General features: G+C 44.3%; 4 protein-coding genes across 4 annotated transcripts; 1 reads left to right on the top strand and 3 right to left on the bottom strand.

Annotated features, from left to right (window-relative positions):
* The first annotated feature begins 79,057 nt into the window (after positions 1 to 79,057).
* LOC138928587 (serine/arginine repetitive matrix protein 2-like) lies at positions 79,058 to 87,251 on the top strand. Its single transcript, XM_070285847.1, has 2 exons — positions 79,058 to 79,097; positions 85,005 to 87,251. Exon 2 carries the CDS (start codon positions 85,009 to 85,011, stop codon positions 86,869 to 86,871), a length of 1,863 nt encoding a protein of 620 aa, XP_070141948.1. The 5' UTR covers positions 79,058 to 79,097; positions 85,005 to 85,008; the 3' UTR covers positions 86,872 to 87,251.
* A 3,807-nt stretch (positions 87,252 to 91,058) lies between these two features.
* On the bottom strand, positions 91,059 to 92,000 carry LOC138928438 (uncharacterized). Its single transcript, XM_070285512.1, has one exon. The coding sequence runs from the start codon at positions 91,998 to 92,000 to the stop codon at positions 91,059 to 91,061; it is 942 nt and encodes a 313-aa protein (XP_070141613.1).
* A 52-nt stretch (positions 92,001 to 92,052) lies between these two features.
* Positions 92,053 to 97,299, bottom strand: LOC121503126 (uncharacterized). The gene is made up of 2 exons (XM_070285511.1): positions 96,290 to 97,299; positions 92,053 to 96,064 (listed from the first exon to the last, which is right to left on the bottom strand). The coding sequence occupies exons 1-2, from the start codon at positions 97,297 to 97,299 to the stop codon at positions 92,053 to 92,055; spliced, it is 5,022 nt and encodes a 1,673-aa protein (XP_070141612.1).
* A 29,436-nt stretch (positions 97,300 to 126,735) lies between these two features.
* spok (spookier) lies at positions 126,736 to 256,693 on the bottom strand. The gene is made up of 4 exons (XM_070285510.1): positions 256,663 to 256,693; positions 253,044 to 253,328; positions 132,139 to 133,161; positions 126,736 to 126,770 (listed from the first exon to the last, which is right to left on the bottom strand). Exons 1-4 carry the CDS (start codon positions 256,691 to 256,693, stop codon positions 126,736 to 126,738), a joined length of 1,374 nt encoding a protein of 457 aa, XP_070141611.1.
* Between the last annotated feature and the right edge of the window lie 31,665 nt (positions 256,694 to 288,358).

Below are 288,358 nucleotides of genomic sequence, written 5' to 3'. Positions count from 1 at the left end.
AGAAATCCGATGCTGAAAGCCAAGTCTGGCCTTGTTCCAAGCATGAGGTACATGAGAGCTCCGATGGCTTGGTGATAAGGGAACGCAGTCGTCTCTGATTCTTTCCCTGCTGTCGTAATTTCCGAATTCTTGAGAAGTGGGGTTGAAACTGCTTTGCAATCCGAAAATCTGAATCGCTCCAAAATCCTTGTGGCATATCCTTGCTGACTAATTTTTAGTCCATTTTCTTGCTTCTTGATTTCGAGTCCCAAGAAACACTCAGCCTTGCTTGAGACTATTTTGAACTCTGATTTTAACTCGTTCAAAAATTCTTCCAAATCTTGCGTATCTGTTGCTGCGGCGAGTCCGTCATCTACGTAAACAACGAGTAGAATCTTTTTACCATCTCTTTCCCTGATGTAGAGATATGGATCTGCCTCGCTGACTTTGAAATTATGTTTCCGCAGGAAACCTCCAAAGCATTCTTGCCAACATCTCGGCCCTTGCTTAAGCCCGTAGAGACTCTTCTTCAATCTGCAAACAAGCCCCTGTCCTTGCTCGTATCCCTCAGGTTGTTGCATGTAAATTTCCTTGTCATCCAATTCACCGTATAGAAAAGCTGTCGAGACGTCAAATTGGACCAAAGACATATCATTTTTGTCTGCAACGCTCAACACTGAGCGGATTGTTTCCATTCTCGCGACAGAGCTAAAAGTTTGGTCGTTATCAATCCCTTGTCTCTGGGCGAATCCTTTGATGACCAAGCGAGCTTTGTATTTGTCGATACTTCCGTCGGGGTGGGTTTTGACTCGATAGACCCACTTGCATGGAAGTGCTTTCGATCCTCTGGGGAGTCTTGTCAAGTTCCATGTTTCATTTTGATGTAAGGAATCAATTTCCCTGTCCATTGCCTTTTTCCACTCGACGTTGCTGTTGATGGCTTCATGGAAGGAATCTGGACTCTCCGGCACAAAATTCTCGGCAGCTGCTACGTAGTCATCCAGATGCTCCGGTCTCTTCAAATTCGAACGATCCCTCAACCGCATTGATTGCAGTTTTCTTTTGTTGTTTTCTTCGTCAAAGCTTGATTCTACTCCATTTTCGTAATTGTCTTCGCTTCCTGATTCGGCTGTGTCTTCGCTTCCCGTTTCGTCTGTGTCTTCTTTCTTTCTTGTCTTGCTCCTGAAGTGTGTCTTCGTCCTCGCTCTTGTGCAAATCCGCATCTACTTCTTCTTTGTCTTCTACGACGTCCTTGGATCCAAAATCTTGGAAAGGTAGGTTGACGCCTGGTTCACAATTGCTGAATTTTTCTTGAAATTTTACGTCCCTCGACACGACTACTTTGTGCTTCTCTGGTAAGTAAATACGATATCTCTCATCGCCGTCGTAACCCACCAGGTACCCCTTTTCAGCTTTTTCATCCATCTTCTTCCTTTTTTGGAATGGACTGTGTACATAGCACGTCGATCCTACAATTCGAAGATGTTTGATTCTTATTTTCTTGCCCAGCCAAAGTTGGTAAGGGCTCAGACCCTTCAATGAAGATTTGCCCGTCCTATTGAGAACGTAGACTGTTGTGTTGACCAACTCGGCCCAAATTGCTTCTGGAAATTTTATTTCTGGATTAGAATACTTGAAAGTTCTCGCCATTTCGACTATCGTTCGATTCTCTCTCTCGACACCACCGTTTTGTTCTGGAGTATAGGGAGCGGTGAGTCGTAAAGTTATACCAGCTTCCTGAAGAGTTTCTTTCACTCCTGCACAGTCGAATTTTCCTCCATTGTCGCTCAGGAATTCTCGAATTGTGTGCCCTTGTTGCTTGGCGTGGGAAACCATGTTTCGCAGCACGTCCTTGACCTCTGATTTCTGCTTGACGATGTACCCGTATCGAAACCTGGTGAAATGATCCTTAAAAACTACCAGATACCTCTTCTTCTGGAACGAATACTCAAATGGGCCGCAAACATCGCCTGACATCAATTCCCCTGGCTTCATCGCTGGTTTCCTCGTTCCAAATGGCAATCGATGCGCCTTTCCAAGAATGCAAGGCTCGCACAAACTGCTCTCAAGCTTGACTTGAATGCCCATTTCTTTTTTGTGCATGTCCTTGATGTGGTTCTTGTCCTGATGTCCCCACCTCTCGTGGTACAGTTGGATAATTGAAGTTCCTGAAGTTACGACGTTGACATCGACGTTTCGTTCTGGAAGTATGGGCTCGATCGCTGCTCTGTAGTGTTCCTCCAACTTCTCTGGCTCCAACGAGGACAATCTTGTCGTTTATTTTGAGAGAGCACTTAGTTGCTGACGACTCAAAACGACTACTAGGATTATTGTCTTGGGCAGCCAACACTGAAAATAGGTTCTTCGTTATATTGGGAACAAACCATACATTTTTCAAAGAAAGAAAAAGAATTTTTTCATTGACAATCGTTTTGACTTTGATTTTGCCCTGACCCAAAGCTGACAAGGTTTCATTTTCAGCTGCTCTGATCCAACTCAGATTCTCAAACTTCTCAAAATGCTCGAAATACTTCGCAGTCTTCACAACGTGTTTTGTTGCACCGTTGTCTACCCACCAGTTGACCTCTGAGTTTGCCTCTGCTGCAAACACGCCATTGTGGACTGAGATAAGAGTTACCGTTGGTTCTGCACAATTTCCTTGTTCAGCATTCTGGTGGCTCTGCTTCGGACGTCCATCCTTCTTCCATTTAATGCAGTTCCTGATCCAGTGCCCCTTTTTCTTGCAATAGTGGCAGGTGTCGAATCTCCGACCAGATGCTCATGAATACTGACGATGCTCCTTTTTTGCTGTGGTAGAAAAAGCCTCCTGGCTTCCCTTTTCGCCATTTTCTTTTGTTCTAAAATTTCTCTCAAACATGACAATTTGATTAGTTAATTCGTCGAAAGTTTTTTCTTCTTCTTTTGTCAAGAGCATCCAACTTTGACGGAACGTTTCGAATGTTTTTGGCAAAATATGTAGCGTTTTACAAACAAGTATTAAATCTGGCAGCTCATTTTCATTTTTAGCCTTCAAAGCTTGATTTAAATCGTTCCATAGACTACGCACTTTTGCTATGTGGGTTGATACATCGTTACCTGGATTCCAAGAGAAAGCGAAAAACTCGTTGCATATCCTGAATACCTGGTCCTTCGCTGTTGCTTCAAACTGATTTTTCAGGGCTTCCCACGTATCGTGTGCTGTCTCCTTGTCCATGATCTTCTGGTACACCGAGTCCGTGACCGCGGTGGTAATCATGGATTTTGCATAGCTGTTGGCCTTACGAAAAAAATCGCTCATCTCCTTGTGCTTCTTTTCATCTACTGTTGAGGCACCTTCTGGTAATGGATCCGGTTTGACGATCTTTCCGTCCAACGCGTCGAGAGCACCGTCGTGGTAATCAATCAGGTCCCTTATTTTTCTTTTCCAAATCGGCCAATCGGTCGCTCCTGAGAGCTTAGTCACGTGCTTTGCCAAATCCATTGTAATCGAGAAAAATGCGATCCTTTCTTTCACTTCAACTTGAACAAAACTTTCCTGGGCCCATAACCTATTATAACTTTTACCTTTTGAGTTATTTTGGCCAGTAAATAAACTATATTTCTTTAGAAAACTCTGTCTTGTTTATTCACTCTCTTCTACAGCTTTTTAGGTTATGTCTTTATGATGATAGTGATGTGTTTATCTTGTTTCGATACAATCGAGCGGCACTCTAACTTGGCGGGTTTTTGAATTAGAAACATTTATCTTCAACATAAATATCCGTTAATTATTCGTGAAAGAATAAAATTTGTTGCTCAAGTTTTTATTATTATTTTTTAAAAACATATAGTTGCCCTGCTAAGTTGATATCAAGTTAGCAGGACAACTCCTGTAATCCTTCACATCTGTAAAATATTTTTTTGCCAGAATTTGCTGTTAATTATGCGTAAAAGAATTAAATTTGTAGCATTTTTTATACCCTTGCAGGGTATTATAATTTCAGTCAGAAGTTTGCAATGCAGTGAAGGAGACGTTTCCGACCCTATAAAGTATATGTATTCTTGATCAGCATCAACAGCCGAGTCGATCTAGCCATGTCAGTCTGTCCGTCCTTCTGTCCGTTTCTACGCAAACTAGTCCCTCAGTTTTAAAGCTATCTGAATGAAACTTTGCATATAGTCTTCTATATGCTCTCACTGCTATATATGTCGGAACGGGCCGGATCGGACGACTATATTATATAGCTGCCATACAAATGTTCGATAAATTTTTAGAAAAAAATTTGTAACTTTGCTGTTTTTCAACATTTTTGCATTTTTAGATATGGCCATTTTATATTATTTCAGAATTTCGGTAAAAATTTTATGAAAATCGGACGACTATATGATATAGCTGCCATAGGAACGATCGAGAAATAAATAGGAAAAAAATTATAGGTTCGTTGTTTTTCAACGTATGTTTATCTACTCTGAGATATAAGCTTTTTTTATTATTCTAGAATTTTGGTATAAATTTCATAAAAATCGGACAACTATATCATATAGCTGCCATAGAAGCGATCGGGAATGTAAAACTGTAACTGTCAAACTGTATACATAATAAGTATAGGTAAAATGTAATGCAACTCTGTTTTGTGAGTGTTTTCAGCATTTAAATCTATAATATAAACATCGAAACCAATCTGCAAGGGTATACAAACTTCGGCGTGCCGAAGTTAGCTTCCTTTCTTATTTAGATCTTCATCGTGCTAATTTTTATTGCAGGTCCCGACAGCATAACTACGCACACGCGTAGGTATTGTGCCGAAGCCCTGTGTAATCCCCTTATCAAATTTTTTACCTTATCCTTAGAAACCTCCCACTTCCCCCTTATTTGGAAGGAATCATTAGTTATTCCTCTCCACAAGAAAGGTAGCAAATTGGAGGCCAACAACTACAGAGGAATCCCTAAGTTGTCGGCCATCCCAAAACTGTTCGAAAATGTTATTACTCCTCATCTGCAGCACCTGTGAAGGTAAATTATTCCTCCATGTCAACATGGTTTTTTTAAGCGAAGATCAATTACAACCAATCTTTTGGAGTTCACATCCTTTATTATAAAGGGCTACCGAAATAACTTTCAGACAGATGTAATCTATACTGATTTCAGTAAAGCACTTGACTCTGTTAACCATTCTCTTCTTGTTCGGAAACTCGATTTAATGGGATTTCCGATTGATCTTCTTAATTGGATCTCATGTTATCTAAATGGCAGGACGCAAAATATCCTCTTTAAAAATTAATTTTCTAAACTTTCTTAACTATTTTCAAACATAGTGTCGATCTAAATGCAATAATTGTAACGATCAGGCGAGATGTTTAGGCAAAACTCAGGCGCACGCGGATGGTGGTCTTGCCTGAATTTCGCGTTTGCCTATTGCAAACAGTATCTTACAAAATTTTGCGTGCAGCGACGAGAAAGGGGGAAGGGAAATCAAATAACCACAACACACCGACAGGCTACTCCCTCATTAACACATACTTAGGGCTTGGAATCCTCTGATGTTGTCGAGGTCCATTGTCAGCCCTCCCTGCCTTGGTCATTTAATCCGATATTAAATATATATTTTTTTAATGACCCCTATAAACCGTCGCTGGCTCTACTGGGGCGGCATGCTGGTGGAGGCCAATAAATTAAGTTTTCTTAAAACATTATAAACAGTTATTCATTTCTTAATTAAAAACGAAGAACATCTAAATGGAACATCAAACATAACATTAAACAATGGCAGGTATAATAATAAATTGTGATAAAAATTCAAAAATTTCTCTTAAAATCAAGTGATGTATTACGAAATAATTATTCTTAATCTACTTTTTTTTTGAGTGTGGCAAAGAAAGGAAGAAAAAGTGAAAAATTGGTTTAAACACATTTACTTTGGTTCATTTTGATAGCGCACAGTGGGCCAAAACAAAAAAAAAATTGGAAGATTGCCTTGCTGATCGTTTCGTTAATTTATTAGTTGAGTAATTTTCTCTTTATTTATTTTTTTCAAGTGTTTTGCGACATGCAGAATAATGCTTTCTTAACTCGGAGAATTTCTCCACTTTCACTCACTCACCCTTGGTGCAGATCCATTGGCGAAAGCGCTTTCGACGAGGTAGCTGAAACTGAGGGGGGAAACAGGAAGAAATAAAGTCGCCCTAACACTCGTGAAAATTTATTGTCGACTGAGATCGAACCCCACCTATATATTTTCTCACTTTTTTTCTCCGTGCTCACTGCTAAATTTTTTTTTCTTGTTACTAACCAAAATAATACACCAAAAAAATTTAACTAACCCTAATTTATTTAATAAATAAGATTTAAATGAGTTTATTCCGATCGCGGAATTTAATAATTTTTTCCGGATCTCCGAAAACCATTTTTCTTGGCTTGCGCTGGCGGCAGCTTTGCTTTAACTTTTGAATAGCGGCACAGGCTAAAGATCAAAAAGAAGAATCGCTCGCTCATCCCGCTATGTTTGCTGTTGCTTCAAATTTTTATGCTGCCCTCTCTATGCTTTTCTATGCTCAGACCAAAAAAAATGCACAGGTGAAAATTCTGGGGCCAGGGGGCTGAAGGACTCTTCTATTCCCTTGAGTCGGCGCGCTGCTGCGGCGGCAGTGTTGTTGCGATCCGTAGCGTATTTTTAGGCGATGGGTTTACGCTCCGCTATTCCTCCATCCACCGAGTAATTTTTCTTCGCCGAAAAATGAGATAAAATTTTGGGCTTTTATTAAACGCCGGGCCCTGCATAATTTTTTCCTATTTTAATGCACTTTTCACTGTTTTTCTTCTACAAAAAAACTCACCCTGGGGGACTCAGCGCTCAGCTTGCTGCAGTTTGGGATTTTAAAACATGGGACTCCCTTTTCTTTCTTAATGCCTCTGTCTTGGCAGCGGCAACGCGTAGGAAAAATATCGGCTTCCACTCGCGTATACTTTCTTCTCGATGACGACCTTATTTGCTGTGCTGCCAAGAACCAAAAGAAAGCGGACTCCGCCTATAATCCAGCGGGATCCCTCTCCCTAACTCTCACCCTCCTTCGGGTCGCAGTCGATCGCTGACTTATGCCCCCGTTAGAGGTGAGTTTCGCCCCTTAGCTCCGTTCTGCACCTTTCTCTCTGCCAAGATTGGAGCTGCGCTGATACTCCCTAGATGGCGCCAGGGAAGTATCTTTATATTGCCCATGCATCAGGCGTTACATAATGCAAATTATACGCTGAACTGCTGGTCTTTGGAAAAAATTAATAGAGTTGATGATTTGGGTATCTGTCTGGATCCGAAACATGACTTTATTGATCATATTTCTTGAATGGTGAATAAAGGCAAGTGTATGCTTGGTTTCATTAAACGGTGGTCGAAGGAATTCAATGACCTCTTTGATACAAAATCATCATATACTGTACTTGTTCATTCTATTTTAGAATATTTTTCTTACGTTTGGAGTAGGGATGTCGAAAATATATCAAAATATCAATATATCGATATTTTTTCTCTTAAGGGGGGACATCTGAGTAACTAGCAAAAACAAAAGCAGATTTTCTAGAATTTTTTTTTGGCCAAATGAAAAAGCCAATCGAAAAATTTTAAAGTAGGTTTTATAATGTTATATGTGAAGTACAAAATACATTTTTTTGGAATAAATCGAAAACAAAATGGCGGCTGTGTAGCATTTCTTCGTAGGCCCTTTTTTGTTAAAGGGGGTCCATTGCCGGAAACCTAACGTCCTTAATTTTTGATCTAGAACAAAAAATCAAATTTTGTTAGTTTCTATATCTCAACCGCTATCGACACACGTAGGATTTTTTCGATATTTTGATTTTTTGCAAAATGGTGAGTGATTAAACAAAATATTAAATTTTCATGAAAAAAAAACCTCACAAAATTGTTGATAAAAAGAAAGTAAGCAATAAAAAAAAAGGAAAAAAACCTACATGTGTCGATAGACAAAGGTATTTTGAATATAAATTTCGGATCGATCGGTTAAGATTTGTTCAAGTTAGGATTCCGGCCGACTCAAAAAAAGTAGTTTTGAGAAAAACGCTTTTAAAGTTTTAAAATCGTATATAGGTACATGTGAGGCATCGCCGCAGAAAGGAAAATTTCGACACTTAGAAACTTTTGCCGGACTCTATCTTTTGGTATGTTATTTTTAAGACCGTAAAGAATTTTTTAAGCAAAAAAAAATTTCGATTTTTAAAAAAAGTTACTCAGATGTTCCCCCTTAAAAAAAATATTATCATCGCGATATTTTTTGGGCAAAAATAGGCGATAATGATATTTTTTGAGATTATATTTCCGATATTTTATGTTTGGTCAATCTTAAGCCAGAAAGTAAAAAAGATGGATGTGCTTAAAATAAGTTCGGTAAAAGATTTTTAATATGGTTACTGCTAAAGGCATCCTAACAAAAGATACCCTTCTAAAAGTATCAGAAAAGAGATTAAGTTTAAGATTTGCTGCAGAATAACATACTGATGAAAGCTACTGTGCTTGATCCTCGTTTTAAAAAAATGTACCTCGATATGCCTCTTCACGTAAAAAATGTCACCGATGAAATTATTAAGCAGATGGTTGAAAATAAACAAACATAAACACATGGTCGCATTAAGCATACAGGAAAGTTTTCTAGATCTGCACAACAGAACTATAGAACTTCGAGACTCTGTAGTCAAAAGTTCCGAAAGAAAGGAAGCAGCTTTTCATTTGTATGCCATTTTGTATTTGGGAAACAATCATATGGAATTCCGGATCTCACAAATGTCAACTATGCCCATGCTAGGGAAGGTGGCATTCAGTTTCCTGATCACGCCTGGTAGTTCGGTTTCATCTGAATCGTTTGCTGCTGCCATGTTCTGCCATGTGCTGTTGGTGACTCCCGTAGTCGTATGACAGACCAGCATGTAACCGAACGAGTTTTTCTAAAATCATTAAAAACAGATTTGTATTCAATAAAACCACTCACTGGCCTATACCATATCCTTCATAATATTGTTATTATTTTTCTATACCAAGGATCGTAAATAAGAGTTGCATGAGCGCGGGTAAAATATTTGTTTTTTTAAGTTCGATAATTTCTAATCACTTTTTAAATTAAAAACAGTCTGTTTTGCATCAAATAGTTCTTATTTGTTGTTAATGGTTATTGAAATCAAATATAACGATTTTTTGGATCAAAATGTACCCAAATTTTCAGAAACAGGAAATCTTTATCCAAGTTTTGCTAAACAGAAAATATCAATAAAAATATATATATCCGTATTTTTAACGATATTTTTAAATATCATCGAGTGATATTTTTTAACAACAAATATCATCAATACGATATTTTTTTAAAAACCAACAACCCTAGTTGGGAGCCCTCAGTATGGCGTCCACAGTAAACGGATAGAATCGGTTCAAAAGAACTCCTTTCTTTTCGCTTTACGCTGTTTAAACTGAGATGCAAACCAGAGGTTACCGTTTTATTCTAGTAAACTCTTACTAATTAACTTACCCTCTTTATCTAATTGTAGAACCATGCTAGGTATTACACTTTTATGGACGTGGAAAGTACTGACTTGCTGGGTCAGCTAAATTTTCACGTAGCTAGAATAAATACTACATCCTTTTTACTAATAGTTTTGCCCACTGTAGAACATCCTTTGAACTGCATGAACCCTTTAGAGCCCTCTGTGCAAATTATAATGATTTGAACACCATAACATCATTTCCTAAACTAAAAACTTTAATCTTAACCCACTTAACCATTCCGGCAGCACGCCAGTAGTAGTTTCCTCGCATCCTTTTATATTTATTTCCTTAGCGCCTACTAACACCTAACACGAACAAGCACGTGCTTGGTGTCGCAAGGCCCACTTGATATGTACTGTACATGGTGCATCAACGTCTTGCATAAGGGGACGATCCTGAATTGCATCAAGTAATTCAATATCAGTAGCATAATAATAGTTCTTCGTGTTGGAGAGAACTGCTTGGCCAGGAACTCTGCAGGTTTCAAATACCATACCCTGAAGATTTAAATGAACTGTTAAAAAAAATTAAAGAGCTTTTAAAGTCTAGTTTCGATGAAGAAACAGCCATCTTTAATAATTTTGAAAATTTTCTTAACCGTCTAAAGATAAGTCTTGAAGAGTATAAGTTTAGACATATACGCCGCCGCGCCACGCCGCCGCCGCTGCCGATTTTTGCCTTATGTGACGCGCCGCCGCCAAATTATGAAAATAACGGCGCGCCGCGGCGCGCCGTTGGTGCGGCATCGGGGCAGCACCGGCGCGGCCTTCAGTGTTATTGTTCTTTATAAAACTTAAAAAAAAAAATAAATAACTCATTAAAATGGCCAAATACTCATATAAATAATCGATTAATCGTTGAGATTGTCTCATATCACATATCCCTATGTCCCATCTCTGGAATAGACATATACGCCGCCGCCGCCGCAGATTTTTGCCTTATGGGGGGCGGTAAGGTTAATTCGGTGCAAAAAAGGCCACTTTAGCTTAATGAATTAAATACTAATAACACAACATTTGAATAATTTTTGATAAATTTTGTATTGAAAAATATTTAGAGGTAGAGAAGCTATAGGGAATCTCCCGAGTCGCCTCCAAAAAAAGTTGTTTTGCGGTGTACGTCCTAACAGTCCACAGGATCATCCGATCTAAAAAAATTATACCTCATTCGTTAAAGAATAAGTGTCTCGAGGTATTCAGGAAGCGATTTTTTTTTTAGTTTTTTTGTGATTTTTTAGGAAATTTGAAAGTCAAAAACCCGATTTTTGCTTAAAAAATAAACGTTATTTCTTAATTTAAAAATATATAAAAATTAAAAATTTAAAAAAGGCTGACGTGAATACCTGAGGAATAAGTTAAAGAATGTGTGTGCCAAATTTCATATCGATCGGTCCAGTAGTTTTTTTGTAATCGTGTACACCGATTTGAAAAATTAAATTTTTCCGGAGAGCGCTTTAAACTTTGTGATTCTCATGCATTTAACACCAACCGACCTTCGTTCAACTCTGCATAACTTCGTCAATTTTCCCATGATCGATGGACACAATATTCTTAAGATATTAGGCCTTAAAAATAAAAAATAAAAAAAAAAAATTACGAAAAAAAAATTAAATACCTTACTCCCCTCTTATTTGACGCGCCGCCGCCGCTGGTTCTTTCTGACTACTACGCCGCCGCCGCCGAGTCATTTTGACCTCTACGATCGAGCTTAAAAAAAAACCTAAGGTATTTCTCCGCCGCAAATTTTCCGATAGGTTAATAAACGCTTATAATAGGAATATCCTAGGCTTACATAGGGTAAACATGGATATACAGTTTATCTCAGATTTGTCTGTTGTAGTTATATAATTTACTACATAATTAAATCGACCCGTGGGCTGTCGAAACTGCTTCGAGAAGCCTTGACTGAGATAAGCCATGGAAATATTTCAGTTAAAAGAAAATTGCAGCTTCTCAGGAGCAAATTCATTAATGTTACGGAAATATAAGCTCAAGAAGCAGCCTACAACACGCTAGGATTACTTGCAAAGCAGAAAAAAAATATTCAGATAGTTGTAACGGCCTGAAACGACCATTTAAATTGCCCGCCAACGGCGATTGATAAAAAAACTAGGGGAGTTAGTGATGACGTTGTCACCTAGTGGAGTTAGTTATCGTTCTCCAGTCAAACGTCAGTTACCAATTTCCGCCATCATTTTTTTCTCGGCCTATTTTTCGAGCGAGGGACCGGCAGCTAGACGTGCGTGTGCTTAAAGAGCAAATAATCCCGACTCAAAAAGGGAACATTGTGTTTTGGAGAACGTCTCGCCTTGACTGGGTTTTGCCCCGAGTCTACGTGATCGCCGAAGTTTGTTCGCGAGCAGCAGCAGCGGCAACTCTCTTATTCGGAGTGAAAAGTGGATAGTCAAAGCCTAAAGTAACAAATTGGCAAAACAGTCTGGGAAGTGAGTTTAATGTTTAACTGTTTGCAGGTCATAAGTGATTGATTTTTGGGTCAGCCTCGTCGCCATTGCGTCACGGGCATTGCGGTTGCAGCCGTTCGAGGACGGCATCTTATTATTTCGAGAAGTTTCCATTCGAAAAGCTTCGCCGATCCAGCCGGTGAACGCGTGGCTCAGGGGAGCATCCCTGAGGCCAGCTCTATGGGAAGTCGTTAAGGAGATAAGGAAAAGCATACGAAGGACCACGATGGAGGCCTAGACTCGTGCCTCAACGCTGAAAGGAGCCTCATCAGAAGAAGGAGAATGGCGCCAGCCCTACCTTATCTTCACCGGGATTGAATACTTATCTCGCACATTTTTGCCGGCGTTGGCTTGCGGCCATAACCTCACTTCGGCTTGCGGCCATAATCCAAAAGTAACAAATTGGCAAAACAGTCTGGGAAGTGAGTTTAATATTTAACTGTTTGCAGGTCAAAAGTGATTGATTTTTGGGTCAGCCCCGTCGCCATTGCGTCACGGGCATTGCGGTTGCAGCCGTTCGAGGACGGCATCTTATTATTTCGAGAAGTTTCCATTCGAAAAGCTTCGCCGATCCAGCCGGTGACCGCGTAGCTCAGGGGAGCATCCCTGAGGCCAGCTCTATGGGAAGTCGTTAAGGAGATAAGGAAAAGCATACGAAGGACCACGATGGAGGCCTAGACTCGTGCCTCAACGCTGAAAGGAGCCTCATCAGAAGAAGGAGAATGGCGCCAGCCCTACCTTATCTTCACCGGGATTGAATATTTATCTCGCACATTTTTGCCGGCGTTGGCTTGCGGCCATAACCTCACTTCGGCTTGCGGCCATAACCTCTCACTGGTCGCACCATTTTTTTTCCGTCTTTGGCATGTGGCCATAACCTCACTTCAGCCCCTTCGTTTGCTGGAATCGGCACGCGGCCATAACCTCACTTGAGTCTACTCAGAGGCTAATCCTCATGGCGTACGGCCTGCTTCTGTAACCTCGCTCTTCGCTCGCTGACCATAGCGCTTTTGGAGGATCATTGTTGCCTCTCCACGGACCGCCAACGCCTTAGGCAGGACTAATCTCGAAGATTTTAGCTAGTGAGCTAAAACATTAAAGGATGTCGGATAAGAAATGATCTCCCGTTTTAAATATTACGGCTAAAGGGCCAAATTTAATTTAAAGTGTAAATTCTCTTGTAAAGTTTAGCTAATGTTGGCGTAAGGTTAGAATTTAACTCGGAAAGAGTCAGTTGGCTGTAGGAAAACGGAAAATAAGCACATGCGACTGCACCAGCGAGAATTACTAGTGAGATTTCCTCGAAAATTGACTCCTCAAGCCGAGAAGATGCCTCGCTTGATTTTCTTTACAGATAACCCCTTCGGAAGATCGATCTTCATCGCGGGAGGAGACATAAAGTGAGTTATAAACAACTGGTAAAAGTTTTCATTCGTATTTCTGGAGAGCTTGCTAAAAGTAAAGTAAAGCTTAATTCCATTGTCTACAGTAAACCAAATATGCTTAAGATTGAAGAAATTTAATGAAGTTCATATCACTTATTTGCATTTTTGTTTAAGGCTCATAGTCATTGGCCAATTTAGTCTAAAAGTAACCGTAAATGAAAAGAATTTGAAATATTCCTATAAAATTAACAAAATTTATATAAGTTGGATCAATTTGAATTGTTTAGGCTTAAGTTATCCTTCTTTCTCTCGTTGCAAATAATTTTAAGTAATACTGAATACTGAACATTATCTTTCCGAATTAGTGCTATGTCGACAACTAAGGTCAATAAAAGATTTATTATAAAACCATGTGTTTCTGAATTCGAACTTAACTGAACTCTGCTGATGTGTACGCGTGCGTAGGAAATCTCGAAGGGGTCACCAGAGCCCAGCTCTAAGGCGCGTGATCAAGAATGGGATGTCATGACGCGACCACATTAACAGCCGTGGGTTCGCATCCCTGAATATCTCGACACTTTTCTGTTTCTATTTTTTCCGCGAATCTTCTATTCTCTATACCGGTTCTTTTTTGCTCATTCCTTTCGTCGCAGCACGCTCAATTCGATCTATCTATTAATAAAAGGGTAGCCATTGCTGCAGTCGATACAAGCAAGAACAACACCCCCCAAGCCGACGAGCAAGGTCGGATTCTATAGCGTGCCCCCGCAAGCAACGATTCTCGGAGTCACAGCACCGCCGCCTGACGTTACACGTTACTGTAATAATTATTTATTAATTAAATAGAAAGTGGCGCCCAACTAGTGTGGCCTTTTGAGTACAGTAAGCACTCGAGAAGACTCATCGATAGATAAATTCGAAAATCTTTTCTCAACCTTTTCAAATTTCAATCTATATTTTCCTTTTCAACAAAAATTTTCTTAGAAGCTTTTAGTTGGTTGGAAAACCAGAAGAAAATTTGGATATTTCTGGACCCCATTAATCGCTGATGTTAGAGATTTTGACTACAAACAATCGTGAGGTTTAAATAATTCAGCTAAAGGAAATTACAGAAAGCAACGATTCCAGGATGGTCTTCTGGCCTTCTTCTGAACTTTCACCTTGCTGCCTTAACTTCACTTGGGAAATTAAGAGATTTTCTGCTAGTCTTTTGTTGGAATATAGGGAAGCAAGTTCTAAGCATTAAGCATCGACTTCAGTTTAATACCATTTAAGTAGAAACAAGTTGATAATTTGTTACGAATTCAGTTCGTGAGGTATTTCGTTTTGATATTTCTTATCGTACTTTTCTTATTTTGTTATTTTTTTATATCGACGAGATGGGGTTAGACCGATCACCACACAGAACATCGCAGATGATGGTCTGTCGAATTGGCAAACTCGAAATCGAGAACGAAGAAGATAATATCGAAACCGTGTGTAAACATCAGTTTCACACGAAGTGCATCGATGCACACTTTAAAAGGAGCGAGTGCTGCCTGGTATGTCAGGTGATTTGCAGACCAGTAGTAGAGCCGAAGGGATCAGTAACTCGATCAAAATCTAAAAGTCGTCCGACCGATAGCAGTATCGCCACCGACGACGTTCCCAGGACGTTATTCAGGAGCTACGCGCAGTTCCAATAGCGATCCAAACACTACGGCTACAGCTATGTGTTCAAAGATCGGTTTCAACCACGGTAAATCTCAATACTAATATCGAAAGTAGGCCCACGTGTCCACGTTCATTTGAGGAGAGGGACAGAGAGCGTCGGGAGTTCGATCTGGTTCCGAGCGCACACCCGAACCGTCCATCCCATCGCTAGGGATGGCCGGCCGACCCAGTGGCCCCAACCTCTACCAAGAAGGGCGTTCCGGCAGGACACCTTCAGACCTCGGGCCTTTGCAAGTGCCCTTGAGGGATTTGCAGTGGACGAAGCTGATGGAGCCAACGGGATGGCAAACAAGCTGGCCGACGCCGTGGAAGACGCCTGTGACCAGAGCATGCTCCAGAGGAGGCCGTTCCGAGGAAACCACCGTCCGGTTTTCTGGTGGAGCGAGGAGATCGCCGAGTTACGCCGCATCTGCCACTGCTCCAGAAGGTTGCTTCAGCGAGCAAGAGGAAGCCCGCTCCTTGTGGAATGTAGCGAGCGATACAAAGCGGCGAGAAAGGCGCTGATGATCGCTATCAGGGACAGCAAGCGGGAAAGCTTTCTTAAGCTGTGCGATGCCGCCGAGGAGGATCCATGGGGGCGCGTACAAGATGACGGTGAAGAAGCTTAACGCGGGGGAAACGCCCCATCCGACCCGGAGGCTCTAGAGGGGATCGTCAGAGCCCTATTCCCAGATGGTCAGCCTGTCGGAAATTTCCCAAGAGCTGAGCCAGGTGAGTTCCGCTGCGTCACGGAAGCCGAGGTACTGCAGGCCGGCAGGAACATAAAACCCAAGAAGACGCCGGGACCCGAAGGGATTCCAAGCAGAGCGACAAAGCTGGCTCTAGCGTTGCTGCCGAAGCAAGTGACCGGGCTTTTTAACAAATGCCTCCAGGAAGGTACGTTCCCCGTGAGGTGCAAACGGCAACGGCTGTTATTGCTGGCCAAGCCAGGAAAGCCGCCAGGAGAGGCTTCCTCCTACAGGCCAATCTGCATGCTGGACATAATAGGCAAAGTCTTCGAGAGGGTGATCGCAACCAGGATGACAGAAGCCGTCGAAACAGCGGGCGGCCTATCCACTGAGCAATACGGCTTCAGGAAGGGAAGGTCGACCATGGATGCCATCATGAAGGTGGTCAAGACAGCTAGGGAAGCCATCGCTGGTTCCAGGTGGAAAGGAGGAACGAAATCCTACTATCTAGTGGTAACCCTGGACATTAGGAACGCGTTCAACACGGCTGACTGGGGGCGGACACTGGAGTCCCTGAGGATATTTAACATCCCTAGCTACCTGGTGAATGTAGCGCTAAGCTACTTTAGCAACAGAGTGCTCACGACGGACACAGAGCACACAAAGTCTCAGCCGGAGTCCCGCAGGGCTCCGTTTTGGGACCCCTGCTCTGGAACGCCATGTACGATGGAGTGCTGAGACTCCCAATGCCAGAGGGCACAAGCCTGGTTGGTTTTGCCGATAACGTCGCCATAGTGGTGGTAGCCAAGGAGCTAGCTACGGTGGAGGCTCACGCTGGCGCAGCGGTGCAGGCTGTAGAGTCGTGGCTAGCGAACGCAGGGCTGCAGCTGGCGGCCCACAAGACGGAGGCGGTGCTTGTCTCAAGTCGAAAAGCGGTGGAGTCAGCTAGCGTGAGGGTAGGTGGAACCACGATACGGTCCCAGCGGGCAATCCGGTACCTTGGCGTTCTTCTAGACGCCTGTGCTTCAAGTAGCACCTGGACTTTGTGCACAAGAAGGTCAGCGGAACCGCAGGAGCTCTATCCAGGATGCTGCTAAACACTAGAGGGCCGAAGCAAGCAACCCGGAAGCTGCTCACGACGGTTGTGACGTCGCAGATGCTGTATGCAGCGCCAGTGTGGGCGGAAGCCGCCAAGGTAAAAAGCTACGTGCGAGGGGTGGAGGCAACCTATAGGTTCTGCGCCGTCAGAATCGCGTGCGCCTTACAAACCATTTCGGCGATGGTCATTGCCGGACAAGTCCCGTTGCCGGAGCTCGTTCGGGAGAGGGCGGACATCTACGCAGCCGCGCAGGACAGGGAAGCAACCCTGCATACTAGAGCAGAGTCAAAGGTTACCGCCAGAAGAATGAGCTTCGAGAACTCGCAGAATCGCTGGGACTCCTCGCAAAAAGGACGCTGGAGGCACACCCTCATCCCGAACCTATCGAGCTGGGTAGAGAGGTCGCATAGGCAGGTAGATTCCGCAGCTACCTAAAGCGATTCGGCCACGAGACGAAGGACTGGTGCCCAGTGTGCGGCTCCGGCGTCGTCGAGGACGCGCGACACGTACCGCTGGGCGTCCGATTCGTATTCTTTCTGTTAACTGTTAAGCCATCCATGTTAAAGTGTAATGTATGTATATATTGTAGAGTAATAAATATGACGAATAAAAAAAAAAAAACTTAGTTTTGCCTCTTGCGCATAGGAGCACAGTCTCAGAGATCGGAGTCAGACCGGAAAAAGTAGTGCACATCCTCAACGGATGGAGGATAAAGTACACTGGATCCGGGGTGTCGATAGACGATTTCATTTATACTAGAAGGACACTTTGGTCTTTTATGCAAGAACGCCAGTGTGTTATTCGAAGGTAAAGCCAGCGAATTTTACTGGCGGTTTCACAAGTCGGTGACTGAAGTTCGTTGGGACAACTTGTGCTCTTCCCTTCGATTGCAATTTCGCCAAAAGCGAGATGATGTGGACATTGAGGAGCTTATCCGAAATACGAAACAAAAGTCCCATGAGTCCTTCGATAGGTTCTATGACAGCGTGAGCGTTTTAGTCGATCAACTAGAATTGCCTTGGTCACCTGGTAAGCTTGTTAGGATTCTCAAAAACCAATTTGCGTCCTGAGATACGTCATGAGATATTGAATGTTGAAGTGTCGACAGTTCAAGACTTGATGGAAGTTTGTCGCAGACGTGAAGCCTTTCTGGAAGATGTAAAACAGTCGCATGGTTATGCGAAAGGATCTCCGTTTGGACGCGAAGTCTCCGAGTTGATCGAAGAAGCCAGCACTCAAAACTGTTCAGAGCTGGAAGTTGAATTCGAGGTCGATGCACTCTCCTTAGTGTGCTGAAATTGCTGAAAGGAGGGTCACCGTTATCAAGATTGCTTATCCGCTAAACGAGTATTTTGTTATGGTTGCGGAGCTGCAAGTACTTATAAACCCAACTGTAAGAATTGCCAAAAAAAAAACTCGAAATTCGGCATTCCGAAGTCGCCATACAAACTGAAGACTCCGAATGCCGCTTGTCATCAGTCTACAATGACAGACTAAGAGGGGAAGAATCATTATCAACCTCGAGTTTATTCCCGGACGTACAAAAAAGTAGTGAGGTTTCGCTATTACACAGAAAAGTAAGAAATTATCAGCCATGTCTAGTCCTGAAACCAAAACCTAGCGTGAGTCCGAATTGGAAAAGAGAAAGTCTAGAAATTCTTTAAGACTTAAAGCGTTTTGGCATAAGGTCAAGATCTGTAGGCTCGGGTTACAATATATTTGTTCGATGTCAGCTCTAAATGACGATCCTCGTCTATTTCTGCAAGTTAGATTATTAGATCGAATAGTGTATGGATTGTTGGACTCCGGAGCCACAATAAGTTGTTTTGGAGGAAAGTTAGCTTACGAAATCTTGAAGGTTGATAAGACCTGTAAACGGATGAACTTGAAAGTAACCACAGCCGATGGAAGGCCTCAGCAAATAGCAGGAAAGATAAAGGTAGAAGTAGAATATGACAACATGAAGAAATCGATAGAATTTTACCTTGTGCATTCGTTAAAGCAGGATCTGTACTTAGGCATTGATTTTTGGAAGTTTTATGGTTTGTTGCCTAGTAGATTGCGAGTAGCTGAGCTGGAACTCCAAGGAGGGAGGCAAGACAGCACGGCCACGGCGACGTTGATCAACACGACTTGTCTGCTGAAGAGAGAGCAAAGTTGACCAGTGCAGTCAAATGTTTTCCGTCGTTTAAGGAAGAAGGACGGGAAAAACCAACTATTGTGCCCAACGTAACTACACCGTAACGGAACAGGAGTGTCTGGCAGCAGTAATTGCGCTAAAGAGTTTTAGAGCGTATGTCGAGGGGCACGCTTTTACAATTGTAACGGATCACGCTTCCTTACGTTGGCTCATGTCGAATCAAGACCTTATTTCTCGGTTAGCTAGATGGTCGATAGCTTTAGGAAAGTTCAAGTTTGAGATAAAGCATCGTCAAGGTCGCCTTAACGTCGTGCCAGATACGTTATCTCGCGTGAATGTTTAAAATTTACTAATATAACATGGAAGACAACATAAATCAAAATAGTGAAAATAGCCGTGCGTTACTGCACATTCTCGGAAAGCAGAGATCTGGTCTGAAAATCTGCCTGACAAGAAAAATTGAAGAATTTAGGTACCTCTTTATCAATTCAGAAATAGATATTATATGTACATATATCTGTATATCTGAAACATGGTTTGTCCCGAATATTTGTGATGTCTTAGTTGAATGTGACGGCTTAAACGTGTATCGTTCTGATCGTGAAAGTCATGGTGGAGGTGTTGCAATGTATGTGAATAAAAAATTGGAGTCATACTTCCTGCTTGTAGTTCTGTGGTATATATATTTGTAGAAATTAAATATAAGTTGCAATAGACTGCAAAAATGCTGATTGGGTGCGTCTATCAGCCTAATTGTCGGACCAACTACGATAATTTTTCATGTATCCTAGCTGATTTGTCAACAAAATATGCAGATGTTATTCTTGCAGGAGACTTTAATAATGATTTAATAAGAGAATCACATCTTACAAATAATATGGAGTCGCTAGGGTTAAATGTAGTGAACAGCTCTTCCCCTACGCAATTTTCCAACACTCGCAGCTCGTTACTAGGTGTGTTCTTTGTGACTAATACTGACAGAGTAGTTTTATATGACCAGCTAATCGTCCCTTCTTTTTCGAAACAAGACCTCATCTTTCTGACATATGCAATTGACCTTCTATATCATGACAATACCAGAGTTTTTAGGGACTTTAGAAATATAAATTATGAGCATTTAAATGAAGCATTTAACTGCTGCAATTGGGATGGACTATATTTACTCGCGGAAGTCGACGATCAAGTAAAGTACTTTCAGGATAATATTTGTAACTTGTATAACAGCTGCGTTCCGGTTCGTAGTAAAATAATCCGTGCAACTGAGAAACCATGGTTTCATAATGGCATTCCGAATGCGATCAATGAACGCGACAAAGCTTACAAAAAGTGGAAGAGGTATAGGACATCATAAGAATATAGGAAATTTAGTTTGTTGAGACAATCTGTGACTAAGCTCATAGACATTGCTAAAGTAGCTACTATTCCCGTAAGTTTGAAAGAACATTCTCTACTCAAGAAACATGGAAAAGAATCAAAAGTTTGGGAATAGGAAAATCAAAATGGAGGGTGGAACAACACAAAGATGTAAATGAACTAAATAAAAAATTTAGAAAATGCTCAGTACCTGAAGTTCTTAACAATGAATACCTCCAACTTGCACCTGAAATCGTCCGTGATAATAGGTTTAGGTTTGTGACCATTAATCAATGTGATAAGTGATGCGACTGGACTTTTCGACATTAATCCGAAATTTATTAAAATTCTGTTACCTGAGATTCTGCCTCATTTAACGCATATATTTAATAAAGCATTAACAACCTCGACATTCCCAGACTGCTGGAAAATGGCAAAGACTATTCCGATTCCGAAATCAAATACTGACTACAGACCTATATCGATCCTGCCGTACCTTTCTAAAATATTAAAAAATATAATGGCAAAACAAATAAATAAATTTCTCACTGACAATGAAATGCTAAATAATAATCAGTCTGGATTTAGGAAAGGTCGAAGCTGTACTACAGCTATATTAAAGATTACTAACGACATAAGGACACAAATGGACGATAAAAATGTTACATTTTTAGTTTTACTGGACTATAGCAAGGCTTTTGACACTGTAAACCATAATATTCTATGTACAAAGTTACGTAATATGTTCAATTTTTCAAAAACTTCTGTTTAACTTGTGTCTTCGTACTTAAATAATCGTCGTCAATCTGTTGTTCTATCTAATGTATCGTCGGAATTTGGAAATGTCACTCATAATACATTACAAGCTAATTGACCTCCAATTAATTATTATCGATGAAATCTCGATTAGCTAACAAATATGCTTATGTTTACAGAATATTAGTGTGAAAGAATAATGTAGGTTGTAAATGTATGTATATGCGGAAATGAGTCTATTGCCCCATTCCACTTCCTCCACTTATATGACATTGGTGCGACTGACGAATTAGAGATTATGTAATATTATTATTGTTTTTAATATTGTCACGAGCGAACATTTCCCCGGCTGTTGAACGGGTGTTCAACCTTCACTGATTTCGAACGAAAAACTCCGTGGGGCAGGTTTGGGTGCTGGCTGTTCACTTGTTGTCCGGGGCTCGGAGCTCCATCGTGGTGGTTTCCAATTAATTCGTCGGTGTGATATACCAAATGTCATCAAATATGATGGTGGTGTAAAGCGTTGACTTGATTTTACTGTTGCTGTTGTTGACCATCTAATTCATCTAGCTCGGCGTCTGTTATCTTGGTTCTCCTACTGGTTTCGATGTATCTTCTATGTTAATCTTGGTCATGTTGCCAAAACGAACATATGCTGATAATGTCTCTATGCGCTTTGTGCTGAATGTACTAACACTGATTTTTGAGTTGCGCGTCGTGCAACCTGACGCGAGTGATAATAAGCCTGTTCCTTAAATGTGTACTGTAGAGGGAATTCCCTTGCACACAGCTTGAAGTTCTTTTGGACTGTGGGATGCAAACATCCATCTGTTTCGTTGATATGTTGCTGACCATATCAAATCGGATTTCGACTGAGCAGTCTCACATACTGTTTCAGTCTTGTTATTTAACAACTGAAATTCACATCGATTATCCACGCTAAACATAGCTCGATGATTGATGCATATGTGTTCATCTTTTGGCAAGTGTTTACATTGCTTAAACCTGTCAGTAGTTAGTCCCATGATCTCTATGGGATGGGGATGACGCTAAAAACTTCTTCCTGCGGCGGGGATACTAATGGCAGCGTTATTTTGAAGATAACATGGTCAGTAGCGGTTGTTCCCCCGGTATGCATGATTCTATAGAGTTAAATCACATTATTTGAAGATACTGACAGCTGTTGATCCGTCGGGATGTGTTCCCTAATCTGATCAAGTTGATCCCTTAATTGTTGGGGAGACACTAGCATGGGGCTAATTGTTCGGTGGCGAATGTCGGCAAGCACGTTGGTTATTTCATTTTGCATTCGCTGCATCTCACTTGCTAGTAGAGTGAGCTGGGCTGTCAGGACCATAAATACTTGTTGCAGATAGTTGCCTTGATATTTTCCTCCTTCTCTGGTGAGAGCATATATTTATCGTTCTATTTTTTGGATGCGGTCGTTGGTAGCTGAACTGCTTTTCCTTACCACATTTATAGTGGAATCCAAGATCGATGTTTGATTCTTCAATAGCATCATAAATATGTCCTCGTTTGATTTGACATTGTTTATGACCTTGGACATATCTTCAGCATATTTGGAATCCAGCACGCCAAATAATGAGTTCGCCACATTACCGACTATATTTAGCGGTGATCTTCGCTGCCGTGAGTGACTAATAAGCTCATTTCCGGCTTGTAACTCGGCATGTAAGTGTTGAAAGTGCGCATATATAGAGTTACATGCATTGACGTTCTGTAATTCTGAACATTTGTGTTTGAGTTCAGTTATCCCGGCAGCCAATATTCTCATATCACTCCAATATGGTTGCAAGTCGTAATCTACGATGGTGTTCCATTCTGAAATTGCCATTCTTGACGTCCCGATTCTTTCATAGAATATTCTTAGCTGATTTGCGAAATGGGTGACCTTTATTTGTTGTCCCATCGCTAGTGGCAGAATGAGTAACATTGCCAACAGTGTTGGAAGGATTGAAGGTAACACCTTCCTCTTCTGTGTTGGCATTTCATCCGTTGACGTTGTATCTTCGATGGAACTGTGAGGACGTTTGACGGCTGTTTCTTCTTTTAACAGTGACGCTAGACGAGTTACTGAGCGTTTGAAGATCCCAGATGCAGTCGTTAGATCTACTACTCGTACATGGTTGTCCTTCACTATTCGTCCCATTGGCCAACTCATCACAGGCACGTTGTCTTCCTTGACTAGCACAAGTAGTCCTTCCTTCACGTTTTATGATGTGATTTTCCACTTGTTGCGCATCCGAAGCTCTTGTAGATACTCCATAGACCATTGGTCCCAGAAGATTTGCTTTTCACCAACGTTTTCCCTGGTGAGGCTAGATTTGCATCGGGAGCGGCGGTCAAAGGTTCACCAATCGAAAAAATGGCCAGGAGTCAGAGCTGATGTATCCGTTGGATCAGATGACATCGGTGTCAGCGGTCGGGAATTGAGGATTGCTTCGACTTCCACGATTACGGTGTTAAGCTCCTCAAATGTTAATGAAACTGTGGCTGTCACTGATACTAGCAGCCGCTTCGCAGATTTCACCGCAGCTTCCCAAAGACCGCCAAACGATGGTGCTCGGGGCGGTATGAACTTAAACTCCACTTGCTATTTATTGCAATGGTTTATAATCTGTTCTTGAGCCTTGTCGGTGAAGATAGCTTCCTCTAAGGCATTCAATTGATTGTTGGCACCGACAAAGTTTGTTGCGTTGTCATAGTGAATAGTCTGACATTTTCCGCGTCGACCCAAAAATCATCGAAGCGCAGCTAAAAATGCATCTGTTGTCAAGTCACTTACTAACTCCAGATGTACTGCCTTTGTTGCGAAACAGCAAAAGACTGCAATGTAAGCCTTGTGACGCCTCTATTCTACAGGCGCACAACATCTTGTTATAATTTAAGAATTAGCTAATAAGTATATAGATATTCTCCCCCTATTATATAATCATTAGGTTTAAGACGGCACTGGAGCCACGCAATCTCATTCATTAAACGTTTAAGTTGGCATTGAAGCCGTAACAGACGCATACTTGGAGTATACTAAAAGTAAAAATAGTTAATTTAAAAATATTAAGCTAAGTTCGGCACCTTAGAAGCCGCCGAACCGGGAAAATTATCGACTAGTCGAACTAGTCGAACCAGACCCGTTCTCGGTGGACCGGTTCGAAGCACCGGTTCACTCAAAAGCTATGACAGCTCGCGTCTTCCGGCATTCGCTCTCTTCCGTCGAAAACTTTGCACCGAGGCAGACGTGCCCATCGCCGCGCCTCCGCGACCGAGTCAGGAAAACACAGTGCATCGAGTCCTGAGTAGCAACCGCGACGTACGTGACCGCGCGGAGCCATCGGCTATCAGAGCCCACATATTCGCGGAGATAAATTGTGCCAGCCAACCAACGCGATCGACAGCCCCCACGCCCGCTGACACGTGGGCTAGTTTCGTAAGTTACAGGAGTCAATTCTGTAAGGCAGTAGTAGGCTACACACCTAGATAACCAAATAACCAATAAACTAACAATTGAACTGACCGTCGTAGTATTTCCTTGGTAGTATTGGTCACGGTTTTCAGGTTCCCCGATCTCTGCCCCGCTGGCGGCCCCAAAATACTGCGTTTCGGCATTACCATTCGCACGTGTTTTACGGCCATCTAGCCTCCCATCGACCCTTTCCCGTGCCCATAGCCGCAGCGTCACGCCAGCACAGGCTCTTTCCGTGCCCAGCGTGCCGCCGCGACTGGAGGTCACCTGCTCCTCTGCCCCGCGCCGCTAAGAATCCTTTCCCGTGCCCCTAGCCGCAGCGTCACGCCAGCACAGGCTCTTTCCGTGCCCAGCGTGCCGCCGCGACTGGAGGTCACCTGCTCCTCTGCCCCGCGCCGCTAAGAATCCTTTCCCGTGCTCCTCGCCGCAGCGTCACGCCAGCACAGGCTCTTTCCGTGCCCAGCGTGCCGCCGCGACTGGAGGATACCTGCTCCTCCGCCCACGCCCAGCTCAGGAATCCTTTCCCGTGTCCACAGCCGCAGCGTCACGCCAGCGCAGGCTCTTTCCGTGCCCAGCGTGCCGCCGCGACTGGAGGATACCTGCTCCTCCGCCCACGCCCAGCCTAGGGATCCTTCCCGTGCCCACAGCCGCAGCGTCACGCCAGCGCAGGCTTATTCCGCGCCCAGCGTGCCGCCGCGACTGGAGTACACATACTCCTCCGTCCACACACAGTTCAGGACCCTCAGTCATACCTGCAGCCGCAGCGCCACGCCTGCACAGGCTCCTTCCGTGCTCAACGTGCCGCCGCGACTAGAGAATACATGCTCCTCCGCCTTCGCCCCACTAGGGACCCCCTTCTTGTGCCCGTAGCCGCCGCGCCACACTAACGCTGGTTTCCCGCGTACCGTGTACCGCCACGACTACGAGGGCATCCGCGCCCGAGTCCACTCCTAGATTAGGGACACTTCGACACACGCTGCCGCCCCGCCTGCATGGGCCATTCCCCACGCCGTGCATCACCGCGGTGACACCAGAACCTCTGCCTGCCCGACCCGTAGCCAGCCTCCGTGCCTAACCGGAGTTGACTAACACCTCTCTGACGCCCTGGCCATTCCCTCGACCCACGTCGCCCGAATTCTGGGCGAGATCAAGCCAATTCCGCCAGGAGTCCGCCGGAGTTGCCACCCCGCGCATCTGCGAGAGCAGTGCAGACAAGCAGTGGGCGCAAGCAGTGCCGGAAAGCAGTTCGCGACCAGCAGCTTTGTGTCAGGGACCGACCGATCAAGCAGATCGACGGGTCGATACAAGCAGCGCGATAGCCAGTCATTGACAAGCAGTGCGTGTGCCCCGACTGCTTCTAGAGCACCCAGTGACCACCGCACCCGGCAGCCACGGTGCCAACCCTCGGTGATCGGATTTTAGTGCGCGTAAATTCGCAACCCGGGCCCCGCACGCTGTTGTAATAAATTCCTAGAAATATTTCCGTCCCCTCTAAATAAAATTTCTTGAAGAGGATCCCTGGTCACGGCTGAGGTCTATCCCGGCCGGAGAGATTCGTTACAAGTGGCGCCCGAGCAGGGACGGGATTGGGTTAAAAACCAGGAAAAATAACACCTATATAACAGCCGTGTGGCCCCGGGCCGAAGCCGGAAAATAACTTCCGCCGAATTCCGCGAGTGAAAATCCACCGAAAAGTGCCCGCGACCGCGAAATTAAAACTGCCTCGCTCAGTAACCGCGACCAGCGACAACCGTGTCCACCAGTAGCCGCGTCCAGGAGCCCACGAGCTCATCCGCGTCTCCGCCAAGTCAACGCGAACGAGTGTTAGTGCCAACAGACAGTTAATTCACGCAAAGTGCCCCAGCGGCCAAGGCTTCCTGATATCACAGACACACGAGAAGACAGCCAAGCGGGACCAATAGAAACCATGGATTCGGACCAGAAACCTGCCGGTGAGTTCGTTCCACGTCTACTCAAAAACCCTGGGGTCTCCTCGCGGTGGATCTATTCCCGCCCGAAGGCCGAATTATTAGCATTCGCGGAGGAATTTGGGTTCTCTGCCGACGGGGTCGTCGATGACCTACGACGGAGCTTCGTCACCTTGATCAAGGAATCCGAGCAACCACAGGAAGTGTGGACTCGACTCGCCGACCTGGAGCGTCGATATACCACTCGGGGCCCGAGCCCTGTGCCTCAGGGAGAAGAGCGGCCGGGACCCAGTGGTCTCTCCGCCGGCAAAAATGCCAATTCGGGACGCCCACGTAGCGCCCCCGGCTCCGCTACTCCAGTTCCTCTAACTAGCTTCGTTGTTACCACTGCCAGCTTCACTGTTACCGCCCCAAGCCTCGCCGTCGCCGCCCCTCCTACTTTCACTACCGCTCGAGAAACCTACGCTGAGCCGAGCTACGACCGGCCCCGTCGCGACTTTGTGTGCGTCCCAGAGCGGATCCGCAAATGGGGTTTGCAATTTGATGGGTACTCCGACCCATTGGCCTTCATCGAACAGGTCGAAAGTCGGGCCTTGTCTTATGGAATCGACCTAGGACTCCTCCCTCGAGCCATGGCGGAACTGCTGACGAGCAGGGCCGACAAGTGGTTTCAAACCAGCCGCCTCCAAGAGGCTGATTGGGCTACATTCCGACGGGAATTCCTCGAGTTTTTCCTCCCGCCCAGATACCTCCAGCGCTTGGACGACCGAATCCGGAGTCGAGAGCAGCTAGGAGAAGAAACTTTTAAAGATTTCATGCTCGACCTTCGCGTTCTCATGCGCCACGCGGGCTATAACGAGACTCAGGAGCTCGACCGCCTGTACGAGAATATCGCACCCGACTATCAGATGTACATTCGGCGCAGCGAGTTCCAAACAATTGGGGAGCTGGCTCAACTGGCGACCGAATTCGAAGCCGTCAGGCGACGCAGCCTAGGGCGATCCCAAGCCCTGTCAACGCCTCCGAGTAGCCCCTCCTTCCGTCCGCCTCCCCACAGTGGGGGTCAAACATTTTCTCCCGGGTGCACCAGATCAAACGACGTTCCGCGGACGCCAGGCCAGGCACGGCCACCCGCGCCCGGGTAGCGACACCAGATCGCCGCATCAACGTGCAGGATGCGTGCCGAAATTGCGGGGATTCCGGGCATTTCAGCCGCGAATGCCGGAACCCCCGGCTATACTTTTGCTGGGACTGCGAACGACGCGATGTTCGCACCGTAGAGTGCTGTCGCCGACCCCAGCCGGGAAACGGAGCGGGTCCCCACGACCGGCGGAGTCCGTTGGGGACCAATCCCACAACGAACACCTTGTAAACGCGCCGCTAAGAATCGAGAGAGGGAGGATCGCCGCAGAAGTCGAGATCGGTGGCCATCGACGTCTGGCCACCATCGACACTGGCGCATCGAAGAGCTTCATCAGCCAGGAAGTCGCCAACCTAGTTGGCCAACGACACCAGTTTCAGGAGATCCGCACCCAAATTAACTTGGCCGACACCTCGCGAGTCGAGGTTCGACAACTCCTGCGCGCCGATATCACCCTCGCTCGGAAGACTATCCAGGTGCCCCTCTTCGTTATGCCGGCCATGCTGGAACCCCTGATCCTGGGCATGGATTTCCTGGCCACGATCGGCACCACCATCCAGTGTGGGACGGCCAAACTCATCCTGTCGAGACGACAGCCGGAAGAGCGGGACATGAGGCCACCCAGAGACGCGAGACGCAGCATACATACAACGGACTCTCGAACCACCGAACCACCCAGCCCGCGGGGCCCAGCCGGATCCGAGCTGAGCGAGGAAGCACCGCCTACTCGTCAGGAAGATTCCCGCCTGGGCATCGCCGACCATTTCACGGAGACACGCGCCGGAGAGCAACACAAGCTACACGAGAATACTAACGCCGGGGAGCAATACAATGAACACACAGAGACACACAGGAGCCCCGACGCGGGCACACAAGGAAGACACACAGAGACACACGGGAGCCCCGACGCGGGCATACAAGGAAGACACGCAGAGACACACGAGAGCCCCAGCGCGAGCACACAAGAGAAATACACAGAGGCACATAGGAACCCAAGCACAGGAACCTCTGAGGGTAACCTCATGAACCTACATGAGATGGTAAACACCGAGGACAAGCACACAGAGGCACACATCGACACACACCCCGAGACACCCGAGGAGAATCTTGAGGGCGCCCCCGCGACCACCAACGAGGAACAAGACCCTCGCATCCAAGCGTTCTTACACGAGCAGCTGGTCCAGTTCGAGGGAATGACCGGAGTGGCCAACATCGCCGAGCATAGGATTACCATGCGAGACGATCGGCCCATCAAGCAGCGGTATTTCCCAAAGAACCCAGCTATGCAGAAGATCATCGACGAGCAGGTGGACGCTCTCCTTGATCAGCATTGTATCGAGCCATCGCGTAGTCCGCACAGCGCTCCCTTGGTCCTGGTCAGGAAAAAGACTGGACAATGGCGCATGTGCGTAGATTATCGCCAGCTAAATGCCAAGTCGATCCCCGACGCGTATCCACTACCCCGTATCAACCATATCCTCGAGCGGCTTCGAAACGCAAAGTATATTTCCACCTTGGATTTGGCAGATTCCAATGGAAGCAGGTAGTCGGGCGTGTACCGCCTTTACGGTCCCTGGCCGCGGCCTTTTCCAGTGGCGGGTCATGCCTTTTGGGCTCCATTCGGCTCCAGCCACCTTCCAGCGAGCGCTCGACAGCGTGATCGGGCCAGACTTGGACCCATATGCCTTCGCTTATCTCGACGACATAATCGTCATCGGGGCCAGCCTCGAAGAGCACATGGAGAATCTGCGGAGAGTCTTCAAGCGGCTCAGGAAGGCGAACTTACGGATAAACCAGGACAAATGTTCCTTCTTCAAACGGAAGTTGGTTTATCTCGGCCACGTCATTAGCGACCAGGGCATCCACACGGACCCTGAAAAGGTAGCCGCGGTACGGAACCTAAGTCCACCCACGAGCCTGCGAGAATTACGCCGATGCCTAGGTATGGCCTCTTGGTATAGGAGGTTCGTACCGAACTTCGCGTCTGTCGTTCAGCCCATGACGAACTTGCTGCGCAAAAACCAGCGGTGCAAGTGGGAGCAAGAACAACAGACAGCCTTTGAGCTCCTCAAAAGTCTACTAACGGATGCTCCGGTGCTGGCATGTCCAGACTTTTCCGTCAAGATGACGCTCCAGACCGACGCGAGCAACTATGGGCTCGGAGGTGTGCTGACGCAAGAAATAGAGGGGCAAGAACGGGTCATCGCATACGTGAGTCGGAAGCTAGACGCTGCCGAACTCAATTATTCTCCGACGGAAAAGGAATGCCTAGCCATCGTCTGGGGAATTCGTAAACTACGATGCTACCTCGAGGGCTATCGCTTCGACGTGATCACAGACCACTTGGCCCTGAAATGGTTAGATCAAATTGAGAACCCGACCGGAAGGATCGCCAGGTGGGCCTTAGAACTTCAACAGTACCAATACGATGTCCACTATCGCCGCGGGAAATATAACGTGGTCGCCGATGCCCTATCCCGGCAACCACTGGAGCACCTCCAGAGACTAATGCCAGACGAACGCTTGTGCAAATGGCTGAAACGAAAACTCACGGAAGTTCAGGACGACCCCCAGCGATTTCCCGATTATGTCATCGAAAACGGAGACCTGTATCGACACCTCGGACACCGCCCAGACGACCAAGATTATATTCCTTGGAAGCTCTGCGTTGCGGCTGAGCATCGAGCACGGATTCTCCAAGAATGCCACGACGCGCCCACGGCTGGCCACTTTGGCACCCGGAAGACGATTCTGCGGATCTCACAAAAATATTACTGGCCCGGAATGTTCCGCGACGTGAAACAATACGTCCGTCAATGCGTCCCCTGCCAGAAATATAAAGCAGAGCAAAAGGCACAAGCAGGAAGGATGCTGACGAGGCAGGTCGACGAACCCTTTGGCATCGTATGTGCAGATTTCGTGGGACCACTACCGCGCTCCAAGACCGGAAACACAATGCTGCTGGTCTTCTTCGATAGTTTCACCAAGTGGGTGGAATTAGTCCCCTTACGAAAAGCAACCACCGCCACGCTGATACAGGCGTTCCGGGAAAGAATCATTGGGAGGTTTGGAGCCCCAAAGAAACTGGTGTGCGACAATGGCACCCAATTCACCAGCAAGGCCTTCAGAGGATTCCTTAAGGAGATGGGCGTAGAACTGCAATACACGGCCCCCTATTGTCCACGCGAGAACCCCACGGAGCGAGCGAACCGCACAGTCAAGACCATGATCTCTCAGTACGTCGGCAGCGATCAGAGTACGTGGGATCAGCTAATACCTGAGCTGAGTCTCGCCATCAATACCAGCGTTTCGGAGACCACAGGATACAGCCCGGCTTTCCTGCTACAGGCGCGAGAGCCACGGTTACCAGGCTCATGGTACGATCAAGTGACACCGGGAGCAGGCGTCGCTCCGGAGACCCCTGCCGACCGAGCTGGGCGACTGAAGGAAATTTTCCAGATCGTCCAGACAAACATCCAGAAGGCAAGCCGCGACCAAGGACGGCAGTACGACCTCAGGCGTCGGGCATGGAGGCCCACCATCGGCTCCCTGGTCCTCGTGCGCCAGCATCACCTATCCAAGGCCGTGGATGGATTCGCTGCCAAACTCGCGCCCAAGTTCGACGGGCCATATAAAGTGGTCGCCCTTCCGTCCCCAAACATAGCCCGAATCCGCTTGCCCGGGAAACGAAAGGGCCGCCTTGCCAATATCGCCGACTTAAAAGAATTCCATTCTTCTCTTCCCACAGGTGATGCAGACACCGACGACGACGCCCTGTCGGAGGACAACACCGGCGTTCAACCCGGGTCCGACAAGCCACGGTCACCCGACCACGATGTCAGCGAGGGGTGAATTTAAGTAGCACACTAGGTTCCCTCTAACCCTAAGACCATTGTTAGCAATTAGATTAACATTAGACCTTTTGCCTACTACTGCCCGTTAGAACATTACCATTTAAGTACTGGTTAGTTTAAGTTTGGATAGTTCTCTTTCTCCCATAGATTCATTCATTCACACGCGTGCCACGAGCGAGTCAGGATGGAGCCCATCACTATCGACTCCAGCGACGAGGAGGACACGGCTCCAAATGGAGCATATGACAGGCCAACGACCAGCCGCGACCCCCGGCTACGCCCTGGCGCATACTACGCCGGCAGACCCACGAGAGCCTGCCCAACCGGGATCCGACAGGCTCGAGGCCCTACCCGAGCCCCGTCGTCCCCGATGCAGCCAACCATGCCCAGAGCGCCACCGCGCCGAGCCACGCCGCACCCAATGTCCGAGTCGTCGGACGAGTCGCCTGCAGCCTCGCCAACACGGCGCGCCGCACCACCAACGCCGCCACGACCCTCGGGGCGCTCCCGAGCCCCGTCGCCCCCGATGCGCCCAAGTACGGCCAGAGCGCCACCGCGCCGAGCCACGCCGCACCCAATGTCCGAGTCGTCGGACGAGTCGCCTGCAGCCTCGCCAACAAGGCGCGCCGCGCCACCGACGCCTCCACGACCTTCGGGCCGCTCAGTCTCTCCGTTTTACACGGACAGAACGGGACGCAGGATCCCCTGCTCCCAAGCTCCGCCGTCGGGACCCTACCAAGGTTCCTATAACCCGGGCCCACCAAATCCGGACGCGCCGGGCCACTCGCGTTGGTCCCACAACCCGCGCCCCGCTCCAGGATACCTTGATCCGACCGCTGCTGCTCCACCACCTGCAGGGCCCTACATTCCATGCAGCCCTCGCCAGCAGGACCCGGAGTCGGACGAGGACGACGACGAGGAGGGAGACTCCCGATCCTCCAGTCCAGCTGCCCCGACACGCGACGAGGACTATGTACTGGAGGACGCCACCGACAGCGACGCCACCCCTCTGTACCCCGGACACCACGGGGAGGAAGCCGGCGAACAGAGCAACGACGACGCTCAAACCATCAGTAGCGACAGCGAGCCAGACGATGGTGCCCCCTCGGCCGCCCACTATCAATGGGAAGGAGAGGAGCGGTACGGGTTCTGGCGGGGATCGTGGATTCAGTTGATCCACGCCCGCTACACCTCCATCCTCATTGAGGCACCCTTCCGGCCAACTCCGGACCCGATTGTCACCTTTCCCCCGTCACCGGAGAGGCTGTGTATAATGGCCCCGGACGAGGACTGGGAGATGGACTTGGGAAACACCCCCGAGGTCCGCCCGCCGTCGCCAGCACTGGGGGAGGATGCGGTCCTGCCCATCTTCCCCGGCGACCGGGCCGACGACAACGCACCACTGGCATCCACGAGCCAACAAGCGCTCCGCCACCTCACGGACAAAGCCTACGATAACGCCCCACGGGCATCCACAAGCCGACAAGCGCTACACAACATCAGCGACCAGACTTACAACAACGCCCCACGGGCATCCACGAGCCAACCCGCGCTCCGCATCAGTGACCAGATCGATGACGACGCACCGCTAGCATCATCAAGCCAAGGCTCGATCCCCATCGCCGACGAGACCACCGAGCATGGCTACCAGCCCACCTGGAAGGCAATGCTATGGGAATCGGAGAGCAGCGACAGCGAGACAGAGACGGAGCAAAAATTCCGTCGCAAGGAGACACAACCACGGCCACAGCCGAATCTTGTTATGCCTGACCAGCGATCCGCGGCCCACCGCCGCGGGATAGCCACTGCAATGAACGCGCTACACCACGCTGCCGAGACCAACCGCCGGGCCGCCAACCATAGCCGCTCCACTACCCACGAGGAGGTCACTCCCCCAGCCACCCCACGTGTCGGCTTAGGAGATCGCGGGTTCGATCTCTCCCCAGGCACAATGGACATACTCATGGAGGAGCTCGAGCCGGGAGTAGAGGGTCTGGTCCAAGAGTTAATCCCAGATTGGGACCCGAGCGTACCTTCGACAGCACCAATTCCTACGGCCACCACCGCCGACGAGGTCCCACCTCCGGCACCGCGCTTCCCGCGCCCAGTTCCTACGGCCACCATCGCCGACGAGGTCCCACCTCCGGCGCCGCGCTTTCCGCGTCCAGCCCCTGCGGACCCTACCGCCGACGAGGTTCCACCTCCGGCGCCACGCTTTGCTCGTCGAGCCCCTCCGGCGGAGGATTTCACCACCGACGACCCAGTGCCCGAGCGAGTCGCCATACCATCCGCTTGGTGGACTAACACGCATGACCAGCGAGTTCCACTGGCGGTTTGGCAGGAGGTAGAGCGCCGGAGCCATGCAGCGCAGTACTCCCGTCAGCGCTTCCGCGTCCGCACGCCGGAAGGACCATACCAAATAACAATGAAGACAACAGGAGAAGTGCAGATCCGTTTCGGCCGGGCAGAGTAAGGAGGGAGTGTGACGCCTCTATTCTACAGGCGCACAACATCTTGTTATAATTTAAGAATTAGCTAATAAGTATATAGATATTCTCCCCCTATTATATAATCATTAGGTTTAAGACGGCACTGGAGCCACGCAATCTCATTCATTAAACGTTTAAGTTGGCATTGAAGCCGTAACAGACGCATACTTGGAGTATACTAAAAGTAAAAATAGTTAATTTAAAAATATTAAGCTAAGTTCGGCACCTTAGAAGCCGCCGAACCGGGAAAATTATCGACTAGTCGAACTAGTCGAACCAGACCCGTTCTCGGTGGACCGGTTCGAAGCACCGGTTCACTCAAAAGCTATGACAGCTCGCGTCTTCCGGCATTCGCTCTCTTCCGTCGAAAACTTTGCACCGAGGCAGACGTGCCCATCGCCGCGCCTCCGCGACCGAGTCAGGAAAACACAGTGCATCGAGTCCTGAGTAGCAACCGCGACGTACGTGACCGCGCGGAGCCATCGGCTATCAGAGCCCACATATTCGCGGAGATAAATTGTGCCAGCCAACCAACGCGATCGACAGCCCCCACGCCCGCTGACACGTGGGCTAGTTTCGTAAGTTACAGGAGTCAATTCTGTAAGGCAGTAGTAGGCTACACACCTAGATAACCAAATAACCAATAAACTAACAATTGAACTGACCCGTCGTAGTATTTCCTTGGTAGTATTGGTCACGGTTTTCAGGTTCCCCGATCTCTGCCCCGCTGGCGGCCCCAAAATACTGCGTTTCGGCATTACCATTCGCACGTGTTTTACGGCCATCTAGCCTCCCATCGACCCTTTCCCGTGCCCATAGCCGCAGCGTCACGCCAGCACAGGCTCTTTCCGTGCCCAGCGTGCCGCCGCGACTGGAGGTCACCTGCTCCTCTGCCCCGCGCCGCTAAGAATCCTTTCCCGTGCCCATAGCCGCAGCGTCACGCCAGCACAGGCTCTTTCCGTGCCCAGCGTGTCGCCGCGACTGGAGGTCACCTGCTCCTCTGCCCCGCGCCGCTAAGAATCCTTTCCCGTGCTCCTCGCCGCAGCGTCACGCCAGCACAGGCTCTTTCCGTGCCCAGCGTGCCGCCGCGACTGGAGGATACCTGCTCCTCCGCCCACGCCCAGCTCAGGAATCCTTTCCCGTGTCCACAGCCGCAGCGTCACGCCAGCGCAGGCTCTTTCCGCGCCCAGCGTGCCGCCGCGACTGGAGGATACCTGCTCCTCCGCCCACGCCCAGCCTAGGGATCCTTCCCGTGCCCACAGCCGCAGCGTCACGCCAGCGCAGGCTTATTCCGCGCCCAGCGTGCCGCCGCGACTGGAGTACACATACTCCTCCGTCCACACACAGTTCAGGACCCTCAGTCATACCTGCAGCCGCAGCGCCACGCCTGCACAGGCTCCTTCCGTGCTCAACGTGCCGCCGCGACTAGAGAATACATGCTCCTCCGCCTTCGCCCCACTAGGGACCCCCTTCTTGTGCCCGTAGCCGCCGCGCCACACTAACGCTGGTTTCCCGCGTACCGTGTACCGCCACGACTACGAGGGCATCCGCGCCCGAGTCCACTCCTAGATTAGGGACACTTCGACACACGCTGCCGCCCCGCCTGCATGGGCCATTCCCCACGCCGTGCATCACCGCGGTGACACCAGAACCTCTGCCTGCCCGACCCGTAGCCAGCCTCCGTGCCTAACCGGAGTTGACTAACACCTCTCTGACGCCCTGGCCATTCCCTCGACCCACGTCGCCCGAATTCTGGGCGAGATCAAGCCAATTCCGCCAGGAGTCCGCCGGAGTTGCCACCCCGCGCATCTGCGAGAGCAGTGCAGACAAGCAGTGGGCGCAAGCAGTGCCGGAAAGCAGTTCGCGACAAGCAGCTTTGTGTCAGGGACCGACCGATCAAGCAGATCGACGGGTCGATACAAGCAGCGCGATAGCCAGTCATTGACAAGCAGTGCGTGTGCCCCGCCTGCTTCTAGAGCACCCAGTGACCACCGCACCCGGCAGCCACGGTGCCAACCCTCGGTGATCGGATTTTAGTGCGCGTAAATTCGCAACCCGGGCCCCGCACGCTGTTGTAATAAATTCCTAGAAATATTTCCGTCCCCTCTAAATAAAATTTCTTGAAGAGGATCCCTGGTCACGGCTGAGGTCTATCCCGGCCGGAGAGATTCGTTACAGCCTTATCAGGTCTTTTTCCACGGAGTTTGTGATGAATCCAAATCGGTCCACAGTAGTCAACACCAGAGTTAAAGAATGGCCAAGCTTGTGACTCGATCAGCTGGTAGGTTCCCCATAATTTGTTGCATTAGCTTGGTCCGTGCCTTAGTACATCTGACACAGCTGTGCTTCTTGGCATTGTTTTATCATTAATAATCCGTTTTGTGGATACGGAGTTGTTTGTCCTTAGGACTAAAATCAATTTTCTAAGTAGTCAGCAGGATGATGGTCCTTGCATTGGTTAATTCCTCGACACACAAAGTACATAGTTGTGCGTTATCTGTTTTTCTTATTAGAGAAACGCATTATATACAATACGTTGCAGCTTATTGAAGGTGTTGCTGTGGTTGCACTTGTAGAGTATACTGCCAATTTCATTTTAACATGTCGGAAGGCTTATTTGGTTGAGCCTGCGTTTCAGATCGCTGGGGGTGGTGGTTTGTACCTTAGACAACTTGTCGCGAGAGCCATGTAGAAACAGAGGTCCATATAGCCAGAGATTGTGTTGAGCTAATTTGCTAGCGGCAATTCGTCTTGATAGTAAATCTGCTGGATTGTTAGCCTATGACACGTGACGCCACTGAGATTGGTCTGAAACTGCTTGGATTTTTGCGATCCGATTTGCCACGAACGTATAATATGATGCCGCTGATGCGTTCATCCAGGATAGAAACACAGTTGAATCTGACCATAAGTATCCAGGTATTTTCAGAGACCGGAAAGACCGTTACTATTGATTTGATAAAACCAGTATGGTCACAAGCGCATGAAAACATTTTTTCGGTTCATGAAGAACACGAAGACCCGGTCAAGGGAGGATACGACATGCAGTCTTTTGTCCGACTAGAAAGGGACTTTCAAAAAGTGTTAGGGGCAAAAACAAACCCATCGAGCAATAAAGATGTACACTTGCCCAGAGTTAGCATCTCAAAATTCGATGGGAATCTACTACTCAAATGCATGGTCCATGATACTAACATGCCGAAAGTACGCAAAATGTCGTACTGACACGATTTTTAATCGTCTTTTGCACACCACACAAATAGTGACGATCCGAAGTCATTGAAAGAGTTGTATATAACAACTATCGAGTTCCTGGCATCATTTAAGGGACTAGAATTCGATGTATCTAGCTGGGATATTGATTGCTATTATTAAGCTAAAATTAAATTTTGCTAATTGAGCCTTCTTCGAACAGTAGTTAGATGGTTCCAGACAACTTTAGGGTCTCGACTCAATGCTTAACTTCTTCGACCAATGAATTCGAGTACTGGCAACAGGAAAAAGACGTCATTCGCATTCGACCTTCATCGAGGCAAGACATGCCTACGGACGACCGCTACGCGAGGTTTATTCTCATAGTGTTTTCCATGGTGAAACTCTAAACTAAACTACGTACTGATAGTTAAGCCAAGCCCTACAGTACGTACGACTTACGGACACTAGTGCGTGAGACGTGTTTTTGAGCTGCCAAGTTCATTTATATGGTGCCACGCGTAACAAGCTCAAAATAATGAACGGCGACCAAAAGAATGAGCGTAGAATCTCTGTAAACCAAAGAAACGGTTGTTTCTCTTATTTCTCAACTCGCGTTATCGAAGCAGAAAAAACGTCTACCAAGCCCAACCCGGCTCTACTGACAGCCAAGAGAGCGCGCTCTCGCTCACCCGCCCTACTCACTCCAGCTCCTACATCTTGGAGCTACCAATGCCAAAACCCACCATCACCGGCGTCGATGGAAGACGCACCAACAACAAGCAGTGCTGCAATTTCTGCAAACGCAGCAAAAGCAACAACAACTATGCCAACGACCAATATTGCGAAATCGGTGCCAACGGCCGCAGCGCCAAATCCAATGGTAACAAAAACCGTGAGCTCCGATAAGCAACAAGCGGTTCCGGCCATACAGACTGGCATGGATCGCTACATCCAAATTAAGCTTAAGCTCAGCCCACATAACACGGTTGGTAACAAACCTAAGATCATCCATGTCACCAAAAGCTACGACCCAACCAACAGATTTTCCCCGCTAGCAGCTGATGAGAATAACCAAGCAGAGCCGAAGCAGGAGACTCAAAAGCAGCCAAAGCCCCCACCTATTTATATTAGGGAGAAAAGTTCAAACGCCCTGGTCAACAAAATTGTTGCGTTGGTCGGGGACGAAAACTTTCATGATGTTCCGTTAATTAAAGGGAACATTTGCGAAACCAAAGTGCAAACCAAATCAAAAGAACACTTCCGGGCTGTGTCTAAATACCTGGAAGAATCAAAAAAGAACTTTTACACCTACCAACTAAATAGCAGCAAGGGACTGCAAGTAGTGCTAAAAGCAATTGAACCAGACGTCGCCCCCTCTGAGATACTAGAAGCCTTGAAAGGCAAGGGTGTCTTTGCCAAGAATGTTAGAAACATTATCAACAAAAATAAAAAGCTGCAACCACTTTTCAAAGTCGAACTTGAGCCAGATAGCAAAACCCTAAAGAAGAATGAAGTTCACCCGATCTACAAGCCGCAGTTCCTACTGCACCGAAGAATCACCGTGGAAGAACCGCACAAACGCAACGGTCCTGTGCAATGCACAAATTGCCAGGAGTATGGACATAAAAGGAATTACTGCACCCTTCGGTCAGTCTGCGTAGTCTGTGGAGACTTCCACAATTACGCACACTGCCCTGCGAACAAAGAAGACCACAATACGAAAAAATGTGTCTGCATGGTCTACAAGGAGCTGAAGAGTCGCATGCGACGAGCGACAGCTACACGCCAACAAAATACACAAAATGTGTATTATAATTCAAAAAGTACTCCAGATGTATTTTTTGCCAAAGCAGCCAGATCTTCTTTTGGTCCGCTAAATGCCCCCACGGGAATCTTCTACGCCGAAGCTCTACGAACTGGTATGCAAAATCCACTCCCCTCTAACTCAGTAAGCGCTCAGCAGGCCCCAGGGCTCGCATTCTATAGGTTGCCTTGACTTATTTGAATTTTGACAGAAAATAGTAGTAGATAATCAAACCAAAAAGGCGGTTTTATTCGTTTAACAAATCCAATAAAATGTCCTCATGAAAACGCTTTAAACCGAAATTAAAGAATACAATGAACAATAGATTCAATGAATATTTAAAATTAGTTCCATATAAGATTTAATTCTCAGAATTGTATTTTCATCACAGAAATGTTGAAAATTTTGGGAGTTTCAACTTTGGCGTCGAATTCCAAAGACATGGGCAATGGTCCACGATTGGGACTATTTTTTAGTAGTGCCGTGATGTATTGAGAGTAGGTCCCACCGAAAATAATAAAGGTAAGTCCGATTATATAGGCCACGTAATTCAAAATGTCGGCAAATATTGGTTTTTTGTATTCTTAGGTATACCGCGGAACCTGTAGGTGATGGAAAATAATTTTGTATGGGACTTTTACTCAGGAGCACCCAAATATCATGGAAAACTTGAAATGGTTCGGGGAAATTTTTGGCTGTGTACCTGTGTAATCATATATACAAAAAAATACTAAAACCGATCATAGCGAATAACTAGATCAGATATTAACAATCAAAGTCAACATATGGTAGCACACTATTTTTCAGAGCTTATACCTCGGTTGCTGCACTCTATTTTATATTTGCGACATTTTTTTAGATTTCACCTTTTTTGAAACAAGTTCTCCATTTTCTTAAAGCTTAAGGTATGTAGAATAAGAAAATTATTGTTTTGTGACCTGTGAGTAGATGTTGTATTTGTAGCTTATGCTTAAAACCATCAATGTTTGTAGTCCCCTTTTTCAAAGCATGTTTCAGCTTCTGTAGACTAAATCTTTGTGAAGCTCGTCCCGGCCCGCAAAATCTGTATAACTGTGCTAAACTATGGTTCGTCTAGTGTGTAAATTAACCAAGATCAGCTGCCCTTACGTTCCCCTGCTAAAGTTTAGGATATTTTCAGCAAACATTACTTAAGAAATTTTCGCTTAAACCATACTCGCAAAAACTCTCGGTCTAACACAATGAAGGATCTTTTGCACTTATTCTTGGTATCGTCGGATCCACTAATAACAAGTTTAAACAAAGGTGCGGCTAATAGTTCGAGCAAAGCAGTTTCATTTGACATTAAAGGTTAAAATCTACTTGTAGACTACATATGCAAGAAGAAAATTTCGATTCAGACTCGGAAAATTGAAATATATTTGTTTGTGGCTTTTTATTAAATAACATCTTTAAAAACAAAATACAAACTCATTCAATATTAAAAAAAAATAAATTTAAAAAAAATTAAAAGTTATAAAAAACATTTAAAATACAAAATTAAATTAAATTAAAGGTGTAAAGTTTAATTTCTTTTTAGGTAAAGATTTGATAAAAATTTCAAACTTGGTAAATTTATCGTTACTTTTTATGAAATTCCATTTCTGCCGCTAGAACAGCCAAATCGGAAACTGTGCATCGGTGCCAAAATACAATCGGTTTTTTTTTTTCTTTAAGTATGGTTTTTATTGAGGCTTTACTGCTACAGCTTATTGTAAGGTTAATTGATGAATTAATGAATTAAAAACCATATAATAACACAACATTTTAATAGTTTTTGATACATTTTTTATTGAAAAATATTTAGAGGTAGAGGAGTTAAGGGGGTCTTCTCATTGGGCAACTTTTTTTTTCGATTTTTTTTTTTTTGCATTTATTTATAGCTTGGGATGGTGTGTATATGTCCCCAAAGGGATTTTTAGAAATTCGAAATACTTGAGAAGATACAGCTTTTTTTGTGAAGCAATTTCTATGCAAAATGAGCTTTTTTCAAACTTCAAACGCGTTTATCTCGAAACCACGTTTTTCGAACTGGCGGCCATGATATCTCCAGTTCAACTGAACCGATTTTCATGAAACAAAGTGGAATCGACGCAGAATTGTCACCATTTTCGGCTGACGGAACAGATTTTTTTTTTAATTTTTTTTTCTATTTTTTTTTTACACTAAACTACAAAAAAAACGCCCCAAATCGATTTTTTTTTTGAATGGCCGCCATTTTGTTTTAAAAATTTAAAAAAAAAATCTGTTCCGTCAGCCGAAAATGACATCTATTCTGATTATAACCCCGTTTTTATTTTTCATTTCGGACGCTCTGGAGACCCTGAATCGTGGCCGCCAGGACGACACCTTTTTTTTCGACCACCAAGTTTGAAGTCTCATTACTCTTTGAACAACCCTCGTATCGAGGCAAGAACAACTATTTTAGTTACTTTGAACATTTTTGACTACAATAAATAAAAAAAGTTTTCAATTATTCTTTGCGTTTTCAAATAAGAATTTTTTTAAAAAGGGTCCAAAAAACGGCTTTTGAATGAGAAGACCCCCTTAAAGGGAATTTTCCGAGTCGCCTTCAAAAAAAGTTGGTTTGCGTTGTACATTTTAACTGTCCACAAATTTATCTGATAAAAAAAATTATGCCTCATTCGTTAAAGGATAAGTGTCCCGAGGTATTCACGTAGCGTTTTTATTTCTAAAATTTTGTCCCGATTTTTTTTTCAAATTTGAAGTCAAAACCCCGATTTTTTACTCAAAAAATTATTTAATTTGTTAAATAAAAAATATAATAAAATTAAAAATTAAAAAAGATTCCAAATTTCAAACCTATTGGATCAGTAGATTTTGAGTTATCTTGTGCACCGATTTTTAAAATGGCATTTTTGAGGAGAGCGCATTAAACTTCGTGATTCTCATGCACTGAACACAAACCGACCTTCGTTCAACTGTGCATACCTTCGTCAATTTTCCTATGATCGATGTAAAACTTGGACACAATATTCTTAAGATATTAGGCCTTAAAAATAAAAAATAAAAAAAATTTACGAAAAAAAAAAATTATATACTTTACCCCCCTTAACACTGCAATCGAGTATTCTATCTAGTATTTTAAAGAAGGGAGCCAGAAACTAGTAGGTGAGACCGCTCCTGGTGATTCTGGCCACTCCATCAACACTACCGGAAAATGACACTTTGGTTTGGGCTTCTACAGGTAAATCGCTACCTGCCAGGTGTCCATTTTTTCACCTTTTTCTGCCTAAAGTAGTCTATATCTTTTGACGCCAATGCCGGCCACTGTCTACACTATGACTACAAGTTCCGTGGATCTTTCCTGGATCAGAATTAACTTTCATCGGCTGCGTCAAGCTGCGTCTGCGGAAATGCAACGCAAAAAACCAAAACAACTCAGGGTAAAATATACCAAAATACCATAACCGCCACTTACACGGTATATACTATATACCAAATTTAGCGCGCAACTGTTTTGCATCCCAAATACTTTCAATCTGTTTATGTTTTCTGTATTGAAGGACAAAACGTACCTTTTAAAATGGGTTTGGAGGTTTCATATTTATACCTGATTATACTTCCAAAGGGGCAAAAAGAGTACTTTTAAAAAGAGGTAGACCATTTTGTTGTTTACAAAATAGTTTTGGGTTGTACTAGGTTTCATATTTATACCTGATTATACTTCCAAAGGGGCAAAAAGAGTACTTTAAAAAAACAGGTAGACCATTTTGTTGTTTACAAAATAGTTTTGGGTTGTACTAGGTAAAAAATGTCTTACCTAAAAATTGCATAACATGAATTTGGGACATATTTACAAAGATGCACAGGTATAACACGTGCATGATGTAACCCTTTAAAAAAACCAAAACACAAAGGATACCTTTGACAGGTAATAGATCGGGCTATATATTGCGCAATTCGATTATGCTCGGTATCAGTCTATCAGTGAAAGTTGACAAGACAAGTACATACATTTTTTCATTTAACCATGATAAAAATTAGCCACGCTAAACTCTTTGAAATCTTCAGAGACACCTCCGAGTATGGGGATTTCGGAGAAGATTGCCATAAAGAGCTTGAGCTTACCTACGGAGATTTGAGGAGCGACTATGATGTGGAGAACAACCTTCGCCTAATGTACAAAAAGATAAGGAGGAGGTGGCTTGATGTACACCGAAACCTTCAACGCTTTTACACAAAATTCGAGGACTGGCTTCTGGAGGATTGCGAACTGAAAGTATTTGATGACTCTGACGAACCCAGCACATCTACCGGAAGAGGAAGGCCAACAAAAACCATCGTCGAGTGCTCGGATTTTACAAGGAAAAGAAAAATTAATGCGGCGACCAGCACTTTCACCACAGAAAATTTATCGGAAGCGCTGTGTATTAAATATGAAAAGGATTATGAAAAGGCAAAATCTTCAATTACCAAAACTGTCAACATTGCTAGCCCGAAACGGCTCAAAAGGATTCGAGAAAGCATTCCCACGCCACCATTAAACGCTAGCATCATGGAGCTAACGGAAGATGAAGCCTTGGCCTTATTTATGGATTTACAATTATCCAAGGAAAAGTATGAAATACTAAGGAGGTGTTTAATGGAACATGGAGCGGATTTATTACCTGGATATAAACGCATTACGTCCGCAAAAAAAAATGCACGACCAATTAATACAGAGATTACTGAAGTCTCTGTAAAAGCTCCTATGCAGGATCTGATGAACCACACGGCTCAACGTTTAGTAAACAGTCTTCCGGATACTGTGTTGGATAATTTACCAGAGAAAGTGGAATTGGTCAGTAAATGGGGCTGCGATGGATCATCTGGTCAAAGTATTTATAAACAAACAATAAATACAGAGGACGAAACAATATCAGATGGAAATTTGTTTATGGCATCTGTTGTTCCTTTGCGGCTCAAATCAGAGGAGTTGTTGCATTGGAAAATGAAAGGCCTTCATCAGTTCATTATTGCCGCCCAATAATGTTTCAATTCGCAAGGGAATCACCGGAACTTATAAAGACAACTGTGGCAAAAATCCAAGGAGAAATTGACGCTATTAGACCCATCATTCTGGAGGTCAAAGAAGGCAAATATGTCGAATGCAGCTTCAAGTTTCACTTGACCATGGTCGATGGAAAAGTGGTAAATGAATTGACAAATACCAAATCGACTTTAACATGCCCGATTTGCAAAAAAAACGCAAAAGAATTTCGAAAGCTTGGACGATTCAACAACCGAAGAGGCAAACTACGACTACGGAATCTCACCTTTACACGCCCGGATAAGGGGCATGGAATTTTTGTTGAAATTGGCTTATACCCTTCCACAGGACAACGAAGATTGGGATAATAACAATCTGACAAAAAAGGAAAGGAAGGAAAAGGAAAAGATGAGAAAATCTCGTATACAGGAAGCATTTTCAAAGCAACTTGGACTCAAAGTGGACTGCCCAAAACCGGGATATGGAAACTCAAACGATGGAAATACTTCTCGGAGATTTTTTGAAAATTGCCATGTTGCGGCAGAAATCACTGGAGTTGACGAGGAAATCATTCAAAGATTGGGTACGATCTTGAATGTACTCAATTGCAAGGAGAAAATTGATTCCGTAAAATATGGGGAATATGCTTCCATCACAGCTTCACTTTTGGCTCAGAAGTATCCACATAAAAGATTGACCCCGACAGTCCACAAAATTTTGGAACATGAATATCAATCTTTGCCTATTGGAGAACTTTCGGAAGAAGCTCAGGAGTCGCTGAATAAATTCTATAAGAAATATAGATACTGCAACTCTTACAAGTCATCAAGACTGAGGCAAAATGAGGACCTGTTCAACATGTTGGCTGCATCATCTGACCCATTTATTGCATCTCTACGGCATGTAAAATCACGAAAAGAGATAGAATCAAGTGATTATAGTCCAGAAATGCTTAGTCTATTAGAAATTCCTCAAATATAAGCATATATTTAGTAATAAGTAGTCAAAATTAACCAAAAATTAAAAAATACTAAAAAAAATTGTAAAAAAAAAAAAAAATTTTTCAGTGCTCAAAATATTTTTATTTTATAAATTAAACAAAAATAAAGCAAAAAAATTAACAAACTTTTGTTTTTAAAAATTCGTTTTCATAGAAAAAAAATTATTTTTTCTCTTTGATACCCTATAAAATACCCTATTTGTGGGCGTGGCACATTATGCAGTACATATATAAATTTTACAACAATAACCTGTCCAATGCCGTTTAAATTATTTAGTTATCTCATTAGGTTCAAAAGTTATGATTTTTGCAACGCTGTGCGTCGCACAGTAGCGCCTTTTCTCATTTAACGTTGCAAAAATCATAACTTTTGAACAAAACAAGATAACTAAATAATTTAAACGCCATTTGACAGGTAATTGTTGTAAAATTAACATTCGTATTGGAAAATCTGCCATGCCCACTCATTCGCCTTTTTAAAGGGTATCAAAGTAAAGAAATATTTTTTTTTCAAGGAAGACAATTTTTTAAAAATATTTTTTATTTAATTTTTTATCTTTATTTTAATGTATTTGCTTAAATAAAAATAATTTGAAAACTGAAAAAAAAATTTTTTTTTTGTTCTAAGTTTAACCGCCACAGAACCGTGAGCGCTACAGTTAGTATTTTTTATTGGTTTGTATGAAATTGTGTCGGTATTTTGGTATATTTTACCCTGAGTTGTTTCAGTGTTTTGCTTCGCAATGCCAGAGTCGCAGCTGGACGCAGACTTTCTAAACGGATTCTGATTCAGGAAAGACACACGCAGTGCGTAGTCATAGTGTAGTCGCCGGCTCTGGGCAGCTTCAGAAGTTATAGACTACTTTAACCAGAAAAAGGTGAAAAAAATGGACACCTGGCAGGAAGCGATTTACCTGTACAAGCCCACGCAAAACTACCCTTTTTTTTTAATTTGAATAAGAGGTAATGAATATACCTGTCTTTTAAAAGGAAAATCAAGACCATTGGTTATGTAGTTTTTGTGTAATATTACCTGAAAGTCGACTAATTTACCAATTTTTTGTTGTATGACGCATACACGGAAAACAATTTCGACTTTGAATGCTCATATCTTCCTCAAAAAAATTCTCTGTCGATTTCTTATGGTTTAAATCGATTTTGCGATTATGACTTTTTCGATTTTTGCAACGGCTTTTGTTCGAGAGGCGCTACTGTGCGTCGGTTGAACTGCATAAGGGGGCTTGCAGGATCTGGAACAGATAAAAAACCCTCATATCGGGTTCGATATGCAGGCAGCTCGGGCACGACCAGTCCAATCCGGCATTATTTTGAATGCGATCGGCGATACGCGGTCCAATGTGCCCCAGATCGGCACATCCAGGGTGAGCGATATTTTCAAAGAGCCAACAGTAAGCGATGGTCTGCCGCGAAGAAATTATTCGGCCGTTGGAGATACAACAGGTAACCATAATTTGATAAAAATAATTAATCGAAATAAATACAAAAAGATGTGTAAGTTTCGCGGCGAACAGACAGATCATTATTTATTTTTTTAGGAAAATCTAAAATTTTATGGATGTTGGTGGTTGAAGGATTGGAAAGGGAAGGGGTCAGGTTTCCTTTAGAAAAGTGGATATGGGAAGGATTAAATGCTAGGCTTGTCTTGGAATCCAGAGGATTTTAATTTTTAAGTGGAGGTTTATGAGTAGACTTTGAGTTAAGGTAGGGTAATGTGAAGAATTGTCGATGTTTATACCCTTCCAGGGATAAAACTCAGTCACGCCAGAGACCCAGAGACCCCTACAGAAAATATTTATAAAGATCTGCGACAAAAAGGTTTTAGACGAAAATCGGTTGGCTGACATGAGAAGTAGAGTGTCTGCCACCGGGATACTGAGTGAGAGAAACAATTTATTCGGTGTCTGCAGAAGGGCGAAAAGGGTCAGCGGTAACGCGTATTGGGTCTGGCTCATGGAACTGGCCACGAGGAGACCGAGAGAGGGGATCGATTATGGGGACAACTTTTTCTAAGGCAGAATCTATGGCCTAAAATCTAGGCATCGGAGATGCCTTCGTGAGCACTCGCTGCCGTTTTGGCAATATTCGGCCGGCTAAGCCTGGCCCTAATCAAATGCGTGGCCAGCTTTTGCTGTATCTTTTCCCTAAGAATGGCATTGAAACAGTCGAGAAACATTTATTTCAGCATTTTTATTTATTTATTTCTTTTATATGGGAGCGAACGTGATTTATTTCACACAGTGTAGGCAGGTTCGAACTCCCTAGAAGTTGCTGCGAATATCTGGGGTTTTATAAAAAAAATATTTTATTTATTTGAAGCCGAGTTCCTAGTGTAGCCAGGCTCGAGTTTGCTTAATACGGTTGGCAGTGTCATAAAAGATCTGATGTTTTCCCTTAAAAATATTTCCAGAATTTATTCGGAAAAGGCAAAGCGCTGTGTTTTTAATATTTGAAAAATATTTATTTTCTAACTAGCAACAGGTTTCCCCTTTCTCTCAGTGTGGTCAGGCTCAGCAGAAAAAATCAAAGAAAACATGGCGGAGCCAACTTGTGTTCACATGTGTAGAAAAAAATATTCCTTATTTAATTTAACTTTGCTTCGTTTTGGGGTTCCATTTTTGTTTTTTTCAGGCTTTTCTCTCAGTGCTCGAGGGGTTAACAGGTTAGGTCAGGTTATGTTATAAATCTAGCCTACTCTTATTGCACGTGATTCTCGCTGGCCAAAATGCGGTTCACTCTACACACTCACCCGTCTCGCTCTCACGCACACACACACGCGTGAATCCCGGTGCTCCGCCCCTGGTCCTGGGCCGGCACACTCTCCTCGAGATCTCCTGGTTGATCTCCGTCCAAATCGTCAGCCAGTGGCTGGAATAGGCTCTCGTCGATCTCCCGATTTCGGGAGGCCACACCGTCGGTTGTCTCTGCGCTGGCCATTGGCTGCAGCGAGTCCCACTTGGTGGTTCTTTGGGTCACAGTACTCCTCGTCGAGAGCCGCCTGTCAGTCTCGGGTCTGATCACTCGATTGTCACTTTCAATTATTCAAAAAATGTCACGCGCTTTCGCAAGTTCTGCAACTCCGTTTTTCGCTTCTTGAAGTTTCGGTACTCTTTTGCTGTTGTTTTTTCGGGGGTTTTTTCGCCGCTCGATCGTAGGTTCCCTCTCGCTCGCACTTATGCGGCGTTGGGTCACGTGACCACTTTTTCGTGGTGAGTTTGTCGCCGCTGCGTTGGTGTGTGTGTGTGTGGCTGCTGGTAATGTGAGAACGGAGGAGCAAAGGTAAACAAAGACTATCGCTTAAGCTTAAGCTAAGATGAATGCACAACAACAACGTGCATTTTGTGAGGGGTCATGGCAATTTTGAATTAGTCAAGAATTTCGGTTTTAATTTTATAAAAATGAGATATGAGATATACTCATATCTTATAGCTGGTATAGGAACGATAGGGAAATTAATAGAAATTTATAACTTCATTGTTTTTAAACGTATTGCCATCTACTTTGAGATATGAGCTTTTTTTATTTTTTTAAGAATTTGTATTTCAATTTTATGAAAATCGACTATATGATAGCTACCATAGAAACGGTCGGTAAACGTGCAGAAAAATGTAAAGCTGAGTGTAAAGCTGTGACTGTCAAACTATAAATATAATTAAAAAATGTAATGAAACTTAGTTTTGTGTGCTTTAAATTTATTATGTTTATTATATTAGATATTTCAAATCTAAACAAGAAAGAAGGCTAACGTCGTCGTTGTATACCCTTGCAGTTTGCAATTGGATCATTCAGAATCTAGCCATTCTGGTTAAATGAATGTGGGATCCGGTGGTGTTGATGGAGTGGCCGGAGACACCAAGAGCGGTCTCACATTCTAGTCTCTGGCTCCGTTCTTTAAAATACTCGAAAGAATAATCGATTGCAGTATTGAGCTTCGGCAACTCTTCGTTAAGGAATCGCCGCCAGAATCTTGATCGTACACGTTTTTCGAATAACCACAAATTTGTGTTTTTGTAAAATTAAGTTACCAGTTAAAGTCGAGTGAAATAAACAAAATTCTTATTTAAAGTCGGTGTTACAACTTTAATAATTTTTGGGGGCTCAACCGGGATATTGCATACCATTCGACAACTTGGACCTTAAATCGTATATATCACACAAAGGAAATATAACTAAAAAAGTATTGTGTATTGTGTAAATTACAAGTTTAAAATTGCTCAAGAGTTTTGGAAATGGAATGAAAATTGGTCAGATAGTGACAGAGACAGCGAGAGAAGCGGAAAAAAATTTCATCAGAAGCGACACAGAATTTCATCAGAAGGCGAAAAGACACGCACATATGGGCGAGTAAGGCGGAAGCAGCGAGTGGTAAAGAGGAAAACGCGTGGCGGTATCCGACGGATGGAGATTTAACGGATGAGGCTTGTAAATAGCGATAATTAAGGAGCAGCGGATCAGGCTGGGGACTAGGGAGAGCGAACAAGGCATTGGAGCTGGTGGCGTTAGCGGATCGTGCGGGAAAAAACGTGTTGGCCAGGATTGGAACACGGAATTGGAGGCAGACGTGGACGGCCAGGAGATTCTAATTGAGTTTAACCTCGGAGAGGCAGCGATACAGTTGCAGAGCAGCAGCGTAGTAGGCGCGGATTAGGTAGAACAATACATTGGATCTGGTGGGGTAAGCGGTTCGTGCAGGCAAGAAAGTGTTTGCCAGGGCTGGAACACAAGGAGCAGGAGCAGATCAAGATTAAGAACTGGAGTTGGACAAGGAGCGGAGCAGGCGAGAGAGGTACAGACGGGAGCAGAAGAGCATTGTCAGTGCGAGCGAATATAACCTTGTTCGCCAGAGCTAAGGCACTTGGTTTTGCAAGCAGTCAAAGCAGATTCCAATTGGAGGCATAGCAGAGTCGCTAGTTGCTGTGCGAAGACGAAGAAACGCTACCGGGAGCGGTAAACACGAAAAGAAGCGAGACAGCCCGAAACAGGGTTGTCACAGGTTTTGTAATACAGTCTGATGCATTATATAATACCTATAATTTTCTGCAGGTTACATTGGTAAATGGAGATAAGACAGATCTTGGCATTGCGAGTGGAAGAATTGAGATGGAAGTTGTCAGAGATGCTGTTGAATACAATCGGATTGAAAGCTGAACTACAACAACGATTGCTAACTCATTATGGGTTGATAGATGAGGGTGAGTCAGAAAATGAGGGCGAGGCCGCTGAGTTTAGATCAACATCTTCCACACCGATTAATAACCGCAACAAGGCAGGTAGACAACATGGCCAAGAAGCGCAGGGACAGTCAGATCATGGTTTACTTTGAAAGACGTCGAAGGAATTGTTTCTCAGTTTTCAGGCGTAGGTGTTCTAAATATTAATGTGTGGATTGAAGAGTTAGAAGATTGTGCGGCTACCGTAGAGTGAAGTCCACTGCAGCAGTTTGTATATGCGAAACAGTTACTGAGTGGAGAAGCAAAAATGTTTGTGCGTAGCCAGAGAGACATTAATGACTAGGAAAGTTTAAAGTCAGCGTTGTTGCAGGAGTTTGGAGTGCAGATATCTACAGAAAACGTCGTCAGCATAACGGAGAATCTTTGCAGGAGTATCTATATGCCTAAATGGAGATACGTTTGGAGGATAAAAGTCTGATTGAGTACTTCGTAGAAGAAATTCCAAATGCAAGGTCAAATAAATCAATGTTGTATCAGGCTAGAAATTTAAATTGAATTGAAATTGAATTGGCAGATTGAAGCATACCAAAAAGCAAGAAGCGCATATAAGTCAGACAACAAGTACACTTATCATGCCTTAATAAAAAAAGGCAACTAATTCTGTTAGGAAATGCTTCAGGTGCGTATATCCGTCACATATAAAAAGAGATTGTCCAGTGCAGGAGAAATGTTTTATATGTAATCGGTCAGGACACCGAGCAACGCAGTGCAGAGCAGAGGTTCAAGTCAAAACTGAGGAGAGAACAAATGTGGTTCAGGCAGAGAAAGTAATCCCAAAGCAAGCTCGTGAACCAATTGCTTGCGGTCTTGAGCTGAAATTTGTTTTTTGCTCGAATGTTGAATTTAAAGGGCTTATCGATACAGGAGCGGAGCTTTGCCTAATGCGTAGGCGTGTATTTTGAAAACTTGGCGTAGGCGTAGGCAGTTTGATGGGCAGGCTAAGAGCTTTGGCAGAAATTGGGGAAAGTCAGGTGCTGACTTTCGGCAGTTTCAAAGTGCCAGTCAGTATCGACGGCTTAGAAATGTGGATTGAATTCCACGTAATTCCAGACGAAGATATAAAGTTTGATGCAATTTTAAGGACAACAATTTTGGAAAATGGCGACATAATGGTCGCGAAGAAGGGAACTGTGTTTTCAAAAAGAGTGCAGTGCATCCAACAAGACTAGGTGCAGTTAACAGTGAGGTCCTGCATGCAATTATTGAATGAATTCGGTAGCATTTGCATGTTAAGCACGGAAGAAAGAGATATAGGGTTGCAATTGGATCATTTAACTGAATGTGTCGCTGCAGAAGTAGAGTTGTTGGTGAAGAATTATAATCAGAAGAGGAATAAATGTTCGCCAGTGGAAATTGTCACGAGTGTCACGATCCGGTTCCGATGGAGAACAATTAAACAGCAACGGTCTGGCATCTCGGAGTTAGTTGGCGAAGAGTTGGAGAACGAGAACGACAAGCAACGCCAGCTCCGCGAGAACGATATTTCGCAAACGTATTAATCAAATAACGCACATATATCTGTATCTATTAATATTCTATAATCGAGTTGTTCATCATTAAAGTACAATTAAGATCACGAGTTAGTCTCTTTATTCACCGTAAGCCGTGCTATCTATTCGCCTTATTCCTGACAAATCAACAGCGACTCACACATTCCCCTACACAACGACAAAGTATTGGAGTGTGTGTGACATTTTCAGAAGTGGGATAGTGCGCAATAAGTGAAAACGAACCAAGATAAATGGACATAACGTAAAACGAAAGTTATGCACAATGCCGGGGAAGAACTATTTAACTAAGAAAGCCCTACAACATAGGTGCAGAGAAGCGGGACTCTCGACATCGGGAAATCGTGAGGACATGCTTAAGAGATTGAACTCTCAAAACAGCGACGATGAGTACATAAGTGCAGAAAACCAGTCACTTCAAAAGAAGATTGTCGAGCTGGAGAAAACGGTACGAGAGCTTCAGGAGCGATCTTTTCACCCTTCAGTAATTTCATCACCAATCGAAAAAGCTGCAACAGTAAACGAAGTTCAGCCAGCCAACGCTAGCGAGACAACGAGTGATAAACTTGACGAAAAACGGCAACAACAACCAATCGACCTACGATCCAACGAGATGCATGTGCAGAAGGTAACGAATTTGCCAAATGTAGATGTGGCAACGTCTCAGTTACAGCTAAACGAAATCTACCCACCTCAACGACACAACATGCATTTTGCTACGTCACAGCAAAGCGATGTATACCCAACTCAACTACGCAACATGCATTTTGCTACGTCACAGCGATATGTTATCTACCCGACTCAGACTCACAACTTGCACTTTTCTACGTCACAGAAATTCGCAGACTGTGCTACCTCACAGCCAAACGTAAACAATCCTGTCACTTACTCAAACTTTGGAAATATTGTAACTTCGGGAAACGACTATAATCAAGGCAGTACATTTCCACGACATCAACCAATGTATAACGAGTATCCATACGCTCGTGCTAGCCACTTGGATAACAGGATCCCTGCTGGGAACGAACCTTTCAATCACGCCTATAGAAACGTCAGTGATATTGTCGCGCTGCTTCCAGAATTCAATCCATCGTCTGGTAAATCCCTGGACTCACATCAGTTTGTAAAGCGTGTTAACTCCCTTCGTAACGCTTATCGTTGGGATGATCGTAAGCTAATATTTGCAGTTCAACAAAAGATGCTGGGTGCTGCTCGTTACTGGGTAGACTCTACGGATCAGATATTTCAAACATGGCCCCAGTTTACTGAACGATTTTTGAATGACTTCCCATGTTTCAGTAACCCGGCAGACGTTCACCTTAAAATGTCAAAAACGAATAGAAATTCCACCGAGTCACCGTCAGATAATTTCTACAAGATGCTCGCTTTGGGTAAAAAGGGTGAGTTACCAGATTCAGCAATTTGCACACACATGATCAATGGAATTAACGACTATGATTTAAAGAGAAAGATATCCAACAGTTATGTTTCCTGTAACGAACTACTACGCGATATTCTTGCATACTCCGCGCATAATATTATAAAGCATAACGCCATTCAAATGTCAAACAAACGGGATCTTAACGTCAGCCTTCAGAAGCCGAATTCTTCATTGAATACAAAACGTCCTTTCAACGATAAAGTCGAGGTATCGGTTAAATGCTACAATTGTCAGAAAGTTGGACATTATTCTTCGAAATGTCCTGAGCCCCAGCGAAAGCCTCGCTGCACGCACTGCAACCGCACAACACACGATTCTGCCAGCTGCCCCGATAACCAAAAGACAGGTCCAAAAATTAATAAAATTGACTCTGATTCTGATTCAGAAATCTCCAAATCGATTTCGGTAAACGGCAATGAAACCATCGCATTCGTAGATCCAGGCAGTACGCGAACCCTAATTCGAAAATCATTCGCCGAAAGCGTAGGTGTTCTACAACGATGTGCTGTAACTCTGAACGGATTTGGTGGTGGGAAATTCCTTTGTACACAGAAACTATTCGCGAAAATTGTAATTGACGATTCGGATTACGAAGTTGAAGTTTTGGTCGTAGAAGGTAAACTAATAACCGAAAATGTACTTTTGGGTAAGGATATCCTTTGTCGCGATGGAAACAAATTGATCATCCTCGGTAATGAGTGTTATGTAGAGAATATTCGAAAAATTCAAACAAGCCAAGAGCGTTCGTCAGTTGAGAACGAGCTCATAAACAAATTGGTATCGGAAAATGCGTCTTGCTTTGCGGAGAAAGCTAACGAGCTCGGTAAATGCTCTCTAACCAAAATGGAAATAACTTTAACATCAAACGTTCCCTGCTTCACTAAGCCTTACCGTACTCCTTTTGCACTCAGACCTGTCGTCGGTAAGATTATCTCCGAGTTACTCGATAGTGATATAATTCGTCCGTCAGACTCCCCTTATGCATCTGGAATTGTCGTCGGTGAAAAGCAGAATGGTGAACATCGTCTTTGCGTCGACTACCGACGTCTCAACAGTATAACCGTCAAAATACCATTTCCAATGCCAAATCTGGAGGAGCAATTTGCCCAATTAGCCGGGAATACCTATTTTTCTCAGCTGGACTTGCGTATGGGATATCATCAAATCGAGGTTTGCGAATCTTCCAAACAATTCACCGCATTTGTAACTTCAGACGGCCACTACGAATATAACAGGATGCCGTTCGGTCTTGTCAATGCTCCAGCAGTATTTCAAGCGGTCATGAACAAAATAGTCAAACGCATGGAGCCAGGTGAGGTACTCGCATATTTAGATGATGTCATCATTCCCAGCAAATCATTTGATGAGGGTATCCAACGACTCGGAAAATTCTTCCAAATCCTTAAAGAGAGCGGTTTAACACTTCGCTACGACAAATGTAAATTTCTTCAATCCGAAATAACTTTCTTGGGCCATATTGTCAACAAAGATGGAATCACTCCAGGCGAAAACAAGGTGAGCGCTATTAAAAATTTCAAAGTCCCCACCAACGTAAAAGACGTCAGACGATTTTTGGGTCTAACGGGATTATTTCGAAAGTTTGTTGAAAACTACTTCTTAATTACAAGACCCCTTACACGACTGTTGCGTAAGGTAGAGCAAAACAGCTTCGATTGGGGAAATGACCAGCAACGGCCTAATCGATAAATTATGCTGTGTTCCAGTTTTGGTTCTGTACGACTTTGCTGCACATCATGAGGTACACACAGATGCTTGTGCGATCGGATTAGCAGGAGTCTTACTGCAATCTCAAGACAAAACGAATTGGCGACCCGTGTGTTACTTCAGTAGGCACTGTACTGACGTTGAAAGTAGATACCATAGCTACGAACTCGAAACGTTGGCCGTCGTAGAAACGCTACAAAGGTTCAGGGTGTATATTCTAGGAAAACCCTTCCGACTCGTCACTGATTGTTCCGCCATCGCCAAGGTAAAACTCAATAAAGAATTGATCCCTCAAGTCGCACGTTGCTGGATTAAAATACTGGACTACGACTGCGAATTCATTCATCGCGATGGTAGTAAAATGGCCCATGTGGATGCCATGAGCCGCGCTCCCGTTTCACCTCCTAAAAAATCCTTACAGGAAGTAGTGCGCACCATAATTACGGACGTCGATGACTGGTTGCTAACTATGCAGCTTCAGGATGAGGCCCTTGTCCAAATATTTGCTGTATTGAAGGAACATCGTACCGGAAATCAGCAAAAACAACTTCAAGCTGATTACGTCATCAAAAATCAAAGGAATAGCCTTCGTTGTACCAAAGTCCGTGAGATGGCGCATTGTTAAGATGTGTCATGACGATTTTGGGCATTTCGGTCTGGACAAAACAATTGGACGAATTCAAGAAAAGTTTTGGTTCCCAAGAATGCGGAAGTACGTGAAAGAATACATTTCAACATGCATTCAATGCTGCTACTACAAATCTAAAGGAGGCAAGCCCGAAGGTTGCATGCATTATAATGACGCCGATCCAGTACCATTTCGCTTTATTCGAAGCAAACGCGGAAATACCCATATACTAGCCATATCCGATCCCTTCAGTAAATATCTGATTGTAAAGGCAGTTAAAAGTACAAAAACTCTTCCAGTGCTGAACATTCTAAATGAAGTCTCCAGCTACTTCGGTCTGCCGAAAATAATAATATCCGATCGTGGAACTGCTTTTACCTCGAAACAATTTGAAGAATACTGAATGCACAACCAGATTCAACACATTAAAAACGCTGTGCGAACACCTCGTGCGAATGGACAAGTAGAGCGCGCTAACCAAACCATTCTTAACTACGTACGCACAGTGAACGACCACCCGAAGGATTGGGATCTTACTTTACACAATCTTCAATGGAGTGTAAACTCTCAAAAGAACGAAACCTCAGGATTCAGCCCGATTGATTTGGTGTTTAACTTTAATCCTATTGATGTAGTCCAGAACCATCTCACTGCAGCTATACACACCGATTTGGAATTAGACGAGAAAGAATCTGTCATCGACAACAGAAACCAAGCGCTCGTCAATATTGCAAGCGAACGAGCTAAATGGAAACAACGCTTTGATACCAAACACGCTAACCCTTCTATCTACTCCACAGGTAATCTTGTAGTCGTTGAAAATGAACCAGCTGCTACAGGCGAGTCGCGAAAGCTCGAACCACGCTATCGAGGACCATATATCGTCGTCAAGGTCCTTGCTGTCACGAGTGTCACGATCCGGTTCCGATGGAGAACCATTAAACAGCAACGGTCTGGCATCTCGGAGTTAGTTGGCGAAGAGTTGGAGAACGAGAACGACAAGCAACGCCAGCTCCGCGAGAACGACATTTCGCAAACGTATTAATCAAATAACGCACATATATCTGTATCCATTAATATTCTATAATCGAGTTGTTCATCATTAAAGTACAATTAAGATCACGAGTTAGTCTCTTTATTCACCGTAAGCCGTGCTATCTATTCGCCTTATTCCTGACAAATCAACAGCGACTCACACATTCCCCTACACAACGACAAAGTATTGGAGTGTGTGTGACAAAATGAAGATTTTGTTGACAGATGAATTGCCAGTATATCAACATCCAAGGCGTTTGGCCTATTGCGATCAAAAGATTGATGGTCAGGTCGAAGAATGGATTAAGGAAGGTATAATTAAACCAAGTACGTCAGAGTTTGCTTCGCCAGTGGTTTTAGTTGACAAGATGAATGGTAAGAAGCGTTTGTGCTGCGACTACCGCAAATTGAACGAAAAGATAGTCAGAGAAAACTTTCCAACGGCACATATGGATTGCGTTATTGAGAAACTGCAAGGTGGAGAGATTTTTACAACCCTGGATTTGAACAATGGATTCTTTCATGTTCCTGTGTCACCAGAATCTCAGAAGTACACTTCGTTTGTTACCATGAGTGGGCAGTACGAGTTCATGTTAGTTCCTTTCGGTATCACAAATTCCCCAGCAGTGTTTACCAGGTTTATAATGGCTGTCCTACGGGATTTGATAAAAAACGATGATGCAGTAGTGTATATGGATGATGTGATCATTGCTAGCAAGAATGTAGAACAGGAAGTGCAAAAGTTAGGGCGAGTTTTGAAAGTGGCAGAAGAAAACGGTTTGCGTATAAATTGGAGCAAGTGTCAGTTACTAATTAAGAGAGTACATTTCCTTGGATACATTGAAGAAAATTGTACAATCAAACCAGGTGAGGAGAAAACTAGAGCGGTGGCTGATTTTCCGATTCCTCGTGATAAGAAGGGAATCCAACGATTTCTAGGTTTGACGTCGTACTTACAAAGGTTCGTAAAAAACTTCGCTGGTATTGCAAAGCCATTGTCTGATTTTTTGCGTAAGGTTGCAAAGTTTGAGTTTAAAGAAATGCAGGTAGAAGCTTTTGAATAATAAGAAGCTACGTTAATCAGTGGTCCCGTTCTGAAACTGTATGCCCCTTCACTTGAAACGGAAATTCATACCGACGCTTCAAAATTTGGATTTGGGGCCGTGATACTTCAGAAAGGCAAAGAAGATAGTTTGTGGCACCCAATTTTCTATATGAGTCGGAAGACCAAACCTTGCGAAGAGAAGTATCATTCGTATGAACTTGAAGTAATTGCAGTTATTGGAGCTTTGATCAAGTGGCGAATTTACGTTCTCGGGAAAAGATTCAAAATAGTCACAGACTGCAACGCTTTTGCCATGACTATGAAAAAGAAAGGGATTCCGCTTAGAGTTTCACGTTGGGCGATGTACTTGCAAGATTTCGACTATTAAATCGAACATAGGTCAGGTAGCAAGATGAGACATGTGGATGCGTTGAGCAGGGTGTATTGTTTTGTTGTGACGGGTAGCTTAATACATCGCTTAAGAGAAGCACAGCAAACAGATGATTGGACTAGGGCAGTGAAGAGTGTTGTTGAGACAAAAGGGAATGAAGATTTTTATATATCCAACGGAATTTTATTCAAGGATCAGAATAAATGGTGCTAATAGTGCCATCGCTTATGGAAGACGAGATAATTCGAAATGCGCATAAGCAAGGTAACTTTTCTTCAAAAAAGACTTAGGAGTTGGTCGAAAAGTCGTATTACATTCAGAAGGCTAAAGGGAAGATAGCACGAATCGTTGAGAGCTGCGTCGAGCGTATCTTAGTGAATGCCAAAGCTGGTAGGCAAGAAGGGTTCCTTACACCAATCGATAAAGTTGACAAGCCGTTGGTTACGTACCATATAGACTATGTTGGCCCGATGGAGTTGATCAAAAAGCGCTATAATCACATTCTCGTAATAGAGGATGCCTTTTCTAAGTACGTATGGTTACATCCTACACGCAGTACTGGGGTTGAAGAAGTTTTGGGTTCCTTGGAGCGTCAGTCGGTCATTTTTGGTAACCCATACAGGATTGTATCGGAGCGAGGAGCTGCTTTCACTTCACACTTGTTTAAGGAATTGCGGAAGTAAGAAAATCCAGCACTTGCTAATTGCGACAGGAGTTCCCAGAGGTAATGGACAGGTAGAACGCATGTACAAGATAGTGGTTCCAATGTTATCTAAACTGAGTGAGGAGAGTCCAGGATGCTGGTATAAGCAGGTTGGCTAGGTACATCAGACGATTAATGACACTGAGCCCAGAAGTACAAAAGTGTCTCCGTTTAAGATTCTAACACGCCTCCATATGCGTGTTTCCAGTAATTTGGAGTTAAAGGAGTTGAATGTTTAATATCAGAGCTAAATGATGAAAGAGAGAAGTTGCGAGTAAAAGCAAGACAGAATATTCAGGATATTCAAACAGAAAACAAAAGGGCATTTGACTCTAAAATAAAGGTAGAAAGCAAGTTCGCAGTAAACGATTTAGTAGCTATTAAACGCACACAGTATGGAACAGGCTTGAAGTTGTAAGGAAAGTACTTAGGACCTTATAAGGTTGTTAAGATTAATGATCATGGGAGTTATGAGGTTGAAAGAGTCGGACAAGGAGAAGGACCATATTGAACGAAGAGTTGCAGAGTACATGAAACCATTCGGGTCGAACCAAACGTCAGGAGGGCCGGGATCCGGTAGTGTTGATGGAGTGGCCAGACTCACCAGGAGCGGTCTCACCTACTAGTTTCTGGCTCCCTTCTTTAAAATACTAGAACGAATACTGGAATGCAGGGTTAAGCTCTGGCAACTCTTCGTTAGGCAGTCGCCGCCAGAATCTCGCTTTGATCGCACACGATTTGGAATAAGCTTATCAAACTACATATATATTTTGTAAAATTAAGAAACCAGTTAAAGTCAAGTGAAATAAACAATATCCTAATTTAAAGTCGGTGTTACAACTTTATTAAAAGAGGACACTGTATACATGCTATCACTTTCTTGTTGTCCTGCGAACAAACATTTTTTATAATTCCCGAATGTAATTTTCTTCAAGGCACTTCGCTTCACGCCCTTATTTTTTGTTAACATTTTTCGGACTTGCTACCTGCACTCGACGCTGTAAAGGAGTACATCTAAGACCTTAGACCCACAAACTCTGTCATTGGCCTGCCATGCAGCTCATCCTTAAAGCACCCTAAGCGCTTCTTGTTACACTGTGGAAAATTATATTGCCTAGCCAATTCATCAGGGCATTCAGATGTATCAAATTTTAATTGAATATCATCTCGAATGTCCTTATATAAATCCTGCGTCATAATGGAATAGATAAATGAATCTGTATCAATATAGTTTAATTTTAGTGCATCTTGAAATTTTGGTTTCATATAAGAGTAGTGAAAATCATACATTTTCCATTTGGATAACACCAACACTACAAAACCTAGGTATGTTGGCTTATCACAAACGTTACGCAACCTAAACTTAGTTGCACTGTGAAAATTTGATCTGGCTATTAGGTCCCTAGTACATAATTTCGGGCGCCCACCTTTTGGACCCACAGGTGGAGCTTCCCATTCTGTAAATATCCAAATATCTTTGCGCTTTAAGCTATTTTCTATTGTCTTACCATAAACGCTGTTCTTTAAAAGCTTATACGTTTTTCTCGAAATTACATTTAGCCCTAGTCCTGTGTTCAGTGTTAATGTCAATATATTGTTTAAGCCAAGGTTTTTGGTTGAATCGAAGGATACTGTGAATCTTTTCAAGTTCCAATCCATTGATAAGCTTTTCTGCAAAGCTTTGTAGTATTTCTTTTTATCACAAAGATCCGCTATTAACTTTGCAGTCTTGGAATTTTTTGAAGGGAGTCTATTTGCGGGACAGAAAGGCAGGTCATTGTGTTGGTCGTGAAGTGCATATGGGTACTTCAAGTCGACCTCTAGAATGTATCCATACTCACTACTTTCAGAAATAGAATTAATATTAAATGATTCTATTTCTGAAGGTTCCATCCATTTAAAATCGCCATAGGGGAGTGGTTCAGACATTGCCCATCCATATAAATTGTTCGCGTCCACATACATCAAATATTCCGATTCCTTAGTTGGATCGAAATCTTTGAGGTATTTGTGGTTCGCTTTTGTATATCGATGACTACTTTGAACTAAACCCCCCCGAATTCCACTTTTAATAAATAAAATCATGTCTATATCCGATATTAACTCGAGGGATATTTTGGTAGTCTTCAACATCGCATCCCATGAGAAGCCCGGAGTTGTATAATAATGGGCAGGATCGAGTTCGTAGATACCTTTACAGATAGCCCTAAAATTCTGAAAGACATCTGTTAGCAACAAAACGTCTGTCCTCAAATATAGCTCTAAATAATCTCTAAGTCTTTTACACTTGAAGTGCGACCAAACCCGAACTGCATGGAGATAATCAGCTTCAGAACATTGTGTGTCTGTTAATTTGCTGAAAAATTCACTCCTTGGTGGGAGACAAGTTTCCATCAGCTTGCGCTCAGAATCTAAATATTCATAGGGAAATACACCTTTCCTACGAAGCAAACTAAAATCAGTGCTATTTGGAAATTGATTTCGAAGAACTTTGAAATCCCCTTCATTTAAAGTTCCTGCAAGGGTGTCTAGGCTAGTGGGCATGAACGTATAGTATCTAAAAATCTAATTTCTAATTTATTTTTTCCTAGAGGAAAATATTTAGAAATTGAAATATGTAATACAGTCTGATGCATTATATAATACATATAATTTTCTGCAGGTTACATTGGTAAATGGAGATAAGACAGATCTTGGCATTGCGAGTGGAAGAATTGAGATGGAAGTTGTCAGAGATGCTGTTGAATACAATCGGATTGAAAGCTGAACTACAACAACGATTGCTAACTCATTATGGGTTGATAGATGAGGGTGAGTCAGAAAATGAGGGCGAGGCCGCTGAGTTTAGGTCATCTTCCACACCGATTAATAACCGCAACAAGGCAGGTAGACAACATGGCCAAGAAGCGCAGGGACAGTCTAGATCATGTTTTACTTTGAAAGACGTCGAAGGAATTGTTTCTCAGTTTTCAGGCGTAGGTGTTCTTAATATTAATGTGTGGATTGAAGAGTTAGAAGATTGTGCGGCTACCGTAGAGTGAAGTCCACTGCAGCAGTTTGTATATGCGAAACAGTTACTGAGTGGAGAAGCAAAAATGTTTGTGCGTAGCCAGAGAGACATTAATGACTAGGAAAGTTTAAAGTCAGATATCTACAGAAAATATTTAGAAATTGAAATATATACCTCCTTATTCAAGGGGATTATTTTAATTTCACCCTCAATCTCCCCGATTTCTTTCACAAATAAATGAACATCGTATTTAGACATATTGTGACAGAAAACAGGTATGAAATCTCCTGTCTTATACTTTAGGTTACACTCGCTATGTGCGAAATTGATCTGTAAAATGACAGTAATCTCTCACTCTATCATTTCCTAAAACTCCCTTACATATGTGGCAGTTAAGGTCTTCATCAAAATCATAAGCATCCTGTGCACTCATTTGAAGGGGGACTATATAATTCATGTACTTCTCGTAAATAGCAGACAAATCAGACGTTAAACTATCTACAAATGTGCGCCCGACATTTGACCCTGTCTTTGTAACAAATTTCTCTAAGGCAGGGTCAAATGAACACTTAATATAATACGCGAAGGCAATCGGAATATGCTTATTTACTATTTGCGTCTTCTCACTTACATCTATCGTTGTGGGCTCGAGTATACACTCGAAGTCGGCATACACATCCCCTCCAGCTGGCGGGGAATATGGTCGAATTTTATGACATCTCCTTCCTTGGATGCTTCGCTCACAATGCTGGTGCATCTTGCTGCATGGCGCTGAGCTCTGGCTTCATTTGTTGAGTATGAGAGGCGCTTGTTGCAGAACCAACGCTTATCACCGCTTTTTCCCAATTGTGATGATAGAAGTCTGTAAAAACAAAAAATGTATATAAATGTATAAGTGTATTGCCATAAAAATTTATTTATTTTATATATTTTTTTATTTATTTATGTTTTTTCTTACCCGGACATATATTTAATACATATGTAATGGCCATAATTCTCGGGGGTTGGTCCATCGAGGAAAAGTATATTAACGTGGTTCTCCTTTTCCGTTCCATTCGAATATAGTGGGCCATATACGGTGTCCTTCTCCTCATCATACCCAAACACATTTACACTTATGTGAGGGTTTTGGAGCACAAAATTGTTAATGCTCTTTATTTTCATCGGGAACGTCAACCCAGTAAAATCAATTTTTATATTTGTGACGGTTTGTTCTTCCGGTGGCTCAAGGATGGCCAGGGTTCGACTCAAAAATTTATTTGTTGTCTGAGGTGGTTGCTGAAAGAGATGCCGACCCGGTACCAGAGTAGAACGCCGAGAAATATGCCGTAACTATTATTATATGTTTATTGCCTCGAACATTACAACTGTTAAAAAGATTGGATTTAGTCTGCTGCCGCGGGTAGTCGCTCTGGAACGCCGCACTTCAGGGTCAGGTACATCCTTCCCGATCGGGTTGACAGTGTCGGTGAAACGCCGATGCGCGGATGCCCCTCAGATCTCCTAGAGTGAGAATAACTGGTGGAGGCCCTCAGGTCTGCCAGTTAGTGGAATAAATTGTTAGCGGAGACCCTGAGATCTTCCAGTTAGCGAGCAGATTTGTGGAGTCCCTAAGGTCTTCCAATCTTTAGAAGTTTGTAGAGGCCCTAAGGTCTTCCAAGATGAGAAGTTTGTAGAGGCCCTAAGGTCTTCTAAGATGAGAAGTTTGTAGAGGCCCTAAGGTCTTCTAAGATGAGAAGTTTGTAGAGGCCCTAAGGCCTTCTAAGATGAGAGGTTGTTAGAGGCCCTAAGGTCTTCTAAGATTGAGAAGTTGTTAGAGGCCCTCAGGTCTTCTAAGATTGAGAAGTTGTTAGAGGCCCTTAGGTCTTCTAAGATTGAGAAGTTGTTAGAGGCCCTTAGGTCTTCTAAGATTGAGAAGTTGTTAGAGGCCCTAAGGTCTTCTAAAAGAGAGATGGTTTTAGAGGCCCTCAGGTCTTCTAAGTTTAAGACGTGCACGGAGGCCCTAAGGTCTACCGAGGTAGATATAGACTTATAGGGAGGCCTTTAGGTCTTCCAATATTGAGACGTACAGAGAGGCCCTAAGGTCTTCCATAAGTTATAGACGTAAGATATGGTCGGGGTCACGACTATGGGTTACCGCTTACCACTATACCTTACTTAACCGTGCTCCTTGGGTGACTCCTTGCTGCTGGCTTCCCCTTAGCTCCTGTTAGAGGACTTGGCCGATCGCTGGCCGAAAACTGAATGCCTCCCAAGGGCTGGAGCTCGCCTTATATAGCGCTCCGGTGCGGCCGAGTGTGACCGACGGGCCCGGAGAAAATTTGCCATTAAGACTGTGGCCAGATCCTCATTCGGGCCAGTGGTGACCCTTTGCGCCTGATTATGGCGCGCGCGCGCATTCAATTCAAATCTATTCCATATTCGATATTCATAGTTTTCTATTGTATATTCTATTCTCATCCTTATTTTATATCTCACGTATATATTTGTGCGCGTCTGCGCGTCACATATTATTGGTGTGGATATTTGGTGATTTAATATCCACACCACAGGCATTGCACCTTTCTCCTTTCTAGTTTAAGGGGTTAAGTGCTGAGACTATTGCCCACTTGAAGCAGAAAACATCTCTGATCTGCACATTGATGCATGCTCTGTGTTTTTTAAGAGAGGTAGGGAGATCGAAATACTCAGATCCCTTGAGAGGAACACATTGCATCATGTTCAACTCGACCCTAACTATGCGTGTTAGGGTCCATCCACTTTCCTTCTCTTGGAACTCACCCATTTTCGTAATAATGGCTTCGGTGTGGGAATTGAAAATCGATTAAATTTGAGACAATCGTAAGCAGTGTCATCTTACTCTGAAACGATTTCATTTCCACTTGCGTTTCATGTTCTTTAATTTAAGATGTATTCTGCAAACAGTTCAAAATTTATTTTTGAAGCTGTGTGGAACGATATCACTTTTTCGATCCGAGGGAGCAGCGCTTGGCCCGCTTCATTTAGGAATTCAACTGGAATCCTAAGAGCTTCTCATTTAAATCATATACCTTGTATCCATCGATGATTTGCTTTACACTCCCATCCAGGGGTCGGGTAGCAAAATATTTGTGTTGCTCCGTCCGCACATGGTTGTACCATTGAGTGCATATGGGTAGGTACCGCTGGCAGGAGTTGCAATAAATTGCATTCATGTTGTTGATGATGATGTTGTTGTTGGCGTACATTTTTATTTTGATTTGTTTTTGAATTTTTTTAAAGCTTTTGGTTTTATTTTGTTATTAATGTTTTTAAGGTTTTTTATTCGGTTTCGTGTATTTGGTAAATGAATTTTTAACAAACTTTTTTACACTTTGCACTTTTTTTTTTATTTTACTTTGAAATTTTGCGGTTGATGATGAGGGTTGAGACACAAACTAGAAGTGATTCGTAGACCCACAAAAAGATCAACAAACAAGTACAAAAATGTGGGACAAACACTTGATGTCCATTCTCAACCTTTCCATCCTTTTTTGAAGTGTGATCCAACTTTGTTGAGAAACTATTACAAGTGTGTCCTTTCACCCCATCCCTACTTTGGTAAGCTAATTGAGCAGGTTGTTGCACGCACTTTTTCAATTGCCTCACCCTCTCTTTCTTTAAGTGAGGGGTCGTCGGTGCACGTGCATCGTACCGGGATCGCTCCGTTGCATTCGCACTCGTATCCATATCCCTGTGGGACTCCTTGAACACTTGATCTCAAGTGTCCTTTTACATGCCTTGACCCTAATTTATTCCATCTTTATTACCCCCTCTTATGACAGATTGATATCTCCCCCTAATTAGTGAATAAGTGAATTTTTATTACCTAAACCACTCTAATTTTGACAGCTAATCCATTAATTGCATTTTTTACCCTTTTTACCGACATCAAAGGTCCCGTCACTCGGGTAGATGTAAATTGGAATGTAAAACTGTAACTGTCAAATGTAAAATGTAATGCAACTCTCTTTGCTTGTGTTATCAGCATTTAAATTTATAAAATAAATATCAAAACCAAATTATTATATGCTATGTATAAATATACAACTTTTATATATTTCCCTTCATTTGTATACCCTTGCAGGGTATTATAATTTCAGTCAGAAGTTTTCAACGCAGTGAAGGAGACCTTTCCGACCCTATAAAGTATATATATTCTTGATCAGCATCAACAGACGAGTCGATCTAGCCATGTCCGTCCGTCTGTCCGTCTGTCTGTCCGTCTGTCCGTTTCTACGCAAACTAGTCTCTCAGTTTTAAAGCTATCTGAATGAAACTTTGCATATAGTCTTCTATATACTCTCGCTGCTATATATGTCGGAACAGGCCGGATCGGACTACTATATCATAAAGCTGCCATACAAATGTTCGATCAATTTTTAGAAAAATAATTATAACTTTGCTGTTTTTCAACATTTTTGCATTTTTAGATATGGCCATTTTATATTATTTCAGAATTTCGGTAAAAATTTTATGAAAATCGGACGACTATATGATATAGCTGCCATAGGAACGATCGAGAAATAAATAGGAAAAAAATTATAGGTTCGTTGTTTTTCAACGTATGTTTATCTACTCTGAGATATAAGCTTTTTTTATTATTCTAGAATTTTGGTATAAATTTCATAAAAATCGGACAACTATATCATATAGCTGCCATAGAAGCGATCGGGAATGTAAAACTGTAACTGTCAAACTGTATACATAATAAGTATAGGTAAAATGTAATGCAACTCTGTTTTGTGAGTGTTTTCAGAATTTAAATCTACAATATAAACATCGAAACCAATCTGCAAGGGTATACAAACTTCGGCGTGCCGAAGTTAGCTTCCTTTCTTATTTAGATCTTCATCGTGCTAATTTTTATTGCAGGTCCCGACAGCATAACTACGCACACGCGTAGATATTGTGCCGAAGCCCTGTGTAATCCCCTTATCAAATTTTTTACCTTATCCTTAGAAACCTCCCACTTCCCCCTTATTTGGAAGGAATCATTAGTTATTCCTCTCCACAAGAAAGGTAGCAAATTGGAGGCCAACAACTACAGAGGAATCTCTAAGTTGTCGGCCATCCCAAAACTGTTCGAAAATGTTATTACTCCTCATCTGCAGCACCTGTGAAGGTAAATTATTCCTCCATGTCAACATGGTTTTTTTAAGTGAAGATCAATTACAACCAATCTTTTGGAGTTCACATCCTTTATTATAAAGGGCTACCGAAATAACTTTCAGACAGATGTAATCTATACTGATTTCAGTAAAGCACTTGACTCTGTTAACCATTCTCTTCTTGTTCGGAAACTCGATTTAATGGGATTTCCGATTGATCTTCTTAATTGGATCTCATGTTATCTAAATGGCAGGACGCAAAATATCCTCTTTAAAGATTAATTTTCTAAACTTTCTTAACTATTTTCAAACATAGTGTCGATCTAAATGCAATAATTGTAACGATCAGGCGAGATGTTTAGGCAAAACTCAGGCGCACGCGGATGGTGGTCTTGCCTGAATTTCGCGTTTGCCTATTGCAACCAGTATCTTACAAAATTTTGCGTGCAGCGACGAGAAAGGGGGAAGGGAAATCAAATAAACACAACACACCGACAGGCTACTCCCTCATTAACACATACTTAGGGCTTGGAATCCCCTGATGTTGTCGAGGTCCATTGTCAGCCCTCCCTGCCTTGGTCATTTAATCCGATATTAAATATAAATTAAGTTTTCTTAAAACATTATAAACAGTTATTCATTTCTTAATTAAAAACGAAGAACATCTAAATGGAACATCAAACATAACATTAAACAATGGCAGGTATAATAATAAATTGTGATAAAAATTCAAAAATTTCTCTTAAAATCAAGTGATGTATTACGAAATAATTATTCTTAATCTACTTTTTTTTTGAGTGTGGCAAAGAAAGGAAGAAAAAGTGAAAAATTGGTTTAAACACATTTACTTTGGTTCATTTTGTTAGCGCACAGTGGGCCAAAACAAAAAAAAAAATTGGAAGATTGCCTTGCTGATCGTTTCGTTAATTTATTAGTTGAGTAATTTTCTCTTTATTTATTTTTTTCAAGTGTTTTGCGACATGCAGAATAATGCTTTATTAACTCGGAGAATTTCTCCACTTTCACTCACTCACCCTTGGTGCAGATCCATTGGCGAAAGCGCTTTCGACGAGGTAGCTGAAACTGAGGGGGGAAACAGGAAGAAATAAGGTCGCCCTAACACTCGTGAAAATTTATTGTCGACTGAGATCGAACCCCACCTATATATTTTCTCACTTTTTTTCTCCGTGCTCACTGCTAAATTTTTTTTTCTTGTTACTAACCAAAATAATACATCAAAAAAATTTAACTAACGCTAATTTATTTAATAAATAAGATTTAAATGAGTTTATTCCGATCGCGGAATTTAATAATTTTTTCCGGATCTCCGAAAACCATTTTTCTTGGCTTGCGCTGGCGGCAGCTTTGCTTTAACTTTTGAATAGCGGCACAGGCTAAAGATCAAAAAGAAGAATCGCTCGCTCATCCCGCTATGTTTGCTGTTGCTTCAAATTTTTATGCTGCCCTCTCTATGCTTTTCTATGCTCAGACCAAAAAAAATGCACAGGTGAAAATTCTGGGGCAAGGGGGCTGAAGGACTCTTCTATTCCCTTGAGTCGGCGCGCTGCAGCGGCGGCAGTGTTGTTGCGATCCGTAGCGTATTTTTAGGCGGTGGGTTTACGCTCCGCTATTCCTCCATCCACCGAGTAATTTTTCTTCGCCGAAAAATGGGATAAAATTTTGGGCTTTTATTAAACGCCGGGCCCTGTATAATTTTTTCCTATTTTAATGCACTTTTCACTGTTTTTCTTTTACAAAAAAACTCACCCTGGGGGACTCAGCGCTCAGCTTGCTGCAGTTTGGGATTTTAAAACATGGGACTCCCTTTTCCTTCTTAATGCCTCTGTCTTGGCAGCGGCAACGCGTAGGAAAAATATCGGCTTCCACTCGCGTATACTTTCTTCTCGATGACGACCTTATTTGCTCTGCTGCCAAGAACCAAAAGAAAGCGGACTCCGCCTATAATCCAGCGGGATCCCTCTCCCTAACTCTCACCCTCCTTCGGGTCGCAGTCGATCGCTGACTTATGCCCCCGTTAGAGGTGAGTTTCGCCCCTTAGCTCCGTTCTGCACCTTTCTTTCTGCCAAGATTGGAGCTGCGCTGATACTCCCTAGATGGCGCCAGGGAAGTATCTTTATATTGCCCATGCATCAGGCGTTACATAATGCAAATTATACGCTGAACTGCTGTTCTTTGGAAAAAATTAATAGAGTTGATGATTTGGGTATCTGTCTGGATCCGAAACATGACTTTATTGATCATATTTCTTGCATGGTGAATAAAGGCAAGTGTATGCTTGGTTTCATTAAACGGTGGTCGAAGGAATTCAATGACCTCTTTGATACAAAATCATCATATACTGCACTTGTTCATTCTATTTTAGAATATTTTTCTTACGTTTGGAGTAGGGATGTCGAAAATATATCAAAATATCAATATATCGATATTTTTTCTCTTAAGGGGGGACATCTGAGTAACTAGCAAAAACAAAAGCCGATTTTCTAGAATTTTTTTTTGGCCAAATGAAAAAGCCAATCGAAAAATTTTAAAGTAGGTTTTATAATGTTATATGTGAAGTACAAAATACATTTTTTTGGAATAAATCGAAAACAAAATGGCGGCTGTGTAGCATTTCTTCCCTTTTTTGTTAAAGGGGGTCCATTGCCGGAAACCTAACGTCCTTAATTTTTGATCTAGAACAAAAAATCAAATTTTGTTAGTTTCTATATCTCAACCGCTATCGACACACGTAGGATTTTTTCGATATTTTGATTTTTTGCAAAATGGTGAGTGATTAAACAAAATTTTAAATTTTCATGAAAAAAAAAACGTCACAAAATTGTTGATAAAAAGAAAGTAAGCAATAAAAAAAGGAAAAAAACCTACATGTGTCGATAGACAGAGGTATTTTGAATATAAATTTCGGATCGATCGGTTAAGATTTGTTCAAGTTAGGATTCCGGCCGACTCAAAAAAAGTAGTTTTGAGAAAAACGCTTTTAAAGTTTTAAAATCGTATATAGGTACATGTGAGGCATCGCCGCAGAATGGAAAATTTCGACACTTAGAAACTTTTGCCGGACTCTATCTTTTGGTATGTTATTTTTAAGACCCTAAAGAATTTTTTAAGGGGGTCTTCTCATTGGGCAACTTTTTTTTTTCGATTTTTTTTGCATTTATTTATAGCTTGGGATGGTGTGTATATGTCCCCAAAAGGATTTTTAGAAATTCGAAATACTTTAGAAGATACAGCATTTTTTGTGAAGCAAGATCTATGCAAAATGAGCTTTTTTCAAACTTCAAACGCGCTTATCTCGAAACCACGTTTTTCGAACTGGCGGCCATGATATCTCCAGTTCAACTGAACCGATTTTCATGAAACAAAGTGGAATCGACGCAGAATTGTCACCATTTTCGGCTGACGGAACAGATTAAAAAAAAAAATTTTTTTTTCTTTTTTTTTTACACTAAACTACAAAAAAAACGGCCGAAATCGAATTTTTTTTTTGAATGGCCGCCATTTTGTTTTAAAAATTAAAAAAAAAAATCTGTTCCGTCAGCCGAAAATGACATCTATTCTGATTATAACCCCGTTTTTATTTTTCATTTCGGACGCTCTGGAGACCCTGAATCGTGGCCGCCAGGACGACACCTTTTTTTTCGACCACCAAGTTTGAAGTCTCATTACTCTTTGAACAACCCTCGTATCGAGGCAAGAACAACTTTTTTAGTTACTTTGAACATTTTTGAATACAATAAATAAAAACAGTTTTCAATTATTCTTTGCGTTTTCAAATAAGAATTTTTTTAAAGGGTCCAAAAAACGGCTTTTGAATGAGAAGACCCCCTTAAGCAAAAAAAAATTTCGATTTTTAAAAAAAGTTACTCAGATGTTCCCCCTTAAAAAAAATATTATCATCGCGATATTTTTTGGGCAAAAATAGGCGATAATGATATTTTTTGAGATTATATTTCCGATATTTTATGTTTGGTCAATCTTAAGCCAGAAAGTAAAAAAGATGGATGTGCTTAAAATAAGTTCGGTAAAAGATTTTTAATATGGTTACTGCTAAAGGCATCCTAAGAAAAGATACCCTTTTAAAAGTATCAGAAAAGAGATTAAGTTTAAGATTTGCTGCAGAATAACATTCTGATGAAAGCTACTGTGCTTGATCCTCGTTTTAAAAAAATGTGCCTCGATATGCCTCTTCACGTAAAAAATGTCACCGATGAAATTATTAAGCAGATTTTATATCTTACGTATATATTTGTGCGCGTCTGCGCGTCACATATTATTGGTGTGGATATTTGGTGATTTAATATCCACACCACAGGCATTGCACCTTTCTCCTTTCTAGTTTAAGGGGTTAAGTGCTGAGACTATTGCCCACTTGAAGCAGAAAACATCTCTGATCTGCACATTGATGCATGCTCTGTGTTTTTTAAGAGAGGTAGGGAGATCGAAATACTCAGATCCCTTGAGAGGAACACATTGCATCATGTTCAACTCGACCCTAACTATGCGTGTTAGAGTCCATCCACTTTCCTTCTCTTGGAACTCACCCATTTTCGTAATAATGGCTTCGGTGTGGGAATTGAAAATCGATTAAATTTGAGACAATCGTAAGCAGTGTCATCTTACTCTGAAACGATTTCATTTCCACTTGCGTTTCATGTTCTTTAATTTAAGATGTATTCTGCAAACAGTTCAAAATTTATTTTTGAAGCTGTGTGGAACGATATCACTTTTTCGATCCGAGGGAGCAGCGCTTGGCCCGCTTCATTTAGGAATTCAACTGGAATCCTAAGAGCTTCTCATTTAAATCATATACCTTGTATCCATCGATGATTTGCTTTACACTCCCATCCAGGGGTCGGGTAGCAAAATATTTGTGTTGCTCCGTCCGCACATGGTTGTACCATTGAGTGCATATGGGTAGGTACCGCTGGCAGGAGTTGCAATAAATTGCATTCATGTTGTTGATGATGATGTTGTTGTTGGCGTACATTTTTATTTTGATTTGTTTTTGAATTTTTTTAAAGCTTTTGGTTTTATTTTGTTATAAATGTTTTTAAGGTTTTTTATTCGGTTTCGTGTATTTGGTAAATGAATTTTTAACAAACTTTTTTACACTTTGCACTTTTTTTTTTTATTTTACTTTGAAATTTTGCGGTTGATGATGAGGGTTGAGACACAAACTAGAAGTGATTCGTAGACCCACAAAAAGATCAACAAACAAGTACAAAAATGTGGGACAAACACTTGATGTCCATTCTCAACCTTTCCATCCTTTTTTGAAGTGTGATCCAACTTTGTTGAGAAACTATTACAAGTGTGTCCTTTCACCTCATCCCTACTTTGGTAAGCTAATTGAGCAGGTTGTTGCACGCACTTTTTCAATTGCCTCACCCTCTCTTTCTTTAAGTGAGGGGTCGTCGGTGCACGTGCATCGTACCGGGATCGCTCCGTTGCATTCGCACTCGTATCCATATCCCTGTGGGACTCCTTGAACACTTGATCTCAAGTGTCCTTTTACATGCCTTGACCCTAATTTATTCCATCTTTATTACCCCCTCTTATGACAGATTGATATCTCCCCCTAATTAGTGAATAAGTGAATTTTTATTACCTAAACCACTCTAATTTTGACAGCTAATCCATTAATTGCATTTTTTACCCTTTTTACCGACATCAAAGGTCCCGTCACTCGGGTAGATGTAAATTGGAATGTAAAACTGTAACTGTCAAATGTAAAATGTAATGCAACTCTCTTTGCTTGTGTTATCAGCATTTAAATTTATAAAATAAATATCAAAACCAAATTATTATATGCTATGTATAAATATACAACTTTTATATATTTCCCTTCATTTTTATACCCTTGCAGGGTATTATAATTTCAGTCAGAAGTTTTCAACGCAGTGAACGAGACCTTTCCGACCCTATAAAGTATATATATTCTTGATCAGCATCAACAGCCGAGTCGATCTAGCCATGTCCGTCTGTCCGTCCGTCTGTCCGTCTGTCCGTCTGTCTGTCCGTCTGTCCGTTTCTACGTAAACTAGTCTCTCAGTTTTAAAGCTATCTGAATGAAACTTTGCATATAGTCTTCTATATACTCTCGCTGCTATATATGTCGGAACAGGCCGGATCGGACTACTATATCATAAAGCTGCCATACAAATGTTCGATCAATTTTTAGAAAAATAATTATAACTTTGCTGTTTTTCAACATTTTTGCATTTTTAGATATGGCCATTTTATATTATTTCAGAATTTCGGTAAAAATTTTATGAAAATCGGACGACTATATGATATAGCTGCCATAGGAACGATCGAGAAATAAATAGGAAAAAAATTATAGGTTCGTTGTTTTTCAACGTATGTTTATCTACTCTGAGATATAAGCTTTTTTTATTATTCTAGAATTTTGGTATAAATTTCATAAAAATCGGACAACTATATCATATAGCTGCCATAGAAGCGATCGGGAATGTAAAACTGTAACTGTCAAACTGTATACATAATAAGTATAGGTAAAATGTAATGCAACTCTGTTTTGTGAGTGTTTTCAGAATTTAAATCTACAATATAAACATCGAAACCAATCTGCAAGGGTATACAAACTTCGGCGTGCCGAAGTTAGCTTCCTTTCTTATTTAGATCTTCATCGTGCTAATTTTTCTTGCAGGTCCCGACAGCATAACTACGCACACGCGTAGGTATTGTGCCGAAGCCCTGTGTAATCCCCTTATCAAATTTTTTACCTTATCCTTAGAAACCTCCCACTTCCCCCTTATTTGGAAGGAATCATTAGTTATTCCTCTCCACAAGAAAGGTAGCAAATTGGAGGCCAACAACTACAGAGGAATCTCTAAGTTGTCGGCCATCCCAAAACTGTTCGAAAATGTTATTACTCCTCATCTGCAGCACCTGTGAAGGTAAATTATTCCTCCATGTCAACATGGTTTTTTTAAGTGAAGATCAATTACAACCAATCTTTTGGAGTTCACATCCTTTATTATAAAGGGCTACCGAAATAACTTTCAGACAGATGTAATCTATACTGATTTCAGTAAAGCACTTGACTCTGTTAACCATTCTCTTCTTGTTCGGAAACTCGATTTAATGGGATTTCCGATTGATCTTCTTAATTGGATCTCATGTTATCTAAATGGCAGGACGCAAAATATCCTCTTTAAAAATTAATTTTCTAAACTTTCTTAACTATTTTCAAACATAGTGTCGATCTAAATGCAATAATTGTAACGATCAGGCGAGATGTTTAGGCAAAACTCAGGCGCACGCGGATGGTGGTCTTGCCTGAATTTCGCGTTTGCCTATTGCAACCAGTATCTTACAAAATTTTGCGTGCAGCGACGAGAAAGGGGGAAGGGAAATCAAATAACCACAACACACCGACCAGCTACTCCCTCATTAACACATACTTAGGGCTTGGAATCCTCTGATGTTGTCGAGGTCCATTGTCAGCCCTCCCTGCCTTGGTCATTTAATCCGATATTAAAAATATTTTTTTTTAATGACCCCTATAAACCGTCGCTGGCTCTACTGGGGCGGCATGCTGGTGGAGGCGAATAAATTAAGTTTTCTTAAAACATTATAAACAGTTATTTATTTCTTAATTAAAAACGAAGAACATCTAAATGGAACATCAAACATAACATTAAACAATGGCAGGTATAATAATAAATTGTGATAAAAATTCAAAAATTTCTCTTAAAATCAAGTGATGTATTACGAAATAATTATTCTTAATCTACTTTTTTTTTGAGTGTGGCAAAGAAAGGAAGAAAAAGTGAAAAATTGGTTTAAACACATTTACTTTGGTTCATTTTGATAGCGCACAGTGGGCCAAAACAAAAAAAAAATTGGAAGATTGCCTTGCTGATCGTTTCGTTAATTTATTAGTTGAGTAATTTTCTCTTTATTTATTTTTTTCAAGTGTTTTGCGACATGCAGAATAATGCTTTATTAACTCGGAGAATTTCTCCACTTTCACTCACTCACCCTTGGTGCAGATCCATTGGCGAAAGCGCTTTCGACGAGGTAGCTGAAACTGAGGGGGGAAACAGGAAGAAATAAGGTCGCCCTAACACTCGTGAAAATTTATTGTCGACTGAGATCGAACCCCACCTATATATTTTCTCACTTTTTTTCTCCGTGCTCACTGCTAAATTTTTTTTCTTGTTACTAACCAAAATAATACATCAAAAAAATTTAACTAACGCTAATTTATTTAATAAATAAGATTTAAATGAGTTTATTCCGATCGCGGAATTTAATAATTTTTTCCGGATCTCCGAAAACCATTTTTCTTGGCTTGCGCTGGCGGCAGCTTTGCTTTAATTTTTGAATAGCGGCACAGGCTAAAGATCAAAAAGAAGAATCGCTCGCTCATCCCGCTATGTTTGCTGTTGCTTCAAATTTTTATGCTGCCCTCTCTATGCTTTTCTATGCTCAGACCAAAAAAAATGCACAGGTGAAAATTCTGGGGCAAGGGGGCTGAAGGACTCTTCTATTCCCTTGAGTCGGCGCGCTGCAGCGGCGGCAGTGTTGTTGCGATCCGTAGCGTATTTTTAGGCGGTGGGTTTACGCTCCGCTATTCCTCCATCCACCGAGTAATTTTTCTTCGCCGAAAAATGGGATAAAATTTTGGGCTTTTATTAAACGCCGGGCCCTGTATAATTTTTTCCTATTTTAATGCACTTTTCACTGTTTTTCTTCTACAAAAAAACTCACCCTGGGGGACTCAGCGCTCAGCTTGCTGCAGTTTGGGATTTTAAAACATGGGACTCCCTTTTCCTTCTTAATGCCTCTGTCTTGGCAGCGGCAACGCGTAGGAAAAATATCGGCTTCCACTCGCGTATACTTTCTTCTCGATGACGACCTTATTTGCTCTGCTGCCAAGAACCAAAAGAAAGCGGACTCCGCCTATAATCCAGCGGGATCCCTCTCCCTAACTCTCACCCTCCTTCGGGTCGCAGTCGATCGCTGACTTATGCCCCCGTTAGAGGTGAGTTTCGCCCCTTAGCTCCGTTCTGCACCTTTCTTTCTGCCAAGATTGGAGCTGCGCTGATACTCCCTAGATGGCGCCAGGGAAGTATCTTTATATTGCCCATGCATCAGGCGTTACATAATGCAAATTATACGCTGAACTGCTGCTCTTTGGAAAAAATTAATAGAGTTGATGATTTGGGTATCTGTCTGGATCCGAAACATGACTTTATTGATCATATTTCTTGCATGGTGAATAAAGGCAAGTGTATGCTTGGTTTCATTAAACGGTGGTCGAAGGAATTCAATGACCTCTTTGATACAAAATCATCATATACTGCACTTGTTCATTCTATTTTAGAATATTTTTCTACTACTTCTTAAGTAGGGATGTCGAAAATATATCAAAATATCAATATATCGATATTTTTTCTCTTAAGGGGGGACATCTGAGTAACTAGCAAAAACAAAAGCAGATTTTCTAGAATTTTTTTTTGGCCAAATGAAAAAGCCAATCGAAAAATTTTAAAGTAGGTTTTATAATGTTATATGTGAAGTACAAAATACATTTTTTTGGAATAAATCGAAAACAAAATGGCGGCTGTGTAGCATTTCTTCGTAGGCCCTTTTTTGTTAAAGGGGGTCCATTGCCGGAAACCTAACGTCCTTAATTTTTGATCTAGAACAAAAAATCAAATTTTGTTAGTTTCTATATCTCAACCGCTATCGACACACGTAGGATTTTTTCGATATTTTGATTTTTTGCAAAATGGTGAGTGATTAAACAAAATTTTAAATTTTCATGAAAAAAAAACGTCACAAAATTGTTGATAAAAAGAAAGTAAGCAATAAGAAAAGGAAAAAAACCTACATGTGTCGATAGACAGAGGTATTTTGAATATAAATTGTGAAGACCCACTCTTATGGCCTTCACATTTTGTTCCTTACATATATGTATATAGTTAGGATTAAGTAGGTTAAGTTCATAATCAATAGTTTTAAGCATATATATACGGCAGTAGGTTAAGAGACAAAACTTGAAGTCAATAATTATAATTTTTAAGTTAGCCCTAAGTGGCAACCCAAAACTATCGAATAAGTCAGGAGAATAGTTGAACTTCCCGCCGAAGCCAGGACACCAACCACGATCACGTCATGGAAAATACTAAGAAGAAATCCCCGATAAAATCCCACAGGGGAGATTTCTGGGAAACGAGACCGACAGCCACACTAACTTCCGGGACTTGAAATTTTGTGCGCGGCGAGAAAAGTTGGAAGTTCTGGAAGACAGCGGAGAAAACGACGAAGACAACACCAAGTCCGAGATTTAACCGACGCGTGGCCGGCAAGTGGAAGCAAGCGATCGACAAGAGAGAAACACTGGCTTCGGCAAGCAGGGTGAGCATAAAGAGTGCGACAGGGACAGATAGGGATTAGAAAGGAAAAATCCAGACAAATAAAAGTAAAGTAACTCGAAATCAAAGTGTTAGAATTATTGGTACAAGTGTCACGCCCCGATCGTGCCGTCTGCGAGTATTCCGGGCATGTGCGCAGTAGTTTTCTCGACAGGATTAGTCGCGCCGGTGCCGTCTGCGAGTATTCCGGGCATCTGCGCAGTAGTTAGGGCCGGCTGTAATTCCTCCGATTTTGCTGTCTGCGAGTATTCCGGGCATTTTCGTAGTAGGAATCGCGCAGTAGTTAGGGCTGGCTGTAATTCCTCCGATTTTGCTGTCTGCGAGTATTCCGGGCATTTTCGTAGTAGGAATTTCGTGCCAGAAATAGCCGCGACAGTGCCGTCTGCGAGTATTCCGGGCATTTGCGCAGTAGTTAGGGCTAGTCGTAATTCCTCCGATATTGCCGTCTGCGAGTATTCCGGGCATTTTCGTAGTAGGAATTTCGTGCCAGAAATAGCCGCGACAGTGCCGTCTGCGAGTATTCCGGGCATTTGCGCAGTAGTTAGGGCTAGTCGTAATTCCTCCGATATTGCCGTCTGCGAGTATTCCGGGCATTTTCGTAGTAGGAATTGCGTGTCAGAAATAGCCGCGACAGTGCCGTCTGCGAGTATTCCGGGCATTTGCGCAGTAGTTAGGGCTGGTCGTAATACCTCCGATTTTGCTGTCTGTGAGTATTCCGGGCATTTTCGTAGTAGGATTTGCGCGCCAGAAGTAGTCGCGACAGTGCCGTCTGCGAGCATTCCGGGCATTTGCGCAGTAGTTAGGGCTGGTCGTAATACCTCCGATTCTGCCGTCTGTGAGTATTCCGGGCATTTTCGTGGTAGGATTTACGCGCCAGAAGTAGCCGCGACAGTGCCGTCTGCGAGTATTCCGGGCATTTGCGCAGTAGTTAGGGCTGCCAGTATTACCTCCGATTTTGCTGTCTGTGAGTATTCCGGGCATTTTCGTAGTAGGTTTCGCTGGCCAGAATTAGCTGTGACAGTGCCGTCGGCGAGTATTTCAAGCCTGTGACAATATTTATGGCCACCAGTGTTACCTCAGTTAATGCCGACCGTGAGTACTCCGGGCATTTTTCGTAGAAAGATTTCTGGGCAGGATTGGCCACGACAGCGCCGGCCGGGAGTATTTCGGGCACCCGCATAAAGTTTGTACCACCAGGGCTGGCTACGATGGTGCCAGAGCGTAGTCATACATAGGCATTGTAGATACTCATATTCTTATATATTTTCCCCATAAGCGTCCGTCGCGGCATAGCCAACGGTACGCGACTCGGTGACCCGAGTAAGAGTTTTCCCCAAATAGAATATTATGAAACCCCTCCTCAACTGTCTCAAAGATAAATAAATTTATCTGATGAGGACTCTGGGCGGACTGAGACGCCGACCCCAGCAAAACGCATCCTTACAGATTGGCGCCCGAGCAGGGACTAGTTGAGGAAATTTCGGGGGAAAATTCCAACCATCGTGGCCTAAAGAACCACTAGATCATTTTATTCTCTACCACTGGGAAAATTTCTGTCAAGGGGAAAATACACAGAGAAAATTCTGGGAGAAATTTTGTTACATTTTGTTGTTGAGCAGAAATTTCGAATGCATTGAGAGAAAAGTTAAATTGGAAAATTCGGAATCAGCAAAATAAATAAAATATATCCGAAAACACGAAAAAGAATTTTAATGGGGAGATACTAACAAAAGAAGTAGTAATAGTAGTAACAGTAGTACAAAGAGGGCTCTACCTAACCTCTGAGATCGCACGCTCATAATACCCATAGTAAGCAGAGAACCACGTGCGTGAGTTCGAACGAAAACCGACGAGAAGCAACGTGATCGCGCCGCCATCGGGTATATAACAAAGAGAACTCATCGCAATCGGGACAGTCGTTCGTGAGAGCTCAAGCAGTCAACATCGGTCAAGACCAGCAAACAACAAGAACATTTTTTTTATTTATCGTGAGCATCGTGCAAAACAAGTACAGTCGTTCGTCGCCGAAGAATAAAACCGCGTGCATTGTGCAATTAAAAATCGTGAACCACGTGCATCATACGGATAAAAAAATTAATTAATTAAACATTCGCGGCTGGCATTTCAAACGAAAAACAACACAGTAGTCCGTGGTCATCGAAACAATATTTGAATTTTTTTTGGTGCCATCGTCGAGAATCCAAACGTCACGCGTATATACCCTCACGTAATGGGTGTCAAGTGGATCTCGTATCGTCGGAAACAGGAACTCGAGACCCTGACCGCCGCGTTCGGGCTAAGTAGCGTTGGAACCGTCGAGGAATTACGCCAACGACTCAGCGAATTTTCGAAGCGGGAGGATCTGTCGCCAGAAACGCAAGGACAATTGGCAAAAATGGAAGCGGCATACGGGAATGCCGTTACTCCCGACCAAAAATCGCCGCTTACCGTCATGGTTGAACCTACGGGCGAAAAGGTATCGGGCGACTGCAGGAGTCACACCCTTCAGCTGCCACGGACCAATTCGGCTCCTAATTTGGTGTCGCTGCTACAAGTAGACGAACGTCGTAGCGCGCGACCTGAAGGCACCTCTTGCGCCGCATTGGTGGACAAGATGGCCCGATGGGGGCTTACTTTTGATGGATCTGGCGACCCACTCCGATTTATGGAACACATGGAAGAAAGAGCAGCCACGTATCAGATCGATCTAAGGGCCCTATCCCAGGCAATGCCAGTGCTCCTAACCGGAAGGGCAGAGAGCTGGTTCCGAACGAGCAGACTGCAGGGCACGACATGGAAAACTTTTAAGAAGGAGTTTCTGGAATTTTTCTTACCGCCACGGTACTTCCAAAGGCTGGAAGACCAGATACGGACGCATACACAGAGACCAGGTGAGCTGTTCAAATTCTACTTGATCGATCTCCGCATACTCATGCAACGAGCGGGATACACCATGGCGCAAGAACTGGAGCGCGTGTACGAAAATATGTTGCCGGAGTACCAACTGTACACACGGCGTCAGGATTTTCACACGCTAGCCGAGCTGACACAACTAGTGGTAAACTTCGAGATCGTAAGAAGTCGAGGACAAGGAAACCAAATGGGTAATCAGGAACGCGAAGGATTCAGGGCACCCCACCGAGGATCTACAGGTGGTCCGATAGGAGTACACACACCCCCAAACCCGGAGGGGCCGAACGGACCAGGAGCCGAGATACAGCATGGGACCATAATGCCGGAATCAGAAGCCCCGATCAACGCACTCAACGCCTGCAGGAATTGTGGGGAAAGTGGCCATTTCCAAAGGGAATGCCGACAGCCGCAAGTTCTATTCTGCTGGGACTGTGGCAGACGTGGCCTTCGCACTGTGGAATGCTGCCGCAGATCGGGAAACGGCTACGGGCCTCGAGCAGGCGGGGATCGCCCGAGGAACCCGGGAGTTTCCCCAAGCCAATAAGCCAAGTACTAAGACTAAAGCAGGGCCGGATCCAGGCGCAGGTCCGCATCAAAGGAAACACGTTTAAGGCCACCCTGGATACGGGAGCCACCCGAAGTTTCATTAGCGAACAACGGGCGGCGCAGATCGGACGAGGAAGAGACTGGCGAGAGATTCGCACCCGGATCCGATTGGCGGATGGATCCCACCGAGACCTCACTAGGGGCCTTGTAGTGACCATTCACCTGGGCCAACAGCAGGTAAAACTGTTCTTGCTAGTGATGCCCACGGTGCTAGATGACATACTACTGGGAATCGACTTCCTTTGTGGCATCAAGGCCATCATTAGCTGCGGAGGAGAACACTTACAATTGGATTCGAGGGCAGAATTGACCAACGAGGAAAATCTAGAAATTTCAGCAAGGAACGACGCACCGAACGAGGAGTGCGTGGCTGCTCCTTCTGGAATCCTGCGAAGCAACGAGGAAAACCCGGAAAATTCAGCAAGGAACGACGCACCGAGCGAGGAGTGCGTGGCTGCTCCTTCTGGAATCCTGCGAAGCAACGAGGAAAATCTAGAAATTTCAGCGAGGAACGACGCACCGAACGAGGAGTGCGTGGCTGCTCCTTCTGGAAGCCTGCGAAGCAACGAGGAAAAGCTAGAAATTTCAGCAAGGAACGACGCACCGAACGAGGAGTGCGTGGCTGCTCCTTCTGGAATCCTGCGAAGCAACGAGGAAAAGCTAGAAATTTCAGCAAGGAACGACGCACCGAACGAGGAGTGCGTGGCTGCTCCTTCTGGAATCCTGCGAAGCAACGAGGAAAACCGGGAAATTTAGCAAGGAACGACGCACCGAACGAGGAGTGCGTGGCTGCTCCTTCGGGAATCCTGCGAAGCAACGAGGAAAACCCGGAAATTTCAGCGAGGAACGACGCACCGAACGAGGAGTGCGTGGCTGCTCCTTCTGGAATCCTGCGAACCAACGAGGAAAACCCGGAGATGTCGGCGAGGAACGACGCACCGAGCGAGGAGTGCGTGGCTGATCCTCCCGGAATACCCAGGAGCAACGAGGACACTAAGGAGACCCCCACAGTCAAACACAGACGACCGAATCGTGCCAGACGGAATCGGAACCGACACGGAGACCCGATGGTAAGGGAGACCCAACCTAGCTGGACTTCGGCCTTGCCTACCAGCAGCCAGACCGCTCGACAACACAATCCTTTCCGACAAGGACCAGAGACACCTCTACCAACTAGGAAAGTCCGGTTCCGAGAACCAATTGTGGAAGGCGAAGACGGCGTTAGGCCTGACGGATCAACATCAACGGACATCCGAAGAGAGGAAAGCCTAGCCAGCATCGACACCAACACGAGCTTAACAGCGGCACCGGACACCATGGATCCGAGGGTGAGTGCTTTTCTGCAGACCGAATTAGATAAATTTGACCATCTGGCGGGCACTTCTAATATCGCGGAACATCACATTGTTATGAGGGATGACAAGCCCATTAAGCAGCGATATTACCCTAAAAATCCAGCAATGCAAGCGGTTATAAACAAACAAGTAGATGAACTCTTGCGGGATGGACGGATCGAGCCATCAAAAAGCCCTCATAGTGCACCAATAGTACTAGTCGGGAAAAAGACAGGCGATATCCGAATGTGCGTGGATTATCGACAACTGAACGCGCGATCAGTCCCCGACGCGTACCCCCTACCCAGAATTCATCACATACTGGAACGTTTACGGAACGCGCGATTCATTTCCACTCTCGACCTTAAGAGTGGATACTGGCAAATTCCGGTCGCGCCTGCCAGTCGGGAATACACCGCTTTTACCGTCCCGGGACGAGGCCTCTTCCACTGGAAGGTGATGCCATTCGGGTTACATTCAGCTCCCGCGACATTTCAAAGAGCTCTCGATAGCGTCATAGGTCCGGAGTTAGAACCTTCAGCCTTCGCGTACCTAGATGACATCATTGTTATCGGCACGACTCTCGACGAACACATCGAAAACCTGCGCGAAGTATTTAGGCGACTCCGGCAAGCTAATCTGAAACTTAACCGAGACAAATGTAGTTTCTTTCAGCGGAGTCTAAAATACCTGGGTCACGTGATAAGCGAGTCAGGGATCCACACTGATCCTGATAAGATCGCCGCGATTCGCGAACTACAACCGCCTACGAATGTCCGTGAATTGCGACGCTGCCTCGGTGTCGCGTCGTGGTACCGCCGTTTCGTCCCGAACTTTGCAGCCATCGTAGAACCGATATCCACACTCCTCCGGAAAGGTAGGAAATGGAGTTGGGACACGGAACAGGAGCAAGCTTTCGAGACTCTAAAAACCAGACTCACCGAAGCCCCAGTACTTGCGTGCCCCGATTTTACGCAGAAGTTCTCCCTGCAAACCGACGCTAGCGATCACGGGTTAGGAGCAGTCCTACTACAAAGCATCGACGGGGTGGAACGGGTCATAGCTTATGCCAGTCGACGACTAACCCGAGCCGAGGAAAATTACTCGGTAACAGAAAAGGAGTGCCTCGCGATCGTATGGGCCATTCGCAAAATGCGCTGCTACCTGGAAGGATATCGGTTCGAAGTCGTGACGGATCATCTGGCGCTTAAATGGTTAAACTCAATCGACAACCCAACCGGACGAATCGCCAGATGGGCCCTCGAACTACAACAATATCAGTTCGACGTTCAGTATCGACGAGGGAAATTCAACATAGTAGCCGACGCTCTTTCCCGTCAGCCCTTGGACACAGTACAACAAGCCAACGTGGAGCCATCGCAATGCAAATGGGTGCGCAAGATGATACTTCAAGTAACTCAGGAACCGGGAAAATTTCCAGACTACCGGATCGAAGGAGGCCAGCTGTACCGAATGACGGGGAATACACCCCAGGAGGAAGACCAGGTTCCGTGGAAGCTATGCGTTGGCCAGGAGTACCGACAACGAGTCCTACAGGAGTGCCACGATCATCCGACAGCTGGACATCTCGGGACACGGAAAACCAGCAAACGCGTAGCGCAAAAGTATTACTGGCCAGGACTCTTCAGGGAAGTCACCAAGTATGTACGACGGTGCCCCACTTGCCAAAAATACAAGGTAAGCCAACTTAAACCCGCCGGCCAGATGTCAACACGCCAAGTCAAAGAACCATTCAGCGTAGTATGTGCGGACTTCATGGGTCCGTTTCCACGTTCTCGTCATGGAAATACCATGTTACTGGTATTTCTGGACGCATTCACCAAATGGGTAGAATTAGTCCCACTCCGGAAAGCGACGACACCCCATCTCGAACGATCGTTCCGGAATCGGATTCTGAGTCGCTTTGGCGTTCCACATACATTCGTATGTGACAACGGGACCCAGTTCACCAGCCGGTCGTTTAAAACATTCTGCAAAAATCTTGGGATGGAACTTCAGCACACAGCCCCCTACACGCCACAACAGAACCCAACGGAAAGGGCAAACAGGACCATAAAGACAATGCTGGCCCTGTACTTGGATGGAGCTGAGCAAAACACCTGGGACGAGCTACTTCCCGAACTCTCGCTGGCCATAAACTCAAGCGTTTCAGACACCACCGGATTCAGCCCTGCCTTCATCATGCAAGGGAGGGAACCGAGACTACCCAATACATTGTTCGATCAAGCCACGCCGAGTCACACGTCGAATCAGCCACCACCAGGAAAGAAGGCGGAACAGATGCAGGAATTGTTCCGGATCGTCAAAGACAACAGCGAGCGAGCATCCAACGAACAAAGACGACACTACAATCTCCGACGCCGGGAATGGCGACCAGCCGTGGGATCACTGGTACTCCTCCGCCGCCACGTACTATCCAAGGCTTCAGAGGGATTCACTGCAAAGCTGGCGGCCAAATACGATGGACCATACAAGGTTCACAAGTTCCTGTCTCCTAATCTCTTACAATTACAGGTGCCTGGGAGTCGACGACGACGCACAGCCGGACTAGGGGACGTAAAGGAATACCATTACGAGGATACCGACGACGACGAGCCACCCGCTGCCGCCGAGGGGACCCAGTCTTGAGAAAAGGGGCCACTTGCTGGTAGTCGCGACTACCCAACGTCCCTCCCCATCGAGGGGAATTCAATGACTGGCCACTCAAAACTTTTTTTTTTGTTTGTTATTTACTATCACTAAAACCTTGTTAGACTAAGAAAACACGAGTTGCATAGGAAGGAGCTAGGCTTAGTTTAGTCATTCGCACTCATAGGGATATCCAATATTTAAGATATACTAAGTTTCTTTACCCGCAGTGCCATGAGTTCAAGAGACCCGAGACGCCCAGTGACGGGCACCGTGGATACGGACAGCGATGCGGAGATGCAGGAGACGCTGGATACTTCGATACGCGACCTCCTGAGCGATCCACTCTGGGAACCGGATCAGCTGATCCTGGAGGCTGAGGCCACCGGCCTCTCCCTGGACGATGTCCTCGATCTCTGCATCGCACCAGGGGACCCACTGGGAGAAGTAGAACCAGACGGAAGATTTGGGGGCTATCGTAACCCGAGCCCGCCACGGCAGCGACCCCGTGCTGACACCGCAGCACCAACTACTACCGGCGATGCAAGCAGCGAGACATCAAGCGGCACCACCGCAGGTAGTTCGGGCGGATCCTCACGCGACGCTTTACTGCCCGGATCCAGCGGATCCTCTGGCGACGCACTATTACCCAGCTCGGGTAATTCCTCCGCCGAGGTCACACTGCCCCGCAGGTCCGACCGGGACACCATGTTGCCTTCCATCAGGGAAGTGGCCAGGACGACCGCGGAGATGCCCAACCCACCGCCACGGTACGAGGACATCTCCAGTGCCGACGAAATGGAAACCACGGCCCGGTCGTTCGCCACAGCGCGAACCCGACTGTCCAGCGCCACCACGGAGGAGATCATTGAGGTCTCTGACTCCGACGACAGAAGCACGCCCCTGTGGAGGGAGGTACCACCACGTCCAGAGACGCCACCGCCGTCGTACCAAGAGCTGTTCGGGCCAGGCCCCTACGACAGCCCCCGCACCATGGCCAGGAAGAGTATGCCAACAGCAACTGCACCACCGCCGAACCATGACACCCGACGGCTCAGCGGCGAGACGCTACTAGACGGCCCCAGCACATCGGGCCAAGCAGCAAGGGCGCGGGCGGCTGCACCATCGCCGAACCACGACACCCGACGGCTCAGCGGCGAGGCGCTACTAGACGGCCCCAGCACATCGGGCCAAGCAGCGAGGGCGCGGGCGGCTGCACCACCGCCGAACCACGACACCCGACGGCTCAGCGGCGAGGCGCTACTAGACGGCCCCAGCACATCGGGCCAAGCAGCAAGGGCGCGGGCGGCTGCACCATCGCCGAACCACGACACCCGACGGCTCAGCGGCGAGGCGCTACTAGACGGCCCCAGCACATCGGGCCAAGCAGCGAGGGCGCGGGCGGCTGCACCACCGCCGAACCACGACACCCGACGGCTCAGCGGCGAGGCGCTACTAGACGGCCCCAGCACATCGGGCCAAGCAGCGAGGGCGCGGGCGGCTGCACCGCCGCCGAACCACGACACCCGACGACTCAGCGGCGAGGTACGCCTAGACGGCCCCAGCACATCGGGCCAAGCAGCGAGGGCACGGGCAGTCATGCATCAGGAGAACCGCGACCGGGCACACGGCAGCAACACGGACTTCGCGCAACCGCAGCCAGCAACAAAAAGAAGACGCCGCCCCAATGGGAACGGGACCAGAATCAACCGGCAGCGAGTGGAGGCAGGCCCTCGAACCAGGGAGGAGATCCCGTGCGGAGCTGTACGGGAGATCGCATACACTGGACGCCCTAACCAGCGACGTCGAACCGCGCGGTCAAGGGGAAGTTCCTCGACGGACAGCTCCCCTGAACCGACACCGCGATCCGGACCCGTGGAGCGGCTAGGACCCTCCATGGTAGTGGCCCCGGCCCAGTGGCGAGTGGAGACGGCCGGAAGAGAAATCCCAGTCACCCTACGCACTTGGATAGAGGGAGAGCTGGGATTGCAAAGAACTAAGGATATAAGACGCCAGGAGAAGATCGACGGCAGGTCGTATAGGGTCCATATCTCCCGAAGTGGGCGCGTCACCATCTTCTCACCCACCCCAAAGTAAAGGGGGGGTGTGAAGACCCACTCTTATGGCCTTCACATTTTGTTCCTTACATATATGTATATAGTTAGGATTAAGTAGGTTAAGTTCATAATCAATAGTTTTAAGCATATATATACGGCAGTAGGTTAAGAGACAAAACTTGAAGTCAATAATTATAATTTTTAAGTTAGCCCTAAGTGGCAACCCAAAACTATCGAATAAGTCAGGAGAATAGTTGAACTTCCCGCCGAAGCCAGGACACCAACCACGATCACGTCATGGAAAATACTAAGAAGAAATCCCCGATAAAATCCCACAGGGGAGATTTCTGGGAAACGAGACCGACAGCCACACTAACTTCCGGGACTTGAAATTTTGTGCGCGGCGAGAAAAGTTGGAAGTTCTGGAAGACAGCGGAGAAAACGACGAAGACAACACCAAGTCCGAGATTTAACCGACGCGTGGCCGGCAAGTGGAAGCAAGCGATCGACAAGAGAGAAACACTGGCTTCGGCAAGCAGGGTGAGCATAAAGAGTGCGACAGGGACAGATAGGGATTAGAAAGGAAAAATCCAGACAAATAAAAGTAAAGTAACTCGAAATCAAAGTGTTAGAATTATTGGTACAAGTGTCACGCCCCGATCGTGCCGTCTGCGAGTATTCCGGGCATGTGCGCAGTAGTTTTCTCGACAGGATTAGTCGCGCCGGTGCCGTCTGCGAGTATTCCGGGCATCTGCGCAGTAGTTAGGGCCGGCTGTAATTCCTCCGATTTTGCTGTCTGCGAGTATTCCGGGCATTTTCGTAGTAGGAATCGCGCAGTAGTTAGGGCTGGCTGTAATTCCTCCGATTTTGCTGTCTGCGAGTATTCCGGGCATTTTCGTAGTAGGAATTTCGTGCCAGAAATAGCCGCGACAGTGCCGTCTGCGAGTATTCCGGGCATTTGCGCAGTAGTTAGGGCTAGTCGTAATTCCTCCGATATTGCCGTCTGCGAGTATTCCGGGCATTTTCGTAGTAGGAATTTCGTGCCAGAAATAGCCGCGACAGTGCCGTCTGCGAGTATTCCGGGCATTTGCGCAGTAGTTAGGGCTAGTCGTAATTCCTCCGATATTACCGTCTGCGAGTATTCCGGGCATTTTCGTAGTAGGAATTGCGTGTCAGAAATAGCCGCGACAGTGCCGTCTGCGAGTATTCCGGGCATTTGCGCAGTAGTTAGGGCTGGTCGTAATACCTCCGATTTTGCTGTCTGTGAGTATTCCGGGCATTTTCGTAGTAGGATTTGCGCGCCAGAAGTAGTCGCGACAGTGCCGTCTGCGAGCATTCCGGGCATTTGCGCAGTAGTTAGGGCTGGTCGTAATACCTCCGATTCTGCCGTCTGTGAGTATTCCGGGCATTTTCGTGGTAGGATTTACGCGCCAGAAGTAGCCGCGACAGTGCCGTCTGCGAGTATTCCGGGCATTTGCGCAGTAGTTAGGGCTGCCAGTATTACCTCCGATTTTGCTGTCTGTGAGTATTCCGGGCATTTTCGTAGTAGGTTTCGCTGGCCAGAATTAGCTGTGAAATTGCCGTCGGCGAGTATTTCAAGCCTGTGACAATATTTATGGCCACCAGTGTTACCTCAGTTAATGCCGACCGTGAGTACTCCGGGCATTTTTCGTAGAAAGATTTCTGGGCAGGATTGGCCACGACAGCGCCGGCCGGGAGTATTTCGGGCACCCGCATAAAGTTTGTACCACCAGGGCTGGCTACGATGGTGCCAGAGCGTAGTCATACATAGGCATTGTAGATACTCATATTCTTATATATTTTCCCCATAAGCGTCCGTCGCGGCATAGCCAACGGTACGCGACTCGGTGACCCGAGTAAGAGTTTTCCCCAAATAGAATATTATGAAACCCCTCCTCAACTGTCTCAAAGATAAATAAATTTATCTGATGAGGACTCTGGGCGGACTGAGACGCCGACCCCAGCAAAACGCATCCTTACAAAATTTCGGATCGATCGGTTTAGATTTGTTCAAGTTAGGATTCCGGCCGACTCAAAAAAAGTAGTTTTGAGAAAAACGCTTTTAAAGTTTTAAAATCGTATATAGGTACATGTGAGGCATCGCCGCAGAATGGAAAATTTCGACACTTAGAAACTTTTGCCGGACTCTATCTTTTGGTATGTTATTTTTAAGACCCTAAAGAATTTTTTAAGCAAAAAAAAATTTCGATTTTTAAAAAAAGTTACTCAGATGTTCCCCCTTAAAAAAAATATTATCATCGCGATATTTTTTGGGCAAAAATAGGCGATAATGATATTTTTTGAGATTATATTTCCGATATTTTATGTTTGGTCAATCTTAAGCCAGAAAGTAAAAAAGATGGATGTGCTTAAAATAAGTTCGGTAAAAGATTTTTAATATGGTTACTGCTAAAGGCATCCTAACAAAAGATACCCTTCTAAAAGTATCAGAAAAGAGATTAAGTTTAAGATTTGCTGCAGAATAACATACTGATGAAAGCTACTGTGCTTGATCCTCGTTTTAAAAAAATGTACCTCGATATGCCTCTTCACGTAAAAAATGTCACCGATGAAATTATTAAGCAGATGGTTGAAAATAAACAAACATAAACACATGGTCGCATTAAGCATACAGGAAAGTTTTCTAGATCTGCACAACAGAACTATAGAACTTCGAGACTCTGTAGTCAAAAGTTCCGAAAGAAAGGAAGCAGCTTTTCATTTGTATGCCATTTTGTATTTGGGAAACAATCATATGGAATTCCGGATCTCACAAATGTCATTTATGCCCATGCTAGGGAAGGTGGCATTCAGTTTCCTGATCACGCCTGGTAGTTCGGTTTCATCTGAATCGTTTGCTGCTGCCATGTTCTGCCATGTGCTGTTGGTGACTCCAGTAGTCGTATGACAGACCAGCATGTAACCGAACGAGTTTTTCTAAAATCATTAAAAACAGATTTGTATTCAATAAAACCACTCACTGGCCTATACCATATCCTTCATAATATTGTTATTATTTTTCTATACCAAGGATCGTAAATAAGAGTTGCATGAGAGCGGGTAAAATATTTGTTTTTTTAAGTTCGATAATTTCTATTCACTTTTTAAATTAAAAACAGTCTGTTATGCATCAAATAGTTCTTATTTGTTGTTAATGGTTATTGAAATCAAATATAACGATTTTTTGGATCAAAATGTACCCAAATTTTCAGAAACAGGAAATCTTTATCCAAGTTTTGCTAAACAGAAAATATCAATAAAAATATATATATCCGTATTTTTTACGATATTTTTAAATATCATCGAGTGATATTCATCAATACGATATTTTTTTAAAAACCAACAACCCTAGTTGGGAGCCCTCAGTATGGTGTCCACAGTAAACGGATAGAATCGGTTCAAAAGAACTCCTTTCTTTTCGCTTTACGCTGTTTAAACTGAGATGCAAACCAGAGGTTACCTTTTTATTCTAGTAAACTCTTACTAATTAACTTACCCTCTTTATCTAATTGTAGAACCATGCTAGGTATTACACTTTTATGGACGTGGAAAGTACTGACTTGCTGGGTCAGCTAAATTTTCACGTAGCTAGAATAAACACTACATCCTTTTTACTAATAGTTTTGCCCACTGTAGAACATCTTTTGAACTGCATGAACCCTTTAGAGTCCTCTGCATAAGGGGACGATCCTGAATTGCATGAAGTAATTCAATATCAGTAGCATAATAATAGTTCTTCGTGTTGGAGAGAACTGCTTGGCCAGGAACTCTGCAGGTTTCAAATACCATACCCTGAAGATTTAAATGTGAACTGGAGTGGGCGGAGTGGCCAGGAAAGTAGTCGTCCTTCTAGTAGGTGTGGTCGTCGCAAGGGCTGTCGGCTGGAAGGTTTCCCAAGTGTATCCCAAAAATGAGTAGGCGAGAGGGGGCAGCTTCGATTTTTCTTCACTTTATTCCTTCACTTCTGTATTAATACTAAACTTAGATTACATGGAGAACAAGGCTGCAGGGACCGCGGAGTGGTGAGTTCACTGCTGGAGAGCAGCGAAAGAGAGGGAGACGGGGAGAGCGGAGGACACAGTGAGCGGGAGCACAAGCTTGAGCGCAAGCGCTGGCCGCTTACACTGCCGCTCAAAACTTCGCGCCTCTCTGGCGTGAACATTCTCCCCCCCCTTGCGCTAGCAAAAGGAATCAGGATCGGCAGGATCATGACTCCAGAACAGCTCCGGAAACGGTCCATCCGAAAACGGTGCTCTGAGCAACCGGCAAGCCATCCTCGAGTTTCAGGAACCCCGGTTGGATCAGTTTGGCAAACACATCTGCGCCCAACACGAGGGAGATGGTGGCCGGCCGGTGGAATTGTTCATCCGCAAGGCGGATGTCGCCGAACTTAGCCCGTGTGGAGTCGCTCAGAGCCCGAATGGGAGTCCGGATCTTGAGGCTCGGGTCCAGCTTCAGGACGACCTCGAGCTTGAAGTTGCCTGTTCGGGATCGGAGCGTCGCCGAACAGACCTCGTCGTCTCCCAGCCTGGTGAAGGGCAGCCGGAAAGCGGCCGCCAGCGATCGGTCGATGCTGCTCACCGCCATACAAGGATCGATCATCGCCGCGGTCTCGAACGTACAGGATCCAGTATCGACCACGACGATGGCTGTCGGCAGTATGTGGACCGTCTTCTGACGGACCAACGTGGCCACCGACGTAGATGGAGCGGAGACCTCCGGATGTGGACGCTCAATGGCGACCCGAATTGGCGATGACGAGCTGGAGGCGGACCTGGCGGAATGGCGAGGATGCGACCTGGTGGGTTGGACCGGCTTGCGTGAAGGGCGTGATGATGACGCCGTTGGCTGGGGTGTGCGTTCGGGCGCCCGTTCCTCGTGCATGTGGAGCAAGGTGTGATGGCTCCCTCCACACTTCTTGCAGCCGTCCTGGCTGCGGCAGGTCCCCTCGGAATGTTGGTGGGCGAGGCAATTTGAGCAGTACTTATTAATAAGTACTGCTCGGAGGCGCTTCTCGGCGCTCAGCTTTTGAAACCTCTTGCACTTCCGAAGAGGATGGATTCCCCGGCAGACTCGGCAGCGGTAGGACTGAGTACCTCGGGAACGTCTGCTTTCCAAGGCCTGGGCGGTGCGAGGGCGTGGAGCCATTGTGTAAAAAACGTGTCCTGCGATGAATAGAAGAAAAAAAAAAAACGAAGTGTTAGCAGGAGTAGCACGAAACGTCGGACCTCGAAAACTGAGAAGCCCTAGTCCCTGGGAACGGAGGATACTTGATCCTCCGCAGGAAGAAGTATGACCTTATGGACTGGGCGCTTAATAGTCCCACGAGCTGTGCGGATCTCCACAACTCGGATGAGGTCATCGGCTCCTGGACAGAACTGATTCTGCCGAGCCGCCATTCGTCGGATGGAAGATTGTCCTCCTTGACGACTACCATGTCGCCGATTTGGAGGTTTCGGGTCGGATATTGCCATTTGTAGCGTTTGTGGAGTTCCTTTAGATACTCCTCTTTCCACCGAACACTAAACTGCTGATGTTGGGCCTTTAAATGTTGCCATCGATTGAGTATCGATTTGGCTTCGCCCTTTATCTCGGGCTCCGCCGTGGAGAGCAACGGTCCTCCAACAAGAAAATGGCCCGGTGTGAGGGCCAGCAAGTCTGAGGGATCTTCGGACATCGGGGAGAGGGGTCTTGAGTTGAGGCAAGCCTCAATCTTTGCGAGGAGCGTCGCAAGTTCCTCGAACGTGTACTTGCGGGTCGCGGAAGCTTTGTAAAACAGAGTCTTAAAGCTCTTGACGCCCGCTTCCCATAGACCCCCCATATGTGGAGCCCCTGGTGGAATAAATCGCCATACGAGCCCCTGATGGCTGTATGCATCAGTCACAGACTCCTTGACGGCTTGTAGGAAGTCTCGAGAAAGTAGAGTTGCTGCCCCCACAAAGGTCTTGCCATTATCCGAATGGACCCGCTGAGGACAACCGCGCCTCGCTACGAAGCGAGCAAAGGCTGCTAGGAACTTCTCGGTTGTCAGATCGGAAGTGGGTTCCAAATGAATAGCCTTCGTAGAAAAACACACAAACACACAAACATAACCCTTTGTTATGAGACACGCTCTCCCTGTATAGTTTTTGATCTCGAAAGGGCCGGCGTAATCAACGCCCGTGTACGTGAAAGCCCTCGAGAAGGAAACTCTGTCTGTCGGAAAATCGCCCATCAGCTGGGTTTGAAGTCGCTTCTTGTAAATCGTGCAAATTTTACACGGATTCACCACAGCCTTCACCAGATTCTTGATTTTAGGAATCCAATACTTCGATCGGATAAGGCGTACAATTAATTGACTACCGCCATGAAGAGTAATCTGGTGAGCAAATTGGATGAGAAGGCGAGACAGTCTACAGTCATAGGGAAGTATTATTGGATGGCGTTCGTCATACTGCAACCCCTTGGCAGCAGTCAGGCGACCACATGCTCTTAGGAGGCCGTGTTGGTCGATAAACGGAAACAAGTTCGCAATCGGACTGGACACTGGAAGGGACCTTTTCTCGGCCAGATGCTTCTGCTCTTGGCCATATGCTCTGCGCTGCGCAATGGAGATTAAAACTCGTTCTGCCTCCCGGATTTCATCACTTGTGGGTCGTGGAGTGGGCGAGATCGCGCTCTTGCGGCAGCGTTTAAGGAATCGCAGAACGTACGTTAAGACCCGCAGAGCTTTGTCCAGTTTGGAGAAACGCTCAAGATATTCTTCGGACGGGGTCTTGCTGAAATGCACCTTGACTGCACGCTGTTCTAATTCGGTCGGATCGATGGCATTTTGGGCAGGCCATAGCTCACGAGGCCCTTGCAGCCACTCTGGTCCTTGCCACCAAAGTTTGCTATCCGCTAGGTCGATCAGGGGTACGCCTCGACTGGCTAAATCGGCGGAGTTTTGTTCGGAGGGAACATGTGCCCAACAGTCGACTGGTGTTGCCTGAGTGATCTTGGCAACTCTGTTGGCCACAAACGTAGTCCAGTTGCAAGCAGGCTTACGTAACCAGGCTAGGACGATCGTGGAATCTGTCCAGCAGCGGAGGTCGGAACTGGCGGTAGGCAAATGCGGAAGGATTGCTGTCACCATTTCGGTTAAAAGCACCGCTCCACAGAGCTCTAGCCGGGGGAGGGACACGGTTTTCACCGGAGCCACTCGTGTCTTGGCTGTCAGCAGACGAGTCAAGATCTGGTGACCCATCTCGACGCGGACGTAGATAGCAGCTCCATAGGCTTTCTGCGACGCGTCACAGAAGCCGTGATGCTCTACGATGACCTCTGGCTGGTACCCAACCCACCTTGGAACGCGGATCTTGTTGAGGTCGGAATATTCTCTGAGAAACGACTGCCATCTCTGACTCATGTGCGTGGGAAGCTTGTCATCCCAGCCTAAGTCTTGCAACCAAATCTCCTGCATAAACATTTTGGAACGGATGATGAACGGAGCCAGCCATCCGGCAGGATCGAACAACTTAGCGATTTGGGATAAGACTTCCCGCTTTGTGTAGGAAGGTTCCACTATTAATTCTGGAGGGACGAAATAGAACTCGTCGGATTTTGCCCTCCATCGAATACCCAGCGTCTTGGCCGTGCTTTCGGCATCGATATCGAGGAACTCGCTATGGAGAAGGTGCTCAGCTGGAATATTGCTTAGAATGCTCTTATGGTTAGAAGTCCATTTTCTTAATGGAAACCCCGCGGAACTCAGAGCTGCTCGCAATTCTTGGACCGAATCTTGGGCGTCTTCTACGGAATTTGCGCCGGCCAGCACGTCATCGACATACATGTGATGCTGAATAATGCGGCTGGCCTGTGGAAATGGCCCTTGGACGTCCTTTGCTAGCTGTTGCAGCACTCGGATAGCCAAGAAGGGCGCGCAGTTGACCCCGAAAGTAACTGTCTGTAACTCGAAGTCTCGGATATCTCCTTCCTTATTTCGGAACAGAATTCTTTGAAAGGGTGTGTGCTTGGAATCGACCCAAATCTGACGGTACATTTTAGTAATGTCCGCACTGAAGACATACTGGAAGCATCGCCACTTCAGGATCTGAATAGTCAGATCGGATTGCAGGACTGGACCAGCATGAAGAATATCATTTAAACTGGTTCCATTTGCTGAAGGGCTTGAAGCGTTAAATACAACGCGAAGCTTTGTAGTGGTGCTTTCGGGCTTGATCACCGCATGATGTGGAAGATAGTAGGTAGAAGAATTGTGAGTCGACGGAACTTCTTTCATATGACCCAGATCCAGATATTCCTGAATCACGCTGTCATATTGCTCTTTTAGGGGAAAGTCTCTTTTTAACCGATTTTCGTTTCGGAGAAACTGAGCTAACGCGATGGACCTCGAATACCCTAGATTGGATCCAGAATTTACGGGGTCGCAGAACGGGAGCGTCACCACGTACCTCCCGCTTGCGTCTCTCTTCGTCGTTTGGAGAAAGTTCCTCTCGCAATAGGAATCCGACTCCTTTACCATCTGGACTGGTAGATCTTCCACCTCCCAGAACTTGCTGAGAAGCGCGTCCAGTGCCTCGTCACCTACTTGGTGTACTTGAGTCGTGAAGGATGCGACTCTGTTTGAGTTCACCTGGGAGATCGGCCCCGTAAGCACCCATCCGAAAATGGTCTCTTGGCCTAGTAGAGAGCCGCAAATGTTTCCTCGCGTGCCACTCAGCATGACCGAAGGTAAAATGTCGGCCCCGATTAGAACATCAATTTGCGAACTCTCGTAGAATTTGGGGTCTGCCCATTGGAGAGCGGGCAGGTCTTTCAAAGAATCCCGAGCTATTGGATATGAGGGCAATTTGCCCGCCAATGCCGGAAGGACGTAGGCTGCGGTGTCTAACTGGAGACCCGGCTTAGTAGGAGATCGCACTTGAAAATGGCAGAGTCTGGTAGACTTCGCCGAAACGGATTGGTTCAGCCCGGAGACTTGAGTTTGGATGCTGCGGAATGGCAGCTTGATCAAATTGAAGAGGCGTTCGGAAATGAAAGTCGCCTCGGACCCCGAGTCGATTAAGGCTCGTGCTCGGTAGTTCGTGCCGAGATGGCACACATCGATAATTGCCGTGCTCAGAAGAACGGCTGTAGTGCCAGAGGCGAAGTAATTTTGCACCGTGGGATTGCTCGTCGATGCATTACTGCTGGAGGGTCCTGAAGAGAGCTGAGCAGAGGGCGTGGAGGATCTCGAATTTGCAGGAGTTGCATTACGATGTAGCAGAGTATGATGTCTCCCTTTACAGGTGAAACAGCTGTGCGTGCTCGTGCAGTCACGGAGCTGGTGGCCTCTCGCAAAACAATTGAGACAGAGCTGCTTCTTTTTTATGTAGCCGGAACGCGCGTCGACGGACATTTGGAGAAAGCGCGGGCATAAGCGTACTGGATGATTCTCCTTGGAGCATAAGTCACACCCTTTTGGTTTGGTGCTGACTTTGGTTTCGAAGGACTGAAGCTTTTTCGGGACTGCTTGAGTCGGCTTCATGTCCTCGATGGCCTCTAATGTGCGATACCTTTCGCTTAGGAAGGTGTTCATCTCTTCCCAAGCCGGAATGTCGGATTTCGACGTTAGGGACTGTTCCCATAGCGAAAGGGTAACTTTCGGCAGCTTGCTTGCGCACAGGAACACCAGCAGACAATCCCAGTTGTCCGTGGATATTTGGGAATGTGCTAGCGCTGTCAAACACCCCTGAATCGTGGACTGCAGCTCCTTCAGCGCATGACCAGATTCTTGGGAGATGGAACTCAAGTTGAACAGAAGCTTGAGTTGGCTGTTGACTAGAAGTCGTTTGTTTTGGAAACGGTCTTGAAGCGCTTCCCACGCAGAGGCGAACCCGTCATTTGTGAGCGGGGATTTGGAGACGATGGCTTTCGCTTCGCCGCTCGTCTTCGTGAGAAGATGGAAGAGCTTCTCGACCGGTGTCAGCCTGGGGTTGTTGACATAGACTGCCGTGAATAGGTCCCGGAAAGTGGGCCATCGAAGGTAGTCCCCGTCGAAGACTTCTGTATCGCAGGGAGGTAAGCGGCAACCGGAGGAAATGATTGGCTGGGAGGGTGGTTGCACGGCTTGAGGCGTGGCACTGTCAATTGTCGCACTGATCTCTGCAGAACATGACTCATACACCGAATAGCAATAGTCATATTTGCTCTGCAGCACGGACCCCATTTCGGGGGATCCTTCTTGGGCAATTAGATCGGAGCACATGTCGTACTCCGTCTCTACCTTGTCCCATAAGGCTCTCACTTGTTGCAGGCGGACTTGTAGCAGATGTAGGGACGGGGAAGTTTGACCTGGAGTATTGATCTTTGCTTCAAAAATGCTCACACGATCGCTGGCGGCTGTGAATTTGCGCAACGCCACGGCTGCGGCCGTTGGCGGTTCGGCCGTTGGCTGTTCGGCCGTTGGTTTTTCAGCGGATGCCATTTTGTGGCTGCTAGAGCGTGTCACCCTCAGGAATTCCGGCTTTGAAACAGAGGGAGACTCTGACTTTATGGCAAGCGAAGAGTCGCTAGAAGCTTTTGCCACCGGACGAGAGATGACTATTCGTGGAGCGTTTGACGGACTTGTCGATCGACGATCCGTCCCTTTGGAGGTGGAAGCCGAATTTCTGATCCTCGGAGTGGAGGGCCTGGGTGCTGAATGGGCTCGAATGGGCCGCGGAGAGGATGGGTTCGACTTGGCCGGGGAGGAGATTCCCTTTTTATCTCCCTCTATGGGCATACTCAGCTATGCCCTATGAAAAGAGAAGGCCTGCCCCCCGCAAAAGAAAAGCGAGTGCACGAAAAAGGAACTTTAATCCTTAAACGCTGTGGAACACCCTGCGAAGCTTGCAGAGTAACAAAAAAAAAAACGGCCGGAAAAGGAAATAGCCAAATCTATCTATGATCAGTCGCTAGCTAAAAACGAGGGAACTGAGCTCTCAGTGACTGATCTACGAAACGAGTGCGGATAATAGAATATAGCGAAAAACCAAAAAAATAGCTAGATCTAGCTACAAACTAGGCCCGGAAATCGTTGCAAATTCTTAGCCACTTACTCAAAATTGGCTTCTTCGACCTTAAGTTCCGGAATACGACAACAACAATCGTAGAACTTTGCGAGGAAAAAAAAACGCCAAAACTAGCTGGAAAACGCTAATAAATTCGGAATATGTCAATCACTTTCGGGAATTGTATGGGTTTTTCTTTTGTTTCTTCGGAACTCGCAAAAGATCGTGAAGAACTACGTGGAGAAAAAAAAAAAATTCACCAAAAAAAAAAATAGCTAAAAAAATAGCTAACGGAGGCCAATGGAGATTGATATGCAGAAACCGCACGCAAAAAAATAACGCCCACCAAAAACCTAGCTAAAAATTCGAAACTTGCTAAAATATCGGCTCGACCAAAAACTAGCGGCGTATAAACAATGGCTAAAAAATAGCTAAAGGAGGCCAGTGGAGATTGCTATCCTTTATTTCCAGGAACCGCACGAAAAAACTAACACCGCCAACAAAAATATAGCCAAAATAAGAAAAATAGCTAAAACCTTGGCTTGACCAAAAAAGCTAGCTGGCGAAAAAAAATAGCTAATAGAGTGGCGGTATTTGTTGTTAAAAAATTTAAACGAATTTCGGTTTCCTTAAAAAATGTTGTTCCCGGAATTATTTTTTATTTTTTTCTCGTGGGTGGACGAAGTTTTTCCGTCGGCACTTTGCCTTTTCGGAAACGTATTAGTGCAGGTGTTTGTGCACGCTTAACGAGCAAAGAGGAGACGAAATAGAAATGCACTGTATGTGCGTATGTATGACGCTTTGGAGTTTAAGCAGTTGCTCAGCGCAGAATAGCGCGAGGGAAGCCAATATGTATGTATGTACGTAGGAAATATGTAAATTTTCTAGGCGCAGAATAGCGCAAAGCTTGCCCAAAGTACGTATGTATGTATGGATGAAAGTATGTAGTTTTTGCTAAGCGCAGAATAGCGCGAAGCTTGCCCAAATATGTATATATGTATGGATGAAAAAATATGTAATTTTTGCTAAGCGCAGAATAGCGCGAAGCTTGCCCAAATATGTATATATGTATGGATGAAAATATGTAATTTTTGCTAAGCGCAGAATAGCGCGAAGCTTGCCCAATGTATGTATGTATGGATGAAAATATGTAATTTTTGCTAAGCGCAGAATAGCGCGAAGCTTGCCCAAATATGTATATATGTATGGATGAAAATATGCGAGAAATAAAAACAACTATATTTACGTATTTCAATTTTTTTTTTTTTTTTGAGTATGGATTTATTTGTGTTTTATTATATATTTTTCCTTCCTTTTTGAATTTCTTTAGTTAATATTTTTAAATAAGAACACTGAGGAAATTGGAAATTTGGGTGTAATTCTCTTTATTTTATTTTTTTTTTTTTTTTTTTTTTGTAACAAAATATGTATTTTGGATTCAGATGTATTTTATATTTATATTTGGGTTCGGATTTTATTTTATATTTACATATATATTTGGGTGTATGTTAGGGTATGTATGTATGTGTGTAAAGGCTCTCAATAAAAATAATATTTATTAATACTATTTTGAACTGCAGTTAGTGACGGACGTATTGGAACTGAGTGACGGAACGTGAATTTGTACAATAAAAAAAATATATATATATATGTACATATGTATTTGCACCAGCGGATCACAGCACGACTATGTAGGGGGCCGATATTGGCAAAGCACTTTTGCACTTTAAAAAAATGGGAAGAAATTTACTGTGGCTGTTCGTGTATCACTCTATGCACATATATATGTATATAATTTTTACTTTTCACTGTCACTTTTCAATTTTTTTTGGATCACAGAAAAAAATAACGCCTTGGAAAAAGAATATGGCGACCACGGACGAATGGACTTTGGACTTCGTACTTATCTTGGTATATCCGCAATGGGGCGCTGGAAATTTCGCTTTCGACGGCTCGAAGGACCATGAACTGGAGTGGGCGGAGTGGCCAGGAAAGTAGTCGTCCTTCTAGTAGGTGTGGTCGTCGCAAGGGCTGTCGGCTGGAAGGTTTCCCAAGTGTATCCCAAAAATGAGTAGGCGAGAGGGGGCAGCTTCGATTTTTCTTCACTTTATTCCTTCACTTCTGTATTAATACTAAACTTAGATTACATGGAGAACAAGGCTGCAGGGACCGCGGAGTGGTGAGTTCACTGCTGGAGAGCAGCGAAAGAGAGGGAGACGGGGAGAGCGGAGGACACAGTGAGCGGGAGCACAAGCTTGAGCGCAAGCGCTGGCCGCTTACACTGCCGCTCAAAACTTCGCGCCTCTCTGGCGTGAACAAAATGAACTGTTAAAAAAAATTAAAGAGCTTTTAAAGTCTAGTTTCGATGAAGAAACAGCCATCTTTAATAATTTTGAAAATTTTCTTAACCGTCTAAAGATAAGTCTTGAATAGTATAAGTTTAGACATATACGCCGCCGCCGCCGCTGCCGATTTTTGCCTTATGTGACGCGCCGCCGCCAAATTATGAAAATAACGGCGCGCCGCGGCGCGCCGTTGGTGCGGCATCGGGGCAGCACCGGCGCGGCCTTCAGTGTTATTGTTCTTTATAAAACTTAAAAAAAAAAATAAATAACTCATTAAAATGGCCAAATACTCATATAAATAATCGATTAATCGTTGAGATTGTCTCATATCACATATCCCTATGTCCCATCTCTGGAATAGACATATACGCCGCCGCCGCCGCAGATTTTTGCCTTATGGGGGGCGGTAAGGTTAATTCGGTGCAAAAAAGGCCACTTTAGCTTAATGAATTAAATACTAATAACACAACATTTTAATAATTTTTGATAAATTTTGTATTGAAAAATATTTAGAGGTAGAGAAGCTATAAGGAATCTCCCGAGTCGCCTCCAAAAAAAGTTGTTTTGCGGTGTACGTCCTAACAGTCCACAGGATCATCCGATCTAAAAAAATTATACCTCATTCGTTAAAGGATAAGTGTCCCGAGGTATTCAGGAAGCGATTTTTTTTTTTAGTTTTTTTGTGATTTTTTAGGAAATTTGAAAGTCAAAAACCCGATTTTTGACTAAAAAAAACGTTATTTCTTAATTTAAAAATATATAAAATTAAAAATTAAAAAAAGGCTGACGTGAATACCTGAGGAATAAGTTAAAGAATGTGTGTGCCAAATTTCATATCGATCGGTCCAGTAGTTTTTTTGTAATCGTGTACACCGATTTGTAAAATTAAATTTTTCCGGAGAGCGCTTTAAACTTTGTGATTCTCATGCATTTAACACCAACCGACCTTCGTTCAACTCTGCATAACTTCGTCAATTTTCCCATGATCGATGGACACAATATTCTTAAGATATTAGGCCTTAAAAATAAAAAATAAAAAAAAAATTACGAAAAAAAAATTAAATACCTTACTCCCCTCTTATTTGACGCGCCGCCGCCGCTGGTTCTTTCTGACTACTACGCCGCCGCCGCCGAGTCATTTTGACCTCTACGATCGAGCTTAAAAAAAAACCTAAGGTATTTCTCCGCCGCAAATTTTCGATAGGTTAATAAACGCTTATAATAGGAATATCCTAGGCTTACATAGGGTAAACATGGATATACAGTTTATCTCAGATTTGTCTGTTGTAGTTATATAATTTACTACATAATTAAATCGACCCGTGGGCTGTCGAAACTGCTTCGAGAAGCCTTGACTGAGATAAGCCATGGAAATATTTCAGTTAAAAGAAAATTGCAGCTTCTCAGGAGCAAATTCATTAATGTTACGGAAATATAAGCTCAAGAAGCAGCCTACAACACGCTAGGATTACTTGCAAAGCAGAAAAAAAATATTCAGATAGTTGTAACGGCCTGAAACGACCATTTAAATTGCCCGCCAACGGCGATTGATAAAAAAACTAGGGGAGTTAGTGATGACGTTGTCACCTAGTGGAGTTAGTTATCGTTCTCCAGTCAAACGTCAGTTACCAATTTCCGCCATCATTTTTTTCTCGGCCTATTTTTCGAGCGAGGGACCGGCAGCTAGACGTGCGTGTGCTTAAAGAGCAAATAATCCCGACTCAAAAAGGGAACATTGTGTTTTGGAGAACGTCTCGCCTTGACTGGGTTTTGCCCCGAGTCTACGTGATCGCCGAAGTTTGTTCGCGAGCAGCAGCAGCGGCAACTCTCTTATTCGGAGTGAAAAGTGGATAGTCAAAGCCTAAAGTAACAAATTGGCAAAACAGTCTGGGAAGTGAGTTTAATGTTTAACTGTTTGCAGGTCAAAAGTGATTGATTTTTGGGTCAGCCCCGTCGCCATTGCGTCACGGGCATTGCGGTTGCAGCCGTTCGAGGACGGCATCTTATTATTTCGAGAAGTTTCCATTCGAAAAGCTTCGCCGATCCAGCCGGTGACCGCGTGGCTCAGGGGAGCATCCCTGAGGCCAGCTCTATGGGAAGTCGTTAAGGAGATAAGGAAAAGCATACGAAGGACCACGATGGAGGCCTAGACTCGTGCCTCAACCCTGAAAGGAGCCTCATCAGAAGAAGGAGAATGGCGCCAGCCCTACCTTATCTTCACCGGGATTGAATATTTATCTCGCACATTTTTGCCGGCGTTGGCTTGCGGCCATAACCTCACTTCGGCTTGCGGCCATAACCTCTCACTGGTCGCACCATTTTTTTTCCGTCTTTGGCATGTGGCCATAACTTCACTTCAGCCCCTTCGTTTGCTGGAATCGGCACGGGGCCATAACCTTACTTGAGTCTACTCAGAGGCTAATCCTCATGGCGTACGGCCTGCTTCTGTAACCTCGCTCTTCGCTCGCTGACCATAGCGCTTTTGGAGGATCATTGTTGCCTCTCCACGGACCGCCAACGCCTTAGGCAGGACTAATCTCGAAGATTTTAGCTAGTGAGCTAAAACATTAAAGGATGTCGGATAAGAAATGATCTCCCGTTTTAAATATTACGGCTAAAGGGCCAAATTTAATTTAAAGTGTAAATTCTCTTGTAAAGTTTAGCTAATGTTGGCGTAAGGTTAGAATTTAACTCGGAAAGAGTCAGTTGGCTGTAGGAAAACGGAAAATAAGCACATGCGACTGCACCAGCGAGAATTACTAGTAAGATTTCCTCGAAAATTGACTCCTCAAGCCGAGAAGATGCCTCGCTTGATTTTCTTTACAGATAACCCCTTCGGAAGATCGATCTTCATCGCGGGAGGAGACATAAAGTGATATAAACAACTGGTAAAAGTTTTCATTCGTATTTCTGGAGAGCTTGCTAAAAGTAAAGTAAAGCTTAATTCCATTGTCTACAGTAAACCAAATATGCTTAAGATTGAAGAAATTTAATGAAGTTCATATCACTTATTTGCATTTTTGTTTAAGGCTCATAGTCATTGGCCAATTTAGTCTAAAAGTAACCGTAAATGAAAAGAATTTGAAATATTCCTATAAAATTAACAAAATTTATATAAGTTGGATCAATTTGAATTGTTTAGGCTTAAGTTATCCTTCTTTCTCTCGTTGCAAATAATTTTAAGTAATACTGAATACTGAACATTATCTTTCCGAATTAGTGCTATGTCGACAACTAAGGTCAATAAAAGTTTTATTATAAAACCATGTGTTTCTGAATTCGAACTTAACTGAACTCTGCTGATGTGTACGCGTGCGTAGGAAATCTCGAAGGGGTCACCAGAGCCCAGCTCTAAGGCGCGTGATCAAGGATGGGATGTCATGACGCGACCACATTAACAGCCGTGGGTTCGCATCCCTGAATATCTCGACACTTTTCTGTTTCTATTTTTTCCGCGAATCTTCTATTCTCTATACCGGTTCTTTTTTGCTCATTCCTTTCGTCGCAGCACGCTCAATTCGATCTATCTATTAATAAAAGGGTAGCCATTGCTGCAGTCGATACAAGCAAGAACAACACCCCCCAAGCCGACGGGCAAGGTCGGATTCTATAGCGTGCCCCCGCAAGCAACGATTCTCGGAGTCACAGCACCGCCGCCTGACGTTACACGTTACTGTAATAATTATTTATTAATTAAATAGAAAGTGGCGCCCAACTAGTGTGGCCTTTTGAGTACAGTAAGCACTCGAGAAGACTCATCGATAGATAAATTCGAAAATCTTTTCTCTACCTTTTCAAATTTCAATCTATATTTTCCTTTTCAACAAAAATTTTCTTAGAAGCTTTTAGTTGGTTGGAAAACCAGAAGAAAATTTGGATATTTCTGGACCCCATTAATCGCTGATGTTAGAGATTTTGACTACAAACAATCGTGAGGTTTAAATAATTCAGCTAAAGGAAATTACAGAAAGCAACGATTCCAGGATGGTCTTCTGGCCTTCTTCTGAACTTTCACCTTGCTGCCTTAACTTCACTTGGGAAATTAAGAGATTTTCTGCTAGTCTTTTGTTGGAATATAGGGAAGCAAGTTCTAGGAAAGGACTACACTATCCACGGTTGACCAAAAAGAGGGTTTCTTTTCGCCTCAGAGGGGTGGTTTTACAAAAGGAACAGGAACATTAGATAACTAATTTTCGAACAGCCTGTAGTCCGTTCAATTTTTGTGAGAAAATTTACTCACTTTGACTTTCTAATCCTAAATGGAAAATTAGGAAGACTACTTTACTATCCCACTATCTTTATTTTTACGAAAAAATTGAGAAAAAAAACCTACGCCGCGAAAACATTAAGCATCGACTTCAGTTTAATACCATTTAAGTAGAAACAAGTTGATAATTTATTACGAATTCAGTTCGTGAGGTATTTCGTTTTGATATTTCTTATCGTACTTTTCTTATTTTGTTATTTTTTTATATCGACGAGATGGGGTAAGACCGAACACCACACAGAACATCGCAGATGATGGTCTGTCGAATTGACAAACTCGAAATCGAGAACGAAGAAGATAATATCAAAACCGTGTGTAAACATCAGTTTCACACGAAGTGCATCGATGCACACTTTAAAAGGAGCGAGTGCTGCCTGGTATGTCAGGTGATTTGCAGACCAGTAGTAGAGCCGAAGGGATCAGTAACTCGATCAAAATCTAAAAGTCGTCCGACCGATAGCAGTATCGCCACCGACGACGTTCCCAGGACGTTATTCAGGAGCTACGCGCAGTTCCAATAGCGATCCAAACACTACGGCTACAGCTATGTGTTCAAAGATCGGTTTCAACCACGGTAAATCTCAATACTAATATCGAAAGTAGGCCCACGTGTCCACGTTCAGTTGAGGAGAGGGACAGAGAGCGTCGGGAGTTCGATCTGGTTCCGAGCGCACACCCGAACCGTCCATCCCATCGCTAGGGATGGCCGGCCGACCCAGTGGCCCCAACCTCTACCAAGAAGGGCGTTCCGGCAGGACACCTTCAGACCTCGGGCCTTTGCAAGCGCCCTTGAGGGATTCGCAGTGGACGAAGCTGATGGAGCCAACGGGATGGCAAACAAGCTGGCCGACGCCGTGGAAGACGCCTGTGACCAGAGCATGCTCCAGAGGAGGCCGTTCCGAGGAAACCACCGTCCGGTTTTCTGGTGGAGCGAGGAGATCGCCGAGTTACGCCGCATCTGCCACTGCTCCAGAAGGTTGCTTCAGCGAGCAAGAGGAAGCCCGCTCCTTGTGGAATGTAGCGAGCGATACAAAGCGGCGAGAAAGGCGCTGATGATCGCTATCAGGGACAGCAAGCGGGAAAGCTTTCTTAAGCTGTGCGATGCCGCCGAGGAGGATCCATGGGGGCGCGTACAAGATGACGGTGAAGAAGCTTAACGCGGGGGAAACGCCCCATCCGACCCGGAGGCTCTAGAGGGGATCGTCAGAGCCCTATTCCCAGATGGTCAGCCTGTCGGAAATTTCCCAAGAGCTGAGCCAGGTGAGTTCCGCTGCGTCACGGAAGCCGAGGTACTGCAGGCCGGCAGGAACATAAAACCCAAGAAGACGCCGGGACCCGAAGGGATTCCAAGCAGAGCGACAAAGCTGGCTCTAGCGTTGCTGCCGAAGCAAGTGACCGGGCTTTTTAACAAATGCCTCCAGGAAGGTACGTTCCCCGTGAGGTGCAAACGGCAACGGCTGTTATTGCTGGCCAAGCCAGGAAAGCCGCCAGGAGAGGCTTCCTCCTACAGGCCAATCTGCATGCTGGACATAATAGGCAAAGTCTTCGAGAGGGTGATCGCAACCAGGATGACAGAAGCCGTCGAAACAGCGGGCGGCCTATCCACTGAGCAATACGGCTTCAGGAAGGGAAGGTCGACCATGGATGCCATCATGAAGGTGGTCAAGACAGCTAGGGAAGCCATCGCTGGTTCCAGGTGGAAAGGAGGAACGAAATCCTACTATCTAGTGGTAACCCTGGACATTAGGAACGCGTTCAACACGGCTGACTGGGGGCGGACACTGGAGTCCCTGAGGATATTTAATATCCCTAGCTACCTGGTGAATGTAGCGCTAAGCTACTTTAGCAACAGAGTGCTCACGACGGACACAGAGCACACAAAGTCTCAGCCGGAGTCCCGCAGGGCTCCGTTTTGGGACCCCTGCTCTGGAACGCCATGTACGATGGAGTGCTGAGACTCCCAATGCCAGAGGGCACCAGCCTGGTTGGTTTTGCCGATAACGTCGCCATAGTGGTGGTAGCCAAGGAGCTAGTTACGGTGGAGGCTCACGCTGGCGCAGCGGTGCAGGCTGTAGAGTCGTGGCTAGCGAACGCAGGGCTGCAGCTGGCGGCCCACAAGACGGAGGCGGTGCTTGTCTCAAGTCGAAAAGCGGTGGAGTCAGCTAGCGTGAGGGTAGGTGGAACCACGATCGGTCCCAGCGGGCAATCCGGTACCTTGGCGTTCTTCTAGACGCCTGTGCTTCAAGTAGCACCTGGACTTTGTGCACAAGAAGGTCAGCGGAACCGCAGGAGCTCTATCCAGGATGCTGCTAAACACTAGAGGGCCGAAGCAAGCAACCCGGAAGCTGCTCACGACGGTTGTGACGTCGCAGATGCTGTATGCAGCGCCAGTGTGGGCGGAAGCCGCCAAGGTAAAAAGCTACGTGCGAGGGGTGGAGGCAACCTATAGGTTCTGCGCCGTCAGAATCGCGTGCGCCTTACAAACCATTTCGGCGATGGTCATTGCCGGACAAGTCCCGTTGCCGGAGCTCGTTCGGGAGAGGGCGGACATCTACGCAGCCGCGCAGGACAGGGAAGCAACCCTGCAGACTAGAGCAGAGTCAAAGGTTACCGCCAGAAGAATGAGCTTCGAGAACTGGCAGAATCGCTGGGACTCCTCGCAAAAAGGACCCTGGAGGCACACCCTCATCCCGAACCTATCGAGCTGGGTAGAGAGGTCGCATAGGCAGGTAGATTTCTACCTCACCCAGGTGATTAGCGGTCATGGCTGCTTCCGCAGCTACCTAGAGCGATTCGGCCACGAGACGAAGGACTGGTGCCCAGTGTGCGGCTCCGGCGTCGTCGAGGACGCGCGACACGTACCGCTGGGCGTCCGATTCGTATTCTTTCTGTTAACTGTTAAGCCATCCATGTTAAAGTGAAATGTATGTATATATTGTAGAGTAATAATTATGACGAATAAAAAAAAAAAAACTTAGTTTTGCCTCTTGCGCATAGGAGCACAGTCTCAGAGATCGGAGTCAGACCGGAAAAAGTAGTGCACATCCTCAACGGATGGAGGATAAAGTACACTGGATCCGGGGTGTCGATAGACGATTTCATTTATACTAGAAGGACACTTTGGTCTTTTATGCAAGAACGCCAGTGTGTTATTCGAAGGTAAAGCCAGCGAATTTTACTGGCGGTTTCACAAGTCGGTGACTGAAGTTCGTTGGGACAACTTGTGCTCTTCCCTTCGATTGCAATTTCGCCAAAAGCGAGATGATGTGGACATTGAGGAGCTTATCCGAAATACGAAACAAAAGTCCCATGAGTCCTTCGATAGGTTCTATGACAGCGTGAGCGTTTTAGTCGATCAACTAGAATTGCCTTGGTCACCTGGTAAGCTTGTTAGGATTCTCAAAAACCAATTTGCGTCCTGAGATACGTCATGAGATATTGAATGTTGAAGTGTCGACAGTTCAAGACTTGATGGAAGTTTGTCGCAGACGTGAAGCCTTTCTGGAAGATGTAAAACAGTCGCATGGTTATGCGAAAGGATCTCCGTTTGGACGCGAAGTCTCCGAGTTGATCGAAGAAGCCAGCACTCAAAACTGTTCAGAGCTGGAAGTTGAATTCGAGGTCGATGCACTCTCCTTAGTGTGCTGGAATTGCTGAAAGGAGGGTCACCGTTATCAAGATTGCTTATCCGCTAAACGAGTATTTTGTTATGGTTGCGGAGCTGCAAGTACTTATAAACCCAACTGTAAGAATTGCCAAAAAAAAAAACTCGAAATTCGGCATTCCGAAGTCGCCATACAAACTGAAGACTCCGAATGCCGCTTGTCATCAGTCTACAATGACAGACTAAGAGGGGAAGAATCATTATCAACCTCGAGTTTATTCCCGGACGTACAAAAAAGTAGTGAGGTTTCGCTATTACACAGAAAAGTAAGAAATTATCAGCCATGTCTAGTCCTGAAACCAAAATCTAGCGTGAGTCCGAATTGGAAAAGAGAAAGTCTCGAAATTCTTTAAGACTTAAAGCGTCTATTTCTGCAAGTTAGATTATTAGATCGAATAGTGTATGGATTGTTGGACTCCGGAGCCACAATAAGTTGTTTTGGAGGAAAGTTAGCTTACGAAATCTTGAAGGTTGATAAGACCTGTAAACGGATGAACTTGAAAGTAACCACAGCCGATGGAAGGCCTCAGCAAATAGCAGGAAAGATAAAGGTAGAAGTAGAATATGACAACATGAAGAAATCGATAGAATTTTACCTTGTGCATTCGTTAAAGCAGGATCTGTACTTAGGCATTGATTTTTGGAAGTTTTATGGTTTGTCGCCTAGTAGATTGCGAGTAGCTGAGCTGGAACTCCAAGGAGGGAGGCAAGACAGCACGGCCACGGCGACGTTGATCAACACGACTTGTCTGCTGAAGAGAGAGCAAAGTTGACCAGTGCAGTCAAATGTTTTCCGTCGTTTAAGGAAGAAGGACGGGAAAAACCAACTATTGTGCCCAACGTAACTACACCGTAACGGAACAGGAGTGTCTGGCAGCAGTAATTGCGCTAAAGAGTTTTAGAGCGTATGTCGAGGGGCACGCTTTTACAATTGTAACGGATCACGCTTCCTTACGTTGGCTCATGTCGAATCAAGACCTTATTTCTCGGTTAGCTAGATGGTCGATAGCTTTAGGAAAGTTCAAGTTTGAGATAAAGCATCGTCAAGGTCGCCTTAACGTCGTGCCAGATACGTTATCTCGCGTGAATGTTTAAAATTTACTAATATAACATGGAAGACAACATAAATCAAAATAGTGAAAATAGCCGTGCGTTACTGCACATTCTCGGAAAGCAGAGATCTGGTCTGAAAATCTGCCTGACAAGAAAAATTGAAGAATTTAGGTACCTCTTTTTCAATTCAGAAATAGATATTATATGTACATATATCTGTATATCTGAAACATGGTTTGTCCCGAATATTTGTGATGTCTTAGTTGAATGTGACGGCTTAAACGTGTATCGTTCTGATCGTGAAAGTCATGGTGGAGGTGTTGCAATGTATGTGAATAAAAAATTGGAGTCATACTTCCTGCTTGTAGTTCTGTGGTATATATATTTGTAGAAATTAAATATAAGTTGCAACAGACTGCAAAAATACTGATTGGGTGCGTCTATCAGCCTAATTGTCGGACCAACTACGATAATTTTTCATGTATCCTAGCTGATTTGTCAACAAAATATGCAGATGTTATTCTTGCAGGAGACTTTAATAATGATTTAATAAGAGAATCACAATTTACAAATAATATGGAGTCGCTAGGGTTTAATGTAGTGAACAGCTCTTCCCCTACGCAATTTTCCAACACTCGCAGCTCGTTACTAGGTGTGTTCTTTGTGACTAATACTGACAGAGTAGTTTTATATGACCAGCTAATCGTCCCTTCTTTTTCGAAACAAGACCTCATCTTTCTGACATATGCAATTGACCTTCTATATCATGACAATACCAGAGTTTTTAGGGACTTTAGAAATATAAATTATGAGCATTTAAATGAAGCATTTAACTGCTGCAATTGGGATGGACTATATTTACTCGCGGAAGTCGACGATCAAGTAAAGTACTTTCAGGATAATATTTGTAACTTGTATAACAGCTGCGTTCCGGTTCGTAGTAAAATAATCCGTGCAACTGAGAAACCATGGTTTCATAATGGCATTCCGAATGCGATCAATGAACGCGACAAAGCTTACAAAAAGTGGAAGAGGTATAGGACATCATAAGAATATAGGAAATTTAGTTTGTTGAGACAATCTGTGACTAAGCTCATAGACATTGCTAAAGTAGCTACTATTCCCGTAAGTTTGAAAGAACATTCTCTACTCAAGAAACATGGAAAAGAATCAAAAGTTTGGGAATAGGAAAATCAAAATGGAGGGTGGAACAACACAAAGATGTAAATGAACTAAATAAAAAATTTAGAAAATGCTCAGTACCTGAAGTTCTTAACAATGAATACCTCCAACTTGCACCTGAAATCGTCCGTGATAATAGGTTTAGGTTTGTGACCATTAATCAATGTGATAAGTGATGCGACTGGACTTTTCGACATTAATCCGAAATTTATTAAAATTCTGTTACCTGAGATTCTGCCTCATTTAACGCATATATTTAATAAAGCATTAACAACCTCGACATTCCCAGACTGCTGGAAAATGGCAAAGACTATTCCGATTCCGAAATCAAATACTGACTACAGACCTATATCGATCCTGCCGTACCTTTCTAAAATATTAGAAAATATAATGGCAAAACAAATAAATAAATTTCTCACTGACAATGAAATGCTAAATAATAATCAGTCTGGATTTAGGAAAGGTCGAAGCTGTACTACAGCTATATTAAAGATTACTAACGACATAAGGACACAAATGGACGATAAAAATGTTACATTTTTAGTTTTACTGGACTATAGCAAGGCTTTTGACACTGTAAACCATAATATTCTATGTACAAAGTTACGTAATATGTTCAATTTTTCAAAAACTTCTGTTTAACTTGTGTCTTCGTACTTAAATAATCGTCGTCAATCTGTTGTTCTATCTAATGTATCGTCGGAATTTGGAAATGTCACTCATAATACATTACAAGCTAATTGACCTCCAATTAATTATTATCGATGAAATCTCGATTAGATAACAAATATACTTATGTTTACAGAATATTAGTGTGAAAGAATAATGTAGGTTGTAAATGTATGTATATGCGGAAATGAGTCTATTGCCCCATTCCACTTCCTCCACTTATATGACATTGGTGCGACTGACGAATTAGAGATTATGTAATATTATTATTGTTTTTAATATTGTCACGAGCGAACATTTCCCCGGCTGTTGAACGGGTGTTCAACCTTCACTGATTTCGAACGAAAAACTCCGTGGGGCAGGTTTGGGTGCTGGCTGTTCACTTGTTGTCCGGGGCTCGGAGCTCCATCGTGGTGGTTTCCAATTAATTCGTCGGTGTGATATACCAAATGTCATCAAATATGATGGTGGTGTAAAGCGTTGACTTGATTTTACTGTTGCTGTTGTTGACCATCTAATTCATCTAGCTCGGCGTCTGTTATCTTGGTTCTCCTACTGGTTTCGATGTATCTTCTATGTTAATCTTGGTCATGTTGCCAAAACGAACATATGCTGATAATGTCTCTATGCGCTTTGTGCTGAATGTACTAACACTGATTTTTGAGTTGCGCGTCGTGCAACCTGACGCGAGTGATAATAAGCCTGTTCCTTAAATGTGCTGGAATTGCTGAAAGGAGGGTCACCGTTATCAAGATTGCTTATCCGCTAAACGAGTATTTTGTTATGGTTGCGGAGCTGCAAGTACTTATAAACCCAACTGTAAGAATTGCCAAAAAAAAAAACTCGAAATTCGGCATTCCGAAGTCGCCATACAAACTGAAGACTCCGAATGCCGCTTGTCATCAGTCTACAATGACAGACTAAGAGGGGAAGAATCATTATCAACCTCGAGTTTATTCCCGGACGTACAAAAAAGTAGTGAGGTTTCGCTATTACACAGAAAAGTAAGAAATTATCAGCCATGTCTAGTCCTGAAACCAAAATCTAGCGTGAGTCCGAATTGGAAAAGAGAAAGTCTCGAAATTCTTTAAGACTTAAAGCGTCTATTTCTGCAAGTTAGATTATTAGATCGAATAGTGTATGGATTGTTGGACTCCGGAGCCACAATAAGTTGTTTTGGAGGAAAGTTAGCTTACGAAATCTTGAAGGTTGATAAGACCTGTAAACGGATGAACTTGAAAGTAACCACAGCCGATGGAAGGCCTCAGCAAATAGCAGGAAAGATAAAGGTAGAAGTAGAATATGACAACATGAAGAAATCGATAGAATTTTACCTTGTGCATTCGTTAAAGCAGGATCTGTACTTAGGCATTGATTTTTGGAAGTTTTATGGTTTGTCGCCTAGTAGATTGCGAGTAGCTGAGCTGGAACTCCAAGGAGGGAGGCAAGACAGCACGGCCACGGCGACGTTGATCAACACGACTTGTCTGCTGAAGAGAGAGCAAAGTTGACCAGTGCAGTCAAATGTTTTCCGTCGTTTAAGGAAGAAGGACGGGAAAAACCAACTATTGTGCCCAACGTAACTACACCGTAACGGAACAGGAGTGTCTGGCAGCAGTAATTGCGCTAAAGAGTTTTAGAGCGTATGTCGAGGGGCACGCTTTTACAATTGTAACGGATCACGCTTCCTTACGTTGGCTCATGTCGAATCAAGACCTTATTTCTCGGTTAGCTAGATGGTCGATAGCTTTAGGAAAGTTCAAGTTTGAGATAAAGCATCGTCAAGGTCGCCTTAACGTCGTGCCAGATACGTTATCTCGCGTGAATGTTTAAAATTTACTAATATAACATGGAAGACAACATAAATCAAAATAGTGAAAATAGCCGTGCGTTACTGCACATTCTCGGAAAGCAGAGATCTGGTCTGAAAATCTGCCTGACAAGAAAAATTGAAGAATTTAGGTACCTCTTTTTCAATTCAGAAATAGATATTATATGTACATATATCTGTATATCTGAAACATGGTTTGTCCCGAATATTTGTGATGTCTTAGTTGAATGTGACGGCTTAAACGTGTATCGTTCTGATCGTGAAAGTCATGGTGGAGGTGTTGCAATGTATGTGAATAAAAAATTGGAGTCATACTTCCTGCTTGTAGTTCTGTGGTATATATATTTGTAGAAATTAAATATAAGTTGCAACAGACTGCAAAAATACTGATTGGGTGCGTCTATCAGCCTAATTGTCGGACCAACTACGATAATTTTTCATGTATCCTAGCTGATTTGTCAACAAAATATGCAGATGTTATTCTTGCAGGAGACTTTAATAATGATTTAATAAGAGAATCACAATTTACAAATAATATGGAGTCGCTAGGGTTAAATGTAGTGAACAGCTCTTCCCCTACGCAATTTTCCAACACTCGCAGCTCGTTACTAGGTGTGTTCTTTGTGACTAATACTGACAGAGTAGTTTTATATGACCAGCTAATCGTCCCTTCTTTTTCGAAACAAGACCTCATCTTTCTGACATATGCAATTGACCTTCTATATCATGACAATACCAGAGTTTTTAGGGACTTTAGAAATATAAATTATGAGCATTTAAATGAAGCATTTAACTGCTGCAATTGGGATGGACTATATTTACTCGCGGAAGTCGACGATCAAGTAAAGTACTTTCAGGATAATATTTGTAACTTGTATAACAGCTGCGTTCCGGTTCGTAGTAAAATAATCCGTGCAACTGAGAAACCATGGTTTCATAATGGCATTCCGAATGCGATCAATGAACGCGACAAAGCTTACAAAAAGTGGAAGAGGTATAGGACATCATAAGAATATAGGAAATTTAGTTTGTTGAGACAATCTGTGACTAAGCTCATAGACATTGCTAAAGTAGCTACTATTCCCGTAAGTTTGAAAGAACATTCTCTACTCAAGAAACATGGAAAAGAATCAAAAGTTTGGGAATAGGAAAATCAAAATGGAGGGTGGAACAACACAAAGATGTAAATGAACTAAATAAAAAATTTAGAAAATGCTCAGTACCTGAAGTTCTTAACAATGAATACCTCCAACTTGCACCTGAAATCGTCCGTGATAATAGGTTTAGGTTTGTGACCATTAATCAATGTGATAAGTGATGCGACTGGACTTTTCGACATTAATCCGAAATTTATTAAAATTCTGTTACCTGAGATTCTGCCTCATTTAACGCATATATTTAATAAAGCATTAACAACCTCGACATTCCCAGACTGCTGGAAAATGGCAAAGACTATTCCGATTCCGAAATCAAATACTGACTACAGACCTATATCGATCCTGCCGTACCTTTCTAAAATATTAGAAAATATAATGGCAAAACAAATAAATAAATTTCTCACTGACAATGAAATGCTAAATAATAATCAGTCTGGATTTAGGAAAGGTCGAAGCTGTACTACAGCTATATTAAAGATTACTAACGACATAAGGACACAAATGGACGATAAAAATGTTACATTTTTAGTTTTACTGGACTATAGCAAGGCTTTTGACACTGTAAACCATAATATTCTATGTACAAAGTTACGTAATATGTTCAATTTTTCAAAAACTTCTGTTTAACTTGTGTCTTCGTACTTAAATAATCGTCGTCAATCTGTTGTTCTATCTAATGTATCGTCGGAATTTGGAAATGTCACTCATAATACATTACAAGCTAATTGACCTCCAATTAATTATTATCGATGAAATCTCGATTAGATAACAAATATGCTTATGTTTACAGAATATTAGTGTGAAAGAATAATGTAGGTTGTAAATGTATGTATATGCGGAAATGAGTCTATTGCCCCATTCCACTTCCTCCACTTATATGACATTGGTGCGACTGACGAATTAGAGATTATGTAATATTATTATTGTTTTTAATATTGTCACGAGCGAACATTTCCCCGGCTGTTGAACGGGTGTTCAACCTTCACTGATTTCGAACGAAAAACTCCGTGGGGCAGGTTTGGGTGCTGGCTGTTCACTTGTTGTCCGGGGCTCGGAGCTCCATCGTGGTGGTTTCCAATTAATTCGTCGGTGTGATATACCAAATGTCATCAAATATGATGGTGGTGTAAAGCGTTGACTTGATTTTACTGTTGCTGTTGTTGACCATCTAATTCATCTAGCTCGGCGTCTGTTATCTTGGTTCTCCTACTGGTTTCGATGTATCTTCTATGTTAATCTTGGTCATGTTGCCAAAACGAACATATGCTGATAATGTCTCTATGCGCTTTGTGCTGAATGTACTAACACTGATTTTTGAGTTGCGCGTCGTGCAACCTGACGCGAGTGATAATAAGCCTGTTCCTTAAATGTGTACTGTAGAGGGAATTCCCTTGCACACAGCTTGAAGTTCTTTTGGACTGTGGGATGCAAACATCCATCTGTTTCGTTGATATGTTGCTGACCATATCAAATCGGATTTCGACTGAGCAGTCTCACATACTGCTTCAGTCTTGTTATTTAACAACTGAAATTCACATCGATTATCCACGCTAAACATAGCTCGATGATTGATGCATATGTGTTCATCTTTTGGCAAGTGTTTACATTGCTTAAACCTGTCAGTAGTTAGTCCCATGATCTCTATGGGATGGGGATGACGCTAAAAACTTCTTCCTGCGGCGGGGATACTAATGGCAGCGTTATTTTGAAGATAACATGGTCAGTAGCGGTTGTTCCCCCGGTATGCATGATTCTATAGAGTTAAATCACATTATTTGAAGATACTGACAGCTGTTGATCCGTCGGGATGTGTTCCCTAATCTGATCAAGTTGATCCCTTAATTGTTGGGGAGACACTAGCATGGGGCTAATTGTTCGGTGGCGAATGTCGGCAAGCACGTTGGTTATTTCATTTTGCATTCGCTGCATCTCACTTGCTAGTAGAGTGAGCTGGGCTGTCAGGACCATAAATACTTGTTGCAGATAGTTGCCTTGATATTTTCCTCCTTCTCTGGTGAGAGCATATATTTATCGTTCTATTTTTTGGATGCGGTCGTTGGTAGCTGAACTGCTTTTCCTTACCACATTTATAGTGGAATCCAAGATCGATGTTTGATTCTTCAATAGCATCATAAATATGTCCTCGTTTGATTTGACATTGTTTATGACCTTGGACATATCTTCAGCATATTTGGAATCCAGCACGCCAAATAATGAGTTCGCCACATTACCGACTATATTTAGCGGTGATCTTCGCTGCCGTGAGTGATTAATAAGCTCATTTCCGGCTTGTAACTCGGCATGTAAGTGTTGAAAGTGCGCATATATAGAGTTACATGCATTGACGTTCTGTAATTCTGAACACTTGTGTTTGAGTTCAGTTATCCCGGCAGCCAATATTCTCATATCACTCCAATATGGTTGCAAGTCGTAATCTACGATGATGTTCCATTCTGAAATTGCCATTCTTGACGTCCCGATTCTTTCATAGAATATTCCTAGCTGATTTGCGAAATGGGTGACCTTTATTTGTTGTCCCATCGCTAGTGGCAGAATAAGTAACATTGCCAACAGTGTTGGAAGGATTGAAGGTAACACCTTCCTCTTCTGTGTTGGCATTTCATCCGTTGACGTTGTATCTTCGATGGAACTGTGAGGACGTTTGACGGCTGTTTCTTCTTTTAACAGTGACGCTAGACGAGTTACTGAGCGTTTGAAGATCCCAGATGCAGTCGTTACATCTACTACTCGTACATGGTTGTCCTTACCGGGATAAGTCTTCACTATTCGTCCCATTGGCCAACTCATAACAGGCACGTTGTCTTCCTTGACTAGCACAAGTAGTCCTTCCTTCACGTTTTGTGATGTGATTTTCCACTTGTTTCGCATCCGAAGCTATTGTAGATACACCCAGAAGATTTGCTTTTCACCAACGTTTTCCCTGGTGAGGTTAGATTTGCATCGGGAGCGGCGGTCAAAGGTTCACCAATCGAAAAAATGGCCAGGAGTCAGAGCTGATGTATCCGTTGGATCAGATGACATCGGTGTCAGCGGTCGGGAATTGAGGATTGCTTCGACTTCCACGATTACGGTGTTAAGCTCCTCAAATGTTAATGAAACTGTGGCTGTCACTGATACTAGCAGCCGCTTCGCAGATTTCACCGCAGCTTCCCAAAGACCGCCAAACGATGGTGCTCGGGGCGGTATGAACTTAAACTCCACTTGCTATTTATTGCAATGGTTTATAATCTGTTCTTTAGCCTTGTCGGTGAAGATAGCTTCCTCTAAGGCATTCAATTGATTGTTGGCACCGACAAAGTTTGTTGCGTTGTCACAGTGAATAGTCTGACATTTTCCGCGTCGACCCAAAAATCATCGAAGCGCAGCTAAAAATGCATCTGTTGTCAAGTCACTTACTAACTCCAGATGTACTGCCTTTGTTGCGAAACAGCAAAAGACTGCAATGTAAGCCTTATCAGGTCTTTTTCCACGGAGTTTGTGATGAATCCAAATCGGTCCACAGTAGTCAACACCAGAGTTAAAGAATGGCCAAGCTTGTGACTCGATCAGCTGGTAGGTTCCCCATAATTTGTTGCATTAGCTTGGGCCGTGCCTTAGTACATCTGACACAGCTGTGCTTCTTGGCATTGTTTTATCATTAATAATCCGTTTTGTGGATACGGAGTTGTTTGTCCTTAGGACTAAAATCAATTTTCTAAGTAGTCAGCAGGATGATGGTCCTTGCATTGGTTAATTCCTCGACACACAAAGTACATAGTTGTGCGTTATCTGTTTTTCTTATTAGAGAAACGCATTTTATACAATACGTTGCAGCTTATTGAAGGTGTTGCTGTGGTTGCACTTGTAGAGTATACTGCCAATTTCATTTTGACATGTCGGAAGGCTTATTTGGTTGAGCCTGCGTTTCAGATCGCTGGGGGTGGTGGTTTGTACCTTAGACAACTTGTCGCGAGAGCCATGTAGAAACAGAGGTCCATATAGCCAGAGATTGTGTTGAGCTAATTTGCTAGCGGCAATTCGTCTTGATAGTAAATCTGCTGGATTGTTAGCCTATGACACGTGACGCCACTGAGATTGGTCTGAAACTGCTTGGATTTTTGCGATCCGATTTGCCACGAACGTATAATATAATGCCGCTGATGCGTTCATCCAGGATAGAAACACAGTTGAATCTGACCATAAGTATCCAGGTATTTTCAGAGACCGGAAAGACCGTTACTATTGATTTGATAAAACCAGTATGGTCACAAGCGCATGAAAACATTTTTTCGGTTCATGAAGAACACGAAGACCCGGTCAAGGGAGGATACGACATGCAGTCTTTTGTCCGACTAGAAAGGGACTTTCAAAAAGTGTTAGGGGCAAAAACACACCCATCGAGCAATAAAGATGTACACTTGCCCAGAGTTAGCATTTCAAAATTCGATGGGAATCTACTACTCAAATGGGCGTAGTTTTTTATTTATTCAAATGCATGGTCCATGATACTAACATGCCGAAAGTACGCAAAATGTCGTACTGACACGATTTTTAATCGTCTTTTGCACACCACACAAATAGTGACGATCCGAAGTCATTGAAAGAGTTGTATATAACAACTATCGAGTTCCTGGCATCATTAAAGGGACTAGAATTCGATGTATCTAGCTGGGATATTGATTGCTATTATTAAGCTAAAATTAAATTTTGCTAATTGAGCCTCCTTCGAACAGTAGTTAGATGGTTCCAGACAACTTTAGGGTCTCGACTCAATGCTTAACTTCTTCGACCAATGAATTCGAGTACTGGCAACAGGAAAAAGACGTCATTCGCATTCGACCTTCATCGAGGCAAGACATGCCTACGGACGACCGCTACGCGAGGTTTATTCTCATAGTGTTTTTCATGGTGAAACTCTAAACTAAACTACGTACTGATAGTTAAGCCAAGCCCTACAGTACGTACGACTTACGGACACTAGTGCGTGAGACGTGTTTTTGAGCTACCAAGTTCATTTATATGGTGCCACGCGTAACAAGCTCAAAATAATGAACGGCGACCAAAAGAATGAGCGTAGAATCTCTGTAAACCAAAGAAACGGTTGTTTCTCTTATTTCTCAACTCGCGTTATCGAATCAGAAAAAACGTCTACCAAGCCCAACCCGGCTCTACTGACAGCCAAGAGAGCGCGCTCTCGCTCACCCGCCCTACTCACTCCAGCTCCTACATCTTGGAGCTACCAATGCCAAAACCCACCATCACCGGCGTCGATGGAAGACGCACCAACAACAAGCAGTGCTGCAATTTCTGCAAACGCAGCAAAAGCAACAACAACTATGCCAACGACCAATATTGCGAAATTGGTGCCAACGGCCGCAGCGCCAAATCCAATGGTAACAAAAACCGTGAGCTCCGATAAGCAACAAGCGGTTCCGGCCATACAGACTGGCATGGATCGCTACATCCAAATTAAGCTTAAGCTCAGCCCACATAACACGGTTGGTAGCAAACCTAAGATCATCCCCGCTAGCAGCTGATGAGAATAACCAAGCAGAGCCGAAGCAGGAGACTCAAAAGCAGCCAAAGCCCCCACCTATTTATATTAGGGAGAAAAGTTCAAACGCCCTGGTCAACAAAATTGTTGCGTTGGTCGGGGACGAAAACTTTCATGATGTTCCGTTAATTAAAGGGAACATTTGCGAAACCAAAGTGCAAACCAAATCAAAAGAACACTTCCGGGCTGTGTCTAAATACCTGGAAGAATCAAAAAAGAACTTTTACACCTACCAACTAAATAGCAGCAAGGGACTGCAAGTAGTGCTAAAAGCAATTGAACCAGACGTCGCCCCCTCTGAGATACTAGAAGCCTTGAAAGGCAAGGGTGTCTTTGCCAAGAATGTTAGAAACATTATCAACAAAAATAAAAAGCTGCAACCACTTTTCAAAGTCGAACTTGAGCCAGATAGCAAAACCCTAAAGAAGAATGAAGTTCACCCGATCTACAAGCCGCAGTTCCTACTGCACCGAAGAATCACCGTGGAAGAACCGCACAAACGCAACGGTCCTGTGCAATGCACAAATTGCCAGGAGTATGGACATAAAAGGAATTACTGCACCCTTCGGTCAGTCTGCGTAGTCTGTGGAGACTTCCACAATTACGCACACTGCCCTGCGAACAAAGAAGACCACAATACGAAAAAATGTGTCTGCATGGTCTACAAGGAGCTGAAGAGTCGCATGCGACGAACGACAGCTACACGCCAACAAAATACACAAAATGTGTATTATAATTCAAAAAGTAATCCAGATGTATTTTTTGCCAAAGCAGCCAGATCTTCTTTTGGTCCGCTAAATGCCCCCACGGGAATCTTCTACGCCGAAGCTCTACGAACTGATATGCAAAATCCACTCCCCTCTAACTCAGTAAACGCTCAGCAGGCCCCAGGGCAGCACAAAACAACCTGGAATCCATGATGGTGACCATGCAACAAAGTATGATCGAACTCATGTCATTTATGAAAACGACCATGCAAACGCTTGTCCAGAATCAGAATATGGTGATACAGTTGCTTGTAGCACAACAGTCGAAATAATCAAGGTCCAATCTACGTATATCCACGTGGAATGCCAGGCGTCTCACGGCATAAACTTGAACTAACACAATTTCTTAATGAAAACCACATCGACGCCATGCTACTGGTTGAAACGCACCTCACAAGCAGATACAACTTTCACATAAGAGGTTATATTTTCCACCGCACAGATCATCCAGATGGTAAAGCCCACGGCGGGACGGGCATCCTTATCAGAGAACGCATCAAACACAATTTTCACCAAAGGTTTGCAACAAATTATTTGCAAGCTATGTACGTCCATAAAAGTGCAGTCAGGTAACGGCAACCTTTGCATTGCTGCTGTCTACTGCCCACCTCGCTTTACCATCTCTGAAGGTCAATTCATGGATTTTTACCACTCTCTTGGAGATCGCTACATAGCTGCAGGAGATTACAACGCCAAGCATACGCATTGGGGATCCCGCCTCGTGACCCCCAAGGGAAGACAACTGTATGTCATCAATGTGAGAAATAAACTGGACTACATTTCCCCCGGTAGCCAAACATATTGGCCAGCAGACCCCAGAAAGATACCTGATCTAATTGACTTTGCGGTGACAAAAAACATTCCACGCAATTTAATAAACGCCAAGGCCCTTCCGGATCTATCTTCAAATCACACGCCGCTGTTGATAACTCTCCTTCAAAGCCCAGAAACTACGGATCGCCCCAACAGGCTGACGTCGCACAGAACCGAATGGAACCAATGGACCATATTGAGCTAGCCCCCCAGCTCAATACTGAAGCCGACATCGACTCCTTCACCACCGCTCTGGAAGAGGTACTTGTGACTGCAGCCAGGATCTCAACACCACAACAGACGGATGTGCAAAAAATCAAATTCAAAACGAACCAGCAGATTGAACAGCTTATCCAAGAAAAGAGGCGTTTGCGACGTCCGTGGCAAACCAATAGATCGCCATGCTCAAAGCAACGTCTAAATGAAGCCACACGCAAACTAAGCCGGGCCCTGAAGCAAGATGTCGAAAATGCACAATTAAGATATATTGAGAAACTCTCGCCAACCAGCACAAAGAATCCCTTATGGAGAGCTCACCCAAATTTAAGCTCTCCGACTGAAACAATCACCTCGATAAGAAAGTCATCTGGTTGCTAGGCCCGCAACGACAAAGACAGAGCCAAAACTTTTGCCTCACATCTCCAAGGCGTTTTCCAGCCGAATCAAATCCTTTTGAACTACCACAAATCCAAACTGAAACGGAATCTACTCCAGCATCATTTCGTCCAATTACGAAGGTCATCAGGGAACTGAAGCCGAAAAAGGCTCCCGGCGATGACCTAATACCTCAAAAAATGATTATTGAACTTCAGAATTGTGCTATTGAGGTCATCTGTAAAATCTTCAATGGGATCATAATTCTCGGCCACTACCCAATTAAATGGAAAAAATCTATAATTATAATGATACCGAAGCCCGGAAAAGACCACACGATGCGGTCATCTTACCGACCAATAAGTTTACTATCATGCTTGTCCATGTTATATAAAAACTGCCTTCTAATGCGCATAATTCCTTATCTGGGAGCTCACAAAATCATGACAGCTCATCAATTTGGCTTCAGAGAAAAGCATGGAACTATCGAGCAAGTTAACAGAATAACATCAGAAATTCGCACAGCCTTCGAACATCGAGAATATTGCAGCGCGATGTTTCTCAAGCTTGCTCAGAGAATAAACCGTCCACATGAGGCGGTCAATTTGTACGGAGATAGTCAAGCGGCGATAAGATCCATGCAATTATCAGCGGTCAGTTCCAAAAATGTACTGGCAAGCAGGGAGTCACTAGCCTGAGCACGGCTAAGTCAGTGAGGATCTACTGGGTTCCCAGCCACCAAGGCATAGACGGTAACGAGACCGCGGACGAACTTTCGAAGGAAGGCGTCGGACTGGCGAGTGAAAAAGCAGAAAACGTCCCTATCTCCCTAAGAACGCTCCAAAGCGAGCTGGAGAGACGGGCTGACGCAAGCGCAAAAAGCAGGTGGAGCAGTAATTCCGCAACCTGCAGAATATCAAAAATCATGTGTAAAGAGCACAACGAGAAACTCACTCACTACGTGCTGCATCTTCCGCGGAAGGACTGCAGAATGTTAGTGGGTATTCTTACAGGTCACTGCCTGTCTGCTGCACATGCAGTCAAGCTGGGTATTACCGACAACGCCAAATGCCGGAAATGTGATGAATCCGAGGCAACCGAAACCTTGGAGCATCTCATTTGTAAATGTCCGGCCCTAACGAGGGCAAGAATAAGATACCTAGGCTCTCCGGTTCTGGCATCGATAGAAGATGCCTCCAGGAGGAAGCCAGGCGAACTCCTTGCCTTTGCGAAAAATACCTTGATATTCAAGGATCTCGAAACCCGCATAAATAGTCTCTAGGTCTATCCAGGAATTTCCCCGTATAGCTGTGGGCCATATTGGCCTATGTGTGGCTCCTCGAGGGCCGTCCGGACTAACCTATATATGCCGGATCGGACGACTATAATCTACTCTGAGATATGAGCTCTTTTAAATAGTTCCGAATTTTTGTATACATTTTATGAAAATCGGACAACTATATCACATCGCACAGTGGCCGATTTGGCTGTTCTAGCGGCAGATTAGGAATATTTTCAACTGTTAAAATTAATAAAAGTTTTATTTTCTATCAATAGTAATATAACACAGGAACACAAAATTAAACTTTGTGAAATTTCCACGAACCATTTCAAGTTTTCCATGATATTTGGGTGCTCCTGAGTAAAAGTCCCATACAAAATTATTTTCCATCACCTACAGGTTCCGCGGTATACCTAAGAATACAAAAAACCGATGTTTGCCGACATTTTGAATTACGTGGCCTATATAATCGGACTTACCTTTATTATTTTCGGTGGGACCTACTCTCAATACATCACGGCACTACTAAAAAATAGTCCCAATCGTGGACCATTGCCCATGTCTTTGGAATTCGACGCCAAAGTTGAAACTCCCAAAATTTTCAACATTTCTGTGATGAAAAAACAATTCTGAGAATTAAATCTTATATGGAACTAATTTTAAATATTCATTGTATTCTTTAATTTCGGTTTAAAGCGTTTTCATGAGGACATTTTATTTGATTTATTAAACGAATAAAACCGCCTTTTTGGTTTGATTATCTACTACTATTTTCTGTCAAAATTCAAATAAGTCAAGGCAACCTATAGAATGTATCTTTTTATATATAATATAAATTTAGATTTATATCCCAATCAAATACAAAGTAACGTAAACTTTAAAAACCTTTATTTACAGTTTTACATTCATAGATTTGCATTTTTCTTGTTATTTTTTTTTTATTATTTTTTTTTTTTCGCGTGGGGTCCCGCTTCTACCTCCCGCCCAACCGACCGAGGGGCGCAGCCGTGTGACGTACGGCACGAATCGCGAACTAGATAGACGCGGTGAATGAAGGAAGAAAAGAACGAGGAAACGTTACAAGAAACAAAATTTAATAAGGGGAACAAAAAATATAATATAATAAAAATAGTAATAATTAAGTAATAACGCATGCAAAATAAATATAAAAAATATTATATAATGTAACTAAATAATAACTACGATGAATAAATAAAAACGCATGCAAAGTAAATATAAAAAAAAAAAATAATATAGTGTAACTAAATAATAACTACGATAAATAAATAAGAACGCATGCAACATTAGACTACGGTGATACACTACGAGCTAACTCAACAAGTATTAAAGTTTTTAGTACAGAAGGGCTATCGCTACGAATTATAATGTCAGAGAGGCGGTTGTAATCCGTACATAAAACCCTAAAGGGTTCATGCACTTCAAACTCCCGCCTACAGTGATTTACTACTAAAGGGATAAGGGTTCTAGATGTTAGTCGGGGAACGTGGAAATTGAGCTGCCCTGAGAGAAAAGGGCTCTCAACATCACCGTTTATTAGGTTATGGAGGAATACGACACCAAGCATCGTTCTACGGTTAGCTAGGGAGGGTAAGTTAATTAATAGGAGTCTACTTGAATAGGACGGTAGCCTCTCATCAGCATCCCAAGGTAGGCCACGGAGGGCGAAAAGTAAAAAGTTCTTTTGTACAGATTCAATACGGTTAATATGGATTCCGAATTGAGGACTCCAGACGCATGAACCATACTCCAATATAGGGCGAACTAACGAAGTAAAAAGGGTCTTCGTTATATAAGGGGAATCGAATTCCTTCGACCACCTCTTAATGAAACCGAGCATGCCTTTGGCTGTATTAACCATGCACGAAATATGTTCAGAGAACGAAAGTTTAGGGTCTAAGCGAACGCCTAAATCATCAACAAGAGATATTCTTTCAAGAGCTTGCATTTAGAGCTATTGAGATGTAATAAATTAGCACGACACCATGCTTGAAAGTTATTAAGGGGGGACGTCTGAGTAACTTTTTTTAAAAATCGAAAAATTTTTTTTTTTGCTTAAAAAATACTTTAGGGTCTTAAAAATAACATATCAAAAGATAGAGTCCGGCAAAAGTTTCTAAGTGTTGAAATTTTCCATTCTGCGGCGATGCCTTACATGTAATCATATACGATTTTAAAACTTTAAACGCGTTTATCTCAAAACCACTTTTTTTGAGTTGGCCGGAAACCTAACTCGAACAAATCTTAACCGATCGATCTGAAATTTTGACAGTATATTCAAAATACCTATGGCTATCGACACACGTAGGATTTTTTTTTTTTTTTGCTTACTTTTTTTTAATCAACAATTTTGTGACGTTTTTTTCTCATGAAAATTGAAAATTTTATTTAATCACACACCATTTTGCTAAAAATCAAAATATCGAAAAAATCCTACGTGTGTCGATAGCGGTTGAGATATAGAATCTAACAAAATTTGATTTTTTGTTCTAGATCAAAAATTAAGGACGTTAGGTTTCCGGCCATGGACCCCTTTCAAAAAAATAGGGCCTACGAAGAAATGCTGCACAGCCGCCATTTTGTTTTCGATTTATTAAAAAAAAATGTATTTTGTACTTCACATATAACATTATCAAACCTACTTAAAATTTTTTCGATTTGCCTTTTCATTTGGCCAAAAAAAATTCTTGAAAATCGGCTTTTTTTTGGCCAGTTACTCAGATGTCCCCCCTTAAGATCCGATTGCAGGTCTGACTGGCAAGAGCTGTCCTTATACTGAAAGCATAGCTTAACGTCATCAGCGTACATAAGTACTCTAGAATTCGTTAGAACCAGCGGGAGGTCATTGATACACAATGTAAATAGCAGCGGGCCGAGGTGGCTACCCTGTGGGACGCCAGAAGTGACTCTGAGGAATTTGGATAGAGCATTTTTAAACAGAACCTTTTGAGTTCCGTTACTCAAATAGCTCAAAATCCATTTAAGAAGATCGACAGGAAAGTCAAGCTTCCTTACAAGAAGAGAGTGATTAACCGAGTCAAAAGCTTTACTGAAGTCTGTGTAAATCACGTCGGTTTGAAAGTTACGTTGGAAACCTCTAATAACGAAGGAGGTGAGTTCCAGGAGATTTGTAGTGGTCGATCTTCGCCTCATAAAACCATGCTGACATGGTGAAATTACGGATCTGCATAAATGCTGCAAGTGGGGAGTAATTACATTCTCGAAAAGTTTTGGAATTGCCGACAACTTAGAGATTTCTCTATAGTTGCTGGCGTCCGATTTGCTACCTTTTTTGTGGAGAGGAATGATAAATGATTCCTTCCAAATAAGGGGAAATTCTGAGGTTTCTAAAGATAAGGTAAACAATTTCAGAAGGGGATTGCACAAAGCTCCGGCACAATACCTGAGCACGCAGCCTAGTGTTCCATCGGGACCCGGTGAGTAAACTGGTTTTACACGATGAAGATCCGAACTAAGGGAGCTTTCGGTTAAAATAGGACTGAGAATTAGGTTCGACTTGGGCTTCATTTGTATATTTAATTTATTTAGTCTCCCTTGCTCTATCCTGAGCTTCTCCTAATTAAATATACATATGTACATACATACATAATCGTCTGCAAGTTGTAGTAGCCAGCCAGCTAGTCGGTTCTCCCTTGTCTTTCTATGTCCGCCAGACTAGGATCGTCGGTTGCCCGTCAGGGCTCCCTGGCCTGTGTTCACCGGGTTAAGGGTAACCTAGTGTATAAGGAGATTCGGTTTCGTGCACTTCTAGCATTGCTCTTTGCTAAGCTCGTCGGATTGTCGTGGGTTTTCCTCATCTTCCCTATATACACACTGCACTACGCAAAAGAAAAGTTTTAAGTGCACTAACTGTAATCTACAGTTCAAAACAACAAAGGATATATTCGGATTCTGGTATACGCGGACGGACCAGTAAGCTAATCAAGAGAACACCAGGAGTAGGGGTTTATTATTATATTATAATTCTAATTCACATTGCGGCAGCATCAAGATCGATCCACGAAAACTAATTCAAATTACTCCAACATATTGGAAAAAGGTTCAATCAATCAAAACAAAGAATCGCATAAATTCATTCATATTGGCCAAATGCCCAAAACAATAACAAAGCGTTATCAAATCGCATCATCTTATCGTCTACAAAATCTTATTCGCTCCTAAAATTCTTATTGTTGCTTACGATGTATTTAACTCCTAAAATTTACTTTAATCGAATCGTAAAAATATTTAAATGTCATTCGACTGATTATATGGCGTGTCGTTATTTAAATGCACACACAAAAAATAAAATATATTCATAAAGTCAGAAATCAATATGTTTTTTATGAGGAGAGATCTCACTTACTCACAATTCCGTTTGAAGCAGGTTCGGTGGGCCCATCGAAGACGCTGTGCTAGATTTAATCAAGAAATGTTGTTAACTTCTGACAAATATTATTTTTGTGTTGCTCAAACGACCCTAAATTTACATTACTTGAATACAAAAAGTATATTGTATACGCAATTATCAAGAATTAAAATCCAAAAATTCAGCACATTGGCTCTAAATCCCTAAACAAAGAAAATGATCTGCAGCACACGTCAACGTTGATTGGCTGCAGCTCTGCACATGGCGATGCCTCCTTGCGGCATTCTCCTCCAGTTCTCCTGATCAATTTACCGCATACGAAGGGTTTGGCGTCTTCGCATGCCAGACGAAAGGTATGTTCTCCTTATTTCATCCCGCTCTTGGATATGGTGCCGCATGTGGCACGTGCGCGTAAAGTGTAGGCTAGCGTCGCCTCACATTCGTCTCCTTCTCCTAATTACGGCAGCAAAATCAACGGTCAACCGATCGTCGTTGCTTCTGCAGGAGCTTGTAGCTCCTCCTCCTCCTCCTCGCGTTCCTTAGGGTAGCCTAACCCGCATGGGTACTCCGACACCACGCCTGGGATGGATTGGCTGATTGGGAACGGCAGGTCGGATTAAGGTTAAATCCGAACCTCCATGTGGCACACGGTTGTCGCGGCCGAAGTGTCTCTCAAAATTTGAGGTTAAGTCCGATTGGTGTTGGGCGTGCTCACGCGCAGGTCGATTCCAACCTCAAAACGTGGCAATCAACACGCGGCACGTCCAAAAGAATACGGTGGTTGTCGCACTGATCTTGGCCAGCAGCCTCCAAAACGGTCCACCAGCCGGTGACCAACACCCGAGAACTGGCGTAATGCTGCCGCTCTGGCGCTGAAGTTGCCGGCCGACGTATCTTCCGTCTCTTTGCCTTTTCATTTGCACTTTTCACGGAAATATTTACCCCTTGTGCTGGTTTCGTTTCTACGAAACTCCTTCTGCACTGGTGAACTCCTTTTCCTTGGCCAGAAAACACTTTAAAATTTTCGGCCACGCGGTTGAAAATTTTCCACTATTATTACTACGATCAGCAGCGGTTTGCATGCGAACGTTATCAGTGCCAAAAATGAAATGAGCGAGAACTCTGACTCGAGAAGTTAGCTGTACGCAATTGCAGCGTTGCCAAACTTCACCTAACGGAGTGCTTCCAGTCGCTCTTCGCCTTTTCCGTCTTCACACGCATTCGGTGCACACGAGAAAGGGTTAGCGCTATGCAGGTAGGCTGTATGCGAGAGCAGGCCAGATAAGCTTCTATCGATGCTCTCCGCTATACTCTACGTTTTGCTTGTGAGCATATGCGAATTCAAAGGTGATTTGCATTTTCGCAATGTTTACAAATTAATTTCCTTATTTCTCATATATTTTATTTTCGGTTTGCGACTGGCCACCACAAAGTCGACGCTCCAATATTTGGCAATTTTTTCCGCCTCTCGTTATCTCCGCTATTTTGCACTTGCATATGGCAAGTGCACAAATAGACACACACACGTATTGGTTCCAAAACACAGCACCGGTCAATCACATAAGTCCAGATAAATAGAATAATTTGTAAATTATTTTATATTAAAATTCCAACTAACGAATTAAGTTAGAAATCCAAGTGCGCTTCCGTATCAGCATTAGTGTGACCGTATATTATTCGCTGCTGACCGGAATTATTAAATTAAATTGCATATTTCCGTTTTAAATTCCAAAGGAGAAAATAGAATTTTCCACAAAAGTAATTATTATAGCAAAAATAATTATTACGAGTCTGATTGGTTCCTAAATTCCCAATCAAACTTCGACCCACAAATTTTAATATATATTTACATTATATTTTTGTAAAAAAAAAAAAATATCCAAAATGACTTCAACTATTTTGAACAAATTTACTTTGATTTCTGACGGTCTGAGGCACTTCGACTCTAGAGTCTGCAATCCAGCAGCACCCACTCCATCCAAATACACCTGCCAAATTCATCTCGACCAAGTCCGAGCGCTATGGGATAAGGTCGAGACAGAGTACGAAGCTTGTTCAGAGCTAATTTCAGTTGGCTTCGAGGGCGCTGCAGACACCTTGCCTACCCTTAAGGCAAAATACGACGACACCTATTTCATTTATGAACGGTGTGCCGCCAAGTTCATGGAACAGATCGATACGATATCTGCTAAAGCAGCTCAAGTCCAATGCCCTACGCCCCAAAATTCCTTTCCGTCTGGCTGTCGGCTTCCTCCGTGCGAAACGGAAGTTTTCTCAGGCGATTATCTTCGCTGGCCGACTTTCCGAGACCTTTTCACAGCGGTCTATATCGACAATCCTACGCTGACCCCTGTAGAAAAGCTGTTTTATTTAAATGCCAAGACGAGTGGTGAAGCTCATTCCATAGTTTCAAATTCGCCACTGACCAACGACGGTTTCCACTCAGCATGGAACAACCTATCTGAGCGTTTCGAAAATAAACGCGCGTTGGTAAACAGCCAACTGAAGAAATTGTTGAACATTCAGTCCATTGAACGTGAGTCCTCGGCAGCCTTGAAGGAGCTGCAGAATACAATTCAAAATTGCCTCACATCCCTAGCTCTGTCCGGCCTTCCTACGGATAATTGGGATTGTCTATTGGTTTATTTGTGCTCCACAAAGCTTCCAAAGCTGACGCTTTCCTTATGGGAGCAATCCTTAACAAATAAAACCGAAATTCCGACGTGGCTAGAACTTGATTCTTTTCTTACTGAGCGCCATAGAACTCTGGAAGCTATAAATTCTATCCAACCTGCTACGATACGCCTCAGTCCGTCCAAACCGACAAAATCCATAGTGGCACCGCGATTTTTCCCATATCCAAAAGATGCGATTTGTGTTCTGCAGAGAACCATCCAGTATGTAAATGTCCACGCTTCCTCCAGATGACGATAGAAAATCGAACTTCGTACATTGAGAAAAAGCAGTTGTGCTTAAATTGCTTTGCAAGCGGTCATCCACTCCGTAATTGCACAAGCGCCCACAGCTGTCACGGTCGGCATCACACATTGTTGCATCCAAGCAACACTTCATCCAGTGTTCCGAATCCTCGTGATGACGCACCACAAATTCCTGCACCCATCCAAAGAATTTCCTCGTTCTCCACACGAGTGACCACTTCTGCCGATTCCAATTACTGGGTTCTGTACGACGACAGCAAGAGCAGACGTTCCCGAGGTATTTTATCCTACCAATGCCGAGTCTGTCAAGGGAACCATCCTCTTCGGAAGTGCCACCGTTTTCTCCGGCTTGATGCGAAGAAACGGCTCCAGACAGTCATCGACAGGAAGTACTGCGTCAACTGCCTGGCCCACCACCATTCCGGAGGATCCTGTCGAAGTAGCGACCGATGCCAGTCGTGTGAACAGGATCACCACACCCTTCTACATGCCGACGAACGCTCAGCGTTATCCTACGCTTTCCAGAGCTAATACTTCCTGGTACTTTTGCTGCGTATCCTCGCAAGGGGGGGGAGAATGTCAGAATGTCGCGCAACAAACCGAAAGTCCTACGTGTTATTATTTATCGAGTGCATTTCAGAGTTAGAGCCGCCCCCCTCCAACAGCCGCCAACAACTATTTTGGGCATGCTTGTAGATTTGGCGCCACATTTTAAATTCCATATTTCCTCGCCAACTTTGTTTACATTTTCGTAGTGTTGGTAAAGTTTTCACTGTTAAGAAAAAGAATCTATCCACGGTTTGATTAGACTTAGATGAGTTTTATGGTGAATGCGCTTTGACGGTGTGTGGGAAGACCCTATAAGAAGAAGAAATCAGATTTGCACCGAAAAACTATCGCCTAACTATCGCCAAATTAACGGTCGTTAGATTTAGATGCGCTTTGATGCCGGTCCATTTGAGAAAATTAGGAACGGCAAAACCTTATGGACCGCTTTTTCAACGGAAGGTGGATGCGCTTTGACGGTGTGTGGGAAGACCCTATAACTAAAGAAATAATATAAAAAAAAAAATATATCGCAATTTCGATATTTGGGCAAAAAAATTCACGATATAAATATATCATTTTTAGAAAAAAATAAAAATATATATTTTTATCAACAACCCTAGTCTCAATTAATTAACACCTACGTGTTAGATTAGATTAGTTTGAAAATCGTAAGAAAGCAAGAAGAAATATTTTCGACCAGCCCAGCTAAATAAATATAAACTTACATTGATTCAAAATATTTTATTAGTATTCGCATAGTAGGTGTTATACAAATTATTGCTGAATTATTAATAGCATATTAATTTAATCAGTCTTCCTAAAAATATTTTGTATATTGTAATTTAAATTAATAATAATGTATACACAGTTTACCAAACACATGACCGTTCACTATAAAAATACATATATATGTTAAAACGAGTTAAGGTATTTTTGGTCTTGGTGTTAAGACTAGTTCAAAACATTTTGTCGGTAAAGCCACACTTGCTTTATTTATTTGAATTTTCGATAAATCTTCACTGTTAACATTATAATTTTTAATAATGTTTGCCAGCAAAATAAAACCAAATCCTTTAACCAAATTTTGCCCAATACACGTGCGTTTACCTATACTAAAAGGTAAAAAATTAGGAACATTTTTTTTTAACTGATATACATATCTTTCAGAGGAATTATTATTAATATATTGTGAGTTCTGAATTATATCGATAAAGTTATTACATTTGGTGTGTTCTTTTTCTCTGTCAAACTCAATACCTGGGTCTGAAATTCGGAATACGTCGGAGATTCGTCCGTTTTCGTTTAAGTTTTTAGTTTTACCCAAGGCACGTTTATAAATTTTTTCTAAAAAACGTTCAGGATGAAATTGTTCAGGGTGTTTCCAGTTGTTTTTGCTTTTATTTAGAATATAGTTATTTATAAAAATAATAGTACCTTTAGTAACGCCATATCCTGCAATTACCGTGTCTTCCATAGCAACATGAGGAACAATAGGAGACGATGAATATCGTAATACCTCTAAAATAGTTGCCATTGTATAAGGCATTGAATTCATATCATGCAGACAAATATTTCTCGATTCGTTATTTGAAATTCTATCTATTTCTAGTTTAATTTCATTGCCAATTTTTGGGTGTTTAGCTATATAGGCGAGTGCTAACATAACCAAATTCCCGACAGCTGAATGACCCCCAATAAAATCTTCTAGCATAAAAATAATTGTATTGCGAGTTACGTGGTTGTCTTCTTTTATACTTTTTAGTAAAGCATCAGTGAAATCTTGGTCTGGCTCTTCAATATTAATATTTATTTCTCGTTGATTAATAATTCTTTCTAAAATAAATGTTCTTATTGTAGTAGACCAGTGCTCAATATTCCTTATATGACTTTTATAAAATGGCAAAAGCCACGGTACAAAATCTAAAGAATACCCTTGGTTAATTTCCCAAAAAATATCATCAAAATAACCTGTAATTTTCTGGAAGTCCTTATCATCGTAATCAAATCGAACTGAACACATGTATTTACAAAACATATTGGCACTTGCTCTAAGAATTAACGGTTTTATATTGCAGGGTTTTCCCAATATAACTTTGTTTAGATGGTTCATTAAATAGTTGACTTCAATACATCCAATGACAGACATTTTTGAAAAGTACGAGGATGCTTCTCGGGGGGAACAGTGACGTCGGGCTAAATTTCTTCGCTTTTGTTGTAATTGTGACCAGTCACAGAGCGCGAGTGCTAGAAAATAGAACAATTTTTAGATACATATAAGTAAGAAAATAAAAAAATATATTTGTAATAACAGATTTTGTTTTGACGACGGAAATCAACAAGGACGGGAAAGTCAAAGTCTAGAAATAAAGAAAATCCGCTGTAACATGTGTTATATCGGCCATACTCAATATAAAAAAACCGTGTGAAAAAAGGAAGAAGAAGAACTTTTTGCCTCGTCGATTTTGCGGGTACTCTGACGACGAAAATTATACCTGCGAAATTTGAATGGCGTTGCCAGATTAAGAGAGTAAATAGCTGATAACGTGATATAACATTATTTCAATTTATTTATTTACTTATTCCCAGAGACATTCGACCTTCATCGAGTGCAGACGAGTCTACGGACGACCGCTACGCGGGGTTTATTCTAGTAGTGTTTTTTTATGGTGAAAAAGTAAATTCGGAAGTAAACTACGTACTGATAGTTAGGCCAAGCCCTACAGTACGTAGGACATTCGGACACTAGTGCGTGAGACGTGTTTTTGAGCTGAAAAGTTTATTTATATGGTGCTACGCGTAACAAGCTCAAAATAATGAGCGGCGATCAAAAGAATGAGCGTAGAAGCTCTGTAAACCAAAGTAACGGTTGTTTCACTTACTGCTCAACTTGCGATATCGAAGCAGAAAAATCGTCTACCAAGCCCAACCCGGCTTTACTGACAGCCAAGAGAGCGCGCTCTCGCTCATCCGCCCTACTCACTCCAGCTCCTACATCTTGGAGCTACCAATGCCAAAACCCACCATCACCGGCGTCGATGGAAGACGCACCAACAACAAGCAGTGCTGCAATTTCTGCAAACGCAGCAAAAGCAACAACAACTATGCCAACGACCAATATTGCGAAATTGGTGCCAACGGCCGCAGCGCCAAATCCAATGGTAACAAAAACCGTGAGCTCCGATAAGCAACAAGCGGTTCCGGCCATACAGACTGGCATGGATCGCTACATCCAAATTAAGCTTAAGCTCAGCCCACATAACACGGTTGGTAACAAACCTAAGATCATCCATGTCACCAAAAGCTACGACCCAACCAACAGATTTTCCCCGCTAGCAGCTGATGAGAATAACCAAGCAGAGCCGAAGCAGGAGACTCAAAAGCAGCCAAAGCCCCCACCTATTTATATTAGGGAGAAAAGTTCAAACGCCCTGGTCAACAAAATTGTTGCGTTGGTCGGGGACGAAAACTTTTATGATGTTCCGTTAATTAAAGGGAACATTTGCGAAACCAAAGTGCAAACCAAATCAAAAGAACACTTCCGGGCTGTGTCTAAATACCTGGAAGAATCAAAAAAGAACTTTTACACCTACCAACTAAATAGCAGCAAGGGACTGCAAGTAGTGCTAAAAGCAATTGAACCAGACGTCGCCCACTCTGAGATACTAGAAGCCTTGAAAGGCAAGGGTGTCTTTGCCAAGAATGTTAGAAACATTATCAACAAAAATAAAAAGCTGCAACCACTTTTCAAAGTCGAACTTGAGCCAGATAGCAAAACCCTAAAGAAGAATGAAGTTCACCCGATCTACAAGCCGCAGTTCCTACTGCACCGAAGAATCACAGTGGAAGAACCGCACAAACGCAACGGTCCTGTGCAATGCACAAATTGCCAGGAGTATGGACATAAAAGGAATTACTGCACCCTTCGGTCAGTCTGCGTAGTCTGTGGAGACTTCCACAATTCCGCACACTGCCCTGCGAACAAAGAAGACCCCAATACGAAAAAATGTGGAAACTGTGGAGGAAACCATACAGCTAACTACAGAGGCTGCATGGTCTACAAGGAGCTGAAGAGTCACATGCGACGAGCGACAGCTACACGCCAACAAAATACACAAAATGTGTATTATAATTCAAAAAGTAATCCAGATGTATTTTTTGCCAAAGCAGCCAGATCTTCTTTTGGTCCGCTAAATGCCCCCACGGGAATCTTCTACGCCGAAGCTCTACGAACTGGTATGCAAAATCCACTCCCCTCTAACTCAGTAAACGCTCAGCAGGCCCCAGGGCAGCCACAAAACAACCTGGAATCCATGATGGTGACCATGCAACAAAGTATCATGGAACTCATGTCATTTATGAAAACGACCATGCAAACGCTTGTCCAAAATCAGAATATGGTGATACAGCTGCTTGTACCACAACAGTCGAAATAATCAAGGTCCAATCTACGTATATCCACGTGGAATGCCAGGCGTCTCACGGCATAAACATGAACTAACACAATTTCTTAATGAAAACCACATCGACGCCATGCTACTGGTTGAAACGCACCTCACGAGCAGATACAACTTTCACATAAGAGGTTATATTTTCCACCGCACAGATCATCCAGATGGTAAAGCCCACGGCGGAACGGGCATCCTTATCAGAGAACGCATCAAACACAATTTTCACCAAAGGTTTGCAACAAATTATTTGCAAGCTATGTACGTCCATAAAAGTGCAGTCAGGTTACGGCAACCTTTGCATTGCTGCTGTCTACTGCCCACCTCGCTTTACCATCTCTGAAGGCCAATTCATGGATTTTTACCACTCTCTTGGAGATCGCTTCATAGCTGCAGGCGATTACAAGGCCAAGCATACGCATTGGGGATCCCGCCTCGTGACCCCCAAGGGAAGACAACTGTATGTCATCAATGTGAGAAATAAACTGGACTACGTTTCCCCCGGTAGCCAAACATATTGGCCAGCAGACCCCAGAAAGATACCTGATCTAATTGACTTTGCAGTGACAACAAACATCCCACGCAATTTAATAATCGCCAAGGCCCTTCCGGATCTATCTTCAAATCACACGTCGCTGTTGATAACTCTCCTTCAAAGCCCAGAAAGTACGGATCGCCCCTACAGGCTGACGTCGCACAGAACCAAATGGATTAAATACAAAAAGTATGTGAGTTCCCACATTGAGCTAGCCCCCCAGCTCAATACTGAAGCCGACATCGACTCCTTCACTACCGCTCTGGAATAGGTACTTGTGACTGCAGCTAGGATCTCAACACCACAACAGACGGATGTGCGACGGCCGTGGCAAACCAATAGATCGCCATGCTCAAAGCAACATCTAAATGAAGCCACACGCAAACTAAGCGGGGCCCTGAAGCAAGATGCCGAAAATGCACAATTAAGATATATTGAGAAACTCTCGCCAACCAGCACAAAGAATCCCTTATGGAGAGCTCACCCAAACTTAAGCTCTCCGACTAAAATCGTCTCCCCGATAAGAAAGTCATCTGGTTGCTGGGCCCGCAGCGACAAAGACAGAGCCGAAACTTTTGCCTCACATCTCCAGGGGATTTTCCAGCCGAACCCTGCTGCACATCCATTTGAACTACCGCAAACCCAAACTGAAACGGAATCTACTCCAGAATCATTTCGTCCGAACGAGATCACGAAGGTCAGGTCAGGGAACTGAAGCCGAAAAAGGCTCCCGGCGATGAGCTAATAACTTAAAAAATTATAATTGAACTTCCGAATTGTGCTATTGAGGTCATCTGTAAAATCTTCAATGGGATCATAAGTCTCGGCCATTACCCAACTAAATGGAAAAAATCTATAATTATAATGATACCGAAGCCCGGAAAAGACCACACGATTCCATCATCTTACCGACCAATAAGTCTACTATCATGCTTGTCCAAGTTATTTGAAAAATGCCTATTAAAGCACATAATTCCTTATCTGGGAGCTCACAACATCATCTCAGCTCATCAATTTGGCTTCAGAGAAAAGCATGAAACTATCGAGCAAGTTAACAGAATTACATCAGAAATTCGCACAGCCTTCGAGCATTGAGAATATTGCAGCGCGATATTTCTCGATGTTTCTCATGCACAAAATTAAAACACTTTTGCCGGTATACACGCATAAATTACTTAAGTCGTATCTCTACAACAGAGTCTACGCAGTGAGGTGCAACGCAACAACATCCGGCACCAACCCAGCTCGCCAACCACCTCAGAGAAGTGGCTATCTCACTGGCGTATTAAAATAAATGAACAAAAGTGTAAGCACATAACGTTCACTCTCAACAGACAAACATGCCCTCCGCTCTACCTGAACAGCACGCAGATCCCCGAAGTCAACGTGGTAACGTACCTGGGCGTCCACCTGGACAGACGCCTAACATGGCGAAGACACATTGAATGCAAGAAAATTCATCTAAAACTAAAAGCCAGCAGCCTCCACTGGCTCATAAACTCCCGATCGCCCCTGTGTCTGGACTACAAGGTCCTGCTCTACAACTCCACACTAAAGCCAATATGGACGTATGGCTCCCAGCTTTGGGGAAACGCGTGCAGCACCAATCTAGACATCATACAGCGCGCCCAATCAAAAATCCTGCGAACTATCACCGGGGCACCTTGGTATATTCGCAACGAAAACATCCACAGGGATCTCGGCAATCCTGCAGTTAAGAACGAAATAGAAAAACAAAAATTGTCCTACAAACAAAAACTCTCTGCCCATCCAAATCCTCTAGCAAGGGACTTAATACAGGTTTGCCGAAGAAGTCGTCTACTACGTGACGACCTTTCAACCCAGCCATAATTAGTCAGGGCCATTTACTCTGTACCAGTCAACATGACTGCTAGTTAGGTAATATTGTAAGATTTGATGCACTTATTGTTAGTCTCATAAATGAGAAGATTCAATAAATAGAGCAAGGGCTAAAAAATAATTTTCTTACACCCCTAATGGAGGAAAAGTTAAAGGAAAAAACAATACAACTTTTTTCCTTTAAGGGCTGTCAAGGCGAAGCCCATAATATGGAATTTAACCCAAAGGCAATTTTAATGCCATACTTATTAACAAATTTGTTTACAAACAGCTGTCCAGTGTGACCAAAGAAAAGCCTTAAACGACATAAAAGGTACATTTCATGGCGTTTAATGGTAAGGGACTCAGACGAAAATGCCAGCTCCTTAAAGTATTGTAAAGTGACGCTTGCAGCTTAAGATAGCAAAAATAATTAACTCTTGTTTCCCTCTATATGGTAAGGAACAGAGTATAAATTTCAAAAAGCAAAAAAATACAAAATAATCTTTTATGTTTTAGATATAGCAAGCGCCTTATAGTATTTTTAGCTAAAGGTTTTCTTAACACAATTAAAGGCGTGCTTGAGGCCAAACATCAGCCACTGTACAAAAACTATATAGTGCTAAATTAAAAAGTGCTCACTAACTGTGACTCAAGTCAAACATAGATGACAATAGCATCAAATAAAATCCAATACATTTGATTAAATTTAAAAGAAGAAAAAGCCATCCTTAACTAAAAAATAAGTACCAAAAATATATATATTTTTTATATATTTTTTTTGTTAAAAATGTATATTTGATTTAAACTAGCTTTGTGATACCGCTGAGGCAACTTATCTAATTACATATTGAAAATAAAAAACAAAAAGATAAAGTACTACCTATACAATATCCTAGATACATATTTACATACATATTCTGGTGTATAATGTGCATTATGTTATGCGTATTATGTTGTTTTTTTTTTTTTTCATATTCCTTTATTAACCACGCCGCAGTATTTGGTCCTCGTTGCAAAAGTCACGTTTGCGCATTTACTGCTGTTGACACCTATGTTCCATCCCTTGGTCCAGTTTTCTAAGGTGTCAATGTAACTCTGTAGAGCTGCTGTATGTATACAAGGGCTTCTTGTCAGCACTGCAGTGTCGGCAAACGTTGCAATGAGTGCGTCGTCTTCATCAATCCCTGCTATCGTGTTAGCGGTTGGCATATCTGCTGTGAATGGCGTGTAATGTATTGGGCCAAGCACGCTTCCTTGTGGGACGCCTGCGCACATTGGACGCCAAAAATAAAAAATCATTTATATAAAAAATCCTCGACGTCAACAACAAATACAAAAAGAAGTGTTGAAATTTGTGTCAATTTTCCTATTTATCAGCGTATGTAAACAGAGTGTATAAATAACAGAATGTAAGCGAGAGAACTTTTATGCATATGTTATTGTGAGTCGAGTCAAGAAAGCGAGCATGAACACATCGCCACGCAAAGTCGTGATCAATAAACTGCATTAATAATTTAAACTTGATACCGAAAACATCAGATAAGCTAAACATTTTTCTTTAAATTTATACTAGTGACGACGCGACTGGTCGTCACAGCTTTGTAAATTTTGTAGATAGAGTAGATCTTAGATAAAGCTTAGAATTAGGCGTAAAATTAAGCTAAACTCACACACACACCCACATAGGTACACAACATACCAGTTAACGTTGAGGTTGTGTTTCTGACCGCGCTCCGTCTGATAATCTTTTCTTCGGTCGGTGCCGGTGTGTATTTAGCCTGAAAAGTAGCCAAAAGTGTAGTGCGAGACTCCTTGTACCCTGGTACGTACCTGGTACTGCTCCTGGATCGGCCCCTGCAGTCTTCCCCGGTTGCCAAACCAACCTGGGCACTTGATCCACAGGAGGGACCCGAGGTAAGACGAGGGGGTGACTCTCGCCTCTCCTCCGCACAGGCGCCTTTCCGCTCTCACTTTTTACTTTCTTCCTCACACCTTCCACAAGTCGCTTTTGCCCGCGTTTTCTTTCCTAAACGTAAACACAGCTAATCGCTCTAGGAACCCAGTGTTGTTAAACGTCAGTGGAGGAGCTTCTTACAGCCGCGCTTAACAGCACAAGCATTTCCAATGTTGGAAAACGCGCGTTGCTAAGCTTTCCCGCCTTACTATCTTTAAATAAAAAACGTTGGCGCACATAAATTTGTTTACTTAATTTAATAAACAAAGCCTTTTTCCCTGAGGCCGTACACGGCTGCGCAGTCGGAGGCCTTCAGGAGGAGCAGTAAGGTCTCCCGATCGCCCATAGTGCGGGAACTCCTAGAAGATGGGCGGAGCCCTGGGTCAAGCTCTACGCCGCTCCCCAAGAGGACTCAGGATCCTGCGAGCCCGACCAGCTCGCATAGAACTACGCCGGCCAATAGAAGCGCGGCGTCAGAGGAGGCAGCCAGCCTGCAGGATCTCCAGGAGCTGGGGAAGCTGTTGCAGGAAGTCTCCACGAAGATGATGGATAAGACGACGCGCCACATTACCGTCTCCACGAGGGAGCTGTTTTCCAAAATGAAGGCGCTTCATGCGAGCATTCTTGCGGCGAGCAGAGCGGCAGCCGCGGGTGCCAAAGAAAGGCAGGAGAGCGAGGTCTGGACCAGTCTGTGCCCAAAATGCGCCCAGAGCACACGCAGCGCCGACAAGGAGCAGCAGACTACGACCGTCGGGAAGCAGGAGGCTACAGCCCAAAAAGAGCCCTGGCGTAGGCTTCGTCAGCCAAACTGGCCGGAACTACCCGCACCCGTGCGGTGCCCGCGGAGGCACACACCGCCATCCTCGAGAACCCCGCAAAGCCCACTGGTGAATGGAGGGTAGTCGCCAAGAAGCGGTAGGCAGCGCGCCATGGACGTCCCGATGCTGTCATCGTGCAAGCAAACGGCAAGTCTTACAGCGAGGTACTAGCCATGGTGACCAGGAGGGACGACAAGCAGTTGTGGGACCTGTGTCTTCAAGGTTCGGCGCACCAACAACGGCAACCTGCTCCTAGAGGTGGCCAAAGGGAGTGTTGAGAGCGCCGAGGACATGAAGGAGAGCATCGAGAGGGAGCTCGGTGATTCCGCGACTGTGCGTGCGTCGACGGAGGACACGAAATTGCTGGTTATGGAGGTACGGAACATCGACTCTATCACCTCGAAGAAGGAGGTCTGCGCCGTTATTGCCGGCCAATTTTACCTCGAGGCAGAACGGGTGAGAGTCCGGAGCATGCGCCGTGGCCGCTCAGAGACGCAGCTTGCGGTGGTCAGCCTGCCCGTCCTACTGGGCAAGGCAGTCCTGCAGCGTGGAGAGGTGCGAATCGGATGGTCAACCTGGGGGATCCGTGAAAGATCCGGCCCACCGAGGTGTTTCAGGTGCCTGGAAACCGGGCACATTGCGATCCACTGCAAAAACCCGGTGGAGAGGGGTGCCTGCTGCATCAAATGCAGAGAGTCGGGACACAAGGCAGCAGTGTTGCCGTTTTAGCCTTTTTCCGGACAGATCTGTCCGGTTTTCAGCTGCCTCAGCCGGAAAAAATTTAAAACATCCCCTAGCCTATTATCTGTCCTTTTTTTATTTTGGCCTGGCCTTTTTTATTCGCTTTGGATTTTTGCGTAAAGTGCTGGAAAGTAAGTAATAAGGACTCGGCTGGCAATAACCCATTTATGGAATCGGCAACATTTGCTCTAGAACTGCTGTCGCTGCCCTGGTCAAATGCTGAAGTACCCAAGCTACATTGGTAAAAACCAGTGTTGCCTTTTTCCGGACAGATCTGTCCGGTTTTCAGCCGCCTCAGCGGGAATACATTTAACATCCCCTAGCCTTTTATCTGTCCTTTTTTATTTTGGACTGGCTTTTTTTATCCGCTTTTTATTTTTGTGTAAAGTGCGGAAGCAACCAATCTAATGAAAATTAATGTTTAGAATCTTGTAATGATGACATTGACGATGTTCTAAACGAGTTGGCAAACAATAAAGAGTAATATTACATAAAATGTATGGAAAAAATATTTTGTCTTGTTTTTGTCCTTTTTCTGAAATTTTTGGCCTTTTCTATCCTTTTTTTATAATCAATCTAGCCTTTTTTTGTAACGAGGCAAGGAGACGATGCACCAGGCAGGCGGCATTAGCTGCCCAGCCTCGAACAGAGGGAAAGGGAACCGTATGCCTGCATGCAGTCAATTCCAATTAATTTGAATCACTGCAGAGCGGCGCAGGACCTGCTACTGCAGACGGTGAGCGAGGTAGCGGCGGACGTCGCTATACTTAGCGAACCATATAAGGCGAGGGAGGGAGAAGCATGGGCGAAGGACCGCTCCGGCACGGCGGCCCTTTGACTCTGTGGTGACGGACAGCGGCGGATGTCCAACATCCTGTCAGCCGATGGATTTGTGCGGGCGGAAGTCAGTGGCTTTTGCATTTAGTGCATTTGCATGTAGTCGGAGGACACCTGGGCCCTCGAGTGGGGATCTGTCTCCACTAACGCCAGGGGACGCGCGGTGCTGGAGGCATTTGCCTCGACGGACGTGGTCCTCCTCAACGACGGGGTGAGGCACACGTTTGCTAGAGCAGGAGCCGCCTCAATAATAGACCTGACGTTTGTGAGCAGCACAATTTCCCACAACGCTAGCTGGAGAGTCAGCGACGCCTACACCGGGAGCGATTCTATGCTCAGTGGGTGCACCGGAGAGGAACACCAGCACGCTGCCGCGGCCCAGAAAAGCCTACCGGCCGGGCACGCTGTGCACTCAGGCATTCGCTAACGCGCTGGACGACATGTCGGCCGATGCGCTGGGTGAAGCGAACGACTCGGCAAACCAGATAGTAGCAGCCCTGGAGCATGCCTGCGATCAGAGCATGCGGCAGAGAGGGACATGCCGGAGGAACCAACGTTCTGGTAGAGGGACGAGATAGCTGATCTCCGGTCCAAGTGCCTTCATGCTCGGAGGCAAATGACCCGGCCACGTGGCTCCTCACGACTGGTCGAGTGCAGCGAAGCCTACAAATCGGCTAGGAGGGCTCTAAAATTGGCCATAAGGGAGGCAAAAAGAGAGAATGCTTTCTGTGGCTCTGCGACGAGGCGGTAAACGACCCCTGGGGCGGTGTCAACAGATTGCTGGTCAAAGTGCTGAAAGCAGGCAGCACGGCTCCTTCGGACCCAGAAGCCCTGGATTCCATAGTGCAGGCGCTGTATCCGAGGGGAGCCCCGGTGGTGATGACGCAGCCCAGCGCGGAGCGCCACCGCAACGGCGACTGTGAGGTCTCCGAGGACGAGGTGATTTGGACGGGAATGAGCGTACGCCCCAAGAAGGCGCCTGGGCCGGACGCCGTACCTAAGAGGGCCCTGAAGCTGGCTATCGCGCTTCACCCAAAGGAGTTCGCGACCCTATACGCCAGATGCCTCCAGGAGGGTACATTTCCGGAGAGATGAAACAGGCAAAAGCTCTTGCTGCTGGCTAAGCCGGGCAAACCGCCTGGGGAGCCTTTGTCCTAAAGGCCCATCTGCCTTACCGACACCACTGGCAAGGTGTTCGAGAAGGTGATAGCAGCAAGGCTGAATGCCGCCATCGAGAGGGCAGGGGGCCTCTCTCCTAGCCAGTTTGGCTTTCGGAAGGGGAGGTGAACGCTCGACGCGATCGAGATGGTGATGGAGATAGCGGAAACGGCAATCGCGGGAACAATGTGGAAAGGCGGCTGCAAAAATTACTGCCTAGTGGTAACGCTGGACGTAAGGAACGCCTTTAACACCGCCGACTGGAACCGGACACTGGGGTCCCTTGCTGCCCTGAACATCCGAGGGTACGTACTGGATATGGCGAGGAGCTACTTCAGCGAGAGGGTGCTTATTGTGGACACGGACGTGGGTTCCAGAGTATACGAAGTCTCAGTCGGAGTCCCTCAGGGCTCCGTGTTGGGACCCCTGCTCTGGAATACCCTTTACGATGGGGTTCTACGACTCCCGATGCCCAGCGACACCACTATCGTAGGCTTCGCCAACGATGTAACGGTGGTGATAGTTGCTAAGGAGCGCACGGCTGCAGAAGAAAAGGCGAATGCTGCGATCAAGGCGATCGTAACGTGGCATTCGAGCGCTGGTCAGGAGCCAGCGGCGCACAAGACTAAGGCGGTCCTTATTTCGAGCCGGAAAAAAGTGGAAACGTCCGAGATCCAGGTTGGCGGAGCCGTGATCCAGTCGCAGAGGGCAGTAAAGTACCCTGGTGTTCTCCTAGACACTAGGCTATGCTTCAAGGAGCACCTTCAGTACGCCCAGAAGAAGGCCAGTGGAACAGCAGGAGGACTCGCCCGGATGCTGCTAAACACCCGAGGACCCAAGCAGAACACCAGAAGGCAGCTGGTAAGCATTGTCACCTCCCAACTGCTGTATGCGGCGCCGGAGTGGGCTGAGGTGGCAAACAAGAAGTCCTTCATGCGGGGAGTCGAGCCAACTTATAGACTCTGTGCCATCCGAGCGGCCAGCGCCTCTCGTACGATTTTGGACGACGCGGTGCTGGTGCTAGCCGGCTTAGTCCCACTGAAGGAGCTGGTCCGCGAGAAGGCGGACATTCGCGCTGCGTTGCACAGTCAGCAAGGACCCGACAGAGCCACGACTGCCGAGCTGAAAAGCGGGGCCAGGGCAAGGAGCTATGGCAACTGGCAGGCCAGGTGGGATGCCTCGCCTAAGGTACGATGGACGCATAGGCTCATCCCCAACATCGATGCCTAGATGGAGCGGAAGCATGGGGAGGTAGATTTTTACCTACCCCAGGTGCTGAGCGGGCATGGCTGCTACTGCAGCAACTTGAAAAGGATGGATGCCCGGAGTGTGGATCCGGGATAATCGAGGATGCGGGACACGTCTTCTTCGAATGTCGCCGATTCAACGAGGAGAGGGACGAGCTGGAGGCGGTAGCGGGGTCAGCGATCAGGGTCGACACGCTGGTGCCGTTGATGCTTTCGGACCAAAGGACGTGGGACGCGGTGGCGGAATTCTCGGCTAAGCTGATGAAATCCCTCAGGTCGCTGGAAAGAAGGAGGAATGAGCAGACTGACTGTGTGGCCTTCCATTGTGCGAAGCATTGCTTTGCGGCCGTACCGCAAAATGCGGGCTCTTTGCCTCGTTAATGTCTATTGTCTATGTTGTATAGTATTGTTAAGTGTAGTTAATAATAATAAACGAATATATATAAAAAAAAAACTCACACACACACAGAGAATTGTGTTCTTAGTTACAGTGACTAGTCGTATTTCTCCGACCTCCAGAATAAAATCAGTGCAGTCAGCCAGGAAAACCCAGTAAAGTGGCATTACGGCATAGTGAGACACCTTGTGTGAGGTACGCACCAGAATCGGTCCCGGCAGGCTACCCTGGCTCCCCGAATCTAGGTCACTTGGGATCGCCAAAGGAACTCAAGGGCGAGGGGGGGAGTCCCTTCCGTCCAACGAGCGCACCTATTTCCCGCGAAGCCGCACACTCTCTCTCATTGGAATAGTTTAGTTTCCACAAACCACATTCTTCCCCTGGCATTTTTTCTCCCGGCGAAACACAACAAGATCAGCTGATCACTTGGCGTCGGTAGCAGCACCACTAACAGATCTCCTAAAGCCAAGACAAAAGTTTGCGATGACACCCGAAGGGAGGCAGGCGTTTGAAGATTTGAAGACAAGGCTATGTTCAGCACCTGTTCTCCGTAGTCCAGATTTTGCTAAACCGTTTTTTGTTCAGTGTGACGCTAGCAAAACGGGAGTCGGAGAGGTTTTGGTTCAAAAAACTGCTGATGGTGATGAGTTCCCAATTGCGTTCGTCTCGAAAAAGTTAAATAAAGTCCAACGTAACTATTCAGTGACAGAGTAGGAATGTTTGGAGGCAATCGTGTGCATCAATCGGTTTAGGGCATATATAGAATGCCACGAATTCGCGATCATTACGGATAATGCGTATCATGCGATCTTTTCTCGTTCTCCCGGGATAATGCATCATCAGCCTGATGACGCAAACAGACCTGCATTCTCGTCTGGCTCGATGGACTCTGAAGCTGCAAGGATTTAATTTCAAGATCGAGCAACCGTTAAAACCGAACCATCTTGGAACACGGACGTGTTTACTTTTACTCCGCATTAAATCCATTTTATAAATCGAAATAATCGACAAAATCTCATAACTTTGCTTTTTTCCTGCAAAACAAACATAGTTCTGCAGCGATTATATCGAAGTAAACAATAATTTGCACTATTTACATTGTTTTTTTAACAACTAAAAAGCTTGTTAAACGCTGTGCATTTTGTTATTGTCGTGCGAATCGAACATAGAACATTTACATCGAACCGTAGCAAACCGCTTGTGCACTCGCCTACACATAAACACATACACAAAACATACAACACAAAGCGCGCGCACAAAACACTCAAAACAACAACACAATGAGTTCGATGGCAAAGCGATCCAGGAAGGAGACTCAGCTCGACCAGGACGGATCCCGGCCCTCAGATGCCCAGTTGCTGCAAAAATTCGATCTGAAATTCGCTGACATAAAGGAGAGTTTGACTGGCTTCCTGGAGAAGAAACTTCAACCGGTGACCGAGAAATACGACCAGCTATGCCAGCTGGTGGCCAAACTGGAGAACGAGGTGAGAGAGATGGGCGCGTTGAAGCAGCGGGTCTCGGAGCTGGAGAAGAAGCTAGCGGATACCCAAAGCGATAAACGCGTCGAGGCGCTCGAGGCCAGGCTAGTGGCAACTTGCAATGCGCAGGCAGAGGCAGAAATCGCATGCGACTTGGGCTGGCATGGAGTCCCACAAACGGATGGGGAGAACCTGAGGGCACTTTTCCACGCACTCTGCTTCTCACTTGAGCTAACTCCTCCGCCCAAAATACGAAATATTTTTCGCGTGCGACCAAAACAACCCGCACATTCTATAGTTGATCCGATCATAATTATAAAATTGGACCACGTGAGCGATAAAGCGATGCTCTTACGAGCAGTGGCTACATTCCGGCGAAATAATAAAACACAACTGAGCTTAAAGCTCATAGGCCTAGACTCGCCAACGTTTATCTACATAAACGAGCAGCTGACGAAACCAAAATACGAGATATTCAAACGAGCAATGCATCTCAAACGAATAAGGCGCTTATCAGCTGTTTTCACTCGGCGAGGGGAGATATACGTAAAGGAACGAGTAGGTGCAGAGGACAACATAACATAACAACATAAATCAAAATAGTCAAAATCAGGGACTGTAACGGTTATAATTAAAAAAGCAAAAAATTACCAAATAAAAGTTATTTCACAATTTTTATATAAAAATTACGCAATAACTTTTATTTTCAATTTTTATTATATAAATTGAAAAATAAAAATTATTCGATAACTTTTATTTTAAAAATTGAAAATAAAGATTGAATCTATATATCTTTTGATCCGTAGAAGCCAGATCCAATATATATATATATATATATATATACATATTTATTATATACCATCTGAAAGGTATTGATGTGTAGATCATATATATACATATATATTGGATCTGGCTTCTACGGATCAAAAGATATATAGATTCAATCTTTATTTTCAATTTTTAAAATAAAAGTTATCGAATAATTCTTATTTTTCAATTTATATAATAAAAATTGAAAATAAAAGTTATTGCGTAATTTTTATACAAAAATTGAAAAAAAACATTTATCTTGTTTTTGAATTCGCCATGAAAATTTAACTTATGACAATTTTTTCAAATTTTTTTGGAGACTGTTTTGGGCTTCAATTTTTTTAAACTCATAATAATTATTTACGGTCCCTGGTCAAAATAGCCGCGCGTTACTGCGCATTCTTGGAAAGCAGAGATCTGGTATAAAAATCTGTCATATAAATGCTCAAAGCCTGACTAAAAAATTGAAGAATTTAGGTATCTCTTTATGGACTCAGAAATAGATGTTATATGTATATCTGAAACATGGTTTGTCCCGAATATTTGTGATGTCTTAGTTGAATGTGACGGCTTTAACTTGTATCGTTCTGATCGTGAAAGTCATGGTGGAGGGGTTGCAATGTATGTGAACAAAAAATTGAAGTCCAAATTTGTATGTAAACATCCTGCTTGTAGTTCTGTGGAATATTTATTTGTAGAAATCAAATATAAGTTACAACAGACTGCAAAAATGCTGATTGGGTGTGCCTATCGGCCTAATTTTCGGACCAACTATGATAACATTACAAGTATCCTAGCTGATTTGTCAACAAAATATGCAGATGTAATTCTTGCAGGTGACTTTAATAGTGATTTAATAAGAGAATCACATCTTACAAATAATATGGAGTCGCTAGGGTTAAATGTAGTAAACACTACTTCCCCTACGCATTTTTGCAACACTCTGTGACGCTTGTACGCGCACAATATATCTTAATAGGAGGAAATATAACAAAATAGGAGCAATTAGCGACATAAGGAAATGGATCTGCGACATAATGAATATAATTTGAATTAAATGCGCGCGCGCGCCACTGATTGCGAGCGGAGGGTCACACTAGACCGAACGACCGGCCACACTATTCGGGCAAATCCCGCACAGGACTCTGGCCACACTGAAGCCTCGCCAGGGCCTATATAAAGAGGACCACGGCCCTGGAGTAAGCACTTAGCAGCCGACTGCGATTGGGTCGAGTTAACCTCCCTAGTAGTTAGCAGCGAAGTCACTTTTTGGGTCAGCAGAGATCCTAACTACAATTTATAAATAGGAACCTTATTTATAAATTGTAGTTAGGATCTCTGCTGACTTGCGAGTCCAATCTCTGACGACTTTCGAGTCCAAAACACTGCCGACTTTCGAGTCCAATTGTCTCTGCTGACTTTCGAGTCCAAAACACTGCCGACTTTCGAGTCCGATTCTCTCTGCTGACTTGCGAGTCCAAAATACTGCCGACTTCAGAGTCCGATTCTCTCTGCTGACTTGCGAGTCCAAAATACTGCCGACTTCCGAGTCCAATTCTCTCTGCTGACTTTCGAGTCCGAATCTGCAGACTTTCCAGTCCAAACGTCTATCCTGACTTTCGAGTCCGAGTCTGCAGACTTTCGAGTCCAAACGTCTTCGAGCTGACTTTCGAGTCCGAATCTGCAGACTTTCGAGTCCAAACGTCTTCGAGCTGACTTTCGAGTCCGAATCTGCAGACTTTCGAGTCCGAACTTCTCCGAGCTGACTTTCGAGTCCAACAAACGGCGCTGAGCTGACTGTCGAGTCCGACAACTACTGGGTTCGGTTGACTTTCGAGTCCGAACGCATTCTCTCGTGGACGACTTTCGAGTCCGAACGCATTCGCTATTGGGTGGCTTTCAAGGCCCATACCCTGGCGGGACTATCGGCATTCCCCTATCGGACAGCCGCACTCGGGACGAGAAGGACGAATCGGAACTACGGCGTACCCCATAATCGAGATCCGGCATGAAATTATTGAAAATTGTACCTTTTAAGTAAATAAACATTAAGTTACATTTACGGCATAATCCTCTAGCGTTCTACTCTGGGACGGGTTCGGAATCTCTTACAGCAACCACGCCTGAACCAAATAAATATATCTGCACAGACCCTGGACGTCCCGCTGACTACCCGTGGACGAGAGGACGTTACAACTCGCAGCTCATTACTAGATGTGTTCTTTGTGACTAATACTGACAAAGTAGCTTTATATGACCAGCTAATCGTCCCGTCTTTTTCGAAACATGACCTCATCTTTCTGACATACGCAATTGACCTTCTATATCATGACAATACCATAGTCTTTAGGGACTTTAGAAATATAAATTATGAACATTTAAATGAAACCTTTCAAAAAGTGGAAGAGGTATAGGACATCACATGAATATAGGAAATTTAGTTTGTTGAGACAATCTGTAACTAAGCTCATTGACATTGCTAAAAGCAGCTACTATTCCCGTAAATTTGAAAGAACATCTTCTACTCAAGAAACATGGAAAACAATAAAAAGTTTGGGAATAGGAAAGTCCAAAGGGAGGGTGGAACAGGACATAGATGTGAAAGAACTAAATAAACAATTTATAAAATGCTCAGTACCTGAAGTCCTTCACAATCAATACTTACAACTTGCACCTGAAATCGTCTGTGATAATAGGTTTAGGTTTGTGACTGTTAATCAATGTGATATTCTACAGACTATACTTGACATTAAGAGTGATGCGACTGGACTTGACGACATTATCCGAAATTTATCAAAATTTTGTTACCTAGGATTCTGCCTTATTTAACTCATATATTAAATAAAGCATTAACAACCTCGACTTTTCCTGACTGCTGGAAAACGGCAAAGATTATTCCGATTCCAAAATCAAATACTGACTACAGACCTATATCGATCCTGCCGTACCTTTCTAAAATATTAGAAAATATAATGGCAAAACAAATAAATAAATTTCTCACTGACAATGAAATGCTAAATAATAATCAGTCTGGATTTAGGAAAGGTCGAAGCTGTACTACAGCTATATTAAAGATTACTGACGACATAAGGAAACAAATGGACGATAACAATGTCACATTTTTAGTTTTACTGGACTATAGCAAGGCTTTTGACACTGTAAACCATAATATTCTATGTTCAAAGTTACGTTATTTTTCAAAAACTTCTGTTAAGCTTGTGTCTTCGTACTTAAATAATCGTCGTCAATCAGTGGTTCTATCTAATGTATCGTCGGAATTTGGAAATGTCACTCGTGGTGTCCCCCAAGGTTCAGTACTTGGTCCACTGTTGTTTACACTGTATGCTAATGACCTACCATCTGTGTTGTCAGAATGTAATGTGCATCTGTATGCCGATGATGTCCAAATGTATGTGAGTCGTCCTTTAAATAGAATAAGTGAATGTATTGTTGTATGTATTCGTGAACTTGCTCGAGTAAATGAATGGGCAATCAAAAATGGACTAGGCATTAACCCAAATAAATCTAAGTGTCCGTAATAAGCAGCAAAAAAATAAAGCTAGACAATATCGAACCTCTTCATATTAATAACAGTCCATTAGAGTATGTCGAAAAAGCCGTAAATCTTGGATTCACATTCAACAGGACTCTTACATGGAACGATCACATTGCAAAGGCAATAGGAAAAGTATTTGGAATGCTGAGAGCATTGTTTGTGACTAAGGGTTGCCTGCCTATAAATGTTCGTATGTTAGTAGCAAAAACATGTTTAGTTCCGTGTTTATTTTATGGTTTAGAAGTTTTTTCAAATTGTGACTCGATTAGCCAAAATAAAATAAAAATAGTATATAATAGCATCGCAAAATATATATTTAATTTGGCACGAATGGAACATGTGTCGGGTTATGCCTATAAAATTTTTGACGTAGAACTTAGCGGATGGATAAAGATGAGAATATTGACAATTCTTCACAAATTAATATATAAGAAAGAACCAGCTTACCTAATTGAAAAATTAACATTTACTGCGTCTAGAAGACTAAACAATCTAATTTGTATAAGGCCCAGATCCCTGACATCCGAAAGACAATTTTTTATTAATGCTATTAGATTATGGAATCAGCTACCCAACAACATTAAAAATATTAGCAATGCTACGCAATTCCAGGAAAAGGTACTCTCACAGTTTAAATAAGTCCCATAAATTAAATTAAATTACAGCGACTTAGGAATAGGATTAGGATTAAGTTAAATTAACTACAAAATATACTAAATAATCATAATAATTATAAACTTTAAATTGTTAGATTAAGAATATCATATGCACAAATTTTGTTTAGGTTTAAGCTTTATGACAGAATGTATTGTAACCCTTCGTGACTAGCGCTCTAATTTATAAGTTTTAAAGTTAGCTTGTGATGTCTGTAAAATGACCAAAACCCCGAATACGGTACAGAGACCTCCTATAGGTGTGCCCCCATAGTCGGAGCGTTGCTTTCAACGGCTATACATAGATTTTTTGGGTCCATATCCGCGTTCTAAAAGTGGTAACATCGGCATCTTCATCGTTCTGGACCATTTCTCTAAATTTGTGTTCTTGAAAGCTGTTAAGAAGTTGACGGCGGAGATAGTCATTAAATATCTGCAGCAGGACCTGTTTCATACTTTTGGGATACCGGAAACGATAATTTCGATAATTTCTCCGAGAACACAAAGTCAGGCAAATGCATCAGAGCGAGTGAACAGATCGGTCATAGCGGCTATCCGTTCTTATGTCAGGCCCGATCAGAAGAATTGGGATGAAGAGCTGAGTAGCATTTTTTGTGCCTTAAGAACGTCGGGGCATTCCACTTTAGGGACGACCCCCTATTACATGGTTTTCGGCCAGCATTTTGTGGGAGCAGGCTTGACCTATAAGCTGTTAAGAGCTTTGGGTTTGTTAGAGGATCGCTCACAGACTTTTCCTAAAGAGGATTCCTTGGAGTTGATACGAAGTAAGGCTAGAGAAATCATGAAAAAGCAAAATGAGAAAAATGAGCGGCTTTACAATCTTCGGTCCAGAGAAGAGTCTTACGTAGGATAAGAGGTTTTTCGCAGGAACATTAAACAAAGCAACAAGCGGGATACAACGCCAAATTAGGTCCGATGTATTTGAAAGCGAGGGTACGGAAAAAAGTTGGAAATGCTTATTATGAGTAGGAGGATCTACAGGGCCAATTTGTAGGGAGATACCATGCCAAGGATATGAGGCAATAAGTTAGCTGCTCCAAGCTGTGTTTCATCAGCCTTGGGAGTATCGCCCCCAAGTCTGATCTTGTGCGGGGGGCTTTTGTAGCGGAACTAGAAGGGGGCGCGAGTTCTGAAGGTTTCGGAGTGAAAGAGGCAAAAGTGGCTTTTGTCATTTCTCTGGATAAGCGGTCCAAAGAAAGCCGAAGCGGGCACGAAGGGGATCAAACGGCGATCGCCCAGCGAATTTCGCTCTTTTCCAATTTTTGCGGTTTCAGAGGAAAGTCCTAATTTCTCTAGCCCATATAAAGAAGGAAGGAAAATTTAAAAAAAAAGTTAACCAGCGCTGAATCCGAGTCCAGGGTAAGCGAGGGGAAAAGTGATATTCTTTGGCTGCCAGCTAATTCTTGTGTTTAGGTTTGGCGCTTAACTGCGGATTTTTTTGGCGAGACCTTTGGCCAATTTTTTTGGTTTAGATGCTGGTGGATTGGCGTCCCTCATCTAACTGTGCATAGGCCGCTGCAGCGAAGACAAATTTTTTGTCTTTGAGGTTTATTTTTCTCCATACATATGTGCCATCGTCGGAACATTGGGCCCAAGATTCGCGCAGGCATAACGCTTTAGAGGAGAGTAAAAAAAAAAAAAAAACAAACATAATTCCCTTATGCTCAGCATAAAATTTCAGTCTGCTCTCGGATTTGCTAGAGTCGGATCGCCGCGTTCGTGAGCTGGTCAATGGTGCCACCGTCAACCCCGAGTTCCGCGGGAAAAGCCAGGGCATTGGAGTGCCTAAGATCGTCGAGAAAAACCCAGCCAGAAAAGGCTTAAATCATGCAAATTTAGTGTTAGTTATTTTTATAGTTTTTTTGTGAGATTCAAAAAGGTTATGTGCGTCGGCAAAGAGCAATAGAAAAATTCCGTTTTATGCTCACTTAGTTGTTGTTTTTTTATGTGAGGAAAAGAACAGAACAAGTGCATAGGAGAACCAATTGGCGTACAGTGGGCCCAATGACTTTTTCCTTGCGAATATTTTCTAACTCCACAAGTTGGCGGCAACATCACGGAAGCGCTTTCGTCGGTGGATTCCCCCATCAGAAATGTTCGAGTGAGTGAAACACAAGGTTAAAAATTTATTTGCGATTCCAAGAAAAGTATTTAAAAAGTAAATTCTCGCGTTTGCATTTTTGGGTTATTTGCCCCACTGTCCCGCATTAATTTATGCTCCGAATGCATTTCAAGTGCAAGGCCAAGGCGAGTATATGCCTGGGTTCTTTTTGTTTTTTTTTTTTTTGTCTCATATTATATGCATCCAACTGGAGAGCGCATAACAAAAGCTTACGCTATCGACGGAATTATTTTTGATTTTTTTTTTTTGCCACCAATGTTTACATAATTTTTTTGCTGCCGGTCGCAAGTTCAATTTAAAATTATCCAATTTGGCATTAATTTATTTAGATATTTCGATTGTAGGTTAAGGAATAATTCTCTAGTTTATACGATTATTTTATTTATTTGCATGTATTTTTGTTTTATGTCATTTAGCTTTACTGATGTTTCTAGTACTTAAATATACTTTTATAATGTTCTAATCGTCTCGTTTATTGCCTTCACGTGGGATGACTCCCCTGTAGAGACCCAGCGGCAGCCAGAAGGGGCCATTCGATCAAAAAAATATATTTACAGGGTACGAATGGCCAAGGTAGGGCGTGCATTTAGTTCCTCGAAAACATCTGAGGATCGTAGGGAATTCTGAGTACAATTCTATCCGTCTATCTGAGTGTCGTGAGGGATTACCTTCACACCCCCATATTTTGTCGCAGCACGCAAATCGAACTATGAGAATGGCAAAAGGCCAGATGCAAGAGGGCAAGATCACCACCCCACTAGCCGACGAGTCGCAGCCGGAATACTTCGCGTCCGCCCCCCTTGCTTCTCATTTCCATCTAGGCCGAGTACAAATAATTCGTTACAGAATGTTTTCAAGGATCTGTATTGGCTGGGCACGCTATATAATCCGGCACTAGCTCGTCGGCTTGGGGGGTGGAGGTCTTGCTCGTACAGATCTTGACACTGTCTACGTATTACTATTAATAGGATCAGAATTGAGCGTGTGTTTGTATGAGTGTTTGTTAGTGTGAGTAGGCTTCGATGCCTGGCAAAATAGCACATAAACTAATTGCCTTGTTTGTGTCGCACCCAGCACTTGAACTAGGTGGACTGCAGTTGGAGGAGTAAAGATCTCTTTGAATTGCAGATGATTACTGACTTTATTGATTCAAACTTAACGATATTTATAGCTAACAAATGTGATTGCATTTACGAATATTAATGATAAAGAATAATGTAGGTTGCTAGTGCATGCGGAAACGAATATGCTTCTGGTTACAAATGTTGATGTGCAAGAATAATGTAGGTTGTAATGGTATATGCAGAATGAGGCTATTGCTCCATTCCACTTCATCGTCGTCAGCAGAATCTACATATGCGCTTGACCTGGTAATCTATACTTTATTTTGGCTGCATATGAGAGTGCTGTGACTGACGAATTACAGATTATGTAATGTTATGATTATGAATTATATATATATTGCAGCGACTGAACATTCTCCCGGCCGTTGAACGGGTGTTCAACCTTCAGTAATGTCGAACGAAAAACTCCGTGGGGTAGGTTCGGGTGCTGGCTGGTCACTTGTTGTCCGGGGATTGGGGCCGCATTGTGGTGTTCTCCAATTGCCTCGTCGATATCGTAGACTCAGGGTCACGATCAGTAGTATTGATATTGATAGTGCCACATAGGCGGCTACTTGATGATGGTGTACAATGCTGACTTGATTTTCGTACTTCGCATCCTTTAGTTTGGCCAGTTGTTGTTGTAGGGCATCTAATTCGCGTAATTCGGCGTCGGGTGTCTTGGTCGTCAATTCTACGCCTGGTTTCGGTGTCTCTTCTATGTCTATCTTGGTGATGTTGCCAAAACGCACATATGCTGCCTTTGTCTCGCTGCGCCTTGTGCTAAATGTACTAACACTGATTTTTGAGTTGCGCGCCGTGCAACCTGCGGTGAGTGATAGTAAGCCTGTTCCTTCCATTTGTACTGTGGAGGGAACTCCCTTGCATACCGCCTGCAGTTCGATCGGACTGTGTGTTGCAAACATCCACCTGTTTCGTTGATGTGTTGCTGACCATATTAAATCGGACTTCGATTTAGCAGTCTCACATTCCGTTTCAGTCTTGTTATTGAACAACTGAAATTCACATCGATTATCTACGCTAAACGTAGCTTGATGATTGACGCATATGTGTTCATCCTTTGGCAATTGTAGACATTGATCAAACTCGTCAGTAGTTAGTCCCATGAATTGATCTCTATGGGCATTGACAGTTATGATCCTTGTTTTGAGCTTGAATTCATGCCAGCTTCCTGCCTTCCATGCAGGGATGGGGATGACGCTGAAAACTTCTTGCTGCGCTGTGGATACTAATGGCAGCGTTATTTTGAAGATAACATGGTCAGTGGTTGTTGTTCCCTCGGCATGCATGATTCGATAGAGTTGTATTACGTCATTTGAAGAGACTGGCAGCTGTTGATCCGGTGGGATGTGCTCCCTAATCTGATCAAGTTGATCCCTTAATTGTTGGGGAGAAACTAGCATGGGGCTAATTGTTCGGTGGCGAATGTCTGTAAGAACGTTGGTTATCTCATTTTGCATTCGCTGCATTCCATTTGCCAGTAGAGTGAGCTGGGCTGTCAGGATCATGAATGCTTGTTGCAGATAGTTGCCTTGATATTTTCCTCGTTCTCTGGTGAGAGCATCCATTTGTCGTTCTATGTTTCGTATGCGGTCGTTGGTAGCTGAATTGCTTTTCCTTACCACATTGATAGTGGAATCCAAGATTGATGTTTGGTTCTTCAGTAGCATCATTAAGATGTCCTCGTTTGATTTGACATCGTTTATGACCTTGGACATATCTTCAGCATATTTGGAATCCAGCACGCCAAATAATGAGTTCGCCACATTACCGACTATATCTAGCGGTGATCTTCGCTGCCGTGAGTGATTAATAAGCTCATTTCCGGTTTGTAATTCGGCATGTACGTGTTGAAAGTGCGCGTATATAGAGTTACATGCATTGACGTTTTGTAATTCTGAACACTTGTGCTTGAGTTCAGCTATCCCGGCAGCCAATACTCTCATGTCACTCCAATATGGTTGCAAGTCGTAATATACAATGATGGTCCAGTCTGAAATTGCCATTCTAGAGGTCCCGATTCTTTCATAGAACAGTCCTGGCTGATTTGTGAAATGCGTGACCTTTGTTTGTTGTCCCAACGCTAGTGGCAGAATGAGTAACATTGCCAGCAGGGTTGGAAGGATCGAGGGTGATATCTTCCTCCTCTGTGTAGGCATTTCATCCTTTGCCGTTGTATCTTCGATGGAACTGTGCAGACGTTTAACGGCTGTTTCTTCTTTTAACAGTGGCGCGAGACGAGTTACTGACCGTTTGAAGATCCCAGATGCAGTCTTTACATCTACTACTCGGACATGGTCGTCCTTACCGGGATATGTCTTCACTATTCGTCCCATTGGCCAACTCATCACAGGCACGTTGTCTTCCTTGACTAGCACAAGTAGTCCCTCTTTCACGTTTTGTGATGCGGTTTTCCACTTGTTGCGCATTTGAAACTCTTGTAGATACTCCATAGACCATTGGTCCCAGAACATTTGTTTTAATCTGGACACTAATTCCCATCTTTTCACCAACGTTTTCCCTGGTGAGGCTAGATTTGCATCGGGAGCGGCGGTTAACGGTTCACCAATCAAAAAATGGCCAGGAGTCAGAGCTGATGTATCTGTTGGATCAGATGACATTGGTGTCAGCGGTCGGGAATTGAGGATTGCTTCGACTTCCACGATTACGGTGTTAAGCTCCTCAAATGTTAATGACGCTGTGGCTGTGACTGATACTAGAAGCCGCTTCGCAGATTTCACCGCAGCTTCCCAAAGCCCGCCAAACGATGGTGCTCGGGGCGGTATGAACTTAAACTCCACTTGCTTTTTATTGCAATGGTTTATAATCTGTTCTTGAGCCTTGTCGGTGAATATAGCTCCCTCTAGGGCCTTCAATTGATTATTGGCACCGACAAAGTTTGTTGCGTTGTCACAGTGAATAGTCTGACATTTTCCGCGTCGACCCAAAAATCGTCGAAGAGCAGCTAAAAATGCATCTGTTGTCAAGTCACTTACTAACTCCAGATGAACTGCCTTTGTTGCAAAACAGCAGAAGACTGCAATGTATGCCTTATCAGGTCTTTTTCCACGAAGTTTGTGATGAATCCAAATCGGTCCACAGTAGTCAACACCAGAGTTAAAGAATGGCCGAGCTTGTGTTACTCGGTCAGCTGGTAGGTTGCCCATGATTTGTTGCATCAACTTGGGCCGTGCCTTTGTACATCTGACACAGCTGTGAATTATGCTTCTTGCCATTGTTTTATCATTGAGAATCCAATATTGTTGTCTGGCAATGGCTCTTAGAGCTTGAGCCCCGCAATGCATGTTCTCTTCATGCATCTCTCGCAGTAGCATTTTCACAAGTGCATCGTTGTATGGAAGCAAAATTTGATGCTTCGCGTTATATGGAAGGCTAGATTCTTCTAATCTACCTCCGACTCTGATAAGTCCGTCGTCTCCGATTATAGGACATAGGGAGACAATCGAGCTCTTTTTGTCCAATGTTTTGTGGATTCGGAGTTGTTTGTATTCAGCACTAAAATCAATTTGCTGGATAGTTCGCAGGATGATGGTCCTTGCATTGGTTAACTCACCGACACACAATGTAGTTGTGGGTGATCTGTTTTTCTTGTTACAGAACCGCATCATATATGCTACAATACGTTGTAGCTTATTGAAGGAGTTGCTGTGGTTGCACTTGTAGAGTACACTGCCAATTTCATTTTGACATGTGGGCAAGCTTATGTGATTGAGCCTGCGTTCTAGATCGCTGGGGGTGGTAGTTGGTACCTGAGCCCACTTGTCGCGAGAGCCATGTAGAAATAGAGGTCCATATAGCCATAGATTGTGTTCTGCTAACCTGCTGGCGGCAATTCCTCTTGATAGTACATCTGCTGGATTGTTAGCTGATGACACGTGACGCCACTGAGATTGATCTGAAACAGCTTGGATTTTTGCGATTCGATTTGCCACAAACGTGTGATATGATGATGCTGATGCATTTATCCAGGACAGCACCACAGTCGAATCTGACCATAAGTATCCAGGTACCTTATCGTTTGGTATACGTAAATCCTTCCTCACCCTGTGGGTTAGCTCTGCTCCCAAGACTGCGGCGCATAGTTCCAGGCGAGGCAGCGTCTCCTTTGCTGTCGGCGCTACTCTTGACTTTGAGCACAGTAGCCGAACAGACACTTGATTGTTCTTATATGTGGCTCGGACATAGATTGCTGCTCCGTATGCCCGCTCTGATGCATCGACAAACGTGTGAATTTCCTGATTAATGGGCACCTTTCCGTCAAAGATGTGCCGTGGAATTTGCAAATTGTTCAATGCTTGTAGATCAGCACGATAATTTTTCCACTCAGTTTGCAGAAGTTGAGGAAGCTCGTCGTCCCAGCCCATCTTCAGCTCCCACAGGCTTTGCATGAATATCTTAGCCTTTACCACAACAGGAGCGAATAGTCCTAGTGGATCGAAAATTTGTGATGCCTCCGAGCTCACCACTCGTTTGGTGATGGTTGACGCTTCACTTTTTTGGGATCGCCCACATAGCTGATCCTTATTTGGTACCCAGATCAAACCCAATGTTTTCACACTGTAGTGTTGAAGGGTTTCGTCTAATTTGACGTGGTTGACTATGTCTTCCTTTGGAATTTGTGCAAGAACTTCGTCATTGTTGGAGCACCACTTTCGGAGCTTGAATCCGGCTGGTAGCAGTATTTTGTTTAGCTCTTGTTGAATCTGAACTGCTTCTGGGATGCTATTTGCTCCTGTGAGACAGTCGTCAACATAAAAATCATGCTTGAGCACGGCTGCTCCAAGCGGTAAATTCTTTTTGGTTTTCTCAGCCAAGTAATCCAAGCATTTTGTAGCTAGGAATGGAGCTGATGTTGTACCGTATGTTACGGTTTTAAGTCGATAATACTTGAGTTCGTCTGATGGATTCTTTCGCCAGACGATTAATTGATAAAATTGATTATCAGGATGTATCCATACCTGGCGATACATTTTCTCTATATCGGCTGTGAACACGTACTTGTGAGTGCGGAACCGTAGTAAAATTGCAAACAGTTCGCTCTGTACGGTGGGTCCAGCATACAAAATATCATTTAACGACTTGTTGCTGGTGGTCTTGCAGGAAGCATCGAACACTACCCGTAGTTTTGTAGTGCTGCTTTCGGGTTTTAGCACACAGTGGTGCGGAATAAAGTAGTGATCCGTAGGTATTCTTGTGGGAGGCACTTCTTTCATGTGTCCAAGGCTTTCATACTCGTCCATAAAATCTACGTAACCTTTCCAGACTTCAGGTGATGTTCTGCGCTCTAGTGCCAGAAACCTGTTAGTTGCAGTTTTCTGCGATGCCCCCAGGGCTGTTGATTGCTCAGAAAAGGGAAGCTTTACTATGAACCTTCCATCTGCTGCGAATTGGAGATTTCCTAGGAAGTGTCTTTCGCAATGAGCCTCTATCGGTGATTTTGGTTTCTCTTCCGTTTCTAGGTTTTCCAAAGTCCAGAAACGTTCCAAAAGCGTGTCGATTTGGTCCTCTGTGGTTACAGGCGCGCAAATTGCTGCTTGGTTGTTTTCTGCAGATACTTTCCCGGCGACAATCCAACCAAGTTTAGTATTCTGTAGGACCGGGCCGCCTGGTTTTAACATCATCTGGTTTGGCAGCAGTAACGAATAGTAGTGCTCAGCTCCGATAAGCATGTCAATTTTTCCTGGCTTATCAAAGTTTGCATCTGCCAGAGCGATGTTTTGAGGAAGTCGTAGATTTGTTGGATCTAGCTGATGAGCCGGTTGATCGGCTATAATGTGTGGTAACACGAAAGCCTCGACTTGCTGAGTAAAGTCGTTATGCATTGATTTCATTTGCACATTTACTCTAGCTCGACTAGTCTTAGGATTGCCTCCAATACCTTCGATACGTAATGAAGTACCGTGGAGCCTTAATGATAGCTTTGAAGCCATTCGTTCAGAGATCAAGTTTATTTGTGATCCTGAATCAAGCAGAGCTCTGAAAGTGGCCACCTGACCATTGCTTGCTTTTACTGATACCTTGACTGTGGCCAGCAGATTGTAACTCTTGTTACTTGCTGCCCCTACAGAAGGTGATTGTGGTTCAGTTGCTGCACCTGATGACGTTTCAAGATGCAGCAGTGTATGGTGTTTTTTATCGCATTTAAAACACAAACGGCCTCGGCATTCCTTTGCCTTGTGGTCGCTGCTGAAGCAGTTGACACACATTCGTTGTTTTTGTACCCAATTGAGTCGTTCGGGTATTGGTTTATTACGGAAATCATCACATTTGTATAGCCAATGATTCCGTTTGCAAAATGGGCAGCTTGGTAATTTTCCAGTGCTGGCAGAAGTGCATGTCGGCCCCTTCTGATCCCTTTTTGCTTGTTGACTTCTTTTTCCTGTTCCCAGTACGCGAATTCTCTGGTCGAGGAAGTTAAGTATTGTGTCGAGACCTTGCAGTTGTCGAGAACCATCCAACGACTGTTCGTACAAGGCTCTATTAGTAATATCCAATTTTTGCTTGATGATGGCAATCAATATTGTATCCCAGCTGGATACATCGATTCCTAGTCCCCTTAATGATGCCAGGGACTCGATAGTTGTTATATACAACTCTTTCAGTGATTTCGGATCGTCACTATTTGTGTGGTGTTGCAAGAGCCGATTAAGAATCGTGTCGGCTACGTGTCGGGGATTGTTGTATTCATCAACCAATATGCCCCATGCGCTTGCGTAATTTTCTTCTTTTAGATCGATGTGTCTTATCAATCTCTCTGCCTCTCCAGTTACGGTGGTTTTTAGATACCACATTTTCCGTACTGTCGGCATGTTGGTGTCATGGACCATGCATTTGAATAAATCAAAAAACTGCGTCCATTTGAGTAGATCCCCATCGAATTTGGGGATGCTAACTCTGGGCAAGTGTACATCTTCATTGCTCGATGCATTGGTTTTTGCCCCTAACACCTTTTGGATATCCCTTTCCAGTCGGAGAAATGACTGCATGTCGTATCCTCCCCTGACCGGGTCTTCGTGTTCTTCATGAACAGCGAAGTGGATCTCCTGAACTTGTGACCATAGCGATTTTATCAAATCACTTGTAATGGTTTTTCCAGTCTCTGAAAATTCTTTCAGAGCCCGATGGATAGAGTCTGATATGGCTCTTTGTCGGCGACATGCCGACATGAGTTTGCCCACAGGCTGCTGTATGCTTGCAGCGTCTGCGTTTTCTTGGGCATGGCTCGTAGTTTGAGCCATTGCGTCAGTTATGGCGCTTCGATACTTGTCGCATGAGTCACGACAGTCTTTGTAAAAATTTAGATATTCCGAGGTTCTATATTTCTCCAGAACATTACGGTCATTTTCCGCAAATCGATTCCACGCTTCATCGATTGCGGCCAACTTAGATTTAAAGTATGTTGGGTTTTGTTTCCTCTCCGCAGAATCTTTCTTGAAATTGCGGATCAGTTTTGAGATCTCTTGACTGATCTCTTCCTGCAAGTCTAACGCCTCTGTGGCTGCTCGCTCCTCCATGCTAGTCATGTTGAAAAGTGCTATATTTTTGACCCGTTGGGAGTGTTTTATTCGCTTTTAAGCTGGATACGCTCCGTTTCGCAACCGTTTGTGGTCTAAAAAATTAGCACTTGTTCAATTGACTTGGAGAACACACTAGACTCTGAGTTCTAGTGGAAGGATTATTTCAATGGATGCCCAGGATTGTTCCAAGAGTTGGGGAACTTGACTCGTGGGACTTGAATTTTCCTTAGGACTTGATCGTCAGGACCTGAATTGTCCTTAGGATTTGATCGTTAGGATGTGAATTGTCGTCAGGACGTGAAATTGTCGTCAGGACGTGAATTGTCGGCAGGACGTCAGGACGTGAATTGTCGGCAGGACGTGAACTGTCGGGGTCACCAAAATGTTTGTATGAGTGTTTGTTAGTGTGAGTAGGCTTCGATGCCTGGCAAAATAGCACATAAACTAATTGCCTTGTTTGTGTCGCACCCAGCACTTGAACTAGGTGGACTGCAGTTGGAGGAGTAAAGATCTCTTTGAATTGCAGATGATTACTGACTTTATTGATTCAAACTTAACGATATTTATAGCTAACAAATGTGATTGCATTTACGAATATTAATGATAAAGAATAATGTAGGTTGCTAGTGCATGCGGAAACGAATATGCTTCTGGTTACAAATGTTGATGTGCAAGAATAATGTAGGTTGTAATGGTATATGCAGAATGAGGCTATTGCTCCATTCCACTTCATCGTCGTCAGCAGAATCTACATATGCGCTTGACCTGGTAATCTATACTTTATTTTGGCTGCATATGAGAGTGCTGTGACTGACGAATTACAGATTATGTAATGTTATGATTATGAATTATATATATATTGCAGCGACTGAACAGCGTGCTTGCGACAATATCTAAAGCTAGTTAACCGAATGAAAAGATTCATAATTAGGAAAAATAGAGTCTTGAGAAGCAAGAAGAGTGTTATTGTAAGGGGACAGTGTGAAAGGACGAGAGAGAGAGATTTGTTGCTTGCGAAGCTTTGGATGTAATTAAGCTTGCATTCTGCCCACCTTACCTTCGACCAGAACTCTGGTGATCCCTTGTATACCCTAGGACCGCAGAGACATCAGCTGAGTTCAGTTGGTTAAATGTTTGAGCTTCCATTTTAATATTCAATTCCTTAGTAATTAACATATTTGATTTCTCAATTAATTAAAGACTAGGTGAAACAATTTGAGCGAGAGATATAATATAAAATAAGAATTAAACTGCCTGAGTAAATACGGGGCCTACAGGTGTATATAAGTATAGAAGTAAAGTATAATATGTGTATGAAATGTATATAAACATGTACTGCAAAAATGGTTAAGACAAGATTTAAAAAAAAAAGCTCGAAAAATATAATTGTGAAAGAAATAGTTTGTTCCGAGAAAATTCATTAATTTGTTCTTTTATAACTAATATTCATTCTTATTTCATCCTTCCTTGGTGGTTTGCTAATTATTTATTATTATTTTTTTTATCAAAAATTAAATTTTTTTTTTTTTTTACGAAGTGTTGATTGAAAAAATTCAGTTTTAGGTTTCATTTTGGCATGGTCAAGTTTTAATAATGGATTTCTTAAATTTTCGGCCTTGATATATTTTTTTTATCGTTTATGAGGACTTAATTGGCACAGATATTATATTTTTTCTGGTTTATTAACATAATCGTAAACTCACACAGCTGGTTCTTCGGCGGACGATCGATCTCCCAACGCAGCACAGTGGTCGATTTAGCCAATCTGGCAGTCAATAATTAATATCAAGCTAAATAAACAAGTTATGTTTTTTAAATTATTTTTATAATTTAGTAATTTAACAAATATATTATTAAATTAACAAATATTTTAAGATACTTTTTTTTTTTAATTAAAAAATTTTTTAAATTAAAAAATAAATGATTTCATTTTTAATTTTTCTTTCATTCTTTGGAAAAATTTTAAGCTCTGTATTTATATTATTATAACAAAATTGGAAAAGCAAATTTGATGTTGAAAAAAACTATTACATTTCTTTGTTGCTAATTTCGGGGATGCTCTCCAAAAGCTGAATCACCTCGTCATCCAAAGCAATATACTTTTTTGACAATGCGTAAGTACATTTTGACATCGATGATATTGGCGAGTCTAATGTCAGTAAGAGTGAATGCATAAGGTATTCCATCGTATTTATTCTGGACGTTTTTCGAGGCTTTTTCAGTTAGCACAATAGACTCATTTAGCCAATTTTCATTTTGTTTTTGAAAATATATGTGGTTTCTACGGCATTTATTCCACTTTTCCGTAATTTTGCAAGAAAATGTGGCTAATTTTTCATTTATTTGCTTGTATTCTTCATCGCTAATATTGTTCTTATCAATAAGGAATGAAAAAACATGGCTTTGACTTGCCTCAAGTTTCTTTTCGAGCACAGTTTCCTTGTGCCATATTGGAAAAAGCTTGCTTTTTAAAACTGACATTGTACCTATAAAATATAATAAGCTATATGGTAGCAGCTAGTAGCACCTCATTTTGACACTGGACGATTCACAAAAGCTAATTCTAAAAACACAGAAATTTTGGTGGCAGGAGATCGTAGGAGTCACAAGTTCTATTCCACGAAAGTCTGAGGTATGTCAGTAATAAGACTGTAAATGAAATGTTAACTTCTACATCGATTTACCACCAATAAAAACAAACACAGGACACACACATGTTTTTTTTATTAAATACATACCAACTTTGACTTAGGTTAATACTTATTTCAGTAAAAATCGCAAAACTTTAACTTTTACAAAGCAGAAGCAAACGCCTAAAAAGTGCTTAAAAATATATTTAGGTGTGAACAGAAAAATTTAGTGAGCTTCACTCGCTCACGAATGCGTAACTATGGATTAGAAAAATATAGTAGCATCAAAATATATATTGGGGGGATTTTAGTTTTCAAAATAAATAAAAATATGAATTAAATTTAAGCCTTTAATTTTATATTTATATTTATAGATTGGCTCAATCGACCACTGTGCGGTGTGGAGCAGCTGAAGAAACGGTTGTTGCAACTGAAGGCCACTGCCCAAGAAGCTCAACATTTCGGAGCGCGTCTTGGTGAAGTGGAGTCCACGGAGCTCTCTACGGTGAATTTTAAAACACTGATCAACTCCTAAGCTTCAGCCTGAAACTCACGCCACCGCCTAAGATCCGCGACGTTTTCTGGATAAAACCGAGGAGGTTTAATCCAACCGTGGATCCGGTCATCATTATTAAATTTGAACACGTGCGGATAAGGCCGCGAAGCTGCGTGCGGCTAGTGCATACCGTAAAGAATTGAAGCAGCCAGTAAACCTTCAACTTTTAGGTATCAATTTGCTGGCAGCCCTGTACTTAAGTGATCAGCTTTTAAAAGAGAACTACACTATATTCAAAGCGGCCATTCGCTTAAAAAAGCTTAAGCGTCCGCACTGGATGCTTACACGACGTGCGGTCCTTCACGTTACCCCATAACAGGAGAGCCGAGGCAGAGGTAATTAGAATTTATAGTATGCAGAAGCTATTGATAACTCGTCTGTTGGAACTGCAGTGGAATTAAGTATTTGTTAGTATTTGTTTCAAAGTTATATTTAAAATGCTAAGTTCTTTAAGAGAAATCAGTTTAATAGAAATATTTATATATGTCTTTCTAATTTATTATTTTAATTAAATAACATAGCTTCGACTTAGATGAATCCCGAGCGTGTAGTAGTGCAATTACAAGGGTTTTTGCAAAACAAAAAGAGGAGCTGCACCTTTCCCATATTAACGCTCAATATAAATGCAAAAAATGTGATGAGTTCCGTTATTTGTTTATAAAATCTAAATTAGATGTTTTGTGTGTTATTTTTTCCCCCAACTTAGTGAAGTCCTAGTTGATTGTGACTATGACCTTTATATACTGACCGCGAGGTGCATGCTGGGAGGATTGCCATTTATATTTACAACCAAACAATATTCTATAGCAGTAGTGGGCACGTCCCAACTCCATGGGGTTGGCAAAGCCTCTGCCGGCAGCGCTGCCAGCACACGGATAGTGTAAAGACTTCGTGTGGCCTCGGCAAATGTCTTCGGCTCAGCTGCTCATAGCATCAGTGCTGTCAAATGATATTGCTCTGGCTAAGTCACCAATTTTAGCGGAAAATAGCAATTTTAAATAGTAATAGCTTTTGATTTTGCATAGAAAACCAAATGCTAGCTGTATTATTTGGACATTTATTCGAATAACGGAACTCACGACGTCGTTCTTGCTCCGTTACTCACTCACACAAATACGCTTTTGACTTGCGATTGCGAGCGTACCGAGCACAGTTCTATAGGGACTTTAGCAACATTGTCTTTGAACATTATGTACAACTTAAATGACGTAATTTCCGATTGCATTATTTAACACAATGCATTGGCTCAATGTACGAAAGGCTTGTGGCATTTAAACAAAAGGTTTTTAAAGCCATAGGGAATCCGCGGTTCAACAATAGTATTGCTGCAATAATTAGTCGATGAGATATTGCCTATAGACGATGGAAAAGATACAAAATTGCAAGTTACTATGTTGAATTTAAGTCTTAGAGAATGACCGCTAATTTAATGATTCCCAATGCGAAATGCAATTATTTCGTTCAAAAATATACTAGTACGATGACAATTGTGAGGAGTCAAGCCACTCCCCACAAATAATTATTAAAATACATATATATACAGTGAGTCGCAAAAGTATTCGTTGCAAAGGAGGTTATGAGGAAAATGTCAATTTTCACTAACTAACAGCTTCAAAATGTGAAAAAATTGATTACTATCCCAAAGATCTATATTTTGTTGAGCATATGACAAAAAAAAACGTACAGAAAACGTTTTCAATAACAAGCTACAAGCAAATATTTAAAACTAAATCGATTTTATTGCTCACAAAATTATTCGTTTCTAATAATTTATTTTTTTCGTTTTTTCATGGATTACTGCAATTTTTTTCAGGATTCTGGTTGAGATTACATTTTAAAATTGAATTCATGTAAAAACGTCATTGTAGCGCTATCAATCAAAAACATTGCGTCAAATTGTTAACGCTCCATTTTACGTATCAAACGCAAACATTCACAAAGATCTAAATATTCCAACAATAAGAGAAGAAATTAAAAAATATAGTACGAATATACAGCAAGACTTCACAATCACGAAAATAATTTAGCCCTAGGTCTCCTAGACAATAGCCTAACAGTAAGAAGACTCAAAAGATTTCACATTCTTGATCTCCCTGATAGGTAAAGATATGTAAACAATAAACTAGATATAGTAGTAGGTTTCACTGGACATCTACTACTCCTGTTATGTAAATATTAGTTATAAAATGTACCTATTGTCACTAGACAGATTGTAAATAAAATATGTACAAAAAAAAAAAAAATTGTGGGTCGTATTCAATTACAAAATGCCGAAAGATTTACTCCCAAACAATGACGTTTGATCCTTTAAGGGGGTCTTCTCTTTGGGCATCTTTTTTTTCGATTTTTTTTTTTGCATTTATTTATAGCTTGGGATGTTGTGTATATGTCCCCAAAAGGATTTTTAGAAATTCGAAATAGTTTAGAAGATACAGCAAGTTCTTCGCAAAATGAGCTTTTTTCAAACTTCAAACGCGTTTATCTCGAAACCACGTTTTTCAAACTGGCGGCCATGATATCTCCAGTTCAACTAAACCGATTTTCATGAAACAAAGTGGAATCGACGCAGAATTGCCACCATTTTCGGGTGACGGAACAGATTTAAAAAAAATTTTTTTTTCTATTTTTTTTGTACACTAAACAACAAAAAAAAAGCCCGAAATCGAATTTTTTTTTTGAATGGCCGCCATTTTGTTTAAAAAATTTAAAAATCTGTTCCGTCACCCGAAAATGACATCTATTCTGATTATAACCCCGTTTTTATTATTCATTTCGGACGCTCTGGAGACCCTGAATCGTGGCCGCCAGGACGACACCTTTTTTTTCGACCACCAAGTTTGAAATCTCATTACTCTTTGAACAACCCTCGTATTGAGGCAAAAACAACTTTTTTATTTACTTTGAACATTTTTGAATACAATAAATACAAAAAGTTTTCAATTATTCTTTGCGTTTTCAAATAAGAATTTTTTTAACAAGGGTCCAAAAAACGGGTTTTGAATGAGAAGACCCCCTTAAATATATTTTTGGTATGTTTGATAATAGTCCATTTACCATAATAAGCGTAGTTTTTCGACTGAAATCAAGAAATTCCCTTGAAAATTAGCTGCGTTTTGGCCGAATACAATAATTGACTATCAAAAATGATAGGAAAAATCTTCAAAAAACAGGAAAAACAAACATTTATGGGCTGCAAAAATTAACACCGCCATGACCACATCCTTAGGAACAAATCTATCCACTTTAACTATCGGAACAGTTCCTAGAAGCCATGATTTGCATGGTAGAAGCCGTAAAATAATAAATAATAATACCCAATTTTTTCCTGGAAAAAATCCTCCATCTCAACCCTCCCCGAGGGTGCCGGCGTGGCAATGGGCACTATATTAGCCCGGACAGAGGTTGCTTGCCCCGTCCGCGATAATACAGTGTCTAGCTAAGGTCACGGTTCAACTCCTTCTGCCCTAAAAAGCCTAAGGAAGTGGGTGGAGGTGCCTGGCGGAAGGCATAAAACGCAAGTGGGTGGTACCCCTGAAAAAGAAACCATTCTGGAGGGTTTAAAGGAAAAAACGAGGGTTGGGATGTCAGCCCAAACGTCGGTGGAAGGCGTGAACGCTTCCACCGGCGGGCACGGGGGGGAGCAATCCTCTCTGCGTGTCGCCAGCTGTTACACCTCTGATGTGACGGGAGCAGGTCATGTCAGTTGCAACGCTACTGCCGAAAAAACTACGCAGGGAAAGTTGAGCCGCTCACGTGCCATAGTCGATACAGACTCGGACCTTGAGAGCGTGCAGCTTCTCCACTCACCGAAACCAGGCACCAGCTCCCAGCGCAGGGACGGGCAAAAGCGGTCAAGCGAGGGTATGAAGTCGCTGTACAAGCCTGCCCTCCGTATCCAGGATCGGCTCCAGAAAAAAGCCGCCCTTTCCCAGAGGAGAAGGCAAAGCTTACCTGGGCTGAGGAGAAAATCGCTGAGGGGAGGCTTCACTTCGCCAAACTCCCCTATATGAGATCGACTCACGGATTTGCCAACAAGGTGGAGGAGACGCTTGCCAACAAAAGGCAACGCTCAGCCGAAAGCGCCTCTATGGACGCACCGGGAAGCAAGCGGCAACGCGGGCCTAAGGAGGCCCTCCTCAAATGGCGAAAAAGCCCAAAAAAATCGCAAAAGTCAGTGAGGTGACCAAACGACACCTGATCGTGGCCCTCATTGACAGAAGCGATGAAGCCGGCAAAATGACCGAAGCGCAGTGGAAGATGGTGCATGCGCGGCTCGTTGAGTCATTATACTCACTGATGGAAGATGATCCCGAAGCTCCCATGCCCACCTTCGATGGCGCTGAGTGGCTAAATGGGGTCAAAATCCTAAAGTGCATGGATGACCCGACGAGAAAGTGGCTGACGCAAGCGTTCTGCCAGTTGGAGGCGCTGTGGGAGGGAGCCAAGCTAGAGGTGGTGGACCGGGAGCTAATCCCATCCACTCCAAAAGCGAAGGTACTCTTCCCCATCGCAATCCAAGCGGACCGGGCGCTGAAGCTGCTGCATAGTCAGAACCCGGATATCCCAACCGCGGACTAGAAGGTTCTGCACGTTGCGGCCCCATCACCCAAGGTGGGGGGGCAAAGTGCAGTCCTCCAGATAAACAAGGAGGCAGAGGACATCCTTTATCCCAGATACGGGAAGATGGCGTGGGGCAGGGGTAGTGTATACCTGCGCCTCAAAAAGCGCCACCCCGGGGATAAGGATGCTCACACCCTGAAAGCAGATGTGATGGAGAAGGAGCTAGGTCTGGGAAATGACGCTGGATGAGTCCGACGAAGGAGAGGACGGTGACCTGACCGTAGTATTCAACCCGTCGTATGGAAGTGAGCCCAGTACCCATGACACTCAGGGTGCTGCAGCTCAACCTCCATAAGAGCAAGGTCGCGTCGGCGGAACTCCTCATAGCCATGGAGCAAGGATCCGCCGACATTAGTTTGGTCCAGGAGCCATGGATCGCCTCAGGCAATGCCATCGCCGGACTGATGTCCGCAAATTACAATTTGCTTCATCCACCAACGGTAAGCAGGAATAGAACCACCGTACTTGTACGGAAGGGTCTACACGCTAACCTTATGTCCCACCACAGCTCTGATGACCTGACCGTGGTGATGCTAGAGAGCGTTAAAAAGCGCCTTTGGGTTGCTTCCTGCTACATGGCACACGACAGAATTGCCCACCAGAAGAACTCATGAGCTTGGTAGAAGCCAGCCCGAAGGACCAGCAACTGCTCGTGGGTGCAGACGCCAACGCGCACCACTGCGTATGGGGGAGCCCCGACATAAACGACAGAGATGAGTCCCTCTTAGACTTTATACTCTCAACTAACCTGAGTATAGCAAACGTTGGGAAGGAACACACCTTTGTAGGGCCCACCTCCTCAAACGTGCTAGATCTTACTCTGGTAAGGGGACAAGGTACTTTGGTATCAGAATGGAGAGTCCTTGAGAGACCATCCTTCTCAGATCATAAGTACATACGGTTCCAATACGCATTCGAACACTCTCCAAAACAATCAGTCTTCAGGAACCCCCGGAATACTAACTGGGGAAAGTTCAAGGAGACTATCGTGACACGGCTCGCGATCTCTCCGGGCATAGTAGAACCCGCGGAAGACATAAAAAAGTCCCTAGAGACCCTCTCCAAAGAACTGCTGGATGCGTACCACGCATCATGCTCTATATCGGACACGAGAAAGAGGACCAGGCCACCCTGGTGGAATAAGGACCTTTCACTCCGACGCAACAAACGTAAAGAATTCTTAACAAGAAAGGAAGCTAACTTCGGCACGCCGAAGTTTGTATACCCTTGCAGATATTATTTCATTAAATTTTACCTATACTTATTGTTTAGAGTTTGACAGTTACAGTTTTACATTCCCAGTTTTACATTTTCTCTACATCTACCGATCGGTTTATATGGCAGCTATATCATATAGTTGTCCGATTTTCATGAAATTTATTCCAAAATTCTGAACTAATAAAATAAGCTTATAACTCAGAGTAGATAAAAATAGGTTGAAAAACAACGAAGTTATAATGTTTTTTATATTAATTTCCCGATCGTTCCTATGGCAGCTATAAGATATAGTCGTCCGATTTTCATGAAATTTTTATTGAAATTCTGAAATAATATACAATGGTCATATCTAAAAAATGGTGTTGAAAAACAGCCAAGTTATAATTTTTTTTCTAAAAATTTATCGAACATTTTTATGGCAGCTATATGATATAGTTGTCCGATCCGGCCCGTTCCGACATATATAGCAGTGAGAGTATATAGAAGACTATATGCAAAGTTTCATTCAGATAACTTTAAAACTGAGAGACTAGTTTGCGTAGAAACGGACAGACGGACGGACAGACGGACGGACAGACGGACGGACAGACGGACATGGCTAGATCGACTCGGCTGTTGATGCTGATTAAGAATATATATACTTTATAGGGTCGGAAAGGTCTCCTTCACTGCGTTGCAAACTTCTGACTGAAATTATAATACCCTGCAAGGGTATAAAAATCGCCAAGCAGGCGAAAGATGACATCATCAATGAGGAATACAAAGTCCTACTTAGGGACTACAAGAACGAAATTCGCAAGCCGCAGGGAAACTCATGGAAAAACTTCTGCTCCAATATAGAGACTGCCCCGGAAACAGCTAGACTCCGGAAGCTGCTATCGAAGCAGCCAACCATACAGATTCAGCTCAAACGCGACGACGGACAGTGGACTGAGGGCAGCGAAGAGGCCCTAACAGCACTAATGCACGCGCATTTCCCAGGATGCACTGAGGTACCCGATGCAAATAAGCACCAGGACCTCGCAACTGGAGTAGAGCATCTCCCAAAAGGTTTAATATCCTCTGGTAGAATCCACTGGGCTATAGACTCCTTTGCGAGGATAAAAGCACCAGGACTAGATGGAATATTCCCAGCCATGCTGCAGGTGACCAAGGAGGTGATCACCCCATGGCTCTACGCAATATATACAGCTTATTTAAGCACGGGCTATATCCCTATCCAATGGAGGACCTCTCGGATTGTCTTCCTGCCCAAAGCAGGAAAGTGCAGCCACATGAGCCCCAAGGATTACAGACCGATAAGCCTCACCTCATTCCTACTCAAAGCGCTGGAAAAGCTGCTGGACCTATACATCAGGAACGATGTAGGGAGACAACTGTCAACCAACCAGCACGCCTACACGAAGGGGAAATCAGTGAAGACGGCACTACATTCGTTGGTAGCCACCATTGAGAGAGCCCTAAACAATAAGGAGTATGCACTTGGAGTGTTCGTGGACGTATCCGGGGCATTCAACAACGTTAGCACGGACGCAATAATGGATCGCCTAGAAGCGACCAACTCGTCCCCCGCTATCTACTTGTGGATAAAAAATCTTCTAAGTTGCCGGCGGGTACAATCAGATTGGGGCACCGCTTCCATGGTGAGAGGAGCGCACAGAGGCACGCCGTAAGGTGGGGTTCTGTCGCCCCTCCTATGGAATCTGGTGGTAGACGACCTAATCAAGAGATTCGAGAGGAAAGCACCAAAGATAACAGCTTATGCGGATGACATAAGCATAATTATCTCGGGAGTCTGTCCATCGACCCTCAGCTCAATCATGGAAACAACACTCAGGGAGATATGTGAGTGGGCGGAGAAGGTAGGACTCAATATCAATGCGGATAAGATGGACCTTATTCTCTTCACCAAGAGATACAAGGTGCCGCAATGGATCCCTCCGAAAATTAAGAAAACCAGGCTGACCCCTAAAACACAAGTCAAATACCTCGGCATTGTACTTGACAGCAAGCTGACGTGGAAGGCCAATGTAGTAGAGAGGGTAAAAAAGGCCACCATAGCGCTATATGCATCCAAGAAGATGCTTAGCAGCACATGGGGCCTCTCACCCGCTCTAATGCATTGGGTCTACATATCGGTGGTGCGTCCGACTCTACTGTATGGAGTCTTAGTGTGCTGGCAAGCCACGGAGAAGAAAACATATAATAAGCTTATGGAGAGAACCCAGCGGCAGGCACTGCTCTGCATATCAGGGTCGCTGAGGTCAACCCCCACCCAAGCACTCGAAACCATAATCGGTATATATCCCCTAGACATCCAAGCGCAACTGACAGCAGGAAAGGCGGCACAACGTCTGGTTGCATCAGGAAACTGGTCGCTACAAGGTTTCGGGCACAGTTCAATTGGTTGGTCGACACATGAGCAGTACATCTGACTACATGATACCCAGAACGTGCCCGGATGTAAACACAACAGTATTCATGGGACCAAATGACTGGAAGTCAGGCCAGGACTCTGCTCAACACCTCAATTTATACACCGACGGCTCCAAGATGGAAGGAGGAGTTGGAGCGTGCAATTACTGTTCAGACCCTGAAATGAGGCTGTCGTATAAGCTACCAAGCTACTGCAGTATATTCCTGCTTTTTTTTTTTTTTTGTTTTTATATTTTCGCCGGAAACGTTCAGTGCCATCTAAACTTTACCTGGCGTTTATGAGGTTTTGTAAAATATGGTACATATTCCTATGGACCTAGACTATTTACAGATATTTACAAACTTTTTACATATTTACAATAATTAACGAACAACACGGGAAGATAAATCGCCGGGGTGGAATCTCTTGAGCCTTCTAAGAGATTGCGGGTCAGCCAGCCTGCTAGCCAGCGGATTTGGGTGCGCCTGAAGCCTATCCATGTAGCGACTGCTGTGGTTATTTATGAGATCGCCCACCGGAACAAGGCGTAGGTCGTTCTGAATAGCCTGGTTAGTGACATACCAGGGAAGCCCGGATGCCCGTCGAGCAGCTCGTGCCTGCACCACCCTCAGCCTGTTTAGCTGGTGCTTGAATGCAGTACCCCATACCTCAATAGCATACGTCCACGTTGGTGTCAGAATTGCCTTGAGCAGCAAAACCTTAGACGAAAGCTGGAGGCTTTTGGAACTCAGGAGCCAATCGAGCTTCTTTAATTTACGAATGCACTTCGCTCTGATTTCCGTGATGTGGGTGTTCCATATGAGACGGTGATCTAGGTGTACACCCAAGTAGCAGTGCGAGGTGGCGTTCCTGATAGTGTCTCCATTGAAAATGTGGACGATGTCGATCACAAGCCTTAAAGAGAAAGTGACGCAAGCCGACTTACTGCAGTTTATGGCAATGTTCCACTGCTTGGTCCAGCGCTCCATCGCACACAGCCAATCCTGAACTGCAGCCGAGGCTGCCAGTTGAGACGTGTGGGACGCAAGCAAGGCCGTGTCGTCTGCGTATGTAGCCAGAAGCATGCGAGCGTCTGTGGTGGGCGACGTAACTGGCATGTCACTTGTGTACATGGTGTATAGGAACGGACCAAGTACACTTCCTTGGGGCACTCCTGCGTGAATATGTGCCAAGCTGGATCGTGATTCCTTTACTGCTACCTCGAAGGTTCGATCGGCAATAAAAGACCTCAGGATGGCAAAATAGGGTGCAGGGAGAAGTTCCTTGATTTTGTAGAGGAGGCCCTCGTGCCACACCTTGTCAAAGGCTTGTTTTACGTCCAGGAAGACACCTACAGTGCTCGAGTCCGTGGGTGATGTGGTTGACCAGACGATGGACTTGTTCAGGGCAGCCATGGGATTTTCTGAAGCCGAACTGGTATTGAGGAATATGGCCTTCTACTTGTGGCAGTACCAACAGTCGACTGAGGAGAATCCGCTCGAACACTTTTGACAACGTAGATAGCAGGCTGATTGGGCTGCAGTATATTCCAGGTGGAAGTATTCGCCATCAGAAAAGCAGCAGAGCTTGCGCTGAGCATAAACCGTCCACATGAGGCGGTCAATTTGTTCGTAGACAGTCAAGCGGCGATAAGATCCATGCAATCATCAGCGGTCAGTTCCAAAAATGTACTGGCAAGCAGGGAGTCACTAGATAGCCTAAGCACGACTAAGTCAGTGAGGATCTACTGGGTTCCCAGCCACCAAGGCATAGATGGTAACGAAACCGCGGACGGACTTGCAAAGGAAGGCGTTGGACTGGCGAGTGAAAGAACAGAAAACGTCCCTATCTCCCTAAGAACGCTCCAAAGCGAGCTAGAGAGACGGGCTAACGCAAGCGCAAAAAGCAGGTGGAGGAGTAATTCCGCAACCTGCAGAATATCAAAAATCATGTGCAAAGAGCACAACGAGAAACTCACCCACTACGTGCTGCATCTTCCGCGGAAGGACTGCAGAATGTTAGTGGGTATTCTTACAGGTCACTGCCTGTCTGCTGCACATGCAGTCAAGCTGGGTATTACCGACAACGCCAAATGCCGGAAATGTGATGAATCCGAGGCAATCGAAACCTTGGAGCATCTCATTTGCAAATGTCCGGCCCTAACGAGGGCAAGAATGAGATACCTAGGCTCTCCAGTTCTGGCATCGCTAGAAGATGCCTCCAGGAGAAAGCCAGGCGAACTCCTTGCCTTTGCCTCCAGGAGTTTCCCCGGATAGCTATGGGCCATATTGGCCTATGTGTGGCCCCTCGAGGGCCGTCCGTTCTAACCTAACCTAATACCCAACTTTGGAGTATTTAGAGCAAGTAATATTAAGTAAAGAAGTTTTTCAAAGTTTTGGAGTCGGATTGAGAAGGAATAGTTTGCCGCAAGCCCGGTAAAGCCCTCAAGTTAAAAAATTATACAGTTTAGGGTGTCCGTCCGCCCCAGGAATTGGAAATATGTTTCTTTAGACAGGATAATAATTGCTGATACGTATGTAGGAATTTTATATTCAATACAATGATTTTTTTTTGGGATTTGGTTTAAGGGGGTATTTTCATTCAAAACCCGTTTTTTTTTTACACTTTTAAAAAAAAATTTTATATGAAAACGCAAAGAATAATTGAAAACTTTTTTTATTTATTGTATTAAAAAAGGTTCAAAGTAAATAAAAAAATATTTTTTGCCTCGATACGAGGGCAGTTTGAAAAGTGGTAAAAAAAAGGTGTAGTCATGGCGGCCACGATTCAGGGTCTCCAGAGCGTCCGAAATGACATAATAAAAGGGGTTATAATCAGTGTAGATGTCATTCTCGGGTGACAGAGGGAAAGAACTTTTAAATTTTTTAAAGAAAATGGCGGCCATTCAAAAAAAAATTTCGATTTCGTGTTTTTTTTTTGTAGTTTAGTGTAAAAAAAAATAGTAAACAATTTTTCAAAATTAATCCCTTCCGTCACCCGAGAATGGTAACAATTCTGCGTCGATTCCACTTTGTTTCATGAAAATCGGTTCAGTTGAACTGGAGATATCATGGCCGCCAGTTCAAAAAACGTGGTTTCGAGATAAACGCGTTTAAAGTTTGAAAATAGCTCATTTTGCGAAGACCTTGCTTCACAAAAAAGGCTGTATCTTCTAAAGTATTTCGAATTTCTAAAAATTCTTTTGGTGACATATGTATACACAACAAGCTATAAAAAAATAAAAAAAAATAAAAATAAAAAAAAAAGTTGCCTGTTTCAAATCCTACATTCAGCCCTCCTGACTGTTCATTCGCCTCGAATGGATCTGACCATGGCTTCATGAATTCAGAAACTGTTGATGTTTTAAACGGACCCTCTGTATCTCCAATGCGTTGTACCTCATATCTTCCATGATCCTTTACAGCAACTATCTTGTATGGCCCTAAGAACTTTCCCTTAAGTTTCAATTCGACGCCGTACTGGGTTCTCTTTATCGCAACAAGGTCATTGATTTTATAAACTCGTTCTTGTTTTCTTTTCGAATCAAACGCTTTCTTATTTTCGTCCTGTACCGCTTTTATGTTGTCTCTGGCTGTTTGACGATATTTCTCCCTTTCTTGATCCAGCACTTTCAGATTTCTCAGTTCGTTGAAATCAGTCAGCCGCATTTCTACTCCGGTTAAAAGCTTGAACGGCGTGATCTTCGTACTTCTCGGCTCAGTGCTACTGATAATCTGCTCAACTATTCCGACGTGATCGATGTGGTATGTAGCGAATGGTAGCTCACCTTTGTCAATAGGAGTTAAAAACCCTTCCCTTTTTCCTGCTTTGGCATTTACGATTATGCATCTGATGCAATTTTCGACTATTCGCTCTGTCTTTTCTTTCAACTTGGGAATGAAGTAGGACTTTTCGATAAGATCCTATGTCTTTTTGGTTGAGAAATGTCATTGATTATGTGCATTTTGGATTATTTCATTTTCCATGGCCGAAGGTACAACAAGTAGTTCGCGATTTGGGTCTTTGAAAAGAACGTCGTTTTGGATAGAAATCCTTGTAAGCATCCTTTTCCACAAGGCTCCTAACTGCTTGAGTCCACTCATCCTTAACTTGAGCTTCCTTTAGACGATGTGTTGCAGAGTCCGATAAGAAATAACACGAAGCTCGGCTCAGAGCATCAGCATGTTTCATTTTCGTCCCTGAACGATGCTCTATCTTGTAGTTGAAGTCCTGTGTTCACGCCAGAAAGGCGCTTAATTTCTGGAGGCAGTGTGATCCCGCTACTAGCCTCCAATGATCCCGTAAGCGCTATCCTTCTCTCCCTCTCCCTCCGGACTTCCAGTCCATAGAGCTTCTAATCCGCTCTCCCTAGCGTTAGTTTTCTTTTGTATTGTCAGTACCAATTTACCTTCTACAATAAACAGATCGACGTCGCGCAACACCCCGAAAAGTCCTACGTGTTCTTATTTCGAGTGCATTTCAGATTAAAGCCACCCTCCTCCAACATTTGGTCCTTCGAGCCGGATCTGTTCGTCGCCTGCACCAGCAGCTCCGGTGGCTTTAACACCGCACCAGATAAGTTCCAAGTTCATTATTGCTGCCGGTCATACAGTTAGGTTTTGGGAAGCCCAATTCGTCTAACTTTTATGTATGATTATTGTCTAAATCCAAGTCCGATTAATCCGACACTACGGCAGCATAATAACTTCCGAATCCAAAATTATTCGGTTTCCATAATTTCGATATTTGTTTAAGTTTCTGAGCGGAAATCAAATTGGGTGTTTAAATAAATGCAATAGCCACAGTGCGAATTCCATTCCTTTTCGTTAACTGTGTACCCGCTAGCATTTATTTACATTTTACATACATATTCAATACAGTCCACTCCATAAGACTACAATCGCTGTCAATATTGACATTTCCCCAATTCGAGAAATTATATCCAAATAATTTCTATGCAAGATCTACGGGTTCCGAAATTCCGAAAGTGTTTGTTTAAATAAATGCCTAAGCCACAGTGAAACTTTCAGTTCCGAATGGTTCTAAATTCCTTTATGTTCGCTGTGTTCCGCTTGCATTTATTTACATTTATACATGTACGTACGTACATATATTTTGGAATACAGTCCACACTACTGATCTTCAACTACTTCTTCGACTTCTGAGTATATGTATAATAAATCTAAAAACTTAATATATAATTACAGTCCACAGCTCCTATAAATAAATATATTCACCGCAACGCCAACTTCATTTGTATATTTATTTATTTACTCCCTTGCTCTATCCTGAGCCGATCTTCACCGAATTAAAATTACATATATACATACATACATAATCGTCTGCAAGTTGACGCTCCGATATTTGGCAATTTTTTCCGCCTCTCCTTATCTCCGCTATTTTGCACTTGCATACGGCAAGTGCACAAATATACACACACGTATTGGTTCCGAAATACAGCACCGGTCAATCAAATGAGACCAGACAAATAAAATAATTTTAAATTATTTTTCATAAAAAAATTCCAACTAACAAATTAAGTTAGAGATCCAAGTGTGGTTCCATATACGCATTAGTGTGACCGTATTTTCGCTGCTGACCGGAATTATTAAATTAATTAAAACATTTCCTTTTATATTCCAAACGAAAAAATAAAATTTTCCACAAAGTAATTAATATATCGAAAATAATTATAACGAATCCAATTGGTTCCTAAATTCCCAATCCAGCATCGACCCATTACTATTTCGTAATATATATTTACAGTAAATTGTCGTAAGAAATATATAAAATGCCTCCTTAAATTTTAAACAAATTTACTTTGATCTGTGACCGTCTAAGACACTTCCAGTCCAGAGTCTGCAATCCAGCAGCACCCACTCCATCCAAGTACACCTGCCAAATCCATCTCGATCAAGTCCGAGCGCTATGGGATAAGGTCGAGACAGAGTAGGAAGCTTGTTCAGAGCTAATTTCAGTTGGCTTCGAGGGCGCTGCAGACACCTTTCCTATTCTTAAGGCAAAATACGACGACACCTTTATGAACGGTGTGCCGCCAAGTTCTTGGAACAGATCGATACGATCTCTGCTAAATCAGCTCAAGTCCAATGCCCTGCGCCCCAAAATTCCTTTTCGTCTGGCTGTCGGCTTCCTCCGAGCGAAACGGAAGTTTTCTCGGGCGATTATCTTCGCTGGCCGACTTTCCGGGACCTTTTCACAGCGGTCTATATCGACAATCCTACGCTGACCCCTGTAGAAAAGTTGTTCTACTTAAATGCCAAGACTAGTGGTGAAGTTTCGCCACTCACCAACGACGGTTTCCACTTAGCATGGAACAACCTATCTGAGCGTTTCGAAAATAAACGCGCGTTGGTAAACAGCCAATTGAAGAAATTACTGAACATACAATCCATCGAACGCGAATCCTCGGCAGCCTTGAATGAGCTGCAAAATACAATTCAAAATTGCCTCACATCCCTAACTCTGTCCGTCCTTCCTACGGATAATTGGGATTGTCTATTGGTTTATTTGTGTTCAACGAAGCTTCCAAAGCTGACGCTCTCATTATGGGAGCAGTCCTTACCAAATAAAACCGAAATTCCGACGTGGCTAGAACTTGATTCGTTCCTTACTGAGCGCCACAGAACTCTGGAAACCATCGATTCTCTCTAGCCTCCTACGTTACGCCTCAGTCCGTCCAAACCGACCAAATCCATCGTGGCACCGCGAGTACTAAAATCCTTTAATACGCGGATTGTTCCCATATCCAAAAGATGCGATTTATGTTCTGCAGAGAACCATCCAGTGCGTTTGTGTTCCTTAAGATGACGATAGTCGATCGATCATCTTTAGTGCTGGAAAAACATCGATGTTTGCTTACATCGATGTTTGTGAGTACTTTCATAAAAAACATCGATTAATAATCGATGTTTATAAAAAAAGGAAATCTATTTTGTTCTGCCTAAGTTTATTTGATATTATTTAGGAAATGGTGTTGGCTGCTCATCGCTGGAGTGTTTGGATAAATTAATACAAATAAAGCTTGAACTCCAAAGCAATTGCTGCCTGCTCGGCATTCCGGCTTGAAAAAAAAAACCCTGTTTTTTGATCTAGTATGCCAATTTTGCCATCTTGCTCGGTTTTCAAGTGACAGTTAAAACTAATCGATGTTTAACGAGTAAACATCGATGTTGGACGATTTTTTAGAAACATCGATTGTATCGAATAAACATCGATGTTTGTTCCAGCACTAATCATCTTACATCCAGAAAAATCAGTTGTGCTTAAATTGCTTTGCAAGCGGCCATCCACTCCGTAATTGCACAAGCGCCCACAGCTGTCTTACTTATCACGGTCGGCATCACACATTGTTGCATCCAAGCAACACTTCATCCAGTGTTCCGAATCCTCGTGATGACGCACCACAAATTCCTGCACCCATCCAAAGGATTTCCTCGTTCTCCACACGAGTGACCAATTCTGCTGATTCCTCCAACTACTGGGTTCCGTACGCAGACGTTCCCGAGGTATTTTATCCTACCGATTCCGAGTCTGCCAATGGAACCATCCCCTTCGGAAATGCCAACGGTTTCTTCGCCTCAGCGCTGAGAAGCGGCTCCAGGCAGTCATTGAAAAGCAATACTGCGTCAACTGCCTGGCCCTCCACCATTCCAAAGCAACTTGTCGAAGTAACGACCGATGCCAGTCGTGTGGACAGGATCACCACACTCTTCTCTATACCAACGAGTGCTCAGCGTTATCCTACGCTTTTCAGAGCTAATCATTCCTGGTACTTTTGCTGCGTATCCTCGCAAGGGGGGGGGGGGGGGGAGAATGTTCACGCCAGAAAGGCGCTTAATTTCTGGAGGCAGTGTGATCCTGCTACTAGCCTCCAATGATCCCGTAAGCGCTATCCTTCTCTCCCTCTCCCTCCGGACTTCCAGTCCATAGAGCTTCTAATCCGCTCTCCCTAGCGTTAGTTTTCTTTTGTATTGTCAGTACTAATTTACCTTCTACAATAAACAGATCGACGCACGTCGCGTAACACCCCGAAAAGTCCTATGTGTTCTTATTTCGAGTGCATTTCAGATTAAAACCACCCCCCTCCAACATCCTGTAAAGACACTAAAAACTAAACACTAATTACTTGCTAACTGCTTGACCGCCAAAATTTGCTTGCTCCAGTTAGCGTCACCTTTAGTGCTTGTCGCTGCTTGTCCGCCTGTGCCCTTCCGCGATGATCTGCCTCTGCTGTCACCTCGCCTCTGCCTTTTCAGTTCTTGCCTCACGCTCCTGACTTGCTCCGCTCGCCTCTGCCGGACGCTGCTCCCAACGCCTTCCACAGATCAGCCTTTGCAAACTTCAGTTTTCCGTGACCGGCCCGATCTCAGACTGCCGCTCTGACGATAATTGACGCACTGCCTCGAGACTTCAGCCGCTTCTTCCACATGCGTCTCCTTTGCTTGTCTTCCAGCTCGTCTCAAATGCTCTCACACATTCAAAATGTTGCTCTCCAGCTTTGCCTCGTTTCACAAACTGCCTCGTTTCAGTTGCAATTTCACCACAATTCGCAATTTTTGTTCATCTGTAGTTGTGTGTGAAAACGCACTTCAGCCCTCTCCAATTGTCTGGCACGATGTTTGGGTGAAATCCCTGTTGAGCCCCCAAATTGTAGGAATTTAATATTCAATACAATAATTTATTTTTGGGATTTGGTTTAAACATAAGTGCTTATATTAGTTTTACAAAGTTCTTCTCTTTTAGTTTTCACGAGCTCTTATTTCACGACTTCCTCTTTTCTCTCTCGACGATCTAGTGATGACAAAACATGACTTCTTCGCTTTCCTTAATTCTTATTCTAACTATCGAGTAATAATTAAATATCGTTCTAATGTTGTATTGCCAGATAGCTTAAACCGCTTCGAGTGTGACGCGAAGAAAACCCGCCTGTTTCAAATCCTATACGTATTTAAATATATTATTGTGCAATTTACTCTCCATTGCCACCCTAATGGGTCCAGAATCCGACAAGTTAAATTTCCACCAGTACAATAGCGCCAAACAAACGACTTTGAAAGTCAAGTTGTGGGCGTTGTACTATTGAAACCAGAATTAAACTACTTCACAGAGCCCAGACGTTAGCCCTACTGCAAATCTATGACTCCATCTCAAGCTAAAATTCCAGGATCATCGGAATTCTTCCGAAGAATGAACTTAAGGGGGGACATCTGAGTAACTGGCCAAAAAAAAGCCGATTTTCAAGAATTTTTTTTGGCCAAATGAAAAGGCAAATCGAAAAAATTTTAAGTAGGTTTGATAATGTTATATGTGAAGTACAAAATACATTTTTTTTTAATAAATCGAAAACAAAATGGCGGCTGTGCAGCATTTCTTCGTAGGCCCTATTTTTTTGAAAGGGGTCCATGGCCGGAAACCTAACGTCCTTAATTTTTGATCTAGAACAAAAAATCAAATTTTGTTAGTTTCTGTATCTCAACCGCTATCGACACACGTAGGATTTTTTCAATATTTTGATTTTTAGCAAAATGGTGAGTGATTAAAAAAAAATCCTACGAGTGTCGATAGCCATAAGTATTTTGGATATACTGTAAAAATTTCAGATTGATCGGTTAAGATTTGTTCGAGTTATGTTTTCGGCCAACTCAAAAAAAGTGGTTTTGAGAAAAACGCGTTTAAAGTTTTAAGATCGTATATATTTACATGAATGGAAAATTTCGACACTTAGACACATTTTCAGGATTCTATCTTTTGGTATGTTATTTTTAAGAGCCTAAAGAATTTTTTAAGCAAAAAAAAAATTTTTCGATTTTTAAAAAAAGTTACTCAGATGTCCCCCCTTAATGACATAATGCGGAAGAAATGGTCGAATATATCCTAAAAGAGGAGCCCAAAATGGGTAGAGTCAATGCAAATGAATCTCCCCACCCACCCTTTCTCACATCACCAGCATTGACACGGACACACACACACACCAGCGCAGCGGCGAGAAATTCACCACGAAAAGTTGTCACATGACCAAGCGCCGCATAAGAGCGAGCGGGCATACAATCGTGCGGAGAAAAAACCCCCGAAAATTGGCACGCGCTAAAAGGAAAGAGCGAGAGGAAGCTGTGGGAAGGTAACGGAGCTGTAGAAATTTCTAAAAGCGCGAGCCAAATTCACTTTCTGAGACGTGGCCGACTAGCGAAGAAGTGCGAGTTTTGTGCGGGAGAAGGCGTTTGCCACTCCACGTACCGGAGAGGAAAAAGGGCCTTGAGCCAAGGAATACCAGCGAGGGGACGCACCGCAGCAACAAGGCGGAACATCAGACCACCAAGCCATCGATTGGACGTGGCCACCAACGGAAACCCCGCCACCAAAGAACCAGCCGTCGATGGACGCCCGGGGACCAGGAGACAAGGAGCAAGTGTGCCGGTGTGCGTGAGATTGAGACGGGTGGGTGCAAAAACTGAAACCGCAACGAGTGGCCAGCGAGTTGAACCCGGCCAAAATGGCCAAGTGCACATAGAAAATCTCGGCGGGCCTCGAAGCGGTATCACCTCAGAGTAGGCTAAAAAATTAAACGGTGTAAGACATAACCTCGCTTAACCCGCTAACTTGGTGTAAGAGAACCCTGAATATTAACATGAACACAGAAAAAAACACCTGAAATGCAAACAACCAAACAATGCTGAGTAAACAAAAAAAAAATATTTCTAAAAATATTAAAAGAACTCCCTTGCCATGGTTTTAACTCTAGCCACAAATCTAGGTTATTTTCGAGCACGTCTAAAACGCCCACACAAAAAAATCTAACACTAAGAAAAATTAATAAAACTAAAAACACAAAAGCTTCCTGGTTATTATATTTTTATGAACAAATCCTGAATATTTTTCTGTCACATCTAGTTGCCCTAGAAAACTCGAACCCCCCTGCACCCATGATAGAATTATAATTAAAATAATAATAATTATAATTCTATCATGCACCAAAGTAGATGTCAAAATAAATACTTCTCGCTTATTTTAAAACACACATAAGTCCAAAAGCTGGCCCGCGCATAAAATATATGTATTCCGAAATCCGATACTTGTTCAGGGCCAGGCTCAGCCGGCCACATAATTCCGAACGGCAGCGAGTGCTGACGGAGGCCCATCCGATACACAGTAGTGACCCTTTTGGCGAGTGCCGGCTGTGATCTTACCTGGCGGATGCCTCGGGTTTTGCCCGTAGATTCTACCTTAGAAAAGTGGCCTCGATCCCCTCTCTCGGTCTCCTCGTGACTAGTGCCGCGGGTCAGACCCAATACGCCTTACCGCTGACTCCTTTTGCTCTTTTGCAAATACCGAATGAAAGCCGTTTCCTACTCAATACCCCGGTGGCTGTCACTTTCCATCTCACGTCAGCCCACCGTTCGTCAAAGGCCTATGTGCCAAATCTTTGAAAATTTTCTGTAAAGCGATCCTGGCGTGACTGAGACCTATCCCAGCCGTCGAACTACCTTACATGGTATAAAGGGTCTAGTGTTTCTACTCGGTACATGAAAATTAAGCTGACCTAGGAAGTCAGCACTTCCACGTCACCGCGGAACTGTGATGCTGCCTCCCAACACAAATTAAACGTTGCATTTAAAAAAATGGCAAGATACATGTTCAATATTAAACGAGGAGAACTAATTACGGTCATGGCCAATAGCCTATACGGACTTAACTTTAAAATTTGGAGCAATATCAGAAATCGAATTCTTTTGCATAAGGTAATAAATACCAGAGAACCTAGTTATCTCAGTGAACATCAACAAAAACCACTATTTTAATTAATTTTCGACGTAAACTTTTATCTTCTAAACTTTTTTATTCTCACTATTCGCTAGTGGAATTAACAAACGCAAAATTTTTAAATAATAAGTAGCACACCGCAATTTAGGAAAAATTTAATAAAGTGACTAGCGCACTTATTTATAAGTTTCTTTAACTTGTAGCGTTAGGAATACATCGACCAATAAATTAAATTAAATATGATAGAGTGGATTGTAGTGAATATGTATAAGTAAGTGTAAATAAATTCCAGCGGGAACGCAATTCTCGAAATAGAAAAAAGAGTAATTCGAAATTGAATTGAATTATGACATATATTTAAACAGTTTCAAATTTCGGGACCACAGAAATGTTATAATAATTAATTGCGGACATTAATTGGATCTGGAATGGGAATAATTAGCTGCCGTTGTGTCAGATCAACTGGATAATATTTAGACAATAATCATACAGAGAAGATAGACAAACTGAGCTTCCGAAAACCTAGCTCCATGACCGACGGCAACAACGAAATTATAGCTTAGCTTGTAATGCAGGAGATGAAAATATCCATGACTGAAAAGTAAGTATAAGTTAAATCACAAACGAAATAAAACCTCCCAAAAAATCGAATTTGGGTCGTCGCACAGTAGCGCCTCTTGAACAAAAGCCGTTGCAAAAATCAAAACAGTCGATGTCGCAAAAACGATTTTAACTATACCTATTCGACAGGAAATTTCCCATGGATTCAGAATCTGATGTAAAATAAATTCTCTGATTTTTCTTGTAGAATATATGAGCATTCAAACTTGAACTTTGTTTCCAATTTTGCAAATTGGTTGACTTGCAGGTAATATTACCCAAAAAAAAATTACCTATCGTCATGATTTTTACTTTAAAAATTAGATATATGTATAAACTGTCAGCCAAATAAAAAAAAAGCAGGAATTGGGTTTGGGCATGCAAAGGAAAATCGCTACCTGCCAGGTGTCAATTTTTTCTCTTTGAGACATGAGCTTCTGGTATTATTTCAGAGTTTTGGTAAATATTTTATGAAAACCGGACGACTATATCTTATAGCTGGCATAGGAACGATAGGGAAAGTAATAGAAAAACTTATAAATTCGTTGTTTTTCAACGTATTTTCATATACTTTGAGACATGAGCTTTCAGTATTATTTCAGAATTTTGGTAACTATATTATGAAAATCGGAGAACTATATCATATAGCTGCCATAGAAGTGATCCGTAGATGTAGAGAAAATGTAAAGCTGGGAATGTAAAACTGTAACTGTAAACATAATAAGTATAGGTAAAATATTATTAAACTCCGTTTAGTGTCTGTTTTCGGCATTATAATTTATAATATAAATATGAAAACCAATCTGCAAGAGTATACAAACTTCGGCGTGCCGAAGTTAGCTTCCTTTCTTGTTCAAATTATTTTTTTTTGAGCAAATACATAAAAATAAATTTAAAAACTTAATAAAACAAGAAAGGAAGCTAGCTTTACATTTTCTTTGCATTTACCGATCGCTTCTATGGCAGCTATATTTTTATACTTATACCAAAACTCTTGTTTGGCCATATCTCAAAAATGATGCAAAAATGTTGAAAAACCGCCCAGTTATAATTTTGTTCCTAAAAATTTATCGAACATTTGTATGGCAGTTATAGTCGTCCCATCCGGCCCGTTCCGACATATATAGCAGTGAGAGTATATAGAAGACAATATGCAAAGTTTCATGAAGATAGCTTTAAAACTGAGGGACTAGTTTGCGTAGAAACTGACAGACGGACAGACGGACATCCGGACAGCCGGACGGACAGACGTACATGGCTAGATCGACTCTGCTATTGATGCTGATCGAGAATATATATAATTTATAGGGTCGGAAACGTCTCCTTCACTGCGTTGCAAACTTCTGACTGAAATTATAATACCCTGCAAGGGTATAAAAAACTATTTTTCACGTTGATACCCTATAAGAAGGCGAATGAGTGAGCGTGGCACATTTTCCAATAAATTTTACAACATTTGGCTGTCAAATGGCGTTTAAATTATGTTATTTTCTTTTTTTGGTTTAATTATATTTTTTGCAACGTAAAATGAGAAAAGGTGCTACTGTGCGAAATTGCCTCTACAAGCAGCAGTTGTAGGCCCAGCTAAAACTCTGTGTTCTTTTTTTTTTTTAAAGAGCTGTCTTCTACGAGTTGAACTCTAAGCCAAAGATCGACATTGACAACGCCTTATACTGTCTTCCCACTCAGCGCATTTGTGTGGAACGGTTCGGATTTTTTAAAAAAGTGAAACTCGTGTTCCCACAGAGCTGCGTTAAAGTGCATCTGCATCTAATAACAGCTGATCGATCAGCTGTGGCTCATGAAAACATAAGCAAAAATGGCTGAAGTTGCCGATGTGGGAGTGAAATAAATAGTTTATCAACTATTTCGGCGTCAGAATTTATCCGCACTAAATTTAAATGAATTAGATGACAAGGAATTTGAGTTTCTACAAGGATTTTTCTCTAACAAAGTGCAAATTCCCCGAAGAGTGTCTATAGGTGTTAAAGGCTTCCAAAATCTATAAAATAAAGTAGAGGTAGGCGGTTTATATTAAATTGGGGACATTTTGGGGCAAGAATATACAGACAAACACCAACAACTATTTTGGGCATGTTTGTAGCTTTGGCGCCACATTTTAAATTTTATTTTTCAATTGTTCCTCGCCAAGTGTGTTTACATTTTCGTAGTGTTGGTCAAATTTTTACTGTTAAGAAGAAGAAATCAGAGTTGCACTGAAAAACTATCGCCTAACTATCGCCAACAAACTGTGGTTAGATTTAGATGCGTTCTAACCGCGGTCCAACATGAGAAAATTCGGAACGGCAAAACTTTTTTTTTTTTTTAGGCTTTGCTTTTATTTATTGAATCTTCTCATTTATGAGACTAACAATAAGTGTATCAAATCTTACAATACTACCTAACTAGCAGTCATGAATAAATATTTTTTTGAATTGTTTCCTCTGCTACATGTTATTGGACCAATGATTGAATAGTAGATATTAAGCTTAAAGCAGCAAAGCTTATAAAACCATGAAATATTATGCGAAAAAAAAAAAAAAAAGCAGTCATGAGACTGGTACAGAGTAAATGGCCCTGACTAATTATGGCTGGGTTGGATGGTCGTTACATAGTAGGCGGCTTCTTCTAGAAACTCGTATCAAGTCCCTTGCTAAAGGATTTGGATGGGTGGAGAGTTTTTCCTTGTAGGACGCTTTTTGTTTTTCTATTTCGTTCTTAACTGCAGGAATGCCGAGATCCCTGTGGATGTGTTCGTTGCGAATATACCATGGTGCCCCAGTGATAGTTCTCAGGATTTTTGATTGGGCGCGCTGTATGATGTCTAGATTGGTACTGCACGCGTTCCCCCAGAGCTGGGAGCCATACGTCCATATTGGCTTTAGTGTGGAGTTGTAGAGCAGGACCTTGTAGTCCAGACACAGGGGCGATCGGGAGTTTATGAGCCAGTGGAGGCTGCTGGCTTTTAGTTTTAGATGAAGTTTCTTGCATTCAATATGTCTTCGCCATGTTAGGCGTCTGTCCAGATGGGCGCCCAGGTACGTTACCACGTTGACTTCGGGGATCAGTGTGCTGTTCAGGTAGAGCGGGGGGCATGTTTGTCTGTTAAGAGTGAACGTTATGTGCTTACACTTTTGTTCATTTATTTTGATACGCCAGTCAGATAGCCACTTCTCGAATACTTGAGGTGGTTGGCGAGCTGGGCTGTTGCACGGACTGGGCATCTGGAATGTTAGTTGGTCGCTTGTGGGGATATCCGCTGTGTATAGAACAAATAGGGTAGGCCCAAGTGCGCTTCCTTGTGGGACTCCAGCTTCGATTGAATAGGTGCCGGATGTTGTTGCGTTCCACCTCACTGCGAAGACTCTGTTGTAGAGATACGACTCAAGTAATTTGTGTGTGTATACCGGCAAAAGTGTTTTTATTTTGTACATGAGGCCGTTGAGCCAGACGCGGTCGAATGCTTGAGAATGCTTGCGGTAGTTAAAATGGATTTGCAGCAGGGTTCGGGTGGAAAACGCCCTGGAGATGTGAGGCAAAAGTTTCGGCTCTGTCTTTGTCGCTGCGGGCCCAGCAACCAGATGACTTTCTTATCGGGGTGATGGTTTCAGCCGGTGAGCTTAAATTTGGGTGAGCTCTCCATAAGGGATTCTTTGTGCTGGTTGGCGAGAGTTTTTCAATATATCTTAATTGTGCTTTTTCGGCATCTTGCTTCAGGGCCCGGCTTAGTTTGCGTGTGGCTTCATTTAGGCGTTGCTTTGAGCATGGCGATCTATTGGTTTGCCACGCCCGTCGCAGACGCCTCTTTTCTTGGATAAGCTGTTCAATTTACTGGTTCGTTTTGATTGATTTGATTTTTTGCACATCCGTCTGTTGTGGTGTTGAGATTCTGGCTGCAGTCACAAGTACCTCTTCCAGTGCGAAGGTGGAGGAGTCGATGTCGGTTTTAGTTTTGAGCTGGGGGGCTAGCTCAATGTGGGAACTCACATACTTTTTGTATTTCATCCAATTGGTTCTGTGCGACGTCAGCCTATAGGGGCGATCCGTAGTTTCTGGGCTTTGAAGGAGGGTTATCAACAGCGGCGAGTGATGTGAAGAAAGGTCTGGAAGGGCCTTGGCGTTTATTAAATTGCGTGCGGTGTTTTTTGTCACCGCGAAGTCAATTAGATCGGGTATCTTTCTGGGGTCTGTTGGCCAATATGTGGGACTACCAGGGGAAACGTAGTCCAGCTTATTTCTCACATTGATGAGAGCGTTAAACAGTTGCCTTCCCTTGAGGGTCACGAGGCGGGATCCCCAATGCGTATGCTTGGCGTTGTAATCTCCTGCAGGTATAAATCGATCTCCAAGAGAGTTGTAAAAATCCATGAATTGACCTTCAGAGATTTCAAAGCGAGGTGGGCAGTAGACAGCAGCAATGCAAAGGTTGCCGTTACCTGATTGCACTTTTATGGACGTAGCTTGCAAGAAATTTGTTGCAAACCTTTGGTGAAAATGGTGTTTGATGCGTTCTCTGATGAGGATGCCGGTCCCGCCGTGGGCTTTACCATCTGGATGATCTGTGCGGTGGAAGGTATAACTTCTTATATGAAAGTTGTATCTGCTTGTGAGGTGCGTTTCAACCAGTAGCATGGCGTCGATGTGGTTTCCATTTAGGAATTGTGTTAGTTCAAGTTTATGCCGTGAGACGCCGTTGGCATTCCACGTGGATATACGTAGATTAGACATTTATTATTTCGACTGTTGTGGTACAAGCAACTGTATCACCATATTCTGATTCTGGACAAGCGTTTGCATGGTCGTTTTCATAAATGACATGAGTTCCATCATACTTTGTTGCATGGTCACCATCATGGATTCCAGGTTGTTTTGTGACTGCTCTGGGGCCTGCTGAACGTTTACTGAGTTCGAGGGGGGAGGATTTTGCATACCTGTTCGTAGAGCTTCAGCGTAGGAGATGCCCGTGGGGGCACTTAGCGGACCAAAAGAGGATCTAGCTGCTTTGGCAAAAAATACTTCTGGAGTAGTTTTTGAATTATAATACACATTTTGTGTATTTTGTTGGCGTGTAGCTGTTGCTCGTCGCATGCGACTCTTCAGCTCCTTGTAGACCACGCAGCCTCTGTAGATAGCTGTGTGATTTCCTCCACAGTTTCCGCATTTTTTCTTGTTTGGGTCTTCTTTGTTCGCAGGGCAGTGTGCGGAGTTGTGGAAGTCTCCACAGACTACGCAGACTGACCGAAGGGTGCAGTATGTCATTGTATGTCCATACTCCTGGCAATTTGTGCATTGCACAGGACCGTTGCGTTTGTGCGGTTTTTCCACGGTGATTCTTCGATGCAATAGGAACTGCAACTTGTAGATCGGGTGAACTTCATTCTTCTTCATGGTTTTACTTTCTGGCTCCAGTTCGACTTTGAAAAGTGGTTCCGGCTTTTTGTTTTTATTTATAATGTTGCTGACATTCTTGGCAAAGAAACCCTTGCCTTTCAGGGCTTCCACTATCTCAGAGGGGGCGACGTCTGGTTCAATTCCTTTTAACACGACTTGCAGTCCCTTGCTGCTTTTTAGTTGGTAGGTGTAAAAATTCTTTTTGGATTCTTCCAGGTATTTAGACACAGCCCGTAGGTGTTCTTCTGTTTTGGTTTGAATTTTTGTTTCGCAAATGTTCCCTTTAACAAGCGGAACAACATGAAAGTTTCCGTCCCCGACCAGCGCAACAATTTTGTTGACCAGGGCGTTTGAACTTTTCTCCCTAATATAAATGGGTGGGAGCTTTGGCAGTTTTTGAGTCTCCTGCTCCGGCTCTGCTTGGTTATTCTTATCAGCTGCTAGCGGAGAAAATTTGTTGGAGTTGTTTGGGTCGTAGCTTTTGGTGACACGGTTGATCTTAGGCTTGTTACCAACCGTGTTATGTGGGCTAAGCTCACGCTTAATTTGGATGTAGCGATCCATGCCAGTCTGTATGGCCGGAACCGCTTGTTGCTTTTCGGAGTTCACGGTTTTTGTTACCATTGAATTTGGCGATGCGGCCGTTGGCACCGATTTCGCAATATTGGTCGTTGGTTTAGTTGTTGCTACGTTTGCAGAAATTGCAGCTCTGCTTGTTGTTGGTGGGTCTTCCATCGAAGCCGGTGGTGGAGGGGTTTGGCATTGGTAGCTCCAAGATGTAGGAGCTGGAATGAGTAGGGCGGGTGAGGGAGAGCGCGCTCTCGTGCCGTCGGCGGTCAGTAGAGCCGGGTTGGGCTTTGTAGACGTTTTTTCTGCTTCGATATCGCGAGTTGAGAAATAAGTGAAACAGCCGTTTCTTTGGTTTACAGAGGTTCTACGCTCATTCTTTTGATCGCCGCTCATTATTTTGAGCTTGTTACGCGTGGCGCCATAAAAATGAACTTTGCAGCTCAAAAACACGACTCACGCACTAGTGTCCGTATGTCATACGCACTGTAGGGCTTGGCCTAGCTGACAGTACGTAGTTTGGAGTTCCGAATTTACTTTTTCACCATGAAAAAACCCTTCGAGATTAAACCCCGCGTAGCTGTCGTCCGTAAGCACGTCTGCACTCGATGAAGGTCGAATGCTAAGGCAAAACCTTATGCACCGTTTTTTCAACGGAGGGTGGATGCGCTTTGACGGTGTGTGGGAAGAGCCTATTTACAGAGACGCTTGCCAAGGATGTTTAGCGCTACAATATTATTGAAAATGAAGGGTAGATATAAACTGCCCAGCAAGACACAGTTACGAAATGTGTTAATGATGAACCTGTTTAAGGAAACTTCAGCCAATTTAGGAGTAATATTTGAAAACGTTTCGGATATCTCAATTACATGCGACTTGTGGACGTCAAGTGCCAATGCCAATTTTTTGACAGTGACGGGTCACTTCGTTTAAAATTACGAATTAAACGAAGCAAAGGCGCGCCAAATTGTTTCAGACAGTCAAATCCGGCTTAAGGAGGAAAATATTAATACTCTTTTATTTCTAATCCAAAACTTTTGGTTAAAATAAACAAATAAACTAGTTTTACAAAAAATTTGGTAATGGTTCCAAATTTACTATCGTCCAATATCGATGGCGGCCACAATCGATAGTTATCCACCTCTAATAAGAATAAAAAGTCATATCTGGACCCATTGCACATTGGGCCAGAAGTCAGTTTTTGACGAAAATTATAATAATAATAATACTAGACGTGAAATTTGGTACAAATTATTTTATCAATAAACATACAAATATATTTGAAATTCAGCCAAATCTGCCCAGTCATTTTATATTAAGTATGTCGCAGTTCTCAGAATAGTTTAAGTTCCACGAACGCTAAAGATATTTGGCGCTCACTTTTGGTTGTCGCTGAGTATGCGCAGCTGCGGCATTGGTTCCTGGTGAGACATGGATTCTAGCTATTCCTTGCTGCTATACTCGTAGCGCGATGGCATCGCCAGCTCTCTTAAAAAGTGGCGTAGCCACTGGCGAATCGATTTTTTTCGATTTCTTTTTTTTTTCGCATTCGACCCTAATCGAGTGCAGACGTGCCTACAGACGACCGCTACGCGGGGTTTATTCTCGTAGTGTTTTTTCATGGTGAAAAAATAAATTCGGAACTCTAAACTACGTACTTGTAGTCAGGCCAAGCCCTACAGTACTTACGACATACGTACACTAGTGCGTGAGACGTGTTTTTGAGCTGCCAAGTTCATTTATATAGTGCCACGCTTAACTAGCAGCAAAAGCAACAACAACAACTAAACCAACAAAAACCGTGAGCTCCGATAAGCAACAAGCGGTTCTGGCCATACAGATGGGCATGAATCGCTACATCCAAATTAAACGTAAGCCCAGCTCACATAACACGGTTGGTAAAAAACCTAAGATCAACCATGTCACCAAAAGCAACAACCCAACCCAACTCCAACCGATTTTCCCAGCTAGCAGCTGATGAGAATAACCAAGCCGAGCCGGAGCAGGAGACTCAAAAGCAGCCAAAGCCGCACCTATTTGTATTAGGGAGAAAAGTTCAAACGCCGTGGTCAACAAAATTGTTGCGCTGGTCGGGGACAAAATCCTTCATGTTGTTTCGCTTATTAAAGGGAACATTTGCGAAACCAATATGCAAACCAAATCAAAAGAACTCCGGGATGTGTCTAAATACCTGGAAAAATCAAAAAAGAACTTTTACACCTACCAGCTAAAAAGCGGCAAGGGACTGCAAGTAGTGCTAAAAAGAATTGAACCAGAAGTCGCCCCCTCTGAGATACTAGAAGCCTTGAAAGGCAAGGGTTTCTTGGCAAAGAATGTTAGCAACATCATTAACAAAAACAAAATCCGCATCCACTTTTCAAAGTGAAAGCAGAATGAAGTACACCCAATCTACAAGTTGGAGTTTCTACTGCATCAAAGAATCACCGTGGAAGAACCGCACAAACGCAACGGTCCTGTGCAATGCACAAATTTCCAGGAGTATGGACATACAATGATATATTGCACCCTTCGGTCATTCTGCGTAGTCTGTGGTGATTTCCATAATTCCGCACACTGCCCCGTGAACACAGAAGACCCCAATACGAAAAAATGTGGAAACTGTGGAGGAAACCATACAGCTAACTACAGAGGCTGCATGGTCTACAAGGAGCTGAAGAGTGGCATGCGACGAGCGACAGCTACACGCCAACAAAACACACAAAATGTGTATTATAATTCAACAAGTACTCCAGAAGTATTTTTTGCCAAAGCAGCCAGATCTTCTGTTGGATTCCCCTCAAACTCAGTAAACGCTCAGCAGGCCCCAGGGCAGCCACAAAAAAACCTGGAATCCATGATGGTGACCATGCAACAAAGTATGATCAAAACGCACCTCACAAGAAGATACAACTTTTATATAAGAGGTTATATCTTCCACCGCACAGATCATCCAGATGGTAAAGCTCATGGCGGGACCGGCATCCTCATCAGAGAACGCATCAAACAACATTTTCACCAAAGGTTTGCAACAAATTTCTTGCAAGCTACGTCCATAAAAGTGCAATCAGGTAACGGCAACCTTTGCATTGCTGCTGTCTACTACCCACCTCGCTTTACAATCTTTAAAGGCCAATTCATAGATTTTTACAACTCTCTTGGAGATCGGTTCATAGCTGCTGGAGATTACAACGCCATGCATACGTATCGGGGTTCCCGCCTCGTGACCCCCAAGGAAAGACAACTGTATAACGCTCTCATCAATGTGAGAAATAAACTGGACTACGTTTGCCCTGCTAGCCCCACATATTGGCCATCACACCCCAGAAAGATACCTGATCTAATTGACTTCGCGGTGACAAAAAACATCGCACGCAATTTAATAAACGCCAAGGCCCTTCCGGACCTTTCTTCTTTCAATAGATCGCCATGCTCAAAGCAACGTCTAAACGAAGCCACACGCGAACTAAGCCGGGCTCTGAAGCAAAGTGCCGAAAATGGACAATTAAGATATATTGAGAAACTCTCGCCAACCTGCACAAAGCATCCCTTATGGAGGGCTCACCCAAATCTAAGCTCACCGACTGAAACCGTCACCCCGATGAGAAAGTCATCTGTTAGTTAGCCGAAACTTTTGCCTTACATCTCCAGGGCGTTTTCCAGCTGAACCCTCCTGCACATCCATTTGAACTACCGCAAACCCAAACTGAAATGGAATCTACTCCAGCAGTATTTCGCCCGATCGAGATCACGAAGGTCATCAGGAAACTGAAGCGGAAAAAGGCTCCCGGCGATGACCTAAAAACTCAAAAAATGATAATTGAACTTCTGAATTGTGCTATTGAGGTCATCTGTAAAATCTTCAATGGGATCATAAATCTCGGCCATTACCCAACTAAATGGAAAAAAACTATAATTATAATGATACCAAAGCCCGGAAAAGACCACACAATTCCGTCATCTTACCGAAAAATGCCTACTAAAGCGCATAATTCCTTATCTGGGAGCTCACATCATCCCAGCTCATCAATTTGGCTTCAGAGAAAAACATGGAACTATCGAGCAAGTTAACAGAATAACATCAGAAATTCGCACAACCTTCGAGCATCGAGAATATTGCAGCGCCATAATTCTCGACGTTTCTCAAGCATTCGACCGCGTCTGGCTCAACGGCCTCATGCACAAAATAAAAACACTTTTGCCGGTATACACATGTCGCGGAGCGAATTAGGGCAATCGATAGTTAGCCAGGTTTCAGTAGGGCCGTAAAGGAGTCAGTATTTATTGTGTCAGGATTTCGGAATGAATGTAATCGGGCACAGGAATTTACGCGAATGCAAGCTTAGAATTGGCGGATCAATTTACACCGATTTGCGCCATCACAGAGAGAGGGAAGAGAAACTGCGGTATGTAAGCTAAGAAAAACTGTATGGCAGGTTAAGTTAACTTTTGTATTTCAGAATAAAACACACACATCCTACACTTGAACACGTTAACTATCAGCGTTGTCCTCTGTTGAGAAGGCATATCCCCGTGATCGGGCAAGCGGCCTCATTTTCTTTTATTCGCACTCTGCGAGATGTCTACACAGCATTCGCCCCGGCGGAGCCCCAGGCTGGAAGCCTCGGGTGCTCCCGCAACTGCGACACCCACGACCACAACAACTGGCAAAGCGGCTAGCTCTGCGAGTGCGGCTGGTGATCGACAGCGGCTACAGACTCCGAAGGAAAGTGGAAAGGCTGCCAGTGAAGCGGCAAGTAATCTGCAGCCCGCAGCAAAGGAGCAGATTACGGACTCCACAACTGTACAAGTGGCGGCCCTAATGGAAAGGATCGCACACCTAGAGTCGGAGCTGGTGAAGGCAAGGGCAAATGAAGGGCAAGCAGAGGCTGCCAGGGATCCCGTTAGAATCGGGACACGTGGCGCTGGCGTGAGCGGTGCGGCGAATACACCGACATGTTCGAGTGGAATGCTGACACGTATGAGAGCAGCACGACGGCAGAGCTTGAGTGAGAGCCTGCCCAGGCAGATGAGTGACAATATGCAACCGGAGCTTAGAGTGACGCGATCTTTGGATGAGCAATTGCCGGCACAATTGAGTGCAAATTTGCCGCCACAATTGAGTGGAAATTTGGCGCCGACGCTCGTCGGCTATTGGGCAAACGGGCAACCTGTCACACGGACCTGTGTAACAACAACAGTGAGCTATTCTCCTCCATTTTGTGTTACCGCCACGGCGCAGCCTGAACTAGGTTATGTTCAGCCGTCACACAATTTGGAGGTATCTATGCCATCGCCCCTATCATATGGAGTGGCGACAACGAGCATACCTGGGTGGACGCCATGTAGATTGCCTGATCTTCCCTAGTTTGAAGGTCAACCAGAGGAATGGCCAATATTCCTGTGCGCGTTCACGGAGACAACGGCAGCTTACCAGTGTACAGAATTGGAGAACAATTACAGGCTAGCCCTGAAGGGTGAAGCCAGAGCAGCAGTGAAGTCGCTGCTTATCCACCCCAGAAATGTGCAAGCTGTTATGGAGCAGCTACGATTCCGGTATGGACGTCCAGAGCTACTGATCCGTAGCCAATTGGAGAGCGTGCGCGATGTGCAGCCAATTCTGGAGTCCAACATCGCAAGGATCGTGCCGTTCGCCACAAGGGTGAGCAACCTGGCAGCGTTCCTGCAGTCCACCATGACCGGCAACCAGCACTTGGATAACCCAACCCTAATGGAGGACCTGGTCGCCAAGTTGCTGTGAGCAAAAGGCAGGACTGGGAGAAGCACGCGGCTCCGATACAGCCATACCCGACAGTGGTGCGAGCGAGTGGCTTCATGAATTCGCTAAATTGGTGTGCACTGTCACTGACGTCGGAATCAAGAAGCACCCGAAGCGAAGGGTGTTGCACGCGAATAGTGTGCCCGAGGAGCCGCAATTTTAGACGCGGGACGTGAGGAGGATGAGAGACGTTCGACATGCGATCGCCAGGAATTATCGCACTGAAACTTGAGTTGTGTCGATTCGGATGGAGGTCACCTGCTATTCCGTATTTTGCCTGTGACGTTGTACGGGGACAATACGCACTGCTGGATGAAGGGTCGTCTGTCACGCTCATCGACGACGATCATCCGCAGCCTGAACCTAAAAGGTGAGAGTCGACAACTGAATGTGCAGTGGTTTGGCGGAAAGTCCGCCAAAGAGCATACAAGGATGGTTAGCCTGCAGATCAGTGCAGCGGGCAATCCCAAGCGCCATAGGCTAAAGAACGTTTACGGAGTTGCCAATTTGAACCTTCCGGCGCCAAGGATTCTAATTGGATTGGATCATGCGCATCTTGGAATACCCCTCATAACCAGAAGCTACGGATCTGGACGGCCATACGCAGCAGTCACCGCACTTGGATGGGTGGTATATGGACCGGTGAAAGGAAAGGCGTGTTTACCGCTTCAGAGATCGTGCCTCCCAGTCGTGCCTCAGGATAATCTTCTGGAGAAGATGATCATGCCCATATGATACTGTAATGCAGTTTTCATTAATTAGCTACTTCATTAGAACCTTGAAAGAGTCAAATATATTGTCATTTTGCTTGGATTTTGCTTGGATTATTTTGGTAATACGACTACGGTCACACCGACCGTAAAAGGTAAACAAAAAAAAACGGCCGCCATTCGCGGCGTATTATTATGCATTTCTGAATTCCTCGTCGAAGTATTATTGCATAAATAAATGCAAAATCCTTTAAATTTATGTTTTTAACCTATAATGCTTGAAATTTTTTTAATTATTACAAAAAAAATAATTTTAATTAATTTTACAGCGCAAGAACCTTGCTACCGCAAAACATATTATTTTTGCTAATTTTCTAATATATTTTCAGTTCAAAAAACAAGCGAAATGATATAAAAATAAAATTCTCATTGTGAGACCATACTGTCAATGAGCTGGCTAATACATTTTTCAATTACAATTTTCTTCATTAAACCCGTATTTTGTTATCGAATATCTAGTATATAATATGTAGATCTATCGATTATCGCGGCAATGAAGTAGCTAATGCATTATTCTAATGCATTAGAGCGCCATATAGTCGTCTTGCTCGCACTTGTGTAAAACGCTATAGCGCTTTCAAATCTTTAATGAAGTCTCTAATTAATGCGGCAGTGTCATGCCAGTATCAGCGATTATTTCGAGATCGAGAATTTCGGAGTGAAGCCGGCACAGCCAGTCGCAGCTGGCGGAGTGAAGCCGGCGCCGTCAGTCACAGATGGCGGCATCCCACGGGCCCTGAGTATCCTGGAGGAGACGACTAAGCGAGTTGGCCAACGATATGAGACTGGGCTGCTATGGAGAGACGACGAGGTGAGACTGCCAGAGAGCTACAATATGGCACTCAAGAGACTCGTCAACATTGAACGGAAAATGAAGCGCGGTGTGGACTTCGATTACGTAAAGAAAGGCTACGCACGACGACTGGAGCCCCAGGAAGTCCAGAGGTCCCAGGAAGGCAAGCTATGGTACCTGCCGCACTTCGGGGTGGAAAACCCGAACAAGCCTGGAAAAATCCGGCTGGTCTTCGACGCGGCTGCCAAGGTGAACGGCGTGTCACTGAATTCGGCGCTGATGAAAGGCCCACAGCGCTACAAGCCCCTCCCAGCGGTGCTCTTCCATTTCCGGGAAGGAGCAGTTGGGGTTTGCGCGGACATCAAGGAGATGTTTCATCAGGTATTGATGCGACCACAGTACAGATGCGCCCAGAGGTTCTTGTGGAGAAACGGAGACAATCGTCGGGATCCCGACATATACGAGATGCAGGTGATGACGTTCGGAGCAGCCTGCTCACCATGCTCGGCGGATTATGTGAAGACCGTGAATGCTTCGCACTACAGCAGCACGGATCCGCGAGCAGTCCTGGCGATCAACGAGTATCACCACGTGGACGACTACGTCGACAGTTTTGCCAGTGAAGCAGAAGCCATCGCCGTCTCGACACGGGTGAGAGAAATACACGGAAATGCTGGTTTTGACTTGTGTCGATTTACTTCCAGTTCGGCAAGTGTGGTCAGTGCGTTGAACCCACTTGAATCCATCGCCAGCGTCAGATGGACCGAAGCTGAGGATGAAGTACTTGGAATGTACTGGCAACCGGCAACAGACGACTTCAAGTTCGGCGTCGAATACCATCGAGTCCCAAGGAGCGTGATGACAGGGGAACGCGTCCCCACGAAGAGGGAGTTCCTGAGCCTGGTCATGTCCACGTTCGACCCGATCGGGTTTTTGAGCTGCTATATGGTCACCGCCAAGATATTGATGCGAGAGATTTGGCGGAGAGGAGTCGGCTGGGACGAGCAGTTGCCAGAAGAGTTAGCCGCACCCTTTGAGAGCTGGCGGCAAGGAATGAGCAACATTGAAGAATTCCGATGTCCACGCTACTATTTCGGCGCTGGACGAGTGCGGGCACTACAGTTGCACATCTTCGTGGATTCCAGCCAGTTGGCGTTTGCAGCAATGGCCTATTGGCGGGCCACATATGAGAGCGCAGACGTGCAGGCGTATTTCGTATGTTCCAAAACGAAGTGAGCTCCGATGAGGACAATGTCGATTCCCCGTCTGGAATTTCAAGCAGCAGTATTGGGTACGAGACTGATGGACACCGTCAAGCAGGAGCACGGTGTGGTGATCAGCGGCTGCGTACTATGGACGGATTCTAAGACTGTGCTGCACTGGATAAGCAGCACCCACTGGAGATACAAGCAGTTCGTCGGAAACCGGGTGGCGGAAATCTTAGAATCCACAGAGATGTCCTAATGGAGATGGATCCCGTCTGCCGAAAACGTGGCAGATGACGCGACGAGGCAGCGCATGTGCGTGGACCTAAGTATCGGGTCGCGTTAAGCGGTCCCACATTTCTACGAGGATCGGAGGAAAGCTGGCCGAGATCGAGCGGAGATTGGATTCCGCCGACGCCAGATGAAGAAGAAATGAAATGTGAGTTTGGTCATGACGAATTTTATATCTGTGCAGAGATTCTTGAGCTACAACCGACTGGTTTATTTATTTATTCGACTACGTTGCGATCGCGAGGATTACGGGCTGACGTCGATGGAGTGCGCCGAGGCAGAGCGCGCACTGATAAGGCAATCGCAGCGAGATGCGTTTGCTGAGGACAACCAAGGAAAGGCCGCCAAGGGCAGGCTACTGTACGGGTGGTCCCCATACTTCGACGAGGACGGAGTAATGCGAGCCAGCGGAAGGATTGATGACGCGGCGTGTGTGCCATACAGCGCGCGACAGCCGGTCATACTGTCTCACACGGAGGCACTGGCGGAAATGATTGTGCAGCATCACCACGAGAGGATGTGCCACCAAAACACGGAGGCAACTATCGGAGCGATCCGGCAGAAGTTCTGGATTAAGAACTTACGGAGGCTGCTACGCAAGGTGGTGAGCAACTGCAACGTCTGCAAGCTACGGAAGGCGCGCCCAGCGCAACCTGTAATGGGTCCCCTGCCAGAGGACCGGCTGGAGGCCAACGGATGGCGGTTTAAGTATACCGGCTTGGATTATTTCGGACCGCTATTTGTGACTATTGGATGTCGCACGGAGAAAAGGTGGGTGGCATTGTTTACATGTCTAACCACAAGGGCTATCCACTTGGAGATGGCCCACGCTTTATCTACAGATTCCTATATAATCGCTATGAGGAATTTCATGAGCCGCCGTGGACCGGTGGTCAAGATAAGGAGCGACAACGGGAAGAACTTTGTTGGGGCCAATCGAGAAGCCCAGAGGTTCAGCGAAGTGTTTGAGCCTGGGAAGATCCAGGGCGAGCTGTCGTCCAAAGGAATCGAATGGATCTTGCGCTCAAGGAGCACGTACTGGAAAACCTGTTGATTGAGCCGGAGAGCATAGTGAACTCTCATCAGCTCACTCATCTACCAGTGACGGTGGACCAGGAGGCACCACTGACACCCAACGATCTGCTAAAGGGAGTGCCCGATGTTCCAGATCTACCCATGGATAACGGACAGGAGTCCGAGAGATGCGCTACCAGGAAACAGTGACGCATAGCGAGAATGATAAGGGATCGATTTTGGAAGCGATGGGTGCATGAGTACCTGCCGACGCTTGTGCCAGCACGTCGAGCCCATTCGTCGAGGAGATCTGGTGTACATATGTGATCCGGCCATACCACGAAGAGAGTGGAAACGAGGCGTCGTGGAAGAGGTGTTCACCGGAAGAGATGGAGTACCTCGTCGAGCGGCGGTGCGGACTAACGATCGAGCCAAGTCGATAATGCGTCCCGCTTCGAAGCTAGCTGTCCTGGGCGTAGTGAATGCTTCACTTCACGGAGGCGGGGATGTCGCGGAACGAATTAGGGCTATCGATAGTTAGCCAGGTTTCAGTAGGGCCGTAAAGGAGTCAGTATTTATTGTGTCAGGATTTCGGAATGAATGTAATCGGGCACACTAATTTAGGCAAATGCATGGTTAGGATTGGCGGATCAATTTACACCGATTTGCGCCATCACAGAGAGAGGGAAGAGAAACTGCGGTATGTAAGCTAAGAAAAACTGTATTGCAGGTTAAGTTAACTTATGTATTTCAGAATAAAACACACATCCTACACTTGAACACGTTAACTATCAGCGTTGTCCTCTGTTAAGAAGGCATATCCCCGTGATCGGGCAAGCGGCGTCAACACACACAAATTACTTGAGTCGTATCTCTATAACAGAGTCTTCACAGTGAGGTGCAACGCAACAACATCCGGCACCTATTCAATCGAAGCTGGAGTTCCACAAGGAAGCGCACTTGGACCTACCCTATTTGTCCTACACACAGCGGATATCCCCACAAGTGACCAGCTAACATTATCCACTTTCGCTGCCGACACTGCGACCCTCAGCCGTTCCAGATGCCCAGTCCGGGCAACAGCCCAGCTCGCCAACCACCTCAAGGTATTCGAGAAGTGGCTATCTGACTGGCGTATTAAAATAAATGAACAAAAGTGTAAGCACATAACGTTCACTCTCAACAGACAAACATGCCCTCCGCTCTACCTGAACAGCAGGCAGATCCCCGAAGTCAACGTGGTAACGTACCTGGGCGTCCACCTGGACAGACGCCTAATATGGCGATGACGCCCGATCGCCCCTATGTCTGGACTACAAGGTCCTGCTCGACTCTAAAGCCAATATGGACGTATGGCTCCCAGCTTTGGGGGAACGCGTGCAGCACCAATCTAGACATCATAAAGCGCGCCCAATCAAAAATCCTGAAAACTATCACTGGGGCACCATGGTATATTAGCAATGAAAACATCCACAGGGATCTCGGCATTCCTGCAATTAAGAACGAAATAGAAAAACAAAAAGCGTGCTACAAGGAAAAACTCTCTGCCCATCCAAATCCTCTAGCAAAGGACTTGATACCTTCCAACCCAGCTTTAATTAGTCAGGACCATTTTCTCTGTATCAGTCTACATGACTGCTAGTTAGGTAGTATTGTAAGATTTGATACACTTATTGTTAGTCTCATAAATGAGAAGATTCAATAAATAAAAGCAAATCGTAAAAAAAAATAAATAAATAAATTCCGAGAAAAACCAAAACTTAAATTTATTTACATAATCATTCATAAAACAATAAACCAAAAATATATTCATAATAAATCAAATAAATTTTTCTGGCCATATCCAGTGATTAATTGATTTTTTTTTAATTTTATGAAAATATTTTGTTTCTTATTTTATGAACCTTTATTTTAAATAAAATTATTTATTTTAAATACAATTTTTTAAACCCTTTATTTTAAATAAAGTAACTTATTTTAATTTAATTTAAAGATAACTAATCATTAAAAATTAAAAATTTAACTCAATTACCTTTATGTTTACGTCCTCTTCTTCATCGTAGTGGTGGAATTTATCTTGAACATGGACCTTGTCGGATAAACCGAATCGATGCATCGACCAAAAAGAAAGAATCGATTTAATCGATTGTAATCGATTTAATCGATTGTAATCGATTTTTCCCAGCTGTAATCGGTATGGCAGAACCCGAAAATACTCCTCTTCCGCTATCAGAAGTGCCACAAGACAATAAAAGTGCTATTGCTGCATTAGAAGCATAAAATCGTGCCTTGTTGGAACTAGTGAAATCAATTAATACACCGCGAGTGCCATTAGCAGAAGTGAATTCAAATTCCATAACATTCCCGAAATTTGACCCTGATAGTGCGGGCGCTGATGCAAGTGCGTGGTGTAATACAGTTGCATTCATTTTGGCGTCAATCTGCTTTAGCGGCATGACTTCGCCGCAATTCTAGGAATTGTTCGTACAACGATTTGTTGGTGTCGAAACTCCGGCAGCGATATTGATGAACATCTTTAATGGGCGCCCAAATCCAGGAGAGAATTTACCCGACTATGGCAGCCGCCAGGTGATGTCACTTATGTCCAAATTTAAATCAATTGAATTGGAAGAACTCATCATATCCATCGTTTTGACGCACCTTTCCAACTTGAATGCTTGGCTTTTAAAGTCAATGTTTACGGGCACTGCAAAAAAACCTAATGATCTGCAGCAACAATTAAAGGCGCATGCGTATTCGAAACGCAACGAATCCTTTGGAGACGAAGTCGAAAGGAAGAAAATGAAGCTGCCATCTCTAGTGAATTGTCATCACCATAAAATGGCTGATTGACCTCTACTTTAGGACAACAACAACGCGCAGTCGACAATGGGACATGCTTCAAATGTGGGGAGCTTGGGCATTATGCTTCGGAATGCCCAAGGAATCCCCATATTCATAAGGAAGTCGAGATTAACAAACGAGTTAACTTGGTGGCCATAGAACCAAAGGGAGTATTGAAACAGTTTGGGGAGTCTATTCAATTTTGTTCTGATTCAGGCGCTGAGTGTTCTCTTGTAAGGAAAAGAGTAGCAGCGAAGCTACAAGGGAAGCGTCAGACTAGCACAGTGGTTTTGAGGGGAATCGGAAACGAACCGGTCTAAAGCACAGTACAGAAAATTTGTCATGTTAATATAAACAAACATTTCCTTGAAATATTGTTTCACGTTATTATGGATACATTTATAAATTTTGATATTCTTATTGGACGATATTTTAAGTCAAGGATTCGGAGTTGTAATCGAAGAAAATAAATTTCTTATTCTTAAGTGAAATATTAGGAAAATACTCAATGTCATTTATAGAGGGCATTCCACACACACGAGTAACAACAGGGCTTCTCAGCATACGACCTATTGATCCACATAAAACTGTTTAGCGTCGCCCCTATAGACTTAGTGAAGAGGAAAAGGCTAATGTTAGCCGAATGATTAACGAATTATTGTCCGCAAATGTTATACGCCATAGTAGTTCCTCTTTTGCTAGTCCGATGATGTTGGTCAAGAAGAATATTGGGACTGATCGGTTATGCGTAGACTACAGAGAACTAAACGCAAATACAGTGGCATATAAATATCCGTTGCCACTTATAGCCGACCAAATTGCCCGTATTAGAGGAGCTAGTTTCTTTTCTTGCTTATATATGGCTAGTGGCTTTTATCAAATTCCCATTCACCCGGACTATATCGAACGTACGGCATTTGTAACGCCCGAGGGACAGTTTGAATTTCTCGCAATGCCATTTGAGTTAAAGCACGCGCCATCGATGTTTCAACGCGCAATAATTAATGCTCTGGGACCTTTAGCTCATACCTTTGCTATTTTTTACACTGATGACACTTTGATAGTAGCAGAAACAAAATATCAGGAAAGATTAGATTAAGTTCTTCAAATCTTAATGGAAGCTGGTTTCTCCTTTAACATAAACAAGTGTACATTCCTTATTCAAGAAATAAATTACTTGACTATGAAGTCAGTGCAGAAGAAAACCGACCAAATGGTCGCAAAATAAAAGCACTGGTCGAATTACCACAGACGGTATCTCAGCAATTTGGCAATTTATGCCAAAATTCTCAGATCTATTAAAACCATTATTTTTACTAATTTCTCAAAACTCCAAGGAACTTGCCTGGAAAAACGAACATGAACAACTAAGACAGAAAATAATAAAAATCACAACCAATGTCAAGTAAAGCTGCGGCAAGCCAAGCCAAAGCGACGGGCGAACACAGGCAGACAAAACAGTGGAACCAACCAGCAACGAAAGGCGCAAGCATGCAAGGCCCACTTCATCCTCGCCAAAATCGCGAGGAATGAAAAGGAGGGCAAAGCCGACCCGCGCGGCATAGCAGACAAAGTCAGATACCTTGCAGTGATCGAGGAATACGAGCGCTATGAAAAGGAGCACCCAGAAGCCCTTTTGCCTCCCCAAGCGAAGCGCAACCGCTCACAAAAGGTGAGCGAGAGTGCTCCAAAGAGAGCTAAGAACGCAAAGGGCGCACCGAGACCGACCACTTTTGTCAAACCGGCGAAAAAGTTCAGCGACTTGGCCAGAGACAGCCTCGCAATGGCACTTGTCGACGAGCTCAACGACGATGGGCGCCTTCTGATGGAGAAATGGGAGGAGGTCGAGACCCAGTTGGCGGAGATGGTAACTGACAATATACTTTCCGAGCCAATGGGTCAGTCACCCTCCTTTGACTCCTCAGAAATGGTGAGAAGGCACCGGGTAATCAGGTGCGACGATGAGTTCTTGCGGGACTTCCTGGCGGACTGCGTTGCCAGTATAGGCAATGCATGAAAGCGGATAAGCATAAAGCTGGTCCCCGCCAAGGACATCCCAAGGAGACTCAGAGCTCGCATTTTGTTACCCAAGAGGCTGTCTAGCCATGAAAGGGTGCTCAAGACTCTTCGAGCGATGAACAAGGGAGTCGATATGGAGGACTGGGCCATCCTCAAGCGGAACGGGAAATGAAGTCCAGCCAGCCATACCTGTTCATGATAAACCAGCGCTGCCTACAACTTAAGGCTTAAGGCAGCAGAAAACAAAGTCCGGCATTAGGAAAGCCAAGGTAAAGATCTTCCTAGACGAACCGGACGATATTCTGGAAAATGAAGTCGAGGACGCCAACAAGCTGCTGGACGACTTGGCAATCGACGACAACACCCTCAACATCACCCCGATCTAATGCCGACTGTCGTTCAGATCAACCTGAAGCGCAGCTCCCACGCTTCAGCTAATCTGGGGGTCCTTCTCCGGGAGAAGGACATCGACATCGGCCTCATACAAGAGCCATGGACAAGGGACTGGTAAATCTCTGGCATGACCATAAAAGGATATACAACATTACACACAAACTCGATAGGTAGGCCGGGGGAAGGTATAATCATTAAAAACAACCTTAATGCTCTTCTCTACCCCAATCTCAGCAACTTAGATTTTGCAGTGGCAAGATTCAAGGCGGCGGATGGGACAGCCATACTAATAGCCTCTGGGTATATGGCCCACGACGAACCAGCACCACCCGAAGCTTTCAATAGGGAGACTAAGACGACGCTCATCCTCGGGTGCGACGCCAACGCAAGGCACACACTGTGGGGAAGTAAGGAGACAAACGAAAGGGGTGAGTCTCTCTTCGATAGTAATATATTTCGTGACGTCACTATTTAACAAAGGAAAGGGCTGGGAAGAAGTCCTAGATATAACCCTCCAAATGGAGCATAGCGATTATAAGGTAAGAAACTGGAGAGTCTCTACACAAGACTCGTTTCCTGACCACAGGTACATATTCTTCGAAATCGTGATGCCGATATGTGAAACGGCGCCGAAGCGAAACCCTCGTAACACCGACTGGGACAAATACGGAAAGATTGTACAGTCAAAGGTCAAAGATAGAAGGATAAAGACTCGATCTACCACGGAAAAAATAGATAAGTAAGTCGAGGACTTCACAAATATTCATATAAAGACTCATGCAGACTACCATACTCTAAGAAGACATACCCACGATGGTGGAACAAAGAGCTAGGCGAGCTCAGAAAGAAAGTTTGAAAAGCCTTCAACACAAGTTACGGAACCAAAGACTGGCAGCCGTACAAAGCAATACACAAAGAATATAAAAAGGCAATCTACGTAGCCAAGAAAGAATCTTAGAGTAGCTACTGCGAATCGCTAGAAGGAGTCAAAGACACGGCTAGGCTAAGCAAAATTCTAGCGAGAGGGCACACGAGCCCCACGCTTATAAACAAACCCGACGGGATAGGAAGTAAGTCGGCTGAAGAGGCACTGGAAATTCTGCTGAATACGTACTTTCCAGGAAACCAAAAAGAAGAACCCAGAATAGTAGAAAGCCGGGGGGCAGACCAGCAGTTACAAGTAGAAGAAATCATCACCATGGAAAGAATCCAAAGGGCGATAGATTTCTTCGACAAATACAAAAGCCAGGGTCCAGACGGAGTAATACCAGCAATGCAACAAACAACAAAAGCAAGCACGGGAAAATGGCTGCAAGCAATCTTCCAGGCATGTATTAAAACAGCACACATACCACTTCCATGGAAGGAAGCGAGGGTAGTCTTCATACCAAAACCAGAAAGAAGGGGACACATCCAAGCCAAGGATTATAGGCCGATAAGCCTTACCTCTTTTCTAATGAAAACACTGGAACGGATCATTGATATCCACATCAGAGAAAGAACGGAGAAAAACCTTTCCAATGCGCAACATGCGTACAGGAAAGGCCGATCCACTGAAACAGCATTACACGAGGTAGTGCGATATATAGAAAAGGCTCTACTTTTCAAAAACTACGTCATGGCTACCTTCCTGGACATAGAAAGAGCCTTTAATAACGTAAATGCGGATTCCATCCTGAGCTCCCTCAACGGTATAGGAGTAGAAGGAGGCTTCAGATTGTGGATATGCGCAATGCTGACGAGCAGAAGGATAACAGCCGAACTGAGTGGCACTCATAACACAAGGTTTGTGAAAAGGGGCACACCTCAGGGGGGAGTCCTATCCCCACTGCTCTGGCTGATAAACATGGATGACATACTAAGAACACTAAATAGCGAAGGAGTTAAAGTGGTAGCATACGCAGACGACGTTGTCCTACTCGCTTCAGGTTCATTCCCCGACGTCATCAGCGAACTAATGACAAGGGCACACTCTAAACTCAATGCATGGGCAAAATCCTGTGGATTGGGCATAAACCCAAGTAAAACGGAACTAATGCTCTTCACTAAGAGAACAAAAGTCCCCAGCTTCACAAAACCAAAGATAGATAGAATTAGAGATATCACAGCAGGCAAAGTATCTGGGAGTGCGAAAATTTCATGGAAACAGAACATCAACGAAAGAGTCAAGAAAGCAAGCATAGCATTCTATTCCTGTTCGGAAAGAACTGGGGCATTCACCCCAGGATAATAATATGGCTTTACACAGCGGTGGTAAGACCCACATACGGAGCACTAGTATGGTGGCCAGCATTAACTAGGGCATATAACATCCAGAAACTCACAAGGATACAGAGATCGGCATGCGCAGGAGCCACGGTAGCACTGAGGTTATGCCCCGCAGCGGCGCTAAATGCCATCCTGAACATAATACCGATAGAGGATTTCATCAGGACAACTGCAGCACAAAGTGCGGTACGACTAAAGGCTAGTCAAAGTTGAAAAAAATACCACACCGGACACTGCAGGATTCTAAACGAGATAAACTATCGGACGACAGAAGACACAGACTACATGTCGCCGAGAGCTGGAAGGTGGAGGAGTATTTCCACCTCCCAGAGTCAGCGACAGTTTTCCAGGCGGAGGTTCTGGCGATATTGAAAGCTGTCGAACTTTCGCTAGTTCGAGGCCTCCGGAATAACAAGGTGAGGATATACTTAGATAGCCAGGCAGCGACCAAATCCCTTGCACAAGCACGGACGTCGTCAAAAGTAGTGGCCGAATGTAAAGGGGCACTAAACAGACTCGCAGAAGACAACTGGGTACAAAGCCTGGGACAATGACTTAGACGGAAATGAGAAAGCCGACGAGTTGGCCAGAAAAGGGTCAGAAAACACTCTGTAACAACAGTTATCCAGATCTCATTGAACTCGGTCCAGATGGAAATTCATGACCATTTCAAACAAATAGCCAGCAAGGAATGGTCGATGTAGGCAGAGCACTATGCTGGCCAGAAGTCAAGGAATGGTCGATGTAGGCAGAGCACTATGCTGGCCAGAAGTCAATAGGAAACGAACCGCAGAACTGATCTCCAAGAGCAAAAAGGACATCAGGAGGGTAACAGCAACCATCACCGGCCACTGGCCAATAGGCATGCAAGCCTGTAAGATGGGTCTACCCTACAACCCACAATGCAGAAGCTGCAAGGAGCCAAGCGAGCAGGAGACACCCGAGCATCTGCTGTTCCACTGCCCGGCACTCAATAAACAAAGAGCCTGACACTTCAGAACCAACTCGAGTCACTAGGGGAAGTGGGAAGGCAGCCAGTAGCTGCTATCCTAGCTTACCTGAAGGACACGGGTTGGTACTGAGGAGGGCGCTGACAACAGTAAATCGAGGGCGTGAATCAAAACGGAGCTCAGCCTTAATTGGAGGCGGCCTCACCACTTTTACCTACCTTGTAACGCCCCAAATCTGGGGCGCACCATTTTCTTCGCCAACTGCGTGCCGAGAGAGATCTCGGAGTCACTTTTGTTCTCATCCAGTTCCATATTATTGTTATTATTGGGTTAAGTGAATTTGTTCCTTGTAAATATAAGTCATTATTCATTATAAACTTATAAAACTAAACAAACTAAGCGGTAAATGTTATTATTAGTAGTGGAGAAACGAACCCCCAGAAACCAACTAGGTGGCAACTCCTGAACACTTCGTTAGCAAAGACGCGACCCGCGCAGAGACCCCCTGAACTTGCTATCGCACTACCCGTGATCGATAGGCCACTCGATAAGCGACCCGGCCGATCGATAAGCGCGACGCGTCGCTTAAGGGCGAGCACTAATTTTTTCACCCTTGCTCTTCCGCTCTCAACGTTCACCGAGACACGACGTGCGCCAGTCGCCGCATCCTCCGAGACCGAAAAGCCCACGTGACGCATCTCACCGCAGAGTTATCTCTCGTGCACCCCGCGAATCCGTGCTCCGCCGCGCCACCAACACGCCCGATCATGCGCTGGGACGCGAGCCGCCTCTGCTAAACGCCGGCCACGCGAGTCTGCCACACGCGTTTTTCCCCCTTCCCCGCGCGCCAGATCGCGACAACCGCGTCGCCAGGAGTCACGTAAGCACCTCCCCCCCTTTTTTCCTATTTGTAAGGGCAGCAGCAGGCCCCGGCAGACAAAAGAATAATTATAATAAACCAACATAAAACCAAAGTGGAACGTACTTATTATTATTTCGTAGTTTGTGGTATCCTTTCTCGTCACCCTTTTCCTTCACCTCGACCGAGACGGACGCTTGTGTCTGGTTTCACACTCACAAGACGAAGCTTAGACCGGGATTTCCTCCTCCTCTCCTTCCCTCTGCATGCTCCAACTAAAGTAGATCTCCCGTAGACTCCGAGTCCATCCGGAGTAGTAGATCTCCCGTAGACTCCGAGTCCATCCGGAGTAGTAGATTTTCCGTAGACTCCGAGTCCATCCGGAGTAGTAGATTTTCCGTAGACTCCGAGTCCATCCGGAGTAGTAGACTCCCCACTTCCCCCCTCAGCACCGATTCCGCTACCGTGAATCGCTGCGACGACCCGCATACATTCTCGTTAGAAAGCGCCACCTAGTGGTCCGAGCCCCTTCACGACCAACACGCGTTTTCGGCCGACAACGCCACCTATTGGTCCGAGCCCCCTCACGACCAACACGCGTTTTCGGTCGACAACACCACCTAGCGGTCCGAGTTGTGAACTCACGATCGGCATGACACCTGTCAGAGGGCGCTATTCTCCGAATTTACGGACGATCGCCGTCCCCACCTCAACCGAATCTTACCTCCGCGGTGTGATCGGCCCTGGCCGGCAGACGGCGCTACCCGCGGTCACCAACCAGGGGGCACCAGCGACAATTTCTTTGAGTTTTGCCACCCGCAAACCTCCTTCGAAGCCTCATCCGTTCACCCGACAGGTGGTGCTGAAGGCCCACCTTTTTACTGTCGGCTATACGGATGAGACAGTACAGTGGCTCTTGGCATTAAACCACGTAGTGCTGCGCCCGGATACGCAGACTGCGACATCTTTCTCACGTTTCTACGTATGGTCCGCCTCGTTCCCCGGTATTCTACCACCCCCATACTATTCCTACTACAGGTCCCATCCCTTTATATAAATTTTCTTGTATAGGTTCCTTGGCCCCGACTGAGATTTTATCCCGGCCAGAGAACTTCGTGACAACCTACCATAAAATATATTGTGAAGTGAAGACACATTTGAATTTGACTCTTGGCGCGATAATACTCCTTCTTCGTTAAGTAAATAATTTTTAATTTACATTTGTATTAATCATAATAAGCATTTTGTTCAGAAAGCATTTGTCATGCTTTTTCTAAAATTTGTTATATTTCTGCCGCATTTCGGTAATTACTTTTGGGTGTGTAGGCTCCTTACTTTAGTGTTAATATCGACCGTTTTCTCCGTGCTTAAATGGTATTTATTACTGTTTGTATATATACTGAGCAGATGTTCAAGCACGAACTTAACCTCAACTACAAAAAGTGAAAATAAGCGCAAAGTAGCAAAAGTTTTAAGGATCAGTTTATGCATATGTCGGAGATTACTTTGAAATGCTAGATGTAATGACTATTTGCAAGCCTCCAAGTGTATCGAGTATGGAAATAAATGAAGAGTAAAAGAAGTAACAATGAGAGAATAGAAAGAGAACCTATTAAGAAAAAACGTGGTAGGGAAGAAGAGAGTATTCCTTACTAAGTGTGTCGCAATGCCGGGTAGAAAAGAACGACAAATGTAGAAAAAAGGAAAGGGCAAGTCAGTTCGATCGAGACTGACAGAGAGAACGGACGAACTACAGAATTCATTGCGCTACGTTAAAAGAAAAGGAAGCGACAATGGCCGACCACGCTGTTCCCCCATCTCCTACACATACCTGTTCTCACACAATGGCGCACAAAATTAGTTATTACTTACAAGAGACGGGCACGTTAGTTAAGTTTTCGTTAATTTTTTACAACACAATGAAATGCATATACATAAGTAAAACATTAAAAACCATAGAGAACATTTTTTTAATAAAAACATTTTACATACTCGGTGGTTCCTTTTCCATTTTTTACATCTAATTAATGTCGTAATTTAAAAGATTCGCAAGCTCTCAAAAAACAACAACAACAACAAGCCTTCTCTCCACCTGAATCATTGACTAACTCTTATCTGAACATAACTGTGATTAATAGCTTTAGTTTTATGTAGGTTTCTCCAAGTGATGTTCTTGAATCATGCCTTTCTGTAAAATCGAGTGCTGTTGGTCTTGATGAAGTATAAAACCAAACACAAAAGAACTGAAATACGAAATACTTAAATAAAACAAACTCGAAAAGAGAGAAAAGGAAAGACGCACTCGACTTTGAATCAAAAGCGCGCGAATTAACAGTTAATACTGGAGGGGGGTGAAGTCCAGAGGGGGTCCTTCCAGTAAACTGCCAGTCAAGTCCAAGGAATGGTTCCAATGTATATAATGTATGTTTAATAAAATGAGAACTTGCTTCGACTTCGGTCAAAATTATAATGATTCTTTATTCTTATTCAAACTCAAGAGTAACCTATGGGATACAGTGGAATATGTGGGACTTATGGGATACAATGGAATTGTGGAAATGAAATGGTGTGATCGAGAATATGCATATCCAGCAGATTCGAGTGGAGAATGAGAATCTGCATAGTTGGCGGTTTGTTATGTTTATGGTTTCGCATAGCTGTTAAGTGTTGGTTCTGCTCACTTCCGTCGGTTCCCCAAACTCAGCGTTTGTCCACTGTTTGGGTTAATGACCATTCGGTTGCTCCGCTGGGGTTTGGGTGGCGGCGGTGTGTTCGCAACAATGTGTGCGTTAACTCCTCCCCCCCTAGAGTGGAGAGAGGGCCATAACGAAGGGATGGTCGGCTCCACAAAGGTAGTAACGGTTGGAGGATGTGGGAGGAAGATGGTCCGTGGTTTATGACATAGTCGGAGGATGATGATCAGGATAAGGATCAATAATATTGTTGAATATATGGCCGTGAATTTGTAGTGTGTTATATTATCTATCTCGATGATTTTCCCGGCTGTCGAAAGGGCTTCTAAGTGTAATTTTTCCAAAGATAGTGCTTTGATGGTTTGATTTTTTACTATTTTGATGACTGGTGGAAGTACGAAGGTGAAATGGTGGTGTTCCACTAATTCTTTGTCGCTGTATTCTATACCATTTATCCATGTGGTACAGTTCTTATAATGTATTATGAAGGAGTCGTTTAAAAGTACTTCATCATTGCAGGTTGATTTAAGGGTGGTGTTTTTTGCGTTGAAGATGAAAATGAAACCTTTCTCCGGTTCGAATATGTTCGTTTCGTGTCCTGTGTCTATCAAGTCACATTTTTGTCTCCCTCGCTAGCCTGGTAGCGAGGGTGAAAGACCTGCAAGCCAACATAGGCGAGAGGCTTAACTCCGCTAGGAAAACAGAGGAAACGGATCGCCCAGAGCCCGAAGCTACGTGCCACAAATGTAGTGGTGGGAGCTCCGTTGAGGGCACCCAGAGACGGGACGCCGAGCAACAGACCCCCAAAGTCTGGTGCAAAGATGGAGCATCGCAAACGGAGGCCCAGCGCGCTCCGCCCAGAGCAGGGAATCCGCAAACAAGGGCAGCGAGCGCGAGCGCGAAGCAACAGCGGCGCGCTCCCATGCCGACTGGAGCCATTAGCTCGGACCAACCCTCCACCAGCCGACCTCCCATGGCCAACGCGGCCAAGCACAGGGCCCCGAACCCACCGCCGCCCATAGGCCCGGCTACTGGAGGCACCGAATCAGAAGGGAGCGCCTGGAGAACATTTACGAGGAAAAAGAGGCGTAAGAAAAACGATGCTCCTCCTCGATCCCGGCCGGACGCAGTCATCATAGCTGCGAAAGGGAAGACGTATAGCGAGATCCTGGCCATGGTCACCCGAAGCGGAGACAGCCAGCTTTCCGGCCTGGAAAGCTGCGTGAAGAAGGTGAGACGAACCACAAACGGCAACCTCTTGCTGGAGATGGCGAAGGAGAGTGCTGAGAGTGCAGAGTCCATGCGTACGTGCATAGCGCGGGTGCTCGGCGACTCGGCGGAGGTGCGAGCCATGTCGGAGGACTCGAAGGTGGCAGTACTCGAGATCCGAGAGTTAGACGCCCTAACTAAGGAGCCCGAGCTAGTGGCTGCGATCGCCGAGCAATACAGCCTGGATAAGGCAAAGGTCAAGGTGCGAAGCATCCGCCCGGGTTATGCCGAGTCCCAGACGGCTGTATTAAGCCTTCCATGCTCCCTGGCTAAGGCGGTGCTTAAGAGAGGAAAACTGCGCATAGGTTGGTCCTCATGCTCGATCAGGGAAAGGACGGGCCCCCCAAGATTCTATCGGTGCCTTGAGGCAGGTCACCTGGCATCCAACTGCAAAAGTGCGACTGACCGGAGTGGGTGCTGCATAAGATGCGGGGAAAAGGGCCATAAAGCCGCAAAGTGCTCCAACGAGCCAAAATGCTTTATCTGCGCTGCTTCCGGCAAGAAGGAGACGAGGCACCAGGCAGGCAGCAAAAGTTGCCCGTCAAGGAGCTTCAGCAGCAGTGGAGCCGGCCCCCGTAATGAGTCATGCAATTGATTCAGCTGAACCTGAATCATTGCAGGGCCGCGCAGGACCTGCTGAGGCAGACAGTGAGCGACCTGGACGTGGAGGTGGCGGTGCTCAGCGAGCCATACAAGGCTCCTTGCACACACGGCTGGGCCACGGACCGATCCGGCAAGGCTGCGCTATGGATGTGTGGACGGGAACACACCCACTTGTCCGACGTCAGATCGGCGGATGGTTTTGTTCGTGGTAGAGCTGGAGGGGTGTGGGTGTATAGCTGCTACCTGGCTCCGAGCCTCACCCTGGAGGCGTTTAGCAGCATCATGGACGCGCTCAGCGACGACATCCGGGGACGAAGCAACTCAATAGTGGGCGGCGACTTCAACGCATGGGCACAGGATTGGGGGTCGCCCTCAACCAACGCCCGAGTCCGCACCATCCTGGAGGCCTTCGCCTCCCTTGACATCGCTCTGCTCAACGAGGGTACCCAGCCAACCTTCAATAGGGCGGGAGCAGGGTCCATAATTGACCTTACATACGCTAGCAGCGCACTAGCCTGCCAAGCCAGGTGGAGAATTAGCGAGATTTATACAGCCAGCGACCACGAGGCCATCCTCGTTTCCCTCGGCGAGAACTCACCCCGCAGATCGGTTCCGCCTAGCGCAAACAAGGCATATCGGCAAGACACGCTCAACGCCCAAGCGTTCTCGAGCGCCTTATCAGGACTAGCCACCGACGAAACGGACAGCGCTAACGATGCTGCGCTCAAACTGGCGGCCGCGGTCGAGCGTGCATGCAATGCAAGTATGCAGAAACGGAAATCTTTCCGGAAGCATCACGCACCGGTGTACTGGTGGAGCGATGACATCGCAAACCTCCGCTCATCTTGCCTCCGAGCCAGGAGGAAAGTCCAAAGAGCGCGCGGCTCTCCGAGCTTACCAGCTCGCAGTGAGGCTTACAGGATCGCAAGGGCGGCCCTAAAGAAGGCGATAAAGTCCAGTAAGAGAGAGTGCTTTCTTAAGTTATGCGACGACGTCGAGAAGGACCCATGGGGCGGGGCCTACCAGAAAGTTGTGAAGCGAGTGAGCGCTGGCAGCAAGGCGCCAACTGACCCTGAGGCTCTCGAAGGCATAGTCCGGGTGCTATTTCCGACTGGGCAACCGCTCAACTTCCATGTGAGCAGCGAGTCCATGGAGATATGCCCGGTCTCGGAGCAGGAGATCTTAGTGTCAGCGAGGTCACTCAAAAACAAGAAGGCGCCAGGCCCTGATTCAATCCCTAACAGGGCGACCAAACTGCTGCTCACACTGCACGCCAAAACGATCGCCGATATGTTCAACAAGTGCCTGGCGGAAGGCTCGTTCCCAGTGAGATGGAAGCGCCAGAAGCTTCTTCTTCTCCCGAAACCGGGGAAGCCAGCGGGCGAGGCATCTTCGTACAGACCCATCTGTCTACTGGATACGATTGGGAAAGTATTTGAGAAGATGATTGTTTCGAGGCTGGAGGCAGCGATAGAGCGCGCTAGTGGGCTCGCGCCAAACCAGTTCGGCTTTCGGAAGAGGAGATCGACCCTGGATGCCATTGAAATGGTCACAAACCTGGCCGCGAACGCCATCGCTGCCGCAAGATGGAAAAAAGGCGCCAAGGAATACTGCCTGGTAGTTACTCTAGACATCCGGAACGCCATCAACTCTGCGGACTGGAGGCGGACACTGGAGGCTCTGGAAGCCTTCAGCATCCCGGGCTACCTGCTGAGGATAGTCCGCAGCTACCTCAGCGAGAGGAGTCTCATCGTGGACACGTCCCATGGTACCAGAACGCACGAGGTCTCAGCCGGAGTCCCGCAGGGCTCCGTTCTGGGACCGCTGCTCTGGAACACGATGTATAACGGGGTGCTAAACCTCCCGTTATCCTCGAACACCACTATCGTCGGCTTTGCCGACGACGTGGCGCTGGTGGTCGTGGCGAAGGAGCTGGCAGACGCGGAGACAGCGGCAAATAGTGCGATCCGTGCGGTCGAGTCCTGGCTTGCAGTCGCCGGCCTCGAACTGGCCTCGCACAAGACCGAAGCAGTCCTGATCTCCAGCAGGAAGCGCGTGGAAACGGCGGAGATCCGGGTAGGTGGACTTCCAATCACCTCCCAGCGCGCACTGAGGTACCTGGGCGTCATCCTGGACACACGCCTCTGCTACAGAGAACACCTAGAGTATGTTCACAAGAAGGCCAGCGAAAACGGAAGGTCCCTCTCCAAGATCCTGCTGAACACCAGGGGGCCCAAGCAGTGCAAGAGGAAGCTGCTCATGAGCGTCGTCTCGTCACAACTCCTCTATGCAGCCCCAGCCTGGGCGGAGGCTGTGAAAGTCAGGAGCTATGTGAGAGGTGTAGAAGGGGTGTACCGCCTATGCGCTCTAAGAGTAGCGTGCGCCTTCCGGACTGTCTCCGACGACGCGGCCCTAGTCATAGCGGGGCAGGTGCCGATATGCGAGCTGGTTCGAGAAGCTCAGGAAGTCCGCCTCTCACGCGAGCCGGGAAACTCTTCGGCGAGGCGCGAGGTCAGAAGCAGCGCCAGACGCAGGAGCATCGCCCGGTGGCAGTCCAGGTGGGACAGTTCCACAAAGGGCCGTTGGACTCACCGCTTGATTCCTGATGTCCAAAGCTGGATCAACCGAAAGCACGGCGAGGTAGACTTCTACCTGACACAGGCGCTCAGTGGGCACGGTTGTTTTCGGAGCTACCTCAAACGCTTCGGCCACGACTCAGAGGACCACTGCCCGGAATGCGGGACCGGAGTCGAAGAGAACGTGCACCACGTTCTGTTCGAATGCCATCGCTTTCACCACGAGCGGCTAGAACTGGAGGAATTCGTGGGCGCTGCCATCGGAGCTGACAACCTGGTCCCCACTATGCTTGGCAGCCAGAAGGCCTGGGACGCGACTGCCACTTTTGTGGCAAGCGTCATGAAAACGCTGCGGACCCTGGAGACGGAGAGAAGGATGCGTGCAGAGTAGGTGGCCCGTACCTCGCGCGAAGCAATGCCTAGCGGCGGTACCCCGCGACCAAGGCCCTCTACACTGCGAACCAAAGCAGCCTTCAAACCAACAATTCGCAGTCTTCGTTCTTTTTTTGTTGTTATTTGTATATTAAGATTTAAGATTTGATGTTGTTAATAAATGGAATATAAAAAAAAAAAAAAAACGTTATTGACAATATCCGCCAGACACTTGTTATTTTTTATCATCGGGTCGGCGTGGATTCTTTGACAGAAGAACTCATGTTCTACCTTAAGACAGCTTTCGCGAAATTGATGCAATGTGTTGTTATTATGTGCCAAGAATTCAGGGGAAATGATGAAATGGGACTTATTTAGGGGTAAGGGTATGACATGAGAAGATTGGTATTTTAACGTTAAACAATAGCTTGTTATTAAAAGTGAAACAAGATGGTGCAAGTAAATTATAGATGTGTTCGTCTAATTGTAGGGTGATATTTTGTGTGCTTAGCATATTCCTTATAGTATTTATTTCGTGTTTGTTAAATAAAAATTTTGGGATTAAGCCCAATTTGCTGGCCAGTAGGCTCTCAGCTATGTTGTTAATATGTTTTTTCAGGGTGTCGATATGGAAGTTTTTTCGATTAATGTATTGTAGTGTGAAGATGTTTTCCCTATCTTCCCTAAGTTCTTTGAAGATAGTGTTTTGTGCTATGTCGAGAAATTTGTGTATTTCAATTTGTTTGTTATTTATGTGGTAATAATGACCTGTTTATTAAAATTGTTTTGTTTGTCTTGGTAATTTTGTAATGTGTGAGAGGTAACTTTTAGGTTATTTATTTCTGCAAGTATATTTTGTCCGTCGTTGTTGTCCAAATTACCCGAAATCGACTTTAGAATAGTCCCTAGGCCGTTAATTAAACCTCTTTTTGTTGTGGCGTGCGGAAGTAGGGTCTCTATTCTGTCTTCTAGTTGCTGTAGTTTCCCTTTTATAATTCCTAGCGAAATGTCGAACGTTTTATCTAGTCTAAGGGCTTTTAATGTGTTTTTAATTCCGATAAGGCATACTTTGAATTCTTGAACGTCTACGACATGAGTGAGGATTGTATAACTCTGTGTTATACGAGCGTCTCCCAGATGAATGAAGGCGAGGGGTGAAGGTCCGTTGAGTCTTTCTAAAGAGAAGGACTGCATAGCGGAATGGGTAGTTCTGGAATGAACAACACTCAATGTGTTGTTATTTCTTCTGATTGTCTTTCTTATTTTCTGTTTGTGTAGTTTTTGCTGTCTAGTTGTTAGTAACGTAACTCCTTTGTCGGCCTTGACTTTGTGTAGAGAGAACCTAGGCGTCAACTTGTTCCTCCTGTTCTCTTTCCTAAAAATAACATCATCAGGTTCGACCTGGATTGGTGGTTCCCTATCTGCGTTTAATTTGGTTAGCCTTTTTTCAGTCTGGTTACCCAACTGTTCCTGAATTTTGGGGTATAGTTCCTTCCTGAATTCATTCAGTTTTGCCAAGTAGTCATGGTGATTGTCAAATTTTACTGTTTTTTCAAACATGTGGATAATCTCCTTCATGCGTGGGAAATAAATATCTTTTTTAAGATGGTTAAGAGTCTCGTCAATACCTCTGTGGTTGCTGTTAAGATGGTATGACTGAACCCTTTGTTTTTGCTCTTGTGGATCGGGAAGGTCGGTTATAAGTGATGAGCAGCGACAAATACTGTACAGGTTGTTTCCTGTGAAGTAGTTTTTGTAGGCCTCTTCGATTATAACAAAGACGTTGTCCGGTGCCAGTATAGCATGGATTTTGTTAGGTTTTAGAATGGTCTGCAATATTTTCGTGATTGCGTCAAATGTATATTCCGGTTCTGAAAATATGCGCCTTATTTTGTGTGGAAAAGGGGTGCTTAATTGTACCGGTTTTGAAGGGCCGATTTGGAAAATAGTTTGAATGTTAAAATAGTTTATTGGCTTCTGAGCAATTGTTATTCTATTCGGGTCTTCGTTTACATTTAGATTGGGCTCTATCCTGCTGAGGGCGTTAGCGACGACATTTTGTGACCCTTTTTTATAGACCACCTCGTAGTCATAGGCGGCTAAGGTGGCTTTCCACCGAAGTAGCTTTGGGTTTTGGCCCTTAAGATTCTCTAGCCAGACCAACGGTTTGTGGTCAGTCACTATTGTGAATCGGCGACCGAATAGGTAGGGCCTAAAGTGTCCCACAGACCATACAATTGCAAGCATTTCTTTCTCTATTGTGGAATATCTAACTTCGACGTCGGATAGTGTTCTGCTGACAAATGAAATGGGCCTATCGTTGGTGTTTGGACCTTGAGACAGTACTGCGCCTATGGCGTAATTGCTCGCGTCCGTGGTTAGAGTGAAAGGTTTAGAGAAATCAGGATAGGCCAGAATGGGGTCATTACACAATAGATTCTTGGAAAAGGCTACTGCCTCTTTAAATTCTTCATCTATCACTATTGATTTTATCCCTTTCAATTGTCTGGTTAAAGGTTTGGTTATTTTTGCGAAGTCTCTTATAAACTTCCTATAATAACCGAGTAAGCCTAAGAAGGACTTAATTTCCCTAACAGTTTTAGGGCAAGGGAAGTCTTTAATTGCTTGGATTTTATCGGGGTTAGGCTTTACCCCTTCTTGTGTGACGATGTGTCCTAAAAAGTCAATTTCCTTTCTTAGAAAATTGCATTTTGCGGGTTGAATTTTGAGGTTTGCTGTTTGTAATTTAGTGAATACGGCTTTAATATCTGTTATGTGACTTTGTAGGGAAGGGGAAAATATGATAATGTCATCGAGATATACGAGACAAGTTCTACCTATCAGATCTCCTAGGACGTTGTCCATAACACGCTGGAACGTCGCCGGTGCGTTTTTAAGTCCGAAAGGCATTCTCGTGAACTCGTAGTGCCCGTTCTCGACGGTGAATGCTGTTTTGCTGGCATCGTGTGGATTCATTTCAATTTGATGGAAACCACTAGCCAGGTCGATTGTTGTAAAGTATTTAGTCTTCCCTATACTATCCAGTATATCCGCAATGTTGGGAATGGGATATCTGTCTGAGATAGTTTTTTCATTTAATTTGCGGAAGTCAATGACCAATCGCCATTTCTTCTGCCCTGACTAGTCGGTTTTCTTGGGAACAACCCATACAGGTGCGCTCCAAGGGGAGTGGCTGTTTTTAATAATGTTCTGTTGAAGCATTTTTGTAATTTGTTTACGGACTTCTTCTTTGTGTATAAAAGGATATCTATAAGATTTCGTGTGTATGGGAACGTCGTCCACTGTGGGAATCGAATGTTTGACGACGTTTGAAAACGTCAATTGGTTCTTTTCATTGTAAAACAGTTTTTTGAACTGTTTACTTAGTTTAAGAAGATTTTGTGTTTCCTCGTCGTTTAAATGTTCTGTCCGAATGTCTAATTTGGTCTGTAAATCTGTGGTTTGTGGAATTTCTTTTGCGGCCATGCAGTATAAATACTCGTAGTCTCGTGTATGTGTCGTTTCAGCTTTTAGTGGTTCCTCGAGGAATAACGTTTGGTCATAATCGGATGTGTTGCAGACTTCGAAGTTTGCAAGGCCATTCGATGAAGTATACAGTCCCCCTGTGATTGCTAAGTCTTTGCTTAGTGTTGTGGTCTCGAATAAGAAATCTCCCTCCATTATGTTTACAGGGAGTTGCAATCTTATCTTCATATTCAGTGGTATGGTATGTTCTGTGTCTACTGGGTTTGAGTGTGTAAGGATTGGTAAAGAAGTCTTTTCAACTTCTAGAACAGCATCCGCTATGTTTATTGTAGCATCAAGGTTACTTAAAAAGACCATACCCAAGAGGCCGTTAAAATGGGGGTGAAAATCGAATAAAAAGAACCTTGGTTCTTTTGCTGAGTGAAATTGTTCAAAGATAACAGAGTCTGTATATTCCTGTATTTGGAATTTATTGAGGACTGTGTGAATGTCTATCGGAGTGTTTATTTTTTTAGTGTAGTCTTTTGGAACTAGGGATGGTTTTATAAAGGAGTAAGTTGAACCAGTATCTATGAGGAATTTATGTGGATTGGTCGTAAAAATTTTTGAAGATAAAAGAACGTAGGGTAAAGATTTCCCGTGGGATCTCTTATTCAAGAATCCGACTGGTTTTCCGAGGCTTCTTGTGAAAAATTTGCACCATCGTTGATGTTGCAGGAAGCCGAAGAAGTGCTATCATTGGATCTTGAATTACCCCGGAATGGGTTTTGGTTTCTAGATGATGTACTGTCTTGTCGGTTTTGGGATGATTGCCGTGTTACGTTCTTGTTAGTGCTATTATTGTCCGATTGTCTCTGATTCTGTTCGTGTCGTTGGTAAGGTCGGTTACGTTCGCTTGAGTTTCCGCGGTGGCGGTAACTTTGTTGGTCAGAAGAGGTTTCACGTCGACTGTTATTTTGTCGTTCGTAACGGTTATGGGTGTTACCGCTAGAGTTTTGATAATAAAAATTTTGTTCCGTCTGGGCTAACTCATAGGCTTTCTCTAAAGATTCCGGATCTAATTATCGTTTTCAATTGTCCGTTTAGGCCGACAATGAATGCATTGAGGCAAATGTCAGAGTATAGGGCGTGTTTTGCTGTAATATTCTGGCCATCTCGGTCCGAGTCTTTCATCAATGAAACCAATTGGCCTCTCAATTTTGCTATTGCAAAAAATAGTTTGTTAATGGAAAGTCCGCTTGGTAGGGTTTGAATTTCCCGGATTAATATAGCTTCTGTCTTCTTGCAAGTATACAGTCGTTTAAGATTTGCCTTAATTTCGTCCCAAATAAGTGGTGTATTACAGAGATTCAATGCCTCATGTGCCCTGCCCTTAACTCTATGTCGGATAGCCCTGAGGATCAATTGCCCGTACGTAGACTGATCTACGGACCGAATGAGCAAAAGTAATTCCTCAACACTAGTAATGAAAGTTTCCAGGTTATCATTAGGGCCTTCATAAGTGGGTAAATGTTGTACGAACGATAAAATATCTTTAGGGTTTAGAGTTGTATTGATGATGGTCAATGAGTTACTAACAGTAGGGCTGATGCCCTAGATACTAAGCATATAACTATTCCCCCCATATTATAGCCATAGTTTAAGTTTAGAAAGTAAGTCGGCACTGAAGCCAATATCATTATTATTAAAACCTCTTTAGTTGGCATTGGAGCCGTAATCAAGACAACCGTGGAGTATATTTAAATAGGGATAATTAAGCTAACGAATAAGCTAAGTTCAGCACCTCAGAGGTCGCTAAATCGGGCACATTATCGACTAGTCGAACTAGTCGAACCAGATCCGTTCCCGGTGAACCCGTTCGAACCACCGGTTCACTCAAAAGCTATGACAGCTCGCGTCTTCCGGCATTCGCTCTCTTCCGTCGAAACTTCGCACCGAGGCAGACGTGCCCATCGCCGCGCCTCCGCGACCGAGTCAAGAAATCAAAGTGCATCGAGTCCTTGGTAACGACCGCGACGTACGCGACCACGCAGAGACATCGGCTACAAGAGCCCAGACATTCGCGCAGATAAATTTTGCCAGCCAACGACCGCGATCGGCAGCCACACGCCCGCAGACACGTGGGCTAGATTTGTAAGTTACAGGAGTCAATTCTGTAAGGCAGTAGTAGGACTCACACTTAGATAACACAATAATCAATAAACTAACAATTGAACCTACCCGTAGTAGTATTTCCTTGGTAGTATTGGTCACGATCTCTGTCCCGCTGGCGGCCCCAAAATACTGCGTTTCGGCATTTCCATTCGCACGTGTTTTACGGCCATCCAGCCTCCCACCGATCCTCTCCCGTGCTCCCCGCCGCAGCGTCACGTCAGCACAGGCTCTTTCCGTGCCCAGCGTGCCGCCGCGACTGGAGGTCACCTGCTCCTCTGCCCCGCGCCGCTAAGAATCCTCCCCCGTGTTCCCCGCCGCAGCGTCACGCCAGCACAGGCTCTTTCCGTGCCCAGCGTGCCGCCGCGACTGGAGATCACCTGCTCCTCTGCCCTCGCTCAGTTAGAAATCCTTTCCCGTGTCCACAGCCGCAGCGTCACGCCAGCGCAGGCTCATTCCGTGCACAGCGTGCCGCCGCGACTGGAGGATACCTGCTCCTCCACCCACGCCCAGCTTAGGAATCCTCTGTCGCAACTGCAGTCGTAGCGTCACGCCAGCACCGGCTCTTCCGTGCACAGCGCGCCGCCGCGACTGGAGTACACATACTCCTCCGTCCACGCACAATTTAGGACCCTCGACCATACCTGCAGCCGCAGCGCCACGCCAGCACAGGCTCCTTCCGTGCACAACGTGCCGCCGCGACTGGAGGACACGTGCTCCTCTACCTTCGCCCCACTAGGGACCCCCTTCTGGTGCCCGTAGCCGCCGCGCCACACCAACGCTGGTTTCCCGCGTACCGTGTACTGCCACGACTACGAGGGCATCCGCGCCCGTGTCCACTCCTAGATTAGGGACACTTCGACACACGCTGCCGCCCCGCATGCATTGGCCATTCCCCAAACCGTGCATCACCACGGTGACACCAGAACCCCTGCCTGCCCGACCCGTAGCCAGCCTCCGTGCCCAACCGGAGTTGACTAACACCTCGCCGTGTCGACATTAAAGAAGAGGACAGCCAGTAGCCCGGCAGCTCAGGAGATGAGCAAGAAGGTGAGAAGCAAACAGGCAAATGACGGATTTCAGACGGTCACATACAAGAAGGGGAAAAAAGAAAACAAAACTAAAGAAGGACATGTAAGGAACAATGGAGCTGAGGGAAATAAAGAGAAACCTAGCACAAGAATGCGTTCTCGCCCAGAAGCCGTCCTAATCAGACCGGCAGAGGGTAAGAGCTATGCTGAGGTGTTGGGCAACCTGCGGAAGACTCTTAAACCAGAGGACTAAGGCAGTAATATAGTATCGGTCAGAAAAACGAAGGCAGGCGACATGCTCCTGGAACTTGCCAAAGGAAGCCAAATGGACAAATTATGTGAAAGTATTAAAGATACCCTTAAAGAGTGTGGATCGGTGAAGACCATGAGGCAAATGGTCAAACTAGAAATTAGAGATATTGATAGCATCACACAAGAAGACGAAATAATCTCATCAATCAGAGAAAGTATAGGCGACACAAGGTAGGAAATAACAATACACTTGACGGGAGTAAACAGCTCAGAACAAAGAAGAGCCTTTGTTACGCTACCAATGAAAGACGCGACGAAGATATTGACGGAACAACGGATAAAAATAGGGTGGACCCGGTGCCGGGTGAAGCGGTGTCTCGACATAAAGAGATGCTTCAAGTGTTTTGGAGCTGGACATTTGCAAAAGGACTGCAAAGGACCGGATAGGAGAGACCTTTGCATCAGATGTGGTGAAAGTGGTCACAAAATAAAGACCTGCACCAAAGCTCTAAGATGCTGTATCTGCATAGCAGAGAACAGGAGCGATGTTGGACACCTCCCTGGGACTGCGCATTGCCCCAGCGTGACAAGAAAAGGAAAGCCATGAAGATCCTTCAAGCAAATATGCATAGAATCAGAATGGCAAATGACCTACTGCACCAAATCGTGCTGGAAAACCAAATTGACGTTGTTATCATAAGCGAACAATACAAGAAACGGGAGGAAGGATTCTGGCTGGAAGACGACACAAAGACGGCGGCCATATGGATTCCGGACCCCACAAATTAGAAACTGGACGATATTCAGCTGCTATTTGACCCCAAGTGACGACATTCAGACCTTCCAGACGAAACTTGAAGATATTGAAGACAACGCAAGGCATATAGGTGGAAAGCTTATAATAGCTGGGGACTTTAACTCAAGAGCTCAGGAATGGGGTATGCCATCAACTGACTCTCGAGGCCGTAGAGTCCTAAACATGGCCGCAAGAACCGGGATGCTAACAGCAAATGTAGGTGCAATACCCACATTCAATCGAGTAGGGAACGTGGGCACAATCCCCGACATAACACTAGTGACAGAAAACCGCGCGCACAAAATCGCCGACTGGAAAGTCCTTGATACCTACAACGGAAGTGACCACTGCTATATTATGTTTGACATAGGAGAAAACGAAGTGACTACATTAGCACCAACGAGGAAAGGATGGAACGCTAATCGATTGGACAAAGGAAAGCTTATTCGAGAAATTGACGCAAGGCTGAACCGACAGAGAGGCGGTAACATAATCAGCAACAACATGACAACCATAAGGCAGGCCTGCAACGCTTGAATGCCAAAAATGGGCAATCGTCGCAGACAAGGACAAGAAGAGTACTGGTGGACCCAAGAGATAAAAGCTCTCAGAGAAACGTGTATAAAAAACAGACGCCGCCTTACGAGGGCTAGACGGAGAGGGATCTTTACAGAAGAAGAGAGCCAATTTAAGAAATCCAAGAAGGATTTAAATATTGCCATCCGAAAAAGCAAAACGGAGAAATGGAAACGCCTCTGCAACGATGTCAATAGTGACCCATGGGGGCTCGGATATAAAATCGTGATGAAGAAGCTCAGAACAAGAAATTCAACACCGGATGTAGAAGAAAAGCAAATGGACCAAATAGTCAAAGCACTATTTCCCGCCCATACAAATAGCATAGCAAGGACTACTCCACCTATAGCCGAACACCAGATCGAGCTCTTCACTGAGGACGAGCTACTGAAAGCGACAAAAACCTTAAAAAGGAAGAAGGCCCCAGGGCCCGACAACATTCCAGCAGAAGCCCTAATAGCGATCGCGGAGAACCGACCCCATATCCTATTGAATATGTATAACGAGTGCATTACCAGCGGGAAATTCCCAGACATTTGGAAGGTGCAACGGTTGGTCCTGATAAGCAAGGGCAAGGGAGACCCCCTAACCCCGTCAGCTTATCGGCCATTATGCATGCTTAACACAACCGGGAAGCTACTAGAGAAAGAAAGAAAAGCAGCAGCGATCGAAAGAGGAGGGGGTCTTTCCCCGAGGCAGTATGGGTTTAGACCAGGAAGATCGACCATTGAAGCAATTCAAGAAGTCGTGAACCAAGCTCTCAGCATCCAACAGGGCAACCTCTTCTCGAGACCGGTAGTGCTTCTGGCCACTCTGGACGTTAAAAACGCCTTCAACAGCGTTAGATGGGACAACATAATTGATGCTCTGAAAAGACGATTCCAAATCCCAGGATACCTGATGCGGATAATACAGGACTATCTTGACAACCGACGACTACTGTATCAAACAAAAGCAGGGGAGAAATGCATGCAGATAACTTCAGGAGCCGCACAAGGATCAATACTTGGACCAGAGCTATGGAACATCAGCTATGACGAAATTTTCCACCTAGACATCCCAGAGGACACGACTATCGTGGGATACGCAGACGACATAGTCAGTCATTACAGCGCGGAATACCGAGTATGCACAACGCAAGCTGACGCAAGTAATGATACGTGTAAAAAGATGGCTGAACTCACACGATCTAAAACTTGCGGATGAAAAAACGGAGCTATTATTAGCTACCAGGAGAAGGATCCCCCTAGAAATAGATATGAGAGTAGGGGAAAATGTTATAAGGACGCAGAAGGTCATAAAATACCTAGGAGTAAAACTTGACTTAAAACTAACATTTAGTGCACACATACAAGGGGCGAAGAAAAGAGCGACCGAGACTACAAAGGCGCTTAGTAGACTCATGGCCAACGTGGGCGGCCCATTACCATCAAGACGAAAGCTTCTAATGGAGATAAACCACGCAATCATGCTGTACGGATGCGAGATCTGGGCAGGGACCCTTGAGACAGCCTGCAGGACAAAACCTCTACAGGAGGAGCAAAGAACGATGGCTTTACGAATCGCGAGCGCGTATCGAACGGTATCCGGTCCGGCGGCACTAGTAGTTGCAGGCACGATACCAATCGACCTTTTAGCCAAAACGCGAAAAAGGATATACGAAAGACGAAAAGATGGAGACACGACGAGGACACTAATCGAGCGGACCAGAGAGAAAACCCTCCGACAATGGCAGGAAAGATGGACAGCAGAATGGAGAGGCACATGGACAGCTAGGCTACTACCAAACCTGGTAGCATGGTCCGCAAGGAAACACGGAGACGTGGATTACTACGTCACGCAGATGCTGACAGGCCATGGCTACTTTGCCTCCTTTCTACACAAGATAGGGAAAAGAACAGATGCCAGATGCATATACGGAGATGCGGAGATCGGCAGTGCTGAACACACCATCTTTCAATGCGAAAAATTCGGACCGGCGCGCAGGTCCTTGGAAGAAGTGGTTGGGACAATAACCCCTGAAAGTATTGTGACAAAAATGGTTGGCAGCGAAGCGGCATGGAAGCACATCGCAAGATTCGTGGAGAACATCCTTCGAGCAAAGAAGCCTGATCTGGATGAGACAGCTGGGTAACCTGGACGCAGTTAGAAGATGAGAGCGTATAGCGCTTAACTGGCGCCACCTCGAAGTAATGCGAAAGCTTTTCCGAGGTGGAAACACGGCCAACGACGAGGGGGGGGTCTAGTGGGTGCAAGCCCCACATACTCTTTTTTGCGACGGCAAATGGGAAGATGCGTGAGGCATTCCCCCTCCTCAACCCAAAAAAAAAAAAAAAAAAAAAAAAAAACAGTAGGGCTGATGGAGCCCGATGCATTACCCGAGTCTAAAAGATTCATGTTTGGATTAGAGGTTTGGTTTATTTCGTGGTGTTGTTCTTCCTCAACGTTTACTAGGTCTGCTGAACTTGAACTTCTCAAACCTAATCCTCTACCAGCTGCGTTAACCTTTTTTAACATTTAGTACTTTCTTTGTGTTATCTTTAATGTCTGGTTGTAATAGTATGTTTATCTCTTATAATTAATATGATTAGTGTCAATATGTGTAGATGTTACTTGTGTGTTGTCTCGTTGAATTAATTAGTTGATTAACAGTTGATATCTTCTCCCTGTGTCGTAGTTAACAGTAGTATTGACTGTAATGTACATATAATATATGTATATATATATACAAAAAATGCAGAATTTACTCTCGTCGCTAACTAGGACCTTGTTCCAGAACACTACAGGCTCCTGGAAATTTTTTTTGGCCAAATTCGTTTGCTTTCTCATATTTGCCGGCTATATCAAGGGTGTCTTCCGCGCAGTAGGGGCATGTAAGTCCTCTTTTTTCCAAATTTTTCGGATTGAATCCTTATGAAGATCTTTGTTGTACTTCTCCTTGATGTCCTGACTAATTTTAAAGGCTGTTAATCGAGGATTCAGCTTCACACTCTTCAAAACGTCCCGCTTCTCTCGATCCGTCAGCTTAGGTGGCCTTCCAAAACGTGGCTTTGACCTAATTGACCCGTTTAAAACAAAATTTTTGAGCACTATTTGTATAGAGGAATGATCTCTGCCAACAATTTTCCCGATTTCCCGCAGAGTTTTCCCCTTATCTCGGAGTTTTACAATTAATATCCTTAAATCGGGATCAATTTCTTTTGTCTTCTTGCCCTTTGCGATTTTTTCCACGAAGTGAAGAAATTAACTCAAAGGACGAGTTCCAAGGAGTTCTTAGAGCTTTGTTTACCGTTTTTAGTAATCTAACGGTGCCCAAAGCTGCATACAGAGCAAATACACATAGCTTTTTAAATTTGTACGCAAACTTTTTCTGGCTAAAAATTCGTCACTTTTTCGTTTTTTAATTTTAATAAATAAAGTTATGCTATTATGACAATCAAAACTAAATATATATATAATCAATAAACGTGTAAACAATATAAAAAAAAATTTAAGTCGATATCAATTATATACCTATATATGTTTTTTTAGCGATCAAAGTTAAGCATCGAGTTTGTACGCATACTTTTTCTGGCATGTGTAGCTGGCTGTATGTGATTTTATAAATTTGTCATTTAATTATTATTAATTCTTTATAATGTGGACCCAGTGCCTTATCAGCGTTTGATGTGCACATTTTTGGTCGCAAGTTGAGGGGGCGTTAGCACTTATACACTTTCATGAATTTGGTTCGTCACTTTTCACAAACGATTTTTATTTCCAATTTATTATTTCCAATTCCTTTTTTTTTTATTATTTTTTCCTCTTAGTTTCGTCACCATTTGTTCGCTTACCCATCTTACAGGTATAATAAAATCAGGAGCTGGAGCATTTCGCGATCTCCGTAGTCCGAATCCGGCTGCGCCAATTAACAGTTAGTACTGGAGGGGGGTGAAGTCCAGAGGGGGTCCTTCCAGTAAACTGCCAGTCAAGTCCAAGGAATGGTTCCAATGTATATAATGTATGTATAATAAAATGAGAACTTGCTTCGACTTCGGTCAAAATTATAATGATTCTTTATTCTTATTCAAACTCAAGAGTAACCTATGGGATACAGTGGAATATGTGGGACTTATGGGATACAATGGAATTGTGGAAATGAAATGGTGTGATCGAGAATATGCATATCCAGCAGATTCGAGTGGAGAATGAGAATCTGCATAGTTGGCTTGTTGGTTTGTTATGTTTATGGTTTCGCATAGCTGTTAAGTGTTGGTTCTGCTCACTTCCGTCGGTTCCCCAAACTCAGCGTTTGTCCACTGTTTGGGTTAATGGCCATTCGGTTGCTCCGCTGGGGTTTGGGTGGCGGCGGTGTGTTCGCAACAATGTGTGCGGTAACTCGCGCGCGCGCACGGCCTACGAACGGTCACACATCTGCACGACGGCAGGGCACACTAGCGGAGGCAAAAAACCGCCCCGTGAGCTGGCCTCACTAGGGCCTCGCCGAGCCCTATATAAAGCGGGCCGCGGCACTGGAGAAGGCACTCAGCCGCTGATTGCGATCGTAATCACCGAAGCAGCCAAGTCACTTTTTCTGGAACCAGGTAAACCCAGGTTCCAACCAATACATTGTAGTTAGTCGTAGTCTTCCCCGCTAACCCTCCTCCCCCCTCTCTGCTGACTTTCGAGTCCAAATCGTTGCCGACTTTCGGGTCCACACTCTGCCGACTTACGAGTCCAATCTCTGCCGACTTCCGAGTCCAATCTCTGCCGACTTGCGAGTCCAATCTCTGCTGACTTTCGAGTCCAATCTCTGCTGACTTTCGAGTCCAACCTCTGCTGACTTTCGAGTCCAAACGTTGCCGACTTTCGGGTCCAATCTCTGCTGACTTTCGAGTCCAATCTCGGCTGACTTTCGAGTTCGATCCTTGCCGACTTTCGAGTCCACCAACAACTTCTCCTGGCCGACTTTCGAGTCCAACAACAACTTCTCCTTGCCGATTTTCGAGTCCAACAACAACTTCTAATTGCCGACTTTCGAGTCCAACACCAACTTCTCCTTGCCGACTTTCGAGTCCACCAACAACTTCTCCTAGCAGACTTTCGGGTCCGAACAACAACATCTCTGAGCCGACTTTCGAGTCTCTTTTCCTTCATCCAAGCAGACTGGCGAACCCAAGTGACGGGCGACACACGGACCTGCGCGCCCGACAACAACTATCCGCCGCAGCCCCGATCGGAGCCAACATCTTCTCTTCTCCCTTTTCCCCAGGCACCATCTGCAGCCGGTGGCATCCCGACGCGAGAAGACCCTCCCAGACGCGAGAAGCCTAAGCCCCTCCGCACCCAGGAGCCCCGAAGCCGATCTTTCCCGTCGCCCGAGCCATCAGTTAGTCACCAGCGCAGCCCAGATCCTGATTAATTTACCTGACTGTAATCTTCCGTCAATAAACCGTACTCTTACTCTTTACCGTATTTCCCTCTCGAGTTCTCCCTGGGGGGCAAACGGATCGGGGAAAATCTTTACAGCAACCACGCCTGAACCAAATAAATATATCTGCACAGCCCTGGACGTCCCGCTGACTACCCGTGGACGACAGGACGTTACACAGTGAGTTACAATAAATTCGATCATAAAGCTTAAACAAAAATTTGTGCATAAGATATTCTTAATCTAACAATTTAAATTTATTATTACAATTTGATTTCGGTGTTCGTTACTTAAGCGGTCATTTTTTGTGAATTTTTTTTTATAGGAAGTAGTCAAGTAATCGTCGTGAAACTTTGGGGATAGTTAAAAGTAGAATCTGAGATGATACAAAAAATTAGTTATAAAAAATATTTTACAAAATGGCGGACCTATGGAACATATGCCGCAGCGCATATTGTTCACGCCAGAAAGGCGCTCAATTTCGGGAGCCAGTGTGATCCCGTACGCTCTCCTTTTCTCTCCCTCTTCCTCCGGACTTCCAGTCCTAGAGCTTCCAATCCGCTCTCCCTAGCATTAGTTTCCTTTGTATATTTAGTACCAATTACTCCTTCTACTAATACACATCGACGCACGTCGCGTAAAACCCCGACAAGTCCGTGTTCTTATTTCGAGTGCATTTCAGAGTTAGAGCCGCCCCCCTCCAACATTTGGACCATCAGAGCCGGATTTCATCCACCAGCAGCTCCGGTGGCTTTAACACCGCACCAGATAAGTTTCCAATACATTATTGCTGCCGGTCATACAGTTAGGTTTTGCGAAACTCAATTCGTCTTAACTTCTCTGTATGATTATTGTCTAAATCTAAGTCCGATTAATCCGACACTAAGGCAGCAATAATAACTTCCAACAAGAAAGGAAGCTAACTTCGGCACGCCGAAGTTTGTATACCCTTGCAGATTGGTTTTGATGTTTATTTTATAGATTTAAATGCTGAAAACACTCACAAAACAGAGTTTCATTACATTTTACCTATACTTATTATGTTTACAGTTTGACAGTTAAAGTTTTACATTCCCAGCTTTATATATTTTTACATTTACCGATCGCTTCTATGGCAGCTATAAGATATAGTTGTCCGATTTTTATGAAATTTATACCAAAATTCTAGAATAATAAAAAAAACTTATATCTCAGAGTAAATAAAAATGCGTTGAAAAACAACGAAGCTATAATTTTATTTCTATTAATTTCCCGATCGTTCCTATGGCAGCTATATCATATAGTCGTCCGATTTTCATAAAATTTTTACCGAAATTCTGAAATAATATAAAATGGCCATATCTAAAAATGCAAAAATGTTGAAAAACAGCCAAGTTATAATTTTTTTTCTAAAAATTTATCGAACATTTGTATGGCAGCTATATGATATAGTCGTCCGATCCGGCCCGTTCCGACATATATAGCAGTGAGAGCATATAGAAGACGATATGCAAAGTTTCATTCAGATAGCTTTAAAACTGAGGGACTAGTTTGCGTAGAAACAGACAGACGGACAGACAGACAGACGGACAGACAGACAGACGGACAGACGGACAGACGGACAGACGGACATGGCTAGATCGACTCGGCTGTTGATGCTGATCAAGAATATATATACTTTATAGGGTCGGAAACGTCTCCTTCACTGCGTTGCAAACTTCTGACTGAAATTATAATACCCTGCAAGGGTATAAAAATTCAAAATAATTCGGTTTCCAAATTCTACATTTGTTTCCAATTTCTGTGCCGAAATCCAAAGGTTTAAATAAATGCAATAGCCACAGTGAGAATTTAATTCCAATAGTTTTCAATTCCTCTTCGTTAACTGTGTTTCTGCTAGCATTTATTTACATTTACATACATATGCAGTCCACTCCATAAGACTACGATCGCTGTCAATATTGACATTTCCCCAATTCGAGAAATTATATCCAAATAATTTCTATACAAGATCTACGGGTTCCGAAATTCATAAAGTGTTTGTTTAAATAAAGGCCTAAGCCACAGTAAAACTTTCCAATTTCGAATTATTCTTAATTCCATCTCGTTTACTGTGTTCCCGCTAGCATTTATTTACATTACATACATACTACAAATACAGTCCACTTCACTCCGAAACTTATATTTACAAATTTACAACAATAACTGTCCGCAGCTACTAAAATTACAAATTTATTTAATTCGTACATATATTTGTTGTTTTTTACTCCCTCGCTCTATCCTGAGCTGCAATACGTATTTACATACATACATACATAATCGTCTGCATACGACGCGTCGCGTCGCGACGCTCCAATATTTGGCAATTTTTTTCCGCCTCTCCTTATCTCCGCTATTTTGCACTTGCATACGGCAAGTGCACAAATATACACACACACACGTATTGGTTCCGAAATACAGCACCGGTCAATCAAATAAGACCAGACAAATAAAATAATTTTAAATTATTTTATATTAAAATTCCAACTAACCGATTAAGTTAGAAATCCAAGTGTGCTTCCATATACGCATTAGTGTGACCGTATATTATTCGCTGCTGACCGGAATTATTAAATTAAGTTGCATATTTCCGATTTAAATTCCATACGAGAAAAATACAATTTTCCACAAATAATTATATATAATAATTATTTCAAAAATAATTATTACGAGTCCGATTGGTTCCTAAATTCCCAATCAAACTTCGACCCATTACTATTTCGTAATATATATTTACAGTAAATTGTCGTAAAAAATATATAAAATGACTTCTACTATTTTGAACAAATTTGCTTTGGTTTGTGACCGTCTGAGGCACTTCGACTCCAGAGTCTGCAATCCAGCAGCACCCACTCCATCCAAGTACACTTGCCAAATCCATCTCGACCAAGTCCGAGCGCTATGGGACAAGGTCGAGACAGAGTACGAAGCTTGTTCCGAGCTAATTTCAGTTGGTTTAGAGGGCGCTGCAGACACCTTGCCTACTCTTAAGGCAAAATACGACGACACTTATTTCATTTATGAACGGTGTGCTGCCAAGTTCATGGAACAGATCGATACGATCTCTGCTAAAGCAGCTTCAGTCCAACCTCCTGCGCCCCAAAATTCCTTTCCGTCTGGCTGTCGGCTTCCTCCGTGCGAAACGGAAGTTTTCTCGGGCGATTATCTTCGCTGGCCGACTTTCCGGGCCGAGTCTGCCAAGGGAACCATCCTCTTCGGAAGTGCCACCGTTTTCTCCGGCTTGATGCGAAGAAACGGCTCCAGACAGTCATCGACAGGAAGTACTGCGTCAACTGCCTGGCCCACCACCATTCCGGAGGATCCTGTCGAAGTAGCGACCGATGCCAGTCGTGTGGACAGGATCACCACACCCTTCTACATGCCGACGAACGCTCAGCGTTATCCTACGCTTTCCAGAGCTAATACTTCCTGGTACTTTTGCTGCGTATCCTCGCAAGGGGGGGGAGAATGTTCACGCCAGAAAGGCGCTCAATTTCGGGAGCCAGTGTGATCCCGTACGCACTCCTTTTCTCTCCCTCTTCCTCCGGACTTCCAGTCCTAGAGCTTCCAATCCGCTCTCCCTAGCATTAGTTTCCTTTGTATATTTAGTACCAATTACTCCTTCTACTAATAAACATCGACGCACGTCGCGTAAAACCCCGACAAGTCCGTGTTCTTATTTCGAGTGCATTTCAGAGTTAGAGCCGCCCCCCTCCAACACATATGATTCACTCCGATATGTTACGTAGTTTTTTGTGAATCGTGTCAATAGCATAGGTAAAAATGCAAAAATTAAAAGCTGAGAAAAAGACGCGCCTACGTTAACACAAGGTATACCCTTGCGTGCATACTTGGTTTGAGGCACTTCAAGTTGGAATTCGATATTGAAACTTACACAGTTTGTTCACACGTGAACACGAATATAGATAAGATGCATATGTTAGCTATTAAATCTCTGCAGCAGTGCACTGTACTTGTATATCTTTACGTAAAACCGCCACTTGGGCCTATTTAATACAAGCAACCCGAAATATGCCCTCCTGTGAGAGGTCTGGGTTTGTTTAAGATATGTTCTATCGGGGTGACTGTGTGCACCCTTATCGCCCTTAGAATATTTCTCACGATCGGGAACTGTCCTAGCTATATAAGCTAGGATTTGAATAAAATAAAATCAGTTTGAAACAATAACTCCGTATGAAGACGTCCTCTAATTCGGATGATCTTTCACTTTGGTCCTTCGACCGCTCTGCAACTTTCCCCCCTGTGCACAGTGGTCGAGCTTGTATGGAGCCGCGGCCATAAATACTTCTAGATGTGCTATCGCTATGAAACTTTCACCAAAAATCTAGAAAAATGTTTAAAGTATACCCACAACTACATCGACTACATCATATAGCTGCCATAGGAACAATCCGTTAAAAATCAACATTTAGTGTGAAAAACTTTTTTGTTTTTCAAAATATCTTAACCAATTTTACAGATTATATGTTTGGTACAGGTTTATATATTCCTACCAACTTTGGTTAAAATCAGATCTCTATATCTTATAGCTCCCATACAAAATTTTTATTAAATTTTTTTTTTTCAAGACCTAACTTTAATTTTTTAATTTTTGATCTCTTAATGAGAACTTTGGAGAAATATAAGTGCCCAAAAGTAAAAAAAAATATTCACTAATATATTGTGTATTACAAACGTACACAGCTTAAGGGGGGGTAAGGTTAATTGGGTGCAAAACTCACTACTTTTCAAAAAAAATGTTGTGACGAAACGGCTAAAATTAGCGTATTGAATTAAATACCATATAATAACACAACATTTAAACAATTTTTTTTTAATTTTTGTTTTAAAAAATATTTACATGCTTACGAGTAATAGCGAAGTCCCCACAAAAAAAGTTTGTTTTCGGTGTACATCCTATCGTAACTGTCCACAAAAACATCCGATATCAAAAAAATGTATTGCATTCACTAAAGGATACGTGCCCCGAGGTACTCAGATGACGTTTTTATTTTTAACAATTTTTCCCGATTTTTTATCACAACCCGGATTATTGGCACGGGCAAAATTTGACCTTAAAAAAATAAGAAGTCGTGTTAGCATATTAACGATTACAACTACATCCGCAACTTTCCGCACCTAACTTTAACGAATTTAACATCTTAAAACTCTAATAAATTTAAAAAAATAAAATCCTTTCTTGGAATCGTGTGGGATCACAACTCAAACTTTAGGTAAACAAATTTGAGACACACAAAGCAGGTACAAACAAATAAGTTTCACATATCAAGTTACATTTTGTTAATTTCATATCAAGTTAGTATAAATTAATTTCATAAAGTAAAATAAATACCTTGAGCTTCAAAATCCATTTTAAATAATATTAATTTATCAACTTGAACAGTTACCAGACAGATTTAAAGTGCGCTTTTGCTTCGAAATATTTCACCACAGCTCCGATGCGCTGTTGAAATGAACACGTGTTCATGCTTTTGATTCTATTTTTAGAATGTACCGTTGGATTTCCAGCGAAAAGCGATTTGCAACTTGGTAGATTGGACATTTTAGAGACAAACTGTGTAAATTTAATTGTAATATTTTCAAATCGGTTTTTTTTATTTTTGGCCTCTGACGGAACCACTGAGCTGTGGTAAGAGGTTCAGGGTTTTAAACCAGCACCTTAAAAGATTAAGGCTGCAAAAATAATTACCTCTTGTTTCCCCCACCCGTGGTAAGGAACAGAGAATAATATTGTAAAACAAAAATACACAAAAGAGTCTCTTATGTTTAAATTGAAGCACCATTTAGTCTTGACATAGCTAAAGGTAGCAGTGATACCATTGAAATATATGGTTAGGAGGCGTACTGAAACCTTTTTTGAAAAAAAAAAAAAAACATCAGTAGTAGTGCTGGAAAAACATCGATGTTTGCTTACATCGATGTTTGTGAGTACTTTCATAAAAAACATCGATTAATAATCGATGTTTACTAAAAAAGGAAATCTATTTTGTTCTGCCTAATTTTATTTGATATTATTTAGGAAATGGTGTTGGCTGCTCATCGCTGGAGTGTTTGGATAATTAAATACTAATAAAGCTTGAACTCCAAAGCAATTGCTGCCTGCTCGGCATTCCGGCTTGAAAAAAAAACCCAGTTTTTTGATCTAGTATGCCAATTTTGCCTTCTTGCTCGGTTTTCAAGTGACAGTTAAAACTAATCGATGTTTAACAAGTAAACATCGATGTTGGACGATTTTTTAGAAACATCGATTGTATCGAATAAACATCGATGTTTGTTCCAGCACTAATCAGTAGTGAATGTGCTAAAGAAGTGCATAAAAATCAAAAAATAAAAATTGATGAACAAATCAAACAAAATCTAACTCCCAGTGATCGATGAAAAAAAAAGAAAAAAGTGAAGCAGTGCTCAAGGGCTACAGCGGCAGCAACTACAGCCGCAGCTAAAAATACAACCGACTACGGCGGCAGCGACTACGGCGACAGCGACTACGGCGGCAGCGACTACGGCGGCAGCGACTACGGCGGCATCAACTACAGCGGCAGCGGCAACAACGACAGCCTCAAAAAGATAAGAAACAATTTTACTATATATTAGAATTATAAGTTAAAAAAAAAATAATTAGAGAATTTTAATATATATAAAAAAAAAGGTGTTGTCCGAACAAATTTTAAGTATGCTGAAAAGGCAGTCGGAGATAGATAAGGTCTGTGGGGAAATCCTAAATGGAGATGTAAAATTTTCAAGTCAGGAAATAAAGTATATAAATGAGTTGGAGAGAGAAGCTCAATCCACTCACAAAATACTAGTTAGATTAGGCCCCATAGACCACGAATATTTTACTAAAAAGACCAAATATTTGATGCGTTTCGACAAATTCGAGAGAAGATCGCAGAGTCAGGTAGTAAAGGTAGTCAAGAGGATCACAATCCGTTATTAGAGCAGCAAATTAAAAAACTTGAGGAAGCTTATAGGGAGATACAGAGCCAGAAACGCGAAACCTTGCGTATAAGGAAAAATAAAATCCATTTTCTCTGGCAAAATATTTCCGACCGCAAAAATATAGTAGGAACATGTAGCTTAAACTTGGAGTCAGCGCTGAGTGAGCTAGAATTTGACGTTCAAAATGTCTCATTTGAGATAAATGAACAATTAAAGGAAAGGGTCGGAGAAAAAGTTGAGGGTACTTACACCACCCCAGAACTACAGACCCTACCAAAAATTGAGGTTCCCACCTTTGGCGGCGATGCCACAGAGTGGGACATATTTCATGATTTATTTATGGAATTAATCCATTCTAGGGAAAGTCTTAGCGCTTTCCTAAAATTCAACTATTTGAAATCAGCCTTAACCCTCTAGTGCCCAAATTTTTTTTTCAAAAAAAAAAAATATTTTTGGATTCAGTATGTATCAAAAGTGAATGTTTGTTTTGGAAAAAATTTTACTTTTGCTCGGATGGAGTTTTATATGACTAAAACCTTGGACCGCATGAAGGCAGTTCTGGGAAGATAGGCCAAAAAAAAATTTGGCAAAAATTTTTTTTGTTTAAATGTTTATTATAAATGTCATTGAGACTGTCAGCAACACAGTACAATTTTTATACCCTTGCAGGGTATTATAATTTCAGTCAGAAGTTTGCAACGCAGTGAAGGAGACGTTTCCGACCCTATAAAGTATATATATTCTTGATCAGCATCAACAGCCGAGTCGATCTAGCCATGTCCGTCTGTCCGTCTGTCCGTCTGTCTGTCTGTCCGTCTGTCTGTCTGTCCGTCTGTCTGTCTGTCTGTTTCTACGCAAACTAGTCCCTCAGTTTTAAAGCTATCTGAATGAAACTTTGCATATCGTCTTCTATATGCTCTCACTGCTATATATGTCGGAACGGGCCGGATCGGACGACTATATCATATAGCTGCCATACAAATGTTCGATAAATTTTGGCTGTTTTTCAATATTTTTGCATCATTTTTGAGATATAGCCATTTTATAATATTCCAGAATTTTGGTAAAAATTTTATGAAAATCGGACGACTATATGATATAGCTGCCATAGGAACGATCGGGAAATTAATAGAAATAAAATTATAGCTTCGTTGTTTTTCAACGCATTTTTATTTACTCTGAGATATAAGTTTTTTTTATTATTCTAGAATTTTGGTATAAATTTCATAAAAATCGGACAACTATATCTTATAGCTGCCATAGAAGCGATCGGTAAATGTAAAAATATATAAAGCTGGGAATGTAAAACTGTAACTGTCAAACTGTAAACATAATAAGTATAGGTAAAATGTAATGAAACTCTGTTTTGTGAGTGTTTTCAGCATTTAAATCTATAAAATAAACATCAAAACCAATCTGCAAGGGTATACAAACTTCGGCGTGCCGAAGTTAGCTTCCTTTCTTGTTTTTTCTAATTTTTTTTCCAATTTTTAAAAAAAGTATTTACATGTTGTATTTCCTACAAAATAATTATTTTGTCCGATTTGCACAAATTTTCAACTTCAAATGAATACAGCAGCTTGCGCTAGCTCTAGTATGTATTCCAAACGCAACGAACTTAATTTTTGGACTTTCCTGAATTAGAAAAAACGGAAAACCGTGTGAAAAGGAATGAAAATAATAAAATAACGGTGTTTTTAACATTGCCCGTCTAGAGGCGGTCTTGGGCACTAGAGGGTTAAAAGGTGAAGCATCTGTAGCCCATCTGTTTACAGCGGAAAATTATGAGGCCGCTTGGGACCTTCTAACCAAGCGGTACGAAAATAAGAAAAAAATATTCTCTGACCAACTAAATCTGCCTCGGATTAAATCTAAAACAGAAATTAGTGGGATTTCGTTTTCTGATACATGTGTGTCAAAACATAAAATTAAATTAATTATCGACGACCCTACATCGAAAAAGGAAATAATAACCGAGGCAAGAATATTGCCAAAATTAATGAAAGCCCTACCTATAAATAAGGTAGATATAGATAAATCAAAATGGCAAAACTTTACATTAGCTGACCCGGACTTTAATAAGCCAGGTCGAGTTAATGTAATTATTGGAGCGGATTTATATTCGCATATCATGAAGAGAGGTTTGGCAAAAATTGATGGATTATTAGGTCAGAATACAAAGTTTGGGTGGATTGTCTCTGGGAGAACTAAGTCCAAGGGCACTAAATAAATAGGGAAAAATAATTTTATAAAAACCACTATTTGTAGATCTATTGTAAAGATTCCCGGTGAAGATGACAAGATATTAGGAGAATCAAAGCCACAAGCAATGGCAAAAGTTAGAAAATTTGAGCAAAAATTCAAAAAGGGAGGTAAATGGAAAAGGGATGCCCCATATAGAATCGGGTCATACCTCTTTAATCATATTAATTTAAAATTGTATTGTATTTTTTTGAGAACCTGATAATCCTACACCTGACTGGCCCTTGGCAGAATGTTCACACATGAACATGAAATTATGTTTGTATTTGAATTGTATTGTATTTTGTAAAATTTGATAAATGAAATAAAAATTAAAAGAAATGAAAATGTTATTGTATATCAATACCATACAGAGGCCGTTGCAAAATTAATAATATCGAATAGATAAATACAGTTCACTTAGTTTTTTATGGTAACTAATTTAAATGTACCCCGAATCTTGCTGGCCCTTGGCAGAATGTTCACACGTGAACACGTTAGGTTAGGTTAAACCGGACGGCACTCGAGGGGCCACACATAGGCCAATATGGCCCATAGCTATCCCGGGAAACTCCTGGATGGACCTAGAGACTATTTATGCGGGTTTCGAGATCCTTGAATATCAAGGTGTTTTTCGCAAAGGCAAGGAGTTCGCCTGGCTTTCTCCTGGAGGCATCTTCTAGCGATGCCAGAACTGGAGAGCCTAGGTATCTCATTCTTGCCCTCGTTAGGGCCGGACATTTGCAAATGAGATGCTCCAAGGTTTCGATTGCCTCGGATTCATCACATTTCCGGCATTTGGCGTTGTCGGTAATACCCAGCTTGACTGCATGTGCAGCAGACAGGCAGTGACCTGTAAGAATACCCACTAACATTCTGCAGTCCTTCCGCGGAAGATGCAGCACGTAGTGGGTGAGTTTCTCGTTGTGCTCTTTGCACATGATTTTTGATATTCTGCAGGTTGCGGAATTACTCCTCCACCTGCTTTTTGCGCTTGCGTTAGCCCGTCTCTCTAGCTCGCTTTGGAGCGTTCTTAGGGAGATAGGGACGTTTTCTGTTCTTTCACTCGCCAGTCCAACGCCTTCCTTTGCAAGTCCGTCCGCGGTTTCGTTACCATCTATGCCTTGGTGGCTGGGAACCCAGTAGATCCTCACTGACTTAGTCGTGCTTAGGCTATCTAGTGACTCCCTGCTTGCCAGTACATTTTTGGAACTGACCGCTGATGATTGCATGGATCTTATCGCCGCTTGACTGTCTACGAACAAATTGACCGCCTCATGTGGACGGTTTATGCTCAGCGCAAGCTCTGCTGCTTTTCTGATGGCGAATACTTCCACCTGGAATATACTGCAGTAGCTTGGTAACTTATACGACAGCCTCATTTCAGGGTCTGAACAGTATATGCACGCTCCAACTCCTCCTTCCATCTTGGAGCCGTCGGTGTATAAATTGAGGTGTTGAGCAGAGTCCTGGCCTGACTTCCAGTCATTTGGTCCCATGAATACTGTTGTGTTTACATCCGGGCACGTTCTGGGTATCATGTAGTCAGATGTACTGCTCATGTGTCGACCAATTGAACTGTGCCCGAAACCTTGTAGCGACCAGTTTCCTGATGCAACCAGACGTTGTGCCGCCTTTCCTGCTGTCAGTTGCGCTTGGATGTCTAGGGGATATATACCGATTATGGTTTCGAGTGCTTGGGTGGGGGTTGACCTCAGCGCCCCTGATATGCAGAGCAGTGCCTGCCGCTGGGTTCTCTCCATAAGCTTATTATACGTTTTCTTCTCCGTGGCTTGCCACCACACTAAGACTCCATACAGCAGAGTGGGACGCACCACCGAGCGGGTGAGAGGCCCCATGTGCTGCTAAGCATCTTCTTGGATGCATATAGCGCTATGGTGGCCTTTTTTACCCTCTCTACTACATTGACCTTCCACGTCAGCTTGCTGTCAAGTACAATGCCGAGGTATTTGACTTGTGTTTTAGGGGTCAGCCTGGTTTTGTTAATTTTCGGAGGGATCCATTGCGGCACCTTGTATCTCTTGGTGAAGAGAATAAGGTCCATCTTATCCGCATTAATATTGAGTCCAACCTTCTCCGCCCACTCACATATCTCCCTGAGTGTTGTTTCCATGATCGAGCTGAGGGTCGATGGACAGACTCCCGAGATAATTATGCTTATGTCATCCGCATAAGCTGTTATCTTTGGTGCTTTCCTCTCGAATCTCTTGATTAGGTCGTCTACCACCAGATTCCATAGGAGGGGCGACAGAACCCCACCTTACGGCGTGCCTCTGTGCGCTCCTCTCACCATGGAAGCGGTGCCCCAATCTGATTGTACCCGCCGGCAACTTAGAAGATTTTTTATCCACAAGTAGATAGCGGGGGACGAGTTGGTCGCTTCTAGGCGATCCATTATTGCGTCCGTGCTAACGTTGTTGAATGCCCCGGATACGTCCACGAACACTCCAAGTGCATACTCCTTATTGTTTAGGGCTCTCTCAATGGTGGCTACCAACGAATGTAGTGCCGTCTTCACTGATTTCCCCTTCGTGTAGGCGTGCTGGTTGGTTGACAGTTGTCTCCCTACATCGTTCCTGATGTATAGGTCCAGCAGCTTTTCCAGCGCTTTGAGTAGGAATGAGGTGAGGCTTATCGGTCTGTAATCCTTGGGGCTCATGTGGCTGCACTTTCCTGCTTTGGGCAGGAAGACAATCCGAGAGGTCCTCCATTGGATAGGGATATAGCCCGTGCATATATATAGATGCATATATATAAGATGCATATGTTAGATATTAAATCTCTGCAGCAGTGCACTGTACTTGTATATCTTTACGTAAAACCGCCACTTGGGCCTATGGGTTTGTTTAAGATATGTTCTATCGGGGTGACTGTGTGCACCCTTATCGCCCTTAGAATATTTCTCACGATCGGGAACTGTCCGATGCGTGGGTCTAAAACTAAGATCAATATTCATTCTCATGTTAGCTATATAAGCTAGGATTTGAATAAAATAAGATCAGTTTGAAATATTAAATCAGCAAATGAAGACGTGTTCTTATTTGGGCGCTATTCACAGTATATTCTTTAAGTAATAAACTATTTTATAAACCAAAAAAAAATTTTTCCAAGAAAATTTGGTTTACATGTTTATCCCCCCTTAACCATAACATCTGGCACATTTTAAATAAAGACAGTGACTTTAATCCCTGAAAACTAATTAGGTCTTATTATTTTTCTACCTTTATTTTCAGTGCTGTGCGTTTACCACGCACCGCTGCATTCGGTTCAGCTTTGTTGTTGGTGCAAGCGTGTCTGTATACCGCGAACATACTCACAAACTCCTGCTTTTGCGGTGCTTAGTTAGTTAGTTTCTTCGTCGCGCAAATTAAATGCCATTTCTTTATTCTTAAATTTGTATGCTTTTTACGATTTATTATACATTTTTACCAAACTAATTATGGCTACTTGTTGTGCAACTGAATGCCCAAACGGCTGCAAAATTAGCCAGCGGTAATTGTTGGCTCTGCGACAATATCGCGCACCCTGGCTGCGCCTATTTTGGGCAGATCGGCCCAAGTATCGCAGATCGCATACGGCCTCTGCGGTGGATAGCAACAGAGACGCTCGTCCTGTGATACCGGCAATCTCTATTCCTTCGGGAGTTGCTTAGCGAAAACCGACGCCACTTGCCGGCGGTTTGTCTTTGTTTCCCGCCTTAACCCTAATGCTTCCGAAAATGACGTTAAGACCCATTTGAGCAGCAAGCTGAATGTTTCTGATACCGAATTTTCCGTCTCAAAGTTCAATTTTAAACAAAGACGCGAAATATCTTCATTTAAATTTGCACTTTCTGACGGTCTCTTTGACAGGGTTCCTGAATATACAATAGTTCATTTATGCATTAACAAAAATAATTCGTTTTCCATCCACTATCAGAACGTTCGTAGTTTACTGGGGAAACAACAAAACTACACGTTAATAGAGTTTCTTTTGATGCCGACGTAATTGTCTACGGATACGTGGCTTAACTCTTCTGTCTGTGATACTGAACTCTTTGTAGGGAAATATGTTGTCTACCGGCGTGAGCCTCCTTAAGGGGGTCTTCTCATTGGGCAACTTTTTTTTTTCGATTTTTTTTTTTTTTGCATTTATTTATAGCTTGGGATGTTGTGTATATGTCCCTAAAAGGATTTTTAGAAATTCAAAATACTTTAGAAGATACAGCCTTGTTTGTGAAGCAAGGTCTTCGCAAAATGAGCTTTTTTCAAACTTCAAACGCGTTTATCTCGAAACCACGTTTTTCTAACTGGCGGCCATGATATCTCCAGTTCAACTGAACCGATTTTCATGAAACAAAGTGGAATCGACGCAGAATTGTCACCATTTTCGGCTGACGGAACAGATTTTTTTAAAATTTTTTTTTTCTTTTTTTTTCACACTAAACTACAAAAAAAACGGCCGAAATCGAATTTTTTTTTTTGAATGGCCGCCATTTTGTTTTAAAAATTAAAAAAAAAAATCTGTTCCGTCAGCCGAAAATGACATCTATTCTGATTATAACCCCGTTTTTATTTTTCATTTCGGACGCTCTGGAGACCCTGAATCGTGGCCGCCTGGACGACACCTTTTTTTTCGACCACCAAGTTCGAAGTCTCATTACTCTTTGAACAACCCTCGTATCGAGGCAAAAACTACTTTTTTAGTTACTTTGAACATTTTTGAATACAATAAATACAACGCATCGATGGCGGTGTTTTTATCTTGCTTGAAATTTGACGCCTATAACACAGGAACACAAAATTCAACTTTGTGAAATTTCCACGAACCATTTCAAGTTTTCCATGATATTTGGGTGCTCCTGAGTAAAAGTCCCATACAAAATTATTTTCCATCACCTACAGGTTCCGCGGTATACCTAAGAATACAAAAAACCTATGTTTGCCGACATTTTGAATTACGTGGCCTATATAATTGGACTTACCTTTATTATTTTCGGTAGGACCTACTCTCAATACATCACAGCACCAAAATTGAAACTCCCAAAATTTTCAACATTTCTGTGATGAAAAAACAATTCTGAGAATTAAATCTTATATGGAACTAATTTTAAATATTCATTGAATCTATTGTTCATTGTATTCTTTAATTTCGGTTTAAAGCGTTTTCATGAGGACATTTTATTGGATTTATTAAACGAATAAAACCGCTTTTTTGGTTTGATTATCTACTCCTATTTTCTGTCCAAATTCAAATAAGTCAAGGCAATCTATAGAATGCGAGTAAATATGTATCTTTTTATATCTAATATACGCACTTTTCGACCTTTTTTTAAGGACAATTAAATAATATTAAGAGCTGCTGTGATAAAATCGTAGACCTCATTTTTGTGTTGGACTTCGCCAATGCTTATGTCTCTACAATTGACCCTGTCTCTTGTCCCGAAGATGAGATAATGAGGCATATTATCCTTTTCGTGTTTTATGTCCTTAGATTTTAATAATTATAATATCTTAAGGCACCTATCCTCGCCTCTGGCCACCTGATGTGAGTCGGAGTATATCATTAAAAAACACTCCTTGTCCGTTCAGAGGTAAGGATATAGTTTTATAATGGCAGGTATTTGCAAAATAAAAAAATAAAATAAAATAAATAAATAAAGACAAAAAAAAAACAAAATAACAAATGAGTTCAATTCCGATTCAACTAAATCTAGTTTCCCTACTTGCTAGAAATCCAAAGTCTTTGACCAATTATTTGCCAAACAAATCAACTGTTTTTTTATGACAAAACACCCTACTGTGCAATAACCAATCTGGTTTTAGACAATTTAGAAAAAAATTTGAGACGGTAAAAGTTTCAAAATTTTTTCATTTACGGACACCGCTGTTAAATTAATTTCCTCATGTTTATATGACAGATCGTAAGCTGTGATCACAGATACTGGATCTTCCGACGCTATAAAATTGACGCGAGGTGTACCTCAAAGCTCTGTTCTTGGTTCACTTCTTTATTATATGTACGTGAACGACTTCCCAAATATATTAACCCTATTAATGGATGCTGACGATGTACATATGTACATATGAGAGTTGTCCTGTTGGTAGAATATTCTGTGTAGATGTATGTAACTTTGAATGTTAGTAAGTGGCCAACAATTCCTGTTTGCTTTCACTTTATGCGTCCTCTCTACAAAAAAGGTTGCACATCGGATTCTAACAACCATTCCGCGTGCGTCAAGGAAGGAAGCTATTTGGGTCCACATTCTTTTAATTATTTATTAACGACCTGTCCAAAGTTGTGACTAACTCCTGAGTACAACCTACCTATACTGACGAGGTAAAACTTTGTGCCACGTAAACTTTTTCAATTTCAACGCCCTTCATGCAAGCTAATAACATTCTCTGGTGTCGTGCCCAAGCTTGCGACTTGCTTGAATTTCATATTTCGTTCATATTTCGTTCATGCTAACTGCAATAAACAATCAGGCAAACAGCCATTAGCTGTAATATCCCCTATCGCGCTTAAAACATTTCCCATGATGGGTAATTTCCTTTTCAGTGAAGAAAACATGACATTTTAGCAACCTAAGCTGGACTTATATGAAATAAGATCTGTTTGAAATATAAACTCAATAATATATACGTTTGTTTTATTTGCAACCTCTCCATAAAAGTTTTATGTACGATGTATCTCACAACTATAATTAATAGACTAGTTTTATTGGGATAAGCGCTCGGTAAAATATGCCTAAGCCTATACGTAATTTTATGCTGATTAAGTTTTGACTCAAATAATAGTATTATTTATTTTTACTTTTACGTCTGTAATATGATATATATTTTCAAAAAATTGTTTTGATAAGTATACACATTTTTAAGTTTTAGTCGTTTATATACTATTTATTATTATTATATTTATTTACTTCATTCGGATTTTCTCCTTCACCGCAGCTGGTCACATCTTCGAAATGTCCTTATTAAATAAAATAAAAATAAACGAAAATATATAAGATAATTTATTTAAAGAAAACTATTTTGACTCCAGAACATTGTTTATAAATCCGTGCCAAATAAGTGCTGAAATAACATCTGCAAGTCCACCAAACTTTGCGACACAATCAGACGCAGCAAATTTTTAACTCAAAAAGCAACAACAAGCCGGGGTGCACCCTGGTAAGTCAAAATGATACCACCAGACAAAAATAAATTATTTTCGAGAAATACAAACTCAGACGAACAAAAATATATTATAATTAAACGAAAAGACAACTTATCTCTGGAAAATGCAAATCCATTTATAATAAAAAAATCGATTGATTATGTTTGTGGAAGTGAGGTTGAAAAATGCAAACTCACCAGAGCCGGGACACTTTTGATAAAAACTAAAAACTCTAAACAAGCAGAAAAACTACTAAAAATTAATAAAATCGGGATAATAGATGTGGAAGCAAATGAACACAAGAGCCTCAACGAGACAAAGGGAGTAATTTATTGTAATTTACTCCGAAATATCCCAGAAGATGAAATTTTGGCAGAGCTGAAATCCCAAAAGGTCAAGGAAGTTTACAAATGGACAAAATTGGTCGATCAAAAACGAGTCCCAACAGGTCTGTTAACATTAACTTTTGCATCCACTAATCTCCCCGAAAAGGTTATGATTGGCTATGAAATAGTATTTACTCGCCCATACATTCCACGCCCAATGCAATGCAAAAAATGTCTGCGTTTCAACCACCTCCAAACTTTTTGCAAACAAGATAGCCCCACATGCAAAAACTGTTCAGAAACCACACACACAAATGACAATAACGACTGCATACAGGAACCAAAATGTATCAACTGCAAAAACAATCATACTTCCATAGATAAAAAATGCCCAGTCTTTATTAAAGAACAAGAACTTGTAGCCATAAAAATCACCGAAAAAGTTGATCACAAAACCGCCCGTTCCATATATTATGCACGCCACAATCCCAGCCAAGTAACGTCATATTCACAGACTCTGAAAAACACAACACCATTAGAAATCCCTACTAAACCAACAACAATAACCGAAACACATGAGAATAAAGGAAATGCTAGGATCACAAACTCTTCAGAAGAAATATTAAAAGATTCTGACAAAAAAATGGAAAATACAACTATGCCAGCAAACCGGACGCTCGTAACTTATGCCATCAATGATGAAGCAATGGATACACTTTTCGATCTCGACTTGGAAGTCCCCACAACATCAGCAAGAGACCGTACACTTAGAAGCCAAACCAAAGAAAAATCCGCCCTATCCAAAACATTTAAAGCCAAAGATCAAAAATCCACCTCGTATAACCCATATACTATAAAACAAGCACAAAAAAATCTTTAATTCATTAATGTCTTTAAAAATATTGCAATGGAACATTAAGGGATACTCAAATAATTACAACCAACTACTACTACTCATCAAAACACACTCTCCACATATTATATCGCTTCAAGAAACACATATACAACAGCTTTACAGTTTACCAACCCCTATAAATTATAACATACTGACAAACATTGCATCCAACATATTTGGAGGAGTAGCCCTACTAATTCATAAATCAATTCAGCATACGCAATGCAACATTAATGAAGATGTAGAAGCAATAGCAGCCGAAATAAAATCCAAACAAAAATTTAAATTATATGCCATTTATATCTCACCCAACAAAGCTTTTTCACGCAATAACTTAAACAACGTTATAAACACCAACAATGAATTAGTTATGGTAACAGGCGACTTTAATAGTTGGCACCAAAATTGGGGATCCCCGCAACCGAACTCAAGAGGAAAAACAATAGCTAAATTTATCGAACAATCGCAACTTACCCTCTTAAACGATAAATCACCAACTCACTTTACTACGCACAATACCTTCACCCACGTTGATCTTACCTTCTGCTCTCCTTCACTGACTCCACTCACTACCTGGAACACAATCAATGATCTTTTCGGAAGCGACCACTTTCCAATCCTAATCAACCTCTTTCCCAAAAACCCCACCAGCAATCCAATCCAATTCAACCAAATATACAACAACTACATTCCGCAATCATACAAAATCAGCCTTACCATACCCGTACTAAAACCCAACAAAGAAAAAATAGACTTAAACTCCTACAGACCCATCTCTCTAAACTGCTGCATCAAGATAATCTCATAGCGACTATGGTGGTTCCTTACGAATAATAGATTATTACATCCAAATCAATTCGGATTTAAAAAAGGAAAGTCTACTTCAGATAGTCTACTGTACGTTGACCACCTTATCACCAAAGCATTGAATTCAAAAAAACATATCTCGCTAGTCTCTCTCGACTTTGCCAGAGCATTCGACCGGGTTGGAGTACACTCAATAATAGACCAACTAATTAAATGGAAATGCGGACCTAAAATAATAAATTACATTAAAAACTTCATGGCGAACAGAAAATTAGCAACCCGAGTAGGATCACAAACCTCTACAATACACCCTTTAGAAAATGGAATACCCCAAGGTTCACCTATCTCTGTCGTCCTATTCATAATAGCATTCAACAAATTAAGTAACATTATTTCTCTACATAAAGAGATAAACTTCAGTGCTTACGCGGATGACTTCTTTCTAATAATAAACCTAGATAAACGCAAAAATATAAATTATGACCTAAACGCACTCTTCACTGAAATAAAAACCTGGGGCGAGTACTCTGGTGCATCTCTCTCACCAACAAAATGCCAACATCTGCACATTTGCAGAAAACATAACTGCATTTGCACGATTACCTGTAACAACGCCAACATAACAAACTCCTCATCACTCAAGTTACTTGGTCTCTGGATAAACAACAAATACAAATGGAACACCCACATCAATGCCCTCATCCCAGCACTTTCTAGCAAACTAAACATTATAAAATGCCTGGCTAGCCCACGATTTAATTGCAACACACACACATTGCTCAACGTCACAAAATCAATACTCATATCAAAAATCGACTACGGTCTACACATATATGGACAAGCACCGAAAACCACTCTTAACAAATTAAAAACTTCATTCAACGCAGCAATCCGACTAGCTCTGGGAGCATTCCGCACGACACCCATCCACAACTTACTATACGAAGCCAACATATCAACAATAGAACAAAAACGTGACCATTTAACAGCAAAACTCTTCAAATCTCTAATACAAGCTAAAGATACTCCTATCGCCAAATATATAAAACCAAACACCAGACGAAAAAAATGGATTTCAACAATACAAAACGCAATTACAAAATGCCAAACTAACGGAATACCATACCAGCCGATAACGATTCGCAAACTAAAACCTGCCTGGCAACTACCCAGCAAATCAATCAATACATCAATTCACACTTACAACAAAGCCAACACCCCTCCTGAAACATACCAAAAAATCTTCAATGAAACAAAAACATATTATCCAAATCACACGTTTATCTACACCGACGGATCTCAGCAAAACTCGATTAAAACATATGCAATCACCACAGAAACCGAAACCCTAGCCTACGGAAGCCTACCACCCTACTCATCAATACAAACAGCCGAAATCTTAGGAATCCTCGAAGCAGCTAAAATAATATTAAAAAAAAAGAGGCAAATTTGTAATATGCTCTGACTCACTAGGAGCAATCGAAGCCATCAAAAACCCACTCAACAACAACGCATATCCAGCACTCATCCGATCGATTATTTCATCCCACTACCCGAAAATCAAAATCCTTTGGACTCCAGGACACAGAAACATAAAAGGAAATGAAATGGCTGACAAAACAGCCAAATCAACATTAAGAATGCCACTTATATTCACACCCAACCATAGCCCAAAAGACATAAACAAATTCCTAAAACACCAACTAAACCAACAAACACAAAGCCTACTCATCAAGTGCAATACCTGGTACCAAAACATCAATACCAACAACTCACACACATCGATCTACTCCAAGATAGCACAAGAAGAAGTCACTCGTCTCGACCAAATAAAGTTTACCCGATTACGATTGGGCCATACAAGCCTAACACACAAACATCACCTAGATACAACAACACAACGAAACTGCCCACTTTGCCATACATACACTCCAGTCACTATAGAACACATCCTAAACCTTTGCCCTACAATAGACCAAATGAAACAAAATATCCTTAAAAACACAAACGCCACACACTATTTAAGTAACCCCTCCACAGAAAACATCAAAATAATAACCAAATTTCTTAAAGAAACAACATTATATCACAATATTTAACATACACTTCTACACAAATTTTAAATATTGTAAATAATACACCATAGCCCCATATATAGTCGATGGCCCTGGCAGCTCGCACTATATATTTACATGTTAGTCTTAGTTTTATAAACTATTCTAACATTCAATAAAATAAAAAAATAAAAAAATATTTATTTACTTACAATTGTTTCGATCGCCGCCAAAGAGCTTATGATATCGAATGAAATCCGGTCGCCCACCTAAGTATTTTCCGTTTTTATTAAGAACTTCTTTTATTAACTCTAAGTTATTCACTACCAAGCATCTGGTGTGCCCAAGAGTCATGGAATAAATGTCACCGTATTTTCTTTTCAATGCTCCGAAACCCTCGAAAGGGTTATTTTTGAACCGACCTAAAAAATCTAAATTACCAATTATTGGCCAAGGAAGAGGACCGGGCGCTTGATTAAATCTTCGAATTTCCTTGCCTTTATAGAAAATTCCGATTGGAACATAAGCTGTTTTTTTAATCTGTATTGTTAAGATCGCATACGAAATGGTAATTATAATAATTCCAAAAGAAAATATTATATCTAACACCGAAATAAACATTGTTCTTCTTTGACTTAGTATTATTTAGTAAAAATCTAATTATTATTGGCATACAGTCACAAAATTTAGTTCAGCTTTTCAATTTTGGGTTCGCAAAGCACTCAGATTGTAGTGTCCACTTTTGGAGAGTCACTTTTTATATCGCTTTAATCTTAAGATACGCAATCGCATGAACCACCAATCAACGTGAGGAATTGATAATATGATTTCTTCATTTCTATATACACATATCAAATTTGGTGACACATCTCATTAATTCTTTTAAGGGTGGTGCTATATTACTGAAGGCTGCAAAACTGTTCTCGTATTTCTCTATGTTAAGTCTCTTTCAACTTCCGAGCGAAACCGCACAAATCCGCAGGCCTAGAAATTAATTATTTTAAAATACAATGTGATTAAGTTAATTGGAAAGGTTAATTGTAAATATATTATTATATGATCGGATAGATTCTAGCCTTTAAAATTATTGCAAATCCACAGCCTCTGTTCTAGAGAGGGACCATTTAGGGCTTTCAGCGTACCAAAAAATAAAAAAACGACATATTCCTAAGATAATTTTTCGGGTATAGCCCGTCAGTGTGAGTGAAATTACAATAATCAGGCCTGCTCCGCTAATCGAAAACGGCAAGATTTTTTCGTTTTTGTTTTTGAAAACTAGAAATAGGTGCTCCGGGAATGGAAAACGAAAGATATTTTCGATTTGAAAAAGGGCACCTTTTTCTGGCCGGAATGAAAAGTAAATGGTTTTTATATGAAATCAGATCTTAAGCCTAGTATTCTGATGACGAAAATCCGCTGTCTAAATTTAGACAGCGGCCAAACTCCATATAAAAAAAACGATGTCGAAAAAGGAAGAGGAAGAACTTTTTGCTACGTCGTTTTTGCTGGTACTCTGACGACGAAAATGATACCTGCGAAAATTGAATGACGTTGCCACATCAAGATAGTAAACAGCTGATATCGCGCTGTCTAAATAATTCATTTGACACCCCTAATGGAGGGAAAGTTGAAGGAAAAAAGTGGCATTGATAGGGGCTGTCAAGGGGAAGCCCATAATATGGAATTTAACCCACAAAAGAAATTTTAATGCCATATTTATTAATATTTTTAATATTTTTTTTGAATATTTGTTTACAAACAGCTGTCCAGTGTGACCAAAGAAAATCGTTAAACTCCATAAAGAGTACATTTTCGTGGCGTTTTATGGCTTTTTGTGGAAGATAAATGTTTCTAATTCAAAAAACCGCCAAGTTAGAGTGCCGCTCGAAATATCATATCGATTGTATCGAAACAAAAATATAAACACATCTCTAGCATCAAAAAAACATAACATAAAAAGCTGTAGAAGAGAGTGAATAAACAAGACCTAGTTTTCTAAAGAAATATAGTTTATTTACTGGCCTAAATAACTAAAAAGGTAAAAATTATAACATTTTTGGTCACACTGGTTCGGTAACGAATTAAACAGCGATGCCGCTGTCTAAATTTAGACAGCGGGTTTTCGTCGTCAGAGTTCTAGGCTTTATTTACAAAGGGAAAAAAATAGTTTACTCAATGGTCAATTGATGTTTATTCCACACCACCATAAGATCATTCTGGCAGGTAGTTATTTTTTAAAAAATTTATTTCTGACCTCACCTCAGATTTGACAATAAAATTTTTGCCGTGTTCAACCAGTTTTCTCGTTTTGGCGATAGGTCGATAAGTTAACCACAAAAAGTTATCGCTAAGGTTGCCATGTTGTTGGTGGAACGAAACAGCCAGTTAAAATCACTTATAAAATATAAATGAATACATTAATAACTTTAAAAGACCGTCAAAATGGTTGTTTATAAATAATGCTATTTAATGTGATTACTTTAATGGTCAAAATTAACCAAATAATTATTTGAGACCACCGGAATTAAAACTGTGAAAAGTGTGGCAGCATCTTAGATGCCTATTTACTTAACCCTAAGATTTTATTGCCCTTTTCTGGCTTATAGAAAGGGCAATTGTAAATATAATAGGCAGTACTTTACGTTGTTTGCTTATTACTAAAAACACAAGTTAGCTGCTTGAGCAGTGAGAAACGATGAGAAAACGAAACATTCCGATAGCAGAAATTTGCCGAAAACCGGAGCAGCTAAAAACGAAAATGGTTCGTTTTCGCCCAAAACGAAATCGAAAAAATTTTTCGATTACCGGAGCAGGCCTGAATATGTATGTTACCATTCATCAACATTTCATCAACGTTTTATCAACGTTTCATCAATTGATCGTGTTGTTGATGATTGATCGATGAATTGCCATACAAACTGTTAATGAATTTAACATGGGCATGTCCTAGCCTGTCACCAATAGAAACGAAGCCCATGCAAATTGTTTTTGATTTTCTTTTGACATGCACCGACAAATCGGACTCGAAGGGAGTTCGGGTACACGAAGGGAGTTCGGGTTCAAGTAGCAGTCGGCAGAGCGTCGATTCTGTCGACGTCGCAGTCAGCACGTTGATGACTTGTTGATGACAGAGTTCTGCAGAGGCCTGTTAATGGCATGAGGTACTGCAGGGACAGGACTACCTTGTATAATTGTATAATGATGCTTAGGGAAATTTTCCACAACTCTATTTTTTCCGGCAACTCTTTTCTCCAGGACTTTGCCACCAGAATAGCTGACTTGCGGCCGCAAATCCTTCCTTCGATTTTATGAATTGAATTAGTAATCCATAAATTGGAGAGTGTGGGCCAAAAAGTTGATCAGCTCTTATCTAAAAATATAAGACAAAGCAAACCTAATTGTTCAGAGCGTCCAGCTAAAAATATTTGTGAAATTAAAAGAAAATGACGCCAGCGAGAATTCTGGAAATTTTGGATGAAGCGACAACGCGCAAATCGGCAGCAGCGACGCTAAGGTTGCAAACATAGTGCGCGCTGAGAAGATGAAGATGAAGACGAAAAGCAGTGCAGAACAATTCATATGATGAAGAAGATGAAGACGAAACGCAAGCGATCAGCTTAAAACGGTGCAGTACTGTTTTTGAAGTCGAATCGCTTGCTATTTTGGATTTTTTAGGAGAAAATTTCAACTTTTTGAGATTTTTTAGTGAGAGAGTCAATTTTTCACCTGGCAACACTGCAATTTAGTTGTGATTTGCCTAATTTCTTTTCAAATTAATTGGGTGAAATCTTCCGTTCACATTTTTGTTTCGTTCTAATTCAAAAAATTAACATTTTTCTAACAGCATCGTCTTTATCTTCATCTTCGTCTCAGCGCGCACTATGTTTGCAGCCTAATAGTGGAAGAGGCGTTCGAGACGATTTTTCATCAGCCGGATTTGGCTTGGCAAAGGAAATCCTATTGGATTTTTCAGAAAACCTTTCTGTTCGTGCCTGATTATACAAGCTAACGGACTCCCAGAGTAAAGTTTTGCTGATTGAAAAATTGAAAAACAGCGCGTTGCAGTGGCTGCACGCAGATGCAACCCGGTTCGGAGAATCGACGAGTGAGCCGGTGGACCAGTCACTTCTTGCGATTGGTGGCAACGAGTCGAAAGCAGAGTTGAGACGCAAGTTCGACGCGCGGCTATGGAAGCCAATTGAAGTTTGCAGTCTATTTCGAAGGAAAACGCAGGCTGGCACGAGAGGTCAACATGGACGATGACGATCTTCTGGACGAACTTATTGTTGGTACTCCGGCGATAAATCTGCTTAAATGCTTAAAGCATTTGCCAACATAATATTGCCGGCAAGGGCTCCTGAATAAAAGAAAATGTACACCGCGAAGGATGAACTGGCGAGCAAGGAGACGCGTTGCTATAACTGCAACGGTAAAGGGCACTGGATAAGAGACTGCATAAAATCGAAAGAGGACTCCTGGGTCTTGCTATGGATGTGGGGCCATCATCGACCTAACTGTCATAGCGTGTGGACGTGTTTCATTTTTGTGCTCCTCAAAAAAAAAGTAAAAAAAAAAAAAAAAAAAAAAAAATTTTTTTTTTTTTTTTTTAAAAAATATTTTCGGTCTTCCGTTGAAAATTTGTTTTCCAAAATAGCGTCTTGTGAGTGTGTTTTGGGTCAACTTCGTGTACATCTGCCTCTCGCTTTGCGCTAGCGCAAGCGGGAGGGTTAATAATGGATAATTCTTTTAAACTTAAAGATATGCGTAAGATTTCCTCTGCAGGCCCGGGCGAAGCTCAAAGCGACTTGTCTACCTTCTTAGACAGATTGGTAGATTCCAATGCCACCAATAAAAGTTCTCCTGCTGAGGTGTCAAGCTCTTCGGAATCAGATTTTGACATTAAAGCAAATGTGGCTGCTGTTCAAAAAAAAATGAGGGATGCTTTAAACTGCCCTGTGAAAAAATTTAATGCTCTCTATGCCTCTCATTCTGAGATTGAAGCTAATCTTTCAGCTGAGAAACCAACCACCTCCCGTAAGGCAAGGGAGAAGGCTTCCCTCGTTAACGCTGCTACAAAGCAAGCAAGTAAGAAGAACCAGCTCCCGAGTAAGGCGCTGACTAAATTGGACGCAGCTCAAGCTCTGGATGTAATTAAGTCCTCAGCACTCCCTCTGTGGAGAGGAGCCGCTCCTGGGGGACTCATTCAAAACCCCCAGCCGAGCTGGCAAACTGTCCCGGGCAGGCCTTCCTTCAAGAGGCGTGCTCCTGGAGCTGATCTATTATCCAGGAAGTTGAAAATCAGTAAACCCCAGATGGCGAATCGGTTCTCCCCCCTTTCTTCGTCAGACCTCGCACTGGATATGGATTGTGAGGATGAGGACGTCGTTGTGGAGGAGACTTCCTCTATGGCTGAACAAGTGGCTGCTGCTGCTCAGCCCCCTGCTACCACCATCTACAAACCGAGGCCGATCACTGTTCCCAATGTGAATAACATTGTAGAAATGGAGAAGGTGCTCCTGCAGGAGATTGAGGAAGATGGTTTTGAGCTGCGCACTGCCCGCTCTGGAGACTTGCGCATATATGCCAAGGACTCCACCACCCACAGAGCCATTACCCGGCTCCTGTCTGCTAACAATGTCATCTACACGCATTTTTGCTTGAAAGAGGACAGGAGCTTCCGTTTAGTCCTCAAAAACCTGGCTGCTACTACACCGCAGAGCCTTATTATTCAGGAATTTACAAAATTGGGGCATACAGTTGTGAATCTCTACAACCCCCCGTCTAGAACAAGAAGCTCTGGAACTCAAGAAAAATCATCGGACCAGGCGAGGCAGAACTGCTGGTTTGTGGACCTTAAGCAGGCCCCTAATAATAAAGAAGCGCTATTGATTGCTAAGATTGGCAGGCAGAGGGTTACAGCTGAATTAAAAAGGGATAGCAACAGGCTGAAACAATGCTTTCGATGCTTCGGATTTAATCACACCAAGAACTATTGCCTTAAACCACCAGTCTGCGGAAGGTGTGGAGACAGTCACTGGACGGGCTCTGAGGCCTGTAAGGCAGTCATCGCAGCGGATCTCTGCTGTGCTAACTGCGGAGAAGGCCATGCGGCATATGACAAAAAATGCCGTATCTTTGCATCTTTGCTTAAGAGAGTCCTCCCCAGAGAGAATTTGCCATTTAACAACTCAGGGAGAGGTGCCCGCAGACGTGATACTGCAATACCGTCGGCAATGCTTCAACCAGGGTTGTCGTATGCCCAACGGACGAGAGCCCAGCAGCAACAACCAGCCGCGCATACGGCCGCCTTTGAACTTCCTCCTGGATTCAGGCAGGCAAGCTATAACCTGCAGGACGACTTCCCAGTGCTAGGAAGCCGAAGCAGGTCTCATAATACTACAGCGCCACCCAACCCAGACTCTGATTGGGACATGACGAGGATAGTGACCATGCTTACCAGCCTCAAGGCCACTGTGGACCAATTGGCTTCCTCCTTAGCTACGATATCTCTTGTTGTAAGAGAGCTGAAAAGAGGAATGCCAACTATCCATGGGGACCCTTAAAGTGGGTATATGGAATGCCAGAAGTCTCCTTGCTAATCGAGAGGAGCTTCTGGTGTACCTCTCAAGACATAGCATTGACATTATGCTTGTGTCTGAGACCTTCCTTAAACACGGAGTATTCTTCAACATTCCTGGGTACTTCCTCCATAGAGCTGACTTCCCTGGTGCTGTAACCAGAGGTGGAGCTGCGATTTTGGTCAGAAGTGGACTGACCTACTTTCAGCACAACCCGATACGCCTGGGATTGGCACAGATGGCGATGATCACTCTCAACTCGCCTTTTGGAGATCTGGATGTGGCAGCGGTCTACCTTCCCCCTCGCCCCACCTGGACATGTGATGGATTTGAGGCTCTGCTTAACCTTTGTGGAGATAAAGCCATCTTAGGAGGAGACTTCAACGCCAAGCACCGCAACTGGGGCAACTTCCGAGCTGACAGGCGAGGCACAATGCTGGTTGAGGCCCTGGATAACACGAACACACAAATCCTGGCCACTGGCAGACCTACGTGCTTTCCCTGCAACGGCAGAACCCCTTCTGCTCTGGATTTCGCCCTACTTAAAGGACTCCATGGACGTCGGCTGACTATTAATGAATCCTTTGAGCTTAGCTCGGATCATATCCCACTCATAGTCAACCTACACCTGCCAGGAAGCGCTTATGTGCCAAGAAGGACGCTCCTGCCCCCCGGATCTGACGTCAGGATGTTTAAAAGAACCTTGGAGGACTCAATACACCTGCATATGGAGATCAACACAGCCAATGACGTAGACGACGCCACCACCCTCCTGGACTCCAAAATCAAGGCTGCAGCAGAGCTCGCCGCGCCTCCGGAAGGAAACAGTCGCATGGTGCCCCGCGCTTCTCTGCCACCGGACATCAGGGCCTTGATTGACCTAAAACACAGGCTCCGGAGGGAATATGCAAGGACGCACGAAGCCAGGGTGTTGCGAGTGTACCGCAGGCTTGCTCACCGCGTCAGGAGGATGCTGCAACAGCTGCGACAGGAGCGCATGGACAGGGAGCTGGAGGAGGCTACACCAAACAAGGACACTGACTACGCGCTGTGGAAGCTTGCGGGCAAGAACAAGCGACAAGCTACCCCTAAGTTCCCTGTCAAAAAAGCTGACGGAAACTGGGCGAGGACACCTTTGGACCGAGCGGAAGCCTTCGCGGAAAGTCTCGAGGAACGCTTTACCCCGTTTGCCACATCCTCAAAGGACAGGACGGAAAAGGTCCGAGCATCTCTGGAGACACCACACCAAATGTCGCCTCCCATCGCACCGATCCTGCTCACGGAAGTGCAGGCCAGGATCAGGAAGCTGAAGAACCGGAAGTCGCCAGGAGCGGATGGCATTTCCAGTAGAGTTGCTAAACTCCTTCCGGTCAAGGCACTTCTCTTCCTGGTCCTAGTCTACAATGCCGCACTGCGACTTGGACACTTCCCGGCCTCATGGAAGAACGCAAACGTGGTGATGCTGCACAAGAAGGGGAAGCCCTGCAACGATGTGGCTAGTTACAGGCCAATCAGTCTCCTTCCCACGTTCGCTAAGGTGTTTGAGAGGTGTCTTCTGGATAGGATGCTGCGATTACCCCAGATCATTGAGGCAATACCGAAGCATCAATTCGGTTTCCTCAAAGGCCATGGCACCCCAGAACAGCTCCACCGAGTTGTTGACTTCATTGTCGAGGGGTTCCAAAGGAAGCAGTATGTTGTGGCTGCTTTCCTGGACATCCAGCAGGCCTTTGACAGGGTCTGGCATGAAGGACTCCTGTCCAAAATCAAGAAACTCCTGCCACCACAGCTATATGAGGTTATCTGTAGCTACCTCATGGACAGGAGCTTTCAAGTGGTCCAGGACGGAGTGGCCTCTACCACCAGGAGGATTCGAGCTGGAGTCCCACAAGGAAGCGTGCTGGGGCCCACGCTTTACAACCTCTTCGCCCACGACGCGCCGCTGCACCTAAGCTCAACGAGCACGTGTGCTGCCACGTACGCGGATGACACCGCAATACTGGCCAGGTCAAGCTGCATCTACAGTGCGACGGACAAACTCCAGTTGCTTCTAAAGAAGTTTGAAAACTGGGCTTGTAGATGGAATGTGGCCATCAACACTGATAAGTGTGCGGTGGTCATGTTCACCCTGCGGAGAGGCACTTGCCCTGGTGTCTTTCTGCACGGTCAGCTCCTGCCACAACTTGTGGAGCACACGTACCTGGGTTTGACGCTGGATAAGAAGCTGACATATGCGTCGCACATCAAGCAGGTCAGAGCCAAACTCCAAAACACGGCCAGGCGTATTAGCTGGCTTACTGGTCCGAAATCGAAGTTGAGCCTGGCATACAAGACCCGCTTATACCAGTCCCTGCTTGCTCCAATATGGAAGTATGGAGTGGCGGTTTATGGCACTGCAGCCAGAACCCACCTACAGAAAATACAGGCGTTCCAATCTCGGTTCCTGAGGCGCATCTCAGGCGCTGAGTGGTATCTTCGAAACCTCGACATAAGAAGAGAGCTACGCGTCCCTGCTGTGGGAGACGCCATTAATACCATTGCTGCCCGACACCGAGCCAGGCTGACTGGACATCCCAACCCGCTGGCCAGAGCGCTGCCTACTACGAGAGGAAGACGTCGACTGAAGAGGACCACTATCCGGGAGCTGCCAACCCGGCAAATAAACTGATTTAAATTGTATTGTTATTGTTCCTTTATCTCTACTACATGTTAATTGTTATTTGATACTAGTAGAATTGTTATTGTTGCAGCCAAGACTAAAGAAACCAATAAAACTTTTTAAAAAAAAAAAAAAAAAAAAAAAAAAAAAAAAAAAAAAATGGATGTGGGGCGATGAATCACATAATCAGCAAGTGCCCCCAAAACAAGAAGGATTCTGCGAATAATTATAATGCTTGATAGAATCAGGACGCCCACTATCGTTGATAAGATTTTCTTATGTACCCAAAATATTAGATTAGAGCCTCAAGAAGAGCTATATTATGGATTAAATAAGAGCATACTGTGACGACTCGACTGGTTGTCACAAACCTGTAAAATATAATGTACATAACTATACCTAAAATTAAGCTTAAAACTAATGATAAAACTTAGATTAAGTACACACACACACATACCCACACATTCACACACGTGAGAGCGGTTGTGAAAGCGAAAGTGAAAGGTCGCACCGCGGGGGTGCTCCCGCTGTGTAACGCGTTGTGTGTGGGTTGTGGCAAAGCCCCCTGAGCGAGCGGGTGCGGATCGGCCGCGCGAGGCGGTCGAGAGTACTCACCGGCAGTGCCAGGCCGCGGGTGTCCCTGGAGGACCCGGGAAGTCCAGTCTTCTAATCCGGAGCATCTGGTCGGCGGAGAGAGCGGTGAGAGCGATTTCTCTGCAAAGCGGTAGGTTGTTGTTGCCTCCTTCGTGAAAGTTTCCTCTCGCGGTAAATGTGGCTGCCCCCGCAGCATAAATGCCAGTCGATCAGCTGTGACGCAGTGCTGGAAATGTCCGGGAGTCCACTGATATGGCAGCTCCCAGCCCTTACCGTTTGACGCAGCATCATGTGACCGGCAGGTGGCGCTGCTGTTTGCCGTGACGAAAGCTGACGGGTACGACACGCATATGCGATCTCCATATGAAGGAGATAGCATAAATTTTTGGGCTGCTGCCCCAAATCCTTGGCAGGAGGCAACGGATTCGGGAAAAAAAACCCCAAAATACGGACCGCACGGGGATAAAATAGGTGGTAAAGGTCAAGGAGCGGACCAACGGCCAACCCCGCCGCTCTGCGGTTCACCCTTAAACGGGGCTCTGGCGACAGAGCAGGAGCGGTATAACTCCCATCTGGTTAGCCACGGGGAAACTCCTGGCCAACGAGGGACCTCGCACGCATGTGCCGTATCTCCCTACCCCTCCACGTAGCGTCTGTCCCAAATTGGGCGGCTACGTGATCTGCGGCTGAGCCATAGTGGCCGGCAGAAGACCAAGCCGGGCAGCAGGCACTCGCTGCATCAAAAAACCGACACTAAATCCAGGTAGCGTCTGTCCCAAAATGGGCGGCTACCCGGTCTGCGTCTGAGCCATAGTGGCCGGCAGTGACAGCACCTGGCGGAAGGTATAAAATGCAGCCGAGCATGGGCAACAATGCACCAAATTGGAATGTCAGTACACTACTCCAGGTGGCAGCCACAAAAGTGGAAATCCACCCGCGGGAAATCCCGCGGCCAGGGCAAGGATTCTGGAGGCCCTAACTAACCTTCCAACACCCCCTAACGTGGCGGTGGCCGACTTGGCCGTCACGGTAGGTATTGCATCAAGCCAGGAGAAGATCCCGGACATGGGATGCGCAGCTGCTTTTGGGAAAAGCAGCAGGATGGTCCGAACCCCACCCCCCGCGCCATCACCGGCGTCAGAGAGGAGTGGAAGCGGCGATCCCCCTGATCCAGCCGATTCGGCAAAAAGGGGAAGAGACCCGGCCAGGCTGGCAAGCGGTCCCAGGGGTACGCTTCCGAAAAGGAGCAAAGCTGCCCAGGAGGAGCCCAAATCCGACGCCGAGGATGAAGAAGAGGAGGAGCTGAAGCTCACGCAGGCTGAGTGCGACGCGAAGCTTGGCATTCTGCTGGAGAAACTGCACAAGCAGATGCAGGATAAGCAGGTCCGCCATATCAACAACCGCATGCGGGAAATGGTCACCGAGATGAGGAGACTCAAATCCTGCATCGAGCAGTCGGTCGAGAAAGCTGTTGTCTCGGAGAGCGTTTGCAGTAAATGCGCCCAGGTCGCACCGGATGGGAAGTGTAGCGTGAACAAGGGGCAGCAGACGACTGCATCGAGGACGAAGAACCAGGCTGCCCAGACGGACCCGTGGCGGGGACAAAGCCAACCCGAGGGTGCGGTCGAAACCCTGGATCGCCCCGGGCAGGCCCAGCAACCAGCTCGTCCACCGCTAGCCCGGATCACCGCCCGTGCAGCAGCGCGCATGGAGCCGGAACATCGGCAAGAAGGCACGGCGAAGACCGCAGGGCCTGTTTCCGCTGTGACCTCGTGGAGCACGGTAGTAAAGAAGAAGAAGCCGTCTCGCAGAACACGACCCGACGCAGTGGTAGTGCAGGCAGCAGGGAAGACCTACAACGAGGTCTTGGCAATGGTCACGAGAAGAGACGACAACCAACTGTCTGACCTGGGAAGCGCCGTAAACAAGGTTCGCCGTACGGCAAAAGGAAACCTACTCCTGGAGGTGGCAAAAGGCAGCAAGGGAAACGCCGAGTCCATGAGAGACAGCATCTCTCGAGTCCTTGGGGACGCGGCGGAAGTTCGTGCACTGACCGAGGATTCGAAGGTCTGTGTCTTCGTAATAAGGGATCTCGGCGCGATTACGTCGGAAAAACAGCGGTGATCAGCCTGCCTTGCTCTATGGCCAGAGAGGTAAGGAAAAGAGGCGAGATCCGAATAGGATGGACGCAGTGCAGAGTGCGCGAGCGCGAGGGCCCTCCTCGATGCTCTAGATGCCTGGAACTGGGGCATATCGCCAGCAGATGTAAGAGCCTTGTGGATAGGAGCGGCTGCTGCATCAGGTGCGGCGAAGCAGGACACATGGCAGCCACGTGCAAGAAGGAGCCGGTGCACCCCCCCGGTAAGGGAGATGGCGGCAGCGAGACCAACGGTCGATCCGGCAGCAGAAGCAGCCCGGTCGGAACTGGCGGTGAGGCCCCCCAAGGATGTCAAGCAATTGATTCAGCTCAACCTGAATCATTGCAGGGCAGGAGCGGGAAGGAGCGGAGTGGGCCAGCGACCGCACTGGCAAGGTGGCCTTTTGCTATGCGGCGACAGGCGACTTTGGATGTCCTGCATCCGGGAAGCCGATGGCTTCGTGCGTGCAGAAGTCGGTGGATTTTAGATATACAGTTGCTACCTTGCGCCTAGCCTGCCGTTGGAATCGTTCAGCAGGATTCTCGACGAACTTTGCTACGAATTGCGCGGTAGGGCGAACGTGATAGTTGGAGGCGACTTCAATGCCTGGGCCCAGGAGTGGGGATCCACATCGACCAACGCCAGAGGACGGGTGATGCTAGAGACGTTCGCCTCGACGGATGTTGTTCTCCTGAACCACGGAGAGCGGCACACGTTTGTCAGAGCGGGAGCTGCCTCAATCATTGACCTCACGTTTGCGAGCACTGCAATCTCCCATAATGTCAAATGGGAGATCAGCGACGCATATGCGGGGAGCGATCACGAGGCTATTCTCTGTTCGGTAGGGGAGTCCGAGAGTCCACGCGCCGTGCTGAGACCCAACAAAGCATACCGACTGGACACGCTATGCACGCAGAAATTCACGGACGCGCTGGAGGGCATGTCAGTGGATGGATCAGTCGGAGCGAACGAGTTGGCGAACCAGACCGCTGCACTTGTGGAATACGCCTGCGACAGGAGCATGCGGCTGAGAGGGGCGTTTCGGTGGAACAAGAGGCCTATGTTCTGGTGGAGCGACACGATAGCCGACCTCCGGTCCATTTGCCTGCGCGCTCGGAGACATATGACGCGGGCTCGAGGCTCGTCCAGAGTCGCCGAGTGCAGCGAGGCATATAGAAAGGCACGGAAGGCTCTCAAAATTGCCATAAGGGACGCGAAGAGGGACAGTTTCCTGCGGCTTTGCGACGAAGCGGAAAACAACCCCTGGGTCGGAGCCTATAGACTGGTGGTTAAAGGGCTGAAAGCGGGTAACACGGCCCCTTCAGATCCAGAAACACTGGACGGCATAGTGCAAGCCCTATTCCCGAGGGGAGCACCGGGGACCCTGCAAAGCAGCGCTGTGAGTCATTCCAGCGACGCCTGGGCGGTTTCGAACGAAGAGGTGACTAGGATGGGACGGAGCGTACGCTCCAAAAAGGCGCCGGGGCCGGATGCAGTGCCTAACCGTGCGCTGAAGCTGGCCATCGCGTTGCACCCAAAGGAGTTCGTCAGCCTATACTCAAGGTGCCTCGAGGAGGGTACCTTTCCAGAGAGGTGGAAGAGGCAAAAGCTTCTGCTGTTGGCCAAACCGGGCAAACCGCCTGGAGAGCCATCCTCGTATAGGCCAATCTGCCTTACCGACACCACGGGGAAGGTGCTCGAGAAGGTAATAGCCGCAAGGCTACATGCCGCCATCGAGAGGGCCGGAGGCCTCTCGCCGAGCCAGTTCGGCTTTAGAAAAGGGATGTCAACGCTGGACGCAATCGAGGCGGTGAAGGAGATGGCGGGATCTGCGATCGCGGGAAAGAGGTGGGAAGGCGGTTCCAAGAAGTCCTGACTGGTGGTCACGCTGGACATTAGGAACGCCTTCAACACTGCTGACTGGAATCGGACGTTGGAGTCCCTTGCAGCCCTCGACATCCCAGGATATCTACTGGAGATTGTGAGAAGCTTTTTCAGTGAGAGGACCCTCGTCGTGGACACGAACTAGGGCTCCAGAGCATACGAAGTCACAGCCGGAGTCCCGCAGGGCTCCCCTGCTCTGGAACACCATGTACGATCGGGTGCCCAGCGACACCAAGATCGTTGGCTTCGCGGACGACATTGCTGTGGTAGTAGTCGCGGAGGAGCGGGCGGCTGCGGAGGAGAACGCGAATGGTGCGATCAGAGCAATCGAGGCGTGGCTCTCGAACGCTGGCCTGGAGTTAGCGGCGCACAAGACAGAGGCAGTCTTGATTTCGAGCAGGAAATAAATCGAAACGGCGGAGGTCCTGGTCGGAGGGACGGCGATAAAATCCCAGAGGGCCATCAAATACCTGGGTGTCCTCCTCGATGTCTTTTAAGGAACACCTCCAGTACGCCCAAAAGAAGGTCAGTGGGACTGTTGGAGCACTTTCTCGGATGCTGCTTAACACCAGGGGACCCAAGCAGAGCACAAGGAGGCTGCTGACCAGCGTCATCACCTCCCAATTGCTGTATGCGGCACCAGTGTGGGCGGAGGCGGCTGGAAAAAAGTCCTATATGCGGGGTATCGAGTCAACGTATTTTCGAGTGGCGAGCGCCTTCCGAACCATATCGGACGACGCGGTGCTGGTGCTAGCAGGACTGGTCCCTCTGAAGGAGCTGATCCGAGAGAAGGCGGACATTCGTACCGTGCTCCGCGGCCAGCAGGGAGGCGATACGGTCTCGAAGGCCGATCTGAAAAGCGCGGCCAGAAAAAGGAGCTACGGAAGCTGGCAGGCCCGGTGGGATGCCTCGTCTAAAGGTCGCTGGACCCACAGGATGATCCCCAACATCGAGGCCTGGATGGAGCGGAAGCACGGACAGGTAGACTTTTACCTGACCCAGGTGCTGAGCGGGCATGGATGCTTCCGTTGTTACCTCAAGAGGTTTGGCCATGACGCGGAGGAAAGCTGCCCGGAATGTGGATCCGGGATAACAGAGGATGTCGCCCTCGGCATCTGCGACTACCGCCGGTTCGACGAGGAAAGGGACGAGCTGGAGGCGATAGCAGGTGCAGCCATCAGTGTGGATACGCTGGTGCCGCTGATGCTGGCGGACCCGAGGACATGGGAGGCGGCGGCAAAGTTCGCTGCCAATCTGATGAGATTTCTCAGGGCCCTGGAGAGATCGAGGAAGGAGCAGACTGGCTGAGCGGCTTACCGATGTGCGAAGCATTGCTTTGCGGCCGTACCGCACAATCGCGGGCCCCTTGCCCTGTCATTCTCATTTTTGTTACTGTTGGCGAATTGTAAAAGTAAAAAATTTTTGTTGTGTAATAAATGAATACAAAAAAAAAAAAAAAAAACAATCACATACGTTCGCCAGTCGGTCGAGAGCTGGGCAGTGCACGTGGATGCTCAGTGGGGTGTACACGGAAAGTGACCATGCGGCGATCTTCACCACGCTGGACGCTGGGAACACGCGGCCACCACCTCCCCCCGCGCAGCAGCGCAAGTGCTTCAGGGTGGATTCGCAATGGCTAACTCGGTGATGACACAGGTGCTTACGGCCTGCGAGGAGTGCATTCCTTCCGGGACCGCCCACTCTAGGCATCGCAACTCTGTGTACTGGTGGAATCACGAGATAGTAGAGGCACGAAAGGATTGCGTAAGAGCCAGGCGGAAATATCAACGGTCGTACGGTTCGCAGTCACACCTGGTAAAGCGTGAGACATACCATCGGTGCAGAAGGGCTCTCAAGGCGGCAATAAAGGGCAGCAAGAAAAAATGCTTCCTTGATCTGTGCGAGGCAGCTGACCGAGACCCGTGGGGAAATGCTTACAAGATAATTATGAAGAAGGTCGGTAGAGCCAACAACCGCGCCCCACTGGACGCTGAAAGCCTCGAGAGGATAGTCGCGCACTTGTTCCCCAGGATAACTAACCCTGAGCTTGCTGCAAGGGCTGGCACCTACCCGTTGTATGAGCTCGAGCCCGTCTCCGAAGAAGAGATGCTGGCAGTGGCGGCAAGGATCAAGGTGGCGAAGGCGCCAGACCCGGACTGCGTTCCCAACAGGGCGCTTAAGCTAGCGATTTGTCTCCGTCCGGACATATTCGCGGCGCTGTTTGACAAATGCATGAGAGAAGGGCTCTTTCCCCTTAAGGTGGAAAGCGCAGAGACTGGTCCTGCTGCCTAAGCCGGGAAAGCCCAGCATCCTTCAGACCCATATGTCAGATAGACAGGGCCGGCAAGGTGTTGGAATACGTGATCAGTTCGAGACTGGAGAGGGCCATAGTAGCGGCAGGAGGCCTCTCTGACTCCCAGTACGGGTTCAGAAAGGCCATGTCGACCGTCGACGCCATCACCAAGGTGGTGGACATTGCCTCCGCGGCTATCGCCGGACAGCGCTGGAAAGAGGGCTCTAAGGAATATTGCCTTATTGTCACCCTGGACATACGCAATGCCTTCAACACGACGAGATGGGGCCGGATAATGGATGCCTTGTCCAATTTCGGAGTTCTGCTCAGCCTGATGCGAAGTTACTTTCACGACAGGGTGCTGCAGATAGACTCGGACAGCGGCATTCAAGCGGTCGAGCTGTCGTGCGGGGTTCCGCAAGGGTCCGTGCTTGCGCCACTTTTGTGGAATGCAATGTACGACGGCGTCCTCCGGCTTCCACTACCAGGGAGAACGGAGATTGTGGGCTTCGCAGACGACATAGCGGTGGTCACTGTCGCAAAGGAGATCGTGAGAGCAGAGGAGACTAGCAGCCAGAGTATCGCCATGATCAACGAGTGGCTGTCGAACGCCGGATTGCAGCTAGCGCCGCAGAAAACCGAAGCCGTCCTGGTGAGCAGCAGGAAAAAGGTGGAGGTGGCAAGCGTTCGGGTCTGCGATGCAACGGTCAGATCTTCTAGAGCTATTAAATACCTACGAGTGATGATCGACACCAGACTCTCCTTCAGGGAGCATCTGACATACGCAAGCTCCAAGGCTGCCACGACAGTGAGAGCGCTGTCCAGGATCATGCTGACCACCATGGCCCAAGGCTAGCGAGCAAGCTCCTTCTAGCGAGCGCAGCTAGAGCGACCATGCTGTACGCAGCCCCTGTGTGGAGTCACGCCATGGCGTCGCCTTCGTACAGTCGTGGTCTGATTGCCTCACACCGTCTGGCCGCTCTACGCATCTGCAGTGCGTTTCGGACGGTCTCGGACCAGGCAGCGCTGGTTATAGCTGGCACCCCGCCTATAGATTTGCTGGCCAAGGAGCAAGCAGAAATACATAAGAATGTCCACGGCCGAGTCCTATCGTCCGGGGAGAAGAAGGAGGCACGAGCAGCGGCAAAGAGTGCATCTCGAACCGCTTGGCAAGCACGATGGGATGCCTCATCAAAAGGGCGTTGGACGCACCGCCTAATACCGTGTTGGGAGGCGTGGACCAAGAGGACGCACGGGCAGGTGAACTTCTTCCTGTCCCAGGTCCTCAGTGGCCACGGTTGCTTCAGAAGCTACCTGCATAGGTTCGGCCACGAGGAGAGTGGAGGCTGCAGTCGTTGCGGCCTTAATGTCGAGGAGACAGCCGAGCACGTGCTGTTTTCGTGCGTAAAGTTCGAGAACGAGCGTCGCACGGTGAAGACCCTCCTACGGACCAGCATCACGGTGGAAAACCTTGTTCCTGAGATGCTGAGGAACGAGGAAAACTGGCAGGAAGTCTCCAGCTTTGCCGCCACGATCAGGGGCAAGCTCAGGATCGAGGAAAGGCGCAGGAACCAGGAGCAGACGTAATGGGGAACGGCGCCCGAGCGACTGTAATCCCCCTCCTTTTCCCTTATGTATGTACATGTACCCCCCCCCCCCCCCCCCCCCCCCCCCCCCCCCCCGCCTTCCACCCTTTTTATCTCTAAATAAACGAATTTAAAAAAAAATAACACATTCACACACGCACACCCGGCATGAAGCCACACACACATTCACTCACACATCGCACCTGAAAGTCAGGAGCTATGTGAGGGGTGTAGAAGGGGTGTACCGCCTATGCGCTCTAAGAGTAGCGTGCGCCTTCCGGACTGTCTCCGACGACGCGGCCCTAGTCATAGCGGGGCAGGTGCCGATATGTGAGCTGGTTCGAGAAGCCCAGGAAGCCCGCCTCTCACGCGAGCCGGGAAACTCTTCGGCGAGGCGTGAGGCCAGGAGCAGCGCCAGAAGCAGTAGTATCGCCCGGTGGCAGTCCCGGTGGGACAGTTCCACAAAGGGCCGTTGGACTCACCGCTTGATCCCTGATATCCAAAGCTGGATCACCCGAAAGCACGGCGAGGTAGACTTCTACCTGACACAGGCGCTCAGTGGGCACGGTTGTTTTCGGAGCTACCTAAAACGTTTCGGCCACGACCCAGAGGACCACTGTCCGGAATGCGGGACCGGAGTCGAAGAGAACGCGCATCACGTTCTTTTCGAATGCCATCGTTTTCACCACGAGCGGCTGGCACTGGAGGAAGTTGTGGGCGCTGCCATCGGAGCTGACAATCTGGTCCCCACTATGCTTGGCAGCCATAAGGCCTGGGACGCGACTGCCACTTTTGTGGCAAGCGTCATGAAAACGCTGAGAACTCTGGAGACGGAGAGAAGGATGCGTGCAGAGTAGGTGGCCCGTACCTCGCGCGAAGCAATGCCTAGCGGCGGTACCGCGCGACCAAGGCCCTCTACACCGTAAATCAAAGCAGCCTTCAATCAAACAATTTGCAGTCATCGTTCTTTTCTGTTTGTTGTTATTTGTATATTACTAAGGATTTAATATTGTTAATAAATGGAATATAAAAAAAAAAAAAAAAAACACATCGCAGAGTGCGATCAAGTACCTGGGCGTCATCATCGACACCCGGCTGTCCTTCAAGGAGCACCTGGAGTACGTCCACCAAAAGGCCAGCTGTACGGCTGGAGCGCTCTCCAGCATGCTGCCGAACACGAGAGGTCCAAGGCAGTACACGAGGAAACTCCTTTCATTTGTGGTGACCGCGCAGATCCTGTATGCGGCACCAGTTTGGGCTGAAGCTGTCTCGGTCAAAAGCTACATGCGGGGAGTGGAGGCGACCTACAGAGTATGCGATATCAGGATCGCGTGCTCGTTCCGGACTATCTCGGAAGACGCGGCACTGGTCATCGCAGGGCAAGTCCCACTGGCGGAGCTCATCCGGGAGAGGAAGGAAATCTTCGTAGCCATGCAGGACAGGAGGGCACTGCCGTCTAGAGCAGAGCTAAAGGTTGCTGCTAGAAGGAGGGGCATAGAAAACTGGCAGTCCCAATGGGTCTCCCCTTCTAAAGGCCGTTGGACGCACCGACTCATCCCAGACATAGCGCGATGGGTAGAGGGGCCGCATGGGCAGGTCAACTTCTACCGGAGCCAGGTGCTAAGCGGCCACGGATGTTTTCGCCATTACTTGAAGCGCTTCGGCCACGAGACGGAGGATTGGTGCCCGGAGGATTGGGCGTGGCCGCTTGATTATTCCGGGCCACTCGTCCCGCCGCTGGATAGTTCCGGGCGCGGACGCGGGCTTGACCGCTGTATTATTCCGGGTCGCCCAGTTTCCTGGCCAATAATCACTTGCAAATATTTTCTTCCCCATTCCCCCCGCTAGCTGGCCAGAAAATTATCTTCCGTTCTGGGCGTCTCACAAATTATAAATTTTGTGAGGGGACTCTGGGCCGCTGAGGTTCACCCCGGCCGCCCAGACGCTTCCTTACATGGCGCCCGGAGCAGGGACAGCCCAGGACGGAAAGTTGGTCATCTTGGCGGATTAAAGCCCCGCCAGAAACGGCCACTTTTTTTCACATTGCACATAGGTCGCGCCAATTCGGCGGCAGACGGCAGCGGCGAAGCATAATACAAAGAGAAATAGGCAATACAATTTTCTACCCGCCACGCGGGATATTCCCGCCAAAAATTAGCTTCGCTGCACCGATTGAAATTTGACGTCGCTGCCTGCGTCAACGCCGGCAGAGTGACGCTCTCTGCCGCTATCGTTCTGTCACTTTGCTGCGCCGCTGCTACCGTGGGCAGCAATAAATAAAGCTACACTGGGCAACAGAATTTAATCATCGACGAACTACCTTAGTAATCACATCGCTCAAGTTTTCCGCCGTCGCAAAAATATTTTTTCACAAACGCCAGTGACTAGATCCTTCCGCCGTGGTCAATAACATCCTTCGAGGACACTTGAATATTTTTTTTCTCGAAATTAATAACATCCTTCAAGGACAGTGCCTAGAAAAAATCTTTCGCCGTCGCATTCAAAGACCTCAACGGGAAGATCCTTTGATACAACAAAAAATACCACGGGTACCTAGAGGATCCTGCGTGATCCTGTCGCCGATTTAAAAAAAGAAGCGGATCCTGCGCGATCTCAAAAACGCAGAATCCTAATACACACGCCGAAATAAAATCAAATAATTAATTTTTGTTTTTTTTTTTTTTAGGCTTTGCTTTTATTTATTGAATCTTCTCATTTATGAGACTAACAATAAGTGTATAAAATCTTACAATACTACCTAACTAGCAGTCATGAGACTGGTACAGGGTAAATGGCCCTGACTAATTATGGCTGGGTTGGATGGTCGTTACGTAGTAGACGGCTTCTTCTGGAAACTCGTATTAGGTCCCTTGCTAGAGGATTTGGGTGGGCGGAGAGTACGACCCTTTTTTGTTTTTCTATTTCGTTCTTAACTGCAGGAATGCCGAGATCCCTGTGGATGTTCTCATTGCGAATATACCATGGTGCCCCAGTGATAGTTCTCAGGATTTTTGATTGGGCGCGCTCTATGATGTCTAGATTGGTGCTGCACGCGTTCCCCCAGAACTGGGAGCCATACGTCCATATTGGCTTTAGTGTGGAGTTGTAGAGCAGGACCTTGTAGTCCAGACACAGGGGCGACCGGGAGTTTATGAGCCAGTGGAGGCTGCTGGCTTTTAGTTTTAGATGAAGTTTTTTGCATTCAATAGGTCTTCGCCATGTTAGGCGTCTGTCCAGATGGACGCCCAGGTACGTTACCACGTTGACTTCGGGGATTAGTGTGCTGTTCAGGTAGAGCGGGGGGCATGTTTGTCTGTTAAGAGTGAACGTTATGTGCTTACACTTTTGTTCATTTATTTTGATACGCCAGTCAGATAGCCACTTCTCGACTACCTTGAGGTGGTTGGCGAGCTGGGCTGTTGCACGGACTGGGCATCTGGAACGGTTGAGGTTCGCAGTGTCATCAGCGAGAGTGGATAATGTTAGCTGGTCGCTTGTGGGGATAAATATGATGTATAGGACAAATAGGGTAGGCCCAAGTGCGCTTCCTTGTGGGACTCCAGCTTCGATTGAATAGGTGCCGGATGTTGTTGCGTTGCACCTCACTGCGAAGACTCTGTTGTAGAGATACGACTCAAGTAATTTGAGTGTGTATACCGGCAAAAGTGTTTTTATTTTGTGCATGAGGCCGTTGAGCCAGACGCGGTCGAATGCTTGAGAAACGTCGAGAAATATCGCGCTGCAATATTCTCGATGCTCGAAGGCTGTGCGAATTTCTGATGTTATTCTGTTAACTTGCTCGATAGTTCCATGTTTTTCTCTGAAGCCAAATTAATGAGCTGGGATGATGTTGTGAGCTCTCAGATAAGGAATTATGCGCTTTAGTCGGCATTTTTCGGTAAGATGACGGAATCGTGTGGTCTTTTCCGGGCTTCGGTATCATTATAATTATAGATTTTTTCCATTTTGTTGGGTAACGGCCGAGACTTATGATCCCATTGAAGATTTTACAGATGACCACAATAGCACAATTCGGAAGTTCAATTATCATTTTTTGAGTTATTATGTCATCGCCGGGAGCCTTTTTCGGCTTCAGTTCCCTGATGACTTTCGTTATCTCGTTCGGACGAAATGATGCTGGAGTAGATTCCGTTTCAGTGTGGATTTGCGGTAGTTCAAATGGATTTGCAGCAGGGTTCGGGTGGAAAACGCCCTGGAGATGTGAGGCAAAAGTTTCGGCTCTGTCTTTGTCGCTGCGGGCCCAGCAACCAGATGACTTTCTTATCGGGGTGATGGTTTCAGCCGGTGAGCTTAAATTTGGGTGAGCTCTCCATAATTAATCAATTAATTCAGTCGAGAGAAAGTCAGAGAAAGACGTATTTTTATGACCGCTCCGTGAAAATAATTAAAATCCTTTGTAATCTCACTTATTGTGGTGGAAAATACATTTAATTCCAAAAATCACTCAGTTTTTTATCTGAACCGATTGAAAAACACTTTAAAAAAAACACTATAAAAATAATTAAAAGTGCAAAAATAATTTTTGTTTGCGCGCGAAGTAACAAGCAAACGAAACATAAAACACTCAAACAGAAGTGGGCAAGGAAGAACACAGAAGACAAAGCATAATCCGTCGCACGCACACAAACAAATGGCTCCAGCACCCAAGCGCCAGCGTGAAGCTACGTCCACGGACTTGAAGAAGGATCGACCCTCTGATGCACCGTGTCCTAAATTACTGGACATCATCGAGAGCAAGCTAGCCGAACAAACAGCCAGTATATCAGCCACAATAACTGATGCGGTTCAAACATCCGAAAGCCGCATACTACAAGAGCTGGGCGAAAAGGTAAATGTGATGAGTGAGACCATTGAAAAACTCACTCAAAGGGTGCTCCAGCTGGAAAGAGAAGTCGCCGGTGTGGAGCAGCTGAAAAAGCGGTTGTTGCAGCTGGAGGCCTCTGCTCAGGAGGCTCAACATTTGGGTGGGCGTCTCGGAGAAGTGGAGGCTCAGGTGGCTACTCAGGCTAACGCCTGCATCGCGGCAGACTTGCGAGTCCACGGAGTCCCCTATGGTGAAGGCGAAAATTTAAAAACTTTGATTCACTCCCTATGCTTCAGCCTGAAACTCACGCCACCGCCTAAGATCCGCGATATTTTCCGGATAAAGCCGCGGAGATCTAATCCAGCCGTGGATCCGGCCATTATTATTAAATTTGAACACGTGCGAGATAAGGCCGCGATGCTGCGTGCGGCTGGTGCATACCGAAAAGAATTTAAGCAGCCACTAAACCTAAAACTTTTGGGTATCAATTCCCCGGCAGCCCTCTACTTAAATGAGCAGCTTTCAAGAGAGAACTATGCTATCTTCAAAGAGGCCATGCGCTTAAAAAAGCTTAAGCGTCTGCACTGGGTGTTTACACGACGGGCGGTCGTCCATGTCACCCAATACGAGGGAGCCGACGCAGAGATAATGCGAATTGATAGCATGCAGAAGCTCCACGACCTGCAAGCTAATACATCGCTATCTCTGGATATCTCGTCTGCTGGAAATGCCGAAGAGCAACTAAGAGAGGGAACTCTTTTTCGTTAGTATTTGTCTCTTATGTAGGTTTAATAGGCTAAGTTCTTTAAGAGAGATCAGTTTAATAGAATTCTTTTGTAATTATTTTATAGTTCTTAAATTGCGTGTGTGTTTAATTTATTATTTTAATTCAATAGCTTTGATTTAACAGCATCCAGAGCGAGTAGTAGTGCAATAATTAGGGTTCTTGCAAAACAAAAAGAAGGGTTGCGTATATGCCATATTAACGCTCAAAGCTTATGCAAAAAAATTGATGAGTTCCGGTATTTGTTTATTAAATCTAATGTTGATGTTGTGTGTGTTAGTGAAACTTGGTTTGTCCCTCAACTTAGTGATGTCCTAGTTGAATGTGAAGGTTATGACCTTTATAGATCTGACCGCGAGGGGCATGCTGGAGGGGTTGCCATCTATATTAGGAAAACTTTAAAAACCAAATTAGTAATCAAACAACCCTCTGGCAGTTCAATAGAATATCTTTTCCTGGAAGTACATGGGCGTGGAAACTCATCGAATATGCTCATTGGATGTGTCTACAGGCCACACAGAACGATTGACTGTAGTGAATTTATTGACGAGTTATCTTCTTTATGTTCTGAATACTCTGACGTTTTAATAACTGGGGACCTGAATAGTAATATGCTAAGGGAACGACAATTAAACTCTGAAATGGAAAGTCTTGGACTACAACTAGTAAATAAGACTCTACCAACACATTTTACGACGAATTCAAATACACTTCTAGATGTTTTCTTTGTCAGCAATACAGACAGAATTCTTCTTTATGACCAGGTCTCAGTGCCGGCTTTCTCAAAACATGACCTAATATATATGACGTACGAATTTAACCCTAACTGTACTGACCATACAATTTTCTATAGGGACTTTAGGAACATTGACTTTGAACTTCTAAGTCATGAATTGGATTCTTATGATTGGGACCCTATGTACAATTTTAGTGACGTTAACTCCCAACTGCATTATTTAACGTACTGCATTGACTCAATGTACGAAAGGTTTGTGCCACTTAAGCAAAAGGTTCTTAAAGCCAAAGATAATCTGTGGTTCAATAATGGTATTGCTGCAATGATCAATCGACGCGATATTGCCTATAGACGCTGGAAAAGATACAAAATTGCAAGTTACTATGACGAATTTAAGTCTTTGAGAATGACTGCTAACTTGATGATTGCCAATGCAAAGAGCAATTATTTCGCTCAAAAATTTACCAGTACAATGACAATGAAACAAAAATGGAGAGAACTTAAAATGTTGGGAATCGGAAAATCAAATCACAATAGCAAATTAGACATAGACCCCAATGATCTCAACAGAAAATTCCTGCAATCAAACGTACCTGAAACATTGACTAACCCTTATTTGGACATGACTGTGAATAATATCTGTGATAATAGCTTTAGTTTTATGTGTGTTTCGCCGTGTGACGTTCTAGAATCAGTCCTTTCTGTAAAATCTAGTGCTGTTGGGCTTGATAATGTTCATCCCAAATTTATAAAAATTATATTGCCAAAGATTTTAGACAAAATAACATATGTGTTCAATTCTGTTTTGACTATGTCTAGTTTCCCTATCTGCTGGAAATCAGCCAAAATTGTTCCTGTCCCAAAAACTAACGGCGAATATAGGCCGATATCCATACTGCCATTTTTATCGAAAGTCTTTGAGCAACTATTGGCCAAACAGATCAACTGGTTTCTGAGACAAAACACCCTAATGTGCAATAACCAATCTGGCTTTAGACAATTTAGAAGCTGTACCACTGCAATAATAGATATAACTGAGAGCATTAGACAAAAACTTGATGACAAACATGTGACGTTATTAACTCTTTTGGACTTTAGCAAAGCCTTTGACACGGTTAACCACGAAATTTTATGTACGAAGCTTTCAAAGTTCTTCTCATTCGCGGACACTGCTGTTAGATTAATTTCGTCATATTTATATGGCAGATCGCAAACTGTGATCACTGACACTGGACCATCTGACGATATGATCTTGACGCGAGGTGTACCTCAAGGCTCTGTTCTTGGTCCACTACTGTTTTCTATGTACGTGAATGACCTCCCGAGTGTACTAACCAATGGTAATCTTCATATGTATGCTGACGATGTTCAAATGTACGTTAGTTGTCCTGTTGCTAGAATTTTTGACTGTGTAGATGTATGTAACCTTGAATTGTCAAATATTAGTAAGTGGGCAAACATGAATGGACTCTCCCTTAATCCGTCAAAATGTAAATGTTTAATTGTTAGTAAAAGATCGTCAAATATTCCAAATCTTCCTCGTCTTCGTGTTAATAATGGCTGTATTGAGTATGTTGAGCAAGTTGTTAATCTAGGTATTACTATGACTAATAACCTTTCATGGAGTGCACATGTCATAAGGGTATCCGGGAAAATATACGGCCTACTTAGGCAACTCTACATGACACAAAAGTACCTATCGGCTGATATGCGGCTTATGATTGCAAAGGCTTATCTCATACCTTCTCTAAGTTATGGGATAGAAATTTTCGGGAACTGTGATGCTGCCTCCCAACACAAATTAAACGTTGCATTTAACAATATTGCAAGATACATATTCAATATTAGACGAGGTGATCCCATTACGGCAATGGCCAATAGCATATACGGATTTAACTTTAAAATCTGGAGCAATACCAGAAATTTAATTCTTTTGCATAAGGTAATAAATACAAGAGAGCCCAGTTATCTATTTGAAAAGCTAAAATTTGGAACATCAGCAAGAACCAATAATCTCATTAATTTTCGTCATAATCTTTCGTCTTCTGAACGCCACTTTTTTATTCACACTATTCGCTTGTGGAATGAACTTCCTCAAAATTTAAAAACAATAAGAAGCACGCCGCAATTTAAGAATAATTTACTAAAGTTTTATAGAAATGAAAACTAGACATAATAAAATAAATGTTCAATTATAACATAAGGACATTCAAATTGTTAGAATAAGATATACATGTATTTCAATCTTGTGTAGTTTTAAGACAGATAAGAAATTTTTAAAAAATTGACCCGTTGTGACTATCGCACTAATTTATAAGTTTTAAACTTGTAGCGTTAGGAATTTATCTACCAATAAATTAAAATTAAAAAAATTAAATTAAGGGATTCTTTGTGCTGGTTGGCGAGAGTTTTTCAATATATCTTAATTGTGCTTTTTCGGCATCTTGCTTCAGGGCCCGGCTTAGTTTGCGTGTGGCTTCATTTAGGCGTTGCTTTGAGCATGGCGATCTATTGGTTTGCCACGCCCGTCGCAGACGCCTCTTTTCTTGGATAAGCTGTTCAATTTACTGGTTCGTTTTGATTGATTTGATTTTTTGCACATCCGTCTGTTGTGGTGTTGAGATTCTGGCTGCAGTCACAAGTACCTCTTCCAGTGCGAAGGTGGAGGAGTCGATGTCGGTTTCAGTTTTGAGCTGGGGGGCTAGCTCAATGTGGGAACTCACATACTTTTTGTATTTCATCCAATTGGTTCTGTGCGACGTCAGCCTATAGGGGCGATCCGTAGTTTTTGGGCTTTGAAGGAGGGTTATCAACAGCGGCGAGTGATCTGAAGAAAGGTCTGGAAGGGCCTTGGCGTTTATTAAATTGCGTGCGGTGTTTTTTGTCACCGCGAAGTCAATTAGATCGGGTATCTTTCTGGGGTCTGTTGGCCAATATGTGGGACTACCAGGGGAAACGTAGTCCAGCTTATTTCTCACATTGATGAGAGCGTTAAACAGTTGTCTTCCCTTGAGGGTCACGAGGCGGGATCCCCAATGCGTATGCTTGGCGTTGTAATCTCCTGCAGGTATAAATCGATCTCCAAGAGAGTTGTAAAAATCCATGAATTGACCTTCAGAGATTTCAAAGCGAGGTGGGCAGTAGACAGCAGCAATGCAAAGGTTGCCGTTACCTGATTGCACTTTTATGGACGTAGCTTGCAAGAAATTTGTTGCAAACCTTTGGTGAAAATGGTGTTTGATGCGTTCTCTGATGAGGATGTCGGTCCCGCCGTGGGCTTTACCATCTGGATGATCTGTGCGGTGGAAGGTATAACTTCTTATATGAAAGTTGTATCTGCTTGTGAGGTGCGTTTCAACCGGTAGCACGGCGTCGATGTGGTTTCCATTTAGGAATTGTGTTAGTTCAAGTTTATGCCGTGAGACGCCGTTGGCATTCCACGTGGATATACGTAGATTAGACATTTAATATTTCGACTGTTGTGGTACAAGCAACTGTATCACCATATTCTGATTCTGGACAAGCGTTTGCATGGTCGTTTTCATAAATGACATGAGTTCCATCATACTTTGTTGCATGGTCACCATCATGGATTCCAGGTTGTTTTGTGACTGCTCTGGGGCCTGCTGAACGTTTACTGAGTTCGAGGGGGGAGGATTTTGCATACCTGTTCGTAGAGCTTCAGCGTAGGAGATGCCGGTGGGGGCACTTAGCGGACCAAAAGAGGATCTAGCTGCTTTGGCAAAAAATACTTCTGGAGTAGTTTTTGAATTATAATACACATTTTGTGTATTTTGTTGGCGTGTAGCTGTTGCTCGTCGCATGCGACTCTTCAGCTCCTTGTAGACCACGCAGCCTCTGTAGTTAGCTGTGTGATTTCCTCCACAGTTTCCGCATTTTTTCTTGTTTGGGTCTTCTTTGTTCGCAGGGCAGTGTGCGGAGTTGTGGAAGTCTCCACAGACTACGCAGACTGACCGAAGGGTGCAGTATGTCAATGTATGTCCATACTCCTGGCAATTTGTGCATTGCACTGGACCGTTGCGTTTGTGCGGTTCTTCCACGGTGATTCTTCGATGCAATAGGAACTGCAACTTGTAGATCGGGTGAACTTCATTCTTCTTCATGGTTTTACTTTCTGGATCCAGTTCGACTTTGAAAAGTGGTTGCGGATTTTTGTTTTTATTTATAATGTTGCTGACATTCTTGGCAAAGAAACCCTTGCCTTTCAGGGCTTCCACTATCTCAGAGGGGGCGACGTCTGGTTCAATTCCTTTTAACACGACTTGCAGTGCCTTGCTGCTTTTTAGTTGGTAGGTGTAAAAATTCTTTTTGGATACTTCCAGGTATTTAGACACAGCCCGGAAGTGTTCTTCTGTTTTGGTTTGAATTTTCGTGTCGCAAATGTTCCTTTTAATAAGCGGAACAACATGAAAGTTTCCGTCCCCGACCAGCGCAACAATTTTGTTGAACAGGGCGTTTGAGCTTTTCTCCCTAATATAAATGGGTGGGGGCTTTGGCAGTTTTTGAGTCTCCTGCTCCGGCTCTGCTTGGTTATTCTCATCAGCTTTTAGCGGAGAAAATTTGTTGGAGTTGTTTGGGTCGTAGCTTTTGGTGACACGGTTGATCTTAGGCTTGTTACCAACCGTGTTATGTGGGCTAAGCTTACGCTTAATTTGGATGTAGCGATCCATGCCAGTCTGTATGGCCGGACCCGCTTGTTGCTTTTCGGAGTTCACGGTTACCATTGTTACCATTGAATTTGGCGATGCGGCCGTTGGCACCGATTTCGCAATATTGGTCGTTGGTTTAGTTGTTGCTGTTGCTTTTGCTACGTTTGCAGAAATTGCAGCTCTGCTTGTTGTTGGTGCGTCTTCCATCGAAGCCGGTGGTGGAGGGGTTTGGCATTGGGAGCTCCAAGATGTAGGAGCTGGAATGAGTAGGGCGGGTGAGCAAGAGCGCGCTCTCGTGCCGTCGGCGGTCAGTAGAGCCGGGTTGGGCTTTGTAGACGTTTTTTCTGCTTCGATATCGCCAGTTGAGAAATAAGTGAAACAGCCGTTTCTTTGGTATACAGAGGTTCTACGCTCATTCTTTTGATCGCCGGTCATTATTTTGAGCTTGTTACGCGTGGCACCATATAAATGAACTTTGCAGCTCAAAAACACGTCTCACGCACTAGTGTCCGTATGTCATACGCACTGTAGGGCTTGGCCTAGCTGACAGTACGTAGTTTAGAGTTCCGAATTTACTTTTTCACCATGAAAAAACACTTCGAGAATAAACCCCGCGTAGCTGTCGTCCGTAAGCACGTCTGCACTCGATAAAGGTCGAATGCGAAACTGAATAATTAAATAAATAATAAAATAAATACACTAAATAAAATCAAATAAATAATTAAACAAAAAAATTATATAAAATAAAATAAAAATAATAAAATCAATTAAAATAATTAAACTAAATAATAAAAACAAGAAAGGAAGCTAACTTCGGCACGCCGAAGTTTGTATACCCTTGCAGATTGGTTTTGAGGTTTACATTATAGATTTAAATGCTGAGAACACTCACAAAACAGAGTTTCATTACATGTTACCTATACTTATTATGTTTACAGTTTGACAGTTACAGTTTTACATTCCCAGTTTTACATTTTCTCTACATCTATATGATATAGTTGTCCGATTTTTATGAAATTTATACCATAATTCTAGAATAATAAAAAAAGCTTATATCTCAGAGTAGATAAACATACGTTGAAAAACAACGAAACTATAATTTTTTTTCCTATTTATTTCTCGAACGTTCCTATGGCAGCTATATCATATAGTCGTCCGATTTTCATAAAATTTTTACCAAAATTCTGAAATAATATAAAATGGCCATATCTAAAAAATGGTGCAAAAATGTTGAAAAACAGCAAAGTTATAATTTTTTTTCTACAAATATATCGAACATTTGTATGGCAGCTATATGATATAGTCGTCCGATCTGGCCCGTTCCGACATATATAGCAGTGAGAGCATATAGAAGACTATATGCAAAGTTTCATTCAGATAGCTTTAAAACTGAGGGACTAGTTTGCGTAGAAACAGACAGACAGACAGACGGACAGACGGACAGACGGACATGGCTAGATCGACTCGGCTGTTGATGCTGATCAAGAATATATATACTTTATAGGGTCGGAAACGTCTCCTTCACTGCGTTGCAAACTTCTGACTGAAATTATAATACCCTGCAAGGGTATAATAAATACAATAAATAAAATAAGATAATTAAACCAACTGATAAAAATAATAAAGTCTGTTGGAGGGGACGGCTCTAACTCTGAAATTCACTCGATAAATAATAACACGTAGGACTTTCGGTTTGTTGCGCGACGTGCGTCGGGTGTCTTTATTGCAGAAGGTAAATTGGTACTGGTCAATACAAAAGAAACTAAAGCTAGGGAGAGCGGATTGGAAGCTCTAGGATTGGAAGTCCGGAGGAAGAGGGTGAGAAAAGGAGAGCGTACGGGATCACACTGCCTCCCGAAATTGAGCGCCTTTCTGGCGTGAACAAAGTCAAATAAAATAATTAAATAAAATAATAAAATAATTAAATATCAGAAATAAATTAAATAAAATAATTGAAATAAAACGAAATAAAATAAAATAATATAATAAAAATAAACAGAATAATTAAATTTCGATTGTTTACGTAGAGAGATTACACTCGATTCCGGGACCCGTGCCATTGCGATTAATTCTCTGTCGCCGTATCCCTGATCATTATTTTTTCTTCGCAACGATGGGCGTCACATGGATCAGCTATCGAAAAAAGATAGAGCTGGAAGCCATTCTCGGCGAGTTCGGACTCGAACGAAGCGGCACTGTGGACGAGCAACGTGCTCGACTCATCGCATTTTCACGACAAGCGGATAATTCCGAGGAAATCCAAGGTCGACTCGAGGAACTGGAGCGCCGGTTCGGGAACGCACCCACGGGCGAGATGAAGTCACCCATACCCCTGGATCCGGCCCTCTTATCGCCAGAAACGACCATGTCGGCATCGTTGGTACCACCTTCGCTTTTCCTACCGCGTAGTACTTCACCGGCCACAGGGCGACGCCCGAAGGCGGAAGAACCTCCGAGATCCGCGAATCACCCTAGCGACGTCGGCTTGGGAGCCATCCTGATCGACAGCATAACGAAGTGGGGCCTTTCGTTCGATGGAACGACGGATCCACTCGTGTTCATAGAGCACATCGAGGAGCGGGCCGATACTTGCCGGATCGACCGGAGATATCTGGCTCAAGCCCTGGTGGTGCCGCTGACCGGCCGAGCTGAAAGTTGGTTCCGCACGAGCGGACTCCAACAAGCCAGCTAGGTCGAGGTTCGCCGCGAATTCCTCGACTTCTTCTTGCCACCGCAGTACTATCAGAGGTTGGAGGACGAGATAAGGACGCATTTGCAGAAGCCCAACGAGCCATTTAAGGAATACCTGATTGACATTCGTTTGCAGATGCGTCGGGCAGGATTCTCCCCGGACCGGGAACTGGAAAGGATCTACGAGAACATGCTGCCGGAATATCAACTCTACACACGGAGGCAGGATTTCCGCACCCTGGCGGAGCTGACCCACCTGGTAGTGGACTACGAGGTGACGCGCAGCCGAAATTGAGGCCAAGATCATCGCTCTCCGAGCCCTCGACAGGAAGCTAGACCCAACTAGGGGACGGAAGCCGGGCGGACGCCGCGCCGTGCCCCACCAGCAGCTCCAGTGGGCAACCCTTTCAACGGAGGTACCAGCCGAAACGCGAACACAAGCCAGAGCACAGCCCCTCTCGTCACATCGGAGCCAGTCAACCTCCGCGACGCCTGCCGCAACTGCGTCCAACCAGGACACTTCTCGGCAGAGTGCCGGAATCCCCGCGACGTTTTCTGCTGGGACTGCGGACGCAGAGGAACCCGGACTATCGATTGCTGTCGGCGTGCAACATCGGGAAACGGGAACGGGCCTCGAGTGACCGGGAATCACCCGGCGAACCCGTCCAAACCACGCAGCCAGTAGGAGGAACCCTGCACCAACACCACGGACGGATTCGCGCCGCCATCACCATGGAAGGGCGAGGATTCGTGGCCACCCTGGACACCGGAGCTACGCATAGCTTCATCAGCGAGGATCTAACCCGAGAGCTAGGCAACGCGGACAACACGCGAAATATTCGCACCCAAATCAAGTTGGCCGACGGGACGTGCTGAGAACTTACTCGGGGCCTCGCCGCCAATATCCACCTCGGGAACAAACGCGCCTAACCGTCCTGATAGTGATGAGCGAAGTCCTTAACGACATTCTCCTAGGCATGGATTTTCTTTGCAGAATCAGAGCCACCATGCAGTGCGGGGGACAGACCCTCAGCCTGATGCCCGACAGATACACGGAGCCACCATGGGCCCAAGCACAAGCCAACGCAAGACGCCGGAGGGAAGAGCCACGCTCTGTCCACTTTGAGGAGCCACACTCTAACCCTCACGGAGGGCCACGCCCTACGCCGCAGCCGAGAGAGCCACGCTCTCAACCCCGAAGCCCGCCGGCCGAGTCACACTCTGCCCGCCGGGAACCAGCGACGACGGAGCCACGCTCCAGCCACACGGAACCAGCAACGGTCAGAGAACCGCCGCAACCGGCGCCACGCGCCCGCCCTCGGGGCACAGCCCCCGAAATCAACCGGGAATCTCCCAGCACCACGCCTGCCGGAGAGGAGAGCACATCCTCCCGGAGGTCGGCAGTCATTCCGGGCGCAGACCCGTCCACGATGGGGAACCAGCCGCCAAGTTGGAGTGCGCGCAGCGAAATCCATTTCGCACCTCCATACAGCGTGTCCGTTTCCATAACCACGCCGAGGAAACGCCGGCGCAAGACTCGCCTCTCTGCGGAAACATTAACTCGGTGAGTCACCCCTCTGGGGATCCAGATTCAGCCGAGGCGAAAGGACTCGAGACCCACAGCTACCCAGAGCCCTGGGTAGAGGAATTCCTGGAGAAGGAGTTGGCTTTGTTCGAGAACCTTTCAGGGGTGTCCCACATAGCGGAGCACCACATCATCATGCGCAGTGATCGGCCACTGAAGCAACGATACTTCCCGAGGAACCCAGCCATGAGGGCCATCATCGACAAACAGAACGACGAGCTTCTTCGAGACGGGCGGATCGAGCCCTCGAAGAGTCCGCACAGCGCGCCCATTGTGATTGCGGCGAAGAAGAACGGAGACGTACGCATGTGAGTTGACTATCGTCAACTCAACGAAAACTCAGTCCCCGATGCCTATCCGCTCCCGAGGATTCACCAGATTCTGGAACGCCTCCGGAACGCCAAGTTCATCTCGACGCTGGACTTGAAAAATGGATACTGGCAGATACCAGTAGCCCCGGGCAGCCGGGAGTGCACGGCTTTCACCGTTCCCGGCAGAGGATTATTCCACTTGCGGGTGATGCCGTTCGGCCTGCATTCCGCCCCTGCCACGTTCCAGCGCGCCTTGGATACAGTCATCGGACCGGACATTGAGCCATGTGATCAGCGAGGCGGTCATCCATACAGATCCGGACAAAGTTGCCGCGATCCGAGAGCTGAAGCCACCAACTTGCCTAAAGGAACTCCGGAGGTGCCTTGGGATTTCATCCTGGTATCGCCGCTTTGTTCCGAACTTCGCCGACGTGGTCCAACCCATGACCGCGCTGTTGAAGAAAGGCCAAAAGTGGGAGTGGACATCGAGGCAGGATCACGCTTTTCAGGAGCTGAAGGCGCTACTAACGATGGCACCGGTCTTGGCCTGTCCTGATTTCGGCCAGAAGTTTGTTCTACAGACGGATGCCAACGAATACGGAATCGGAGCCGTATTGACGCAGACCATCGAGGGGCAGGAAAGAGTCGTCGCTTATGCCAGCCGCCGGCTCAACCCGGCCGAGAGGACTTATCCGTTACGGAGAAGGAGTGCCTCGCCATCGTCTGGGCAATCAGGAAGATGCGATACTACCTCGAGGGGTACCGTTTTGACGTGGTGACTCGCTGAAATGGCTGAATTCGATAGATAACCCGACGGGCAGGATTGCACGATGGGCTCTAGAGTTGCAGCAGTACCGGAAAGGGGTCCAAAATCTTATGGCCAACGCCCTTTCTCGCCAACCGCTGCCTACTGCGCAGCAAGCACAGGTACAAGGAGTCAGCTGCAGGTGGATCAAGAAGATGCTCCAGAAGGTGCGGACCGAACCCGCCAAGTTCCCTGACTACAGGGAGGAGAACGGACAACTCTATCGCCGCATTGGTCTCCGGCCAGAGGAGGAGGAGTACACACCATGGAAGCTGTGTGTTGGGTCGGATTACCGCCAACGCGTCCTTGAGGAATGCCATGACCATCCAACCGCCGGACACTTGGGAATCCGGAAAACTAGTAATCGCGTGGCTCAGCGATATTACTGGCCGGGTTTATTCCGCGACGTCGCACGCTATGTTCGCCACTGCACAAGCTGCCAGAGGTTCAAGGTAAGCCAGGAGAAACCTGCAGGGATGATGTTCACCCGCCACGTCGACGAGCCATTTCAGGTTCTCTGCGCGGACTTCGTCGGACCGCTTCCACGATCGAAGCAAGGCAACACCATGCTGTTGATGTTCCTGGATGCCTTCATCAAGTGGGTGGAGTTGGTGCCACTACGGAAAGCCACTGGAGCACAGCTTGAACGCGCTTTTCGGGAACGCATCCTGAGCAGATTCGGAGTGCCGAGGACCTTCGTCTGCGACAACGGCACGCAGTTCACAGGTCGGTCTTTCCAGAACTTCTGCAATTCGCTGGGTTTGGAGCTGCAGCACACGGCGCCGTATACACCACGGCAGACCCCGATGGAGAGAGCCAACAGGACGGTCAAGACGATGATCGCTCAGTACCTGGATGGAGGCCCGCAGAATACATGGGACCAGTTGTTGCCGGAAATCTCCCTGGCCATCAACAGCAGTGTCTCCGACACAACAGGATTTAGCCCAGCTTTCCTGACGCAAGGGCGAGAACCGAGGCCACGGACGCTATACGATGAACTCACACCGGGACGAGGCACCCCAGAGGTGGCCCCAACGGAGCGAAGCCAGCAGCTGAAGGACATCTTCCGAGACAACGCCGAGCGCGCTACGGCTGATCAAGGTCGACACTACAACCTGCGCCGACGGACTTGGAAGCCACCTGTAGGATCTCTAGTGCTGGTGAGACGCCACGCATTCTCCAACGCTGCTGAAGGATTCGCCGCCAAACTGGCCGCGAGATACGAGGGACCCTTCCGAGTGGCGAAGTTCCCTTCACCAAACATCGTCCAGCTACATGTACCCGGCAGCCGCCGACGTCGTACTGCGAGTTTGGGACAGCTGAAACCCTACCGACAGGGAGAAGCAGATGACCACGCTGAAGGCGCGATCGATGACAGCGACTACGAG

This window comes from Drosophila kikkawai, chromosome 3L, assembly GCF_030179895.1.
Source record: "Drosophila kikkawai strain 14028-0561.14 chromosome 3L, DkikHiC1v2, whole genome shotgun sequence".
Lineage (NCBI taxonomy): Eukaryota > Metazoa > Arthropoda > Insecta > Diptera > Drosophilidae > Drosophila > Drosophila kikkawai.
The sequence above is the reverse complement of the archived record's forward strand: the minus strand, read 5'-3'. Positions and strand labels throughout refer to the sequence as shown.

Coding starts and splice junctions, on each gene's coding strand:
- LOC138928587 (XM_070285847.1), top strand. CDS start 85,009: ATGAGTTCAAGAGACCCGAGACGCCCAGTGACGGGCACCGTGGATACG.
- LOC138928438 (XM_070285512.1), bottom strand. CDS start 92,000: ATGGCTCCACGCCCTCGCACCGCCCAGGCCTTGGAAAGCAGACGTTCC.
- LOC121503126 (XM_070285511.1), bottom strand. CDS start 97,299: ATGGCATCCGCTGAAAAACCAACGGCCGAACAGCCAACGGCCGAACCG. Junction 96,065..96,289: donor GTCAGCACCAAACCAAAAGG/GTGTGACTTATG, acceptor TGCAAATTCGAG/ATCCTCCACGCCCTCTGCTC.
- spok (XM_070285510.1), bottom strand. CDS start 256,693: ATGAAGATAAAGACGATGCTGTTAGAAAAAT. Junction 253,329..256,662: donor GACGATGCTGTTAGAAAAAT/GTTAATTTTTTG, acceptor TTTTCTATAAAG/GCAAGGAAATTCGAAGATTT. Junction 126,771..132,138: donor AGAAAAAGAACACACCAAAT/GTAATAACTTTA, acceptor CGGTGAACACAG/GCCAGGGAGCCCTGACGGGC.